Source organism: Syzygium oleosum, unplaced genomic scaffold, assembly GCF_021117445.2.
Source record: "Syzygium oleosum isolate NSW1041296 unplaced genomic scaffold, Sole_v2.1 Sole_v2.20, whole genome shotgun sequence".
Classification (NCBI taxonomy): domain Eukaryota; kingdom Viridiplantae; phylum Streptophyta; class Magnoliopsida; order Myrtales; family Myrtaceae; genus Syzygium; species Syzygium oleosum.
In genome coordinates this window covers 2,644,886-2,892,257 of record NW_026607504.1, presented here as the reverse complement: position 1 = coordinate 2,892,257, position 247,372 = coordinate 2,644,886, and the positions used below count along the sequence as shown (strand labels likewise).

The following is a 247,372-nucleotide window of genomic DNA, read 5'->3' as shown; positions in this document are numbered from 1 at the left end:
ATTATTATTTAGTAGCAGCCAGAGAAAAAACATAAGTCTATCGCTCCTATGATAAAGGGAATAAAATAAATCAAATCATATATAAATTTGGCTAATTCACCAATTTAACATATTCATACCCAACGATTTTCCATAAAGTGGTGACGGAAGGTTTAATTTGTACAAATCTTCCCATTTTACAATCAATCTAATCCATTAGTTTGTAGAATTATTTACTCGATCGCAGACATTTATGAAGCACTTTATAAAGACAAAAAAAACAAAGTCTGTGGCTCCTACGATACCGGGTGTACGATAAATCAAATCATATACAAATTTGGCTATTTCACCAATCAAGTCACAAATATCTAACATATTCACACCCATCAATTTTCCACATAGTGGTGACGAAAAGTTTAACTTGTACAAATCTTCCCATTTTACAATCGATCCGATCCAATCCATTGGTTCCTAGAACTATTTACTCGATGGCGGACATTTCTGAAACACCTCTAATATAAGGATTCATACCTTATTTCTGGTTAGCACCTCCACCAGGACCACCACTTTTCTAAAGACAAAAAATTAGATATTTACCTAGTACTTGATTAGATTTTACTCAATCCAGCCTGGCTGCTTTTTCGTATTTCCCCTTTTTGGACTTTAGAGAGAGCACGAACACACAATAAGACATTAACAGGAATGGCAAATGAGACTTACAATTTGACAAACGAATCATTCCTTTTATCCTGACATGCTTTCGTATCTTATGGGGTTGGCTTAAAAGGGAAAAGGGGGAAGAATGGACACAATTCTCACACAATTTCCCCACTTGACGGTGGCTCAATCTCAGTGAGTTGAATCTCTTCTAGTGATGGAGACCCCATATGGTCCACATCTGTCTCCCTTTAGTAGAAATATTCAAGTGAAGAGCCCCATCACTTTGGCTTTGTACTTGACTGGACCAGGAGTTTTGACCCGACGGCTCTCTTTCATTTCAAAATCCTACTCAGCTCTGCCATTCCACCAGCCGACAGCAGTATCTTAAATTCCTCCGAATGATGCGATAGCATAAACAATAAGAAAGATTATTCCTTCAGGATTCTGCTCAGGAATTTACAAGTGAACACGAAAATAATAAACGCACAAGCTGTATTAGGCTATTAGCCGGTCAACACACATTTGATTTGGGCCGTCCAGAGTTGAATAAAAAGCACCATGTGACAACAAGAAATCACAAATCAAAGTATGGGACAAGTTAAATTAATCAAAATGCATTGACAACCCTAAAAGAGATTTGATGACTTGAGTCAACTGCTGAGTGCTGAGCGACTTCTCATGTACAGGAGAATTTAGGTATGGTTATAGACCGTGTGGACAATGGGTCAACTTAGTTTGCACGAAGGGAAATATGTACTATCCCATTCAAAGAAGACGAGCGGAGACTTTCCTCTAAAAAACAGGGAGTTCCATGAAGCACGCGCAAGGTAGGCACAAGGATTGAAGAATGCTGAACCATATCATGCACTCCATTGCTACTCTTTTCACAGCATTCAAGATGACAATGAAGCAGTGTGAAGCCGAATCACCGCACCACCATCCTCACCCAGACCATATTTTCATCATGTAGCCCTTGTTTCCATCGAGAAGACTTGTGCACATGAGTCTAAATGATAGATTCCATTCAGTCTACATGTAAGCCAAAACATATATGCGCTCTCCATCAACCGAGCGAATCTTCAAGCATTCGAAAAAGAAGCTGAAGTAAGCTGTCCAGAGCATTAGAGTAACCTAACTCAGTAATTCATCTTACTCCAGGCAGAAACTTTAACACAACTAATTTCCCCAGTTCCAGGGCTTGCCTGCTAACCGCCAATGCAATTCTAACCTGGGAACAGATGGTCATACATGCTCAATCATCACGACCACATCCTTTGTGGCTGCCGCAGCAGTGTCAGGTTAAAAGGTCGATCCGTGAAGCAAAATAATAAGTATTTAAGTAGTCATTTTTTCACGGATGCCTGCACGACCAACTTGTGCAACCAGCAAGCCAACCAAAAGTATGGGTTACAAAGAGGAATATGGAGTGTGGTAAAGAAAAAGAGGAATATTGAGTTAGATAGATGCATTCTCAGATTTAAGCCCGAACCTTGTGAATAAAGAAATTATTTGCAAGGAGCCATAGATAATGTCATTCACCTTCCATGATTTATTCAAATGCAGCATATCCAAGTACCGAGGATTCCATGTAAATGAAAGGATCGAAATACAAACAAAAATTTCTAGTCGATCTATATTGTTGATTCGCAACTTCTTCACAACTAAAAGGAAACACCGATCAGCATGAATGTTCAGCTCCTCTCCTTCTTTCAACATGTCCACGAGTAGAAGATACCTCGACCGTACTCGATCTTCGCGTGACAGATGCTTCAAGAGTACTCTTGCTGATTCGCATCATTTGTGACCATCCGAATCTTTCTTGGGATGGATGACCCCAACGAGGGCCTCGATCTCTTCTTTCGCACGCTCGAAAACACTCGGCCCCTTGACTTCGTCAACCGGCGTGTTCTCGTCAATGTCGTCGCTCATCCCATGAGTTTCCTTGTGGTGGTGCGGCGATCTGTTGGCGTGGAACACTGCCTCGACCTCTTCTTTAGCTCTTTCAAATATGTTTGGAGCCTTGACATCTTTCCCTTTCATATCAAAGAGGCAAAAGCAATGGAAATTGTGAAAAACTAATGTATCAGATATAAATTACTTTGGGCTTCTCTCATTTGTAGGGGAGGGTAATGCAATTAATCTGGAATCAAATTTCTCAAAATCCACAGGAAGGATGAATTCTTACACGTGTACATCAACTCTTTTTCGAATTCATTTCCAAGAAGAGTATTTCTACTGCAAAGAAATGAACAGAACACGCGAAAAAAGCGATTTTTCTTCTCCTTTTCAGCTAAAAATTGCCAATTTGAAGACTTCATAGAAGCAAGAACCTGTGATTGCATCGAGGCGAACCACAAGGAAGGATGAATTCTTACACGAGTACATCAACTTCTTTTTTTTTTCAATTCATTTCCAAGAAGAGTATTTCTACTGCAAAGAAATGAACAAAACACGGGAAAAAAGCGATTTTTCTTTTCTTTTTCAGCTAAAAATTGCAAATTTGAAGACTACATAGAAGCAAGGACCTGTGATTGCATCGAGGCGAACCACAAGGACATGAATTTCAACATAAACGCAACGATCGCTGTGAATTCGAAGGCACAAACTCTTCCGCGAACAAACGACAGAGAACAAGAAACTTCAGCTCATACTCGACGCATCGGCGAAGAATAAGTAACAAATTTAAGATTAAAAATAGATGCGACACGACCCAGATAGAGTAAGAACCTGATGATGCGTCACTGTGATCCGGTTTTGCTGATTCTGCCATTGGAGCTCTGCGAGCAAAAAGAAACAAGCTCGATCTGAACCTCGCCGTAACTTTCATTAGGGAGGCGGATGGATCTTAGTGGGCTGTGGGCCTTTTGACGGCCCAATTGTTGGCCCAATTTCTTGAAGCGCTAGGCGAAGAATTGGCAGGAGTCCTTGGAAGACCCGCATGGTCGGAACAGCTTCAAACTGATGAAAACATGACAGAGGTCGACGCATGTGTTCTTGATGATAAACACTAAACAGGTACGTTAAAACAGAGTAGTATTGCGCAGTAGGTCACGGGCTCTTGCAGCATCAAGACCAAAACCGCAGATGCCATGCATCCTTAGGCGACCGGAATTGATCCGACCCGATAAGGTCGGTAGTGTTTTCTAACGTCTACTACATGCCGCGACCCAATTTGACTCGACTCGATCGAAGTTAACGTGTTTTAGGACGACGGGAACTACAGATATGATTATGATCACATTAACACGGATTTCTAGCCCTTCTTGACAGAAATCATAGCTGGGTAGTTTCCTTTGTTTATCATGATAGTTCTCCTTCTTGACAGAAACTAGAGTTGGGTAGTTTCTTTCGTTTATCGTAACAGTTCTTCAGTCTCCAAAGACTAAACATGGCGTGTGTAAGGCTTTCACTGTCACCTCTCTTTCCCCTGAATTGCTTCAAAGGCTCACCCTCAGGTCATGGAAAGACTTCCCCCCGCCCCATCCATCTTTTGCTGGACAGGAACGGTCCCGTCACGAACTTTCTCTCTCTCTCTTTCTCTTAGATGTCCGCATCGTTGAACGTGACTCCATAGGGTCACAAAGAAGATAGAGTTTTGACCGCAAACCACCCCAAAATCCAAAAAGAAATCCCCCTCGGGCGTTTCTTTCGGCCACGGGACGCCGGTGGGTACGTGCAACTTTCGTCCTCATAGCGTGTGGAAACAGACACAAATTAAACACGACACTATGCGAAAAGGGGAAAAATGCCCTCCACTTGCCTTGACCCCCCAAGAAGTTTCCAACCATCTTGTTGTCTCCTCCTCCCCTCCTGCTCGAGCTGAGCGGATCCGTCTGTCAGAAGTTGGACAGAAATGGCGAGGGTGACAGCGACCTTCTGGTCCTGGTGTTTGGGTCCGATACGCATACGAATTACGTAATATAGCGATAATGACACAAACAGTCCCTGAACTTTGACTCGATGTGCAATTTGATCCCTGAACTTTTAATTTGTTCAATGTAGTCCCTGAACTTTAACCTAATATTCAATTTGGTCCCTGAACTTTTAATTTTTTCAATGTGTTCCCTGAATTTTTAATATGTGTTCAAATTAGTCTCTGAATTATATGAAAATGTTCAATATAGTCCATGCACTTGAATTAATGGAAGGACTACATTGAATATTTTCAAATAGTTCAGGGACTAAATTGAACACATATTAAAAGTTCAGGGATCACATTAAACAAATTAAAAGTTCAGGGACCAAATTGAACATTAGGTTAAAGTTCAGGGACTACATTGAATAAATTAAAAGTTCATGGATCTAATTGTACATTGGGTCAAAGTTCAGGGACTGTTTGTATCATTTTCCCCATAATATATTATCGTCGCGGCGAGATATCTGGATTCTGGATGCACATCGCGACACGGGGAGATCAAACATGGAGTGTTGTAATCGCGAACGGATAAAAGGAATCTCCTTGGGAATGCCACCCCCTTCATCGGTGTCGCCATTATGTTACGTGGTTGACTCATTGCTAGCTATCGATGTTTCCGTCCGTATAGGCAACGACGATAGCTCCAACCTTGTGAGGGGGTTCAACTTTTTGGACAGTGTCCATCATGCAGTCACAATCCAACCAATTCTTTTGTTTGAGCTTTTTGTTGGAGATCGATGCTTTTGTCATCAATTGGAGAACGAGAGGGGATAGGGAGTGTGTGTTTCCAATCCAAATCTTAAGTACTTATTTTTATCGCCCCAGATCGACCAAGCCCAAGTTTTTCTTCTTCTTCTTCTTTTTTCTTTTTTGCATCGATAATGTAGGGATACTGACATCGAGGCCCGGCTATCTGGAGATTGAGGGATCACTATGCGAACCCCATGAGCCACTTAAGTCCGAGCCTTTGACCCATTCAAATAGCCCTGACCTGCAATATTGCATGTAGTTAACGAGATTTGTGCATATGAGCTCCAAATCTCGAGCTGGAAGTGCCTTGATACCATAACCAGCTGTGCCAATCTCGGGAGTTGAGTTATCATTTATTCGAACAAATCGGAAAAATCGATCCATACCAACTTGGTTATTGCGCTTTTTTCCCAGTAATATTTGTAATTTTGCATTTGTCGAAATTCAATCAAATCAATTGAGAATCTAATCGCCGGCGTAGTGCGAAAATTGGCGGCCAAATCACCCAAAAAAAAAAAACCCCCACAATCTTTCACCTAGGGGACAATAATACCCTCACTTTTAAACGACCCTGTAAAATTACGAATTTTTTATCCTAGAGACAAAAAAAAACCCACTTTTAAGTTCTCCATCCATGCAAGCCGATGTTGCGTGTGATGACATGGCTAACGGCGTTGTTGACGTGTAGCAAAAGACACGTCTGCAACAGCCAAAAGGCGACAGACACCCGTTAACAAAATCCTTCTACATAATTTCTCTGAAATATCGTGGTTTTTATTTTTCTTAACCGGCACTTATATTTACTTCAAATACTTTTTTGAGAACGCCACTGCTGCTCTTATCTCTGTTAATTATGTTTCTCTAAGACGTCACCGCTAATCATGTCACGTGCCGTGGGAATTTGCTTGGATAAAAAAAAAAATTAACAACCCCTTTATTTTCGATTATATTTTGTACATTAAAATAAATAAAGAATTATGTAGAAAAAACCTCACGATCCATGATGTGGGTTAGGTTATTTCGATTTTTTTGACAACCATGACTTGATCAAACTAAGTTCCAAAGGCATCCTACCACCCCAACCGAAGTTTCGTACGTACCTAAACCGAAGCAAATTTACTTTGATTATTTCTGTCCACTTGTAGTTTCTTGGAAATTATATATATATATATATATATATATATATATATGTATATTTCCAATGTACATGAGCTACAATTCATAGTTCAAGCAGTGCATTCACATCCTTGTCCCCCTTTTTCCCAGCTAAAATCAGACCGCAAACGAAGTCATTACGCGTGGTCTAGAAGTTGCATGGGATGTCGTCAACCAAGTATATAGACCTCCCTAAAATTTCATCATTAAACGATAAGGTAAATGACATTCGTGCGGAAGATGATTGACTTGTTCAAGTACCTTATCGAAACTTGCCAATCACGGCGTGCGCCCAGAATTTCTCGCACGATAGTTCGTCTTCGTCGTGGTACGTAAGATTTCGTATCTTCATTTTAATAAATACGAAAAGGGCGAACTTGGCACGCGTCGAATTTGCCGCCACAAAATGGAAAAGAACATTAGAAAAGAAGAAGAAGAAAGAAGAATAGATGAAAGTGAAGACTAGAGACAGGAGAAAATGGCGAAATGTTGACCGGTCCCCTTTGACGAAATCTCACCAAACGCTTTGACCCAACAAATTGGCGGAGATTATGTTTTACGATAAAGGATACTTGTGGAAAGAGATCACCCTTTGAAGGCTTCTTTCAAGGCAATTTCTCGTAAGGAATTATTATTAATTGAGCAAAATTACATATAAAAATTCTCTAATTTCTCTCTTAGTTTTATGTTTTTCCAATCCTCTACTTTTAAAATTTAACACTGCAAATTTGCACATTTCGGAAAAAAAAGTATGCGTTGTGCCCTCTTAGAAATTAAGTGAATTGAATTTTAGATTTAAGAATTTCGAAATGCACAAGGTACGAAATTTGAAATTAGAGAACGCAAAGATGAAAATGGGGGATTTTTTTTGTAATTTATCATCTTTTATTAAGACATTCTCTCTTGTTAATCGATCAATAATTATAGCATTACACTGCCGGTGGGAAAAGTACTTTTTTCGCAAACGGTCTTTGTCGACCATTGATTTGTAAGTTAGCGAGAGATTCACATTATAGCCTCTCTTTACGCTGGTAGTACATGCTCTATTTTTTGTTAATACGATGGATCAATCTTTGGGAAAATTATCTAAAAAATCATAAATTTATTGCACTTTTACCGATTCAATCCTAAGCCTTTCAACTTTGCCAATTGAGCCATAAACTTTTTCATTTCTTCTCAATTGAGTCCATCCGGTCAATTTTGGCCGAAAATCGCTGACGTGGACGCCGGATGGCCACGTGGCGTTGACGTGGACATTTTTAAATAATATTTTTAATAATTTATTATTTATTTATTTATTTTTCCTTTTCTCTGTTTTTTTTTTCTGGATTTTGAAATTAGGGCCGGCGAGGGTGGCCGGTCGGCCGACCCTCACTGGCCGAAGCGAGGGCGCGTGAGCCCTCACCCAGATCCGACAAGGGTCGTGACGCCCTCGCCAGATCTAGCCAGGCGAGGGCTTGGCCGCCCTCACCGGCCCCAGGCGAGGGCATGGGGCCAAAGCGAGGCCGGCAAGTGCCTCGCCTGGGGCCAGCGAGGGCCACCAAGGCGTCGCGACCCTCATTGGATCTGGGCGAGTGCTCGCGCGCCCTCGCCCGTGGCCGGCGAGGGTCAGCCAGCCACCCTCGTCGGCCCTAACTTCAGAACACAGAAAAAAAAAAAGAGAGAGAGAGAGAGAAAAGGAAAAAAAAAAGAGAAAAAAACATAAAAAAAATTTTCATTAATTATTAAAATATTATTTAAAAATGTACACGTCAGCGCCACGTGACCGTCCGGAGTCCACATCAGCGATTGCAGGCCAAAATTGACATGATGGACTCAATTGGCAAGAAATAAAAAGGTTTAGGACTCAATTGGCAAAGTTGAAAGGTTTAGGACTGAATTGGCAAAAGTGCAATAGGTTTAGGACTTTTTTAGACAATTTTCCCGTCAATCTTTTTACCCGTCATTCTCTTCCGTAGAAGTTTCACTTCTAGAAATTTCAACATTTATTATTTCCATTAGGTCGCACTTTTAGTATATTCCTGAATATGCTCCTACTAATTCAAATGAATGGCTAATGAAAGGGATAAAACCGCAAACGCGCTTCTTTTTAGCGTATTCAATTTCCCTGTGTTGCTCGCTCGATCGATAATCAACTTCCGCCGTCGGCGGATTTTAACGACAAGAGTTGCTCTGGCCATTCCATGATCGAATTCTCGCATCTTCAAAAGAGAGACCTGATGACGCATGCGAGTAGCGCGGTCTCGAACACAACACGATCCCTCCGCACCCTTTTTTGGGGTTGCTTGACCAATTCTTGCACAAGAGGCTACGAAAGCGCCAGAACTGATTGAAATCTTGAATTGTCCATGTTCAAAACCACGAGTGGTGCTAGATTGACGTTACTAGTTTTTCCAGAACATCATGGGTTTGACGAGAGATGTAGGTGTTACGTGATGTGAAGTTCATATGGGAAAAGGGCGATTTGACAGGTAGATTGTACCCATTGTTGTTAAGCTATTTGCTACTTTTGTCACAACTTCGTGCGATGGTTTCCCCCCCCCCCCCCCCCATTGTGTTTCGTTTTCTACGACAAGGGTAGATTGGTAGAGAAGTCCCGACACATTTTGTCAATGAGAAAGAGTGGAATCAATGAAATCGGGGTGCGCATGACAGATACCGTCTATCGAGTTTAATCAAACCTCATCTACATGTAGATGGATTGAGCGGTTTACTAGAAACCATCTCGGTGGTAAACCAGTCATACGAGACGCGTCAGCCAATCAAATCTAAAACTTCAGACTTAAATTCGGTTCTTGGTCAATGCCGAATGCTCTTATATGTTCGAAGTAAAAACTCATTTTTGTTTTCGCCTCCTAAGAAAATCTTTAAAAGTCAAAACTTTCTCGCTTCAAATCTGAATGGGGATGGCAAGCGACTTGTGAGGTCGGATCTCTTACCGTTGAAAAATTTCTCGCGTAATCCGGATGAATGCGATGTACTGCAAAATACAGGATGTTACTAGCAATAGCTACACTTAAAATTTCAATCTGCTTTTGGCAAAAATGAAATCCACTTTGCATTTGATGAGTAGATTCACTGCAATAAAGCCAATGGCCTCCGCTACTTGGAAGTAAATGGCCTTTACCCGCACGGTACGAGGTTGTCTCACTGTAGTAAGCCCCCCCATCTAAATGCAGTGCCTTTTGCACGTACGTTGTGTGGTCCCCCACCTTCCAGTGGTTGGCTGGCTGCTTGTATAAAAGAGGACCTGGTCGGTTGAGAAGAATTCATAGACATACGAACATTTATGTTGTAGTTGGCCGAACAACACTTAGCTTTTTGCTGTTTGAGCCTTGTTGAGGTAACACTCTCTCTCTCTCTCTCTCTCTGACATGGCTCATTCACTTTCTGGTTTTTCAGACTGTGTTCATTGTATCTGTGGGTGGTTCTTATGATATTGTTGCCTCCTGGTCTGCTGAATCATGCAGAAATTTATCTTCTTGGCTTTTCGGATTTTCTACTCATAGAAGGGATGTTGTGCTTTTTAAATATCTCATTCGAGTAATTCTGAGATTCCAAGAACTGCAAAAAGTCAATGAGATTGCTCAGTCAGTCTCCATCTCTTGTCCTTCTGGTGCAAAAATGCAGAGTTTTCTTCTTGCTGCATGCGTTCGATGAAAATGGTGGGACATTACGAGACAGAATTCTTGTTCAAATGAAGAGGTAGATCAAATGGCGATGTCCGCACTCTGATCCAGTAAATAAGAACTGAGATTGTTTGTTATTGATTCAGATTGAATTCCGGGTCAAAATGTTCTCTTCAATCGTGTCAAGGTCGTGACTTTGAATTTTTCATCAGATGGCAGTATGGCACTCTGCATCTTTCATCCTTTAAATCTTGAAGCGCTGATCACACAATTTGAAATTTTGAAATGCAGACAGAACAGTGGTAATAGAAGTAACCTCCCACGGCCTACAAAGCGGAATTCGAAAAGATGACACGGAGAGTGATTAGCTTCGGCAAAAGGGCCTTGGATGGAGCGAGCAGGTCGGATGATTCCAAGGAGAAGCACCTTAAGAGGCAAAGGTCTGAGAAATTAGAGCCCAAGACTAAAGTTCTGTTGAAGTGCATATGTTTAGAAGCGAAATACTCCCGTGACAAGGGCAAGTTCATCGACGTATATTATTCCAACGAGACAATATCGTCCAAGGATTCAGTTTCTCCAACACCGGCCAATGAACTCAATGCGGCTGCCGTTATGCTTCAGAAAGTTTACAAGAGTTACAGAACAAGACGGACCCTTGCAGATTGTGCAATTGTCATTGAGGAGCTCTGGTAAGGCCTAGTTGATCTTGACTCGCAGTTATGTTCAAAGGTTTAAGCCACTTTTTATCTTTTTTGGGTTGTGATGATTTTGTCATCATGCAAATGTCTCTGCTAATGTGTTGCAGGTGGAGATGGTGCGACTTTACAGAGCTTCAACAGAGTTCCATCTCTTACTATGACACCGAAAAGCCGGAAACTGCCGTTTCAAGGTGGGCAAGGGCAAGGACACGAGCTGCGAAGGTACTTTTCATCTTGTTCTTGCCATTTTGCACCCCATTTGGATTCAAACTTATCATTGAATAATCAATCTTGACTGCCGACCTGTTCCAATCTATATATGCTGCCCTTCTTGACCTTTTTAGCAGAAATTCCCAATCCGTTTCTCATTCTCATCCTCTCCTCCGTGTTAGAGACACTTTTTGATCTCTTTGTTTCTTCAACCTTCCCAACAACAAATGCAGAAATAAATGCAATTTTTTCTACTTTTTGTTTTTCCGAGGTAGTCGGTTGTATGATTCGGATTGGCATTTGCAGGTAGGGAAGGGTCTTTCCAAGGATGAGAAAGCTCAGAAACTAGCCTTGAGACACTGGCTTGAAGCTGTAAGCACCCGTTCTCAATGCCATATAGACAGCCTTCTTCTTTCCCTATTTTTGTGGGCTTTTTCGGCAGTCTCGAGAACGAAACTTACTGACACTAAATTACCACACATACTAACAAAATTACTGCCGAATCGACAATTACTGTCATGGGATATTATCCTTTGTCTTCGCGACTAGCAATGAGGACACTATTGATCAGATGACCTGAGTGGAACTAGTTCTTTTGAGAGAAGAATTTTTCCCTGATGAGCACTATGTTAATCAATACCAATAGCTTTTTTGACTAATTTTCCATGCTTTCTATACCATTGTCAACCATCTGATGTCATCAACCATGGCAAATGAAAACTTCTTATACCCTTTGAATTCAATTTCAAAGGTCTTGAATGCCTTTTATAGGCTGCTGATCTGACGTCCATCAAGTAAGAGGATGGATTAACCAACCATTGAACTTTTCTCATCTTTTTGCAGATTGACCCGTGCCATCGTTACGGACACAATCTACAGTTCTACTACGATGTCTGGTTTGCAAGTGAGAGCTCACAACCTTTCTTTATTGGTAAATCCTTGATAAACAACAAAGCTACAGTATGGCATACCGGGATCTGCTTCTAACTTTGCATCTGCAAAATTTAAAGGTTGGACATCGGAGATGGGAAAGAAGTGAATCTCGAAAAGTGCTCAAGAAACGCTCTTAAGCATCAGCGCGTCACATATCTTGGACCTGTAAGTACAGCAGAGTAAGGATTTAAATTGCTTTGACCAGAGAAAAGCTCCGTTTTCTGTAACCGAGTTAACAAATTAGCAGCTAAGACACTGATATTATGGCCAAACCAATGCTCCTTTTCGACACTATATTGTCTGATAAGTGTTTATGCTTCATCTTTCTCACAGAAAGAGAGGAAGGCTTATGAAGTGATCATAGAGAATGGGAAGCTTGTCTATAGACAAGGCGGCGTGCCTCTTAACACGGTGGAGGGATCGAAATGGATCTTTGTCCTTAGCACGTCGAGGAATTTGTACGTCGGACGGAAGATAAAAGGTCAATTCCAGCACTCCAGTTTCTTGGCGGGAGGAGCCGCCACCGCGGCCGGAAGATTGGTCGCGCATGACGGCATCCTCAAGGTACCCTTGACATCGACAGATACATATATATGACCGAAACAGCAGCTTCGATCTAAAGAAAACATATCGCTCGTGGCCGTCGATGTTCCTTATCATCTCTCATTTCTCTCGTATTGCAGGCGATATGGCCTTACAGTGGTCACTATCACCCAACAGAAGAGAATTTCATGGAGTTCATCAGCTTTCTTCGAGAACACGATGTGGATTTGACCAATGTCAAGGTAAATTCCTGACGTCTTGGGCATGAATTACGCAGCGGCTTCTTACTGAGCTAAACAATTTCTTCCCTAGTTTAAAACTCACGTCCATTCTTGTATGCCGCAGCGATGTGCGGCGGATGATGAGATTCCGCCAAAACTTACTCTTAAGGAACTGTCCGAATCCACTGAAGACTGTGACGACGAATCAACAGCAAGTCATGCAATCTCAAGCGCATACAATGACGCTCTCGACAGAACCAAGGCCGAGGGAGATAAACCGGTCTGTAAGTCAGGGAAGCCGCTGAGGCTGAAATGGAGCACAGGAGCGGGCCCGCGAATCGGGTGCGTGAGAGAGTACCCATCGAGCCTACAATTCCAGGCGCTCGAGCACGTGAAGCTATCTCCGAGGAGCCTCGGCGCCAACAGTTCCTTAACCTGTAACGGCCCTATCCCGTCGCCACGGCCCAGTCCTAGAATCCACCTCTCGCCTCGGATCGCCTACATGGGGTAACCAGCCCGCAGTGTGCATGATTCGCTAGATACTCCCTCAGGTTCGACGGATCAGCCATTTTGACGCGTTCCGGTCCCGGGGTAATTCATTGCAGAGATCAACACAGATTTACGCCTAACTTAAGTCCCAAACGGTACAGAATAACATGTTGGGGGACCATCATCACACGAGGCGGCGCACTTCTTTATTTGTTTATTTGTATCTTTCCTAAGATTTCACACTGCACAGGCGTTCCCATTGTCTAAAGAAACTTTCAACGAATCTTTTTCCTGATCTAACTCGAACGCGACGCAATCAAACTTTTTCCATTTTCGTAACTGCTCCGCGGGCGATGCCTTTTCCAACCTCACAACCAAACCATGTGGTGTGGGAAGAATTCAAAGACCACGCGTCGTCGAGGAGGAAACGCCGGACCAAATCTGATAATTTTGCATGCACGAACGAACAAACTCCTCCGACACCAATCAAAATGTCAGTCAAATGTCACCAACGTGTGGGGGGATCGCGCGGTTTTTCTTTTCTCGTTTCGTCGTCTTCCCACTTGGTTGAGGAAGACTGGCTAAAGGGGGAGTTTCCTCTGACGCTCCATCAACTTGTTCTCTCTGTTTCTTTTCTTGGGGTCATAAATTCGTAGTTGGAAGCACACCCACAATGACCGTCGTGGCCGTGGAATCTCTACTCCCATGTATCCTCGATTTACCCTGTATTGAAAGTGAAGAAAGTGAAGCTGAAAATGAAATGTACAAATATAAGTACGAAAGGTAATATTTCAATGATATATATATATATATATATATATATATATATATATATATATATATATATATACGGCACTCTCCTCTGCCACAAACAAGCAATGCATTAAAAAGATATGTCGATAAATCGATATTTCCTCTCGAAGAGGTAAGAAGAACGCCGCTACATCCGCGATGCGCACGCATGCAAGTAGTCCTAAAAGTTCAGAAAGGTCAATTTTTTTTCGTCCACCTCGTTAGATATAGAATCGAAGCTCGTGCTTTGGCAAAATCCCAAATTCCTCAATCCAATCCTATTACCTATCCCTTTACGCCCAAATGCAAACAAGACCACTCGTGTGGAGTGCACCGGCTCGTGTACTAGTAGTCTTAAAATGAATAGAAATTTAGGGTGCGTTTGTTTCACAGCAAACGTAATGTTTTTGGAAAATATTTTCCAAGAAATCATTTTCCAAAAAAACGGTTAATTTTTCTTTGTTTGGTAATATATGATCGAAAATGTTTTCTGGTGTTTGGATATTATTTGGAAAATGATTTTAATCTCGTGACTTTATTTCGGACAAAAAAAAATCAATTTTTTTATTTTTTATTTAAAAAAAATCGAATTTTTTATTTTTTCTTTTCTTTTTTAAAAATCGAATTTTTAATCATTTTTATTTTTCTTTTCTTTGTAAAAAAATTGGAATTTTTAATTTTTTCTTTTTCTTTTTTCTTTTCTTTCCTCTTTTTTTCCTCTTCCTTCGCCGCGACCAACCGGCGACGGCCATAGGCAAGCTAGAGGCTTGCCTGGCGATGGCCACAAGCGAGCTCAAGGCTCGCCCGGCGACGGCCATAGAGCTCGCCGGCCTTGCCAGAGCTCGGGCTCGCCTGGATATGGCGAACCGCGAGCTCGTCGGCCTTCGTCGAGCCCGAGCTTGACTCGCTTGGATCTGGGGAGCCGCGAGCTCGCTGGCCTCGATGGAGCTCGGGCTGACGAGCTCGCTGGCCTCAACCGAGGTCGGGCTCGCCTGGATCTGGTGAGCTGCGAGCTCGCCGGCCTTAACGTAGCTCGGGCTGACAAGCTCACAGCTTGTCGACCTCGACAGAGCTTAGGCTCACCTGGATCGGCCGAGCTTGCGAGGCTGGCCCACTCCTATGGTCAATTGCCGGCTCGACCGGCGGAAGGAGGAAGAAGGAAAAAGAAAAAAGAAATGAAAAAAAAAAGAAAGGAGAGAAAAAAAAAAGGAAAAAGAAAAGAAAAATAAAATATTAACAAATTTAAGATTTTCTTGACCAGAAAGTATTTTCGGTTGACCAAATTATTTTCGGATAACGAAAATGGATGAAAGTCCGAAAAACGCTTTCTTGGAAAACACTCTCACGCACCCTTAAAAGGCGTTGGCCTCTTTTCCAGTCAATGCATTCTATTTCTTCCATAGTGATGTCGATCATTACGGAAGAGAGCATCTCGGCTTGTCCCACAAGGCGATGCAACTGTATCGATAAGAAACGACTTGTCTTCATCATGTCTTTGAAACAAAGGAAATGACATCATGAGCTGACCCGGATTGGAAAAGTTCTGCTCCCGCCATGACAGAAGGGGGGAAACCAGACACGCACTAGATATTACTCAAGACTCGAAAGTCGGACAGATCAAATCATTCAAGTGTCAAAAACCAAAATGCAAAAAAGACCAATTTTTCTTCTCGCTAAAGTGACAAAAGAAAGCAACAGGAAAAGCGACAACAAAACAATCTTGGAAAACCACAGGGTCTGTATTTTGAACCCCTGTGCTCAAGTTCGGTCATGTCAAAAAAAGAAACTGCAACACCCACACAAACCCTACCCCAATAATTTAGCTGGCGAACAAGAACTTAGAAACTCTGACCAAAAAAAAAACAATAACTTAGAAACATATATTGAAAAAATTAAGCATATCTTAAATCAATTGAGAACTAGTCTAGCATTACAATCTCAGATGTATACAGAATTGCGTGTTCGCTGAATTTGGCAAATCCTTATTGCTCTCTTTGAAGCGAAGAGGAAACCCAGTCCGATGTAGCAGCTGTGGCATCTTCCTGGTCCTTTAAAGAAAGTGATAGAGGCGTGACCGCAACCTGTTATATCGGAAAGAAATTGAATGAGAAGAAGGTGGGGGCGTTTGAGGTGAGACATCCTAGCAACCAAGAATGTAGTTCATCTTTTCATTGTCGGCAGTCTAATTACAAGCATATTCACTTAGCCTCCGACTTAAGAAGGCCTTTTATCTTTCCATAGCATCCAATTGTATATAGTGGCAAGAGCTTCTTCTAATAGTCATATTCTGACATTTGTGCGGCAGGGGTGTCTGCTCATGAATGAGTGTCCTATTATGGATCGACTATGAAAAAAGATGTATGACATAATTATGCCACTGCAAATTGGATTGCGACAACTATAGCGTCCAAGCAAGTTCAAGGATGACCAGCAGAGTTCCAACCACCCAAAGTCTGTCAGAAAAGAAGATAACCCAATGGAGAACAGAATCAATCACAAATTCTTGATAGATGCACAGTTCCCAAATAGAGGCACAAAAGATTGTCAAGGCCTGCAAAAATTAATCCATGTCTTTTCAAGGTAGGCACCAAGATAAACTTGTCCACCCAATACCTTCATGCTGAACGCGGTCACATATTTCAAGTTTTAGATAGAACACCTGATTTGTCATAGCTACATGATCCTCTGAATTTTTATTTGCTTACCACCAAACATTTACAGCAGCAATTCACTCCTACCTTCTCAACTTCATCCATTTACCAAGATGTGATTAACGGATTGCTATAAGCCGCATATAACTTCTCACCACTAACAACAGTAATTACTCTGAATAAATCAAAGACTAAGTCCAAGGACAGGTTTCTTTCCCATTGATTAGGTGTCAAAAAATCGTGCATAGCCATGCTGGGACTTCAGTTAAATATTTCATTTGCACATTTTGAAGATCTCAAAGAAAGGAAGCACAATAGGAAAACTTACAAATCCATTCTCCAGAGCTCTGATATCCAATTCTTCATCTGCATCATCCTGCTCTCTGTGCATGAACTGTGTATTCCCACATACATAGACAATCAACATAACATGTCATCCACAGAGAACTACTTAACAGGAAACAAATCAGTTCAACGGCGCGGCATGGCCAAACTACCCAGATTAACAGGATCCAATTAGGAAAACTTTCGATATAGCCGTAAAAACACTGACTGACTATTTACGTTGTAGCAAGACAGACGGAAAAAAATGCTGTAAACTGGAAACCAGATAGCAAATGCAATTATCAAGCTACAATTTTCATGATTGCAAAATCTGCTATGCGTTTATAAATTACTTTTAGCTACAACAGAAGTTACTAACTTTGACTTACCTCTAATCTGAAGAACTTCTTCACTCGGTTTGTGTCGGGTTTCCCAGCAGCACCAACTGATTCTATCTCAACAAGACTTTTCCTTTGCGTTGTTAAACGCCGAGCTGCACCCTGAGAGGAGTAGTGGATGTCACAAGAGGTGAATCAAAAGGACACAGCCTAATTGCCCCCATAACAAAAGCATATGCGGTGATCCTCAATTTAAGGCACTCACAGCAGCAGATGCATCTCGACTAAGCTGCGCAAGTTGGATGCCAAGGCTTTGTTGATTGGACATGAAATGCCCAGAAGATGGATGCCTATTAGCTGAAATGGCTTGCCAGTTCAGAGTGGATCTCCATAAACTTTGCTTCGTAACTTTGAAACCCTGTCAACCAAGTTTAAATAGCATATAAACAGACTACCAATGCCAAAATTAATTGAAAAAGAGTCACAGTGTTGTTTTCCATGTTCAAACAGGCGTTGAAGGCCAAAGAAACATGCAAAAATACGATTACTTTTTTCTATCGCATATCAGGAAATGCAGAGACTACAAAGTTATGCAGCTACACAGGGAACTCTTTTTGTTTCATTAAAAAGGAAAGCCAAAGACAAAAGGACAAACTCAAAAGCATCAATATCTGAATGAGATCATCCTAAGGAACAAGTGTTGAAGATTAAATACTATATTGAGCTCCCGGAAACTGGAAGCCACGAGATTAATTGACTATCAACATCGACAAGGTGTCCCCATCCAAGAGTACCAAGAATTGCAGATCAAGTATGACAGCTGTCCAAGAGAGAATTGCAGAACATAATATAGTAGCACGACCATTTACCCTCAACATAATTAAAATTGAGGATAAGTTCTTTCACATGAACCTTGAGATCTTCAGCTAACTAAATATTTTTGCAGGTACTTTTTCGGGAATAATTATCAATAGATATATTTTTTCTACTCAACTGAAGAGAGACATTTCAGCTCTATAAATCCCTGAAGAGAGACATTTCAGCTCTATAAATCCCTATGCAGTAAGGTTTCCATGCTATGTATATGAGCATTCACAGGTTGCCAAATGTCAGGGAAGTCTGGGTGGATGCAGAGGTATAATTAGGAGTAGAAAGAAAATAAATTGATGTTCTGCTTCTGCCACCTATGAATTTTATAAGGTGATTAAAGTGCACGAAAAAGATCAAGTGACCTCGTAAATCAACTCATGCCAACAAAAGTTAAGAAGAGGCCACACATAATTGCAAGGTTCATTAGAGAACTTTAACTATCTGAATGTTTCAGGCCTAAGAATGCTACCTAACCCTCAGAGGCAGGAAGAGCATAAAATTCTGCAACAAAACAAGGACTAAACGCTATGTACCAATGCAGTCATTTCCGGAATTTGAGAATTTTTAAAAGTAGAAAAAGATGGCATTATTAAATGGAATCAATATGCACAAGTCAAAGCCAACCAATGTCATCTTATGCTCAGTTTTATATGTACAAGACAGGTAGCACAAACCATGCCAATAATAATTCCAGGCGCATTTGAAGGAACTTCAGAACACAAACCTTGTTGGTCAAAGGAGATGTTGGAACTTCTATATTCAACAAGCAACTTTTAGGAAAATTTCCCTTTTCAATATCTTTGATAGTTGCATTTATTAACGGTAAGCAGACAGTGACTGCGTCCTTAAAATCACTTTCTTGACTCTCATCCTTTTTCCTGTAATCATTGAATCTTTAGGAAAAAACTTATAAAGAAAAGGAAGAAGAAGAAGAAGAAGAAGAAGACCATACCATATGTTCAATAGTACAAAGAGTGGTAGCTTACCAGTTCAGCGATATGGATAAAGATGGTATACCGCAAATTAATGCTTCTCTAGCTCCAGCAATGACGCCAGAGTAAAACCTGCCAGAGTCTCAATTCAAACTTTTCACAACGAAACGACTCATTGTTTTCTGAAAGCCTACAGCATAGTTATACTTCGTCAATTCAGAAAATACAAGCAAATTATGCTTACATTTGATTGCCACAGCTTGAACCTCTATTGATTCCACTAATAACCTGAAACAAAAAAAAATGGTAAATCTTCAAACATGTCCAATATTAAAACCAAAGGACAGAATTACACTAGCAGCATCAGACACTAACCAATAAAGGCTTCGACCATGAAAAAAGCGCTCCAGATAATGCTAATGAGACACAATCCACAGGAGTTCCTGACCAAAAGTAAAATGCAAAAGGTATACTGCTATAAGCAAGCAGTTTCAACTTCAACACATTACTCGCATTCGGTACAAGCAAAATTTACAGATCCAATATCGATAAATAGAGTTCATGCTTTCGTTGCTTCCCATCCAGATGGAATATTGGAATACCAGAACATCAAAATTGGTTCGAAAGTAACAAACTAACCACAGCTCAGAGGTTAGCCAACTGAAAAGAAAATACTCGGATCTGGATGCGGCCACAATTATCACTTATGACTACATTTTTAGCACTTCATACATTCAGATTCACTAAAGTAAAAGCACCATAAATCATCGAAAGTCAAAAGCACAAGTAGCAGCCCCACCCGAAACTTCATAAGCCACGGCACCACTTATTTCGGCGGATGTCACGGCAACCGTTTCTGTAAGAGTCACAGAATGACCTGAGGCCGATTTGTCCCTAAACAATGCCAAACGAAACATTTAATAATCTCCCACAAAAAAAAAACATTTAACAATCACTAATAGAAACTGAAAACAACGCACCAAAGCATCCTCCCACGGTCAAATCTAATACAAGAGAACCGAACGGAAAGGAGGAAGCAAATATCGCCGCTCAATTGAAGAAGTGCGAAGAAAACTGAGCAAATTCAGATAATGACGAGGGAAAAAAAGTCATTTTTAACAACCACTGCGCTGATTGAAATCAGTATCGCAAGCATACTTGTAAGGAATGTCGTAACAGAACGGCCAAACATGCAGAATCTCAGTACTCAATCGCAGAAGACAAGAATATCCCAAACAGAGACGATGCGGCTGAAGAATTCAGGCAATAATAGAAACAACCGAAGCAAGCGTAACCGAAATGCGAAGCGAAGCCGCGATCAAGCAACATCACACGCCAATCCGAAAGTAGAGCAACATCACCGGGATGAGGACGAGCAACAAAGCCGCGAGAAATTCCAAACGGCTAGCGAGCGAGGCTTACGATTGAGGAGCGCAGACGTGGACATTGCAGAGGCCTTCGCGGACGAGAGCTTCGACGAGGCGAGCGAGGCCGGGGGACTCGATTCCGTCGCTGCTGGTGACGAGGACGATCGGCTTCGAGCAATCCTCGGCGCCGGGGGCGGCGTCCGAGGTGGAGGGCTCGATCGGCGGCTCGGCGGCGGCGGCGGCGGCGGGGGGATCGCCGGAGCCGTCGTCCTTGCGGCGGGCGAGGACCTGCTGGAGGTTGGAGACGAGGCCGGGGGGCAGGCGGTTATCCTTTACGGACGCCATGGCAACGAGGGACGGATTCGGATTCTCAGCAGTAGAGAGAGAGAGAGAGAGAGAGAGCTCGGCGATGCGAAGAGGGGGAGGATGATTGATGATGGACCCGATTCTAAGGGCGTTATGCAGAGAGAGAGAGAGAGAGAGAGTGAAAAGCCTACCCCTGTAGAGAGAGAAAAGTCTAATGGCTCGGGTTTAGAGAGAGAGAGAGAGAGAGTGGGATAGCGGGGACACCACCCTTTTTGCTCGAAGGTCCTCGACTCCTGTACAAATTAGCAATGTCCAAAAATAATTTCCTATCAATTTGATGGCCGGATCCTTCATTTTTGTTCGATTTGATCCTTGAACCAATTTAGCCATTCATCAAATGCGTCAATCCGACCTAGCCGTGAGATATGTATCTTTCAATGTGCGTGTACACCTCTCTCGCCCTCTCCCTTTTTCTCTCTCTCTCTCTCTATGCTTTTCTTTCGAAAATCTCTGCTGATGATTAGCGATTGTGTCAACAGCTATACTCGAGTTGAATTGGTATGGCAAATGTCGGGCGGATAAAATTAGGAATTCGATGATAAAATTGAACAGTGGTTAAGAGCATTGTGAGTGCTTTTTTACATTGCCTTAATTTTTTTAAAAGCATAGTTTTATGGATGAACCGTATCAAAAGTCGCCTGCCGGAACTCTCAAATTGCGCTCTTATGTGAATTTAAGACCTCATCGCACAGAGATTGTGTGCTTCTATCTATCCAAATAAACCGTGTGCTTCTGTCTATCTAAATAAACCATCATGTGTACATTGGCGTTTATGTGAGAGCCATCGAGTACCAAACAACTTTTATCGTAGAATCTCGTAAATTTACAGCTCATATGGAGAAGCACCGATCTAACCAAAACAAAAAGGAGAAGCACGGTCAATCGCAAATATGGATTTGAGGAGTCAAGCGAAATATTATCAAATTTGATTTATAAATAAAAATTCCTCTTTTGGAAAATGAATCTAGCGAGTTCAAATTTTGAAGAGATTAATAAAAGAAGGACGTGACCATCATAAAAGGAGGATATACTGTATCGATTAAGGAAAATCAATACATTAATGATCTGACTAAGGAATACGGTGGTTTCGATGTAAATTAAATGGTTAATATCCCAAAGAACTCAAAATTGGTATCAAATTTACCAAGAACATCCCAAACTTGCACGCTCGCGATAAATTTTACCCTCTATTAGTATCTGTTAAATTTTACCGTCAAATTTTTAAGTTGGATGACACGTGGTAATTAACGGTTATACCGATTTAAAGTTTTATCTTCCGTTTATGACAGTCTGACGAGTTTGTAATATGTATTATCAAATTTAACATAAAACCAACGGATAATAAATTTATCATAAATTTATCAGTTTTGAGCTTTAGGTAGTCAAATTAGTTATTAGTAAATTTGTCATAAGTATATAAATTTTGAATTTTTCGTAATATTAATCTTAAATAAAACGGAAAAGTGGTTTGTTTAATCGAGAGGGATTCTGCTTAAACAGGACGCACGTCCTCTAGCGCGTGGACCGTACGATTCCTGGGCCCCCCAACCCCCGTGGTCATTAGCCCCCGCCACGTGACCGGTCTCTTGCTCGGATATTGTCTGACAGCTTTCCCCCTTAATCCCTGCCGTAATTTCTAATCTAACAAGGCGGTGATGGGAAAATGCTCCCCCCCGGGAGGCCCCAGGGGCCGGGACACGTGGCGGACCGTCACTGGCCGACGAGGGGCTGTCCCCCGTGATTTTTGTCTTGGGGAGGCGCGAATTTCTTTAATTGCGTTTGTCCGCTGTGGTGTCGCGGCCCGCTAGATTTCCTTCCTGGCCGTTGGATTGGATTGGATTTCAACGTCAAAGGGATGGGCCCCACCATACTCTCGCCTTACAGGAAAAGGTTTGGGGCACGTTCATTCGTTATATTTAAAGAGATAATAACACAAAAAATCCATAAATTTTAAATCTAATATGTTATTTAATTACTGAATTTTTAATTTGTTCAATATAGTTTCTGAACTTTAACCCAATGTGTATGGGTCCCTGAACTTTTAATTTGTTCAGCGTCATTCTTGAACATTTGGTACATGTTCAATTTAATCCCTGAACTGAATGAAAATATTTAATGTACATTGAACAAATTAAAAGTTGATGATCCACATTACACATTGGGCTAAAGTTCAGGGACTACGTTGCACAAATTAAAAGTTCATGGACCACACTGCACGTTGGACTAAATTTCAGGGACTTTTGTGTCTTAATTCACTGTCGTTTTAGATAATATATTATAATAGTTTAAAAAATATTTTCCTAAAAATAATAGTTTATGTCACTTGAAGTAATTAGTCAACAAAATTGGGAGAATGACATATTGGGCTAAAGTTTAAGGACTATATTGAACAAATTAAAAGTTCAGGGAATAGATTGCACATTGAACTAAAGTTCAAAAACTATTGTGTCATTTTCTTAATTTTAAAAGCTTAATTCACTGTCATTTTAGATAATATATTATAATAATTTTAAAAAAAAATTTCTAAAAATAATCGTTTATGTCACTTGAAATAATTAATCAACAAAATTCATTACTGATAACAATTTATGTCTGAATATTTCCACTTACGATGAAAATAATCGTTCGTTAATTTTATAAGCGACACAAGCAACCATTCTTCAAAAAAATATTTTCTAAATCATTCATATTAACATAATTGCGATTGAATTTCTTCCATTCTTTTTTCAGGGCATATGAGGCAAAATCATGAACAAGATGGCTGGATACAGATGAGATGTGGGTCTAGCTTTTACCGAGATTGAGTAATGTAATGCCCTCCAATTATTCATTTACACCTTTTATGGTGAGGCCGGGCCCAATGTGTCTGACCAAAGTTGCTCCCTTCACGTTCTCTTCCGGATTGGAATTGAAGTTGCATGCAAATTTATTCCCATAACGTGGACTCCACAAGTTGTAGATTGGTTTGATTATGGAAATTAGAAAGGACTCTTTCTCGGACTTAATGCCCCTTAAAAAAAATATCCGAACCGAAATATCGACGACCCGAAAAAAAAAATTTGTTAATAGTTTCGGGGCATCGAATCCGTATGGTGCACCTAATAGTGATCTATGCACGCGGGCTTAATCATCGATTGTTGAATCGATTCCACAGGGTTAGATATCACGAGGAGGCGAGCCGGCAGTGTGTGAGCTCTCCTTTTGGCTTCCTTGCCGCGGTTGAGAGTTGGAAGTATCTGATCATGGGCGATCCATGATGAAGGAGGAATTAGCCAATGTGAAAGTTTATGAACTCCGAACGAAGCTAAAACTCGTTAAGAAATCAACCCACGATAAAAAAAAAGCGATGCAAAAATCGAAAACACGAGATTTTCGATCTCGCACATAGCGGTGAATGTCATTGTGATTTCGGTGCTTAGATGTTGCTAATCGAGAGAGGGACCACCTCAATCGATACTTCCAAATAGAGGCACACAAGTTACATGCAAATTTATTCCCATAACCAGAGATGTTGTTAAATGTCGTTCTTAAATTTTTAATCTGTTCAATGTGGTCTCTGAGCTTTAACTTTAACGTGCAATGTTATTCCTGAACTTTTAATTTGTTTGATATAATCTCTGGATTCTTGGTAAATATTCAATCTAATTACGCAGTTCAACATGCATTATTCTGTAAACATTTCAGCCTTTTTCCAAATGCTTCCTGCATGCGCGATTGCTTTCGGTACTATTGTGGGCGGTAATCATCTTTTGAATCAGTGGATAAGTGGAGCCGCCAAAATGCGCGGTTATCATCTTTTGAATCAGGAGATACGTGTTTCGCATTTATCTGATCGCTTTAATCTGGGTGATAAGAGTTTGATGAACAGGTAATATATTTCAAAGAAATAATAAAAGATAAGAAAGTCAAGGACATTTTTTTTATTTATAAATGGGAGGGTGGATACCAAATTCAATTTTTTTTCTCTATAATTAGATGTATTTATCACGAGCAATAAGAAAAAAATGAAAAACTAATCCAAATATTAGACTCGATTTTTTTGGGCCAGAAAGCATGAGCCTCGGTTCAACTGGATCTCGGGTCGAATTTACCCATACCCGTATCCACTCGGGAGGAATCAGCTCAAGCCCAGCCCAAGCTCCATATCTGCGTCCATCCTGATGTAGAGATCATTTATGAAGGTTGTTTTCGGTGGTGTCTTTGAGGGAATTACACAAATGGCAGGTCCCGAACTTTGACCCGACGTACATTGTCATTTTCGAATTTTTAATTTATTTAAGATAGTCCTTGAATTTCAGCTCAATATACAATGCCGTTGCTGCATTTTTTTTTTATCTATTCAATGTGACCTTTGAATTTTTGGTAAACGTTCAATTTATGGCACGGACTATATGAATATATCCAATGTTATCATTCTATTGATTCAAGTTTAGATACAACATCGAACGTTTTCATATAGTCCATGGATTAAATTAAAAATGTACAAAAAATTCAAGGATCGTATCAAACAGATTAAAAGTTCAAGGACATCACTGCACACTGGGTTAAAATTCATGGACGACATCGAATAAATTAAAAATTCGGGGGCAATATTGCACATTGGGTTAAAACTCATAAACCACGTCGAGCAAATTAAAAGTTCAAGAACGACATTGCATATCGAGTCAAAATTCAAGGACCTTTTGTGTCCTGTTTTTTTTCCGGACCAAAATAGAAAAACAGTTCTTCTTTTCCTCTTTCCAATTAATATCCTCGTTCTTCTTCGAAATTATAAATACCCAAAATGGCATTCAAATCATAACGCGTCATTTTCCAAATTTGTTTTTTTTTTCCTTTTTCCACTCACTTCGACACTTTTGGAAAGGCCCAGGATAATGACGTAGATTAAGGCGCCGTTCGTTTGGCGGAAAATATTCTTCCGGAAAATATTTTCGGGGTTTTCCGGTGTTCGGGGGGCGGAAAACGTTTTCCGTGGGAAAATATTTTCCTTCCCCCCTCACAAAATAGCCTAAGTCTACGGAAAATGACTTCCGCTTCTTCAAAAGCGGAAATCATTTTCCGGAGCTTCTTCTTCTTTTTCACTAAGGTCGTCGCCCGCTGCCGCTGCCGCCGGTTGCCGGCCGCCGCCGGACGTTGGCCGTCGGTCGCCGGCCACCGCCGCCGGACGTTGGCCGTCGTTGCGCCGGCCGTCGCGCCGCGCCGTGTTTGGCCGCCGGACACCGCCGGGCCGACAGCCGGACGCTGCCGCGGTCAGCCGGCGAAAAATATTTTCCGAAACTTTTTCATATTGGTCGCCGAACACCGGAAAATTATGTTCCGGGAAAACATTTTCCAGGAAAATGACTTCCGGGAAAATATTTTCCTAAAGGAGAATATTTTCCGCCAAACGAACGGAGCCTAAAAATCTTTCAATCTTATCTCTCTTTTTGCTCCTCCCCCTTTTTTTTTTTCTTTTAAAAATAATTCCCAATTATATACATACATACATACATACATACATATATACATGTGTATTTTCGGTCGAGTAATTATATAAAATATTTATAATTTTTTCTCGTATATTTTCCCCAACCAAAAAACAAAAACACTCAAGAATATAATAGCGACAAACAGCTCCTCGAGCTTTGCATTGCATTTGCATTGGCGCGACCGCTGGCGCTGACTGACTTAGGGTTTTTGAGTAACAGTCAAAATCAATTCAGCGCTCTCCGCCATCCATCTACCTGTCCAAAGTCGCGTGCTTTCTCGCTCTGCGCCAACATCGAGAGGGGGGGAAAGATTTGGGCCGGGAGGATCATCGGCCGGCGAGCTGCGCGGGGATGGAGGATTACGGAGGCCAGAGCCATTACGAGGAAGACAACCCGTTCGCCTTCGACGGCGAGGAGGGAATCTACGAAGATCAGCGACTCCCGCAGTACCAACATCAGCATCAACATCAGCAGCAGCAACAGCAGCAGCAGCAGCAGCAGCAGCAGACGGAGCGGCGATATGTCGGACGCGAGGTGGACTCGTTCGGCGGCGGCGACGGCGACGAAACCGACCGGAGGCGTCCGGTGGAACACCGCGACTCTTCTTCGAGGTTAGCTTGTTCGGGTTTCGAGGGCTTGTCTGGTTCGGATTCTGTGGAGTTTTGTGCTAATTGGGGAATTTCGAAGCTGGGCGCACTTGGGGTTTTTATTGAGCTATTACAAGATGACGCGATGTTGCCGGATGAAGAATAATTCTGGGTTTTTTTTTTTATTTGGCCCGCTTCTTGTGATAGGAAACTCTTCGTTGGAGGCATTTCATGGGAGACTACTGAAGGTATGTCGAGCGTTTCGCCACTGAATTTGTCATGGATTACTTTGGACGTGAAGCGTGTTCTTGGAAATTCTATTGTTGATTAGGATAAATTGGGGGGGTTCAAACTGTTTAATGCTAAGTGTCGCGAATCCGGCTAGTGGCATAAGGATCATAATTCGTAACTACTAAACGTTGCTTGCTACTCCGTATCATTACCTGCCGGCAATCAATATGTTTTAGGAAGTTTGAATTCTTCTGTCTTAGGGGAATGTCTAGAAGTCCCATGAAGTGGATAATAGGAAGTATCCAAATCATCTTCGGTCCTCATTGTAGATTTCAATTTGTGCTTGCGCACTGTCCTTTCCAGAGCAGTGAAATGTTGATGATTATTCTTGGCTGCTCTGAGAGATCCTTATCTTCCGATGTGTCTCGCCAACTTCTCAACACTTGATCTGTGATCTATATAGTTTTGATAATCGGCATAATCCCTGTCTATGTCCTCTTATCCTATAATTAAATTCGACGAGTAATTACACGAATTACTGTCTTTTTTCGATTTGATTTTGATGCTAAAGAGATCTTCTGCTCATCTATTTGGATACTTTCCCGTCTTCTGTTCCTCGCTGAATGCATACCTCTGGCTTCAGCAACGGCGTCACTCCTCAAACATGGCATGCACACGTCAGTAATAACCTATAATTGCAAGGGCTAGTACTTGTGCACCTAAACATGTTTCAGGATTGAGACGGGGGGTTATAGGTGCATTAGGAGTGGATGCAATATTGAACAGGATATTTAATCATGAAAAACGTAAACATGTTTTCAGTACTGCCAAGTTGTAATGTTGACCATGTCGTCTGTTCAAATATAGATAAGTACCAATACACTGTTCAACCTTGTAGCATTTTGTGTATTTTTTTTTCAGACAGATTCACTAATTATTTTAGCAAGTATGGAGAAATTGCTGACTCTGTGATTATGACGGACAAGTATTCTGGAAGGCCTCGAGGTTTTGGATTTGTCACATTTGCTGATTCATCAGTTGCTGATAAGGTTTTGGAGGAATGCCACGTCATAGACGGTAGAGAGGTAATATTCTCTGTCCCAGTCAATTTTTCTACTGCGCAAAACAACTTCCTTGTCATGTTAGAGCTTTCTTGGATGTTGTATCATGTCAGGTAGAAGTGAAGAGAACGATCCCCCGGGAGGATATGGAAGGAAAATCGGCGTTAAGGACAAAAAAAATCTTTGTCGGTGGACTCCCAGCATTCCTGAGTGAAGGTGGCATATCCTGCATTTGATTTTGTCTCTCTGAGACACGAGAATTTATCAGTTGACACCGTGCTTTACTATTGCAGATGAGTTGAAGGAGTACTTCTCTTTCTATGGTGGCATAGTTGAGCATCAGATAATGCTAGACCACGCGACTGGACGGTCTAGAGGCTTTGGGTTTGTCACATTTGCTGAAGAAGATGCTGTTGAAAGGATAATATCAGAAGGCAAAGTGCATGAACTTGGAGGGAAACAGGTGAGTTATAATTCCTAACTGGGAGGAAACTTCCTCCTCCTGTTCATCGGAGATGAGCAGCTTCTGACGTAGCTCCGACCATAATGCTTAGGTTGAAATTAAGAAGGCTGAACCAAAAAGGGGAGGTAGTGACTACAGTGGAAGCCAATCCAAATTCAGAGGCAGTTTCAACAACAGTGCGGGTGGTTATGCTAAAGAATATTATCCAGGAGATGGGTTTGGTGGGAAAGTAGGCAGAAATTTCGGCGGGAGTTATGGAGGTTTTGACGGTTATGGAGGCTATGGAAGTTATATTGGAAGCTACGGTGGAAGCTCGGCTGCATTCTATGGTGGATATGGTTATGGCTATGGTTTTGGGGGCACAATGTATGGTGGCGGCGCTTATGGAGGCAGCAGCAGCTATGGTGCCCCTAGTGGTTATGGCGTGAGTGGTTTTTATGCTGGTAATAGAGGCTATGGAAGAGGCGGTGGCAGTGGCAGCGGCAGTATCCATGGCAGTGGTAAGGGATATGGCTATAATTCCGCCACAAATGGGGCTGCAATGGCCGAAAGGTACCATCCCTATGGGAGATGATATTTTTACTGGCTTGTGTAGTGTCATTTGGAGATGGAAGCAATGCACACGGAACGGAGGGACGTGTGTCCCTCGCAGTTAGGGCTTGTTACTTTATTAACACGTCTCCTGTGCATAATAGCATAGTCAATCCACAGGGCACCTTGTAATTATCAGACGGATTGAGATGTGTCGTTTAATCTGTGATTCAGGATGAATATGAGCCTGTTTATTTGGACATTCTTTACCTTCTGCTATATCAGTGGCTTAATCTGAATCACCCCTGTAGATAGTTATTACACAGGTGATCCTTCCTTGTTCTTTTAGAGGGTAATTATGGGAAAAACGTTGTTTCGGTTTTTCAATCCGAAAAACAGATATTGCTCCTTGAAACAAAGTTGGCATGATCTCTGATGACGCACGCCCTTTTTCAACAAGGGTTACGAATATTCATTATCTCAAGACGGATTCTGTGTGAAGAGTGGTTATACCAAATTTTGTCGATGGACAGCAGGAAAACTGTAAAGACAACATTGTCTTCAAAAATAGAAAATAAAAAAATCTTTAAGAAGCAAGGTAATGTCAATATTGCAGGTATCTTTTGCTGGATACAAACTTTACCATTTGTACCGTATGGAGTGATGCAGCTATAAACAAGTGCGGGTACGAGTGTCTGAACAATCGGGCGTACCTCAGATGTACCGTATAACGTTAGGATGTGTCGTCGTAATTAAGTATAAAAAGGTCCTAAAATTGATTTATGGTATTTTGATGAATTGTGGTATTCACGTGTAAAACAATTGTAAAAAAAGTGTGAGCAAGGCACTTTTTCGAGTTAAATAACGCTCTTTTAGGCACACTGTTACAATATGTCCCTGTCTTCTCGAGTTAAACGTCAGAAGGTAGCTTCATCCTCTTTTAGGCACACTGTTACAATATGTCCCTGTCTTCTCGAGTTAAACGTCAGAAGGTAGCTTCATCCCTTTCGTTCTTTTTTTAAATTTATTACATGTCATCTGAACTAACAAGATAAAGAGGAAAAAAAAAACTAACAAGATAAATACTTCTGTATATGTTATGCCTATACTATATCATTATACTAGTGAAGATATGATAATGTAAACGATATGGAGCAAGAGGTAAGAATGGTGGCTTGCACGATAAAACTTGTCAGGGTTTAAGTTTCTTCAAAATCTGGAACTCCACGATGACAAGTTGTCTTTGGCAACTTTTAGAGTTCCGAAAGCGATACAGTTCATGATGCGACCTCGCTTCGGATTAGACTAAAGCGACATCAAATTCTAATAAAAGCTCCATTGCCTAACGAAGTCCCACACAAGCCGCCGAGTCAAATTTTTAGCGGCTATCTTGGATGAAACTGTAATAAAAGATATTTTTGGATCACTGATATAAGTTTAGGGTATTAGTTACATTAAAAAAAAGTTCGGAGTATTGGTGTTGTATTGTAAAATACTAAGCTTTTTTGTTGAAATTTTCTTAAGCTGTGTAAGATCCACATCAGCTCCGTGAATTTGCGGTTATCCATGCAAGATGCCATATTGGATTGTAATGGTTGTCTAGTACAAAACTGTGATGGAATGTATTTTTGAATCATCATCACAAGTTTTGGGGTTTTGCTGGCACGAAAAAATGTTTTGGGATATTGATGTCGTAGCCGGCAAAGTTTAGACATGTACAAAATGTTATTTTTTCGATAAAAAAAAAAGAGTGATATTTTCCTCCAATGATTGGAGGAATTTCAACGATTGGTTACAAACATGGACATCAATCATGATAATGTGTTTTTTTTTTATTGCAGGTAGATAATTTCTATAACATGTAACCACCAATTAAAACGGTGGGTATAAGAATTTTTTCGAAAATTGCATTCTTAAATTAATTAAAAACATGAGAATTTCGATCAGTCATGTTCATTTAGGATTTTCGAGAAAGTATTATCCATGTGCCATATAAGTTTTAAAAAAACATTTACTCCTCAAATTGAGTGAGACTCGCCATTATTATAAATAGGACTCACCATACTTTAATAATTAAGCTATATTTTAAGGCTATGTCTCTTCATTTGATTGGCAGGGTACAAATCATGAACGTTATTTATGTGCAAACTCGACAAAATACGAATGCAAGTGACCTCACAAAGCGATGACTTCAATGCACGCACCCAACTTACGAAATAGTTTTCCCGATTTTTCTCAATAATGTAACTTTTGGCTAGAGAGTGTTTCTTTTTATCCCGACCCATGTTAGATTGTAGTTCAACATTAACAATTCCCAGTTCCAATCTATTCAATAAGGACAGACCCTGCTGCGTTTGGTCGTCCGGATTTCTAGTCATGATAGGATTGAATAAGATAGGATATGAAATTCAAGGATTTTGCCATATTCTATCAACTGTTTGATGAATCGTAGAAATAAAGTCGGATATTTTCATATATTATCACGTCTATTGTTTATTATTTTGCTACATATCAATATAAATGAATTTGAAAATGCACAAACGAATATTGTAAAAATCTCTCCTAATGCACGGTCAAATCTAGTAAGAGAATAAAATTATAATCATTCACTTTTGTGATTACGAAAAGTATAGTATTTGGACTTCTTCGCTACTTTTGTGAAATTTCGACGTGAACCACAAAATTATATAGGAGTTTCGAGAATTAGAAAGATTCTTTTCATATTTGAATTTGTTTATTAAAATCTGGGTTTTTCTACCTCATTTTTACTTACTCAATTTTTTTATTTTTCCATCTCTTTTTTTATTTTTTTATTCCCTTCCATCAGTCCTTTATAAAAATTTTATCGACTTATAAACTATACTATTATACCTAAAATATGTAATAATATAGATATTAAATATATATTATAAAGTAGAAAGAAATTCAATTATATAAATAATATAGGAATATATAAAAACGAAAATTATTTTTTTGACATTCTAAATTATCTTTTCAATATTATAACTAAAATATTTTTTTATATTTAAATATTAATTTATTTTTATTATTTAAAAAGTTTGTTTCGAGAAAAATAGCTTTTGTACCATAAACACGAGAAATCCTATCCACCATTATCCCACCTCCCCCCTGGAATAATTTTATCCAGGCTATATCCCTCGTATATCCGGCTTTATCCTGTCTTGAGTAGGAACCAAACATAGGATAGAATAAATGTTATCCTATCCTAAAGTTTATTCTAGCTACCAAACGCAACCTAGCAAGGGCATCCGAGAAGCGTCGTACCGCAACTTGGATGGAGGAGCAGCTCCAAGCACGCATCCAAGCGTGGTGATATGAAAACTCAAGAGTTGGCTAATTGCCACAAGCTTGAGAACCAAATAAAAGCCCTAAAGACTACCATAACAAGAAGACTCATGCTTCCTCGAATTCAAAACCTAAAAATCTATTTGTATCATCTCCTGTGACAAAGGACCTACACAGATCTTCTACTATCTTTTTTCACTCGAATACCAGCATCAACATCATTCCAATGCTCCGGACAAGCCAACCACCAAGAAATCTAAGCAATAGCACCTATGAACATGACAATAAATAGTCCGGCGAGGAGTATGTGATGTGGCTATTGAGGCCGGTTCTCCCTCTCTACCAACTATATGGTGGGCTTGATAAACTCCATCTGGTCTTTCATGGCCTCCACCTTTGCATACCTCTGCATAAAGCGCCGCACCAGCATGACGAAGCTGATAAAGTGGGCACCGGCAATCATGAACACGAGTAGCAAGAGCATCCAAGAAGCGTTGCAGTGCAACTTGGATGGAGGAGCAACTCCTAGCACGCATCTAAGCGTGGTGATATGAAAACTCAGAGTTGGTCCAATTATTGCCACAAGCTTGAGAACCAAATAAAAGCTCTAAAGACTACCATAACAAGAAGACTCCATGCTTCCTCAAATTCAAAACCTAAAAATCTATTTGTATCATCTCCTATGGCAAAGGAGCTACACAGATCTTCTACTATCTTTTTTTGCTGACTTTAGCCACCGTGAAACAGTTTATTCCAGAGTGCTTGAATGCCGACATCAACATCATTCCAACGCTCCGGACAAGCCAACCACCAAGAAATCCAAGCAATAGCACCTATGAACATGACAATAAATAGTTCGGCGAGGAGTATTTGATGTGGCTCTTGCGGCCGGTTCTCCCTCTCTACCAACTGTGTGGTGGGCTTGACAAGCTCCAGCTTGTCCTTCATGGCCTCTACCTCTGCATACATAAAGCGCCGCACCAGCATGATGAAGCTGATGAAGTGGGCACCGGCAACCATGAACACGAGTAGCAAGGGCATCCAAGAAGCGTCGTAGTGCAACTTAATTGGATAGAGGGGCAACTCCCAGCACCCATCCAAGCGTGGTGATGTGAAAACTCAAGAGTTGGCCGAACTATTGCCATAAGCGATCATTGAAGTCTCTAAAAACTCGGTCTTCGTTTGGAGTTCTCCCCTCTCGGAAAAAGTGCATTAGTCGCCATCGAAGTGGAAATGAGAAGAAGGAGAAGAGGCTGAGGAGGAAAGGAGGATGTGGATAGAGAGGGTCGGAGGTAGAAGAGAAAAATAAAGAGTGAGTGACTCTGAGCAGAGGAGAATAAAAGGAGACAGACATGAATGCAATCGCAACATTGTAAATTTTATGGTCTAGAGTTAATCTCAATATCTTTTCATACGATTATTTAAGTATCATCACTTCTAAAATCCAAAGAGTAAAGGCTTATATCAATCACGTTGTTTATTTTGGCCATCTATGGTGTACATAACTTTGACAAATCAATAGTGTTTTATGCAATCATATTTATATAAAATGATAATTGCTCACATAGTAAGTCAAATTTATGAAGTCATAATAAATACAAAATATATCTTTTGAGAAAAAACAGTATAGCTATTGACAGAGCTAAGAAGCCGCGTGTCAGCCACCATTTTATTTTCGGGTTAATATCATAAAAAACCCCAAAATGGCATATCCCTAATAAATTTATCCCAAACTAACTTTTGGATCAAATGGTACATGAGTGACAATTTCACTTCCTATTAGCTTTCGTCAAATTTTATTGTGAAATAACCAAGCTAGATACACATGCAACGTACCTGTTGTAGTGGGCTCTTGCACCATACCTCCCGTTCTCTTTCGTCGACCGAGGGAGAGCTGTTACTCGTGGGAGCCGAATCAAGGTACTATTCTTGGCTTTCAAATCCACATACAAACGCATGAATTGGAGCATGAGTTTCTTTACCTAGGTTTTTATGTTTTGGTTTTGCCAATCATAAAAAGCACACACAAAATCAATTTTATCCATATATCTATTAGTAAGGGTCTCCTTTTTTGTGTTTATGTTCATTATTACTGAATGTACTTGGAAATACAAAACTATTTAAATTTCAAAAAGATCGATAATAAGAAAATTCTAAATGAATTGATAAGCTGGTACGTATATGTTTTTAAGGATTTGAGGGGCTTGGTATCCAGTGGACACCTTATTTCCAAATGTTAAATAAAAAGGAAATGCAAAAAATAAAAGTCAGCCCAAACATACCAATGCATTTTCCACATCACTTATGCTAGTTTTATAGGCAATAATAATAGAGTACATTCTTGTGAGAGGAAAGTGGACGGCAATCCTAACACATCACACTTCACATCTTTTCATAAAAGATCCCGCCGGTATCTAGACAATTAACTAGAGAAAAGCAAAAATTCATGTCTTAAGAATATCCGCTACAAGGCAAGTTAATGCGCTTTTTATTGTGTCAGCATAATGAATCTCGCAAGACAATCTTCGACGAATTGACAAATAAACATGCTACTGCATAAAAGTTATTTGTATCCAGAATTAAGAGTATTTGAAAAAATTACACAAATCACAATATACACATCAGGTGTATATAAAAAAAAAAGGGAGTCATGCCAACGCTAAGAAAACTTACAAGGAAATTTTTTTATTTGAAAGCCGTGCACTAGTTACCCATGCCACAAGAAACAAGTCGAGTGTCGTTCAACGTCTCCCAGCACTGCATATCGGTCACTAATAGCGGTGATCTCTAGAAAATTAGAGAATAAAAATTAGGTACAGAACTAACCCAAAGTCGGCCAATATTCAAGTTTTCTTTTCTATTCGTGTCGTTTGGAGCAAAACCCGCGGGACAAACGAAAGCGAAGTCCAAAAAGGGTCGGTGCAATTGCTTAGCTATATAATCCGATACGGTCGGTGCATTTGAAAAATGCAACTCTTTTTTCTTTTTCGTACTTAATTGTTTTACAGCATTATCGAGATATTGATTAACAAAATCATTTCTCAAATTATTAAAAAGAAAAATAAAAAATGGACGGAGCGGCATCGTCGTCATTCGCGCTCTCTCCTCGTCATCATCGTTCCTTCCCTCCTCTTGACCCCCGCAAGGAAAATCTTTCCCTCCTTTTCCTTAGGGTTTCTCTCCCGTTTTCTCCTCCTCAATTCTCTCTCTCCCCGTCGATCTCTCCCGCTTCATCCGCCCGCCGATCGAGCGGCGCGCCCCCCCCAACCCCCACCCCAATCATGACCAAGGACGGCGGCGCCGAAGGCCTCGACCTGACCGAGTCCTTGCTCCGCTCCGATCTCCCCGCCGCCGCCGCCGGTGACTCCTCCTCCTCCTCCTCTTCCACCCCAATTTCCCATCCCGCGCGCCCCGCCGTTCGCCGGGCTGATCGGGCGGAGCAACGCGCGCGTCCGATCGCCGGGATGGTCGTCCCCCGTTCGTTTTTTGGGCTTTTGATGGTTTTGACGATTTTGCGTCCGCGGTCTTTGAATTTCGCGGCGGTGTGCGAATCGCGGCCGCTCCGCACGCGATAGTTATCTTGGTTGTTTTCGGTGTTTCTCTGTTTTGTGCTTCGTGTGTCCTCCCGGCAGGCTGAGTCCGATTTGAGCGCGGGCCGACTGTGTCCTTCTGGGTGTGTTGTTTTCTGTTGCGCGTTTAAGTTGTATCCAGCTTTGTCCTGTCATGTTCTCAGATGAATTGTATCGCGAAGTTGTAGGTGTTATTGAATTTAGCTTTGATGAAACATCGAAGGCTAGAATGATCGGTGACCGAGCTGTTTTGTTCTGTTCCTGTCCAAAATAAGTTCTTTTTGGGGTTATGCATTTCTGAATTGGATTTTTATGTTTGAACGGTTGTTTTCGGTGATTGCTCTGTCGATATATTGGAGAAACTGACTTGTGTTTGCACGTGCTTTAGTTGAATGTGGTCAAAGTTTTTTTTTTTTTTTGCATACACACTTAATAACCAACCCCAAAAAATCCTATTGATTCCTTCCTCTGTTTTTGGTGTTTGTAGCTCTGACCCCAGAAGATCGCAAAGGTCTTGTCACTGAGCTCAAGGCAAGTTATTGTGGAATTTTTACGTTTAGTAATTTGTTGGTTGCGAGTTGGAATTTCTGGGAAGCGTGTAAAAAGACGCCTCCTTTTAAAAAGGAGACAGATACTATGTGATGAGTTAGTTGATGGTTCTTATGGAATCTCGTGTACTTGCTTAGAAAATTAATTCCTATGTAGCTTCCTGATGGAACAGACTTTGTGACTCATGGATGCAGCTTAAGAACATGAGTTTTGTTTTATTTTTATCTCTTCTTACAAAGAGCTGCAATTACTTTATTCTGCCTTCAGCTGTTCCTTTTAGTTACAGTTTTCATTTTTTTTAAAATTTCAATTTCAATTTCTGCAGAACAAGCTGCAGAGCTTGGCCGGGCAGCATTCAGATGTGCTAGAGAGTCTTTCCCCTAATGTTAGGAAGCGCGTGGAGGCTCTAAAAGAAATTCAGGTTTCTTGTACTTGGATATGTTTTTATTATCACATAATTCACGGTCATTCCATTTTTATATAGTTGTGTAGGTTTCATGGCAATACTTGCCTAGTCGTATAAACATGCTTGTGAGTTGATTTTCGGCTAATACCAGTTGAACAATTGTATGCGTTATTTCGTTGACTGTCTTATTTGGCTGATATATATGAGGAGCTCTTTACTTGCATGTCCCCAGTTAATTTTTCGTTCAATGAAATATGTTGATTTGCATTGAAGTTATTACAGTAAATGCTAGAACTAGGAAGTGTGTAATTTCCTTAGGATACATGTGTATTCTTATTTCTGATAAGGATGCACATACATTTTCCTTTTGTCTATTCAAGCCCCTGGGGATACCCTTAACCAGGTCGATAGTGGTCAAGCCGACCATATACCCCAATTCCAAGAATGCGTATTCATGTCAAGAAATTTTTAGATTCCCATAATGTGTAGATAGGAAGTTTTTGACGCTGGAGACTTGGTGATTTTCAGAGCCATCATGATGAGCTGGAGGCTAAATTTTTCGAGGAGAGGGCAGCATTGGAAGCTAAATACCAGAAGTTGTACGAACCCCTATATACAAAGGTCTGCATTATTTGTTCTCACTTGTGATATTCTCTGACGAAGATGAAGCTTGTGGTACATAGTGATGGAAATGTTTATCTGAATGGTGATATTGCAATCCATTCTTCTAGATGTTTAGATTGCTCTGCTGTCTGCTGACGCACTTTTGCTCTTTGGCACATAGAGATATGAAATTGTCAATGGAATTGTTGAAGTTGATGGAGTAGTAAAGGAAGCTTCTGCGGCAGTAGAAGAGGACAAATCTTCTGAAGGTGGTCTTTATGAGGGTATCTGTTGTTCTCCTGAACTTTTCTCTTAGTGTTCTTTTTCCTTATTGAAATTTTAATGCAGAGAAAGGTGTGCCAAACTTCTGGCTCACTGCAATGAAGACCAATGAAATTCTGGCAGAAGAGGTAGTGAATGCAGAACCATCCCTTTTTCTTTTCCTCTTGTAGAACTAATTTTGGCTTATCATCTTCCATTTCTTTGCTTAGATATCTGAACGGGATGAGGGGGCACTGAAGTATTTACAAGATATTAAGTGGTCTAGGATCGATAAACCTAAGGGCTTTAAGCTCGAGTTCTTCTTTGATGCTAACCCATACTTCAAGAATTCGGTGCTTACGAAAACATATCACATGATCGATGATGACGACGAACCTATTCTTGAGAAAGCTATTGGGTAAGTAGCTTTACTTGTATATTTTGTTTAGGCAGCTTTGGTTCCCATAGCTCATGCCCTGTGGTGCAACTCTCAGGACAGAGATTGAGTGGTACCCAGGGAAATGCTTGACCGAGAAGCTGCTGAAGAAGAAGCCGCGAAAGGGATCAAAAAATGCCAAACCCATTACAAAAATTGAAAAATGCGAAAGCTTCTTTAATTTTTTCAATCCTCCAGAGATTCCAGATGATGACGAAGATGATTTAGATGAAGATACGGTATGATATCGCAAGTAGTGTTGCAATGAATTACACTTTGTTCTAGTGGAGTCTTTTAATCTCTTTATATTGGTTTCAAACAGGCAGAGGAATTGCAGAATTTGATGGAACAGGATTATGACATGGGGTAAGTCAATGATTACTTCTTTCTTGACTAAGGTTGACCCTCCATTCAATAGGATTTTTTTGGCCATTTCCCTGACTTTTCGAGCAAAGAGAACTTTACTTGAGGGAGTTCTAAACGGGATGTAGTTTTTGGGACTTTTGGAGGGAGAAAAGTTGCCAGCAGGTTTTAGTGTCTTGGTTTGAGTTTTCTCCGAAAGGTGTGTTTCATATCATCACTAACCCAGTTCCATCTCTTGTTTGTCCCGTAAGCTACTTATTACTTTCCCAAGAATTTTGCAATAGTCAAAAGGTGGTGTATTTGTAGATGCTTGTGTTGGATGTCTCACCCAAGCTGTAGGCTTATAGTTTGGCGGGGATTATAACTTTTGGACTAATGAGATTGAAGCAATCTATTATGGATGTAGCAATTTCCATGAGCATAATCTTAATTGATTTTGTTTGCTCTAAGTAATGGAGTGGAATTAAGATCTATTGGATTTGATGAGACGAGTAACGATATGTTTTGGCAGAGAACAGAATAGTTGTTTTCTTCTCATCGGAGTGATATCTTTCAAAACCGGGAGGTGGCACACTTTTGTAATACTACAATGGCACGAGATAATCTCGAGCTGACTGTGTTTAACCTCATGTTTACACATATCCCGGCGCCTCCTTTTCCTTGAAGGCTCTCTCTCTTCTTTTAATATGGTTGTTTCTTCTATGTAAATCAGTTAATGAAGTTTGATTAGTGGGAGCCTAGCGATCTTGACTATGGAATATAGGAAGGTAATTCCTGTGTAATAAACATGGCAATGGTGTAGTTATCTGAGTGAGGAGTTGCCTGCTTTGCGAGGAAAGCATCTGTTACCACTGGGACAACTTGACCTAAAGCCTTGACTGTTGTTCTTTTGCACAATTCAAACTATCAATCATAATGCAGCTCCGCTATCCGCGATAAGATAATTCCTCATGCTGTGTCGTGGTTTACGGGCGAGGCTGTTCAAGATGATGATATTGGTGACATAGTAGGCGATGAAGACGAAGAGGGTGAGGAAGATGAAGAAGACGAAGATGATGAGGATGATGACGAAGATGACGAAGACGATGAGGAAGATGATGAAGAAGAGGAGCAAAGCAAGAGCAAGAAGGTAATAACCATCTTCTCTTGAATTTCTCTACACTTGTGATTGGTGGAATTTTCTTGGTGGAGATGCTAATTCATTCTTATTGGTGATTGCGTGGAAGCAGTCATCAGCTGGATCCAAGGTGAGATGAATGCATTGCCAATCTTTTCTCAAATGAAATGTTGAGAAGATACAGTGTTGGATTATGAGCTTGGCTAAACGTGAACCTCCCATCCTAATCTGAACTGCAGAAGAGTGGCCGAGCACAGGGTGGGAGGACAGAGCAAGTCGAGCGCCCTCCTGAGTGCAAGCAGCAGTAGGTTTTGTTCTTTTGTCCTGCTGTGGTTGAGTCGATTCTTCCAAAGCTGAGCATGGAGCTCTAAGGCCCATGCGATACTGTCTTCTATCTGCCTTTTGTGTATGGTTTTTCTTGGACAATATTCTCTCACCCTCTGTTATTAATTACATATTTGTTCTGCAAATGCACCGATGACTTTTCCTTTTACATTTTTAAATCATGTAAAGGCGATCATGTTCATAGTCTGACGTGAACGATCGATCGGTTGTAGAAGTCATTGCTTCTGAAAGAAGAGCGGCGCGTCACTGATTGAAGCAGAGAACTTAGCAAGTTTTCATGTCTGAGCAGGATTTATCCATTGGGCCATTTGAATATTATCCCCCCAGTTTGTAGAATCCCATAGATCCAATACCAATTTAGATAGACAGCACGAGAGCGAAGATCTTGGGGGTCCACATTCCTCATCATTATTCTCTTGTGGTTCACATGTTTTGTTATTGTAATTCTTTCCTGCCTTGCTTTTTAATCATGCAAGGTTTTGCCCAATCACCCACGGAAAGAATCAAGAAATCAACATCATGGAAAAGGAAAGTAATTAATCTCTTTTGTGGCAGAAAAAAGAATGAAAAATAGTCATTGCTGCCGCAGCCTGTTTTCGTGAGCTTTACCTGTGCACAGAGGCCGTGCGTCCCCTTGCTTAGCGGCGCACCGGTAACTGCAATAAAAATTAAAATATCGGGTATAGCGCCGAGTTGCTGTCCTACGTATTTGTCTACGCGCAATCTCAACCAACAATTAGGACCCTGTTTACGTAAAATGCTCGTTAAACATTCACCGCACCGCTAATTTGACAAAACCTTGAGGTTAGTGTTACCTAACTTCTTGTCTCGTGAGAGAGACATCATAAGACCATCCGTTAATTTCTTTGATTAGGAGTAGGATAGCTAGAGAAGCGAGAGGAGACTACAAGAAGCAATTGTTGTCCCTTTCATGACCAGGGCAAGAACATTAAACAAAAACTGCTCAATGCAGAAGACTAAATGTATTGAAAATTAAAGGGGGCAGAGAGAAGAGAGAGAGAATCTTTACACTCGTGAATGCCTTGCTTCAGACGTAACTCCCACACCCCATGAGTTTTGACCCATGGGCTGAAAAAAGCTTCGTTTTCAAGTGGGGTCACCACAAAGCTTCAAACACTCGCAGTCCTATGAATTTTTTGCTTAAAAAGTAGAAGACCATACGCGTTAAGAAGAGGGATATTGCCGCCTCTTATGAAAAGGAAATCTCTTGTCACGGTAGATTAGAAAATCCTCTCTTCTTCCCTTCTCTTGACGTACGGAATTATGCCAATGCACCATACAAGTCTGAGAAGTCACCCTACCTTCATCAAATCGGATTGAATCGAACTGATTTCTTATTTCCAAGTGGGTGATGGGTTTTGGGAGGGATCCCATCTTGCAAACGCTTCGAGACGACGGGTCGGGGATTTAGTTGTTGAGTCTCGCGACATTTTGAATCGGACAAATCATATCACTAAAATGTAATCATTTCCTTAATTGGTCAAAAAAAAAAAACAGTTCGATACTTTTAGGTGAAACGATTCTTTTGACCGATGTATGTCGTACTCTATATGAATAGGAAGTGCATCCTTTTTTTCCTCCCTATATTGATGGCCTAATTGAAAAAAAAGCTACAAACTTTAGGTCGAGTGACAATTCTGACCCAAACTTTTTTTTGTCTTGTAAAAAAGCACAAACTTTCACTTTAATCCCAAATCTAGCCCCCGTTGATTTAGAACTATTGATTATCCAACTTGACTATTCAACTTCAGCAATAAATCCACGTGGCTTGCTAACTTGATTTAAAACACTATTCATTGTCTTATTCTCTGAGCCACAGCTTGAACAATAAACGTGAAACTGTTCATCTCCTTCGCTTCACCGGCAAGTAAAAAAAATCTCAAGATTGAATCTCTTTGTCCAGATTTCGTCGTTTTGTTGTAATCTGAAGCTGTAGACCACCGCCCGTCGACAAACGCCATGGACAAGATCCGCTAAGCTCACCACCATAACCTTTTTTTCTCAAACAAGGGTAACTTCAGACAAGGAGCTAACGGGGAGTCAAATTTGGGATAAGGGTGAAAGTTGGTGATTTTTTATAAGACAAAAAAAAGTTGGGGCCAGAATTGTTACTCGACCTAAAGTGGGTGCTTTTTTACGAGACAAAAAAAAGTTTTGGCAAGAATTATCATTCGACCTAAAATTGATGTTTTTTTTTGGAATTGGCCCCTATATTGACGCCAGGCGAAATACAAGTGCAGCCAAAATGAGATGGAAAGGATATTGTATCCAAACCATCACCTCGAAAAAGGAGGTGCCCGAGCGAGATTATATAACTCGTTTTTAGAGTGTGTCGAATCGACGTTAGACTCCTTATCCCAAGGATGGAGAGAGAGAGAGAGAGAGAGAGAGAGAGAGAGAGAGAGAGAGAGAGAGAGAGAGAGAGAGAGAGAGAAGACACTGTTATATGTACTTAGATGCATTTTGCATACGCACTCTTAAACACGTCATATTGATCGAGCCCGTTCGAATTCAACCATTCTGGCAATTCCGGGTGCATGCATGTTTAGATCCACGCAATTATCTATCGAGGAGAAAGGGCGTCAACACTCCACGCAAGATAAAGTAGCAAGCTACAACCACGACGAGATTACCCCAAAAATTTGTTGAGCTTGCATTGGAAAACAGTGTTCCTTTTCTCCCTTCCCTAGTAAGTCCAAAGGAAAAGAAATGGCTCGACTCTCGTTATGCATGGCGAGGGTCAAGATTCAGCCAATGGCGGGGAGCCACGTGGGCACGTTTGGTCGAGTACGAGCCCTTCGTCCACGGGTCGCTTTCATGTGGGTTGGGGAAGCACTGCCCGCGTCGGGTGAAAGGCCGTCGTCATACGTAGGGAACCACCGTAAGCAATCCGTGCCCTTGCTGGATGACGAAGAAATTAGGGGCCCCCAAAAAGAAAAAAGAAGAAGTTACTTTACGAAAATTTAACGACATGACGAACGCCCAATCAAAGAAACTTTACGGTTTTCAATGTACTAACTAGACATGTCAATATGGGTCACGAACTCATTTCTTAATTCCTATTTGATATGTCGAGTTTTTATATGATAAGACTTAAAATAATATGAGTGTTAAGTGAGCTTACAACTTATTTAGACCTAACCCAGGTCTATAATTCTCTTTCGCCCTCATTTGAATTCTTGCGCTCGCTCTTAATTTGGGTTTGAGTTTCCCTATATTGAATTAAATATAGAAGTGTTTTATCAATATGGATCTAGTCAGGTATGCATTGAGTCGAGTATGCATTACTAGATTTGTATCAACGGTGAATATGGTATCATGGTATGAATGGTAGGTTCCAGGTTCTAAAAATTAGAGAACCGGTTCCAACAAGCTTTCCACTGTAACTTGTAACAAGTTTTTGTATTTTTCTTGTTTTATATTTTCGCGCAATCTTGTGGTATTCCATGGCGTCTGATGATGAGTGTGTAATTTGGAACAACTAGTCTGAGCTTCCATTTCCTACGATATCAATGATTGAGACTTTTACTTTGTTAAAGTTTTATATTCTCTGTGTATGTAAATATAAATTGTGGTAAGTCGATTATAGCAGTAAATGATTGTTATTAGAAGTTATGATTCACTGTAATTGTTCAGTTATGAACATAGGTGGAACCTGGATATCCTTTGGAATCGACCCTGAAACATGTGACAATGTAGATTCCATGGTATGCAGGTAGGTTCTAAGTTTAAAAAAATGAGAAATCTGTTCCGACAGGTAAGTTCCAGGTGGAACCGCTCACTTCTATAATTTGTATTGCTTGGAAATGTATCAAAACAAGTTAAACGAGTCAATTTGGATCAATTAATTTTTGAATCGATCTGAATCCGGTTCGACTCACCCCACCCGTTTGATAGGTCCAGTAATAACCACCCTTGTACTACGCAATCCATAGTCTCGAAAATCGACTCATATCAAATAAAAACATATTTAACAGGTGCCCGGGATTTGACCAAAAAAAAATAAAAAAAACAGGTGCCCGGGACACTCGTTAACATGAAAAGTTAGGTGGCAATGAATGGAGGCGGAGGGCGAGGGCGCGGAGTACGAAGCGGCAAGCGGCCTCATCATGTGATTCTGTCGTACCACTTTCATATCATTTCCAATCGTGGAGCCCCCACCCCCAGACCCTTTTGCACATTGCACCACCCGTGATCTCCCTCCCTCCCTCCCTCTCTCTCTTTCTCTCATCGAGCTTGCATCAATAGGCACGAAACAAAAAGAATCACTCTCCCCCGTCGTCAAAAGAAATTTGTAAAAGATCATTCCTTTTGCTCGCTCTCTCTCTCTCTCTCTCTCTCAGAAGCTTTCACCAAAACTGGCTTCCTTTCGGAATTGCAGGTGCAGATCGTACCCTCCCGATTTCCAGGAATCTCTCTTTCCCAGCCCCCCCTTTTGTTGACTCGCTCGCTCACCTTTCCTCCTCCTCTTAATCATTTGGAAAGTGGTGGCCATTTGTGTCCAAAGATTAACCGATCTTAATAACATCGCATCGAAGCCGGGGACTCGTACCGAACCCGATGAAATTAGAATAGATGAACGAACAATTGGGTCGTTTCGCCGCTCTATGTCCGACCTTGTGGCTAGAGAAGACTTGAGCCTGCGCCGGCGTGTCGGCTCCCGTTCCGTCCATCGCCAGCAGTAGGAGAAGGCGGTCCTCCGAAGGAGGTTCCGGTGAATTAATGCCGTGCAATTGTTTCTCATTTTGCTTCGCAGGAACGATCTAGACCGGCGAAATTGAAATAACACCCGATTTGAGCGAAATTGAAGATGCATCTCGTTTCGTTTATTATTTCTTTTATTAAAAAAAATCGAATTTTTCTTTTGACCCGCGAAAAGTTTGAAATGGGACGCAAGTTATATTATACCTATCAATGTCATATAATTTTAGAACCTTGAGGTGCGGCTAATTTTACTAGCTTGCTTCTTCATATTCCAAGTCGCAGTCATGAAAACTCGTGACACATCGCCTCCGGTTAGATAGTAAGAGAATCAACGTGAGAAAACCAGGGGTTCTTGATTGCGACAACAAGATCATTCTCTAATAATTAAACTATATAATAAAAAGAGTCCAAATTTTCGAATTAATATAATGTTCGTAATGTCCATTTCTTTCAATGCAATACTAATTAACCTCGTAACAACGTCTACCCAGGCACGTGAAGTCAAATGTAAGCCAAGTCTTTGCAAAATCTCTACGTCCGGAGCACGTGTCGAGATTTTGCTCCACAGTTTATTGCCACCGGAGTCATGCAAATTTTAGGTCATCCCATTATTTTAATCGACCGATTCGTTTGTGATTTAATTTCATGTAGATTGGTGTATGTACAGCGTGATCTTACGTAGGCTTTAGCCCCTTTTTGTCACGCTCACGTATCTTTCAAAACTGCACTTAGTCGTCAAAACATAAGCGAATATACCTATTCATGTGAGCTGATCCGAAATACCCTTTTGACCAGAACGAGAAGAAAGGGTAAAAACAGTGAAGCGAATCGATTGTTGTTATTTTCCGAGTTGGTGTCGTATATATATTCAAGAAGAATGTCATGGAAAACATAAAATTTCGCGAAAATAAGAGGAACCATGCTATTAGAGCATTTCTCCAATTATTTGTCCCGTTGCATTGAGTTTGAAAGGACAAATCTTCCTAAGTGTGTATCTCATCTTTTGGACAGCTTTTTTTGGCGAAATTTGTCTTGATTCTGCATAACTTTTCGAGAGGAATGCCAGGAAAAATACGAAGTTTCTCGAAAATAAGAGGAACTATGCTATAGAAGCGTTTCTCCAGTTATTTGTCCCGTTCCATTGAGTTTGAGAGGGATATATATGGGGGTTTGTATATACATGCTGAGTTGTGTATAGTGTATGAAAATGAACGTGCTATCACGCGACATTATAGGCATAACATGTAGATGAGGACTGAGCTATGTCCCAAGAACGAGCAGAGGCTATAAGGAAAAGTGGTGAGAGTGGGGTTATCAGTTCTTTGGACTGCCTACATCTTTGCATGGTTGATCGAAGACACCAGGCCTACCCAGTCACGCGCATGACCAACTTCTGCATATTGTCCATAAAAAATCAATAAATTCAAAAGAATGGTCATCGCGTGCCTTCTTCAGTCCATGAAACCCTAATATCTATATATAATGAATTTACATAACGTGGATACTAGTTTCCCTAATGCTCACCAATTTTTGTAGCTTAGATGCACCAGATTGAGCTCCTAACTAAGGGTGCTAAGTACTGGGAAGAGATTACCATAAGCAATATGCGATCAAGAAAAGTTATTCGGGTTGTTAAAGTGAGGATATCAATCAAGAAAAGTTGGTCGATCATCAATGACAATTTTTTTGTGTACACAAAGAGTATGACTCGCCGATGGTGAAAAGTCATTTGATTTGCGAATAATCATCTTGATGGCATTCCAAGCATCATATAATAGGAAAAAGCGTGACTTGTCAATGGTCACATCAATTAATCTTAAATGTCATGTACCGAAAGAACACGACTCTTGATCGATATAAATGATATAATTCTTATTTTAAGCTATATATTTTCTTTTCATACAGCTTCATTGAGAAAGTTTTCTAGTGGCCTTGTTGTATCCCAGGGTGTCTTGTTTTATTTTCTTCTCTCACCATAGTGAGGCAATAACACTTTTAAGAAAGTGGTCCACAGGCCTAGGTGCCTGTTTTCGTTTCCATCTACAGTTTATTTTCTTTAGCATAATGTGGATGTCAAACCTAGGTACGATTGTCTGGATATTTACTATTTACATATATCAAGATATGATTAATAGGTTTCACATAATTAATGGAGGAAGAATTGATATAGATAAGGGTTGAGCTAAACGGCACTGGATTTGCCACGTCTCATTCCTCTAATGATCGCACAAATTGCTTATGAGATTGGCGATTCTCCGTAAGGTAATGTAATGAACATTGACAATGATTCACCAACTAAGGGTCTATGGACATCAGCTCGCGGCTCACCTATGAAAATGTGTAATTCCTCAAAACAGGAAAACATCAAATGCATGTGTCATCCCACGTTTCAATCGATCGAAAAACCCTAAATTGCTGAGGTATATTAGTTTAGGTAGATATAAAAAAAAGTTAAAAAACCTACTGGGGAATCTCACACGTGGGTAGCTTCAATACCTATGCAGCATAAGTCCAAGCTACTTTCTTTTGGAATCATGAGGACGTCCACGGAGATTTAGGGCCCGTTTGGTAACGTGCCAAATAATGAAAATTTCTGTTCTTTTGTTCCCAGAAATAGTTTGGGAACAGAAATGCGTTTGGTAAAATTTTTGTTCCTGGGCACATTTTTTCAAAAATTTGTGCCAAGAAACAGTTTTGGAAGAGAAACAAGAAGTAAAAAAAAGTTGCTCCTTGTTTTTTGGCACAATTTTGAGAATCAGTTTTTTTTCTTTTTTTTCTTTTCTTATTTTTGTGTTGTTCTTCCCTGGCCGGGCCGGCCGCGGTGACCGGCCACAGCCCCAGGGCCGGCGAGGGCGTCACGGCCCTCGCCGGCCGCCGGCGGAGGCGAGGGTCGCCCTCGCCGGCGAGGGCGAGGGCCGGACCTCGCCGCTCGGGCGAGGCGGCCTCGCCCGCATCGAGCGAGGCCGAGCCTTGCCGTCGGTCGCTACGGCGAGGTCGGCTCGCCGAGACGGCGAGGCTTGGCCTCGCCTGCATCCGGCGAGGCCGAGCCTCGCCGTCGCCAGATCCGGGCGAGGCCGAGCCTCGCCGCTCTCGGGCGAGGCCGCCTCGCCCTCGCCGGCGAGGGCGACCCTCGCCGGCGAGGGCGACCCTCGCCTCCGCCGGCGGCCGACGAGGGCCATGACGCCCTCGCCGGCCCTGGGCTGTGGCCGGCGACCGGCCATGGCCAAAGAAGAAAATGAATAAAAAGAAAAAAAAAATTAAACAATTCAAAATAATATTAAAATATTATTTGGGAACAGAAATTTTATGTAGTTACCAAACGCATTTATGTTCTTTTCTACTCTAGGAATAGAAATTTTGGACAGTTTATCAAACGTCTTCAAATACTCAGAAATTGTTTCCGGGCACAGAATAAAAAAAAATCATTTCTGTTCAGAAATAGCTCCGGGGCACAGAATGGTATTCATGCGCACCCTTAGTACCAAACATTTCCCTCCTTTGCAACATGTGAGTAGGATGGTTTTTGTGGCAAACCTAATTCTAAGTGCATTTATACGTTTGCACCGACAATAATGGTAAGATCGACTGTCCTCTAAACAGTCCAAACTATTAGAGAACACAACACGGTTGTATAATCAACTTGCATGGAATTCTTTGAATTCGAGAGCATGGGAGAATTGGACCTGTATCGTGCGACTTAATCACGTCACGCATCGTTCTTCAATTTTTGAACTTACTCGGGAGTTACTTATAAAGCGAGGCTAGTTATAGCAAGATCAATTTCCTAATCAAGCGTTAGATCAAGTGAGCCGTATATTCTCGAAACAAGTCATTCAACATAATAAAATTTGCAAATAATCTCAGTAGATTCAATATCATCTCTTGTTTATAAGATCACTAGCGAGCACAAAGAGGGTCATTGGTGCGATTGCTCCGCACGCATGATTGTCCGCAGCACCACATAATTTACAAACAACTTTCACCCACTTTGTCTTTAAGTACCAAAAACAATCTTTAGTGCCTTGTGTATAAAGGATTCTAAGCACTGTACAATCATGGGTTGCTTTCCGACCCTTAATTAATCATCATTATTTTTAATCCCCTTTTTTTAGATTAATTTCCTTGGTTTTCGATTAATTAATGTTTGTTTTTGTTTACCCTTTCTTTCAAAACCCATCTTCCAAATTTTTTAATGCCAAGGATGAGCTGGTGGGAGAGCATATGGAAACTCGGGTCTACCCAGATCCCATTTCATAAAGTAATAAATCATCGATGAATAAAACAAGAAGATGACAAAAATTGTACTAATTCTTTATTAATCACTATTCTATCCCTCCTAATCTTGTGAGGGAACACAAGCTCATCGGAAACATGAACGAACAGAGAGACAATGCATCTCCACACCAACTGATTACGATTCTTTATTTTCATGCAGCATATAAAATCTCTCACTGGTGACAAGTGTTTGCGTGTACCAAATTGTTAATTAGTGCTAGGATATGATTAACCAAAAGGGGTCCCAAAACCCTAATCTCATGTCGTGTTGATGACCCTTGAAGCATTAAATTCTTTAGTTTCTAGAAATAAAAATTCATGGGAAATTTTTCTCATGTATCTGGTTTTAAAGCTTCCGCTAACTATCCGCTTTAATCACCAATTTCATCTTCAAAGTCGCGAAGATAAGAGAAAATGGGTGATCATTCGCAGCTGACGAGTCAATCAGCAACCATATTTAAAAACCCTAAAAGTCAATGAAACTGTACTAGCACTGCGTGTGAAGACCACTGTGTACTTTTGAACCCAGGGATATCATGACGAGGTCAAGGTCAGTGTCTTTCTGGGATGCAATATCTTGACAATGAATTGAAGCAAGCGTATAATGGATTGTATCAGCATCTTATTCTTGTATCTTTCTATTTTTTGGTTTGCTCAAGAGCATTTTAGCCCTCTTGGGAGACGCAAAGTTTTGATGTTTTTTCTGTCCCATTTGAATAAATTCATAACAGGAGCCTGAAAATCACTAAACTTTCAGCTGGTACTTTTTCAATGAATCAACAGGTGTTTCACAAACATGTGCCTTGATGGGCCAGTGCAAATCATGAAATGTGTGACTAAGGCGACAGCATCATTAAATACGGGAAGATATCGTTTAGCTAGGTAGTTAAGGCCTTGATTCTCATTGATCACTATTCATGACAAGCCATGCAATAATGCTGTCAGAAATTTCAGCCGTGTTCTAATAGAAAAGGGAAGTGATGGTGAAATGAAAGAAGACGAAGGAAACGACGTGAGATAATAAAAAGGGACGACATGGCTATAATTTCAAACCCAAGTGATGCTAGCTCAGCTCAATTGATATGGGAATCATATCACTGCAAACGCATAAAGCTGTGAAAAGCTCACTAAACCCATGATTTAAATTATATAGGAAACCACACCCTCATTTCTCTCTTATTAAAACGAAATGATGAAATAAATAATGTGATGGATTATAAGTGAACATCTAATAAATCAATCAATTTCGATTTTTGATGAATTTCTACGCATCGCTTTAGAAACCAATTATACAAATCGATCTTACAATCTGGGCATAATTGCATGGAGTTTAGGGTCTCCTTCATCAGATGGGGCGGCCTTTTTGATACTTACTTTATGAGTGAAGAAATGGTGCCCTAGATGGATGCACAAAAAAGTTCTCGGCAGAAATATTTTTTTAACACCTATTGAAAAAGAAGAAAGGCAAAGTATGTGCAATAATATTAAACAAAGTAAAAGATTTTATCTCTCTCTCTCTCTCGGGAGGGTGGAGAGAAAGAGAAAAAAGGAAAAGACAGAAAGTGCAACGTCAGTTCTTCAAGCCGTATGGTTTCTTTGGGTTCTGTGGCATTTTCATTGAGAGGTATCCTCTCTCTCATCCACATCTCTCTCTCTCTCTCTCTCTCTCTCTCTCTGAGCTCAAGAACAAACTTGGGTCTTTGGGTCTTATAGTATACTCTTTTGTTCACATCTGTGTATGGCTATGGTTGGATTTTCTTGGTATTAGCAAGAGCATGTGTTTATTGAGACATGGAAGAGAGAAAAAGCACCTAATGAACTTGAGGTAGCTCTTTTGTTCTTGTTCAGTTCCAGTTCTCTCTCTCTCTCTCCAGCTACTCCTTTTTTTCTTCTTATTTTTGTGCTGAAAAACAAAGAATTGTCTCTTAGGTTGATGCCAAACAAAGAGTGAAAGAAAAGCCCATCACAGATGTGTGTCTGTGTATGTATTATCGTCTGAAAATCAAGTGATAATACCATAGCCAGCCTTGCTTGCACTTAAATCGAAAAAAGAATGTTGTGTCCTTATTATTTGTTTTCTTCCCTTTCGCTGACTCCATCTTCGTTATTTAGTACAAGCTAGCATTTAATGCATGTAGAGACTGGAAAAGACCTGGATTTAATCTGTTTTTTTTTTCACAATCTCATATATACCTCATTTTTTGTTTCTCCTTTCGTTATGGAAAAAGAAGCAACACCATAATCATCATCACCATCCATGGCCAAGAGTTGTGAAACCTCAGGGTTTCAAGAATCACTGCATGCCTGAGAGAACAAGATGATGAAGGGCTTGATATTTCAGCAACAGCAACAGCAATCAGGTGTTGAAGACAACATGTCCAATTTGACTTCAGCTGCTTCTGGCGATGCCACCAGTGCTTCTTCAGGCAACAGACCCACTGAATTATCTGGTCCTATCAATAATTATCCTCATCAACAATATAACTTTGCTCCACCACAACCTCCAACGACTCAGATCACTCCCCAGCCTCCTCTGAAGAAAAAGAGAAACCTGCCAGGCAACCCAGGTAAAACTTGAATCAAAATTCTCAATTCTTTTTGTGATATTTTCCCAATTATTGCTCTTCTTCAGTTTTTTTTTTCTTCGGGCAGGAGTGTGTGAATTTACTAAACTTATGTTTCTTGGTGCCGTACGCTTGTACTGATGCTATTTACTTTGGTGTTTGAATCAGACCCAGATGCAGAAGTGATGGCTCTATCTCCCAAGACTCTGATGGCCACAAACAGGTTTGTCTGTGAGATCTGCAACAAAGGGTTTCAGAGAGATCAGAACCTACAGCTCCACAGAAGAGGGCACAACCTCCCATGGAAGCTTAAGCAGAGAGCAAACAAGGAGGTCATAAGGAAGAAGGTGTATGTGTGCCCTGAGCCGAGCTGTGTCCACCATGACCCATCAAGGGCTCTTGGGGACTTGACTGGGATCAAGAAGCACTTTTGTAGAAAACACGGTGAGAAGAAGTGGAAGTGTGAGAAATGCTCAAAGAGGTATGCGGTTCAATCAGATTGGAAGGCTCACTCCAAGATCTGTGGCACTAGAGAGTACAGATGTGACTGTGGAACTCTTTTCTCAAGGTAAATATATCAAACCCAAAACCAAACTCGTTATCTTTTTTGCGAAAGAGAAATTTTTTAAATGTTTTTCCTTTGGGGACTTCCATTAATGCACAGTGGTCAATGCTATGTGCATCCTTCACTTGTGGTGATTTAGAAAGGAAAGGAATTGAATAGCCCCAAAATTCTATCTGCTGAAATCCATTTCATTTTTGTGTCTGATGCATTAAATTGAGCAGATTTTGTACATTCCTTCGAACTAACACAGACAGAGAGAGGGGATTGGTGATCTGTGTGGGGAAATTTTTAATGCACCAGCTTGTGGGTGGACTCTGGACTGTCTGTTTGTTAGCTCCTAGAATAGAAGTGGGAAAGTGTGAAGGAAAAAAGAGAATGGTTTATACAGAAAGCCAAAGGAGGAAGAGAGAGAGAGAGAGAGAGAGAGAGAGAGAGAGAGAGAAAGTCAAATGAATACGATACTTCTTCATTGTCGTCCTCCTCCTCACCACGAGCACTTTTTGGATATTTCCGCTTTTGTTTTTCTTGTAAAAATTGTTTCTTTGCTTGTTCAAATTTGTTTTGGGTGTTTTTTTTTCCGCAGGAGGGACAGCTTCATAACCCACAGAGCATTCTGTGATGCATTGGCAGAGGAGAGTGCAAGAGCCATGCCCAACCCACTCCTCCTCTCCTCAGCTTCACAAAACATGAACTTGCCACCCCAGTTCATCAACACCCAAAACATCCCATTCACTCTCAAGAAAGAAGAGCCACAACACCACCACCACCACCACCACCACCACCAACAACAAATTAGTAGTTTTGGGCTGAGGCAAGACCAGATTCCACCATGGCTGGCTTGTCCACCACCTCCACCACCACCCATTGACCTCTCCCCCTCGTCGTCATCAATCTTCTCCACAAGGCTAGACCAAGAATTCACCCAAAGCTATGAACCCCACCGCTCAACTCAGCAGAACCCAAACCCTAGCCCCAACAACCCTAGCCTTGGCCCCACCTACCCCCCAGCAGCACCCTCACCTTCCCCAAACATGTCTGCAACTGCGCTCCTCCAAAAAGCAGCCCAGATGGGTGCAAGCATGAGCAAGAGCAACGCTAGCTTCTCATCCCCACTCAGTGGGGCTCACCAGCAGAAGCAGCAGCAACAAGAACCAGCTCACTTGTACCCTACATCCTCTACTCCTCCTGATCAACAGCATCCAGGTAGAAACAATAATATCAATAACAACGGCAGTGGGAGTGGTGGCTTTAGGCTGAGTTTGTCCTCACATGAAGAGATGGCAAGTGCTGGGTTTCACCATCACCACCATGTGCCGGGCTTGGTGGCTCCATTTGGGAGCAACAGAGCCATACAAGACATGCTGATGACTCCTGGTAGTGGTGGCTTTAAGGGAGCTTCCTCCTTTGAGGATGCTTTTGGTGGGATTCTCAGCAGCTCTTCCAAGAAAGATAATGACGACATCAATGGTGACAGTATTAATAACCAGCACGAGGCTTTGAAAGCCGCCACCCAAGGCGGCCTCCTTGTGCGGCGGCAAGATGTCGGCGGCCGCGGGAACAACGAAGAGTTGACGAGAGATTTCTTGGGTCTGAGGCCACTCTCTCACAGTGACATTTTGAGTATCGCCGGTCTTGGAAACTGCATGAGCACCACTTCTTCTCAAACTCAAGTGCCTCAAAAACCATGGCAAGCTTAGGCTCTATACAAAGAGGAAGATTTTCTAAAAACATCAGTTTCCTTTTCCTTTTTTATGTTCTTTCATAGTATATGTTGAATTTTGAGGTTCATCACCATCATCATCTTCAGTATTTTGCTACCAAATCTTCTTCCCAAAGGGAAGGACCAAAAACTCAAGATCCTTAATATATATACTTCTCTTATAAATGGTCGTAATATTATATGACAAGTCATTTATTTTTAGTCTATGGTTGTTTGTAATTCTTATTTTTACAATCTTGTTATATAATAACACAGCATGGACGGGAAAACCTAGGTTCTTTGTGTTAACAGAAAGCGATGCTACAAGATAATGACTTATGCAGGGGTTTGGCAGTTTGGTGCTTTCCTCTTTGTTTTTTTTAATGCTACTCTTTGTGTCATAAAGTTCTTATGCTTCTACCAAATTTTATGCATGGCACATGATCACAGATAAAATTTGGGGTCCGGTCGTTTTTTATGTGCAAGGCTTCAAACGACGAAGATTGATTGCTTCCTTTTCTTGGGACCCGAACGGAGATTGGCTGTTGACTTTTCACTCTAGATAGTGATTTTTGTCCCAACATATGTGCTTCACTTCTTGATTGTTTCTTTAAAAAAAACTCGTCTACCGAACAGATATACTAAGTTATGTAGCAGATTGTAGATGGATATTAAAGTTAGTCTGTCATACTTTAACATCTAATAAAAATTTATCACTTCGTTTAATAAACCCTAATGTTACTCATTTCTAATTTTGATTACTTAATTTGTCGCTGAAAGGGCGTGGCCTTTATCAATGCCATCATTGCAAAAACCATCATCACGAACTTTTCAAATTCTGGGGGGGAATGATTAGGCTAAAAAGGGAACCAACTCGTTGCAACGTCGATAATTACTCCAAAAACAATTAGTTTTTCACTGGCCTTTGTCCAAGTGAAAGATGGAGGTTTCCATTTATAGGCAAAATCAAATTTGATGCAAACTACTCACGACCCTCGATTTTCAATCTTATCTCCATTGATGTTCTTTGGGTGGTCCATGCTAAAGTGGGCGGACCGCACTAAACCATGGCCAGCTTTCGATTGCACTTATTAAAAAAAAAACAAACGTCCTTTTTCTATGATGGGACGATCCAGTGATATGAGAATTATGTGATGATTTCAAAACTATAGTGAGATCAAATAATGTTGATTACGCATGAAATTTGAATGTCCAATAGTTGTCGAGCTGAGTAGCTTCTGATTGGTGGCCTTTCTTTGGCGCTTCGAGCTTAATTTGATAGATTCAGCGACCGGTCGATCACGCGCTAGCATATTCGTGCGTGTCTCGCTATATGACACCTTTGTTATAGCGCGTCTCCTTATATGTCATGGACTAAGCGTGTCAAAAATTTATCGGGTGGAGTGCCCATAGAGAGAGTGCATTAGTACTCCGAGCTGAGCAGTAATGTTAGTATTATGCCAAGATGGTTTTACAAAATCGTTACACTAAGAGATGTAACGGACCGTAAATTAATAGATATTTACATAACAGTAAGACATGTCTAGAAATCAATTATCGTTTTGTCACATGACATGATGAATTACTTCTGAATATTAATCTTAGTTTACTCAGCATGATTTGTGCCAGGCATTCAAATTTATATAGGCACTAACTCACTAGCATGCTCGTGTAACTTTGTCTAGGTGCATGCAGTGAATAGTCATGCAGTGAATAGTCCATTGCCACTTGTATATATATATATATATATATATATATATATATAAAGTAGTACAATGGGGAATATACGTAATGGGTAAGCATGCATATCCCCTTAAAACAATTGATTAATCTGTATGGATCTAGGCTTTGAATATACGAAATTATTCGACCTTATCACCATAAAATAATGGAAAGAGTTGGGTATATTCGGTCGAGAGGGGGGAGAATAGCATTGGATTCTCTGAGAGGGGAAAAGATGCAAATTTACAAAATGTGCAAGCCGCAAAAGATAAAGATGCTGTTGATAATTTATTTATTTATTTATTTTAATTTCTTTCGAATAAAAGAAGATAACAAAATTTTGTTTAATAAAAAGTATGACAAGGAAAGATGAGAGAGATGAGATGCTGTTTGACACCTGACGTGGGTGCAAAAAAGACAGTGGGATTCAATCCCGAGGAAGAAGCGCAGCAGCAGAGATTGGTCATCGCCATTTTCACTGTTTTCCAAACTGGTAAACGCTCTTCTCTTTCCCATCTTTTTCCTCGCCTTCACTGTCCATTTCCATGATTTCACTGTGATCTCATCGATCCCTTTTGTTCCTTTCAAGTCAATGTCAAGTCAAACCAAAGTCACCCCACCTTTCGTTTCTTTTCTGTGACCCAAATAGAACCAGTATAAAACTTACTACATCATTAAACGAATTGATTCCGTAAAAGTATTAGGTCGCGCATTCCCATCTCCCATCTCATCGATACCTCGTCGAGGTCGAACGGGAATTCGAATCGGCATTTGTGTGTATACATGGTGATCCTCAATCATTGAACCACTTAATTTCCAAATGGGTGTTTTCCATTCCCTTTTCTCGAGCATGATTAGCAAGTACTGTCGTGTATTATTATTGTCCAAAGGCACTGATAATTTCAAGATGAGAGTGGGGGCAGACAGAGAGAAAAGGACGGGTGATGATGGGACTTTCTCGGTCGGGAAAGTTGCTGCGATCTTTGCATGAGGGCAGGAATATCAGTGGCCTCTCTTTTTCTTGAGATTTCCACCCCCCCTGTGTGTTTTCGACATATTGTTATACAGGAAGCGAAAAAACACGAACATGACATCTTGATAAGAATCCTGTCTCCGCATGTACGCCGTTTGACACTGGCCACACGATAGCTCTGGTGCTGTAGTGGGGATCCGAGCTGGCCTTCATGGTGTCATTTAGCCTAATCCCTCTGGTGCTGATAGAGTTAGTTGGATGCATGGAGACCTGAGGATGTGAACTTTGGTGGAGATTGATTTGGTGCAGCCCTAGTATACCAAAGCATGGGTTTTTCTCTTGGTTAGCAATGCGTGATTGGCTTGCTACCAAAGACAGATTTGATCAAACGGCATATGCGAGTCGATTCTATTTGCTGTATGTGCAATGTGGGGCTGGAAGACAGACGCTTTTTTTGGTTGTTTCTGCTTCTAAAGGGAAATCATTTCCATGTTTGTATCTCAAGCTCTCAGGGAATTGGAATTCGTGTCACATTTGGATGACAACGAACAAATGCTTTCATGTTTCTTCTTTCATTAAAATACTGATTTGATTGTATAGAAGATAGTGTTATCATACCGATCGATAATGTGATCCCACGTTCAGTTTATTATCGCCTCCATTAATTAATTTTGTTGACGTTTTATTATCCGCATGGTGATCATCCAATATCTATCTTGACGAAAGAAATTGCCTATAAGGGTATGAATAAAGATATAAATAGGTTTGAGCCAAACCCTCTCATTATTTGATTTGAGATAGAGAAAAAACATGATCAATATTGAAAGGGCACACTACAAAAAAACAAGGGATTAGTGACGAATTTTGCAACGAAAAATTTGGCAAAATCCATCACAAATCGAATTTGTGACGGAAAAAATTCCGTCGCTAATAGGGCGTCGCAAAATTTTGCGACGGAAAAAAATTCGTCGCAAATTAGCCACGAACACTATCCGTCGCAAAATTCGTCGCAAATTAGCCACGAACTTTATTCGTCGCAAAATTCGTCTCAAATAATTTGTCGCAAATTAGCCACGAACACTATCCGTCGCAAAATTCGTCGCAAATAATTCGTTGCAAATTAGCCACGAACTTTATTCGTCGCAAAATTCGTCGGAAATTTCGTCGCAAATTTCGTAGCAAATTTAGTCGCAAATTTAGTTGCAAAATTCGTCGCAAATTTCGACGCAAATTTCGTCGCAAAATTCGTCGCAAAATTCGTCGCAAATTAGCCACGAACTTTATCCGTCGCAAATAATTCGTCACAAATTAGCCACAAACTTTATTCGTCGCTAAATTTGTCACAAAATTCGTCGCAAAATTAGCCACGAACTTTATTCGTTGCAAAATTCGTCGCAAAATGTATTCGTCGCAAATTAGCCGCGAACTTGATTCGTCGCTATTTATTCGTTGCAAATTAGCCACGAACTATAATGGTCGCAAAATTCGTCTCTAAATATTCGTCGCAAATTTTACACCATTTGGGCCATCAAATCTTGTCCATATCAATAGCTACGCATTAATGAACATCATGTAATACATTCAAAACAATCAAAGGACACAAGACAACCATAGATTTCGCTTCAGAAACAGAAATCGAACAAACCAGACACAATGCCATATAATTGAAAAATATAACTGAAGGAAAGATGCTAGTCCGCAAAAAATAATGATATATGCAAAGTTGCAAAGTCCGACATGATGCTATTTGATATCCAATCTTATAATACATTCAAAACATTCATAGGAGGCGGGACAACCAATGGTTAAAAAACGAAAAATCGACAAACCAGACACAAGATTAGGCAGCTTTGGTACTCGGTAGGACACCAAAAGCAGTCACTTTTGTCGACACCTGATGAAATGTTGATACATAAATAAAGATATTCAATCAGTCCAGAATATAAAAGAAGCGTTTATGCATGGATGTGGAACTAGGTATAAAAAAACAAGTAAGAGGGTTAACAAAAAAACGTTTCGGGACGAACATCAATGTTCTTACATATGAATATGAGTCAACTTTGACATCCACTGTAGTTTTTTCACCCTTATAAACCGTATTTCTGTCACCTAGGAAAAATTAGATCCTTGTCCAAACAGCATTAAACAATTTAATGACTTAGAGAGGTGAATTACCAACACCAATTCCCAGGAAGAGAGGACTCAAAGTCAATTAAGGCATGTATTTCTACAATGTTCAAATATCATGATTTTTTTTAACAAGCATGTCATCCTGGGATCTCTAAATTTTCGGTTTTTCGCAAGCAAAGAACCTAGTTGTAAGAAAGTTGTGCACAAAAAGTAATTGTAGGGCAGGAACATATTGGGTGAAACTGCACTTATGTCATAAAAGATTGTGAAGCAAGCTTACCCCCGATTTTAAGAATTTTAACTAGAAAGGACCGAGAAAATCATCATCATCATCAACAATCTCAGCATCATTGTGTCACTCATCATTGTGCCCATCACCTATTGGATTGGCGGGAGGTACAGGAGGAACCTCATCGCGATTGAGGTTGAGGTGTCGCATAACAATTTGCATTTGTTGTTTCAAATCATTTATTTCTTCGTCCTTCTCTACAAGTATATTTTTCAGTTGGTTCAATTCTTGGATCAATTGCTCGTCATGTCGTGTCCTCCTTCGACCAGCCGCATTGGATGATGAAGTTGCAGCATGATTCGGCATGTACATACTTAACAAGGATCCCATCCCAAATATTTTTCCTTTTTTCATCCCACCCGATGCCTCCACCCATAATGCCATACTGTCAACTGATGGCTCAGACGCAGCAACACCATCACCACCACTAGCATTGCTCATTAAAAGTTCATCATATTTTTTCTACATTAACAATATAGATGAAAATAAAATAACTTCATATATATATCTACCATAAATATTAAAAGCATTCACGGTTTTCATTCTAGTTTCCATAAAGTCCAAAGTATAACCTTACATACCTTAATAGCTTTTGCTCGATCGCCCGTCCATGTCTTATCTTTCTTTTGAAATGTGCGTTCAAATGTAGCTGCAAATGTCGGTTCCGTCCCCAATTCATGTGCCTATAAAATGTAAACATGAGTAATTGAATTAAATTAACTTATAACTTATTTAACAGACTTACCATTCGTTTGCGATGCTCCCAAATGTTGATAGAGCCCCCAGCATATGTGGCAGACCCTTCACTAGAACTAGAAGATCGATTCTTTTTATTCTGCTCGCTGATTTGCTGACTCTTTTCAGTTTCCTAAATTCTGTTAATTTCCGTCCAATTGTCAGCTGTAATGAAAGCCGGCTTCACTTGCTTGATCTTCGCTCTATTCATCACATTTCGTATGTGATCACCGACTTTCTTCACAAAAATTCTTCTCACTTCATTATCTTCCTCTTCATCCCACCTGAACTTCCGCTGCAATTAATACAAAAAAAAACTGAAAGTTATTATGATGGTCACATATCCATTACCATGCACCAGACAATTCGGCGATAGATTTTGTAAAGTTCATCTCGGGAAAAATATCTGGTCCCTTTAGTACCGAAAACTAAAGAGTTGTTCTGGTCCCTTTACATCATTCTTGACCATCAATATACTACACCGAACTTAGTTGGTGAGAAAATAGAATATCTAAAACTTACCTTGAACTCATTCCACCACAAATCTTTCACTTCTTGTGGAGCACTTCTGTAATTAATATACTGCCCCATCCAATAGTTTTTGACTATTTTATTCAGTTTCCTCACAACAAACGGAGCATCCGTGAATCTGCAAACATACGGATATTGTGCAACATCGACAATTCAGTTGACATCAATATCTAAAACCATATATATTACATATACTAAAAAAAAAATGAAGTACTTACGAATCTCCAAATGGGCATATCATGAATCGGTTATCTTCTTCACCTGTGTTTCCGTCATTATTCGATTGTTGTGCTGAATAATAAGGTGGAACGGAAGGAAAGGGAGCTAAAGGAGATGGAACTGGAGGAGATTCAGTTCGCATGTGGCCAAGTCCCCTAACATGTTCTTGAGTGTTGGAGGAAGGGCCAACGTGTCCATATTGTCCATCAGCATATAGTGGTTGAGGGTTAGATGAAAGGACAGGGGAAGAGGAAAGGGACGGGGACGAGGACGAGGACGAGGAAGGGGCTGGTCTTCTATGCATGTGACCTCCACGTTTATACTGACAAGTAGGAAGGTTAGACAAATATGTAAAAAAATATGAACACGTATTACGGACACATAATGACGTACATGACGAAGCTTACCATTTTGTTTCAGAAGCAGAAAATGTTTCCTCTTAATTAGCCAATGCCGAGCGTTTTATGACGTGCAATTTCCTACGAACAAATATACTATGGATCACACTCATTTTGATATAAAACATCAATATATGAGCACGATATGCCATGCTAAGCCGACAATAATCATAATTAACCACACAATCCACTTTCAAACCACACGATAATTCATCAAGTACAAGATCAACCATGAAACATCAATTTCAGCCACAAGATCTTCATTCTCGGTCACACGATCATCAATCAACCCACACGATCGGGCCATAGTTAATCAATTAGCCACAATTAAGCAAATCAACCACACGATTAACCTAATTAACCATACGATTGGCATTAAACAACTAAGGGTGCAAATGGTAACCATTCTGCTCCAGAAATCAAATTGTTACCAGAAATTGATTTTTCGCATTCTTGCCAGAAATTGACTTCTGAAGGAGAAATCTGTTTGGTAAAACATGACTAATTCTGCTCCCGAAATTGATTTTCTAGAATAGAACTCTGTTTTGATTTGTTGAATTTTTTTGCACTTAAAAAAATTTAAATTTTACTCAAACTGGGTGGCCACAGGTGTTACAAGCCATTCTGTAAAGTTTTGAAATTTTGAATTTTTTTAATTTTTTTTGGGCACGTAAAAAATTTTTTTTTGACTAAAAATGAGTGGCCATAAGTATTCTAAGCCATTCCGTGAAGTTTTGAATTTTTTGAATTTTTTAATTTTTTTTGGGCACCTAAAAAAATTTAAATTTCACTTAAAGTGGGTGGTCACAGGTATTATAAGCCATTCTGTGAAGTTTTGAAATTTTTGATTTTTTTAATTTTTTTTTGGTCAACTAAAAAAATTTAAATTTCACTCAAAGTGGGTGGTCACAGGTATTCTAAGCCATTCTGTAAAGTTTTGAAATTTTTTTATTTTTTTGGGCACTTACAAAAATTTAAATTTCACTAAAAGTGGATGGCCACAGGTATTCTAAGCCATTATGTCAAGTTTTGAAATTTTTTTATTTTTAAATTTTTTTGGGCTACTAAAAAAATTTACATTTCACTAAAATTGGGTGGCCACATGTATTCTAAGATATTCTGTAAAGTTTTGAAATTTTTTTTAATTTTTTTGGACAACTAAAAAAATTTAAATTTCCCTCAAAGTGGGTGGCCACAGTTATTTTTAGCCATTTTGTTATATTTTAAAATTTTGGTTTTTTTTATTTTTAAAGAAAAAATTCACCAAATTTAATATTTTCCCAAAATCTGACTTTTTTTAATTTTCTGGAAATTTTTATGAATTTTTCTAGAATTTTTCAAATTTAATGCATTTTCTGAAAAAACACTTAATCAACCACACGATCGTCATTGAACGCTTAATCGGCGACATAATCGACAAATTAACCAGGCGAACATCGATCAAAGCCACATGCAATCCTGAAATCGGCCCCTAACTTAGCCAACCAATCCGACACTAAACAATCCCTAAACAAGTCCGATTAATACTCATTATACTAGGTAGGGTTTAGGGAGTCGCTTACTTGGTTCAAGGTTAAGAAAAACCAAACAATAATAATATTTTGGCCTGTCGGCCAGTGGCGGGCTCGGCGCGGGCGCGGGTCCAAGTGGTGGCTAGTCGGCCAGGCGCTCGGCATGGCGCTCGGCCACGGCCAGGCGAACGACGGTGGAGCTGCGCGCGGCGACGGCGTCGGGCGGCGGCCGGGCGGCGACGGTGTCGGGCGGCCGGCCGTGCGGTGGCCGGGCGGCGACGGCGTCGAGCGGCAGCTGGCGGCGACGACGACGGCTACGAGCTCTGGGCGAGGCCGGGCGGCGACGGCGTCGGGGCGGCAGGCGCGGCGGCGACGGCGCTGGCAACTGGCGGCGGCAAGCTCGGTCGAGGCCGGGCGGCGACGGCGTCGGGCCGTTCTTGGGGCCTGCGAGGCGGGCGGGCGGCGAGGCGCGCCCGCGAGCGTGGCTGCGGCGAGCTCGGCCGGGTGAGCGGCGAGCACACGTGCGGGCAAGGCGACGACGGCGACGGCGTCAAGTGGCCGGCGGGGGCCGCGAGGCGTGCGGGCGAGCCGGGCGGCGGCGAGCTTGGCCAAGCGAGGGGCGAGCACACGCGCGGGCAGGCGACGACGGTGACGGCGGCGACGGCGATGGCGGCTACGAGCTGGCGGGTGCGACGACGGCGACGACGGCGACGACGGGCTGGCGGTCAGGTGCAGGGTACTCGGCGACGACAACGGGAAGAAGAAGAAGAAGAAGAAGAAGAAGAGGAGAAAGAGGAAAAGAAACAGAAAAAGAAGAAGGGAAATGTCTGACAAAAAAAAGAAGGGACGTGACCGGGGGGCATGTGCGCGGGCAGGGGGAGAGAGAGAGAGAGACGGGCGCAAAAATTTGAAACGTGCGCGAATGTGGTTGCGACGGAAAAAAAATCCGTCGCAAATTTGCGATGGACAATATTTTTCCGTCGCAAATTTCGGATATAATTTTTTTTCTGCCCAAATTTTGCGACGGACAATATTTTTCCGTCGCAAATTTGGGACTTAATTTTTTTTCTGTCCCAAATTTGCGACGGACACTATTTGTCCGTGGCAAATTTGCGACGGATTTTTTTTTCCATCAAAAATTTAATTTTGGACGTAATTTTTTTTCCGTCCCAAATTTTGCGACGGAATTTTTATCCGTCACAAATTTGTGATGGTTTTTTTTTTTCGTCGCAAATTTGCGACGGATTTTTTTTTCCGTCGTAAATTTGGGATGGAATTTTTTTTTCCGTCCCAAATTTGCGAAGGACAATATTTTTCCGTCGCAAATTTCTGACAGATTTATTTCGGATTCCAAAAATAAAGGACATTTTCGAATCCGTCGCAAATTTACGACGGATTCGGAAAATTGCTGTGAGTTTTCCGAGGATCAATTACATTAATAAGAGTAATCGACAACAACAATAATAACAATAACAATAATGATAATAACAATAACAATAATAACAAGAACAATAATAATAATTATGACAACCAAAATAACACTTGTCGCAATAATAATTACACATCATTAGTGTTTTGTCACAAAAATTTTAATCTTCGTCTTGATCTGCATCTTCGTCCTCGTCTTGATCTTCATCTTCATCTTCATCTTCTTCATGAGCATCATCTTCATTATCTGTCTCAAAATCAGATTCTGAATCATCTTGTACATTTTATTCACAAATTTCAGTTGGATCCACATCTATCATTGCTCCACATGGATCTCGTAAAGTTGGAATGTTATATTCCTCAGTTTCAACCGTGTTACAAACTTCCTCTTGTTGATAGGCTCTATCCTTCCAGTGTTCCTCGATTTTTCTCTGTGCTTTGATTTTACATACAGCCCACCAATCAGCTTTGTCACATTTCAAACTAGGATATGATGCATAACATACTTGAATTGCTTGTTGTGCCAAGACAAATGGTTCGTATTTCATATACATTTTCTTGTGATTTATTTCAACCAAATTAAACTTCGTATGCACCTTCATTCCTTTGACGGGGTCGAACCACTTGCACTTAAATAACACAACCCGCATCATTAAAGGTCCAGGGTACTCTATCTCTATGATTTCATCCAACAAGCCATAAAAATCATCTTTTGAACTGCCATCATTGGCTAACCGAACAGACATATCACTATTCATTGTGGCTTTTCCCATTCCATATTCTTGAGTGTGAAAATTATATCCATTTATGAAATATGCTGGCCAACTTCGTACTCTTAACTGTGGACCCCATGACAGATGATATAGCAATCCTTGCTCTCCAAGTTCATCATGATTACTGTGAACCTAAGGTTACACACGCAAAGTCAATAATATATATTTTAATAAATGATGTATAAAATTTTAATAACTTGGTTTTGGTCCATAGGCAACTTACATATGTTTTGAACCATGCTGCAAATTGTTCATCGCACAAACGGTTAAACTCATTTGGTGGTAGTCTATACATTGAAGTTTGGAAAATCCTAGTAATAAATACCATTTATATATTAGCAAATATTTGACACACAATACATATATTTGCAAATTTACACTTACTCGAAATATGGCTCGACTTCTGGGCAGTTCAGTAAAATATATGTATGGGCTGCATGCAATTCTTCGCCTCTTAAGTAACGAAACTGACATGCGCCGCTTGGTCGACCCAGATAATTGAAAATAGAGAATGCTTTGCAATTGGGATCAATTGGGCCCTCATCATTTCTGCTTGCTCTTCGCCTCTTGCATTGCACGTGCGGTTCAAAATAGTATGATGCAAATGTTGTCACTTCTTCCACAATATATGCATTATAAATTGAAGTTTCAACACATGCCTTATTCTTCACTTTTTTCTTCAAATGATATAAGAATCTAGTTGCAATAGAAAGAAGCTTATCGGAACATAATATATAATAAAGTAATTTGAACTTTATTTTAAAAAAAGAATTACCTCTCAAATGGATACATCTATCGAAATTGGACGGGACCTGCAACTTTGGCCTCATAAGGCAAGTGAACTAAGAGATGCTCCATCGAATAAAAAAACGATTGAGGAAATATCCTTTCTAAGTTGCAAAGAATAATTGGAATATCTCTCTCCAGTTTCTCCATGTGTGATGCTTTTAACACTGTCGAGCAAATATCATGCAGGAAATTGCTTAACTCTGTAATGGCGCCCCATACAAAGTTCGGTAGAACTTCCTTGAAAGCTATTGGAATTAGTCTTTCCATCAATATGTGACAATCACGACTCTTCAAACCTGTCAACTTGCATTAATTCAAATCAACACATCTCTCGAGGTTCAAAGCATATCCATCAGAAAACCGCACAGATTTCAACCATTGACAAACAACTCGCCTCTGCTCCTTATCCAATGTATAAATTGCTTTTGATTTTGGTCCCCTGCTGCTTGCATCCACATCTAGTGTTGGCCGATCACAAATATCTCTCATATCTTTTCTTGCGTTCAAGTTGTCTTTTATTTTTCCGGTGACATCCATCACAGTATTTATGACATTGTCGAAAACATTCTTTTCTATGTGCATGACGTCAAGATTATGATGAATAAGATGGGCCTTCCAATATGGTAGATCCCAAAATATACTACGTTTTATCCACTTATGTGTACTTTCATACGCAAAAGTCGTACCGTGAGGGTTCTGAACAACAGTTGGAAAGTCCTGCACCTGCTCCCAAATTTGATCGCCGGTCAACCTCAATGGTGGAGGTGTTCTTTCACTCCTATTCTTGATGAACTCTTTTTTATTCCTTCTGAATGTATGATTTATCGGTAAAAATTGTCTGTGACAGTCAAAATAGTTGGGCTTCTTTCCATGTTTTAATCTAAATGACTTTGATCTCTCCAAACAAATCGGACATCATAATATCCCAGCTGTACTCCATCCAGATAATATTCCGTAAGCTGGAAAGTCATTTATCGTCCAAAGAAGAGTAGCCTTCATTACAAATATTTGATCGGTAGAAACATCATATGTAAGGACACATTCCTCCCATAACCGTTGTAACTCTTCAATCAATGGTTGCATATAAACATCTATTAACTTTTTCGAATTTTGCAGGCTAGTCACGATCAATGTAAAAAACATATAAGGTGTCTTCATGCACATACCAGGTGGAAGATTGTACGGCGTTAAGATAACTGGCCAACATGAATAACTTTTTCCTGATTTCCCAAATGGGGCAAATCCATCAGCACAGAGACCTAACCTAATGTTTCGAGGCTCTATCGCAAACTCAGGGTATGTTCTATCAAAATGTTTCCATGCCTCTGCATTTGAAGGATGACACATTAGACTCTCTTCTGTTTCATGATTTGCATGCCAAGTCATGTGTTCAGCAGTGGCTTGAGACGCATAAAGCCTTTGCAATCTGGGGATTAAGGGCAGATAAAACATTTGCTTGCATGGTCTACGCTTCTGATTACGACCCTGCCTCCTGTTAATCTTGTACCTAGGTTGGCTACAGAATTTGCAAGATTCTGTATTTTCATCATCTCTCCAATATAACATACAACCCCTACTACATACATCAATCCTTACAATCGGAAGACCTAAGTTATCCACTAGCTTTTTCATATCGTAAAAATCACTTGGCATGATGTTATCACGAGGCATTATTTCCCGCATTACTTCAACAAAAGAGTTGAAGCAATCTTGCGACACATTATGCTCTGCCTTGATATTTAACAGTCTTGCTGTCACTGATAACTTAGTGTGGTTGTCACAACCTGCCCATAAAGGTTCATCTGCTGCTTTCAACACTTCCCAGAACTGATTAGATGAAAAAGTTTTATTACACACATTCTCATCAAAACCCGTTACTCCTATCTCTTCTAATTGTGATGCATGACTAGTACCCACTTGTTCAAGTGTAGGAGTAAAACTAGTACTTGCATGGTTCGATTCTGAAATAAAATTCTGACCGGCTGTCATCAATCACCATCCTCTCGTATGGGTTCAATTGGTCATAATAGCTATATTCTTCCCTAACTAAAAATTGGTCACTTTTTCGATATCCTTCATCAGATATAAATGGTTCACCATGGCAAGTCCAATTATAATAATTCGGAGTAAATCCAAATCTACAAAGATGTTCTCTAACTTAATCACACACATTAAATTTACCATTACTGCACTTTTTACACGGACACCTTAACTTATTTCCATCCATGAACTCATATTTACTACTAGCAAAGTCTAAAAATTGTTCCAACCCAGTACAAAACTCATCGGTCAATCATCGACGTCCAGGTAAGTTCTTATTATATATCCAAGCCCTGTCTCTTTGTATTGTGTTTGTATTAAAATAAAAAAATCTCGTAAAATATTTAAAATATCATATCTACTATTCTTAATTAAAACCATAAAATTATGAAAATTAAAATTTTGTTTTTTACGCAACAATTACTTTGAAATTGAAAAAATTAAAAAAAATTACCATGTAAAGAAGAATTACCCAAATATTTGACTGAAATCTTGGTAGCAGAAAGTGGTCAATTTGATGAGAATTGCAACGTTCACTTGGATTGCGAGACCTTCAATTGGACACGTACCTAAATAAAAGAAAAATCACTTAACATTCATTTTTTAATAATTTTTTATTTTTTCCGAATTTTTTTAATTTTTTTTTCTCCTTATATTTTTCTCCGGTTGCCAATCTTGCGACCGGCAACCGGCTGACGCCGGCGAGGCCGAGCGGCCTCGCCATGGCCGCCGGTCGACCTCGCCGTCGTCTAGATCTGGGCGACGGCGACGTCGACGGCCATGGGGAGGCCGAGCGGCCTCGCCGGCCATGGGGCGAGGCCCTCGGCCTCGCCCGGATCCGGGGAGGCCGCGCGGCCTCGCCGGCCATGGGGCGAGGCCGCCGGTCGACCTCGCCGTTGCCCGGCCGAGGCCGCTCGGCCTCGCCGTGGCCGATGATCGACCTCGCCGTCGCCCAGGGCGAGGTCGACCGCCACACTTGGGCGAGGCCGCCGGTCGACCTCGCTGGCCATGGGGCGAGGCCGCTCGGCCTTGCCCAGATCTGGGGAAGGCCTAGCGGCCTCGCCATGGCCGCCGGTCGACCTCTCCGTCGCCCATATCTAGGCTATGGCGAGGTCGACCGCCATGGAGGGAGGCCGAGTGGCCTCGCCGGCCATGGGGGGAGGCCGAGCGGTCTCGGCCCATGGCTGGCAAGGCCGTTCGGCCTCCCCCCATGGTCGGCGAGGTCTCGCCGGTGGCCGGTCGCCGGACCGGCGACCGGCCAAGAAGTTACAAAAAAAAAACAAAAAGATAGCCAATAAAAAAAAAAATTTCGAATCCAGCGATGAATAGTTTTGCGACGAACCGTATTCGTCGCCAATTAGTCACGAAATTAGCTACGATACTTGCTAGTAGAAAAGCTTTACCGAGATTGATTTTTGCGCGCACGGATTATTGAGAGAAACGAAAGAGGGAGAATGGGGGAGAAAAGCGGGGGATGTGAGGAATCAGTACAGAGAGAGAGAGAGAGAGAGAGAGAGAGAGAGAGAGAGAGAGAGAGAGAGAGAGAAATTGACGGGTCGGGTGGATATGACAAAAGTTATTTTCCGTCATAAATTACAAATTAGCGACGAATCCGTTTTCGTCGCAAAATCCGTCGCAAATTAGCGACAAATTTTTTATCCGTCGCAAATTAGCGACGGTAAAAAAATCCGTCGCTACTTTCGTCGCAAAATGATAAATTTCGTTGCATAAATTAGCGACGGAAAATAAATCCGTCGCAAATTTGCGACGGAAAATTTTCGTTGCAAATTAGCGACGGAAAATTGCGACGGAAATATTTTCCGTCGCTAATTTGCCACGGATTTATAAATCCGTCGCAAAGTTTGTCGCAAATTAGCGACGAAAAATTCCCCGTCGCAAAATTCATGTTTTTTTGTAGTGGCAATTGGCTAGAAATATCCATTCATCGATCGTTCAAGTCTCCGAGAATCTAGTTTTTGACTTCATTAATGGCTGAAGGTTAGTACAGAATTTTTCACGTTTCCGCATTCGATTTTGATTATGCATGGTTATTGTTCATCTATCTATAATCGGAATCTCCGGTGTTTCGCTAAAATCTCTTCGAACAGATATATCTTGAGGTTAGGATGAAGGTGAAGACGATGCGGACGTTCAATTCCCTCCTAGTGCTAGTAGACTCATGAACACATAAATGGATTATCAAATTGTTAAAAATAAATGGATAGTCATGGCATTGGTCTTGAAAAAAAAAAAAAGAACAAAGAGGTTGACTTTCTCAGTTCGAGGCCGTCTAAGGAGAGGCAAATCCGATAATCAAGTGGGCTCATTCACGGATATTCATACTTGACAGCGTTGTCATGCCCCAACTCCTACATGAATAAGGGAAATGACACGGCTATCTCCTTACTCGAAGAACGCAATCTCAAACACAATCCACTAGAAACCTATCATCAATATATATCAATTTATATATGTGATGAAACAGTGAGTCGGCTATAAAATCGAAGTTTTGAAATTCATAAAAAAGAATGCATACATCTTTTTTTTTTTTGGTAACCGAGGGGTCCGGGCCAGCTTGCGCGCACCTCGACTATTCCTCGGGGGAGACTAGCATAGCAACCCACCGCCATGGCCCCCCACTTAAATCACAAGTACTCAGCTGGGGAATCGAACCTGGGACTAGTGCGCCTAACCACACAATCCCAAGTACGCCCTAACCAACTGAGCTACCCATGGGTGGGTAAGAATGTATACATCTTCAACTCAACTAAACCCAAGTAATATTATCTAAGATATATACAACTATTTAAGCTTGTACCAAAAAATCTCACTATCAAACTTTCTTGCCAAAAACACAAACGCTCTCATCCTACTTAGCAACCATAGTTCAGTGAGTAATACATATCCTTTCTTAGCAGATCAAGCACCCACTATGAATATTTATAAAGCAATACTGGAAACTCAATAATCCAAACTCAAGATATAATATTCGTCCCAAGTAAAAGATGGGTTATTTCATTTCAATAGAGCTTTATACGTATCATAAATATTCATTTAATCAATACTATCAAATCAAACCTCAATTGTCCATTTGATCGAGCAATCTAATGCTCAATGTCCAACTGTGCTCATGCTTAACGTACCGTGACAAAGGCGACTAAAATTCACCCCTTCGCTTGGTCTCCACCAATAAGAGCTGGTGGCTTGGTCCAAAAGGATATCTTGAGGATAATATACATATCCAAAACCCCTCAATGGGTTCACAACATAGTGACAATGAGCGTCAAGTCAATAACTCTTCCTCTAATAACCCATAAATCAAATTAAAAATCCATCTCAAATCATAGGTTCACCAACCAAATCATATAGCTTTCCACAATTCAATTCATCAAAGTGGGTATATTTCATAAATTAAATTCTTGAATCAGTTATTTTTAGTAATTATTTTCATAAAATATTTTGCAAATCATTCACAGGTGACCAGATCAAGCTATATTAAAATGATGCTTTACCATTTCAAATAGACAAAGGGGTAGTAAATGTATGATCCATTTTATGCAACAGAAATGCTTTGGACGTCACTTTTTGTTCTTTCATTTCAAAAAAAAAAAAACAATCAAATGACGTGATGCAATGGTCATAACTCACAACATATCTAATTACTATTGAATTCAAGACACGAGTTTATAAAATCAAATAAGAGATAAGCACCACTCACCTAAGGTTACAAAACCAAACGACCAAAGTTTCTCGAACCAACAAACTCGAAATCTTAACAATTGAACACGAAACGAAAACTTGCCCATAGCAGAACATTCATTGCTGTCCGCTATACTGGGTTGCTTGCATGCCAAATTTGTTCACGTCATATTTCTCTCTATTGAACTCTGATTCAAGTGAGCTTACTATCAAAAGCTGACCCAAAAGATGCTCATGGGTGAGCGAAAACCATTGCTAAAAAAAGTAATTCGTAACTGGGTCTAACAGAGCCCGTGAAACTTAAAATATTCATTTTGATCGAATCATAACTCTAAATCGACTTCTTTAGAATCGCACAACTTCATAATACCCTAGACTATTATTACCACGTAATTTCATAGCTTAATAAGCTCTAGAATAAACCCAGCAAACTAAAACCTAAATAGATTTGAATTTACAGCTCAATTGCGAAATTTCCTCTGATTAAATAAATAAAGGGTTCAAATCCTTATTGGGAGCTACGAAATGAAGTTAATCCAACTTGCGGAGTTAGGTTCACTAATCAAAACATATAGCTTTTCACAACTCAAATCATCAAACTGTGTACGTTTCATGAACCAAGTTCATAAATCGGTAACATTTAATAATTCTTTTCATAAAACATTTTGCAAACCATTCATGGATAATCAGCTCAAGCTATATTTATAAGATACTTTGCCATTTTAGAAAGATAAAATGGTGGTAAATTCCCAATCCATCTTTATGCAATAAATATGCTTTATACATCACTTTTTATTCTTTCATAATTTGAAGAAGTGGATCTTTATCTTAGGGTGCGTTTGGTTCAGCATTCCTAAGGAGCTTCAAGGGAATGCAAATACCTTTAACTTAAAGCCCCTTGGGAAAATGCAAATTGCGTTTGGTAAAAAATCCTTTGTGAAACTACTTTGACCTAAGTAGTGTTTGGCAAATCTTATTTTGCAAAAGGCTTTGGGATTTTTTTTTATTAAAAAAAAATCACCCTTCACCGGAGCCGGCGAGGGGCTACGATCGTTGGCGGCCCGTTGCCGAACCTCAGGCGACCGTCGCCGGAACTTCGCCATCCCGATCTTGCCTCGGGCGGCTCTAGTCGGTTGCCCTCGCCGGTCGCCGTCAGCCCAAAGAAGATGAACAATCATGAGGGGCAAAATTGAAATATTAAAGAATTAGTGAGGGTAGTTTGAGAAGAAAAAAATTGATTTCAGCATTAGGCAAATGTTGAAAGCTCAAAATTGGTAGAATTAGTGAGGGTGATTTGGGAAGAAAAAAAATTGATTTCAACATTAGGCAAATGCTAAAGCTCAAAGCTGGTATGGACTAACCTTGGGCTTTGAGCATTCTCAATGTTGGCTTTCGGCCGAAAGTTCATTGGAAATGCTTGCCAAATGCCTCAGCATTTCCCTAAGGCTCGAAAGCCCTTTGGGAACGTGGAACCAAACGCACCCTTAGTGTTACGATTGGAAGGGCAAAGTCATTATTTTAATATAGTGATATTGTGAAAAAATGTCTTGGATGTATGAAAGTTAATTATTCTCTGGTGTTAGAAATGTTAATTTTGAAATAATGTTTTCAATGATCTCTACTCGATGTGTTAGTAAGAATATGAAAATTGTACCCAAATCTACAAGTGGAGATGTGATATTTTTAGGCTATGTATGTAATTGAAACAAGACCAATGTCGAAAGAATAATCGGTGGCTGGTGAAACTTCAAGTTGTGATGACTATACAAGATGCTATATATTTTAATCTGATAAACATCTTTTGAATTAGATAAAAAGTGGCGACAAGTGATAACCATCAATAATCATTCTTCAAACTAATCCGCGGGAAGTATTCTCTTGAATCCCTTTACATTTTAGGACACCTCCAAAGGAATTGAGAATTTCATGCTATGGGCTTCATGCAATGTCTCCTTTTTCAAATATGAAAACTTATGAACACATTAGGAGTAAACCTGTCCCATTTGTTAACCCATATTTGATGGGTTTAGTCATTATATGGATTAGCTATGTTAAGTAAATGGATTATAAATGAATTTAAAATGGCAAAACCCAAAAATATATGGATGTTTTTTTTCCCCATTATTTTTATATTTTTATATTAATCTTCTCGATTTCATCCATCAGTTTTTGAAACATATCTTTTCTTGGTTGCATTTGGTATTGTTTATTTTATGTAATATTTCAATTTTAGACATTGTCATTGCAATCCATGGTTGGCATAAATCATCCTCTTCAATATCTTACATTCCATTTAATTAAAATTTCAATTCATCCACATTATTGGTTGCTATAATTTTATAAATTCACTACCAAGCACTAACTTTCTCTTTTTGTTCATTGTGAATCAATACAAAAATTTAAATCTCAATGCAATGTTGAAAGCCAATTCTTTAGCATCTTATAGTTGAAATAACGATTTTATCCAAATAACATATACAATGACGAGTTTAAATGGGTTAACTATCGACCAAAAAAAGTGGGTTAACTAGGTGGATACGGATTTTCATTGGTTGAATTAAATATAAAAATATTTTAGAAAATGGAACGAGTGAGTTGGATATGGATTTGGTATGAGTCGCTAAATTTGTATTACATATAAATGGGTTAATTTGGGTCAGATTATTCTCAATTCAACCCAAGCCCGACCCGACCTACTCATTTGATAGCCCTAATTAGCATACTACGAAACCTCAAGGACCCATCCACGTGGATACTGAAATATACTTATCCCTCAGCTTCTACTTCTTCTTTGATTTTCCTCAACCGAGAATCTTCATCCTATTTAGACTTGATTCGATTTGATTGTAATTGGAGATTAGCTAATCTCCGGATTAGCTAATCGAGCTCCAAGCTGACGAACCAATGCCTTCGGGTCCAACTTTCTCATACCCTCAAGAATAGATGTTTGAGTAGTGAGTTAAGTTGTCATGTTTCCAAAAGATTTATGACTCAAGGCATCTACTACTATGTTTTTCCTTGCCTAGATGATAATTAATAAACAAATCATAATCTTTCAAAAGCTTTATCCATCTCCTCTGCCTCATGTTCAGTTTTTTTCCGAGTAAAAGTGAACTTCAGGCTTTTTTGATCATTAAAGACTTCGCATGAACCTTCTATATTTGTTCATTCTTAAGGAAACAATGAGTACTGTTAGATCAAGCGAGTGGAATCCAACCGGCAGCCTGCTGTGCAGGTTTTCGACTAAGATTGTTAACGAAATGATAACTTTGCAATCAAAGTTCCTGGAAACTAATTCTATGGAAATTATATTGTGTTGATAAATTACTGAATGATAAGGAAACTTACACTAACTATCAACTAATATGAGCGTCTAGAGCTTCCCTCTTGCTCTGATCCCCTTGCGCCTAGGACGCTGTTTGGGCCAGAAAAGTTTATTGACTGTTTGTCGAAATTATCACTAGTAACTGAAAAGAGAAACTCATGTGGAAATATTGCTTTTCAGATTCAGATGCACTTAAGATATTCGTAGGTTACTAACTAAATTCGAAAAGATGTACGTTACTTTTAAGTCATGAAATTACCAAAAAGTCTAGAAAAGTTGCAAAATGTTACAGGAGGGACCTACTTTCATAACAGTGAAAGTAAAATTCTCTTACACGTCGAAGTAGCTTTCAATATGTTCAGTTACTTTTAATATAGGAAAGCAATGAATCATATGCTTTTGGTAACTTTTGTTGAGAAAATATTAAGTGCAACCGCCGTTTTACGTCAATTCAGAGCAAGACACGTTACTTCAGGTCCATCTATTAGAAATTTTAAGATTTCGTCTATCTTTTCTATATCTCTTTAGCACTTGTGTCTCTTCTTTCCTCTTGCGTCATCGAGCTCGAGCCCAAGGCTCCTGGCCGCTTTGGCCATGGAGCTCGACCTAAAACCCGGAGCTTGGGGTAGCCTTGGCTGCTTGAGTTTCTCTCTCTCTCTCTTTAGCACTTGCTATTCTTCTTTCCTCTTGCATGTGCCATGGCTCGAGCTCGAGCCCATGGCTCTTGGCCGCTTTGGCCATGGAGCTCAACCTCAAACCCGGAGCTTAGGGTAACCTTGGCCGCTTGAGTTTCGAGCTCGGTCTCAAGCTCGTGGCAATGGCCACTTGAACTTCGTGCTTCTGGACATGGTGGCCCGAGCTTTGAACTCCTGTCCATGGCCGCTAGATGGAGACCTCGAGCTTACAGTCGTGGCCACCTAGCTTTGACATCTTGTCGCCATGGTGTCGCTTAACCTCAAGCTCGTGGAAGCCAAGGCCGCCAAAGCAACGGAGAAGATGAGGAAAAAGTGAGTGGGGGTAAGTAATGAGAGAGGAAATTTTAAAATTTCCAACAGGCGAACTTGAAGTGACACGCGTCGTGCTCTAAATGGGCAATTGTAAATATGACGTGGCACGACAATTACACCTAACATTTTCTCACTTTTTGTTTACTGGTAATATTAATATGCGTTCAATTATTACATTTCAAATCAAAGTAATGTTGTCGATAGGTAAATAAATGAATAAAATAAATGTTTGCTGTTCATCTACAACATTGAATATAGCGGACCAAATTCTCGGGCTTTAACGGTGCAATTGGGCCGAAAGTAATGGCATCGTTCGAAGGAGGAAACACAATAACCAACTATCGCAGCCATACCAGTTAAAATTTGATGGGCCATAATTGTTTATATGAATTAATTTTATTCGGTAAATAGATCATAAATAAATTTAAAATAATAAAATCTAAAATAATATGAGTATTTTTCGCTCTTCCTCCCACGGTCTCACCTTGTTTATTATGGGCTCTTCAGTTTAGATACGAGTGTTTTTAAAATTGGGTTAAATATGAAAGGCAATATAAGGAATGTTCTGAAATGTGGATCAAAATTGGTTGAACGACTTGACTTCGGGTCTTGCTAAAATTACGGTCGGACAACAAAATATGTCGGAACCACCGCGAGCATGACAGCTCGCGCTGCCGCCAGCAACGCTCTTCCTCTCCAGAGTCTCCACAGTGCAGAGCCGGCCTCCAGAGCCGCCGCCATGGCGAGGAAGCGAAGCCTCCGCGCCACCCTCTTCTTCGCTCTCCTCTCCCTCGCCGCCGTCGGAGCCTTCATCCCCGCCTTCGCCCCTCTCCCTTCCCTCTCCTCGCCCCGCCGCCCTCCCCTCCCCAACAAGGTACGATTCTCCGCCGCTTCCAGAAATCGCGCAGCTTGCTTTTCCCTACCTTCCGAACGCGATCGCGGCTCGGTCGTCGGGTGCGATCCGGTCGAAGCTTGCCGCCAATGGATTCGATCGGTGCGAGCCGCCGTCGACGGATTTTGATCGGTCTGAGCTGACTTGAATTGTAGACGTTGTTGGCGTCGCGTGTTCAACGTTGGGCGTTGGATCGACCGTTCTGGAATGATTTAAGTGTCGGTTCTGCTGGCTTTGTTTGTGTAATTGAAGGCAATACTGACTTTAAATGCTGCTGATCACTATGTCGGCTGTAGTGATTTACTTGTCATCGGACCGTAATATAGCTGTTCATTCGATTTCGTAAATGCTAGCATGCATTGTTGGTTTGAGCTCCTTTCGAGTGTTAGCTTCGTTCAAGAGGACTTTCACTTATCGGAGCTGCCGTAAGCTGTGAGTTCCTCCTTCTGTGTGTCCACTTTCTAGATTATATTCGCCGATTGAAAAAAGCGATTTTTCGATGTGATTGTGGTTTAATTTTTGGGTTTTATTCTGCTCCTTCGTAGTGTGCATCTCGATTTTGTCGAGACTAGTTACCTTCGATCGTAAATCTCTATAGCTGCGCTGTTGAAGTTCAGTCGTGTTACTTCTGCACCCGAGCCTGATTGCAATTTGCTTTAATCAGTCCGATGGTGGGAAATTCGAGATCGCCGGTGACAAGTTCTGGAAAGATGGCTATCCCTTTCAGATAATTGGTGGTGATGTTCACTATTTCCGGGTGCTTCCGGAGGTATTTTTTCTTCTTTCTGCTAGTTGTTCTTCTTACTCATGTGATTACATTGCAATGGTCTTTCGCGACAACTGTTATATATGCTTTTTCCCAAATGCTACTAACAAGCAGTGCTTCTTTCTATGTGGAGATGCACTTTTTTAAGAAGAGCAACAGTGTTATATTGGTCATATCTGAAGCAGTATTACTGGATGTGGTAATGCATCTAATTTAGGCTAGAAGGTGAAGTTTGAACTCGAGATTATTTTAGAAGTTGACTTTCTGCTTCATCTGGAGGCAATAGAATCTAGAGATCCATGACCTGACAAGTTCAGGGAGCCCCTCACAGAAGGACTTCATACTTATTTAATTTATAACATTCAGCATCTTCTTTTGATGCTGACTAGAAGGATTCTTTGCTTGAAGCAACATTGCCCATTTTCGTCTAATAAAATTGATTACACTTGGGCATTTATGGTGCATGCAGTATTGGGAAGACAGATTGTTGAGAGCAAAAGCCCTGGGTTTGAACACCATCCAGACATATGTTCCTTGGAATCTGCATGAACCTAAACCAGGCGAGACAGTCTTTGAGGGAATTGCAGATATAATATCTTTTCTCAACTTGTGCAAGAAGCTTGATCTCCTGGTTATGCTTCGAGTGGGCCCTTATATATGTGCAGGTAAGGGCCAGACACTTCTTATAGGTGCTTTAAAACTTGTTAATCCACATTGAAGTGTTTGCTGCCCTTATCTTGACTTTGGAGTGGACATTGGATTGACATGGCCTTATTAAGCCTTGACATGCTTTCAGCATATTTAACCCATAAGTGTCATTTTATTTTGGACCTTGGTGATTGGTGTCTCTTCCATTACAAGAGTAATCGTCAGTCACACCTATTTGATTTCCTGCACAATTAGGTGGTGGTAGCATTTTGGCAAAAAAAATCGTGGAAGTAGGACACTTTGTCTTAGTCTTATTTCCTCTTCTTCTTTCGGTGGAGCTGTGAAGAGTTTGAATGGCTAACCTTAGACATTTTATTTGGACATGATAGGATTTTGTCTGTTCTAAGTCTAGTGAGATGTAAAATGTGACATCTCTAATTCGTGGTGAACGTGAAGACCTTCATTGTTCATTTGATTTTCAAAATACATCGTTTGGGACTGTCATGACTGGAGAATTCTCAGTTGTTTCCTTTTACCGATGAGATGATGCCTCCACGTAGGACTGACTTGCATCTGTTTCTATTTTGTTGCAGCCAAATAATATGTGGTGCATATTTCCTCGAATAATTTATCTACTGAATCTGTTCCCCTATTTAGGACTCTTAAGGATTAAACATCATTTGCATTGAGTCTGTGAGTGCACTACCCATTGTATAAATAACATCAGCCTCATTTCCATGTCGTGTTTGTTTTATCCTCTTCACTTCTATTTTTCTTTTCTCTTTGATAGGACATTTATGCAGATAGCAGATCTAGTTATTCTTTTGGGTCCGTGCTATTCCTTTATTTCTATGTTGTCTCCAGTCATTGAATAGTTTGTCTCTCATGTCTTTCCACTTAATTAGAGCAATACTCTTAGTTGCTGTTCTCATACTCTCAAAGAAGTAATACTTGACTTTTAGGACTTAATCAAGCATGCCTCGTTGGCTAACAGGTAATTTTGTGCAATTTCACTTTTTAAGTGTTGGAAATGCTTTAAGACCATGACTTCATTCATCCTGTTAGCTTGACACAATTTAGGTAGCACTTGTGCTTTAATCTCCTATTCTTTGTGGAGAGTCAATTCTAGGGAGCATAGTTGGCTCAACAGAGCAAAGTTGGTTTCTGACACATTCATTTAATTTTTATGTGCATGTAGTTAGAAAATAGTGATTACCAATAAGGACATACTCTGGACTCCAAATGCTCTTGTTTTGACTTCCTTACCAAAGCATCTTTGCATGATAAATTTGTAATGGAGATTGCTAAATCCTGTCCTTTGTATTTTAATATATGGCTCATCTTCAGATATGTTGTCAAGTTTAAAGTTTCTTTTTATGCAAGAACAAACAACTATTATTCTCTTTTTATGGGAAATAGGATATGATTACATTCATTCAAAAAAATACATTTTGGACTTCCCATTGGAGCGGAGAAATTCAATTCTTAGAAATAAATATGATTTCTTGATACTGCTTGCTGTTCATGTTCTATATCTTTGCAATAGGGACGCTAGTGTTTCCTTAGGCGCATTAATTAGCAATATCTGCGATATGGTGACATTCCAATTTTCCTTGTTTCCCCATTTATTTGGTGAAATAATCCTGATGGGTACATATTGATGCAGAGTGGGATTTTGGGGGCTTCCCTTACTGGCTACTTGCCATAAAACCAGCACTTACGTTAAGATCATCTGATCCTGCATTTGTCAAGTTGGTATGTGTCCCTACTCTATTCGTCGATAATCAAGAATTGTGGTGCTTCATGATACTGGAACATTGTGGGATTGAATAATAGTTCTAGAAAAGCTCTTTGATGTGTTTTGGATTCCTAAAGAGATTATGGTCATTTTCAGGCTCCATTTGGCCGATAGATATATCTCTGCATTCAACTTTCCTGTTTTGTCATGTTCAGAGATGTAAGAAAGGTGGCTAGCTTAACTTCCACTTTTGTAGATATAAGAAAGGTGGATTGCTTTGCTTACCTCTCAATGTATGTTAATGCTCTCATATTTTTTTTCTCTTTAGAAATTTTTTGTCCCCGTATTTTGATGTTATCTATCAGTGCTTTTAACCATCTTAGTCCAGAGAAGTCCTGAATTTTTCTCATCTATACAAGTGCTCGCTTTAAATACGGAAAATTTGTCTTACCCTTTGCAGACTGTTAGTGGTCAGCCTATGTAAATAAAGGCTCTCTCAAAAGGAGCTATTAATCTGTGCTGATGATTCATGTTTTGGGATGTTCCCATTGGTTTCTTTGGATGGAACATCATTTAGTATTTTTTTTAGTTATACTAAAAAATTCAGAGTTTGGGAGTAATTCTCAAACTGTAGTGAAATGGATTAGAGAGGCGTCAAAAAGCAAGTTGGCTGGACCCTCTTGCACACTGCATGAATTTGGAAGCATTTGTAGCCACAAAATATAAGGACCAAGACCAAGTCCAAGCCTCCCAGGTCATAAATCACTACTATTATACGTATGGGATGGTGCTGCATGCAATAAGAATGTCAATTGAAGAATAGTAATCAGATGGAAGCCTCATAAAAATCAAGTAAAACTTCAGCTGATGCTGCATCACTTTCAGACTGGAATATTTGTTGGAATTTGATTGCATTTCATGTCTATGAGGCGAAACTTTGTACCTGTGCTGGAATAGGCCGAAACGGGTAATAAGTGCTGCCTAGCAACCTATAAGTGGATTACTTTAGCCATGACAATGATTCTCCAACAATGGTCATTTTGGATGAGCTGAGAGGAGAGCTGCTGACCCAGGGGTTGGCTGAGCGGTTCATTGATTGGTTTGGATGTGATAGATTTCGTTTCGTTTTCAAATCACAATGTTTCCACTTGGAGAAACTTAGGGGTCACGCTGCCGCCCTTTGAATGGTCTTATCTTAATGAACGTGGATATGGCGGTTTGCGTGCATCCATAAGGGTTAGTCGCGTTGAGAGATTTGGACATCCTGTGTTATTTAGAAGAAAAAAAGCAAAGAGTGGAGAGCTACTGAATGACGTAATCGACAGATATAATAACGTGGTTACCCATTAGAATGTAGACTTGGCGGCGGTACGTGTGGGTCTCTCCTGGAAAAGAATCATTTCATTCAGTAGTATTGGAGGGAGTTAGAACAGGGTGGGCATGTGGAATTTAATGAATTGAAGTTCTAATAGTTTCCTGGGTCCTACTTGCAGTGAAGAAATAACTTAGAAATTAGAAGGTGATATTCATTATTTGTTTGGTTGGCCATATAAACTCTGGAACGGTAAAGATTTTTTGGTGTAAGCATATTGTCATTGGTTTTCTTGAATGTTGTACCATATCTCAGTCAAAATACCCTGCAAACCACATGTTTAACAGCATACCGATGCTCAAGTGATTGTTGGCAAATTTTGAACTCTCACAGGTTGAAAGGTGGTGGAGCATTCTACTTCCAAAGGTTTCTTCTCTTCTTTATGCAAATGGTGGCCCTATAATAATGGTTCAGGTATAACATCAAATATTGTTCTTGTTTATTTCTGCAAACTACTATGTTATGTTTCTTCTTAGGAAATAGGAGATTTTCAATATTGGAGAGACTAGCATTGCTTCTTTGCTTAGAATTTGGGGCATTTGCTTAATCTGAAAAGAAGTAGAAGGGGTTTTATTCTTTACTTTTAACTGAGGAGAATTTTTTTCTTTTTGTTTAAACAGTTACTCATATTACTGTCTTAAGGTCACATTGTCCTTCCGCCATCAGTAGATTCATTAAGATCTCTAAACTCACTTCTTTTTTTCCTTGCATATGCCTGTCTACATGACTGTAAGTGCACATGCAAAGGCCTGCAGCAGTTCTGATGCATTTCAAAATTTCTTTGAACTTGAAAGGCTGTACTATAAGTTTTCACTGTTCAGTTTATTTGAATAAGAATATTGTGCTGGATCTTGCAAGCAAGATATTTCCCCAATTTTCCATTTTACTTTTGATACTTTGGAGCATTACGTGGTTCATGAGAGAAATTTGTGTCGCATTTGTTGTCAAGAATATCTGGTCTGAAGAGTAATCACTCCTGTTCTTTTAGGTGGGGTATTGACTTGGTAGTAAATGATTGTTTTGACAGATTGAAAATGAATATGGCTCATATGGAGAGGATAAAGCTTATCTTCATCACCTTGTGAAATTGGCTCGAGGATACCTAGGCGATGAAGTAATCCTGTAAGAAGTTCTATATTTGGAATATACAATTTCACCTTAAGAATTAGATGTATGCACGACCTCATTATTTTGGCAAAGTGATAGGAATTGCGGATGTATCTGTTAAGGAGTCTAGTTTTTCTTATATCGCCTAATACTCGTGTCTTACGTTCATGGAACAGGGAGTACTTAAGAATGATACTAGGTGTGACATAGTTTTATTCTCCGATCTTCTGGAGTTCATATTCTCATGCTGCAGGTACACTACAGACGGAGGTTCTAAGGAGGCTCTTCAGAAAGGTACAGTTGGAGGAGAAGATGTTTTCTCAGGTAACTCATTGTTCATGTGTGTTTTGTGGATTTAGAGAGGCATTGGACTTGTCAGTTTTGTAAAGTTTCCTCATGTTCATTGCCTCTAGGATATGTTTATCAATAGCTGTTCCTATCGATGCTCCCTAGCATTTAAGCTACTATTCAGCTTCCATTCCACATATCTTTTCGAGCAACCTTTTAAATCTTAAGTACCATACAATCTTCTCACCTCAATTTTCTGATATTAGCTGTGGATTTTGAAACTGGTGCCGAGCCTTGGCCTATATTCGAATTGCAGAAGCAGTTCAATGCCCCAGGAAAATCACCTCCACTTGCTGCGTGGGTCTCTAATCATATCTAAGTACAATTAATTTTCATTTAGGCTAAGCAATAGTTCTGGATCACAAATTCAGCAGTTAAAATTTGTTGTTTCAGGGAGTTTTACACTGGTTGGCTCACACACTGGGGTGAGAATATTGCTCAGACAGATGCTGAATTTACTGCGGCTGCACTGAAAAAGATTTTATCGAGAAATGGGTCTGCTGTGCTCTATGTATGCCAATATTCTTTTTTGTCTTCCTTCATTTTTGAAGATCGCAAATGACTTGCTTCATTTTATCTCTTTGAGCTTCTAGATGGCACATGGTGGAACAAATTTTGGGTTCTACAATGGAGCAAATACTGGCGGGAGCGAGTCCGAGTATAAGCCCGACCTTACTTCTTATGACTATGTGAGGAACAATTGATCTTTTTCTTTTTTTTTTTCATCGCCTTTGGTTCCTGTTGTAAGCGTAAAAGTGATTTTCTTCTTCCAGGATGCACCTATTAAAGAATCTGGTGATGTGGACAATCCAAAATATAAAGGTAACACACTTAGGGCTATCTCTCTTGAAGCTTTTCCTTATCATATTACCCTAGGAACTGCTTCCTGTATATGAGTCAATGTTTTTCCATGCTCCAAAAATGACTGTAGAAGTTTTGAATTTTGAGATGCTGCTCATGTGGTTTTATCCTGCTAATTTGAAGTCATGATGCTAAAAAGCAGCAGTCGTCGTGGGAATTTGCAATACTAATGTTCATAATTTTTTAAAATAATAATGACGATAAATTTTGGCTGGAAAGCAAAAGAAAAGGTACTTTTTGCTTCTAAAATGTTTAAAAAAAGTGTGGTTCTGTACTTGTGATTGTAAAACATCATGTGCAAAATTTCATTCTGGATTTTGTTTCAGCTATTAGGAAGGTTGTTGAGCAGTATTCTACAGCGCCTCTTCCTTCAGTACCTTACAACAATGCAAAGACAGGGTATGGAAGGATTCAGCTACAAAGAACCTCTTTTCTTTTTGATTTACTAAATGTTCTACGTCCTCATGATGTTGTCGAATCTGAAAACCCCTTGTCAATGGAGTTAGTTGGCCAGGTTCGTATACATTGCATATACTTGGAGGTTATTTGAGTAGTTGACATACAAAAGTTTGCTTAATAATAATGAAAGTAGCTAATATGCCTTTTCTGTGCAGATGTTTGGATTCTTATTATATGCATCTGAATTTCCTGCGACGGACAATGGGAGTATGCTTACCATACCCAAGGTAACCTTTCACATTATACGTTTGAAAGCATGGGGGAAACTATTTCATTGGATCAAATGCATTATTAGACACTGTAGAAAATCTATCTTTTTGGGCTATGGGCTTCTGTAAATGTGATTGGCCCTTCTCTTCATCTTATGTTTATATCTAATGGTTTACTGATAGAAGAGAAGATGTTTGATAGATGTCCGTTGACAATATCTGATCTTCTCTCACTACCCCGGCTTCAATATGCAATATTGCAATGTCGCCCCGTTCCAATTTTGTATGCTTCCCTTAATCATGGGGTTTAAGAATCTAAATAAATATTGTGCCGAGTGAAATAGATTCTTTGAGATAAAACAAGATACGTGAGTTCTGAAAATTGCAGGTGCATGATAGAGGTCAGGTGTTTGTGTCATGCGCTTCGCGAGAGGACAGACCATTATATGCTGGTGCTATTGAAAGATGGTCAAATAAACCACTTCGTCTTCCAGTTACCAAATGTGCATCAAGAACCTCCTTATATGTCTTGGTATGTGATCCTAGCTCTTCTCTTTGGTGTGCCATAATTGCTGTGATAGCTCATCAAATTCCTCAAGCAAATACAATCTATTTTTGTTGAATAATGCTCTGTCTTCTGTGAGGCAAGATTTTTGCAGCGGCTGTAAGTTATCCGCTTTGCATTTCAAAGTCATCGTTAAGCTTTGAGTGCAAAAATCTTTTGCAGTAGTTGGCAGCGTACTTGAAATTTTACATGTCACTGCACTGGTTTCTGGTTAGTCCAAGTCCATTGTGGTTTATTCTCTCATTACTTTGTTTGAATTGACTGTAGAGATAGAATTAATCTGAGGTTAAATGCTTGAAATGCATTTAAAAATGTACACAAAATTTACCATAGCTTGACCCTTTAAGAAAAAGGTCATCCAACATTCTATACACATGGAAATATGCTTGTTTTAGGCAGATTACCTCATACATGTATTCAAAACAACGTCAGTTAGTGGTTCAGAGATGCCATTTTAGCTGCACGTAACATTTGTTTTTTATTGTACTTGCTTCACTTTGAAGTTTCAACCTCATCCATGCACTTAACATCTGCTGGGCATCCCCTTGTTCAGAAGTGGTAGTTGAGATTGGTGGTTTCAATGAACATGGTAACCTAACTTATTGAAACAAGAACATGGTGACATGAAGTTCTCAAGTATTTCTTTTGTTTCACTTTCAATGAGTTCTGCCATAATAGGTGCAATGGATTGGAAATATTCTTGTTCCCCTCCATTCCAAACTAATGCGGTTGTTCTTCTTATAGGTTGAGAACATGGGTCGAGTAAATTATGGATCCTACACGTTTGACATGAAGGTAAATATATTTATGATAATTGAGATGATGTTTGTTATGTTTCCCGTTTTTTGGCATAGTTGAACATGATTTGAAACAAAGTCGGTGTATTTTAATGCCCAAGTGTAAATCTAGAATTAGTCAAGATATAAATATTTACCTTGAGGATACTTGAAACTTCAAAGTGATAAAATTGTTGCTGAAGTTGTTAATTCAATCTTTGCAATTATCCCATACATTATATATGAAACTTTGGAGAGCTATAATACTCAAATTGAATATCCGACTTGGTAATAGGAGGAACATTGTTCAATGTGCTGAAACACTCTTGTAGATTCTCAGTCAGTTTGCTAATGCTAACTATTGCTTAACGTTTTGAGATAGGAACAACCTTCTTTGCAGGCTTTGCAATTTCAGCAAACTTCCTCCATTTCCTTAAATCATGCATTTTTCTCTCCCTTCTATAAAGGTCATCTGTGGAGTGTGCCAACAATTGCAATAATTGTTCGAGATGCTTTAATAAATATTTTCTCAAAATCTACACTTTTGCGGAACCTCATCAAACTCGGACAGCCCCTCGATTTTACCTTCCTGATCTCTTTTCTGGTGTCTGGTTGTAAGATTCTTAACAAGGATGATAATTATGTTCTAACATTTGCCATAAGGCTGGCGTGATTATCTCCTGAGATCCTCATCAAAGCTTCCTCGTGACAGCTAACTGCACGCTTTGCTTTTGATGAAAAGTACTTGATTTCATTAGAATGTGTTACTTCATTCACACATGGAAGACTTGTCCTTTCCTCTATGCTTTTATGAAAGGTTCATCTCTCTCTGTCCATCTTTACCTTGACAGGGTATTCTCTCTTCTGTTTACCTAAATGGAAGAGTTCTGCTTGGGTGGAAAATGTTCTCGATTCCTTTGCACAACCTGAATGAGGCACCAAAAATCAATCCTATTGTTCAGGTTGGACATTCGGGAGTCATGAGAGTTCTCTCCAACAAAAGTATCAATAAATCTGGTATCTTCTCGTAAAATCTTCAAAGCAATGTCATGCCTGTTCTATCAATTTCATGGTTATTTTGCACCTGTTTTTTGTGGTTTTAACTTTTAAGACCATGTTTCCCTACATTGTACATCATTCTACTGATCTAATATAAACGAACTTCTTCGGTTCTGTTTCTTTTCTGCAGATGGCGCAACAAGAGAACCTGCTTTTTATGCTGGCAGTTTCCATGTTGATAAAGTTGCCCAAATTAAAGACACATTCATTTCTTTCCGAGGATGGGGTAAAGGAGTTGCATATGTTAACGACTTCAATATAGGGAGATTTTGGCCGGTAAAGAGATCTTTTATTTTTGTTCTCAGTTCGATTGAACCTCGCCAAACATGTTCATCCCTCTCTCCTATAGTACTGATATTTGCATGGATTCTTCCTGCAGTCTTTTGGTCCGCAATGTAACCTTTATGTTCCTGCACCTGTCCTTCGAGTTGGGGTAAATTCACTGGTATGACGTCCTTCTCAATTATGGCACCTTGGGTAGTACAAAGTCATTACTGCTGAAACACACATGACAAGATACTTCTCTTATGGAAAACCCTATCAACTGAACTTCCATAGATCCTTTTTGTGTTCCTTTTTTAATCACTCCACTTGAAGCTTTGATGAAGATTTTGAAAAGTGAACATGCATTAAATTTGAAAGAGATGAAGAAAATTGTCCGCTTTAGGCCTATGATCCATACAAGCTTGGAGTTCACAAAAGTCAAATCTTTTCTGTTGAATGCTATTATTATTGTTAGCAGTTAATGCTCTCTCTCTCTCTCTCTCTCTCTCTCTCTCCCCCTCTCTCTCTCTCATGTGAAGAACTATTTTGCTACCTCTGGGCAGGTTGTTCTCGAGTTAGAATCCCCAAAGCCTGATCTTGTCTTGCACTCGGTTGATGAGCCGGATTTCTCTTGTGGTAAATCCAAATCGAGTGTGCATAAGCTTTGATCTGTCACTGCATTGGCTGCAGTTGACCTTTCTCGAGACATGGGAATATCAGAAGCTTAGAGCTTCATAGTCAAATTTATCACAATGTGCCAAAATTGGTAAAATGCTCCTATTGTCAACCATTACCAATTCACCACTGAAGTCTGTTCACCGCATAAACCCTGCAAGTGATTTTTATGATGGAGAGGACTTGGATTGGACTTGGATCAGAGAGGAAGCACTTTCCAAAGGCAGGAGAAGTAGCTGCAGCTAATTGACTTGTAACTTAGACGGAAATCAGAGAAGTTCGATTGCTCTAACAGGTTGCATCTGCAAGGTTCGCATCAACTGCTCTATCTGCTTCTTAATGTAATTCGTCAACACATTCAACAGTTTCCTTAAGCAGAATCAGAGGTTGGAGACTTTGCCATCCCAGTTACTCAGAACTCGATATTCGCTTAAACAAAGAGCAATTGCTTGCTTTTATGGGCTGTAAACCATCTGAATGTATAGTGCCCAACTTTTATTACAGTCTTGAGGTTGGGGAATCACCTAATAAAATGTACTCAAGTTTGCTTTTGGCTCAATTCATGCAGACCATTTGCTCTTCTTTTAGGTCATTTCTGTCGTATTTATGCATGCTCAACACAGCTAGCGGAGTTGGAGAAAAGTTGATCTTGGACTTAGAAATGGTATTTTGGCACGGTCTAGTGAATATTATCCTCCCTGTTCGCAGATATATATAGCCGGGATGGTGACTGTGGCACAGGCTTGAACGACTTGATTAAGAGCTTCAGATTTTTAAACACGCAGCAGGACCGTCGAAATGAGATATAAAGAGAACATCAACTGATCTCTTCTTGCAGAGCTGGAACCGATTTTTACCGCGAAAAATAAAAACTGATCAACCTTTGGTGAACGAGTCTTTGCATAGGCACGTCAACCGTTAGATGATCCAAACGGCATTAAAACCCAAGAGGACCAGAAGATGCTAGATATGGGCCACCTTTCTGAAATTACATTCACATGTCCTTGATGCCATGCACGTTCCTCCAACATCAAAGAAGAAAAGGAATTGCTTTCCATTTCAATAACCTATCTGGAGTACAAGTCAGAGCAAATCTTATTTCCAGACTTTTCTCACCATCTTAGTACAAATTTGGCTTGATCCTGGACAAGACCAGCTTTTCTAACAGCTCACAGGAGTAACCCCAAAAACGAAAGAAAAGGGAAAACTTCAATGCCGAGGACAATTATGCTACAAACATCTCCTCCTGGCTGCAGAAGCAAAATAAGGCTTTAGGATTGATGGGGAGCATCTTTCTGATCTGGCTTAGAGCTCACGGCAGCAGTTGCAGCAGCCGTCACTGCAGCTGCGGCCGCCCCCAACTTGACACCACCTGCTGCCTTCATAACGCCACCTATTTTTGCAAATGCGGCTATCCCCCCAACAAGGATAGCCCTCAATGCAACTGTGGGTTTAACTGCCATATCTTGGTGCACCTGTCATTTCCAACGTATTGCAAACAGGCATGAAGTACAATTACGAGTTAAAGAACAATTGCAATTCAGACAAAGGAGCAATTGTATGACAACAATGGTAAAAGAACAATTGCAATTTCAAAAGATAACGAGTCTATGATAAATACAGTAAGTAGAATAATTACATATCCAAAATCTGAGAAGAGAACAAGTCTATGATAACGGTAGTACACTTGCAAGAATCAATAAGCAATTAACTCCTACATTCGAAGCTTAAAAGCTGCTGGACCTGGAATACTCATAACTTAAGATCCTTAAGCAAATTTTCTGTGTCTTCAATCCTAAACATCCTTATTTAATCAATTTTGAAATCAAATGATCCAATTATAAAATCGGTTCTCTTAAACTCTAAGCGGCACTCCCTACGAACCTCAGTCTATTATTTTAACCACTTTGCCAACCTAAGAGTCGATGTCAGTGTTCTTGTGTCACTGTGCAAAACCAAATCAATCATCGTGAGTTTGTTAAAATGCAAATCACTGCCCTATATAATACAAGACACCTTAAAATACCAAGCCCACGATGCACAGAAGACTATAAATCCCTCGTAATTTTGGATACCAACTGCGTTATGACTGCTTGTCAATAGGCAAAAACAAGCACTTTGCTCTTGTCCTTCTTTATTTCTTTCTAGAGCAGGCAACCTGACCGTCAGCACCTCCTACTCCGCTAATCCCAGGGTTACTCTCCATTTCATTTGCATTGTTAGGTATAGAGGAGCTTCGATTAAGTTCTGAGCAATACAGAATAGCTAGTGCTGTATAAAACGCCAACAATGTAATGAAGTAGAGATCACGTGAAAGAAGAAGGGGCAATGCTAGTAAGTTTGGATGCCGGCTTGAGGTGAAGAGCACTACGCATAGCTTATGATGTCAAGAGGAGGGATTAAGGGCAGGTATTATTCCATTTCAAGTTCCCTGTAGCATGTGCTGAAATTGAAATGGTTGAACTAGAAGAGGATCTATAGTGCATCAGTTTGTGGTAGCGATTACCCTACTGCTGTCATAGGATACGTAAAGAGGTTTTTTAGAAGGATCTAGATGGATTGCCGGGAGAGCAGATGGAAGATGTGGTCAGCCAGTATTCAAAAGAGAGTGGTCCAAGGATCTTTAAAGGCGTGAGACAAAGAAAATCATGATGCAGCAAAAACGCAGATGCCTCCTAAAACTTTGCTTGGGGAACTTACTTGCAACATGACAGGTGAATAAGAATCGATTATGCCAAGTGAGGGCACTACTTTTTTACGAGTATCCCGACCCTTAAAATCTTTTGATAGCAGGACAATGAAAAACTGCAGTAACTCAGCATTTTAAGATTGAGGCAACTTGATTCACTAATACATAGCTACACAACAAATTCCAGGAAGTCTCTCCAACCCGCTACTTTGAAGGTAATCTCGAATTAGTATTCAGCCGAGAACGTCTAAAGGTGGAAGCGAAGGAACGACGGCATGAAAACTTTCTTCATCCAATGAACGCGGAACGAAGAGCACAACTATGAACCTTCCCAGATATCTAATAACCAGAATCATCTAAGGCAACCCGAGATAACGGCTATTAGGATTTCCATTGCCCGAACCTCCCTGTAAAATAACAAACTGAAAAGATTGTCTTTTTCCATATATTTTTCCAAAGTAGCCTCACCCCCACTTACCAGATAGAAAACAAAAGAGTACCGGGGTTCCTCAAGTCGACATAATTTCATTTCACAATATCAACTAATTCCCTCTTCAAATGCAGTACCAATCACCCCCTTTTCCCTCAACAAAGCTCGCGGTGTCGCTTCTTTCCTCATCTCCTAACCCTAAATCCACAGCCCAAGACATACGCAATAACAATAACCCAACAAAAGCAAGACCAATCCACGCACGCCGTCTCGTGAATTCGAATAAACATGCAGACTCTAATCTCCAGACCGAACCATTTCACCTCTAATCAACTAAAACACACGGAAAACGTAGTCATCGATTCCGCGAACCGATCATCATCATCGCCGAATCGAAGAATTCAGCTGGGCCAACGCACTACGCAAGGAGCAATCCCAGCTAAAATGGAGTGATTCGGTGGGCGAACAAATCGCATACGACACAATCTCGAAGAAGAAGCGAAGCATTTGAGTAGAAAACAACCGCAGCAAACGAGAGGGAGAGAGAGAGAGAGAGAGAGGGGGAGGCAAGATCAAACCTGAGAGATCAAACGAGTCGATACGAACGAATTCGACGCGGAGGGAAAGGAGGAGGCCTTGCTTCTTGTGGTGTTTTTCTTTATCATTAAATTTTTTGCTTACATAAATTTTTTTTTTTTTTGGGTGTTCGTACGTAGGTATGTGATTCTCGGCATATGGTACTCCCAAAACGTGGAAATTCCTCGAAATTGCTCATCGGTCGGATGCAGTGATCTCTCCCGTTTCACCAAAATACTCTCCCTTTTTTTTATTTTCGATATAACAATAGCTTAGGAACATATCCCAAAGGGGTTAGCGAGACCGGCTCCATCGACTCGAGAGATAAAAATGAAGTGTATATAGACACCGAAAGCATAGTCGATTATTGAGGTACATTTTATTAGAGATGCTCTATGATTAGAATATAATCCAATCCGATATCGAATGTTGTAGCTAAAAGAAGTCGCCTTTAATCCTTGTGAACAATGGACCCTGTTGAAAGCGAAGGAGTAAAACTACTCCCAAAGCTCACAAATTTTAGACTGTAGTGGCAAGTAATGTTAGCTTGAACGTGTTGGTTTGCCCTATTCAGGATCGAGGAGAGCAAGACGGGAGCATTGGCCGGGCCGGGCCGGGCCAGAGTCAAACCCAATTGGCCCATCAGGCCCCACTCCAACCGTTTGAGTTGGTTCACCGAGTTGATAAAACAAACAAGGAAAGTAAGGTAAGAACATCATGCATGGGAAGGATTTAAACGCAGAGTGTCGGTGAATCGCCTTTCAATAACTCGGTTACAATTTCTTACCATATGCAGCATAGGGTCCACTTTATAATCCGATTCCGATTTCATATAAAGAGATAAACCCACGAGCCACACGATTCAAAAAATATCAACATCATCACCCACTCGTGCGAAGCAAAATCGACCAACAGAATGCTCGGCACGCGACGAATGCATCCCCTCCACGGCGATTTGCCCTAATTCCCAACAAGTGGGTCGTTCCGATCATCGGTTACACTTCTTACTTTTAACTAAGTATGAAAAAAGGAGGAAATCGGGAAAAGAAAAAACAGAAAAGCGGTTACAGAAGACAATGACCAACACCAACTCCACCCAATTTTAGGATTTTTACGTATTCAATTCCAAAATCTGATTATCCAAGAATGTCGTGTGCCAACACCTCTTCAATCCTCACCCCAACCTTGACAGATTCATCTTCCTTAATCTCCCCAAAAATAGCCTCTCCCCATCTCCTAACTAACACCTCTCTCTCTCTCTCTCTCTCTGTTTCTGTTGCTCCTTGTCTCTGTCTCTCCTCCCATATATCTCTCTCAATCTCCCGTTCTTCCACGCGAATCCTCGTTTTCCTCGCACCAGGAAGCAGAAGAGCCGCCCAACGCAACGTTCGTGTGACAACAGCAGCAAAAGAAATAACTGCTCATGCATTCCCGCCGGAGACGCGCCCGATCTCTCTCCCACCCTACATTAACACCACCTCCTCCTCCTCCTCCTCCTACCATGAACTTCTCCTCCCCGCGGCCCACCTCAGCATTGACCGCATCCACCTCCACCATAACCGCCGCCACCACCACCACCTCGTCGTCCTCCTCCTCCGCCAAGAACGGCTCCACCACCCCGGCCTGCGCCGCGTGCAAGTACCAGCGCCGGAAGTGCGAGCCCAACTGCCTCCTCGCCCCTTACTTCCCCTACGACCGCCAGCACCAGTTCCTCAACGCCCACAAGCTCTTCGGCGTCAGCAACATCACCAAGGTCATCAAGAACCTCGCCCCGCACGAGAAGGACGAGGCCATGCGCACCATCATCTACCAGTCCGACGCCCGCGCCCACGACCCCGTCCTCGGGTGCTACCGCATCATCCGTGACCTCCACCGACAGATCGAGTTCTGCCAGGCCGAGCTCGAGTTCGTCCTCCGCCAGCTCGAGCTCTGCCGTGCCCAGGCACAGGCACAGGCACAGGCACAGGCACAGGCCCAGGCCCAGCAGGAGGCCGCCATGCAGCAGATGATCGACCCCGCGGCAGTGACGGTTGGCTGCGACATCGTGAGCCGGGGGGATCTGCTGGGGCAAGGGTACGGCTATGTTCAGCAGAACGGCGGCCATCCGGGCCAGCAGGTGGAAGGTTATATCGGTAATGGCCAGGAGGGGAATGATCAGGCGTCGTTGCATGATTTCGGCGCATGGGCCATGCAGGACTCCACGTTCACGTCGGACTTTCAGATCAAGCAAGGGTTTGAGGGTGGATGTGAAGATATGAGGCCCATTCTGGACATTGCAGACGACAGGAATGATGGGCTCAATTTGGAAAGCGAAATCATCGACGAAAGAAGGTAGGTATCTTTCAAATTGTTCGTCGTGCGTCTTGATAAGTTATCTGTTCAGTACACCGATAAATTTTTTGATCTGCTAATTCAATGGAATTGGCATTTGTATGTACATAAATGTCGCAAGCAATGTTGGCTCGACGAATTCCAATAGATCACACATTACATCAAATCCATAGAGTAAAGCATTTGATGATACGAGAGAAGTACTCACACGTCTTTCTGCAAATGACTCTGTTAGCACAGGATGAACATAAAAAATGACCATATACCTGAATAAAATCTATGAGCAAACAGAGCACAAAATAATTACGAAAACCATCATAGTCTTGTCATAAAGATGAGAGTAGATTACTTTGTTTCGTCGTGAAAAGTATGTTGTTATCCGTTGATATTTCCATATGCCCGGAGGAGGAAAGTGGGCATGTATGATCGTTCGTCGAGAAAGACAACGAAAGAAAGAACGTAATTAAGTTACTCCATGAGCACGTAGTCACGGTGATGACTTCGTTAATACTGTTAGCACTGTCTAGACTTGGATGCATTGATAGATCTTTAGATTCCTTCCGCATGAAATTGTGACAATTAACCTAAACTTACTACCTTTAGTTTGATTCTGACAGTATATTCTGCATGAAATATTGCAGTGATCATCAAGTCATCTTGGAAGATCACAAGACGGAGATAACAGAAGAAGAAGATGACACCGGCCAACAGGTCCTCGATCATGATCTGAAAGGCGCGGCTACTTTATTTACCCTCACAAATTGTACAAGCTAGACTTTAACTATGAATATGACCTACCCATGTTCATCCCAAGCAAAGTGTATTAGCGATTTCCTGTCGTTACACTTTTGGTTAAGTGAAACAGAGAAGAACATCTTTCTTTTCCATCTTCAACTGTCAAAGGGCGAAAAGAAAGCATTTTTGTTAGTGTCTTAATGTCGAAACGTCTGACAGAAAATGGAATTACGAAAGATGCGCGAGTACGAATACATGCAGTAAAACTCTCATGCAATGGCTGAACTGATTCACAGGACATACAGCAAAATCATATGTAATTGATGATTGCTCCCATCCATGTATCGAGGAAACCTAGATGACAACCCCACAGGCTCTTTAGATGTATGCAGCGTGCATGATCCACGAGAGTTTCAAAGGGAGAACAGCAACAAATTGGAACAAACTGCTGAGCACGTAGGATCGGAGATGAAGACAAACACACTTGCCAAAATATGAGGCAGAAATATGGCTGAAACTTTCAATAAGATTTGAAGGGTCAATAACAGTGACATCACAAGTGACCAAAACAGTATGCACAGTTAGCTCGGTACAGAGAAACCTTTTCCACAAACCAACGCTGCTAGTCATGAGAAGCATCTAAACGATGACTAGAATTCTGAGTTTAGTTATCGAAACCTTTCTTGTCATCTTCCAGCTAAATCTGTCAAGACTCCAGGGAATTTCCAATAATTTACTGGCCATATGGGTGGAAACATTAGCAATTCTATGAACAGAGACTAATTAAGCATCCTCAGCTTTGTACCACTACTCTTCTTTATTATATCGCGGCTGTAAGGTTTTCAGTTTCCATTTAAAGTGTCAATTCTTCAAGAACACCATAAATATCCTCCATACACAACTGCAAGGCGCTCTCTGACGAAAACATATAGACCTTTTTACCCAAGTCAACCGAACTCTGGCCTGGGACTTCCTTTGAACTCTTCTTCCTTGGCAGAAATCCGCACTCTCGCAGAATTATCCCACTGGCCATTTGCAGCACAAATGTTAAAGAGAAGCATGTAGCTTCCCGTAGTTTCCCTAATTATGACTGAAAACCTGTATGGCTATTGCCTCCACAAAATCTGTGTCTCTATACATCCTATCAGCAATAAGAAGAGCTCCCCAAACACAAGCATTAGGTGTCATGGGTTTTGCTATCTCTCTCTAGCCCTGCGAGGAACCAGATCAGCTCAACAGATCAACTACACATGCATAGTGTTCCATCTGCGGATCAATTCCAAACTATTTAGTCATTAGATCATAAAGTTTACGGCCCTCGGCAACAAGCCCTGTATGACTACAAGCAGAAAGAACAGCAACAAGAGTGACCTCAACTGGCTTAAATCCAGTTTCAGCCATTCCATAAAAATATCTCCCTGCATCTATTCCTAAACTGCGCATTCCACACCCAGTCATCAATGGGTTCTAAGAGACTAAGTCCTTGACATCAAGTTTCTTGCACACCAGGCTCCCCTCATTAAGGCTTCCACATCTCATGTACATTGTGATCAAGCTGCTTGCCACGAGGAGGTTATGATTCATCAAAGCCCGAACCACATGGCTGTGGACTTTCTGACCAAGGTTGAGTGCCGCCAACTCTGCACAAACTGACTGACGAGGCACTAGAGATGGTTTCAGCATTCCCCGTGATGTTGGCAAGCTGCATTTGTTTGTAGAGTTCCAAAGACAAGCTCCCTCTCCCCGCAGAAGCAAATGCATCGATGATGGCGCTCCAACTAATCACGTTAGGCCTCAACAATGAACAACTATCTGATTTCTTGAGCTTGGAGAATGATTCAAAAGCCTCGTTGCTTAATCCAGACTCTGCATTCAATGTAATCAGAGCATTCCAACTAACTATGTTCTTGGATTCCATTTCTAAGAACAATTGGCTAGCATCTTTCAATTGTCTTTGCTTCCCATGCCCACATACTAATGAATTCTTCACAATCAAATAAGCTTCAAAACCAACTTTTATAACAAGTCCATGAATTGCTTTACCCATGTGGAATGCAATCGCATTAGAGCGAACAGATAAAACCACAGCTAGTACTTCAGCACCGGGACTATTTCTTCTCATTCTCATCGAACCAAATAACTCCACAGTTTCGACACGGTGGCCGCTTTGGGCATGACTCGACAACAACAATCCGCATGTGACCACATTTGGCTCCATCAGCCTCCACGAGCAGAGACATCTCAAGAGCACCATCACCTTCGAAATACAGCACAATGCCCCGAGATCATCATGTTCCATGAAATACAGCTCCTGGCACCCATTCTATCAAACAGCTGAAGCGCGATCCCTATTTGCCCAAACTTCGCATACATATACCCATCAATCCATTCAGCACATGCAGATTATGGTGCAAGCCCATTTGCAAAGCGTGACAATGAACACCCCTGCACCAGATTGAGCTACCCATTTCGGACCAACCTCTCATCACCAAAGGAAAAGTGAACCCATCACCCAATACCCTTGAGCTTTCTCGTCTCAACAAAAGATTCGGATGCAAATAGATCACAGTGGGCATAATTTAAAGATTTTTTATAGCTTTTTCCTAGTAAAATATGTAAAACGAATATAGCACTAATGATAAATTAAGGTAAAAAGAAAATGAAAGTAAAAGTCCATTACACAAGCAAGCGTGGATATGGAGAAGAACGTTCTCATATATTTATAAGTACGGATATTACGGATAGTGCGTACTGGCGTTGTGATCTCCCTCCCGTCCCCAGAAGAATCGCCGCCCCACCGTCGCTGACAGCGACTTCCACCATCAAGTCTCTCTCTCTCTCTCTCTCTCTCTCTCTCTCTCTCTGTCGATTAGCACTTGAATAATGATAACGCCAACGTCAGGAGACACAAAACTACGAGAAACCTCCACCCACGTCAAATTCCCCCACTTACGCAAAAGACTTCGCAGTCCCATCTCAAACGGGGGAGGGTTCACCCGGTGAAGAACGACGTCACTCTGCTCTGACTCTGATCAATCCAATCCACCCCCACAAGAAAACGACACGATGGAAATACTGGGTCAGGCTCCGTCTGATCTACTGGTTTATACTATTCTCGGAATCCCATAAAAAAAAAAACAAGCATTTACAAGCACGCCCGCGCACGCAGAACCTACAAAAAGAACCCACCAGGTTCCCCTGAATTCTCCATCTGGGCGACGGGGAAAGAACAATGCTTGCAGCTTCAGTCCACCCACCCGATGCATCTCCGGGTACGCGGACTTCGCCCTCGACCCTCCGTTTCCTTGCGCTTCTTGATGCTTTGATGGCCGGAATCTTGAATTTTTGGTTTTTGTGTGGGTGATTCTCTGTTTTCTGGCGAACCCCCTTTTCAGATGCGGAGGCTCACGAGCACTTGCTCGTCGTGGACGTGGACGACAACGCCAAGGACGTCCGGGCCAAGTTCGAGATCCGGGGCCTGACCAAGATTTCCGATGCTGGGGCCCCCATCCTGACCGGGGTCAACCTGGAGATCCCGCGAGGGAAGATCGTGGGCATCATCGGGCCGAGCGGGAGCGGCAAGTCCACGCTCTTGAGGGCCCTGAACCGGCTGTGGGAGCCGCCGTCCGGCACCGTGTTCTTGGATGGCGAGGACATTAGGGGTCTCGACGTGCTCAGCCTTCGGCGCAAGGTCGGGATGCTGTTTCAGCTTCCCGCGATGTTTGAAGGTATGATTTCTGGACATTCCGGTGCCGGTCTATTTGTGATTACTGATTAGTGATGGCAATGAATGTTAGTCAAGAAAAGAGTGAGAAAGTTGAAGTTTTTTGTTTTCTCCGCCTTGGCAGTGTTGCGATTGATTCAGAATTTCAAACCTGATTGGTGCGGGAGGTTTCTCGATTCATTCATGTCATTCGGAAGTTTGATTATCATTCGTTCAATATGTTGAGATTGATTGATAAAATTGGTTTGCAAAGTGACATGGTAGTTTGACTTCCTTCCGGAAATCATCAAGTCATTTCCCGGCCTGCATTTGAAGTGATCATCGTTGAATCAAGGGATAAAAAAGGGCCACAATTGTATTACTCGAGGCGACTGTTGTTATTTGTATTATGTGTTCTTGGTGTTGTTACTGGAAGAAAATTGAATAGTTGTTCCACGAGTTTGATTCAGGGTTGTTACTGAGAACTATGATCTAACCAGGCTGAATAGAATTTACTTTTGATGTAACTTTCTCCATTGTATGGTAATCTCTGCCTATAAGAATTCACAATCACTGTCATGGTGACGGTAGATTAATAGAGTTTACTTTTGATGTAACTTTCTCCATTGAATAGTAATCTCTGCTTATAAGAATTCACAATTCGAACCAAATAGACTAATTTGGCTTTGGCTGTTATGGCGACGGTAGATTAATGTCAAAAGTATTCACCCTGTCCTTTCGTTTTTGCCCTTTTGGATAAGTTTCATGATTTCGTGAGGTGCCAAAATAATCTTGAAAAAGTAAATGGGGTGCCAAATTATCACGACCTAGCCTTCCCTGTTATATGGTCATGTGTTAAATCCACCTTACACAATTATTGGAAATATTGTTCTGCCACTGAACTTGGTCCTGCCAGATCAGGTCGGAGTCAATCAAATCGCACAATTACGGTCTATGTGCAAGAAATACGGTGCTTGTGTCCATGGTCTTTACCTTCATATGACTTCTAGGATTCGCAGCTCTGGTTCAACTTGCTATTTTTTCTGGTTTTAAACTACATGCGGAAAAGAACACAGAAGTCCTCTATATGATTCAGAGGCATATTGACTCTATCTAGTGCTCGTAATTTTATGCAGAGGTGGTATTTCCTCAACTACAGAAAGTTCTTAATTCAATATCTCTGGAGCAGAAGCTATATGTCTTTGGTGGTCATTTTTTGCCATGTTTCATTCAGTACCGAAGTCTTATCTATCATATCCCAAGTTAGCAATATGAATTAGAATTCTTATGGGTTACATTAGGGCTCACACTAAATATATTTATGACGATGATTGACTTGAGACCTTCTATGCACCTAAACTTTACCAGCTTGAACGGTAAATGGTCTTTATCCTTTTGGTGTTAAAGGGGTTCTCATTTTTTGGAAGAATAAAGCTAGACAAGGAAGAAATACCAGATGAATGGATCTAGTGGATTACATCAAGACCAATTGTAGATGAACAATTTCCTTGATGTGATTCTTCTAGATTCGTGTTTTTATGCCATGCCACAGTCTTAATGTTCTCGAAAGCTTACATCAAGCCGCAAACTTGCAGGCACAGTTGCGGATAACGTCAGATATGGACCACAACTGAGGGGGCAGAAGCTAAGCGACGGTGAAGTCTACAAGTTGCTGAACCTTGCCGACCTCGATTCCTCTCTCTTCAGCAGAGGCGGCTCAGAACTATCTGTCGGCCAGGCCCAGAGAGTGGCACTCGCAAGGACACTAGCTAACGAACCAGAGGTGAGCCAGCATTTCCCATTTTGTTCATTGAAAGATCACACTTCACAGTCAATACCTAAAGGTGCTTTCTTCTCAAAAAAGGTTCTTCTGCTGGATGAACCGACGAGCGCGTTGGACCCAATTTCGACCCAAAACATCGAGGACGTGATAGTGAAGCTGAAGAAGACTCAAGGATTGACGACCATAATGGTTTCGCACAGCATCAAGCAAATTCAGAGGATTGCTGACATAGTTTGCCTCCTGGTGAGCGGTGAGCTGGTTGAAGTTTTGACTCCCGATCGACTCTCAGAAGCCAAGCATCCCATGGCACAGAGATTCCTGCAACTCAGCAACTGATGCTTTCCCGTTTCCACATACCGCATGCTGAACGAAATAATCGTATGCAGATTTAGCACTGTACTGTTATATAGACCTCGGCTTCTGTGATTGGATATTTATAGACTCGAAACAGTGTTTGATGAAATTTGGTGGTGTGATCAAGTCTGCCGAATGCTCCGTCCTTGTTCTCTTTTAATGTTGTAACAGTTGAATGAAATGAGGAACGTGTAAAGGTCCCATTGTCATCTGCTCGTTTGAATTTCACCTATACAAGTGTACATTTGCGGCCATTTTCGCAGATGTGTCTCGCCCTCCCGGTTCAGGGAGCCACTGATGTTCATTTTGCCAGACAGTCCTCATGAGCACACACTACACAGTGGAAGTGCATCCTGATCTGATGTGGTATGCAAATTCACAATGGTCGATGGGCCACGAACTTGGGCTCGGACACCTCCGGCCCGCCTGGACTTGCAGCTCGGCGGCCGGCAACAAACGCCGGGAAACGATGTCGGCTTATTCTTAAACGTCCATCGAAATACATGCAAAATGTAATTACGACTTGTTTGGAAACAGCTTTTTCTCGATATCATATCTTCCTTGAGAAAACACAGGATCCTCAATAATTCGAAGTCCAGCATTACCACAAATATAACTAGCATCATTCTTCAAAGAAATGCAAGGTCTTTAAGTTAAAAGTGTGCTTCCGAAATGCAAATAGACGTTCGGTAAAGTAAGGCTCAAAGTCGTCCAACCTCAGGCAACCCCAAGGCCGCGCAACCTCAAGCAAGGCTCACCAGTGGCAACCGTGGCATCATGCAAGGGTAAAAGTGAAATTTCAAAAATTTGGCGAGGGTAAAGTAGCATTCCGAAAATGCTCAAAATCCATGGACTCGCATCACACCAAGTGGCGTTTGGAAGAATTTGGAAATGCAACCTCAAAGCAATTGACCAAAACCTTTAGAGCCTCGTAGCCAATTTCAAGCCGATCCGAACCGCACCAAACCAAACCATCCGAACCGCACCAAACCAAACCAAACGCACCATGGATAAGGCATGCCCGAGCATTTTGGTTCCATTTCTTTTTGCGGCATTAAACGGTACGGCGAGAAAAGAAGAACCTAAACGAAACGAGTCGCCCACCGACACAGGCTTGAAGCCGTCACCACACAAAATATTTCATCAACGCGTTGTCGTTCGGTCCAGCGGCTGAAATCGAAGGCCGCACGTTCGAAAGTGACGATCCTCATCCATTCGGACATCCCATCCAGCTCGTTGCCTTCCTCTCACGCCGCGTATACGACAATCATTGGACCGCTTCCAAAAAATCATCGTCCCAATTTTTTAAAAGATTTTTTTCCAAAACATCCAATATAAAGGAAAATAAAAAAAAAAAGAGCATCTAGAAATAAATTCGGATTCGATGATTTTATTAAATTTTTTTTGGAATATATGCTAAAATCCAGTTTTTATTAATTGTAATATTGGGCAAGTGAACGATATAGTCCGAGAGCAAGACAAGAACAAATGCAATTGAGGACAATCAATCTTTCAATCATACAGCTGTTTTATCCACCACAACAAGGACTAAACTCCAAAACAAAAAAACCCCCCAAAAAAAAAGCAAAATATATATATAAAAAAAAGACAAAAATTCTATTTAGTGCCCATTTTTCTTTCTCCTAATACGATCAATCCGACAATCCCCACGTCACCACCCAAAAAAATACACACAAAAAAAATGAAAAATGAACGGTATTTTTTTGCACAATTTTTTTTCATATCCCGAGAAAAAAACGTGGCAACAGTAAATTTTCGCCACTTTCCTTACAGCGTCCAGTTCCAGATCCTGATCCTCGTGTCCACCTTGCACTTTACGCTCGCCGTCGACACCGCCGCCGCCGCCTTCCCGGCCGCCGGAGCGGTAGCCCTGATGCCGCCGCAGGTGACTCGGATTCCCACCCTCGGCGTCTTCAGGCCTCCGATCTTCACCCTCACCTTCGTGTCCAGCCTGATCTTCAGGGCCAGCCCGCTCTTGCTCTTCAGGCCCGACTTCAGCGCGCTCGCGTCACCGCTGTCCACTTGCCGGCCGTTGCTGGCGATCGACGCCTTCAGCAGCGTCGTGTTCTTCTTCCCGTGCACGAAGGACGGGATCGTCGCGTCGCCCAGGTCGACGCCGCCGCCGTCGGCGCTGAGGACGGAGACCGATATCGGGCTGTAGACGAACACGAGCTTGCTGTTGGGGTTCCGAGCCGAGACGGCGAGGTCGAACTTGGAGCTGAGGGTGGAGGAGGACGAGATGTTGATGTAGGAGACCCTGAGGGAGGTGACGGCGAAAGCCGGGCGGTGCGGGCGGTAGAGGACGTAGAAGACGGCGGCGGCGACGGCGGCGAGGAGGAGGACGACGAGGAGGGCGACGGTGGTCCAGAGGCAGCACCGGCAGCAGCAGCCGCGGCGGTGTCGGCGGCTGCTCTTCATGGGCTGGGGGTTGTAGGCGGAGCGGGCGGCGCCGCCGTAGAGCTGGCCCTTGGTGGCCGGGAACGAGCCGTTGGCCGTGGCGGCCCCGCCGTTGGCGGCGGCGGGCTTGGCGGAGGAGAAGACTCTGTCGTTCATGGCGTTTGTCAGAGAGAGAGAGAGAGGATGACGATGAGGAATGAATGTGAATTGCGAAGGAGAGAAGAAGAGAAGAGAGGGAGTAGTGATAGAGAGAGAGAGAGAGAGAGAGAGAGAGAGGGAGATAGCTGTAACCACTAACCAGTGAGTGGGCGGGGGGGAATTATACTTCACTCGAGCAGGAGAGCGCGTGGTTGACGCGTTGACGTTTTTCGTTCTGTGAATTCCCTGCAATTTTCAGAAATTTCTTTCGTTAATTTTCAGGGATATTTGATATATATATATATGGAAAAAATTAAAGGGCACGGCTCGTTTTCACTTTTTGTTTCGACCGCCGACAAATTTTTAATTTCTCACATGACAATATTTTCTAATAATCATATAGACGCACACGAAAGATGGTATGAAAGACTGCAAGCAAAGAATAGATTGGTGGGTTTGCTGTGAATGTCATCCACGTGCAAAATTTAGCTAAATCTAGAAGCGGGTGAGATCTGTATTTGTAGCTCGGTCCATCGGGCGCACGAAGGAGACGGAGGAAAGCATGCATGACCCATGTGATCAAAGAAACAAGGCGCGGATCGAGTTACTAAAGAAAGAGAAGGAGAAATCTCTCCAGGCTAATCGCGAAATTAACGAAGCGAAGCTACCGCATGTGTCCACCAAATCAATGTACTAGAAGAAGTGGGGGGGCGCAGTTCATGCTCGGGAGCGAGAAGGAAAGAGAGTCGAATTACCAAAATCAGAAGAAGAGAAGTCTCTCGCTCGATGATGACTGAAATCCCAATTGGCTCGACTCAAGACGCCAAGAGATCGAGGACCATAAGCAACTCCATATATAAAGCAGAAAAAAAGGGCAAAAGGGCACTCGATCGATCGAGTGCATCGAGAACAGATTTGGTTTGGCCTCCAAGTTTAAAATGAGAAGAAAACCCAACCCTTTTTGACAGCTTTGATTGCGGTCAAAGTCAAAGGGTCCTTTGTGCCCCCCCATTCTGGCACATGAGCATTCAATTCTCATTCAATTCAGCGTCCCGTGTTCCTAACTGGAGTTGTTGGTACTCGACCCGTTTCGCCCAGAAACTTTTACTTTGGCATATTAAAATGTGGTACCCATCGAGTTACTAAGGCTGCGAATGATAACCATTCTGTTTCTCTATTTCTGTTCCAGAAATAGGTTTGGAAACAATCCGTTTAACGCAATTTTAATTTCTATTTCCGGAACAAATTTTTGTTCCAGAAATGATTTGAAAGAGAAATCGAAAGTTAAAATTTTTAGCTTCTCTATTTCAAATGCGAAAATGAGAAACAAAATTTTTTTGTTCTTCTCATCACTTTCCCTCACTACTAGTCGGTCGCTCACCCGCCGCCCATCGCCGGCCGCCGCCACCCGCCGACAGCCGCTACCCTTCACTGGCCGCCGCCGCCGGCCACCGTCTCCTGCCACCGGCTGCCTCCCACCACCGCCGGCTGCCGACCACCGGCCACCTCCCGCCACCATCGGCCACCTCCCATCCACCATCGGCCGCCTCCCGCCGGCCAAAAAAAAATTCCAAAAAATCCTTAAAAATTGAAAAATTCCAGAAAAATTCATAAAAATTTCTAGAAAATAAAAAAAAAGTCAGATTTCGGGAAAATAGGAAATTTGTTTATTTTTTCCAAAAAAAATAAAAAAATTTCAAAACTTCACAGAATGGCTTAGAATACTTGTGGCCACTCACTTTGAATGAAATTTAAATTTTTTGAAGTGCCCAAAAAAAATAAAAATAAAATCAAAAATTTCAAAACTTTACATAATGGCTTAGAATATATGTGGCCACCCACTTTGTGTGAAATTTAAATTTTTTGAGGTGCCCAAAAATATCCAAAAATCAAAAATTTCAAAACTCCACAGAATGACTTAGAATATCTGTGGCCACCCACTTTGCGTAAAATTTAAATATTTTGAGATGCCCAAAAAAATTTAAAAATAAAAAATTTCAAAACTTCACAGAATGGCTTAGAATACCTGTGGCCACCCACTTTGCGTAAAATTTAAATTTTTTGAGGTGCCCAAAAAAAAACCAAAAAATTTAAAACTTCACAAAATGACTTAGAATACTTGTGGCCACCCATTTTAAGTGAAATTTAAATTTTTTAGGTGCCAAAAAAATTAAAAAATTAAAAAAAATTTAAATTTCACTCAAAGTGGGTGGCCACAGGTATTCTAAGCCATTCTGTGAAGTTTTGAAATTTTTGATTTTTTTTGGAAAAAATGAACAAATTTCCTATTTTCTCGAAATCTGACTTTTTTTTATTTTCTGGAAAATTTTATGGATTTTCTGAATTTTTTTAGATTTTTAGGAATTTTCCGATTTTCTAATTTTTTATTCTATTTCTAAAAGAAATGAAGCGATTGTCCGCGCCCGCCGTCCACTCGCCGCCACATGAGAAGGAGAAATTTTTGTCTTATCAAACAAATTTACATTTCGAAATAGAAATTTTGTGTCGTTATCAAACATGTTTTTTAGCTTAGAAACTCCTCCAGAAACAGAAATAGAAAAATCAATTTCTGGCCAGAAATTGATTTCTGAAACAGAATGGTTATCATTCGCAGCTAATATTTTGGTTCTCCTGAGCATATGGCTGAAACCATTGAGTGGTCAATTTGTAATGGTCTATAAAATAAGCTGAATCCACTCAGGAATTCGTCATTCACACTTCATACCTAATGAAAAAGAGGCCTCGTGTATGGTGAAGAAGGCTTATCGAAAAAGTGGCCAACCATTTAGGTGGTTGGACCCATCAAAATGGGTCGTTTTTTAATCCGGATGAGATGAATTGAGTTGCTAAATATGTTAATTGTATTCGGTAAATGGATTTAGAACGTTAAAGGTTAACATAATATATGTGTTAAATGGGTTCTGTGACCCAACCCACCTCTGTGGACTCGCTCTTCATTATCCCTCATCCTCGCTTGCTTTCGTGCTCGCTCACTCGCTCTGTACGCTTACTTCAGTTTGGGTACGAGTTTTCATAAATTAAATTAAAATTAGAAGTGTTTTGATAAAACGAGTCGAATCAATATTAGATTTTACATTACATGAGAATAGATTAAAACGGATTTAAGTGCATCCTTTTAGATAGAACCATTTTCGATCCGACCCAATTAATTTCACGAGCGAAGGGAATGCTTAACGCAACGAAGGTTGCAACTGGGGAATGCAGATAAGGGCAAAAGGGCGCACACGTCGCCCGTTCACCTAACTTGCGGGACCCTCAAAACTCTCTCTCTCTCTCGCTCTCTCTCTCTATCTCTACAACACGCCAGCTGGTGACAATAAAACACGTGTGAAAGCGACGATCTGACCCCCCATCCATCCATCATCTCATCGTGAAAGTGGGGAAGGAAGGCTCGCGTTGCTTTCCGCCTTTTTGCATGGCCCTGTGGGCGTGGGCATCCCCTCTCCCCTCCCCCCATCACGCGCTCACCGCCGTACACGTGTCCTCCACGTCACCCCCGCCCCCCTTCTCCCACATCGCACGTGTCGGAAATCGTGTCGGTTCCCGCGGCCACACTTTTCATAATCAATATGATGCTGATTCAAAGAAGCGGATGACTCGAGATCAGGTATGGTATGATTTCGAGATCAGGTATGGTATGGTTTCGACGATCATGGCTGTAGATGTCGATGTGCGATAACGATCGATCCTAGAGAATTTGGTCGAGTGTGAAATGAAGTGAAGACGTTGATTGGAAGGTGTAGATTAAGCGAGATGATGTTCAAAGAACGTTAATCGATGAGCACGAGGTTGCTAGCTAAGCTTGTAACTGTTTCGCGGCGATTGTGATCGTTCGAAAGCAAGATCGAGGTGAGATTTTGGAGGAGTAATTAGAGGTGAACGGTTCTAGGTTCCTTATAGGTTCCACCTGAAACCCGGAACGTATCCTTAAGTATAGGTTTTTCATTTTTTAGAACCTGAAACCTACCCGTCGAAACTCAGAATCTGAAATTTACTCTGTCATAGGTTCCAGGGTAAGTTCTAGGGTCTAACAAATTCTTTTTTTTTTATTTCATCTTTAGTTAAAAAAAAAGAGAATACAAAACAAAAATGAACAAGCTTGTCATTCATCAAAGAGAATACAAAAGACTAGTTTTCCTGGTATTACGGTTCAAATAAATACAATTAAAATGAAAAGTCATTGCATGAATCAATATTAGGGATGAGTGGTTCCATCTTCCATACAAGTTTCACCTGGAACCTACCCTTGAGAATAGGTTTCTCATTTTTTGGAATCTAGAACCTACCCTATCACCGGTTCTAGATCGGTTACAAGAATTACCCAGGTTATACATGTATTATTAATTGAATAATTGCAGCGAATCATCACCTTTAATGACCATCACTTGTTACTATGATCTACTAACCACGATTTATATTTAGACACACGAAAAATATGAAACATTAATAAGTCATAAAATGAGAGCTCAGACTAGTGGTTCTAGATTATACATTTATCATTTAACATCATAAAACACTACAGGATCACACGAAGACATAGACTAAAAAAACATAAAAAAAAAACTTGTTTAGATTTCAGGTTTCAGGTTCCACCTACCTAAAATCTGGAACCTACCCGTCGAAATATGTTCTCAAATATTTAGAACTTGGAACCTGAAACCTACAGGTTCTCACAGGTCAGGTTCTCAGGTTCCAGATTCTACTCTGGAACCATGTTCATCTCTAGGAGTAACCGTCTAGGGATAAGATGGCGTGGCAATGTGAAGATGTGGATCCGAAAATCAAGGAGGCACAGTGTGGTTGAAACTACTGAAAAATTGCCACGGGCAATTATGTTGTAAATACCTATATATACTAGTGTTAATGTACTATAGAGCTCCCAAACAAACAACAAGAAACATGTTATCTTTCAATTATATCTCGATTCATATACCTTAACCGCAGTTTCCAGATATTTATGTACCTTAACCCATAGTTTCCCGAACAAACAACAAAAAAACATGTTATCTTTTAGATCTTCCTCGTCAATGAAAATCCCGATATTGTATTTTTATGTCATTGCACTTTGCTATTAGATTCCGACAGAGCCTTTTATGTCATCGCACTTCATCGTTGATCAAATTCCTTTGAAGCATCTATGTTCTTTGTGCTCCATTAATGAAATTCATGTCCATAATTGCCACAAAATCCATCGTCCCTTCACAAAAATCGAAAAATGAATTTCAACAAAAGATATTTCGTTGTCCATCAAATTCCGGCGAAACACGACACCGAACTAAGGCGGGATGCTTCCGTAGCTGGGAGACCAATCGATTAAGGATTGACGTTGGACGTACCCTAAGGACCGCCTCGCACAGTTTTCAATGCCGTGGCATCAGAACATATATTCCCATGAATAGAGTAAAACAGGCCCCATTGACAAGAGAAAAGAAATGACAACCGCATGAATGAACACGGATAATGCAGAGCTGGTGCTGTGTCATATCATTTCATAATTATCAGAAGAAAATGGATTGTTGTATTACTCGGGCCTAATTCCTAAAAAAAAAAAATATCAACTTTATCTTGTGTGACAATTCTGATCCAAATTTTTTTTATCTTATAAAAAATCACCAACTTTCGTTTAATTCTCAAATATAGCCCGAAAAATTTTAAAAATTTTATATTACGGGGCTAGATTTGAGACTCGAGTAAAAAATGTGTGCTTTTTATTGAGACAAAAAAGAGTTCAGACCAGAATTGTCATTCAATATAAAGTTGGTACTTTTTTTTGGAATTAATCATGTTATAATCAATGGTAATTTATATTCAAGGAATTTGTACATAAAATGGAGTGATCTACTACCTTAGAAAAAAAAAGAACAATTAAAATAATACTCGTAATATTTAATAATAGCTCTAATAATATTCTCTAACAGCGCCGTAAAATCCACACAACATAGCAAAAATGAAGCAGTATTCATTAGTTAGGTTATTTAATCACATTTGTACTTCAAAAGGATGCTTTCTATATGTGAAATGGGTCCATGACTAATTTTTTTATTTATTTTACCTTTGACCTTTAGTTAGCAAAAGAATGAAGTCGAAGTATTTAGGGCTATCATTGTGCATACTATTTCTTGCTTCGTATATAGTTCATATCCAATTGGTATATGGGCACGTGTGACTCTTGAAAGTGTGTACGTACGTACGTATGTATGCACACACACATTTACCTTAAAAGTTTTCACAAAATCATAACATGGACATAATTTGTGTATGTTCTTACGAACGAATTTCGATTTGAATCATAACTGCTTCGCACGCCTTGAATTCGAAGATCCAAAGTTGGCGAGCCCTCCGGTACAACCCCACCAAGACGACAGCAATCAAGAAGTCCTCTCCATCCGATCACACATGTCTCGGTTAAATAAGGTACCACGAGCTACTCAGAGATCTCTCGTAACGTAAATTGAACTCGTGATCTCGTGGAAGACATGTGATCCATTTCGCCACTAAAACGACCATCACGATGGTTTTAAGATGGAATGTGTTAGGTTGGTAGGTGGTAGCGCACTTCTGGTTCGCGGGGGAGACTTTCTTTTGATGCATTAAGATGAGATAAACCAAATGTGTTATGCATCGCCGAAATCAACGAGCGATTGACTTGATTTTTTTTTCTTTTAATTAGACAAGAGGGATTGACTTGAATTGGTACAAAGAGAAGTGGAGTTGCCTTGATTATCTCCTAATGGAACAGGGTGTATTCCACTGCTATCCAATCCGCCAGCAATTTCGTTTCCTCTTCCCTTTTTCCAAAATCTTCTAATGGAAATGTGCAGACGCGATTAAAAAAGAAAAGAAAAAAAAAGTAAAGTCAACTTTCTGACCCAAATGTGAACCCAAGAAATCATCCTTATTTTGAGTTTTCTTGTCTAGTTCAATATTCAATTATTATTTAATGTCGAATACCTTAAACAATCTCAAAATCAGATAGATAGAATATTAATGTGCAGAGTCCTTCAAAACTTTTTCATAATTTATTGGAATTGAAATTAGTATTTTGATTTTTCGAAATTTTGTGAGCATAAAGTATTTTGAAAAGCTTTTAAATGTGTTTACCCTTAAAAACTTAGTGTGGAAAATTACTTTATGTACTTTTTGGTGAGAAAGAATGATCGGGAAGCGAAATTTACATGGCAGCCCTTGCAAATTTTCATACAGTGAAAATCAAGTTTCTATTGAGCACACCTCGAAAAGCTGGTGAGATACAATGATACATTATAATTTCTAGGGGTGTACATCAATCTTGATCCAACCCAAAAACCAAATTGAACCGAGCAGTTTTGGGCGGTTCTCGATTCAAAATTTTTGAAATAGGGAATAATCAGACCAACCGAACCGAACCGGCGGAATCAACCAAACCGAACTGGCAACCAGCCTTAGAATATATTGTTTTTTTAATTTTTTTATTCAACAAGGCAAAGGGTACGAATTATTTGTGGAAGCAATCCCTTCTTTTACTAGTAATTTTCTAATTTCATCATACACTAACATATATTTCAAAATATTTAAGAACTCTCGAGAAAGAAAATAAACGTATAAAAAAATAACACCGCCAATTCCACGATGAACATGGTCAACTCCCAATTTCACGGACCGATAACCAATCATGTCCGATCTGCTTCTCACGCGGAAACCAATCAATCATAGGAAAGGTGCAAAAGTGAAACTACCTGCAGCGTACCACCTTCACCAGCAATTTCACCATCATCAGAAACACTTAACAATTGTCCAGGGAGCGGGGCAAAAATACATCACAAGTGCCATAACTTGTGTACGGCGATCACTTTGGTGCCATAACTTTTTTTTCGGATCACTTTGGTACCAAGTCGGAGGAAAATAAGTCACTTTAGTGCCAATTTGGCTGGAAATCCGACGTGGCATTTTTTATTAATTTTTGACGCCGACGTGGCTCGCCGGAGGCTGAGTCAGCGTGTACAGTCAGCATTTTTTTATTTTAAATAAATTTTTTTAGCGTGTACAGTCAGCATTTTTAATTTTAAATATTTTTTTTCCTTTTTTTTTTCTTCTTTCCTTTTCTTTTCTTTTCTTTTTTTCTTTTTAATTTGTTCAATATAGTCCCTGAACTTCAGCCTAATGATAAATTTGGTCCTGAACTTTTAATATGTTCAATGTGGTCCCTAGACTTTTAGTACATGTTCAATTTAGTCCCTAAACTATTTGAAAATGTCCAATGTAATCCTTCCATTAATTCAAGTTCAGGGACTACATTGGACATTTTCAAATAGTTCAGGAACTAAATTGAACATATACTAAAAGTTCAAGGACCACATTGAACATATTAAAAGTTCAAGGATCAAATTGAACATTAAGCTAAAATTCAGAGACTACATTGAATAAATTAAAAGTTCATGGATCAAATTGCACGTTAGAGCAAAGTTCAGGGACTGTTTGTGTTGTTATCCCATTGAGGAATAACCCAGGAGGAAAATTGGGTACTTTTGAACCCACGGTCTCCAAGCCTTTTACCAATCTGGAGAACAATGAAAGATTTATCGACGAATAACACAAGAAACATGTCGGAAGTAAGTATTGCTAATAACATCGATTCATGAAATCAACAGATAACTTCAGAATAAAGGTTTCGCTGTGTGATGAAAACACTAGATCTCTCTTTTACCATTGCATCCTATCCAGTACCATATCTTCCCCGTAAACTATCTTATCTCAATTAAGAAGTACTTAGAGCAGCAGACTAACAACTGCTAAGAAAAGTTCTTACGAAACTTGTCGCATACAGAACAATCAAAAGGACCAGGTGAAGTAAACTGAATAGCACCTTCTAAAACGATTAAGGCAGATGTAACAATATTGTGGCTGCTATACTTTGTTCGATGTGCCAAATATAAACACGCTATGCACCAAAGTTTTAGAGGTTAGAATACAATTGGTCATACCAAGTTACCAACCTGCTCTTGCATACAGTTAGTGCGAGTAGCTGATGTAAGTTAATCCTATCGTCCATTGTCAGATGAATGTGGCCACAAACAGTGCTCATAGTAGGATATCACAAATTCCGGGAGACGATCAGAGGTGGAGCGACGGAAGAAGTGGAGAGGGGTCGGCGAGATTCGAGGGGGAGAGAGGCAAGGAGCGTTAGAATGAGGGTGTTGGTGCTGCTTCCTCATCTACAGAGAGAGAGAGAGAGAGAGAGAGAGAGAGAGAGAGAGAGAGAGGAGTGTATATAAAATTTAATTTTTCTCAATTGGGATCGCTACTAAACCCGCTAAAACCCATTTTTATTGGAACTGAAAAATGATGAAGAAGTCAGCCATGTCACACTTTCCCAGGACTAAAAGATCTTTACCCCTAAAATTTCCAGATCTTGATTTGACCAATGCCTGAAAGGGGTCTACAAGATGTCCCCAACATCCGTAGCTTAATTGAATTAATGTGCATGTGGGTCATTAGTCCTTACAATGTAGTTAGTGATGATTTAGTACTAGGACTAATGATGGATCTTGTTGGATATTAGACTTAGGGCCCGTTTGGTTCAGCATTTGGAAAGGGCTTTCGGCCTCGAAAGCCTCTTGACCAAATGATGAACCGTTTGGTTCAGCATTTGGATCAGCATTTGCCAAATGCTTGTATTTGGAATGCTGAACCCAAATTTTTTATCCCCAAACTACCCTTAGTTATTTTGGCTTATTCCGATTTTGCCCCTCGTGTGTACTGTTCATCTTCTTCTTCGTGAGGTGGCCGGCGAGGGAGGTCGGCGCCGGATCAGGCTGGCAAGAGGCCGGCGGCCGTCGCCAGAGGCCGGGCGATCCTCGGCGAGGGTCGCGCGACTCAGGCGGCCGCTTGGGTCCCGCGACCCTCGCCAAGGGTAACCAGGCCTCGGGCGACGGCCGTCGGCCCCAGATCTGGCCCGCCGGCGGTCGCCCGACCTCAGGCGACGGCCGCCGGCGCCAAATCTAGCTCGCCGGCGGCCGGCCGGCGCCGGCTCCGGCGAAGGGTAAGTTAGGTTTTTACTCCCAAAGTCCATTTGCAAAAATAATTCACCAAACACTATATTTTGGCCAAAGTAGTTTTATAAAATATTTTTACCAAACACCATTTGCATTTCCCCAATGGGCTTTCACCCAAAGGTATTTGCATTCCCCCAAATAGCATTTTCAAAGTTGAACCAAACGGGCCCTTAATGGTGCTGAATGTTTCAGAATAATAACGTGGAATAGAGAAATAATAATTTTTGTATATTTCGGTATTATAGAAAAGAATATACGAATAGGTTTTAATAGATAACCATATAAGGAAATCAAATTAGATATGCATAATCAAAATTAAATATTGAAAATAAAAAAATATATCCTAAATATCTTTAAAAGATATCTAAATATCTCTAACAGCCACATTAAGCTAAAAAGATGACTCGGTGAATTTACCCGAAGAGCAAGCGGAAGAAAAGAAGATAAAAAGAAGTAGAGCAAAAAGCACACGAGAAAAAGATATCACGTTGAGGAGCTAAGTTAGCTGACCAATCATGTCCAGGAGTTGAAAAGCAATCTTCGATCCCAGCATTTAATTGGGTAGAATTGGTTAATCTTTATTAAGTAATGGAAAAAGTATAGCTACTAATAACTTCCGGAGAATCATGCCTGAATCAGTCTAAAAGAGGCCAAGCAAATTCAACATAGCACCATTAACCTATTTTAGTAGTTGAAGAATGATTTATGCTGGTGTCCAATATGGATTTGAAGACAACTGATCCAACATTTGAATTGCACATGCATCTTACTTGAATCACAAGTTGAATAGAATACTTTGTTCATAATAATTTTCGAGGAATCTCATGTCTGAATAAACTGAAAAGAGGCCAAGCAAATCGGACGTAGTATCCTGACCTATTTCAGTAGTTGAACTATGATTTTCTATCGGGCCTACGATAAAAATTCAAAGATAACCGATTGGATAAAGGAAAGAATAAAGGAAGAGTATCCTGAACAGAATCAATCTAGGATAGATTTGATTCATTCGATCTGTTCTAGAATGGCAAGCATATCTCCAACGGGGTTGAAATACGTCGTACCTCTGAGACATCCTGTCACTGTTTCTCCGGCCGAACGTCGCGAGGCTTCCCTCATTCGATCGTCGGATCGACCCTGCTTCGATCCATTGCCAATGGGTAATTTGCTCGTATCCGACGACTCCGATCCTTTTAGTTCTCGTGTTAAAACTTGCTCTTCATTCGCTTCTTTATCATGATTGAAGTCTCCGGTTGCAACCACATCTTTTTATCGCTTTTGGAATCTCTGAATTGCCGTTGGTTTGCGTATAATTAGGTATCCTCGTAACTGTTGTTTGGTCTTAAGGTTCTTTGCTCGTAATGTCGAATTAATGCATCTGCCGGTTTTTATGCTATCGGTTAGATAAAGGCGTAATTTATTATTTAATATTCTAACACTCCTCACGCGTAATTTAGTCCGGTCTTTTTGCCTAGTAATAAGCGTGTACATATATAATAAGAAAGGCAAATGGGGAACTCAGGACCTCTCGGTCTGATACAATGTGAGATTTTGTGGGATCACCGCCAACTGTTCTAAATCTATTCTAAAAGCTGTTAGTTGAATGTTTATTATTTAATATTCTAACACGGCATAACTGTTTCCTCCCAATTTCGGATCGTGTTTGTTGCTGTGTTAGCTCGGTCTCTGGGAAGGCAATTGCAAGGGCTGAAAAGTTTTAAGGCTTTATTTTCCTCAATGATAATTTCGGCTCTCGAAAACCCGTGGAAGAGAGCTTTAGTCATTTGATGCTATAACTATAAGAGTGACTGTGAAGATTAGGAAGTTTCTTCGCTAGTACCCTTTTGTTTGTGTTGCAAAGGGTAGCTGATGACATTAATCATGGTGTTAGTGTAACAGGATACCAATTTAATCATCTCCCAAGCACTATAAAGATGATTTATAGATTATTGTTGACAGCCGTGTTTCGACAGATTGACAGGGATTAATGCACTTCCTTCATCATTAGGAGAAACATGTTATCGATAAAATTGTTGAAATAATGAAATCAACCTCTTGGTACTTCTCGCCATTTAGATAGGATCCTAGGTTTTCATTCTCCATTACGAGTTTTTATGGTAGTCTTGTCTACTCTAGACGCAGTGTACAGGCTTATCAAGTCACTCGCCTTTTTACTTGCTAATCTGAACAGGTAATCCTGGTGAATGTTCTTCTACTCAACTAATTGATGGAGATGGCACATTTAATGTCGACGGACTGGAAAATTTCATCAAGGAGGTCAAATTGAGGGAATGTGGTCATTCATACGCCGTAGTCTCCATCATGGGTCCTCATATTAGTGGTGTGTATTTACTCCCAATAACTTAGCTTTGGATTTTGCTTCTCTTGCTGGAAATGGATTAGATCAGAACTTTTTGTAAGGTTCTTGTAAGGGCCGTGAAATGATTTCAAGTTGCTCAAATTCAGTTTAATTCTTTTATTTTGTTTCATGTTCATGTATCTTTTCTTTTGCCTTCATAAGAGATTCAAACTTATTCTATTGTTGTGTGTAATATCAAACAGGGAAGAGTACGCTGTTAAATCATCTATTTGGCACCAACTTTAGGGAGATGGATCATTTTAAAGGGAGGCATGTCTACAAACCGACTGTTTAGCTCACTCTTATGAAGTATTTGGATTCGGAAAGTGCAAAACCAGTTTGGTGTTTTTCCAGGTCCCAAACCACCAGAGGTATATGGATGGCAACAGCTGCTGGCATGGAACCGTGTACCCTGGTTATGGACTTGGAGGGAACTGGAGAAGGAGAGGTATATTTACTAGATGATTTTACATGGATATATAATAGCTTATTTTGTCTATGTTTAACTACTTATTTTTATCCATAAGTAATTGCAAATTCTATTTTTTTTACATGTTGAAAGATAATTTGTGCATCGGGCAGCTGCTGTATTATCTTTAACTTGCTTTTCCACTTTTGTATGTCTTTGCTCATCTTACTAACCCAGAAGATTGATTTATTGTGTAGCTGATGCTCATTGAAACTCACCTGATTCACACTTGGTTTGAGTAAGCAGCAATTAGCATCCTCACAGCTTCTTAACCAGTGTCATTTTTATTCAGGACAATACTGCTTTTGAAAAGCAGAGTGCACTTTTCGCTTTGGCTGTCTCCGATATAGTGCTCATAAACATGTGAGGCTTTTGCTTTGCTCTAGTGAGGTACCGTTTCTGCTGCTGCAATTTTATCTACGAGGTTGTTGTTTTAGTATTTTCCTAGTGCCCTTTTTACACATCTTTTTCGTAGGTGGTGTCATGATATTGGCCGTAAGCAAGCTGCCAGCAAGCCTCTTCTGAAAACTGTATTCCAAGTATTTCTTGTCCTCTTGCGTTAAGATAAGCTAAATGTTTAGTTCTAAGAATTATTAATGATAAACTTGTGACTCTTCTTGAAGGTCATGATGCGATTGTTTAGCCCACGGAGAACAACTCTGTTGTTCGTCATACGGGATAAAACAAGGGTTGGTACCTATATTTAATCATGTTTCCATTTTGGATTGTGATCGTTTTTATCTGCTCTCTGGTTTTTCTTTTTATCCAGACTCCTCCGAGATATCTAGAAAATCGCTTGAGAGAATTTGTGCAGAAGGTGAGGGTTGTTGCATTTCCTTTGGAAAATCGACTTTGTAAAGTTGTTCCTGGTTTCATTTAGTATTTTCCTGCAGATATGGGACGAGGTTCCTAAGCCACAAGCACACAAGGAAACTCCTCTCAGTGATTTTTTTAATGTAGGTGCTCTGATGCTTGTATAAGTTCCTCTCGATGATTTGCTTTCGCTTCTAATCGTCAAAACGAAGTTCATCCTAATGACTCTCTTCTGCTGTCCAGGTTGAGTTTGTTGCTCTCTCTAATTATGAATACAAGGAAGAGCAATTTAAAGAGGAGGTATACCTAACTTGCACCACATGGCAGCATGTTTGGATCTTGAGTGCGATTGCCCAATTTTTATGTCGGCTTTGTTGTTGTGATTGGACAAGATTTTCAAATGCTGCAGTGGGCGCCCTTTCCTTCACATAAATCCTGTGCTTGAGTACTGCTTAAGACAAAACTTTGGTCCTCATATGCATGAGTTTTGGAATATCTGTGGAAATGCCACTCATCATTGACAGCTATTTCTTATTTTCTTGGGGCTTATCATTGCTCAATCACCCTTATCGAGTTTGGTGATTTTCACTACTCTTCTGTTCCCATTTTTAATCAGTTATAGTTTGAGACGTGTTATGTTTCCATCTCATCTTCTTGTTCTCTATTGTAGAATTTGGAGCATTGGTTGCCAAGTAGATTATACCTTTCATCCGTACTAATTTTTTGTCATATGGTTGAATTTCCTTGGCAAACAGGTGGCCAGCCTTAGACAGCGGTTCTTCCATTCTATTGCAGCTGGTGGGCTCGCAGGAGATCGAAGGGGAGTAGTTCCTGCTTCAGGATTTTCTTTTAGTGCTCAGCAGATGTGGAAGGTCATTAAGGAGGATAGGGACCTTGACTTGCCTGCATACGAGGTGAGAGTTGATTAATTGAAAGGCCACTGGGTATATTGTTGATAATGAGAATGCTAATGTACGCATCATGCTATCCGTGTTAGGGTCATGGTTGCTACCATACGATGTGAAGAAATTGCCCACGAAAAATATTCCAGTTTTACTGAAAATGAGGTATCGATCTGGTTCTTGCTGGACATTAAACTTGCTCGTCTGTTTCACTACTTTGAAATGCAAGCAGATGCATTTTATCTTACACATGTTAAGATCGGGCAAACTCTTCTGAACATGTTAGGATTGGCATTTGATTGAAGAGGCTGCGCAGTTGGGACAAGTTTCTGGTTTTGGAAAGAAACTCAGTTCAATTCTTGAGGCTTGTTTAGCAGGGTAAGATAAGTAATTTTATCTGATGAATTACAGATGGTGGTGCAGCAACTGGATTTTGTGTTTATTAAATAATGCAAGTACATTAAGGTTATCCAGCACAATTGGCTTCGTGTTCTTACTTCTAAGAATGTTGTTTCACCGCCGTACACGTGTCCTCCACGTCACCCCCGCCCCCCTTCTCCCACATCGCACGTGTCGGAACTTGTGTCGGTTCCCGCGGCCACACTTTTCATAATCAATACGATGCCGATTCAAAGAAGCGGATGACTCGAGATCAGGTATGGTATGATTTCGAGATCAGGTATGGTATGGTTTTGACGATCATGGCTGTAGATGTCGATGTGCGATAACGATCGGTCCTAGAGAATTTGGTTGAGTGTGAAATGAAGTGAAGACGTTGATTGGAAGGTGTAGATTAAGCGAGATGATGTTCAAAGAACGTTAATCGATGAGCACGAGGTTGCTAGTTAAGCTTGTAACTGTTTTACGGCTAGTGTGATCGTTCAAAAGCAAGATTGAGGTGCGATTTTGGAGGAGTAACCGCCTAGGGATAAGATGGCGTGGCAATGTGAAGATGTGGAGCCGAAAATCATGAAGACACAATGTGGTTGAAACTGCTGAAGAATTGCCATGGGCAATTATGTTGTAAATACCTATATATACTAATGTTGATGTATTGTAGAGCTCCCAAACAAACAACAAAAAACATGTTATCTTTCAATTCATGTAGCTTAGACGTAGCTCCCGAACAAACAATAAAAAACATGTTATCTTTCAGATCATTCTCATCGACTAAATTCCTGGCATTGTATCGTTATATCATTGATTAAATTTCGACAGAATCTTTTATGTCATTGCACTTTATTGTAGATCAACGTTGAAGCATATCTACTCTTTGTATTCCATTAATAAGATTTATGTTCGGAATTATCACAGATTCTGTCGTCTCTTAATAAAAATCAAAATATGAATTTTAATAAAAGATATTTCATTATCAATCAAATTCCGGCTAAACACGACATCGAACAAGGCGGGAAGCTTCCGTACCTGAGATACCAGTCGATCAAGGATTGACGTTGGGCGTACCTCAAGGACCGTCTCGCACAGTTAACAATGTCGTGGCATTAGAACAAGTGTTACCATAAATTGAGCAAACGGGCACCATTGACAAGAGAAAAGAAAAGACAGTCGCATGTCTGATCACGGATAAAGCAGAGCTGGTGGTGCATCATATCATTTCATATTTATCAGAAGAAAAAGGATTATTGTATTACTCGGGCCTAATTCAAAAAAAAAAATATCAACTTTATTTCGTGTAATAATTTTATTATATAAAAAATTATCAACTTTTACTTAATTCTCAAATATAACCCGAAAAATTTGAAAATTTTACATTGGGGGGGCAAGATTTGAGACTCGAGTAAAAATTTATGCTTTTTATTGAGACAAAAAAAAATTCAAACCATAATTTTCATTCAATATAAAGTTGGTGCCTTTTTTTGGAATTAGCCCAGTTATAATCAATGGTCATTTATATTCGAGTAATTTTTTTTTCTAAAATTATATTCGAGTAATTTGTACATAAAATGGAGTGATCTACTACCTTAAAAAAAGAACAATTAAATAATACTCGTAATATTTAATAATAGCTCTAATAATATTCTCTAACAGCGCCGTAAAATCCACACAACATAACAAAAATGAAGCAGTATTCATGAGTTAGGTTATTTCATCACATTTGTACTTCAAAAGGATGCTTTCTATATGTGAAATGGGTCCATGACTCATTTTTTTTTTATTTTACCTTTGACCTTTAGTTAGAAAAAGAATGAAGTCGAAGTATTTAGGGCTATCATTGTGCATATTATTTCTTGCTTCGTATATAGTTCATATCCAATTGGTATATGGGCACGTGTGACTCTTGAAAGTATGTACGTACGTACGTATGTATGCACACACACACATTTACCTTAAAAGTTTTCATAAAACCATAAAATGGACATAATCTGTGTATGTTCTTACGAACGAATTTCGATTTGAATCATAACTGTTTTGCACGCCTTGAATTCGAAGATCCAAAGTTGGCGAGCCCTCCACTACAACCCCGCCAAGACGACAGCAATCAAGAAGTTCTCTCCATCCGATCGCACATGTCTCGGTTAAACAAGGTAGCACGAGCTACTCAGGGATCCCTCGTAACGTAAATCGAACTCGTGATCTCGTGGAAGACATGTGATCCATTTGACCACTAAATCGACCATCACGATGGTTTTAAGATGGAATGTGTTAGGTTGGTAGGTGTTAACGCACGTCTGGTTCATGGGGGAGACATTCTTTTGATGCATTTAAGATTAGATAAACAAAATGTGTTATGCATCGCCGAAATCAACGAGGGATTGACTTGATTTTTTTTTCTTTTAATTAGACAAGAGGGATTGACTTGAATTGGTACAAAGAGAAGTGGAGTTGCCTTGATTATCTCCTAATGGAACAGGGTGTATTCCACTACTATCCAATCCGCCAGCAATTTCGTTTCCTCTTCCCTTTTTCCAAAATCTTCTAATGGAAATGTGCAGACGCGATTAAAAAAAGAAAAGAAAAGAAAAAGAAAAGTCAACGTTCTGACCCAAATGTGAACCCAAGAGATCATCCTTATTTCGAGTTTTCTTGTCTAGTTCAATATTCAATTATTATTTAATGTCGAATACCTTAAACAATCTCAAAATCAGATAGATAGAATATTAATGTGCAGAGTCCTTCAAAAAAATTTCATAATTTATTGGAATTGAAATTAGTATTTTGATTTTTCGAAATTTTGTGAGCATAAAGTATTTTGAAAAGCTTTTAAATGTGTTTACCCTTAAAAACTTAGTGTGGAAAATTACTTTAGGTACTTTTTAGTAAGAAAGAATGATCGGGAAGCGAAATTTACATGGCAGCCCTTGCAAATTTTCATACAGTGAAAATCAAGTTTCTATTGAGCACACCTCGAAAAGCTGGTGAGATACAATGATACATTATAATTTCTAGGGGTGTACATCAATCTTGATCCAACCGAAAAACCAAATTGAACCGAGCAGTTTTGGGTGGTTCTCGATTCCAAATTTTTGAAATAGGGAATAATCAGACCGACCGAACCGAACCGGCGGAATCAACCAAACCGAATTGGCAACCGGCCTTAGAATATATTGTTTTTTTAATTTTTTTATTCAACAAGGCAAAAGGTACGAATTATTTGTGGAAGCAATCCCTTCTTTTACTGGTAATTTTCTAATTTCATCATACACTAACATATATTTCAATATATTTAAGAACTCTCGAGAAAGAAAATAGACGTATAAAAAAATAACACCGCCAATTCGTGGATGAATATGGTCAATTCCCAATTTCACGGACCGGTAACCAATTATGTCCGATCTGCTTCTCACACGGAAACCAATCAATCATAGGAAAGGTGTAAAAGTGAAACTACCTGCAGCGTACCACCTCCGCCAGCAATTTCACGGTTTTCACCGTCATCAGAAACACTTAAAAATTGTCCAGGGATCGGACGTATTCCAATGGCAGGCGACAACCTTGTCCCCATAAGCAACGAGAACGTCAATTAAAGGTCAAAGTTGGAAGAACAACTGATCAACCTAAGAGAAGCAAGCAAATTTGGCACCTGTGCCCAGCATGATTGAAGAAGGGAAAATGACACAAACGGTCTTTGAACTTTAATCTAATATGTAATTTGATCAATGAATTTTTAATTTGTTCAATGTAGTCCCTGAACTTCAGCCTAATGATAAATTTGGTCCCTGAACTTTTAATATGTTCAATGTGATCTCTGAACTTTTAGTACATGTTCAATTTAGTCCCTAAACTATTTGAAAATGTCCAATGTAGTCCTTCCATTAATTCAAGTTCAGGGGCTACATTGGACATTTTCAAATAGTTCAGGAACTAAATTGAACATGTACTAAAAGTTCAGGGACCACATTGAACATATTAAAAGTTCATGAACCAAATTGAACATTAAGCTAAAGTTCAGGGACTATATTGAACAAATTAAAAATTCATGGATCAAATTACACATTAGAACAAAGTTCAGGGATTGTTTGTGTTGTTATCCCATTGAGGAATAACCCAGGAGGAGAATTGGGTACTTTTGAACCCACGGTCTCTAAGCCTTTTACCAATCTGGAGAACAATGAAAGATTTATCGACGAATAACACAAGAAACATGTCGGAAGTAAGTATCGCTAATAACATCAATTCATGAAATCAACAGATAACTTCAGAATAAAGGTTTCGCCGTGTGATGAAAACACTAGATCTCTTTTTTACCATTGCATCCTATCCAGTACCATATCTTCCCCGTAAACTATCTTATCTCAATTAAGAAGTACTTAGAGCAGCAGACTAACAACTGCTAAGAAAAGTTCTTACTAAACTTGTCGTATGCCGAACAATCAAAAGGACCAGGTGAAGTAAACTGAATAGCACCTTCTAAAAAGATTAAGGCAGATGTAACAATATTGTGGCTGCTATACTTTGTTCGATGTGCCAAATATAAACACGCTATGCACCAAAGTTTTAGAGGTTCAAATACAATTGGTCATACCAAGTTACCAACCTGCTCTTGCATACAGTTAGTGCAAGTAACTGATGTAAGTTAATCCTATCGTCCATTGTCAGATGAATGGGGCCACAAATAGTGCTCTTAGTAGGATATCACAAATTCCGGGAGACGATCAGAGGTGGAGCGACGGAAGAAGTGGAGAGGGGTCTGCGAGATTCGAGGGGGAGAGAGGCAAGGAGCGTTAGACTGAGGGTGTTGGTGCTGCTTCCTCATCTACAGAGGGAGAGAGAGAGAAAGGAGCGTATATAAAATTTAATTTTTCTCAGTTGGGATCGCTACTAAAACCCGCTAAAACCCATTTTTATTGGAGCTGAAAAATGATGAAGAAGTCAGCCATGTCAATAATTAGATGACATTTAGAAATCAAAAGGGTATGTGTTGACACCTAAATTTCGACGCATCATTTAGTGGTTAATTGCATAGAAAATTAGGGATTAAATTTTAACCCCAAACAAAAATATTAAAATTGCATAGCATATAGTTTAGGTTCATATAGATTAATTGCATTCCGCATCGGATTGGCGGTGGCAAGCGAGCTTAGAATTCGTCATGTAAATTGAGCTCGGACATCGAACGAGACTCGGCTCACTCGGAAGGCAAGGGCCGAAAATTACAAGTCAGAAGGGCTTGGTTGTCTTAATTTGAGCTTAAATTAGCCCATTATGCTTAATTAAATAAAAGCCCACATTAATTCAGCCCACTTGAAATTAAATGATAATTAAAGTCTAAGCCCAAGCCTAAGCCCATTAGGACTAGAAAGCCCGGCTAATTGATCTAGATTTACATTATAAATATATCGTTATGTGTCATAATTAAAAGGGGACTCTAAGAATTTTCGGAGAAGAGAAATTCGGAGAAGTCGGAGGCTACGTAATTGAAACACAGGGCCACGAGAGAGAAGGAGAGATGAGCTGCAGCTCTCCTCGGCGGCCACCATTGAGAGAAGAAAGTCAAAGGAGGGGGGGCTCTCTTTTTCTTGGTCTGGAGAACATGCAGAAAGGAGCTCAGTCACGTTGACAGAAAAGAAAAAGAAAAAGCCAAGTCCTTCCCAGCTACAATACGAAGGAAAAGACAAAAGGAGGCTCTGCACTCAACGCAAGAATTGATAGATACCAAGGCAACTCGGCCTTTCTCCAAACTGCACTCGCGACAACCCAGGAGTTCGCATTCCGTGAGTTCATCATCACCTCTGCAACTTGGCGAGCTTCCGCGGTTCCTGTGGCGTTCCAGCAATACTTTCACATAGACACGTCCCACCACTCCTCGCCGTTGTTGCTGCCACGAGCCGACAACACCAGCCGTTGCCCTCCACTCAACCGAGTCATGAAATAACCTTGCTGTGGTTCCCCGACGGCGTTGCTGAATTGATGAAGCAAACAGAGTCAAGCCGGGATTCGTTGCGCCTTCAGCTGTGATCTACTCTTGACGACCAGCATCAATTGCGAGCCCCACGTTGCTTTTGTTTTGCAGGTGTTGTCGTCGTTGTCAAAGTCCTCACCGTAACGAGGAATCGTACCAAGAAGCCAACATAAAGTATCCATAGAAATCACACCAAGGAGCCCGCCGCCTACCGCTGCTCCCGAGCCGTTGCTCCCCTACGTCGCCGCCGCCTGCCGCGCCAACCGCGCCGCACGCTGTGCCGCTAGCCGTACGCCACCGCCGTGCATCGCCGGCCACCGTCTCATTCCGATCCGCCGGTGATTCAAATTTGGAAACAAATCTTTGGATTAGGTAAATATCTTATCTTGATTTGGTTTGAATATTTTATTTCTTAATTCGTGCTTATTGATATCTAACCTTGCATATTTAGATAATAAGAATATTTCAATTAGGATTTATTTCCTTTTTTGAAATCTTGGATATCTGATCTTATCAAATTTGGATAGAATTTAGAATTTTCAAAAATCTTTTGAATATATCCAAAATATTTAAGATATCCAAATTTTTTCAAGATGTGATCGATTAGGAAAATTTCCTAATCCGCAACCGCACACGTGGAAATAAATCTATCTATCAAGCTTTAGATAGAGTTATTTTCATAGCGGGTATTTCGAATTTTAGGATCGATCTGTCAGGTTTCAGATCGAAACTTAATTCGAAAGATTTAGCGGTTATATTTTTTTTTTTACTCGATTTTAATTTCGAATTTCGATAAAAAAATACCAAAAAGATTACTCTAGAATAGGTTAATTTCTTTAGTTTAAAATTGCATGTTTAGATAATTGGCATTTTTAATTCCGAATTTCATTAAAAAAAATACAAAAAATAATATGCCCGTCATTAGAAATAGGTCACGTCGTCTCGTGACATATAGTTTGCATGATAGGTTGCATTAACGCATGTCAATTTTTTGCACGTCATTACATATAGGTTAGCTTTCATTTAAATAAAAGAAAATCAAAAAGAAATTTCTGCACCTTTGAACTTTAAGTCAGAATCTTTTCAAAATTGTTAAATTGAGTATTTTTCCTGAAATTGGTACCGAAAGGGCGTTAAGGAATTTAGCATAACCAAGTCCCCGAATCTATAATTTCCGGTTCGTAGAAATAAATTAGTACTCCCGCTATTTTATTTAGGTTTCTAATCAACCTACCCTAAATGATTAGTGGCGACTCCCATTGAAAATATTTGCATGCTCACAATTGGACCTAAGTTGCGATTTGGTAGAGTTTGGGAGAACTCGAGCTAGGTTAGTTAATTTAATTGACCTAGTAATCCATTAGCCTAAGATCGAAACCCGATTGATTTTTTAGGTCGCGACAGCTTGGCGACTCCGCTGGGGAAATTAACTTGAATTTTTTTTAAAAAAAATTTAAGGAGGACTTAGGCGAAAAAAATTTTATGGAAAAATTATTCGATTTGACAAAATTTGATTGAATTCTCATTCTTAGGTGTTATATGGTTTTGTAGGATGGGAGTTATAAGGGGAGTAGTGATTGGCTAACCCTTTGTTTTGCAGGCTTGGTGGAGTGGAATTGTGATTTAATTTTTGTACTATTGAAGTAGTGTTTGCGTATAATTGTTGTGCATGATTTACAGTATTTGCACTACACCACACACAACCTGTGACCGGACCTGGGTCACACCCATAGTTTTAAGATGGTATTTAAATGGTTCTTTAACCTTGGTGGTAAGACTTCGCTAAAGGTTATCCCATTTGGATCTCGAAAATTTTTAAAAAAATGGCTCAAGGGTCGCCCTCATGCACGTGAGGCTACAATGCATGGAGGTTAACCTTGTCGACCAAACCGAGCCGAAGTGATTGGACCCGACTAGTCATGACTATTGTATGCGAGGCTGCGACTAGTCATGATGATTGTGCGCGAGGCTGCGACATGTCGTTCAGTTCATCATTTCATTTTGCCAAAGCCTTTAGGATAGATAGATTAAGGTTTAAACTCACGATCCATGTGCATGTCTCTGTGATTGACATTTTCTCCCCAAAGACGGTAATTTCTCGAGCTTTATCTTTGATTTTCTTCATCTTGTTTTGAGTCGGTCCATGATTTAGGTTGAATCATTTGGCACGTGGTCTATGTAAGAATGGGTCGCCTTGATATCCGTTTCGTGCCTACTCCGAAGCTAGAGCTCAAGAAGTTATGGAGCCAGTTGAAGCCAGATGGTCAGCAGTACGTTCTCAAGCGCATTGGATTCATGCTACCGATCCTAGACATAGACGTCCAGAGCGGAATTATGCAGACACTCGCTCATTTTTGATGCCCCGAGACAACCACATTTGTGTTGGGAGGTAAGTTTGAGCTCACACTGACTCTAGAAGAATACAGTATTGCCATTGGGAAATCGATTGAGTCGGATATAGTCTAACCACCCATTAAGGTAGATCCTGTGGTAGTGCTTGCTGAATTTTTGAATTTGACTAAAAAGGAAATTGAAAAAGTGCTAAAGGGTAATTGTCAAGCATGCCTATTATCTTTTCTTATTGAATGTTTCGAAAATAACTCCGTCCTCATGAGATCTAAAATTTTTATCTTAGTTTTTTTTGGACTCATCGTTTTTCCATTCCGTCAAAATGCTATTGATCCGGTGATAGCTAGGACGGTAAAACAAATATGTGGTGGAGTTAGTTTTATAAACACAATTCTGGCAGAAACTTTCATGTCTCTGACACGATTCAAGAAAGGAAAAGATAGAGCTTTTCGAGCCCCGATTGAGCTTTTACAAATCTGGCTTTTCTCACACCTTTCTCAATTTGGGGAAAATATGACTGTATTTAAAATGGACATGACTGATAACCCTATTTTAAGGTTCAAACAAATACAAGATCAAACTAAGAGTTTGCACTATACACAATGGGTCCATCTATTCAAGGATCCAAGCTCTAAGATTTTCCTTTGGCAAGCTGTGTAGTTTCGGGAGGTTGAGGCTCGACTATACCATGGCGATCAGAAGCCCGTACCTTCGATGGGCATTTATGGGGCAACCTGCTATCAACCCCTTCAAGTTACACGTCAATTCCGAGTTCTGCAGGATGTCCCACCTCCACTCAGGCTCAATGAATTTCAAGTCCAGTTCGAGAAGGACGAGTCCTACAGAGTCGAGCTTAGGCGTCATTATGAGGCTTGGCAGAATTGTTCCACTCAGAAGCTGATTTGGCCCGCGGATGAGCCCACCGGAAGGATGAGAAGTCACTTTGCCATAGCCCGGTATATTCAGCATCATACCATCCCTGCTGAGATACTCCCGAAGATCCCGGTCGTGACAGTACAGCATACCCTTCAGACTCAAATCAAAATCAGCGAAGAAAAGGCGACGAAGGCCCAGGATAAGGCAGATGCTCCGGCTGAAGACAATGCACGATTACGGCGCGCCTTGAAGGCCCATTCGTCTATAGATCACGTCGCCTCTAAAAAGAGGAAGACTATCTGATTTCTAGTTTGGTTTAGGGAGTTTTTCTTTCTTTTTAGGATGAAATGTTAGCTTACATTTGTTCTTCATTCTATTGATGTTTTTTGGTAATAAATGTTGCTAAACGATTTTTATAAGAATTCTTTTGAGACATTTTCCATTTTGAGCAATTCAATGAAAAACGTTGAGCTATAATTTGTAAATTTTGGAATCAGTCCAGGTTTTTATTGAATAAAGCAATTTGGAATTTCGGGATTTACTGGACGAATCGGTCGTTCGAAAGAAATTTCATCTTGAGGGTCTAGAGGATGTCATGGACCGACTCGTTATTCTTACTTGTTGTATTTATTCCACCGTTGCTTTTTGCAGGTAATTTGCCACGGATCCCCCTCATCCTCATAATACTCGATCGGTGACCAAAAGAAGGATGGCCAATCAAGCCGAGATTGCAGTCATGATTGAAAAAAAGCAAAGAACAATTTTCAAAAATTGCATGTAGTTAAGCCCTGTCTTGTCTTTTTGATCCCTTTCTTTCATGTTTCAGGACTAATCTCGAGGCATGCGAAGGGACGGGAATCGTGGACCCTCATATATGTGATGCAAGCCAATCCAATGACTCAGATGATTCTAATCCGAATGATGAAGAGATACGACGGAACTTGGAAATCCATGAGAAATCTAAGCCTCTGACCGCCGAAGAAACCGTGGTGATCAACCTTGGCGACACGGAGAATCCTAAAGAGGTAAAGATTGGGGCATGTCTTCCTGAAGATGTGGCCAAACGCTTGACCCAGTTGTTGAAGGATTATCAAGACATCTTTGCCTAGTCTTATGCTGATATGCCGGGTCTTGATCGATCGATCGTCGAACATTGTCTACCGACTGATCCTTCGGTTGAGCCTGTGAAACAAAGGCCGCGAAGAGCTAAGCCAGAACTGGCGAAGAAAATCAAGGAAGAGGTCATGAAACTTCTTGACGTGGGATTTATTGAGACTACCCAATACTCAGAATGGGTCGCTAATATAGTCCCAGTGATGAAGAAAGACGGTCGGGTTCGAGTATGTGTTGACTACCGAGATCTAAACAAAGCTAGTCCTAAAGATGATTTTCCACTCCCGCACATTGATGTGCTTGTGGACAGTACAGCTGGATTCGAACTATTCTCCTTCATGGATGGTTTCTCGGGTTATAATCAGATCTTGATGAATGAGGATGATAAGTTGAAAACAACATTTACTATTCCTTGAGGGACATTTCATTACAAGGTTATGTCCTTCGATCTCAAAAATGCTGGGGCAACTTACCAGCGGGCAATGGTCACGTTGTTCCATGACATGATGCATAATGAGATTGAGGTCTATGTTGACGATATGATTGCAAAAACTCGACGTGGAGAAGATCACATAGAAACCTTGACGAAATTATTCGACAGGCTTCGTAAGTTCAAATTGCGCCTCAATCCGGCAAAATGCGTGTTCGGGGCAGCCTCTGGCAAACTACTTGGCTTCATTGTTAGTAACAAAGGGATTGAGATTGACCCGTCAAAAGTGAAAGCTATTTGTGAAATAAAATCTCCCTCTTCGGTGAAGGAAGTTCGTAGCTTAATGGATAGACTAAACTATATAGCCAGATTTATTTCTCAGCTATCTGAGACAGCGAAGCCTTTCTTTAAACTTCTCAAGAAGAATGCGCTGGTTAGATGGGATGAAGAATGTGAACAGGCATTTGACAAGCTTAAGCACTACTTGATGAATCCGCCGATGCTTGTTCCACCAACGCCGGTGCAACCTTTGACCCTGTACCTTACAATCTACAGCGAGTCCTTAGGCGCCATGCTTGCTCAGAAAAGTGAAGAGGATGGAAAGGAGCGTGCGATTTATTATTTGAGTAAGAAATTCGCCGCCTCTGAGATGAATTATTCCGAAGCAGAAAGAACGTGCGCAGCATTGGTTTGGGTACTACACAGATTGAGGCAATACACTTTGCACTATCAGATATTGCTTGTGACAGAGTGTGATCCCATCAAATACTTGCTCAATAAACCCGCTTTGGTTGGAAAACTGGCAAAATGGCAGATTCTCATTTCAGAATTTAATGTTCGATTCATGTCCCAGAAATCAGTCAAAGGACGAGTAATTGCTGATGTCTTGGCTGAAAATCCTGGGAAAAATGAGGATCTGGATCAGTTAGAGGATAGAGTCATGCCAATTGATGAGTATGTATGGACCATGTATTTTGATGGAGCCGTAAACTTGTCAGGATCAGGTATTGGGGCAGTTTTAATATCTCCAGGCGGACAACATTTTCCGGTCGCAGCGAAACTGATATTTCCTTGTACGACCAATATCGCCGAATATAAAGCATGCATCCTCGGGTTACAAGCTGCAATTGAAATGGGAATAACTCGACTTAAGGTGTTCGGGGATTCAACCCTCATTATTCTTCAGACCGTTGGTAAATGGCAAACTAGAGATGCTAAGTTGTAGCCCTATCACGTCTATCTAGAGGAGTTGGTGGAAGAGTTTGAAGACATTTCATTTGAATACTTGTCAAGGACTCAAAATAGTTTTGTCGATGCTCTGGCTACGTTATCGGCAATGCTACGAGTGACAAGTGGTTTAGAAGTTGAACCTTTGAAGATAGAGGTCTTACAGAAACCGGCTTATTGCATGGCCACGACAGAAGAGCCTGACGGCAAGCCGTGGTATCATGATATCAAGGCATATCTTCAAACACAGGAATTTCCTGAGAAAAGTACCGCATCTGACCAAAAGTATATCAGGAAAATGGCGTCGAAGTTCTTCTTGAGCGGGGAATGCCTATACAAGTGGTCCTATGATTTGGTTTTATTAAGGTGTGTTGATTCAACCGAGGTTGTTCATTTGATGCTAGAAGTACACGAGGGAGTATGTGGTCCGCACATGAATGGTCATATGCTAGCAAGGAAGATAATAAGGATGGGTTATTACTGCCTCACTTTAGAAAGTGATTGCATTTAGCATGTCCGAAGTTGTCACAAATGTCAGATCCATGGTGACAAGATTAAAACTCCTCCGAATGAATTGCATCAAGTGTTTGAACCATGGCCATTTTCTATGTGGGGCATTGATATGATTGGCCCAATTAATCCTAAAGCGTCAAATGGGCATCGGTTTATCCTGGTCGCTATCGATTACTTTTCGAAGTGGATCGAAGCTATGTCCTATACGACAGTGACGGCCCAGATTGTGGTGAAGTTCATTCGTCGAGACATCATTACTCGATATGGTACACCTGAGACTATAATTACTGACAATGGGTCGAATCTAAATAATAAATTGGTGGATGATCTGTTCAAGGAGTTCAAGATCAAGCATCTGAATTCCTCTCCATACCGTCCGCAGATGAATGGAGCGGTCGAAGCAGCTAACAAGAATATCAAGAAAATCTTGGCTAAAACAGCTGAGAACTATCGTGATTGGCATGAGAGATTACCTTTTGCACTTATGGCATATCGAACTTCTATCCGGACATCTATAGGGGCAACTCCATATTCTCTTGTGTACGGTATGGAAGCAGTTCTACCTGTTGAGGTTGAAATTCCTTCATTACGTATTCTTTCACAGGTACAATTGTCAGAAGCAGATTGGATCCAGCAGAGGTTGGACCAGTTGAACATGATTGATGAGATAAGACTTAGAGCTCTATGTCATGGCCAATGCTACCAACAACGAGTTGCTAAATCTTTCAACAAGAAAGTCAAGCCTCGACATTTTCAGGTAGGTGACCTTGTCCTGCGGAAGTTATTGCCGATAGTTCCTCTTGCAGAAGGAAAATTCGCCCCAAACTACGGTAGCCCGTACATTGTGAAGAAAGTCCTTCCAGGAGGTGCTTTGATTTTGGCCGAGATGGATGGTCGTGTTTTTTCCAAATTCAGTTAATTCTGATTCTGTGAAGAAGTATTACACTTGATTTGTACTCATTCTGACTTTGTTTCTATAAAGTTTCAAATTGAATTTCATGAATCAATTGATGTTACTAAGCTTTGTTTGAGGAAGGCTTTTGATTTGGCAACTGCTCCCGTCCTAATGAAGCGATCATATTGCATGAGAGACTTCAAGATGACGAAAGGCAAGACATTTCCATACATGTCCTGAATAATAATCCCTAGTGCGAGTTGAGTGAAAATTCCATGCTGACAAGGTGAAGGATTATCTCACGAAAAGTATGACGACCGAAATGATGAGAGGCATTCATTTCCTCTATCTAAACACTACAGGTTATCATTTGCTTAACCCTTTGAACGGAGTTTCATTTCTTACCCCTGTCGAGAGCAACCCTATACCGGGGCAATTTCTTAGAAAGTTCAAAATGTTAGAATTTTCTTACTTTCACTTGCATTAATCTTCAAGTATATTTATTGCATGCAAGTTCTGTGTTAGCTCGAGCGCCTTAGATATAACGAAGAGCATTTCTTTCTATATCCTTACATATTATACCCTTTGCATACCCAATTTGAGCGGTGAATTCATTTCAACCCGATTGGTGATCATCCTTGTGATAAAAAAATGAAATCATCTCAAAGCAAGTTCAAGGCAAATGGGAGCTCGAAAGAAAATTCGTCAGAAAGAACGCAAAAGGACTCCATTAAATCGAAGTTCTCTCTCTCGGAAAAATCTCTCGAAAAGAAAATCTCTCTCTCGAAAAAAAAAAGAGAAAAAGGAGAGAAAGAAAAGCTTCAGCAAGAACTGAGTCGACATACAAGATCAGTCTTCAAGGAAAAGACCGTTTGAAGGTTCATTTATGGAGCAATTGCTAGAGATAGATCAATGGTACCAGTAGCATAATTGGATGATCACCAATCTCCATGTTCATAATACTCCCCTTTGATAAAATAAGCCATTCATTTCAAGCCTACCCGAACCTACGTTACAACCCTTACCGAAGTCTCTTCAGAATAGGGCACTTGAGTTAACGTAGAGTTTCAAATGCTTATAAATGTTGCTCGAAAAAGTGCGAGCAAGATTTTTCTATCTCATTTTTGCAGCATTCCTGACTTGTAAACCCGGAGCAGCTAGTGATATCAATTCTTTCAATAGCCTCGACTCGAAGAGTCCCTTTTGCTAAGCCATTAACCAAACCCATGTTTCAGTCCTTATAAAGACCTTTCAGATTGGCTAAGTTATACTGATTTTGAGAATATCCAAACCCTTGTCAAGCACGACGAAGAGAGTTTGAGTGATTCTTATACCCGCATCAAAGGTCGGGTCAAAAGCCTTTCATTGAGAGTGAGTGGAAAGTCCTTTCTGATTAAAGATCTCTCATTTGATGTGATCAAATTGTCGAAAGGATGAAATGGATGTTCTTATTGATAAACTCCCCAGTGAAGCTTAGTAATGTTAATGTAATCAAATTGTCAAAAGGACGAGATGGTTGTTCTTATTGATAAATCCCCCGGTGAAGCTTGGTAATGCAAGCAGATTCATGAATTATGTTTTTTTTGCCTCTGCGCATGTGTTATTTTAACCTTTTCTCAAGTAAAAACAGGAGCGATGCCATTAGCTCCGTCATAAGAAAAACTCAGGTGACATATCTCTTGGTGTTGCTAAGTGGAGTACGAAGCACACCCCACCTCATGGTGTTGCTAAGTGGAGTACGAAGCACACCCCATCTCTTGGTGTTGCCAAGTGGAGTACGCGGCACACCCCATTTTATGTTGCCAAGTGGAGTACGCGGCGGCATAATTTCTCATTTGATGTTGCCAAGTGGAGTACGCGGCAGCACGGTTTCTCATTTGGTGTTGCTAAGCGGAGTACGAAGCACACCCCATTTCATGACCCTTTTCATGATTGCCCAGTGGTATAGGCAACACACCCCATTCTTTCTTCATATCATGCGTTATTTCGCATCTGTAGGAAACTACAGATAACAGATAGGCAATCCAGTACCTCGAAAACCTTACTTCCAGTTGACTAGAAGTTTGGAGATCAAGGGAATTGAAAGCATTATAAAGCATTCCGTCACTCGGACGCTTTTTGTGCGATCCGTATCTAAGGCTCTCTCACCGCTCCGCACGAAGTGAGAAGCCTTAGCATACTTTCCTTATTGTTTGCATATCATGCATCATTACATTTTAAAAAAAAAATCATTCATCATTTTGCATAGTTTAAATTTAGGTCTCAGTCTTTAAGCGAAACCTCTGCGAGCTTCCACTCAAAGAGGGGCCGTTGACACCTAAATTTCGGCGCATCATTTAATGGTTAATTGCATAGAAAATTAGGGATTAAATTTTAACCCCTAAACAAAAATATTAAAATTGCATAGCATATAGTTTAGGTTCATATAGATTAATTGCATTCCGCATCGGATTGGCGGTGGCAAGCGAGCTTAGAATTCGTCATGTAAATTGAGCTCGGACATCGAACGAGACTCGGCTCACTCGGAAGGCAAGGGCCGAAAATTACAAGTCAGAAGGGCTTGGTTGTTTTAATTTGAGCTTAAATTAGCCCATTATGCTTAATTAAATAAAAGCCCACATTAATTCAGCCCACTTGAAATTAAATAATAATTAAAGCCTAAGCCCAAGCCTAAGCCCATTAGGACTAGAAAGCCCGGCTAATTGACCTAGATTTACATTATAAATACATCGTTATGTGTCATAATTAAAAGGGGGACTCTGAGAATTTTCGGAGAAGAGAAATTCGGAGAAGTCGGAGGCTACGTAATTGAAACACAGGGCCACGAGAGAGAAGGAGAGGGGAGCTGCAGCTCTCCTCGGCGGCCACCATTGAGAGAAGAAAAGTCAAAGAAGGGGGGGCCTCTCTTTTTCTTGGTCTGGAGAACATGCAGAAAGGAGCTCAGTCACGTTGACAGAAAAGAAAAAGAAAAAGCCAAGTCCTTCCCAGCTACAATACGAAGGAAAAGACAAAAGGAGGCTCTGCACTCAACGCAAGAATTGCTAGATACCAAGGCAACTCGGCCTTTCTCCAAACTGCACTCGCGACAACCCAGGAGTTCGCATTCCGTGAGTTCATCATCACCTCTGCAACTTGGCGAGCTTCTGCGGTTCCTGTGGCGTTCCAGCAATACTTTCACATAGACACGTCCCACCACTCCTCGCCGTTGTTGCTGCCACGAGCCGACAACACCAGCCGTTGCCCTCCACTCAACCGAGTCATGAAATAACCTTGATGTGGTTCCCCGACGGTGTTGCTGAATTGATGAAGCAAACAGAGTCAAGCCGGGATTCATTGCGCCTTCAGCTGTGATCTACTCTTGACGACCAGCATCAATTGCGAGCCCCACGTTGCTTTTGTTTTGCAGGCGTTGTCGTCGTTGTCAAAGTCCTCACCGTAACGAGGAATCGTACCAAGAAGCCAACATAAAGTATCCACAGAAATCACACCAAGGAGCCCGCCGCCTACCGCTGCTCTCGAGCCGTTGCTCCCCTACGTCGCCGCCGCCTGCCGCGCCGCACGCTGCGCCGCTAGCCGTATGCCACCGCCGTGCATCGCCGGCCACCGTCTCGTTCCGATCCGCCGGTGATTCAAATTTGGAAACAAATCTTTGGATTAGGTAAATATCTTATCTTGATTTGGTTTGAATATTTTATTGCTTAATTCGTGCTTATTGATATCTAACCTTGCATATTTAGATAATAAGCATATTTCAATTAGGATTTATTTGCTTTTTTGAAATCTTGGATATATGATCTTATCAAATTTGGATAGAATTTAGAATTTTCAAAAATCTTTTGAATATATCCAAAATATTTAAGATATCTAAATTTTTTCAAGATGTGATCGATTAGGAAAATTTCCTAATCCGCAACCGCACACGTGGAAATAAATCTATCTATCAAGCTTTAGATAGAGTTATTTTCATAGCGGGTATTTCGAATTTTAGGATCGATCTGTCAGGTTTTAGATCGAAACTTAATTCGAAAGATTTAGCGGTTATATTTTTTTTTTACTCGATTTTAATTTCGAATTTCGATAAAAAAAATACCAAAAAGATTACTCTAGATTAGGTTAATTTCTTTAGTTTAAAATTGCATGTTTAGATAATTGGCATTTTTAATTCCGAATTTCATTAAAAAAATACAAAAAATAATATACCCGTCATTAGAAATAGGTCACGTCGTCGCGTGACATATAGTTTGCATGATAGGTTGCATTAACGTATGTCAATTTTTTGCACGTCATTACATATAGGTTAGCTTTCATTTAAATAAAAGAAAATCAAAAAGAAATTTCTGCACCTTTGAACTTTAAGTCAGAATCTTTTCAAAATTGTTAAATTGAGTATTTTTCCTGAAATTGGTACCGAAAGGGTGTTAAGGAATTTAGCGTAACCAAGTCCCCGAATCTATAATTTCTGGTTCGTAGAAATAAAATAGTACTCCCGCTATTTTATTTAGGTTTCTAATCAACCTACCCTAAATGATTAGTGGCGACTCCCATTGAAAATATTTGCATGCTCACAATTGGACCTAAGTTGCGATTTGGTAGAGTTTGGGAGAACTCGAGCTAGGTTAGTTAATTTAATTGACCTAGTAATCCATTAGCCTAAGATCGAAACCCGATTGATTTTTTAGGTCGCGACAGTATGTGAATATGAGGACTTTTTACTCAATAATGTCACACTTTCCTAGGACTAAAAGATGGTTGTCCCTAAAATTCCCAGATCTTGATTTGACCAATGCTTGAAAGGGGTCTACAAGATGTCCCAAACATCCGTAGCTTAATTGAATTAATGTGCATGTGGGTCATTGGTCCTTACAATGTAGTAGGTGATGATCTAGTACTAGACAAACGATGGATCTTGTTGGATATTGCACTTATTGGTGCTGGATGGTTACATAACTGCAATTGCTAAAAGATGACTTGGTGAATTTACCTGAAGAGCAAGCGGAAATGAAGACAAAGAAGAAGTAGATATCACGTTGAGGAGCTAAGTTAGCTGACCAATCCTGTCCAAAAGTTGAAAAGCAATCTTAGATCCCAGCATTCAGTTGGGAAGAATAATCAATCTTTGCTACGGGAAAGTGTAGCTCATTATAATTTCTGAGAAATCATGTCTAAAGTAGTTGAAAATAGGTAAATCAGAAGTAGCACGGTTAATCTATTTAATAGTTGGAGAATTGCAGGCATGCAATGCAAATTTAAAGACCACTGATTCGATATTTGAATCGCTCATTAGAATTTTGACTTGCACTTGCTTGAATCATGAGATGAATGGAATACTTTGCAGGCTTAAGATTTACTGATCTTGTCGAAAGGGAAAAAAGGTTACAATGGGCCTATACGCGGAGACCCGACTACTTGGAGGAGAAAAGTGCCAAAAAAGTCCTAAACCATTTACATTTGTGCCAATTTAGTTCTAAACCTTTTTTTGGTGTCAATTCAGTCCTAAATCTTTTGTATTGGAGCCAATTGAGTCCTAAACCTTTTTTTAGTGTCAATTTAGTCCTAAACATTTTGGATTAATGCCAATTCAGTCCTACACCTTTTTGTTTTTGCGTCAATTCAGTCCTTCCGATCAATTTTGATCGGATTTTACTTACGTGGACATCGGCTGGCCAGCGGCCAATCACCGACACTGACGTGGACAACTTTTAATAATATTTTTTTGAATTTTTATTTATTTATCTATTTTCTTTTTTTTTCCCTCCCCTCTTTCCTTCCTCCAATCGGTCGCCGGACCGGCCAGAGGCTAGAGACCTGCGAGGTCCTCGCTGCCACTGGCGCAACCCCGCCGGCCACTGGTGAGACTTGCCCTCGCCAGCGACGGCGAAGGCGAGCCTCGCCATGGCTAGGCGAGGCTGGACGTCGCCAGATCTGGTGAGGTCGTGCCTCGCCCAGCGGCCGGCGACCGGCTGGAGGAAGGAGGGAGGGAAAAAATAAATAAAAATTCAAAAAAATATTAAAATATTATTAACAGTTGTCCACGTCAGCGCTGGTGATCGGCCGGCGTCCATGTTAGCAAAATCCAGCCAAAATTGACCGGAAGGACTGAATTGGCACAAAGACAAAAAGGTTTAGGACTGAATTGGCATAAATGTAAACGGTTTAGAACTGAATTGACATCAAAAAAAGATTTAGGATAAATTGGCACCAATGCAAAAGGTTTATGACTGAATTGACACAAAAAAAAGGTTTATGATCAAATTGGCACAAATGCAAAAGGTTTAGGACTTTTTTGGCATTTTTTCCCCTACTTGGAGTTACATAAATATTCTTGGTGAGTTACACCAGTCTCTTCCCTGTACTACCGAGCTTTCCACGAGGATCGTCACGGTTCACATGAAATTGTGAATCACCGACAGATGCTAGAGACATTATTAGTTTCGACAGCAGTTCGGAAATTGCCCATGCCCGATAGTCCGTGGTCAGCAAACGAATATGTTGTCGCTTTGCCGAGATTGGTGTGGTGTTTCCAGCATCTTTGCATCTTATAAGAACGAAAGGTACCAAACCTGCTTTACCCAAAAAAAAAAAGGTACCAAACCTGCGGTGCTGGTGTCATAGTGGTGGGGACCTGCGAGTCGCTTAGGTAGAGCATGATAACTGTTCTGGTTCTGTTTAGAACTGGTTTTTTATTCCCAGAAATAGCTTTGGACCAGAAACCCGTTTGGTAACGCAATTCCATTTTTCTATTTTTTGAACAACTTTTTGTTCCGGAATCGATTCTGAACTAGAAATCAGAACAAAAAAAAAAGTAGGTTTTCTATTTCTAGACCAAAAATGAGAATCATTTCTCAGAGAACTCTTTCTTCAAAACACATGTTCATCTGGAAGTCACGATCTTTGAGGTGGGAAAAAAAAGCAAAAAATCAAAAATTTCAAAACTTCACAGAATGGTTTAGAATCACGCATTACCCACTTTGAGCGAAATTTAAATTTTTTTAGGTGCCGAAAAAAATAAAATAAAAAATAAAAAATAAAAATTTCACAAAATGGCTTAGAATACCTATGGCCACCAACTTTGAGCGAAATTTAATTTTTTTTAGATGCCAAAAAAAATAATCAAAAAATCTAAAATTTAAAAATTTTACAGAATGTCTTAGAATACTTGTGGCCACCCAATTTGAGTGAAATTTAATCTTTTTGGGTGCCGAAAAAAATTACAAAAAAGCAAAAAATAAAAAATTTCAAAACTTCACAGAACGGCTTAGAATACCTGTGGCCATCCACTTTGAGCGAAATTTAATTTTTTTTAGGTGCCAAAAAGAATAAAAAAATAAAAAATTTCAAAACTTCACATAATGGTTTAGAATATCTATGGCCACCCACTTTGAGCGAAATTTAATTTTTTTTAGATGCCAAAAAATAAAAATAAGCAAAAAAGAAAAAAATTTCAAAACTTCACAGAATGGCTTAAAATACCTGTGGCACCCATTTTGAGCGAAATTTTATTTTTTTTAGGTGCCTTAAAAAATAAAAAAAATCAAAAATCAAAAATTTTAACACTTCACAGAATGACTTAGAATACCCGTGACCATCCACTTTGAGCAAAATTTAAATTTGTTTAGGTGCTGAAAAAAATAAAAAAATAAAAAATTTCAAAACTTCACATAATTGCTTAGAATACCTGTGGCCACCCACTTTGAGCGAAATTTAATTTTTTTTAGGTGCCAAAAAAAAATAAAAAAAAGCAAAAATTTCAAAACTTCACAGAATGGCTTAGAATACCTGTGGCAACCAACTTTGATTGAAATTTTATTTTTTTTAGGTGACGAAAAAAGAAAAAAATGCAAAAAATCAAAAATTTCAAAACTTCACAGAATGGCTTAGAATACATGTGGCCATCCACTTTGTGTGAAATTTAATTTTCTTTAGGTGCCGAAAAAAATTAAAAAATTTTAAAAAATCAAAAATTCCATTTGGGCACCTAAAAAAAATTAAATTTCACTCAAAGTGGGTGGCTAGAGGCATTCTAAGTCATTCTGTGAAATTTTAAAATTTTTTATTTTTTTATGTTTTTATTTTTTTTCGGCACCTAAAAAAATTTAAATTTCACTCAAAGTGGGTTGCCACATATATTCTAAACTATTCTGTGAAGTTTTCAAATTTTTGATTTTTTGATTTTTTTTGGGCACCTAAAAAAATTTAAATTTCACTAAAAGTAGGTGGCCACATGTATTTTAAGCCATTCTATGAAGTTTTGAAATTTTTGATTTTTTTTAAAAAAATTCAACAAATTTCCTATTTTCCCGAAATCTGAATTTTTTTTTATTTTTTGGAAATTGTGATGAATTTTTCTAGAATTTTTCAATTTTTTTTTGGATTTTTTGAATTTTTTTGAGATTTTTAGGAATTTTTTCGATTTTATAATTATTTTTATTCCATTTCTTAAAAAATGGATTTTTGTTCCCGGAAATAGAATTTTGCGTTGTTTATCAAACGGGTTTTTTTTTTCAGGAAATAGAAATTTTGTGCTGTTATCAAGCGGGTTTTTGTTCCAGAAATAGAAATTTTTTGTCATTATCAAACGGGTTTCTTTTATCAGAAACTTATTCTCGAACCAGAAATAGAAAAATCTATTTCTATTTTAGGAACTTATTCTGGAACAGAATGGTTATCATTCGCTACCTAAGTGATCCGAAAAAAGCTTTTGGCACTAAAGTGAGTGTCGTACACAAGTTTTGGTACTTCTTGTGTTCTTTCCCCTCTTTATCCATTTTCAAATATTCAAACATTGTTTGAATATTTGAAAATGGATAAAGAGAAAACATATCGAGATTTTACCTATTATTGAGCTTAGACTTGAAAAGGAAGACATAAATTAGAGAAGGTACTCTAGATTACATTCTTTACTAGCATGACTTATTTTTAATGTAGGTTCTTAGATATACTTGTAAACAGTGGAAATTCTAGGCCACTTACTCAATTCTTTTTAATCTAATTACCAAATTTTGCATAAATATTTCAATATTCAGTAATTCTTTGTGAGTGTGATTCTCCAATCTAATCAGGTTATCTATTCATGGAAGGACAATTAAATTTGGGAAAAATTACCAAAAAAGTCCTAAAACAATTACATTTGTGCCAATTCAGTCTTAAATCTTTCAATTTGGCTAATTTAGTTATAAACCTTTAGACAATTTGCCAATTGAGTCCTTCTGGCAAAAATTGGCAAGAAATAACTGCTATGAACACCAGCTGTCTTACGTGGTACGGCGGGCACTGTTGTGAACAATTTTTTTTAAATGAATTATTTATCATTTATTTTTTCTTTCTTTTTTTCTTTCAATCGCAAGACACTGGGCGAGGGCCTTCGTGGCCCCACCGACCAGGGACAAGGCAGCCCTCGTCTAGATCTAGCGAGGGTCGCTGGCCATGAAAAAAAAGAAAAAATCAAAAAAGTAAAAAAATTATAAAATTATAAAAGTTATTCACGTCAATGTCGGTTGTGCTACGTAGGACAACTAGCATCCATATTAGCAATTTTCAGTCAAAATTGGCCAGAAGGACTCAATTGGCAAATTATCAAAAGGTTTATAACTAAATTGGTCAAATTGAAAAGTTGAGGACTAAATTGGCACAAGTGCAGTAGATTTATGAATTTTTTGGTAATTTTCCCATTAAACTTGAATGATGATATTCATTAATTGGATGAGCTAAATTAAATCAAGGGAAAATTCTAAATAAGGGCCTGAAATGGACCTTGTTTCAAATAATGACCTGAAGTGGGCATGGCGTTTCAAATAATCTCACCTCGTCGACCAGCTAAATATCCTAGCTAGTGAAGGGCATTTTCATCCACTTACAATTTTAACCTAAATTTTAGTTAAATTAGATTAAAAATTAAGAATTTTAAAAAAAAAATACAAGGGGAGCCAACGCTCCTTGCCTGGGATTTCTTTTGCTTGTGTGTGTGTGTGTGTTTGTTTTTTTAAATTTTAGCCTTTTTTTCTTTTTTGAATTTGTCTTTTTTTGGAAAGAAAAAGAATAGAAAAAGGAAAAGAAAAAGAAGAAAGAAAATAAAAAAATAATAAAGGGCCAAAATGCCCTTGACTAGCTGGTAAAGTCAAATCCTTCATTGAGACTGATGTGGCAACTTTATGCCTCTATTTGAAATAAGATCATTTCAGACCTTTATTTGATAAAATTTAGGCATTTCGTGTCCTTATTTGAAATTTTTCCTTAAATCTACATATTAAATTCAAAATGGATTTGATATTTATTCATATCAAAGTAAATATTGATCGAAAACGAGCAATCATGATGACAAAAAAACTCCTTCCATCCTCTTTATAAGTAGAAGCTCTCTCTATTTATCTTGGGACGGTATGTGCAGTTGCAAAAGATATCGAGACGTTCTTAAAAATTCTAAAGCACCAAATCTATAAGATTTAAGTCATTAAGACCCCTATGAACATGTCGTGAAGAGTTCACCAAGCTTTCCGAATTTAAGATCAAACCTTTAAATCTGGTTCTTTGTAAGAAGGAATCAAATGATTCGGGATCAAGCCACTAAGACTCTCGAATTGCGCTCATGCAAAGAACAAAAAAATGACTTATCCGATTTGAGATCAAACTATTGAGGCGCTTGAATCTCATTTAAAGAATGAGAAGGGATCTTAATTTAGAATCAGAACCGTGGCGAGAGAGAGATCAATTGCTAGGGTGTTGGCTCGGTTGGCTGGCGATTCTAGCCAGGTCCCAAGCGTGGGCCTGCTTGCCTCCGCTGTGCAAGGGTCGACGGGCGCTTCCATATATGCCAGTTTTCCTTTGGAGCAAGATGATATGGTTCTGAGCAACAAAATGCAGCTTGGCTATAGTTCATTTACGTTAGTCCATGGTTTCGAGAAGAGGGTAGGGGCAAAGGGCCAGGTGGCCGAGGAGATAGCATTCCGTGTCCCCTGATTCTGTTCTGCCAAATCAAAATCAAAATCCGAAAAGTGGGTAATCCAGGTTACTCTAGCAACAACGTATCCCCTGGTCATGTTCATTACACAACAAGAATCTCAAGGTGCGAACGTGAGCTTGCGTGGTCTTATATCAATATGTATCTGGCCATAACTTCAAGGCAAATTCATGTTCGCTCAAGCTACCTCCGGATAAGCTCCTGAGTCTCTGCCAAAATTGCCTTCTGTTTCCCACTCTCAACGGGCGCGAGCTATAATGCCATGCGGAGTACCCGGTTTCTTCATCCTCTATCCCTGTCGATGCTTGGAAGCATCCCATTTGTTCTAGATGGTTAGGGTCTTCGGTTGGTGTACTGTCGCCTGTCAATAAAGCTTCAACAAATTCATGTGAAACTTTACTAACTTTGCCATCAGCACAACTAGAGGATTCTTGGCCTAAGCAACTTCCAAGACTTAGCTCCTTCGCGGAATTTCGAAAGTCTAAAGTTGGAGGAAAAAATGCATTAGCATTCAAGAAAACAAAACCCAAGGACTTCTTAAAAAACTGTTGACCAAAACCCGCCCCCCCCTCCCTCTTTTGTGGAAAAAGCCCATTTTAAAACGCGAACCAAACGCAGCATAAACAAGCGTGTACGACCGATTTTGGTTTTATTTCTTTTACGGCATTAAGAATTGCCCCATCGACACAGGTTCGAAGCCATCGCCAGACGATATTAATCAACGCATTGTCGTACAGAGGGCGAAATTGAAGTTCGCACTTTCGAAAGGGACGATCCCCATTCGAGCATAGCTTGCTCGCGTTCTAAAGCCGCGTGTACTACAACCATTGGATGGCTTCCATATATTTTTCATAAAATCCAAAACAGGCGAAAGAAAAGAAACAAAAGGTATTTAGAAATAAAATTCGGATTCGATAATTTGATTAACTTTTTCTAGAATTTATGCCAAAATCCCAGTATTTTTTTTTTTAATATGTATGTTGGGCAAGTGAAGGAGACTCGAGAGCAAGATAAGAACAAATGCAATTGAGACTGAGAACAATCAATCTTTCAATCATACAGCTGCGATTCCCCCCGCAACAAGGACTAAACTCCAAAAACAAAAACCCAAAAGAAAAATATGAAAAGAAAAAAAAAAGAAGACAAAAAATTCTATTTAGTGCCCATTTTTCTTTCTCCTAATACGATCAATCCCCACGTCACCAGCCAAAAAATACACACACACAAATTAAAAAAGAAAAGTATTTTTGAACAATTTTCTATATTCTGAGAAAAATATGACAAACAGTAATTTTTCACTTTCCTACGGCGTCCGGCCCAGATCCCGATCCTGGTATCTATCTTGCACTTCGCGTTCCCGTCGACGCCGTTGCCGCAGACTTCCGGCGGCCGGAGCGGTCGCTCCGATTCCGCCGCAGAGTGACTCGGATTCCAACTCGTCGTCTTCAAGCCTCCGCCCTTCACCTTCGTGTCCACTCCGATCTTCAAGGCCAGCCCGCTCTTGCTCTTCAGGCCCGACTTCAGCGTGCTCGCGGAACCGCTGTCCACTTGCTGGCCGTTGCTCTCGATCGACGTCTTCAACACCGTCGTGTTCTTCTTCCCGTGCACGAAGGACGGGATCGTCGCGTCGCCCAAGTCAACGACGCCGTCGGCGCTGAGGACCGACACCGAAATCGAGCTGCAGATGTGCACGAGCTTGCTATTGGGGTTCCGAGCGAAGACCGTGAGGTCGAACTTGGAGCTGAGAGTGGAGGACGAAGAGGTGATGTTAATGTAGGAGACTCTGAGGGAGGTGACGGTGAAAGTCGGGCGGTGGGGGCGGTAGAGGACGTAGAAGGAGGCGGCGGCAGCAACGATGAGGAGGAGGACGAGGAGGGCGACGGTGGTCCAGAGGCAGCAGCAGCCGCAGCGATGTCGGCGGCTCTTCTTAGGCTGCGGGCGGGAGGCGGAGCGGGAGGCGCCGCCGTAGAGCTGGCCTTTGGCCAACGGCGGCGGATTTGGTGGAGGAGAAAACTCTGTCCGTGATGGTGTTTGAGAGAGAGAGAGAGAGTGATGCGAATTTATTAGTGGTGCGTTTCTAGACCGGTTGGACAAACAGAAGTCCAAACGGAAAGCGAAACGGTGATGCGATTAGATGGTTTTTTTCTATTATTTTAGTATTTTTTATGAGTTAATTTTAAGGGTCGTTTTTGTAATTTTGCTATTTGATGCTTATTAACTTTCCTATTATGATTAGATTTCCTATTATGATTAGGTTTCCAATTCAGATTAGGTAACTTTCTTATTATGATTAGGTTTCCTATTGTAATTAGGTTTAACCCCTATAAAAGGGTGTTTAGGGTTTGTTTTGAAGAGAACATTATTATCATCAATATTGAATTTCGAGATTTTTCTCTCTAAGCAAGGTTTTGCTTGAATTATTCGCGGAACGCTGCGTCAGGTGGTATCAGAGCCTATGGCGACTGGCGGTGGTCTTCGTGACGATGCTCAGGAGACTAGAGCCCCAATCCTTGGGGACGACGCGCTGCAACGTTTGGAGCAGCGTTTAATGGAACGCTTGGATCAACGATTCGATCAAAGTCTTCGTCGTTTCGAAGAACGATTTGACGAGTTAACAGAACGATTCAAAGGTCTCGGCGTTGATGTGAACTGGAATCGGCGGAACGACAGAGGCCCGGGTACAGATCTTGCTCGCGGTGATCCTGTTGATAGGCCTGTTCTTGTCTGTAGGCAGAATAACCCTCTGTTTTTAGAGAGTTCGGAAGAAGAAGAAACTGCAATTTTTGATGAGGAATGTGCTGATTATGGCGACAGACGTCGTCATGGAGGATTTCAAAGAGGATATGATTGGAGACGACGTTACGACGATCGTGAAAGTAACGACTTTAAATTGAAAGTCGATATTCCTTATTTTAATGGAAGTCTGGGCATAGAAGAATTTCTGGATTGGCTTGCTGATATAGATAGATTTATCGACTATATGGAGACTCCTGGTGAGAAAAGGATGCGATTAGTAGCCTGTAGATTAAAGGGGGGTGCGTCTGCATGGTGGGAGAGATTGCAGAATAAGAGGGAGCGAGAAGGGAAAGATAGAGTTCGAACTTGGACTAGAATGAGGAGGCTGCTGAAGCAAGAATTCCTTCCACCCGACTATGAGCAGATTATGTTCCAGCAGTACCAACATTGCCAGCAGGGCAATCGGACTGTTCATGAGTATACGGCCGAATTTATGAGATTGGCGGAGCGGAATAATTTATCCGGAGATGGAGGAACAGCAGGTGGCTAGATATCTTGATGGTTTGAAACCCTTCATTCGAGATAAAATTGGAGTGCAGTTTCTGCAAAATTTAACTGAAGCCAAGAATATGGCGATAAAGGCAAAATTGATGCAGCAAGACAGGGGAAGAAGATGCTACCAAAATTATCGAAGTGGCAGTTCGATAGAGAAGAGCAGTTTCAATAATCGCTTTAACGCAGGGCGAAATCAGGAAGATAAGGCGGTAGAAAAGCACCCTATGAACGAGTTAAGGGATAAGGGAACGCAAGCACAGAAAACTACGAACCCTAACCCTATGCTAAACCAGCCGCGATAAAGTGTTACAGGTGTAATCATCAGCCTGGGCACTGTTCTAATGAATGCCCTCAGAGAAAAACCGTAAACGTAGCAGCGAAAGAAGAGGAGGAAGATGGATATTGCTGTACGCTGGATGGTGAGGACGATGATTTTGAAGATGAAGAAGAGGAGCAAGTAAACTGTGTGGTGCGCAGGATGATGTTGGCCCTAAAACAGGAAGATAATTCGCAGCGCCATCAGTTATTCCGAACCAGGTACACCATTCTGGGAAAGATCTTTGCTGTGGTTATTGAAAGTGAAAGTATGGAGAATATCATTGGGAATGAGGCAGTAAAGAAGCTAGGAATACCCGTGGAGAAGCATCCTAATCCCTATACGTTAGGATGGATTAAATCTAGAGCGGAAAGCATTCAGGTGACTGAACGATGTAAAATTCCATTCTCCATCGGTAAGTATCATGATGAGCTGTATTGTGATGTAATAGACATGGATATATGTCATGTGTTATTTGGGAGGTTGTGGCAATTTGATGTAGATGCTCAACATTCGGGAAGAAGCAATCAGTATAACCTTGTGAAGGATGGAGTGAAGTATACGTTGCTGCCATTAAAGAACAAAGGAAAACAAGCTGCTGAAAATAATTTCCTTACCCTTACGAGGAAATTTAAAGCTGAGGTTAAGAAGACCCGACAGATTCACGTGCTGGTCGTGAAACAAGCAATTGAGACTGAGGTTGAATTATAAGTGGAGGAGCAACCGGAAGCAATCAGGCCTTTATTGAAGGAATTTAGCGAACTGATTCCTCAAGAGATTCCAGATGGGTTGCCACCTATGCGCGATATTCAACACCATATAGAATTAATTTCTGGTGCTAGTCTGCCTAATTTACTACACTACAGGATAAGTCCTAAAGAGAGCGAGATTCTAAAAGAGAAGGTGGAGGAGTTGTTGCAAAAGGGACACATTCAAAATAGCATGAGCCCATGTGCTGTTCCGGCCTTGTTGACTCCTAAGAAATATGGGAGTTGGCGGATGTGTGTAGATGGCAGGGTCATTAATAAGATAACCGCGGGTTACAAGTTTCCAATTCCGAGATTAGATGACATGCTAGATAGGTTGCACGGTACTAAGTGGTTTTCGAAGCTAGATTTGAAGAATGGGTACCATCAGATTCGGATTCGGCCTAGAGATGAGTGGAAGACAGCTTTCAAAACAAAGGAGGAGTTGTACGAAAGGTTGGTGATGCCTTTCGGACTTTCCAATGCTCCAAGCACTTTCATGAGGCTTATGAATGAGGTTCTGAAATCTTTTATTGACAAATTTGTTGTAGTTTATTTTGATGATATCCTGATTTATAGTAAGACTGAAGAGGATCATCTGATGCATTTAAGGGAGGTGTTGATAGCCTTACAAATTAATAAGTTGTATATTAATCTTAAGAAGTGCAGTTTTTTAACTAATAAGCTGTTATTCTTGGGGTTTATTATTACTGCTGAAGGAATAGAGGTAGATGAAACGAAGGTAAGAGCAATCAGAGAGTGGCTGACTCCTAAAACAGTTTCTGATGTTAGGAGTTTTCATGGGTTGGCTACTTTTTATCGGCGATTTATTAAGAATTTTAGTACTATCGCAGCCCCAATTACTGTATGAAGAAAGGTAAATTTTTATGGGGAGAGGAAGCTGAGAATAGTTTTGCTATTTTAAAGGAGAAGTTATGTACTGCACCTGTTCTTGCTTTACCTGATTTTGATAAACCGTTTGAAGTGGACTGTGATGCTAGTGGAGTGGGTATAGGAGTTGTTTTATCTCAAGAGCGCAGATCGGTTTGCTATTTTAATGAGAAGCTCAGTGACGCAAGGCAGAAGTGGAGCACTTATGATAAAGAATTATATTCTGTCATAAGGGCTTTGAAGACTTGGGAGCATTATCTTATTGGGAAAGAATTCGTCCTTTATTCTGATCATGAAGCTTTGAAGTATTTGAATAGTCAAAAGAGGATTAGCAAAGATATGCATGCGCGATGGTGTCAATTTTTGCAAAAATTTCCTTTCAGATTACAGCATAAGTCAGGTGTGCATAATGTTGTAGCAGATGCATTGAGTAGGAGAGCTGGCTTGTTGATTACGTTGAGCCAGGAAATTCTAGGGTTCAAGCAATTGAAAAATTGTTATGCAGATGATGCTGATTTTGGGCAAATTTGGGAGTCATGTGCTGCTGGTCCTGTACAAGAATTTTATGTGCAGGATGGTTATATGATGCGTGGCAATCAGCTTTGCCTTCCTCGGACATCATTACGAGAGAAGGTAATTCGCGATTTACATGATGGTGGATTAGCTGCACATCTAGGTCGTGATAAAACTATTGCTGCAGTCCGGGAGAGATTTTACTGGCCCCAGTTGCGTAGAGATGTCAGTAGGTACGTATAAAAGTGTTATGTTTGCCAGACTGCTAAGGGTCAATCTAAGAATACAGGTCTGTATATGCCTTTACCTGTTCCTAACAATATATGGGAAGATCTGTCCATGGATTTTGTGCTTGGTTTACCACGGACACAAAGAGGCGTGGATTCTGTTTTCGTTGTGGTTGACAGATTTTTCAAGATGGCGCACTTCATTCCTTGTAGGAAAACTTCTGATGCAGTAAGTGTGGCCAGATTATTCTTTAAGGAAGTGGTTCGTTTGCATGGTGTGCCCAAATCTATTACCTCAGATAGGGATAGTAAATTTCTAGGGCATTTTTTGCGGACTTTATGGAAACTGTTTGATTCATCTTTGAATTTCAGTAGCACTGCTCACCCGCAGACTGATGGGCAAACAGAGGTGGTTAATAGAACTCTAGGAAACTTGATTCGAAGCATTTGTGGAGATAAGCCGAAGCAATGGGATGTTGCTTTATCACAAGCAGAGTTTGCTTATAATAATGCAGTTCATAGTTCTATTGGCAGGTCACCTTTTTCTGTTGTTTATACAAAGGCGCCTCAGCATACTCTGGGATTTGGTACAGTTGCCTAAGCAAGCGGATAAAAGTGTAACAGCGGATCATATGGCTAAACAGATTGTGGAAGTGCATCATGAAGTCAAACAGAAGCTGAAGGAAGCTAATCAGAAGTATAAAACTGCAGCAGACAAACACAGGCGGAAGCAGATGTTTGCGGTAGGTAATCAAGTCATGGTTTTTCTTTGTAAAGAGCGATTACCAGCTGGATCTTACAGTAAATTCCAGCCAAAGAAGTATGGACCTTACGCTATCAGCAAGAAGATCAACGATAATGCTTATGTTATAGACCTTCCACATAGCATGGGCATATCCAACACTTTTAATGTTGCTGATTTGTCACTGTTTCACGAGTCCACAGAGCCGTTATATCCAGATCCTGATTTTAACTCGAGGACGAGTTCTTTTTAAGTGGAGGAGAATGATGCGGAATTTATTAGTGGTGCGTTTCTGGACCGATTGGACAAACAGAAGTCCAAATGGAAAGTGAAACGGTGATGCGATTAGATGGTTTTTTTTTCTATTATTTTAGTATTTTTTATGAGTTAATTTTAAGGGTCGTTTTTGTAATTTTGCTATTTGATACTTATTAACTTTCCTATTATGATTCCCTTACCAAAAAAAAAACTTTCCTATTATGATTAGATTTCCTATTATGATTAGGTTTTCAATTCAGATTAGGTAACTTTCCTATTATGATTAGGTTTCCTATTGTAATTAGGTTTAACCCCTATAAAAGGGTGTTTAGGGTTTGTTTTGAAGAGAACATTATTATCATCAATATTGAATTTCGAGATTTTTCTCTCTAAACAAGATTTTGCTTGAATTATTCGCGGAACGCTGCGTCAGAGAGAGAGGAGACAAGAGGGAGGCAGTGAGAGAGAGAAAGCTGTAAACCAGTGAGCGGGGGATTATATACTTCACTCAAGCAAGAGAGCGCGTGTTGACGTTTTCGTTTTTGTGAATTCCTGCAATTTCAGAAAATTCGTATTTTTAGGATTGAATTATATATGGTAAAATAAAAGGCACAGCTCATTTTACTTTTGTTTTCTACCGCCGAAAATCTAATTCTCTCACAGAAATATTTTCCACAATGCATGGCAATGATTCGGCATTTTTCTTTAGTTGCGAGAGAGAGATAGTATTAAAGATGCGAATATGAAATTGAGAGCTACATTTTCCGTTGAGGAAAATCTTCTCTTCAATTGTGCTTGGGAGCGGTGGGTTCTTTGTGGATATCATCCACGTGCAAAATCGACTTAATTCAGAAGCGGGTGACGTCCATATTCGTAACTCGTCAATCGAACGCGTGATCAAGAAATAAGACGCGGAATTGATCTTGATAACTGTCATGGACTGCCTTATCGAGAAGTTCAGATCAATTTCTTTGTTGCCATGATGATTTAACTTAGGCCAACAAATAAGATTTGAATGACTAGTTTAATCTACAGGGAAAGAAATTAGGTAGAAAAAAACTTGGCAGCTTGGGCCGTTAGGACGCGTTGGATAACGTTTCTATTTCTCTATTTTTTCGTTCTTTTGTTCACCGGAACAAAAAACCGTTTGTGTATGTCAATTAAGTTTTCTACTCCCCGGAATAGAACAGTGGCAAGGGAATAGATTGGGAACAGCAACAAGAAGTAAAAAAAATTTGCTTTTTTATTCCCGGGAACAATTTGTGAAACAAGGTCATTTTCTCTTCTTTTTCCCCTTCCTTCTTCTTCCTCCTCTAGCCGGTCACTTAACCATGGCGAGGCCGACCTTGCGGTGGTTGGGAGAGGTTGATCCCGTCGGCCCTCGTCTTTGGCCGGTCTCCGGCCATCGCCGAGGCCTGATGACCAGCGAGGAGAAAGAAGAAGGGAGGAAAAAAAGAAACGGAAAAAAAAAAGAAAAAATTTTAAAAAAAATCTTAGAAAATTATTAAAAATTAAAAAATTCCATGTCACTAAAATATTTTAGGGTCGTACCAAATGCATTTCTACTCTTTTTCTATTCCGAAAATAAAAATTTTATGCAGTTATCAATATGTTTTTCTGCTAAGAACTTGTCTAGGAAATAGAAATAGAAAAAAACTATTTCCAAATAGAAATTGTTCCCGAGAACAAAATTGTTACTAAACACACCCTTAGAGTCGGAATTTCCAATTTAGGTAGAAGCGTTAAGTATTATCATATACTTTTATTAGTCTATAGGAAAAATTACCAAAAAAGTCATAAACATGTTACAATTGTGCCAATTCAGTCATAAATCTTTTTTTTTACCAATTGAATATTAATACTTCGGCGTTTGTGCCAATTCAGTCCATCCGGCTAGCAATCGCTGGCATGGATACCAATCGTCCTACGTGATGCTGTTAGCGCTAACATGGACATTTTTAAATAACATTTTACTAATTTTTTTTGTTTTTTCTATTCCTTCTTTTGGGGGGGGGGCCTAAGGGCCGACCAAGGTCGTCGGTCAACCCTCGCTAGCATTGGGCGAGGGCGTCACAGCCCTCATCGGCTCTAGGTGAGAGCCACAACGCCCTTGTTGGGCACTAGGCGAGGGCTCACGGCCCAGGTTGTGGCCGACAAGGACGTCGTGACCCTCGTCCAATGCCCTTGCCGGCCACAGCAAGGGCATTGTGGCCCTCGCTCAAATCTAGCGAGGAAAATATTTAATGTAATCTTTATATTATATGAAAATGATTAAAAATTTATGGATCACATTGAACATTGGACCAAAATTAAGAAACCGCATTGAATAAATTAAAAGTTCGGGGATGACATTGCTCATTAAGCCAAAGTGTAAGGGCTACATTAAAAAAATTAAAAATTAAGAGACAACATTGGACATTGAACCAAAGTTTATTAGCCATTTGTGTTATTTTCACTAATTTAAATGAGCTTGTTTACTTACACTTAATCAATTCAAAGTATTATTTAATTTTTATGTCGAGGAAAAAATGTCATATAAGCCGCGGACGTAAAAAAAATAAAATCAAATGGCGAAACTCAAGTGAATAGCAAAAACTAAGGGTGCGAATGATAACCATTCTCTTCCAGAAATCAATTTCTGGCCAGAAATAGATCTTTATATTTATATTCCATGGACGAGTTTCTGACCCAAAATATGCGTTTGATAACGACATAAAATTTCTATTTCTGAAATAGAAATTCGTTTAATAACAACATAAAATTTCTCCCTTCCGAGAGGCTGATGAGCGAGAGGCGGTGGACGACGGGCAATGGCGGGAGGCGGGTGGCGGCGGGAGGTGGCCGGCATTGGGCAACGGCGGAGGACGGCGATGGGAGGCGGCCGGCGGCAGAGGATGACGATCGGAGGTGGTCGACGGCAAGAGGTAGCCGACATTGGGTGGCCTAGGAGAACGACGACGGGAGGCAACCGGCGGCGGAGGATGACGACGAGAGGCGGCCGGCAGCGAGAGGTGGCCAACATTGGACGGCCGAGGAGGACGGCGACAGGAGGCGGTCGGCAGCAAGAGGTGCCCGATACTGGGCAGCTGAGGAGGAGGGCAACCGGCGGCGGAGGATGACGACGGGAGGCGGCCGGCGGCGAGAGGTGGCTGGCACTGGGCGGCGGAGGAGGAGGGCGGCCAGCGACGGAGGATGACAACGGGAGGTGGCCGGCGGCGAGAGGTGGCCGGCACTAGGCGGTGGAGGAGGACGGCGACCGGCGGCGAAGGATGATGACGAGAGGCGATCGGCGACGAGAGGCGATCGGCGACGAGAGGCGATCGGCGACGAGAGGTGGCCGATTGAGAGTGGCGGAGAAGGACAGAATCTAGCAAGGGCGAAGACGACGAGAGAGAGGCCTACGGCGAAGGAGGACGACAACAGGAGACAGCCGACAGGTGGGCGGTGGTAGAAGGTGAGCGATGTTGGGCGGCGGCGACGGGAGGTGGGTGATGTTGGGCAGCGGCAAGAGGCGGGCGGCGATGGGAGGTGGCCGGTGTTGGGCAACAACGGGAGGCGACGGAGGACGACCAAAGGCAGCCAACGACAGTCGACGGTGAGAGGCGGCCGGCGTTGGACGACGGAGAAAGGTAGACGACAAGAGGTAGCCGGTGGCGGACGGCGATAAACGACGACCGACAGGTGGCGGAGGACAACGGCCAGCGGTGGTGGGAGGTGACTGGCTGCGATGGTGGAGTGATAGGTGGGCGGCCAGCTAGTAATAAGGGCAAGTGATGAGAAGAGTTTTTATTTCTTATTTCTGTTCCATAAATATAAAAGTAAAAAAAAATTACTTCTGATTTCTGTTCCAAACCTATTTTTAGAGTATAAATTTATTTTAGAAATAGAAAAATGAAATTGCGTTACCAAATGAATTTCTGTTTTAAACCTGCTCTTGAGAGCAGAAAAATAGAAAAACAGAGAAATAGAATGGTTATCATGCACGCCCTAAAAGTCATTCGAAACGGGGGTGCAATTTGCTAATATCATTGTTGGATTAAGCCCTAATTCATTTTGTAAGAAAACCAGTGCAATCAATCAAAGACAAAAAAAAAAAATAGAGTTAGTTGTCAAATTCATGGCGCAAGTTGCCAAAGTGCTCACGTGCAAGCCACTCCATCGAGATTTTGTATGCACATGCTCCACGCTGAGCTTTCCGCTAATCTGCTATGTATTCATTTTTCTGGACTTTCTTGTTCTCTTTCTAAGAAATTATCAAGATTGATTGGCTTCAAGGTGAGAAGCGGATCGGACATGGTTGGTTATCGGTCCGTGAAATTGGGAATCAACCCCATTCATCCAGGAACCGGCGGTATTATATTTTTAAATATTTTATTTTCTTTCTCAAAAGTTCCTAAATATATTGAAATTTACTTTGGTGTAGGATGAAACTACTATTCACTAGAAATTATCAGTAAAAGAAGAGGTTGCTTCCACAAATAATCCTTACTTTTTGCTCTTGTTGAATAAAAAAACAAACAAATAATACACTCTAAGGCCGGTCGCCGGTTTGGTTTGGTCAATTTCGTCGGTTCGGTTCCTCTCTAGGACCTAGAAACCAGACTAGTTATTCCCTGTTTTGAAAATTTGGAATCAAGAACCACCCAGAGCTGTTTGGTTGATGTATCATTGTATCTCACATCTTTTTAATAGAAACTTGATTTTCACTTTATGAAAATTTGCAAGGGCTACCATGTAATTTCGTTTCTCAATCATTCTTTCTTACTAAAAAGTACAACAAGCAATTTTCCACGCTAAGTTTTGAGGGTAACACATTTAAAAGCTTTTTAAAATACTCTATTTTCACAAAATTTCGAAAAAAAATACTAATTACAATTCTATTAAATTATTAAAAAGTTTTGAAGGACTCTGCACCCCAATATTCTATCTATGTGATTTTGAGATTATTTAAGGTATTTGAAGTTAAATGATAATTGAATATTGAGCAGGACGAGAAAAGTCCAAATAACAAAATTACTCTAAATTATATGCTAGACATTGACGTTAACCAGAAAATACTCTTGAGAAATTATTTGCTCAATGATATTTATTAAAACAAATTATGCCGCCCCAAAATCAAGTTCTGGCTTACGGGGGCTTACAAGGTATTTGTGATTATAATTAAAAAAGTATAATCTTGAAAATAACCGTGTTACGAGACAAATCAGTTGATCATTGTTTAGTTGCTTAACCATACATTTGAGCACTCTTTAAAGAATAAATCTTTTTTTTTCTCTTTTTGAAAAAATTTCGAACGGCAAAATTTTCTTAGTCCCGTCACAACCCTTTTTTTCCGACAAAAGAAAAAAATAATTTTTCACTTGATTACATAAATATTCTAATTTCTCTAAGTCTTATTATTCTCCGGGAAAAAGGTGTCAAAAACCCTAAGTTATGTTCATTGTGATATATTTGCCTAAAATTTATATCCGTGTGACATATTTATTTCAATTTTTTTGTGACACCAAATATTTTAAATATGTATCCGCACGACACATTTACTTCAAAATATGGGGTGAATTTGGGGTAAACGTGCCTCATGAGCACAAATTTAGGGTAAATATGTCAAATCGGTATGAGTTGGAGGTATAAGTGCAATATGAATACAAATGTTGGATTTTTTTATAAATCACAAAAAAAGAGGGTTTAGAGTAAATGTATAGCTGAGGGTTTTTGGTGTCTTCGTCCCTGTTCTCCCCTGTTAAAAGGATCGAGTCACTTTTCTGAAGAGCATTTTTCGCTGTTTCTCCTGATCGATCGCCGATCGATCAGCCAATCTTTGGTCGCCGATGGAGTTCGCGACTGGCAATCAAAGCCTCGCGCCTGGCGATCAAAGCCTCGCGCCGGTGCCGGTGCCGGGCGATCAAACCTTCGCGCCGGGCGATCAAACCCTCGCGACTGGCGATGAAAGCCTCGGCGAGCCTGGTGATCAAACCCTCGCGCCTGGCGATCAAAGCCGCGCGCCGGGCGATCAAACGCTCGGCGAGCCTGAAGATCATACCCTCGCGCCTGGCGATCAAAGCCTCGCGACTGGCGATCAAAGCCTCAGCGAGCCTGGCGATCAAACCCTCGCGCCTCGCGATCAAAGCCTCGGCGATCAAACCCTCGCGCCTCGTGATCAAAGCCTCGCGACTGGCGATCAAAGCCTCGCCGAGCCTGGCGATCAAAGCCTCGTGCCAATGTGTATTTGCTCGAATCCGCGCCTCTATCCTCATTTTCGAAATATGTTGTTACTAAAATTGTTAGAAAGTACCACCCGCCTGGGTCGCAAAAGGTTGAGTGTTCGAATCCCGGGCGCCGCAGGGCGAATTGAGTAAATGTGGCGTTTCATACGCCGTAGTCTCCATCCTCGGTCCTCAGAGTAGTGGTGCGCATTTGCATTTCATCTTCATGTTTTTTTTTCTTTTGCAGTTTCAATCTTATTTATTCTTTTGTATGAGTATGACATGGCAGGGAAGAGCACGTTGCTTAATCATCTCTTCGGCACCAAGTTTAAGATGATGGATTATTCAGTAGGGAGGCATGTCTACAACCTCACTCTAATGGAATTTGAGATTTGGATTCGGAAAGTCTAAAAACGGTTTCATATTTTTCCAGGTCTCAAACCACCATGGGGATGTGGATGGCTAAAGCTGCTGGTATGGAACCATTTACTTTGATTTTGGACGTGGAGGGAAGTGACAGTTTTGAAAGAGGAGAGGTGTATTTGCTTTTCCACTTTTGTATGTCTGCTTATCTTACCAACCCAGAAGGTTGATTTGTGTGTATCTAATCCTCATTTTTATTCAGGACGATGCTGCTTTTGAAAAGCAGATTGCTCTTTTCGCTTTGGCCATCTCCGATGTAGTCATCATAAACATGTGAGGCTTTTGCTGTGCTCTAGCGAGATATTGTTGTCTTAGTATTTTCCTAGTGCCCTTTTTACACATCTTTTTTTGTAGGTGGTGTCATGATATTGGCCGTGATCAAGCTGCCAGCTCGCCTCTTCTGAAAATTGTATTCCAGGTATTTCTTGTCCTCTTGAGTTAAGATAAGCTACATGTTTAGTTCCAAGAGTTAATGATAAAGTTGTGACTCTTCTTGAAGGTCATGATGCGATTGTTTAGCCCTCGGAGAACAACTCTGTTGTTCATCATACGGGATAAAACAAGGGTTGGTACCTATACTTAATCATGTTTCCATTTTGGATTGTGATGGTTTTTATCTGCTCTTTGATTTTTCTTTTTATCCAGACTCCTCCGAGATATATTGAAAATCGCTTGAGAGAAGATGTGCAGAAGGTGAGGGTTGTTGCATTTCCTTTGGAAAATCGACTTTGTAAAGTTGTTCCTGGTTTCATTTAGTATTTTCCTGCAGATATGGGACAAGGTTCCTAAGCCACAAGCACACAAGGAAACTCCTCTCAGTGATTTTTTTAATGTAGGTGCTTTGATGCTTGTATGAGTTCCTCTCGATAATTTGCTTTCGCCGTTAATTGTTGCAATGAAGTTCGTCCTAATGAATCTCTTCTGCTGTTCAGGTTGAGGTTGTTGCTCTCTCTAATTATGAACGCAAGGAACAGCAATTTAAAGAGGAGGTATACCTACCTTGCACCGCATGGAAGCATGTTTGGATCTTGAGTGCAATTGCCTAATTTTTATGTCGGCTTTGTTGTTGTGTTTGGACAAGATTTTCAAATGCTGCAGTGGGCGCCCATTCCTTCACATAAATCCTGTACTGGAGTACTGTTTAAAACGAATATTGGTCCTCATATGCATAAGTATTGGAATATCTGTGGAAATGCCACTCATCATTGACAGCTATTTCTTATTTTCTTGGGGCTTATCATTGCTCAATCATCATTATCGAGTTTGGTGATTTTCACTACTCCTCTGTTCCCATTCTTAATCAATTATAGTTTGAGATGTGTTATGTATCCATCTCATCTTCTTGTGCTCTATTGTGGAATTTGGAGCATTGGTTGCCAAATAGATTATACTTTTCATCTGTACTAATTTTTTGCCATATGGTTGAATTTCCTTGGACGAACAGGTGGCCAGCCTTAGACAGCGGTTCTTCCATTCTATTGCACCTGGTGGGCTCGCCGGAGATTGAAGGGGAGCAGTTCCTGCTTCAGGATTTTCTTTTAGTGCTCAGCAGATGTGGAAGGTCATTAAGGAGGATAGGGACCTTGACTTGCCTGCACACATGGTGAGAGTTAATTAATCGAAAGGCCACTATATATATTGTTGATAATGAGAATGCTAATGTACACATCATACTATCCGTGTTAAGGTCATGGTTGCTACCGTACGATGTGAAGAAATTGCCGACAAAAAATATTACAGTTTTACTGAAAATAAGGTATTGATCTGGTTCTTGCTGGACATTAAACTTGCTTGTCTGTTTCACTATTTTGAGATGCAAGTAGATGCATTTTATCTCACATTTTAAGATCGGGCGAACCCTTCTGAACATGTTAGGATTGGCATTTGATTGAAGAGGCTTCGCAGTTGGGACCAGTTCCTGGTTTTGGAAAGAAACTCGGTTCAATTCTTGAGGCTTGTTTATCGGGGTAAGATAAGTAATTTTATCTGATGAATTACAGATGGTGGTGCAGCAACTGGCTTTTATGTTTATTAAATAATGCAAGTACATTAAGGTTATCCAGCGCAATCGGCTTCATGTTCTTACTTCTAAGAATGTTGTTTCTTTAAGTTGTTCCTGGCTTACGTGAAGTGGGGGCAGTAGGAGCATTTTCTTTTCTTGGAACGAGTGCATTTTTTAAAGAGAAAACACAAAGGAAACCTCGTTTTTTTTTAAGTTTATATTGTTTAATTTTAGGTTGCACGAGTTTGCTTCTGTGATATATCTACTAGCTGGTTGTTGAGGTTTAGCCTGAGTAGATGAGATAATAGCTGTTGAGGTCTAGCCTGTGTTGGTGAGATACAGCTATTCTGTTCAAGTGATCATTCCAATTTGGAAATGGCCCCTTCATTCACAATCTGAGTATTATTTCAACTGGTTGTTCAATGGTTGCTTTCGAGCAATCATCTTCTCCTGATAGTAGGAGAGGAATGGCTAGTTACAGTGTAGCAGTTGCCTAGCTGATGGCTTAGCTTAAGTTGGCCTTCTGTTTGTGATGTTTCCTTGTTTTATTTTTGGGTGAAGATTATGTTCTGTCAGGGTTAGAAATTTGTCTATCACTATAAGTACGTTTTATTTATAAAGTTTCTTGTGCTCCTTATTAGGTATGAATCAGAGGCCATATATTTTGACGAGAATGTTAGATCTTCGAAGCGGAAGCAGCTTGTAGAAAAAATACTTCAAGTAAGAAGTTATGGGACGTTTTTTCTTGCTTAAAGTGCATGATTTTTTGGGTTCTATTGTATGACTACCACTTCAAGCTGCTTGTAACGTGGAAATATTTTCCCTTTTTGACACATTTTTATTTCAGTCATGATGTTTTCATTTGAAGTTAAGCTTACACAGAGAGACCGTCTGTTGAGGATATCTTATCATATGTTGCTGATCCTGTTTTTGTGTGAATCGTCAGCTTGTACAACCGGCTTTCCAATCTGTTCTTGAACGTATTGGGTGGGAAACTGTAGATAAGTTCAAGGAAGCATTTGAAAAGGCTTTGATCGGACAGGAAGTGTTTTGTGTGGCTGCTCATGACTGCACTCAGTCTTATATGGCTCAATTTGACGAAGGATGCGCAGGTACAGCAACTTGTAATGCCCTCGTTTGGCCTAATGTTGTAAAGTTAATGCTCTGAAAAAGTAGGCCAAGAATGAAGGTTTGTCGTTGTGCTTTGTCTTGTAACTAAGCTCTCTTTTGGTTCTTTGACTCTTTTTGTCATTGCATTTGCACTCCCTTGGTGACCTATGAGTTGTTTTACTTGTATCTATCAGAAATGAAGGTTTGTGTCTGAGACTGGAGGCTGATGTGAAAATATGGTCTTGTTGGTAAATAACACTCGGGGCATTTAGGAAACTATTTGTAGGTTCATGCCATGCTTTACTTTGGACTTGTTATTAGAGGAATATTACCACTGACTGTATGGATAAGTTTCACATCATACTTTGAACAGATGCCGTAATTGAACAAGCCAAATGGGATACATCTAGAGAACGGGAGAAGCTGCAGCATAACATTGATGCCCATGTTGCTTCAGTCCGTGCTGCCAAGCTCTCTGAGCTTACAGAAGCATCTAAGGTAGCATAATGAACAGAGATATTTCTTCTTCTCTCGAGCTTCTCTTTACGGATGGAGGGCTTTTCCCCCTTTCACTTAATGGTGGTTGATGGGATCTGCACAAATTTTTTTACATTTGTACAGGCACAACTGAATGAAGCTCTGTCTAAACCAGTGGAAGCTCTTTTGGATGGAGCTAATAGTGAAACCTGGTCGACTATCAGGATAGTTCTTGCGCGTGAGACCGAATCGGCTGTAACTGGGTTTTCTGGTGCCCTTTCTGGTTTAGGCATGATGAACAGAGCAAGGAAAAATTCCTCGCAGGTATAACAGATCATGCAAGGGGAGGAAGGAATCTGAATTAGTCCTCAGACGCATGAGGGACCGGTAGGCACACTCTTTAAGTTTGTGATTTACTCGTTGGTTTGATTCAATACCTCTTGTTATTCTTATGTGCTTCATTTGGTTATCCAGGTTTGTAACAGTGTTCAGCCGTGATATCGACTCTATGCCAAGAGTCTGGACTGGAATTGAACATATTCGAGTAATCAAAAAACTTGCTCATTTGGAGGTATGCAAATTTTATATGCGGTGCAAATATTTTACATGTTTCCCCTGTTGCTTGCTTGTGGATTTTTACTGAAATAATTATGATACCTGCAGTCATTGAGGTTGCTCTCTGTATTGGCGGTTGTACGATTGGATGATAGGACGGATGATATTGAGCAAACATTGTCAGTTGATTCGCTGGACCCCCAACCCAGTACCACTGACAAAAGTATTAAAATAGTAGATCTCTTGTCAGTTTAGGCCCATTGTCCATTCTAGTTTCAATGGTATTATTTTCTGAGAGCATTTATATACTGTTAAATTGTAGATTTCTTTGTCAAACACACTCATCACACCTCTTCAATGCAAGACATTGTGGAAGCAATTTAATGAAGACATTCTTTATATTGTTACTGAAGCAATTACTGCTAAGGTACGTTACCTATATCTTATATTTTGTTTAATAGTGCAAAGTTATTTAATTATTTGCTCTTTTTTCTGTTGGAATTTTCAGGAAGCAAAGAGGGCTGAGGCTAGACGGTTGGCTAAGAGCCAGTGGAAATCCCAGTTGGCAATTTTTGCTTGCGTAGCTTTGGGAGCATGCTGATTAAAAAAACTTCTTTAGATGTGTATATACAAAATTTCGGTTCTCCTGTGAGAATGCCTTACTGTTTTTCCCAACTTGTGACAAGTTACTTCAATTTGCCTGCATGACAGTCTCAATCGCCACGTGAATCTCCTTTGTGGAGGTAACATGAATGCTTTCTTGATGCTCACACCCTATCTTGCTTTGCAAACATGCTCGTACAGATTTATGATATGCATTAGGCGACTATTATCCCATGCTTAGCCTTGATCATACTAGTTTATCCATCAGTTAACTAGTCCAACAAGCAGCTATTTTCATTTTTCTTTTTGGTACTATTAAGAAAAGGGAAGAGAGTTTAAAAAAAGAAAAAAAGAAGAAGAAAAACCCCCCATCATCTGCTTTTGTTTTGTTTTCTAGATGTGACTATCATTTGTATCATTTTCTCCTTTTGTCCTCCCTTTTGAAAGAACTTTCTTAAGTTCGAGTATTGTCGAGCCTTGGTTTGAAATGAAAAGAAGCAGTTGGGCTTTTCTTTTAGCCACCTAACCACCTCTTTCTTTTCTACTAAAAGAATCTTCTCCTTCTCTATCCATCGCTTTTGTGATACTAAATGTGGGTCTTCATCTGGATGTGAATTTTATCACTTCGAGCAATATCCATGATTTGGTTCTTCAAAACGTTCCAGTTTCCGATACTTCCTCTTCACTTCTTTTTCTTTACTTGAAGCTGGACACTCTTCTTAGACTGAGCTGAGAGATAAAAAATGGGAAAATTACCAAAAAACTCCTAAATCTTTTGCAGTTGTGTCAATTCAGTCCTAAACTTTTTTTTTGGTCAATTCAGTCCTAAACCTTTTTCAAACCAGCCAATTCAGTCTTTTTGGCCGGCCGGCACTGACATGGCGCCGGCCGGCGTCCACGTGACAATATTTTAATATTTTTCTTTTCGAATTTTCATTTGACTATTTTCAAATGATAGTCATATCTAGAAAACAAAACAAAAGCAGATGATGGGGGTTTTTCTTCTTCTTTTTTTCTTTTTTTAAACTCTCTTCCCTTTTCTTAATAGTACCAAAATGAAAATGGCTGCTTGTTAGACTAGTTAACTGATGGATAAACTAGTATGATCAAGGCTAAGCATGGGATAATAGTTGCCTAATGCATATCATAAATCTGTACGAGCATGTTTGCAAAGCAAGATAGGGTGTGAGCATCAAGAAAGCATTCATGTTACCTCCACAAAGGAGATTCACGTGGCGATTGAGACTGTCATGCAGGCAAATTGAAGTAACTTGTCACAAGTTGGGGAAAACAGTAAGGCATTCTCACAGGAGAACCGAAATTTTGTATATACACGTCTAAAGAAGTTTTTTTAATCAGCATGCTCCCAAAGCTACGCAAGCAAAAATTGCCAACTGGGATTTTCACTGGCTCTTAGCCAACCGTCTAGCCTCAGCCCTCTTTGCTTCCTGAAAATTCCAACAGAAAAAAGCAAATAATTAATAACTTTGCACTATTAAACAAAATATAAGATATAGGTAACGTACCTCAGCAGTAATTGCTTTAGTAACAATATAAAGAATGTCTTCATTAAATTGCTTCCACAATGTTGCCACGTGGACGCCGGCCGGCGCCACGTCAGGGCCGGCCGGCCAAAAGGACTGAATTGGCTGGTTTGCAAAAGGTTTAGGACTGAATTTGCACAACTGCAAAATGTTTAGGATTTTTTTGGTAATTTTTCCGGTAAAAAATGGGTATGCAAATGCAGTTGATTTTCATGCTGATGGGAGTACTTGTGCTCTGTCATTTGTTGTCGGTTCACGGTTCTGCAGGTAAAGGTTTGGTTGATTATTGTCTTTGGCTCAATGTGTATTGAGATTGAACTGTGCATGATCACATCGTGTTACCGGTTGGATCGAATGCAGATCCCGATCAAATTCTGTGTATGAGTTGAAATTGAGCATTATTTAAGTTGTCTATGCCGAAGCTCACGTAGTACCTCTTGATGGTTAAAATCACTTCCCGCGTGGAGGAAGCTAAATGTAGCTAAGCAAATTGATAAATTAACAAAATTGGCTCACTATGGTGAGCTTTTATATTCGAGTAATTTGTACGGAAGGTGTCCATCAGAGAGACATGTCCTCCTGCTTCTTGAATACTCCCAATGACTATGACACTCTTTCTCGAGATGTTGTCCATCTTGCTAGTGCTCTTATCCAAGCACGCCTATCATTGGAGTTTCAATGCTAAGCTTACTGTTACGTCAAAATGCACTATTTCCTTCTCTCTCTCTCTATATATATATATATATATATTCTAGGAACATTATCGCCCTTTTGTTATGTAATTCGGTTCATTTTTACCTTCATTCGATGCGCCATCCTAGAGGTCTGCCAGAAATTGCTCCTTTTCCGGGCCCTTTGGCCCCGGCAATTACTCTCTGATCTCATTGGACCGGGTTTTTGCAAAATGCGATTCAAGTGACACCCCTCCACAAAAACCATCCACGAGACCATGTAAATTTCCAAACATGAACAAAACCCGACATGTTTCAATCGCAGTCACCTGATGCTATAATCTAAGTGATGTAGCAAGAAGCTCAGGGATCAAGAATCGAACTCGTCCCGTTCTCTTCGCCACGAGGATCATCACAGTTCACGTGAAACTGTGAATCACCGACAGATGCGAGAGACATTATTAGTATCGACAACAGTTCGGAAATTGCCCATGCTCGATAGTCCATGGTCAGCGAACGAATCAACTGTCGTTTTGCTGAGACTGGTGTGGTTTTTCCAGCACCTTTGCTTGTTACAAGAACGAAAACTACCAAGCCTGCGGTGCTTGTGTCAAAGTGGTGGGGACCTGTGACTCGCTTAGGATCATGGAAAATTATTTAATTATTTCGGGAATAGTTTTGCTTTTGTTTTTGTTTATTTTGCCATAAATGAGTTGGCAGCTTCTTGTCTTTATGTCGTCCAAAGGGATTGGTATGACTTTGAATTGACACATGCTCGGACTTTCCGGAAATTATTATATTATTTCTCATAAATCAATTTACAATAAGGTTTTTTTTTGTCGGACAATTTACAACAAGGTCAGTGATAGTTACATTTTAAAGAAGGAAAAAATGTTTGAAAAATTATAAATTTATTGCAATTGTGTTAATTTAGTTATAAACATTTTAATGTTGCCAATTTAGTCCTAAATATTTTGGCCTTGTGTAAATTCAGTGCTTCCAGCTAATTTTGGTTGGATATTGCTAACGTGGACGTCGGTCGGCCTACATGGCACCGCCTATGCTAATGTGAATAATTTTTAATAATATCTTTTCGATTTTTTTAATAATTTAGTTGTTTTTTTTTCCCTTTCTTCTTCCTTTTACCGATGACCAGCCACCAGCCATGGCTAGGCAGGTTGGCCACGCCTAACCAAGGGTCGCCATCACCCGCCATAGGCGAGGCCTGGCCAAACAAGGGCGAGCCTTGGCGAGGCTTGGGCGACCTTGCCAAGCGTCGCCTTCCCCTAGGCGACATTGGCAAGCCGATTGGCTGAGTAGCTATTGAAGCTGGGACACACCATGAGCTGCTTGAGGCTTTCTAGTTCGTTCAACATCATCTTCCCCCTGCACATCCAAAGCGTTGCTTTCTGATTCGAAAGAATGTTAAAATATTATTAAAATTTGTCCATGTCAGCACCAACGGTACCATGTACGTCGACCGGCATCCACATCAGCAATATCCAGCTAAAATTAGTCGGAAGGATTGAATTGACACTAAATTAAAAGATTTAAGATTAAATTTGCATCAATACAATAGGTTTAGAACTTTTCTAACGCTTTTCCCTTCTAATGAAAGACAAATTCTTTGTTTTTTTTATTAATTTCTTGGACTTAAATCCGAATAAAACTGCCTTTTTCCCCGATTGGTTTCCCAGCTTTACTTGTGACAAGGAACATGCACATGCCTTTATGACGTCTTAATTGCCACGTGAATCTTCTTTCCGAAGGGAACTTGATTGCATTCTCGATGTAATTCTTCTTTCGAGGTGGGTGGAGTCAAAAAGGAGGAAAAGAAATAAGTGATAATCACATCTACAAAATAAAACAAAAGCAGATGATGGGGGGTTTTTCTTTTTAACTCTTTTCCCTTTTCTTAATGGTGCCAAAAAGAAAAAGAAGGGCGCCTGTTGGACTAGTTAACTGATAAACAAACTAGCACGATTAAGGCTAAGCATGGAATTATATTGCCTAATGCATATTAAAATTCTGTACAAGCATCAATACCCATTTCTTTATTTTAGTCATTTTTCTTTTTTTTGGCCTTGCCAACCTAACCCGAATATAAAAAAAAATGGTAGAGAAGTCAGCCATGTCAATAATTAGAAGACATTTAGAGCGTGAATGACAACCATTCTATTTCAGAAATCAATTTCTGGCCAGAAATAGATTTTTCTATTTTTATTCCATGGATGAGTTTCTAAGCAAAAATACACGTTTGATAATGACATAAAATTTTTGTTCCTAAAACAAAAATTTATTTGATAACGGTACAAAATTTCTCTCTCTCAGGCGACCGGCGAGTGGACGGGGGTGGTCAATGGGAGGCGGCGGTGGATTGCGGCGCGGCCAATGCGGAGAGACAGCTGGCATTGGGCAATGGCGGGAGGCGAGCGACTACGGGTGGTGACGAGTGGCGGTGGGAGGTGGTGGCCGGTGGTGGGAGGCGGGCAGCAGCCCACGGCGACAGGCAAATGACGAGAGGTGGCGAAAAGCAGGTGGGTGGCATCAAGAGATGGGCGGTGGCAGGAGTAGGGTGGTGGCGGGCAATGGCCCAAGGCAACCGATGGGAGGCAGCGGACGGCAAGCGGACGGCGGTGGACAGCGAATGGGCGACTGGCTAGTAGTGAGGGCGAGCAATAAGAAGAATTTTTACTTCTCATTTATGTTCTAAACCTATTTCTGAAATCAAAATTTGTTCTAGAAATAGAAAAATAAAATTACATTACCAAACGCATTTATGTTCCAAACCTATTCCCAGAAATAAAAAAAATAAAATAAAACGATTATCATTTCGCAACTTTAGGTACACGAGTATGAAAACTTTTTACTCAATAATGTTGCACTTTCCTAGGACTAAAAGATATTTGTCCCCTAAAATTTCCAGATCTTGATTTGACTAGTTCAAGGGGTCTACAAGATGTCCCCAACATCCGTAGCTTAATTGAATTAATGTGCATGTGGGTCATTGGTCCTTACAATGTAGTTGGTGATGATTTAGTACTGGGACTAATGATGGATCTTGTTGGATATTGGACTTAACGGTGCTGAATGTTTCAGAATAATAACGTGGAATAGAGAAATAATAATTTTGTGTATATTTTGGTATTATAGAAAAGAATATATGAATAGGTTTTAATAGATAACCATATAAGGAAATCAAATTAGATATTCATAATTAAAATTAGATATTAAAAAATAAGAAAAAATATCCTAAATATCTTTAAAAGATATCTAAATATCTCTAACAGCTACAATAAGCTAAAAAGATGACTCGGTGAATTTACCCGAAGAGCAAGCGGAAGAAAAGAAGACAAAAAGAAATAGAGCAAAAAGCACACGAGAAAAAGACATCACGTTGAGGAGCTAAGTTAGCTGACCAATCATGTCCAGGAGTTGAAAAGCAATCTTAGATCCCAGCATTTAATTGGGAAGAATTGGTTAATCTTTATTAAGTAATGGAAAAAGTACAGCTCCTAATAACTTCTGGAGAATCATGCCTGAATCAGTCGAAAAGAGGCCAAGCAAATCCGGCATAGCACCGTTAACCTTTTTTAGTAGTTGAAGAATGATTTATGCGGGTGTCCAATATGGATTTGAAGACAACTGATCCAACATTTGAATTGCACATGCATCTTACTTGAATTACAAGTTGAATGGAATACTTTGTTCATATTAATTTTCTGGGAATCTCATGTATGAATAAACTGAAAAGACGCCAAGCAAATCGGACGTAGCATCCTGACCTATTTCAGTAGTTGAACTATGATTTCTTATCGGGCCTACGATAAAAATTCAAAGATAACCGATTGGATAAAGGAAAGAATAAAGGAAGAGTATCCAGAACAGAATAATCAATCTAGGATAGATTTGATTCATTCAATCTGTTCTAGAATGGCAAGCATATCTCCAACGAGGTTGAAATACGTCGTACCTCTGAGACATCCTGTCACTGTTTCTCCGACCGAACCTCGCGAGGCTTCCCTCATTCGATCGTCGGATCGACCCTGCTTCGATCCATTGCCAATGGGTAATTTGCTCGTATCCGACGCCTCCGATCCTTTTAGTTCTCGTGTTAAAACTTGCTCTTCATACGCTTCTTTATCATGATTGAAGTCTCCGGTTGCAACCACCTCTTTTTATCGCTTTTGGAATCTCTGAATTGCCGTTGGTTTGCGTATAATTAGGTATCCTCGTAACTGTTGTTTGGTCTTAAGGTTCTTCGCTCGTAATGTCGAATTAATGCATCTACTGGTTTTTATGCTATCAGTCAGATGAAGGCGTAGTTAATTATTTAATATTCTAACACTCCTCACGCGTAGTTTAGTCTAGTCTTTTTACCTAGTAATAAGCGTGTACATATATAATTAGAAAGACAAATAGGAAACTCGGGATCTCTAGGTCTGATACAATATGAGATTTTGTGGGATCACCGCTAACTATCCTAAATCTGTACTGAAAGCTGTTAGTTAAATGTTTATTATTTAATATTCTAACACGGCTTAACTGTTTCCTCCCAATTTCTGATCGTGTTTGTTGCTGGGTTAGCTTGGTCTCTGGGAAGGCCAATTGCAAGGGCTGAAAGGTTTTAGGGCTTTATTTCCCTCAATGATAATTTCGGCTCTCGAAAACCCGTGGAAGAGAGCTTTAGTCATTTGATGCTATAAGAGTGACTGTGAAGATTAGGAAGTTTCTTCGCTAGTACCCTTTTGTTTGTGTTGCAAAGGGTAGCTGATGACATTAATCATGGTGTTAGTGTAACAGGATACCAATTTAATCATCTCCCAAGCACTATAAAGATGATTTATAGATTATTGTTGACAGCCGTGTTTCGAGAGATTGACAGGGATTAATGCACTTCCTTCATCATTAGGAGAAATATGTTATCGATAAAATTGTTGAAATAATGAAATCAACCTCTTGGTACTTCTCGCCATTTAGATAGGATCCTAGGTTTTCATTCTCGATTACGAGTTTTTATAGTAGTCTTGTCTCCTCTAGACACAATGTACAGGCTTATCAAGTCACTCTCTTTTTGACTCGCTAATCTGAACAGGTAATCCTGGTGAATGTTCTTCTACTCAACTAATTGATGGAGATGGCACATTTAATGTCGACGGACTGGAAAATTTCATCAAGGAGGTCAAATTGAGGGAATGTGGTCATTCATACGCCGTAGTCTCCATCATGGGTCCTCATATTAGTGGTGTGTATTTACTCCCAATAACTTAGCTTTGGATTTTTCTTCCCTTGCTAGAAATGGATTAGATCAAAACTTTTTGTAAGGTTCTTGTAAGGGCCGTGAAATGATTTCAAGTTGCTCAAATTCAGTTTAATTCTTTTATTTTGTTTCATGTTCATGTATCTTTTCTTTTGCCTTCATAAGAGATTCAAACTTATTCTATTGTTGTGTGTAATATCAAACAGGGAAGAGTACGCTGTTAAATCATCTATTTGGCACCAACTTTAGGGAGATGGATCATTTTAAAGGGAGGCATGACTACAAACCGACTGTTTAGCTCACTCTTATGAAGTATTTGGATTCGGAAAGTGCAAAACCAGTTTGGTGTTTTTCCAGGTCCCAAACCACCAGAGGTATATGGATGGCAACAGCTGCTGGCATGGAACCGTGTACCCTGGTTATGGACTTGGAGGGAACTGGAGAAGGAGAGGTATATTTACTAGATGATTTTACATGGATATATAATAGCTTATTTTGTCTATGTTTAACTACTTATTTTTATCCATAAGTAATTGCAAATTCTATTTTTTTTACATGTTGAAAGATAATTTGTGCATCGGGCAGCTGCTGTATTATCTTTAACTTGCTTTTCCACTTTTGTATGTCTTTGCTCATCTTACCAACCCAGAAGATTGATTTATTGTGTAGCTGATGCTCATTGAAACTCACCTGATTCACACTTGGTTTGAGTAAGCAGCAATTAGCATCCTCACAGCTTCTTAACCAGTGTCATTTTTATTCAGGACAATACTGCTTTTGAAAAGCAGAGTGCACTTTTCGCTTTGGCTGTCTCCGATATAGTGCTCATAAACATGTGAGGCTTTTGCTTTGCTCTAGTGAGATACCGTTTCTGCTGCTGCAATTTTATCTACGAGGTTGTTGTTTTAGTATTTTCCTAGTGCCCTTTTTACACATCTTTTTCGTAGGTGGTGTCATGATATTGGCCGTAAGCAAGCTGCCAGCAAGCCTCTTCTGAAAACTGTATTCCAAGTATTTCTTGTCCTCTTGCGTTAAGATAAGCTAAATGTTTAGTTCTAAGAATTATTAATGATAAACTTGTGACTCTTCTTGAAGGTCATGATGCGATTGCTTAGCCCACGGAGAACAACTCTGTTGTTCGTCATACGGGATAAAACAAGGGTTGGTACCTATATTTAATCACGTTTCCATTTTGGATTGTGATCGTTTTTATCTGCTCTCTGGTTTTTCTTTTTATCCAGACTCCTCCGAGATATCTAGAAAATCGCTTGAGAGAATTTGTGCAGAAGGTGAGGGTTGTTGCATTTCCTTTGGAAAATCGACTTTGTAAAGTTGTTCCTGGTTTCATTTAGTATTTTCCTGCAGATATGGGACGAGGTTCCTAAGCCACAAGCGCACAAGGAAACTCCTCTCAGTGATTTTTTTAATGTAGGTGCTCTGATGCTTGTATAAGTTCCTCTCGATGATTTGCTTTCGCTTCTAATCGTCAAAACGAAGTTCATCCTAATGACTCTCTTCTGCTGTCCAGGTTGAGTTTGTTGCTCTCTCTAATTATGAATACAAGGAAGAGCAATTTAAAGAGGAGGTATACCTACCTTGCACCACATGGCAGCATGTTTGGATCTTGAGTGCGATTGCCCAATTTTTATGTCGGCTTTGTTGTTGTGATTGGACAAGATTTTCAAATGCTGCAGTGGGCGCCCTTTCCTTCACATAAATCCTGTGCTTGAGTACTGCTTAAGACAAAACTTTGGTCCTCATATGCATGAGTTTTGGAATATCTGTGGAAATGCCACTCATCATTGACAGCTATTTCTTATTTTCTTGGGGCTTATCATTGCTCAATCACCCTTATCGAGTTTGGTGATTTTCACTACTCTTCTGTTCCCATTTTTAATCAGTTATAGTTTGAGACGTGTTATGTTTCCATCTCATCTTCTTGTGGTCTATTGTAGAATTTGGAGCATTGGTTGCCAAGTAGATTATACCTTTCATCCGTACTAATTTTTTGCCATATGGTTGAATTTCCTTGGCAAACAGGTGGCCAGCCTCAGACAGCGGTTCTTCCATTCTATTGCAGCTGGTGGGCTCGCAGGAGATCGAAGGGGAGTAGTTCCTGCTTCAGGATTTTCTTTTAGTGCTCAGCAGATGTGGAAGGTCATTAAGGAGGATAGGGACCTTGACTTGCCTGCATACGAGGTGAGAGTTGATTAATTGAAAGGCCACTGGGTATATTGTTGATAATGAGAATGCTAATGTACGCATCATGCTATCCGTGTTAGGGTCATGGTTGCTACCATACGATGTGAAGAAATTGCCCACGAAAAATATTCCAGTTTTACTGAAAATGAGGTATCGATCTGGTTCTTGCTGGACATTAAACTTGCTCGTCTGTTTCACTACTTTGAAATGCAAGCGGATGCATTTTATCTTACACATATTAAGATCGGGCAAACTCTTCTGAACATGTTAGGATTGGCATTTGATTGAAGAGGCTGCGCAGTTGGGACAAGTTTCTGGTTTTGGAAAGAAACTCAGTTCAATTCTTGAGGCTTGTTTAGCAGGGTAAGATAAGTAATTTTATCTGATGAATTACAGATGGTGGTGCAGCAACTGGATTTTGTGTTTATTAAATAATGCAAGTACATTAAGGTTATCCAGCACAATTGGCTTCGTGTTCTTACTTCTAAGAATGTTGTTTCACCGCCGTACACGTGTCCTCCACGTCACCCCCGCCCCCCTTCTCCCACATCGCACGTGTCGGAACTTGTGTCGGTTCCCGCGGCCACACTTTTCATAATCAATACGATGCCGATTCAAAGAAGCGGATGACTCGAGATTAGGTATGGTATGATTTCGAGATCAGGTATGGTATGGTTTCGACGATCATGGCTGTAGATGTCGATGTGCGATAACGATCGGTCCTAGAGAATTTGGTTGAGTGTGAAATGAAGTGAAGACGTTGATTGGAAGGTGTAGATTAAGCGAGATGATGTTCAAAGAACGTTAATCGATGAGCACGAGGTTGCTAGTTAAGCTTGTAACTGTTTTACGGCTAGTGTGATCGTTCAAAAGCAAGATCGAGGTGCGATTTTGGAGGAGTAACCGCCTAGGGATAAGATGGCGTGGCAATGTGAAGATGTGGAGCCGAAAATCATGAAGACACAATGTGGTTGAAACTGCTGAAGAATTGCCATGGGCAATTATGTTGTAAATACCTATATATACTAATGTTGATGTATTGTAGAGCTCCCAAACAAACAACAAAAAACATGTTATCTTTCAATTCATGTAGCTTAGACGTAGCTCCCGAACAAACAATAAAAAACATGTTATCTTTCAGATCATTCTCATCGACTAAATTCCCGACATTGTATCGTTATATCATTGATTAAATTCCGACAGAATCTTTTATGTCATTGCACTTCATTGTAGATCAACGTTGAAGCATATCTACTCTTTGTATTCCATTAATAAGATTTATGTTCGGAATTATCACAGATTCTGTCGTCTCTTAATAAAAATCAAAATATAAATTTTAATAAAAAGATATTTCATTATCAATCAAATTCCGGCTAAACACGACACCGAACAAGGCGGGAAGCTTCCGTACCTGAGATACCAGTCGATCAAGGATTGACGTTGGACGTACCTCAAGGACCGTCTCGCACAGTTAACAATGTCGTGGCATTAGAACAAGTGTTACCATAAATTGAGCAAACGGGCCCCATTGACAAGAGAAAAGAAAAGACAGTCGCATGTCTGATCACGGATAAAGCAGAGCTGGTGGTGCATCATATCATTTCATATTTATCAGAAGAAAAAGGATTATTGTATTACTCGGGCCTAATTCAAAAAAAAAAAAATCAACTTTACTTCGTGTAATAATTTTATTATATAAAAAATTATCAACTTTTACTTAATTCTCAAATATAACCCGAAAAATTTGAAAATTTTACATTGGGGGGCAAGATTTGAGACTCGAGTAAAAATTTATGCTTTTTATTGAGACAAAAAAAAATTCAAACCATAATTGTCACTCAATATAAAGTTGGTGCCTTTTTTTGGAATTAGCCCAGTTATAATCAATGGTCATTTATATTGGAGTAATTTTTTTTTTCTAAAATTATATTCGAGTAATTTGTACATAAAATGGAGTGATCTACTACCTTTAAAAAAGAACAATTAAATAATACTCGTAATATTTAATAATAGCTCTAATAATATTCTCTAACAGCGCCGTAAAATCCACACAACATAACAAAAATGAAGCAGTATTCATGAGTTAGGTTATTTCATCACATTTGTACTTCAAAAGGATGCTTTCTATATGTGAAATGGGTCCATGACTCATTTTTTTTTTATTTTACCTTTGACCTTTAGTTAGAAAAAGAATGAAGTCGAAGTATTTAGGGCTATCATTGTGCATATTATTTCTTGCTTCGTATATAGTTCATATCCAATTGGTATATGGGCACGTGTGACTCTTGAAAGTATGTACGTACGTACGTATGTATGCACACACACACATTTACCTTAAAAGTTTTCATAAAACCATAAAATGGACATAATCTGTGTATGTTCTTACGAACGAATTTCGATTTGAATCATAACTGTTTCGCACGCCTTGAATTCGAAGATCCAAAGTTGGCGAGCCCTCCACTACAACCCCGCCAAGACGACAGCAATCAAGAAGTTCTCTCCATCCGATCGCACATGTCTCGGTTAAACAAGGTAGCACGAGCTACTCAGGGATCCCTCGTAACGTAAATCGAACTCGTGATCTCGTGGAAGACATGTGATCCATTTGACCACTAAATCGACCATCACGATGGTTTTAAGATGGAATGTGTTAGGTTGGTAGGTGTTAACGCACGTCTGGTTCATGGGGGAGACATTCTTTTGATGCATTTAAGATTAGATAAACAAAATGTGTTATGCATCGCCGAAATCAACGAGCGATTGACTTGATTTTTTTTCTTTTAATTAATTAGACAAGAGGGATTGACTTGAATTGGTACAAAGAGAAGTGGAGTTGCCTTGATTATCTCCTAATGGAACAGGGTGTATTCCACCACTATCCAATCCGCCAGCAATTTCGTTTCCTCTTCCCTTTTTCCAAAATCTTCTAATGGAAATGTGCAGACGCGATTAAAAAAAGAAAAGAAAAGAAAAAGAAAAGTCAACGTTCTGACCCAAATGTGAACCCAAGAGATCATCCTTATTTCGAGTTTTCTTGTCTAGTTCAATATTCAATTATTATTTAATGTCGAATACCTTAAACAATCTCAAAATCAGATAGATAGAATATTAATGTGCAGAGTCCTTCAAAAAAATTTCATAATTTATTGGAATTGAAATTAGTATTTTGATTTTTCGAAATTTTGTGAGCATAAAGTATTTTGAAAAGCTTTTAAATGTGTTTACCCTTAAAAACTTAGTGTGGAAAATTACTTTAGGTACTTTTTAGTAAGAAAGAATGATCGGGAAGCGAAATTTACATGGCAGCCCTTGCAAATTTTCATACAGTGAAAATCAAGTTTCTATTGAGCACACCTCGAAAAGCTGGTGAGATACAATGATACATTATAATTTCTAGGGGTGTACATCAATCTTGATCCAACCGAAAAACCAAATTGAACCGAGCAGTTTTGGGTGGTTCTCGATTCCAAATTTTTGAAATAGGGAATAATCAGACCGACCGAACCGAACCGGCGGAATCAACCAAACCGAATTGGCAACCGGCCTTAGAATATATTGTTTTTTTTAATTTTTTTATTCAACAAGGCAAAAGGTACGAATTATTTGTGGAAGCAATCCCTTCTTTTACTGGTAATTTTCTAATTTCATCATACACTAACATATATTTCAATATATTTAAGAACTCTTGAGAAAGAAAATAGACGTATAAAAAAATAACACCGCCAATTCGTGGATGAATATGGTCAATTCCCAATTTCACGGACCGGTAACCAATTATGTCCGATCTGCTTCTCACACGGAAACCAATCAATCATAGGAAAGGTGTAAAAGTGAAACTACCTGCAGCGTACCACCTCCGCCAGCAATTTCACGGTTTTCACCGTCATCAGAAACACTTAAAAATTGTCCAGGGATCGGACGTATTCCAATGGCAGGCGACAACCTTGTCCCCATAAGCAACGAGAACGTCAATTAAAGGTCAAAGTTGGAAGAACAACTGATCAACCTAAGAGAAGCAAGCAAATTTGGCACCTGTGCCCAGCATGATTGAAGAAGGGAAAATGACACAAACGGTCTTTGAACTTTAATCTAATATGTAATTTGATCAATGAATTTTTAATTTGTTCAATGTAGTCCCTGAACTTCAGCCTAATGATAAATTTGGTCCCTGAACTTTTAATATGTTCAATGTGATCTCTGAACTTTTAGTACATGTTCAATTTAGTCCCTAAACTATTTGAAAATGTCCAATGTAGTCCTTCCATTAATTCAAGTTCAGGGGCTACATTGGACATTTTCAAATAGTTCAGGAACTAAATTGAACATGTACTAAAAGTTCAGGGACCACATTGAACATATTAAAAGTTCATGAACCAAATTGAACATTAAGCTAAAGTTCAGGGACTATATTGAACAAATTAAAAATTCATGGATCAAATTACACATTAGAACAAAGTTCAGGGATTGTTTGTGTTGTTATCCCATTGAGGAATAACCCAGGAGGAGAATTGGGTACTTTTGAACCCACGGTCTCTAAGCCTTTTACCAATCTGGAGAACAATGAAAGATTTATCGACGAATAACACAAGAAACATGTCGGAAGTAAGTATCGCTAATAACATCGATTCATGAAATCAACAGATAACTTCAGAATAAAGGTTTCGCCGTGTGATGAAAACACTAGATCTCTTTTTTACCATTGCATCCTATCCAGTACCATATCTTCCCCGTAAACTATCTTATCTCAATTAAGAAGTACTTAGAGCAGCAGACTAACAACTGCTAAGAAAAGTTCTTACTAAACTTGTCGTATGCCGAACAATCAAAAGGACCAGGTGAAGTAAACTGAATAGCACCTTCTAAAAAGATTAAGGCAGATGTAACAATATTGTGGCTGCTATACTTTGTTCGATGTGCCAAATATTAGGGGTGTAAACGGTTCGGTTCGGTTCGGTTTTCTTGAAAAACCGAACCGAACCGAACCATTAAGGGTGCCCTCTTGAACCGAACCAAAACCCCCTTGAACCGAATTGGAACCGAACCGAAAAATCAATTTGGTTCGGTTTAATTCGGTTTGGTTCGGATCAGTTTTCGGTTTCTTCTTCTTTTTTTTTTTGCTTTTTATTCATCGCCGCTTGGATCGCTCGCTCTCTCCCCTTCCTCTTTCTCCCTGACCAACTTCTCATTCTGCAACTTCAACTTCTCGTTCTGAACGGAAGTGGAGATCGCCGGTCGGTCACCATGTGCGCGGAGCCCGCGGAAAAGCCCTGTGGCGGTAAGCCCTCTTTCGAGTGAGCTGGTTCCGTGCATCTACAGCTCGTTCGAATCGTTCATGACCACCGGCGATTCCATCAAAGGTAAGGTCCAGAGGCTCTGCAGCTTGTTCGAATCCGCCAAGTCCCCGTCTCGGGGCCCTGATGAGACTCAGCGTATAGGAAGGAGCTGCAGGTTTTCGTTGCTCAAAGCCTCCCTCTCCATTTCGAGGCCATCCACGAGCTTGCCTAGCCCACTCCCTCAGCCCCTCCACCTCCGCATCCCTTTGGTGAAGCAGAGGGAAGAAGAGACACAAAGGTAAATCAAGCGTCCCTCAGATCCGGGTACGAGCTGCTGTTTCTCATCCTCTCAGACGAACTCGAGGAGAACCCATATTCGCCCCGATCGGAGCTCCGACGGTCGTAGCTGTCGTACCACTTGTACGGCGTCGCCGGGTTCGACGACGACGACGACTTCCGCGAGTCCGACCTCGGGTACGAGCCCGACGATCCCGCATCTCCGCCGTGGTTGGATCTGCTGAGGAACCCGCAGATGATGGCGAAGAGGACGAGGATGAGGTTGATAGTGTCCCAGCTCTTCTTGACGGAACGGGGCCGGAAGATCTGGGAAGTAAGGCTGAGGAAGACGAAGAGCCAGAGAGAGTAGCACCGGTCTGAAGAACCTTTTAGGGTAAAAAGCAAAGGGTGTGTTTTCAGTTCGGTTCGATCCGAACCGAACCGAAATAAACCGAACTGAAAGAAAAAGAATGGTTTTTTTTAGTATCCGAACCGAAAACCGAACCGAACCGAAATGCACAAAATTTTTGGTTCGGTTCGGTTCGGTTTGTATCTCGGTTCGGTTTTTCGGTTCGGTTCTGACACCCCTACCAAATATAAACACGCTATGCACCAAAGTTTTAGAGGTTAAAATACAATTGGTCATACCAAGTTACCAACCTGCTCTTGCATACAGTTAGTGCAAGTAACTGATGTAAGTTAATCCTATCGTCCATTGTCAGATGAATGGGGCCACAAATAGTGCTCTTAGTAGGATATCACAAATTCCGGGAGACGATCAGAGGTGGAGCGACGGAAGAAGTGGAGAGGGGTCTGCGAGATTCGAGGGGGAGAGAGGCAAGGAGCGTTAGACTGAGGGTGTTGGTGCTGCTTCCTCATCTACAGAGGGAGAGAGAGAGAAAGGAGCGTATATAAAATTTAATTTTTCTCAGTTGGGATCGCTACTAAAACCCGCTAAAACCCATTTTTATTGGAGCTGAAAAATGATGAAGAAGTCAGCCATGTCAATAATTAGATGACATTTAGAAATCAAAAGGGTATGTGTTGACACCTAAATTTCGACGCATCATTTAGTGGTTAATTGCATAGAAAATTAGGGATTAAATTTTAACCCCAAACAAAAATATTAAAATTGCATAGCATATAGTTTAGGTTCATATAGATTAATTGCATTCCGCATCGGATTGGCGGTGGCAAGCGAGCTTAGAATTCGTCATGTAAATTGAGCTCGGACATCGAACGAGACTCGGCTCACTCGGAAGGCAAGGGCCGAAAATTACAAGTCAGAAGGGCTTGGTTGTCTTAATTTGAGCTTAAATTAGCCCATTATGCTTAATTAAATAAAAGCCCACATTAATTCAGCCCACTTGAAATTAAATGATAATTAAAGTCTAAGCCCAAGCCTAAGCCCATTAGGACTAGAAAGCCCGGCTAATTGATCTAGATTTACATTATAAATATATCGTTATGTGTCATAATTAAAAGGGGACTCTGAGAATTTTCGGAGAAGAGAAATTCGGAGAAGTCGGAGGCTACGTAATTGAAACACAGGGCCACGAGAGAGAAGGAGAGGGGAGCTGCAGCTCTCCTCGGCGGCCACCATTGAGAGAAGAAAAGTCAAAGAAGGGGGGGCCTCTCTTTTTCTTGGTCTGGAGAACATGCAGAAAGGAGCTCAGTCACGTTGACAGAAAAGAAAAAGAAAAAGCCAAGTCCTTCCCAGCTACAATACGAAGGAAAAGACAAAAGGAGGCTCTGCACTCAACGCAAGAATTGATAGATACCAAGGCAACTCGGCCTTTCTCCAAACTGCACTCGCGACAACCCAGGAGTTCGCATTCCGTGAGTTCATCATCACCTCTGCAACTTGGCGAGCTTCCGCGGTTCCTGTGGCGTTCCAGCAATACTTTCACATAGACACGTCCCACCACTCCTCGCCGTTGTTGCTGCCACGAGCCGACAACACCAGCCGTTGCCCTCCACTCAACCGAGTCATGAAATAACCTTGCTGTGGTTCCCCGACGGCGTTGCTGAATTGATGAAGCAAACAGAGTCAAGCCGGGATTCGTTGCGCCTTCAGCTGTGATCTACTCTTGACGACCAGCATCAATTGCGAGCCCCACGTTGCTTTTGTTTTGCAGGTGTTGTCGTCGTTGTCAAAGTCCTCACCGTAACGAGGAATCGTACCAAGAAGCCAACATAAAGTATCCATAGAAATCACACCAAGGAGCCCGCCGCCTACCGCTGCTCCCGAGCCGTTGCTCCCCTACGTCGCCGCCGCCTGCCGCGCCAACCGCGCCGCACGCTGTGCCGCTAGCCGTACGCCACCGCCGTGCATCGCCAGCCACCGTCTCATTCCGATCCGCCGGTGATTCAAATTTGGAAACAAATCTTTGGATTAGGTAAATATCTTATCTTGATTTGGTTTGAATATTTTATTTCTTAATTCGTGCTTATTGATATCTAACCTTGCATATTTAGATAATAAGAATATTTCAATTAGGATTTATTTCCTTTTTTGAAATCTTGGATATCTGATCTTATCAAATTTGGATAGAATTTAGAATTTTCAAAAATCTTTTGAATATATCCAAAATATTTAAGATATCCAAATTTTTTCAAGATGTGATCGATTAGGAAAATTTCCTAATCCGCAACCGCACACGTGGAAATAAATCTATCTATCAAGCTTTAGATAGAGTTATTTTCATAGCGGGTATTTCGAATTTTAGGATCGATCTGTCAGGTTTCAGATCGAAACTTAATTCGAAAGATTTAGCGGTTATATTTTTTTTTTACTCGATTTTAATTTCGAATTTCGATAAAAAAATACCAAAAAGATTACTCTAGAATAGGTTAATTTCTTTAGTTTAAAATTGCATGTTTAGATAATTGGCATTTTTAATTCCGAATTTCATTAAAAAAAATACAAAAAATAATATGTCCGTCATTAGAAATAGGTCACGTCGTCTCGTGACATATAGTTTGCATGATAGGTTGCATTAACGCATGTCAATTTTTTGCACGTCATTACATATAGGTTAGCTTTCATTTAAATAAAAGAAAATCAAAAAGAAATTTCTGCACCTTTGAACTTTAAGTCAGAATCTTTTCAAAATTGTTAAATTGAATATTTTTCCTGAAATTGGTACCGAAAGGGCGTTAAGGAATTTAGCGTAACCAAGTCCCCGAATCTATAATTTCCGGTTCGTAGAAATAAATTAGTACTCCCGCTATTTTATTTAGGTTTCTAATCAACCTACCCTAAATGATTAGTGGCGACTCCCATTGAAAATATTTGCATGCTCACAATTGGACCTAAGTTGCGATTTGGTAGAGTTTGGGAGAACTCGAGCTAGGTTAGTTAATTTAATTGACCTAGTAATCCATTAGCCTAAGATCGAAACCCGATTGATTTTTTAGGTCGCGACAGCTTGGCGACTCCGCTGGGGAAATTAACTTGAATTTTTTTAAAAAAAAATTTAAGGAGGACTTAGGCGAAAAAAATTTTATGGAAAAATTATTCGATTTGACAAAATTTGATTGAATTCTCATTCTTAGGTGTTATATGGTTTTGTAGGATGGGAGTTATAAGGGGAGTAGTGATTGGCTAACCCTTTGTTTTGCAGGCTTGGTGGAGTGGAATTGTGATTTAATTTTTGTACTATTGAAGTAGTGTTTACGTATAATTGTTGTGCATGATTTACAGTATTTGCACTACACCACACACAATCTGTGACCGGACCTGGGTCACACCCATAGTTTTAAGATGGTATTTAAATGGTTCTTTAACCTTGGTGGTAAGACTTCGCTAAAGGTTATCCCATTTGGATCTCGAAAATTTTTAAAAAAATGGCTCAAGGGTCGCCCTCATGCACGTGAGGCTACAATGCATGGAGGTTAACCTTGTCGACCAAACCGAGCCGAAGTGATTGGACCCGACTAGTCATGACTATTGTATGCGAGGCTGCGACTAGTCATGATGATTGTGCGCGAGGCTGCGACATGTCGTTCAGTTCATCATTTCATTTTGCCAAAGCCTTTAGGATAGATAGATTAAGGTTTAAACTCACGATCCATGTGCATGTCTCTGTGATTGACATTTTCTCCCCAAAGACGGTAATTTCTCGAGCTTTATCTTTGATTTTCTTCATCTTGTTTTGAGTCGGTCCATGATTTAGGTTGAATCATTTGGCACGTGGTCTATGTAAGAATGGGTCGCCTTGATATCCGTTTCGTGCCTACTCCGAAGCTAGAGCTCAAGAAGTTATGGAGCCAGTTGAAGCCAGATGGTCAGCAGTACGTTCTCAAGCGCATTGGATTCATGCTACCGATCCTAGACATAGACGTCCAGAGCGGAATTATGCAGACACTCGCTCATTTTTGATGCCCCGAGACAACCACATTTGTGTTGGGAGGTAAGTTTGAGCTCACACTGACTCTAGAAGAATACAGTATTGCCATTGGGAAATCGATTGAGTCGGATATAGTCTAACCACCCATTAAGGTAGATCCTGTGGTAGTGCTTGCTGAATTTTTGAATTTGACTAAAAAGGAAATTGAAAAAGTGCTAAAGGGTAATTGTCAAGCATGCCTATTATCTTTTCTTATTGAATGTTTCGAAAATAACTCCGTCCTCATGAGATCTAAAATTTTTATCTTAGTTTTTTTTGGACTCATCGTTTTTCCATTCCGTCAAAATGCTATTGATCCGGTGATAGCTAGGACGGTAAAACAAATATGTGGTGGAGTTAGTTTTATAAACACAATTACGCGAAAACTTTCATGTCTCGACACGATTCAAGAAAGGAAAAGATAGAGCTTTTCGAGCCCCGATTGAGCTTTTACAAATCTGGCTTTTCTCACACCTTTCTCAATTTGGGGAAAATATGACTGTATTTAAAATGGACATGACTGATAACCCTATTTTAAGGTTCAAACAAATACAAGATCAAACTAAGAGTTTGCACTATACACAATGGGTCCATCTATTCAAGGATCCAAGCTCTAAGATTTTCCTTTGGCAAGCTGTGTAGTTTCGGGAGGTTGAGGCTCGACTATACCATGGCGATCAGAAGCCCGTACCTTCGATGGGCATTTATGGGGCAACCTGCTATCAACCCCTTCAAGTTACACGTCAATTCCGAGTTCTGCAGGATGTCCCACCTCCACTCAGGCCCAATGAATTTCAAGTCCAGTTCGAGAAGGACGAGTCCTACAGAGTCGAGCTTAGGCGTCATTCTGAGGCTTGGCAGAATTGTTCCACTCGGAAGGCGATTTGGCCCGCGGATGAGCCCACCGGAAGGATGAGAAGTCACTTTGCCATAGCCCGGTATATTCAGCATCATACCATCCTGCGAGATACTCCCGAAGATCCGGTCGTGACAAGATCAAACATACCCTTCGGACTCAAATCAAAATCAGCGAAGAAAAGGCGACGAAGGCCCGGGATAAGGCGATGCTCCGGCTGAAGACAATGCACGATTACGGCGCGCCTTGAAGGCCCATTCGTCTATAGATCACGTCGCCTCTAAAAAGAGGAAGACTATCTGATTTCTAGTTTGGTTTAGGGAGTTTTTCTTTCTTTTTAGGATGAAATGTTAGCTTACATTTGTACTTCATTCTATTGATGTTTTTTGGTAATAAATGTTGCTAAACGATTTTTATAAGAATTCTTTTGAGACATTTTCCATTTTGAGCAATTCAATGAAAAACGTTGAGCTATAATTTGTAAATTTTGGAATCAGTCCAGGTTTTTATTGAATAAAGCAATTTGGAATTTCGGGATTTACTGGACGAATCGGTCGTTCGAAAGAAATTTCATCTTGAGGGTCTAGAGGATGTCATGGACCGACTCGTTATTCTTACTTGTTGTATTTATTCCACCGTTGCTTTTTGCAGGTAATTTGCCACGGATCCCCCTCATCCTCATAATACTCGATCGGTGACCAAAAGAAGGATGGCCAATCAAGCCGAGATTGCAGTCATGATTGAAAAAAAGCAAAGAACAATTTTCAAAAATTGCATGTAGTTAAGCCCTGTCTTGTCTTTTTGATCCCTTTCTTTCATGTTTCAGGACTAATCTCGAGGCATGCGAAGGGACGGGAATCGTGGACCCTCATATATGTGATGCAAGCCAATCCAATGACTCAAATGATTCTAATCCGAATGATGAAGAGATACGACGGAACTTGGAAATCCATGAGAAATCTAAGCCTCTGACCGCCGAAGAAACCGTGGTGATCAACCTTGGCGACACGGAGAATCCTAAAGAGGTAAAGATTGGGGCATGTCTTCCTGAAGATGTGGCCAAACGCTTGACCCAGTTGTTGAAGGATTATCAAGACATCTTTGCCTAGTCTTAAACTGATATGCCGGGTCTTGATCGATCGATCGTCGAACATTGTCTACCGACTGATCCTTCGGTTGAGCCTGTGAAACAAAGGCCGCGAAGAGCTAAGCCAGAACTGGCGAAGAAAATCAAGGAAGAGGTCATGAAGCTTCTTGACGTGGGATTTATTGAGACTACCCAATACTCAGAATGGGTCGCTAATATAGTCCCAGTGATGAAGAAAGACGGTCGGGTTCGAGTATGTGTTGACTACCGAGATCTGAACAAAGCTAGTCCTAAAGATGATTTTCCACTCCCGCACATTGATGTGCTTGTGGACAGATCCAGCTGGATTCGAACTATTCTCCTTCATGGATGGTTTCTCGGGTTATAATCAGATCTTGATGAATGAGGATGATAAGTTGAAAACAACATTTACTATTCCTTGAGGGACATTTCATTACAAGGTTATGTCCTTCGATCTCAAAAATGCTGGGGCAACTTACCAGCGGGCAATGGTCACGTTGTTCCATGACATGATGCATAATGAGATTGAGGTCTATGTTGACGATATGATTGCAAAAACTCGACGTGGAGAAGATCACATAGAAACCTTGACGAAATTATTCGACAGGCTTCGTAAGTTCAAATTGCGCCTCAATCCGGCAAAATGCGTGTTCGGGGCAGCCTCTGGCAAACTACTTGGCTTCATTGTTAGTAACAAAGGGATTGAGATTGACCCGTCAAAAGTGAAAGCTATTTGTGAAATAAAATCTCCCTCTTCGGTGAAGGAAGTTCGTAGCTTAATGGATAGACTAAACTATATAGCCAGATTTATTTCTCAGCTATCTGAGACAGCGAAGCCTTTCTTTAAACTTCTCAAGAAGAATGCGCTGGTTAGATGGGATGAAGAATGTGAACAGGCATTTGACAAGCTTAAGCACTACTTGATGAATCCGCCGGTGCTTGTTCCACCAACGCCGGTGCAACCTTTGACCCTGTACCTTACAATCTACAGCGAGTCCTTAGGCGCCATGCTTGCTCAGAAAAGTGAAGAGGATGGAAAGGAGCGTGCGATTTATTATTTGAGTAAGAAATTCGCCGCCTCTGAGATGAATTATTCCGAAGCAGAAAGAACGTGCGCAGCATTGGTTTGGGTACTACACAGATTGAGGCAATACACTTTGCACTATCAGATATTGCTTGTGACAGAGTGTGATCCCATCAAATACTTGCTCAATAAACCCGCTTTGGTTGGAAAACTGGCAAAATGGCAGATTCTCATTTCAGAATTTAATGTTCGATTCATGTCCCAGAAATCAGTCAAAGGACGAGTAATTGCTGATGTCTTGGCTGAAAATCCTGGGAAAAATGAGGATCTGGATCAGTTAGAGGATAGAGTCATGCCAATTGATGAGTATGTATGGACCATGTATTTTGATGGAGCCGTAAACTTGTCAGGATCAGGTATTGGGGCAGTTTTAATATCTCCAGGCGGACAACATTTTCCGGTCGCAGCGAAACTGATATTTCCTTGTACGACCAATATCGCCGAATATAAAGCATGCATCCTCGGGTTACAAGCTGCAATTGAAATGGGAATAACTCGACTTAAGGTGTTCGAGGATTCAACCCTCATTATTCTTCAGACCGTTGGTAAATGGCAAACTAGAGATGCTAAGTTGTAGCCCTATCACGTCTATCTAGAGGAGTTGGTGGAAGAGTTTGAAGACATTTCATTTGAATACTTGTCAAGGACTCAAAATAGTTTTGTCGATGCTCTGGCTACGTTATCGGCAATGCTACGAGTGACAAGTGGTTTAGAAGTTGAACCTTTGAAGATAGAGGTCTTACAGAAACCGGCTTATTGCATGGCCACGACAGAAGAGCCTGACGGCAAGCCGTGGTATCATGATATCAAGGCATATCTTCAAACACAGGAATTTCCTGAGAAAAGTACCGCATCTGACCAAAAGTATATCAGGAAAATGGCGTCGAAGTTCTTCTTGAGCGGGGAATGCCTATACAAGTGGTCCTATGATTTGGTTTTATTAAGGTGTGTTGATTCAACCGAGGTTGTTCATTTGATGCTAGAAGTACACGAGGGAGTATGTGGTCCGCACATGAATGGTCATATGCTAGCAAGGAAGATAATAAGGATGGGTTATTACTGCCTCACTTTAGAAAGTGATTGCATTTAGCATGTCCGAAGTTGTCACAAATGTCAGATCCATGGTGACAAGATTAAAACTCCTCCGAATGAATTGCATCAAGTGTTTGAACCATGGCCATTTTCTATGTGGGGCATTGATATGATTGGCCCAATTAATCCTAAAGCGTCAAATGGGCATCGGTTTATCCTGGTCGCTATCGATTACTTTTCGAAGTGGATCGAAGCTATGTCCTATACGACAGTGACGGCCCAGATTGTGGTGAAGTTCATTCGTCGAGACATCATTACTCGATATGGTACACCTGAGACTATAATTACTGACAATGGGTCGAATCTAAATAATAAATTGGTGGATGATCTGTTCAAGGAGTTCAAGATCAAGCATCTGAATTCCTCTCCATACCGTCCGCAGATGAATGGAGCGGTCGAAGCAGCTAACAAGAATATCAAGAAAATCTTGGCTAAAACAGCTGAGAACTATCGTGATTGGCATGAGAGATTACCTTTTGCACTTATGGCATATCGAACTTCTATCCGGACATCTATAGGGGCAACTCCATATTCTCTTGTGTACGGTATGGAAGCAGTTCTACCTGTTGAGGTTGAAATTCCTTCATTACGTATTCTTTCACAGGTACAATTGTCAGAAGCAGATTGGATCCAGCAGAGGTTGGACCAGTTGAACATGATTGATGAGATAAGACTTAGAGCTCTATGTCATGGCCAATGCTACCAACAACGAGTTGCTAAATCTTTCAACAAGAAAGTCAAGCCTCGACATTTTCAGGTAGGTGACCTTGTCCTGCGGAAGTTATTGCCGATAGTTCCTCTTGCAGAAGGAAAATTCGCCCCAAACTACGGTAGCCCGTACATTGTGAAGAAAGTCCTTCCAGGAGGTGCTTTGATTTTGGCCGAGATGGATGGTCGTGTTTTTTCCAGTCCAGTTAATTCTGATTCTATGAAGAAGTATTACACTTGATTTGTACTCATTCTGACTTTGTTTCTATAAAGTTTCAAATTGAATTTCATGAATCAATTGATGTTACTAAGCTTTGTTTGAGGAAGGCTTTTGATTTGGCAATCTGTTCCCGTCCTAATGAAGCGATCATATTGCATGAGAGACTTCAAGATGACGAAAGGCAAGACATTTCCATACATGTCCTGAATAATAATCCCTAGTGCGAGTTGAGTGAAAATTCCATGCTGACAAGGTGAAGGATTATCTCACGAAAAGTATGACGACCGAAATGATGAGAGGCATTCATTTCCTCTATCTAAACACTACAGGTTATCATTTGCTTAACCCTTTGAACGGAGTTTCATTTCTTACCCCTGTCGAGAGCAACCCTATACCGGGGCAATTTCTTAGAAAGTTCAAAATGTTAGAATTTTCTTACTTTCACTTGCATTAATCTTCAAGTATATTTATTGCATGCAAGTTCTGTGTTAGCTCGAGCGCCTTAGATATAACGAAGAGCATTTCTTTCTATATCCTTACATATTATACCCTTTGCATACCCAATTTGAGCGGTGAATTCATTTCAACCCGATTGGTGATCATCCTTGTGATAAACAAATGAAATCATCTCAAAACAAGTTCAAGGCAAATGGGAGCTCGAAAGAAAATTCGTCAGAAAGAACGCAAAAGGACTCCATTAAATCGAAGTTCTCTCTCTCGGAAAAATCTCTCGAAAAGAAAATCTCTCTCTCGAAAAAAAAAAGAGAAAAAGGAGAGAAAGAAAAGCTTCAGCAAGAACTGAGTCGACATACAAGATCAGTCTTCAAGGAAAAGACCGTTTGAAGGTTCATTTATGGAGCAATTGCTAGAGATAGATCAATGGTACCAGTAGCATAATTGGATGATCACCAATCTCCATGTTCATAATACTCCCCTTTGATAAAATAAGCCATTCATTTCAAGCCTACCCGAACCTACGTTACAACCCTTACCGAAGTCTCTTCAGAATAGGGCACTTGAGTTAACGTAGAGTTTCAAATGCTTATAAATGTTGCTCGAAAAAGTGCGAGCAAGATTTTTCTATCTCATTTTTGCAGCATTCCTGACTTGTAAACCCGGAGCAGCTAGTGATATCAATTCTTTCAATAGCCTCGACTCGAAGAGTCCCTTTTGCTAAGCCATTGACCAAACCCATGTTTCAGTCCTTATAAAGACCTTTCAGATTGGCTAAGTTATACTGATTTTGAGAATATCCAAACCCTTGTCAAGCACGACGAAGAGAGTTTGAGTGATTCTTATACCCGCATCAAAGGTCGGGTCAAAAGCCTTTCATTGAGAGTGAGTGGAAAGTCCTTTCTGATTAAAGATCTCTCATTTGATGTGATCAAATTGTCGAAAGGATGAAATGGATGTTCTTATTGATAAACTCCCCAGTGAAGCTTAGTAATGTTAATGTAATCAAATTGTCAAAAGGACGAGATGGTTGTTCTTATTGATAAATCCCCCGGTGAAGCTTGGTAATGCAAGCAGATTCATGAATTATGTTTTTTTTGCCTCTGCGCATGTGTTATTTTAACCTTTTCTCAAGTAAAAACAGGAGCGATGCCATTAGCTCCGTCATAAGAAAAACTCAGGTGACATATCTCTTGGTGTTGCTAAGTGGAGTACGAAGCACACCCCACCTCATGGTGTTGCTAAGTGGAGTACGAAGCACACCCCATCTCTTGGTGTTGCCAAGTGGAGTACGCGGCACACCCCATTTTATGTTGCCAAGTGGAGTACGCGGCGGCATAATTTCTCATTTGATGTTGCCAAGTGGAGTACGCGGCAGCACGGTTTCTCATTTGGTGTTGCTAAGCGGAGTACGAAGCACACCCCATTTCATGACCCTTTTCATGATTGCCCAGTGGTATAGGCAACACACCCCATTCTTTCTTCATATCATGCGTTATTTCGCATCTGTAGGAAACTACAGATAACAGATAGGCAATCCAGTACCTCGAAAACCTTACTTCCAGTTGACTAGAAGTTTGGAGATCAAGGGAATTGAAAGCATTATAAAGCATTCCGTCACTCGGACGCTTTTTGTGCGATCCGTATCTAAGGCTCTCTCACCGCTCCGCACGAAGTGAGAAGCCTTAGCATACTTTCCTTATTGTTTGCATATCATGCATCATTACATTTTAAAAAAAAAATCATTCATCATTTTGCATAGTTTAAATTTAGGTCTCAGTCTTTAAGCGAAACCTCTGCGAGCTTCCACTCAAAGAGGGGCAGCCGTTGACACCTAAATTTCGGCGCATCATTTAATGGTTAATTGCATAGAAAATTAGGGATTAAATTTTAACCCCTAAACAAAAATATTAAAATTGCATAGCATATAGTTTAGGTTCATATAGATTAATTGCATTCCGCATCGGATTGGCGGTGGCAAGCGAGCTTAGAATTCGTCATGTAAATTGAGCTCGAACATCGAACGAGACTCGGCTCACTCGGAAGGCAAGGGCCGAAAATTACAAGTCAGAAGGGCTTGGTTGTCTTAATTTGAGCTTAAATTAGCCCATTATGCTTAATTAAATAAAAGCCCACATTAATTCAGCCCACTTGAAATTAAATAATAATTAAAGCCTAAGCCCAAGCCTAAGCCCATTAGGACTAGAAAGCCCGGCTAATTGACCTAGATTTACATTATAAATACATCGTTATGTGTCATAATTAAAAGGGGGACTCTGAGAATTTTCGGAGAAGTCGGAGGCTACGTAATTGAAACACAGGGCCACGAGAGAGAAGGAGAGGGGAGCTGCAGCTCTCCTCGGCGGCCACCATTGAGAGAAGAAAAGTCAAAGAAGGGGGGGCCTCTCTTTTTCTTGGTCTGGAGAACATGCAGAAAGGAGCTCAGTCACGTTGACAGAAAAGAAAAAGAAAAAGCCAAGTCCTTCCCAGCTACAATACGAAGGAAAAGACAAAAGGAGGCTCTGCACTCAACGCAAGAATTGCTAGATACCAAGGCAACTCGGCCTTTCTCCAAACTGCACTCGCGACAACCCAGGAGTTCGCATTCCGTGAGTTCATCATCACCTCTGCAACTTGGCGAGCTTCTGCGGTTCCTGTGGCGTTCCAGCAATACTTTCACATAGACACGTCCCACCACTCCTCGCCGTTGTTGCTGCCACGAGCCGACAACACCAGCCGTTGCCCTCCACTCAACCGAGTCATGAAATAACCTTGATGTGGTTCCCCGACGGTGTTGCTGAATTGATGAAGCAAACAGAGTCAAGCCGGGATTCATTGCGCCTTCAGCTGTGATCTACTCTTGACGACCAGCATCAATTGCGAGCCCCACGTTGCTTTTGTTTTGCAGGCGTTGTCGTCGTTGTCAAAGTCCTCACCGTAACGAGGAATCGTACCAAGAAGCCAACATAAAGTATCCACAGAAATCACACCAAGGAGCCCGCCGCCTACCGCTGCTCTCGAGCCGTTGCTCCCCTACGTCGCCGCCGCCTGCCGCGCCGCACGCTGCGCCGCTAGCCGTATGCCACCGCCGTGCATCGCCGGCCACCGTCTCGTTCCGATCCGCCGGTGATTCAAATTTGGAAACAAATCTTTGGATTAGGTAAATATCTTATCTTGATTTGGTTTGAATATTTTATTGCTTAATTCGTGCTTATTGATATCTAACCTTGCATATTTAGATAATAAGCATATTTCAATTAGGATTTATTTGCTTTTTTGAAATCTTGGATATATGATCTTATCAAATTTGGATAGAATTTAGAATTTTCAAAAATCTTTTGAATATATCCAAAATATTTAAGATATCTAAATTTTTTCAAGATGTGATCGATTAGGAAAATTTCCTAATCCGCAACCGCACACGTGGAAATAAATCTATCTATCAAGCTTTAGATAGAGTTATTTTCATAGCGGGTATTTCGAATTTTAGGATCGATCTATCAGGCTTCAGATCGAAACTTAATTCGAAAGATTTAGCGGTTATATTTTTTTTTTTACTCGATTTTAATTTCGAATTTCGATAAAAAAAATACCAAAAAGATTACTCTAGATTAGGTTAATTTCTTTAGTTTAAAATTGCATGTTTAGATAATTGGCATTTTTAATTCCGAATTTCATTAAAAAAATACAAAAAATAATATACCCGTCATTAGAAATAGGTCACGTCGTCGCGTGACATATAGTTTGCATGATAGGTTGCATTAACGTATGTCAATTTTTTGCACGTCATTACATATAGGTTAGCTTTCATTTAAATAAAAGAAAATCAAAAAGAAATTTCTGCACCTTTGAACTTTAAGTCAGAATCTTTTCAAAATTGTTAAATTGAGTATTTTTCCTGAAATTGGTACCGAAAGGGTGTTAAGGAATTTAGCGTAACCAAGTCCCCGAATCTATAATTTCTGGTTCGTAGAAATAAAATAGTACTCCCGCTATTTTATTTAGGTTTCTAATCAACCTACCCTAAATGATTAGTGGCGACTCCCATTGAAAATATTTGCATGCTCACAATTGGACCTAAGTTGCGATTTGGTAGAGTTTGGGAGAACTCGAGCTAGGTTAGTTAATTTAATTGACCTAGTAATCCATTAGCCTAAGATCGAAACCCGATTGATTTTTTAGGTCGCGACAGTATGTGAATATGAGGACTTTTTACTCAATAATGTCACACTTTCCTAGGACTAAAAGATGGTTGTCCCAAAAATTCCCAGATCTTGATTTGACCAATGCTTGAAAGGGGTCTACAAGATGTCCCAAACATCCGTAGCTTAATTGAATTAATGTGCATGTGGGTCATTGGTCCTTACAATGTAGTAGGTGATGATCTAGTACTAGACAAACGATGGATCTTGTTGGATATTGCACTTATTGGTGCTGGATGGTTACATAACTGCAATTGCTAAAAGATGACTTGGTGAATTTACCTGAAGAGCAAGCGGAAATGAAGACAAAGAAGAAGTAGATATCACGTTGAGGAGCTAAGTTAGCTGACCAATCCTGTCCAAAAGTTGAAAAGCAATCTTAGATCCCAGCATTCAGTTGGGAAGAATAATCAATCTTTGCTACGGGAAAGTGTAGCTCATTATAATTTCTGAGAAATCATGTCTAAAGTAGTTGAAAATAGGTAAATCAGAAGTAGCACGGTTAATCTATTTAATAGTTGGAGAATTGCAGGCATGCAATGCAAATTTAAAGACCACTGATTCGATATTTGAATCGCTCATTAGAATTTTGACTTGCACTTGCTTGAATCATGAGATGAATGGAATACTTTGCAGGCTTAAGATTTACTGATCTTGTCGAAAGGGAAAAAAGGTTACAATGGGCCTATACGCGGAGACCCGACTACTTGGAGGAGAAAAGTGCCAAAAAAGTCCTAAACCATTTGCATTTGTGCCAATTTAGTTCTAAACCTTTTTTTGGTGTCAATTCAGTCCTAAATCTTTTGTATTGGAGCCAATTGAGTCATAAACCTTTTTTTAGTGTCAATTTAGTCCTAAACATTTTGGATTAATGCCAATTCAGTCCTACACCTTTTTGTTTTTGCGTCAATTCAGTCCTTCCGATCAATTTTGATCGGATTTTACTTACGTGGACATCGGCTGGCCAGCGGCCAATCACCGGCACTGACGTGGACAACTTTTAATAATATTTTTTTGAATTTTTATTTATTTATCTATTTTCTTTTTTTTTCCCTCCCCTCTTTCCTTCCTCCAATCGGTCGCCGGACCGGCCAGAGGCTAGAGACCTGCGAGGTCCTCGCTGCCACTGGCGCAACCCCGCCGGCCACTGGTGAGACTTGCCCTCGCCAGCGACGGCGAAGGCGAGCCTCGCCATGGCTAGGCGAGGCTGGACGTCGCCAGATCTGGTGAGGTCGTGCCTCGCCCAGCGGCCGGCGACCGGCTGGAGGAAGGAGGGAGGGAAAAAATAAATAAAAATTCAAAAAAATATTAAAATATTATTAAAAGTTGTCCACGTCAGCGCTGGTGATCGGCCGGCATCCATGTTAGCAAAATCCAGCCAAAATTGACCGGAAGGACTGAATTGGCACAAAGACAAAAAGGTTTAGGACTGAATTGGCATAAATGTAAACGGTTTAGAACTGAATTGACATCAAAAAAAGATTTAGGATAAATTGGCACCAATGCAAAAGGTTTATGACTGAATTGACACAAAAAAAAGGTTTATGATCAAATTGGCACAAATGCAAAAGGTTTAGGACTTTTTTGGCATTTTTTCCCCTACTTGGAGTTACATAAATATTCTTGGTGAGTTACACCAGTCTCTTCCCTGTACTACCGAGCTTTCCACGAGGATCGTCACGGTTCACATGAAATTGTGAATCACCGACAGATGCTAGAGACATTATTAGTTTCGACAGCAGTTCGGAAATTGCCCATGCCCGATAGTCCGTGGTCAGCAAACGAATATGTTGTCGCTTTGCCGAGATTGGTGTGGTGTTTCCAGCATCTTTGCATCTTATAAGAACGAAAGGTACCAAACCTGCTTTACCCAAAAAAAAAAAGGTACCAAACCTGCGGTGCTGGTGTCATAGTGGTGGGGACCTGCGAGTCGCTTAGGTAGAGCATGATAACTGTTCTGGTTCTGTTTAGAATTGGTTTTTTATTCCCAGAAATAGCTTTGGACCAGAAACCCGTTTGGTAACGCAATTCCATTTTTCTATTTTTTGAACAACTTTTTGTTCCGGAATCGATTCTGAACTAGAAATCAGAACAAAAAAAAAAGTAGGTTTTCTATTTCTAGACCAAAAATGAGAATCATTTCTCAGAGAACTCTTTCTTCAAAACACATGTTCATCTGGAAGTCACGATCTTTGAGGTGGGAAAAAAAAGCAAAAAATCAAAAATTTCAAAACTTCACAGAATGGTTTAGAATCTGTGGCTACCCACTTTGAGCGAAATTTAAATTTTTTTAGGTGCCGAAAAAAATAAAATAAAAAATAAAAAATAAAAATTTCACAAAATGGCTTAGAATACCTATGGCCACCAACTTTGAGCGAAATTTAATTTTTTTTAGATGCCAAAAAAAATAATCAAAAAATCTAAAATTTAAAAATTTTACAGAATGTCTTAGAATACTTGTGGCCACCCAATTTGAGTGAAATTTAATCTTTTTGGGTGCCGAAAAAAATTACAAAAAAGCAAAAAATAAAAAATTTCAAAACTTCACAGAACGGCTTAGAATACCTGTGGCCATCCACTTTGAGCGAAATTTAATTTTTTTTAGGTGCCGAAAAGAATAAAAAAATAAAAAATTTCAAAACTTCACAGAATGGTTTAGAATATCTATGGCCACCCACTTTGAGCGAAATTTAATTTTTTTTAGATGCCAAAAAATAAAAATAAGCAAAAAAGAAAAAAATTTCAAAACTTCACAGAATGGCTTAAAATACCTGTGGCACCCATTTTGAGCGAAATTTTATTTTTTTTAGGTGCCTTAAAAAATAAAAAAAATCAAAAATCAAAAATTTTAACACTTCACAGAATGACTTAGAATACCAGTGACCATCCACTTTGAGCAAAATTTAAATTTGTTTAGGTGCTGAAAAAAATAAAAAAATAAAAAATTTCAAAACTTCACATAATTGCTTAGAATACCTGTGGCCACCCACTTTGAGCGAAATTTAATTTTTTTTAGGTGCCAAAAAAAAATAAAAAAAAGCAAAAATTTCAAAACTTCACAGAATGGCTTAGAATACCTGTGGCAACCAACTTTGATTGAAATTTTATTTTTTTTAGGTGACGAAAAAAGAAAAAAATGCAAAAAATCAAAAATTTCAAAACTTCACAGAATGGCTTAGAATACATGTGGCCATCCACTTTGTGTGAAATTTAATTTTCTTTAGGTGCCGAAAAAAATTAAAAAATTTTAAAAAATCAAAAATTCCATTTGGGCACCTAAAAAAAATTAAATTTCACTCAAAGTGGGTGGCTAGAGGCATTCTAAGTCATTCTGTGAAATTTTAAAATTTTTTATTTTTTTATGTTTTTATTTTTTTTCGGCACCTAAAAAAATTTAAATTTCACTCAAAGTGGGTTGCCACATATATTCTAAACTATTCTGTGAAGTTTTCAAATTTTTGATTTTTTGATTTTTTTTGGGCACCTAAAAAAATTTAAATTTCACTAAAAGTAGGTGGCCACATGTATTTTAAGCCATTCTATGAAGTTTTGAAATTTTTGATTTTTTTTAAAAAAATTCAACAAATTTCCTATTTTCCCGAAATCTGAATTTTTTTTTATTTTTTGGAAATTGTGATGAATTTTTCTAGAATTTTTCAATTTTTTTTTGGATTTTTTGAATTTTTTTGAGATTTTTAGGAATTTTTTCGATTTTATAATTATTTTTATTCCATTTCTTAAAAAATGGATTTTTGTTCCCGGAAATAGAATTTTGCGTTGTTTATCAAACGGGTTTTTTTTTTCAGGAAATAGAAATTTTGTGCTGTTATCAAGCGGGTTTTTGTTCCAGAAATAGAAATTTTTTGTCATTATCAAACGGGTTTCTTTTATCAGAAACTTATTCTCGAACCAGAAATAGAAAAATCTATTTCTATTTTAGGAACTTATTCTGGAACAGAATGGTTATCATTCGCTACCTAAGTGATCCGAAAAAAGCTTTTGGCACTAAAGTGAGTGTCGTACACAAGTTTTGGTACTTCTTGTGTTCTTTCCCCTCTTTATCCATTTTCAAATATTCAAACATTGTTTGAATATTTGAAAATGGATAAAGAGAAAACATATCGAGATTTTACCTATTATTGAGCTTAGACTTGAAAAGGAAGACATAAATTAGAGAAGGTACTCTAGATTACATTCTTTACTAGCATGACTTATTTTTAATGTAGGTTCTTAGATATACTTGTAAACAGTGGAAATTCTAGGCCACTTACTCAATTCTTTTTAATCTAATTACCAAATTTTGCATAAATATTTCAATATTCAGTAATTCTTTGTGAGTGTGATTCTCCAATCTAATCAGGTTATCTATTCATGGAAGGACAATTAAATTTGGGAAAAATTACCAAAAAAGTCCTAAAACAATTACATTTGTGCCAATTCAGTCTTAAATCTTTCAATTTGGCTAATTTAGTTATAAACCTTTAGACAATTTGCCAATTGAGTCCTTCGGCAAAAATTGGCAAGAAATAACTGCTATGAACACCAAATTGCCTTACGTGGTACGGCGGGCATTGTGAACAATTTTTTTAAATGAATTATTTATCATTTATTTTTTCTTTCTTTTTTTCTTTCAATCGCAAGACACTGGGCGAGGGCCTTCGTGGCCCCACCGACCAGGGACAAGGCAGCCCTCGTCTAGATCTAGCGAGGGTCGCTGGCCATGAAAAAAAAGAAAAAATCAAAAAAGTAAAAAAATTATAAAATTATAAAAGTTATTCACGTCAATGTCGGTTGTGCTACGTAGGACAACTAGCATCCATATTAGCAATTTTCAGTCAAAATTGGCCAGAAGGACTCAATTGGCAAATTATCAAAAGGTTTATAACTAAATTGGTCAAATTGAAAAGTTGAGGACTAAATTGGCACAAGTGCAGTAGATTTATGAATTTTTTGGTAATTTTCCCATTAAACTTGAATGATGATATTCATTAATTGGATGAGCTAAATTAAATCAAGGGAAAATTCTAAATAAGGGCCTGAAATGGACCTTGTTTCAAATAATGACCTGAAGTGGGCATGGCGTTTCAAATAATCTCACCTCGTCGACCAGCTAAATATCCTAGCTAGTGAAGGGCATTTTCATCCACTTACAATTTTAACCTAAATTTTAGTTAAATTAGATTAAAAATTAAGAATTTTAAAAAAAAATACAAGGGGAGCAAACGCTCCTTGCCTGGGATTTCTTTTGCTTGTGTGTGTGTGTGTGTTTGTTTTTTTAAATTTTAGCCTTTTTTTCTTTTTTGAATTTGTCTTTTTTTGGAAAGAAAAAGAATAGAAAAAGGAAAAGAAAAAGAAGAAAGAAAATAAAAAAATAATAAAGGGCCAAAATGCCCTTGACTAGCTGGTAAAGTCAAATCCTTCATTGAGACTGATGTGGCAACTTTATGCCTCTATTTGAAATAAGATCATTTCAAACCTTTATTTGATAAAATTTAGGCATTTCGTGTCCTTATTTGAAATTTTTCCTTAAATCTACATATTAAATTCAAAATGGATTTGATATTTATTCATATCAAAGTAAATATTGATCGAAAACGAGCAATCATGATGACAAAAAAACTCCTTCCATCCTCTTTATAAGTAGAAGCTCTCTCTATTTATCTTGGGACGGTATGTGCAGTTGCAAAAGATATCGAGACGTTCTTAAAAATTCTAAAGCACCAAATCTATAAGATTTAAGTCATTAAGACCCCTATGAACATGTCGTGAAGAGTTCACCAAGCTTTCCGAATTTAAGATCAAACCTTTAAATCTGGTTCTTTGTAAGAAGGAATCAAATGATTCGGGATCAAGCCACTAAGACTCTCGAATTGCGCTCATGCAAAGAACAAAAAAATGACTTATCCGATTTGAGATCAAACTATTGAGGCGCTTGAATCTCATTTAAAGAATGAGAAGGGATCTTAATTTAGAATCAGAACCGTGGCGAGAGAGAGATCAATTGCTAGGGTGTTGGCTCGGTTGGCTGGCGATTCTAGCCAGGTCCCAAGCGTGGGCCTGCTTGCCTCCGCTGTGCAAGGGTCGACGGGCGCTTCCATATATGCCAGTTTTCCTTTGGAGCAAGATGATATGGTTCTGAGCAACAAAATGCAGCTTGGCTATAGTTCATTTACGTTAGTCCATGGTTTCGAGAAGAGGGTAGGGGCAAAGGGCCAGGTGGCCGAGGAGATAGCATTCCGTGTCCCCTGATTCTGTTCTGCCAAATCAAAATCAAAATCCGAAAAGTGGGTAATCCAGGTTACTCTAGCAACAACGTATCCCCTGGTCATGTTCATTACACAACAAGAATCTCAAGGTGCGAACGTGAGCTTGCGTGGTCTTATATCAATATGTATCTGGCCATAACTTCAAGGCAAATTCATGTTCGCTCAAGCTACCTCCGGATAAGCTCCTGAGTCTCTGCCAAAATTGCCTTCTGTTTCCCACTCTCAACGGGCGCGAGCTATAATGCCATGCGGAGTACCCGGTTTCTTCATCCTCTATCCCTGTCGATGCTTGGAAGCATCCCATTTGTTCTAGATGGTTAGGGTCTTCGGTTGGTGTACTGTCGCCTGTCAATAAAGCTTCAACAAATTCATGTGAAACTTTACTAACTTTGCCATCAGCACAACTAGAGGATTCTTGGCCTAAGCAACTTCCAAGACTTAGCTCCTTCGCGGAATTTCGAAAGTCTAAAGTTGGAGGAAAAAATGCATTAGCATTCAAGAAAACAAAACCCAAGGACTTCTTAAAAAACTGTTGACCAAAACCCGCCCCCCTCCCTCTTTTGTGGAAAAAGCCCATTTTAAAACGCGAACCAAACGCAGCATAAACAAGCGTGTACGACCGATTTTGGTTTTATTTCTTTTACGGCATTAAGAATTGCCCCATCGACACAGGTTCGAAGCCATCGCCAGACGATATTAATCAACGCATTGTCGTACAGAGGGCGAAATTGAAGTTCGCACTTTCGAAAGGGACGATCCCCATTCGAGCATAGCTTGCTCGCGTTCTAAAGCCGCGTGTACTACAACCATTGGATGGCTTCCATATATTTTTCATAAAATCCAAAACAGGCGAAAGAAAAGAAACAAAAGGTATTTAGAAATAAAATTCGGATTCGATAATTTGATTAACTTTTTCTAGAATTTATGCCAAAATCCCAGTATTTTTTTTTTTAATATGTATGTTGGGCAAGTGAAGGAGACTCGAGAGCAAGATAAGAACAAATGCAATTGAGACTGAGAACAATCAATCTTTCAATCATACAGCTGCGATTCCCCCCGCAACAAGGACTAAACTCCAAAAACAAAAACCCAAAAGAAAAATATGAAAAGAAAAAAAAAAGAAGACAAAAAATTCTATTTAGTGCCCATTTTTCTTTCTCCTAATACGATCAATCCCCACGTCACCAGCCAAAAAATACACACACACAAATTAAAAAAGAAAAGTATTTTTGAACAATTTTCTATATTCTGAGAAAAATATGACAAACAGTAATTTTTCACTTTCCTACGGCGTCCAGTTCCAGATCCCGATCCTGGTATCTATCTTGCACTTCGCGTTCCCCGTCGACGCCGTTGCTGCAGACTTCCCGGCGGCCGGAGCGGTCGCTCTGATTCCGCCGCAGGTGACTCGGATTCCAACTCTCGTCGTCTTCAAGCCTCCGCCCTTCACCTTCGTGTCCAGCCTGATCTTCAAGGCCAGCCCGCTCTTGCTCTTCAGGCCCGACTTCAGCGTGCTCGCGGAACCGCTGTCCACTTGCTGGCCGTTGCTCGCGATCGACGTCTTCAACACCGTCGTGTTCTTCTTCCCGTGCACGAAGGACGGGATCGTCGCGTCGCCCAAGTCGACGACGCCGTCGGCGCTGAGGACCGACACCGAAATCGGGCTGCAGATGTGCACGAGCTTGCTGTTGGGGTTCCGAGCGGAGACCGTGAGGTCGAACTTGGAGCTGAGAGTGGAGGACGAAGAGGTGATGTTAATGTAGGAGACTCTGAGGGAGGTGACGGTGAAAGTCGGGCGGTGGGGGCGGTAGAGGACGTAGAAGGAGGCGGCGGCGGCAACGATGAGGAGGAGGACGAGGAGGGCGACGGTGGTCCAGAGGCAGCACCGGCAGCAGCAGCCGCGGCGGTGTCGGCAGCTCTTCTTAGGCTGCGGGCGGGAGGCGCCGCCGTAGAGCTGGCCTTTGGCCAACGGCGGCGGATTTGGTGGAGGAGAAGACTCTGTCCGTGATGGTGTTTGAGAGAGAGAGAGAGAGAGAGAGAGAGAGGAGACAAGAGGGAGGCAGCGAGAGAGAGAAAGCTGTAAACCAGTGAGCGGGGGATTATATACTTCACTCAAGCAAGAGAGCGCGTGTTGACGTTTTCGTTTTTGTGAATTCCTGCAATTTCAGAAAATTCGTATTTTCAGGATTGAATTATATATGGTAAAATAAAAGGCACAGCTCATTTTACTTTTGTTTTCTACCGCCGAAAATCTAATTCTCTCACAGAAATATTTTCCACAATGCATGGCAATGATTCAGCATTTTTCTTTAGTTGCGAGAGAGATAGTATTAAAGATGCGAATATGAAATTGAGAGCTACATTTTCCGTTGAGGAAAATCTTCTCTTCAATCGTGCTTGGGAGCGGTGGGTCCTTTGTGGATATCATCCACGTGCAAAATCGACTTAATTCAGAAGCAGGTGACGTCCATATTCGTAACTCGTCAATCGAGCGCGTGATCAAGAAATAAGACGCGGAATTGATCTTGATAACTGTCATGGACTGCCTTATCGAGAAGTTCAGATCAATTTCTTTGTTGCCATGATGATTTAACTTAGGCCAACAAATAAGATTTGAATGACTAGTTTAATCTACAGGGAAAGAAATTAGGTAGAAAAAAACTTGGCAGCTTGGGCCGTTAGGACGCGTTGGATAACGTTTCTATTTCTCTATTTTTCCGTTCTTTTGTTCACCGGAACAAAAAACCGTTTGTGTATGTCAATTAAGTTTTCTACTCCCCAGAATAGAACAGTGGCAAGGGAATAGATTGGGAACAGCAATAAGAAGTAAAAAAAATCTGCTTTTTTGTTCCCGGGAACAATTTGTGAAACAAGGTCATTTTCTCTTCTTCCTTCTTCTTCCTCCTCTAGCTGGTCACTTAGGGTGCGTATGGTAACGTTTCTATTTCTGGAAACAATTTCTTTTCGGAAATAGTTTTTTCTATTTCTATTTCCTGGAAGAGTTTCTGAGTAAAATAATGCGTTTGGTAACTGAACAAAATTTCTATTTCTAGAACAGAAATGTGTTTGGTAACTGCACAAAATTTCTATTCCTAGAATAGAAAAAGAACAGAAATGCGTTTGATAACTGCACAAAATTTCTATTTCCAATTTTTTGAATTCAAATCTATATCTTTTATTTAACTATAAGTTCAAGTTATAAGTGAAAAAAACCAATAAGCATGATTTATTGGTTTGTCTAATCCTTTTTAGGGGTTTAAATCCCCTTTTAATCCCTAAACTAAGGAATATTCAAAAATACCACTTGGGCACCTCAAAAATTTAATTTCACTCAAAGTGGGTGGCCACAGATATTCTAAGTCATTATGTGAATTTTTTTATATTTTTTTGGGGTAAAATTTATTAAAATTTTTTACTTTCCCTAAATTTTTGGGGTAAATCTGTTACTTTCCCTATATTTTTTTACTTTTTTTAATTTTTTCAATTTCGGAATTTTGCAAATATTTAAGGGTTTTCTGAGTTTTTCTGATTTTTATGGATTTTCTGAGAATTTTTCTGATTTATATGAATTTTGGGAATTTTTTAATTTTCTAATTTTTTATGGGATTTTTCTGAAATTTTTCTAATTTTTATGAATTTTCGGAATTTTTTAATTTATTCTAAGCCATTATGTGAATTTTTTATTTTTGATTTTTTTTTGGGAAAAGTTTATTAAAACTTTTTACTTTCCCGAAATTTGTCTCTTTTTATTTTTCAGAAAGCTTTTTATGAATTTTTTTTAATTTTTTCAATTTCGGAATTTTGCAAATTTTTATGGGTTTTCTAAGTTTTTTTTATTTTTATGGATTTTCTGAGAATTTTTCTGATTTTTATGAATTTTTGGAATTTTTTAATTTTTTATAATTTAATTAATTTTTTAATTTTTTATAATTTAATTAATTTTTTATTTTTTATTTATTATTTCCACCGAGAATGGACCAGACCGATGCTTTGAGACGGTTTGCAGACGACGAAGGATGGAGGAGGAGCTGAGGTCGCGGCTTGAGGACTGGACCTTTCTATTTCTATTTCTATTTCTATTTCTAGGAACAAAGAAGTAGATTTTTTCTACTTCTTATTTCTGCTCCAAATCTATTTCTTGGCCACTTTTCTATTCCAGAAAATAGAAAAATAAAATGCGTTACCAAACGGATTTCTGTTCTTTTTTTATTCCAGGGAACAGAAGAACAGAAAAATAGAGAAACAAAAGCGTTACCAAACGCGCCCTTAACCATGGCGAGGCCGACCTTGCGGTGGTTGGGAGAGGTCGACCCCGTCGGCCCTCGTCTCTGGCCGGTTGCCGGCCATCGCCGAGGCCTGGCGACCGGCGAGGAGAAAGAAGAAGGGAGGAAAAAAAGAAACAGAAAAAAAAGAAAAAAATTTAAAAAAATCTTAGAAAATTATTAAAAATTAAAAAATTCCATGTCACTAAAATATTTTAGGGTCGTACCAAATGCATTTCTGCTCTTTTTCTATTCCGAAAATAGAAATTTTATGCAGTTATCAATACGTTTTTCTTGCTAAGAACTTGTCTAAGAAATAGAAATAGAAAAAAACTATTTCCAAATAGAAATTGTTCCCGAGAACAAAATTGTTACTAAACACACCCTTAGAGTCGGAATTTCCAATTTAGGTAGAGGCGTTAAGTATTATCATATACTTTTATTAGTCTATAGGAAAAATTACCAAAAAAGTCATAAACCTGTTATAATTGTGTCAATTCAGTCATAAACCCTTTTTTTTTAGCAATTGAGTATTTATACTTTGACGTTTGTGCCAATTCAGTCCATCCGGCCAACAATCGCTGGCATGAATACCAATCGTCCTACATGATGCTATTAGCGCTGACATGGACATTTTTAAATAACATTTTACTAATTTTTTTTGTTTTTTCTTTTCCTTCTTTTGGCGGGGGGGGGGGGCCTAGGGGGCCGACCAAAGTCGTCGGTCAACTCTCGCTAGCATTGGGCGAGGGCGTCACAGCCCTCACTGTCTCTGGGTGAGAGCCACAACACCCTTGTTGGGCACTAGGCGAGGGCTCACGGCCCAGGTTGTGGCCGACAAGGACGTCGTGACCCTCGCCCAATGCCCTTGCCGGCCACAGCAAGGGCATTGTGGCCCTCGCTCAAATCTAGCGAGGAAAATATTCAATGTGATCTTTATATTATATGAAAATGATTAAAAATTTGTGGATCATATTGAACATTGGACCAAAATTAAGAAACCGTATTGAATAAATTAAAAGTTCGGGGATTACATTGCTCATTAAGCCAAAGTGTAAGGACTACATTAAAAAATTAAAAATTAAGAGACAACATTGGACATTGAACCAAAGTTTATTAGCCATTTGTGTTATTTTCTCTAATTTAAATGAGCTTTTTTACTTACACTTAATCAATTCAAAGTATTATTTAATTTTTGTGTCGAGGAAAAAATGTCATATAAGCCGCGGACGTAAAAAAAATAAAATCAAATGGCGAAACTCAAGTGAATAGCAAAAACTAAGGATGAGAATGATAACCATTCTGTTCCAGAAATAGATCTTTATATTTATATTCCATGGACGAGTTTCTGAACCAAAATATGCGTTTGATAACGACATAAAATTTCTATTTCTAAAATAGAAATTCGTTTAATAACAACATAAAATTTCTCCCTTCCGAGAGGCTGATGAGCGAGAGGCGGTGGACGACGGGCATTGGCGGGAGGCGGCGGGAGGTGGCCGGCATTGGGCGACGGCGGAGGACGGCGATGGGAGGCGGCCGGCGGCGGAGGATGACGACCGGAGGCGGTCGGCGGCAAGAGGTAGCCGACATTGGGCGGCCTAGGAGAACGGCGACGGGAGGCGGCCGGCGGCGGAGGATGACGACGAGAGGCGGCCGGCAGCGAGAGGTGGCCAACATTGGACGGCCGAGGAGGACGGCGACGGGAGGCGGTCGACAACGAGAGGTGCCCGGTACTGGGCGGTGGAGGAGGAGGGCGACCAGCGGCGGAGGATGACGACGGGAGGCGGCCGGCGGCAAGAGGTGGCTGGCACTGGGCGGCGGAGGAGGAGGGCGGCCGGCGACGGAGGATGACGACGGGAGGCAGCCAGCGGCGAGAGGTGGCCGGCACTAGGCGGTGGAGGAGGACGGCGACCGACGGCGAAGGACGATGACGAGAGGCGATCGGCGACGAGAGGTGGCCAGCATTGAGTGGCGGAGGAGGACAGCAGCCGGCAGCGAAGGACAGCGACGAGAGGGGGCCGGCGAAGGAGGACGACAACAGGAGGCGGCCGACAGGTGGGCGGTGGTAGAAGGTGAGCGATGTTGGGTGGCGGCGGCAGGAGGTGGGTGATGTTGGGCAGCGGCGAGAGAGCGGTGGGAGGTGGCCTGTGTTGGGCGGCAACGGGAGGCGACGGAGGATGGCCAAAGGCAGCCAGCGGCGGTCGACGGTGGGAGGCGGCCGGCGTTGGACGACGGAGGAAGGTAGACGGCAGGAGGTAGCCGGTGGCGGACGGCGATAAACGACAGCCGACAGGTGGCGGAGGACAACGGCCAGCGATGGTGGGAGGTGACCGGCTGCGATGGTGGAGCGATAGGTGGGCGGTCAGCTAGTAGTAAGGGCAAGTGATGAGAAGAGTTTTTATTTCTTATTTCTGTTCCAGAAATATAAAAGTAAAAAAAAATTACTTCTGATTTATGTTCCAAACCTATTTCTAGAGTATAAATTTGTTTTAGAAATAGAAAAATGAAATTGCGTTACCAAATGGATTTCTGTTTTAAACCTGCTCTTGAGAATAGAAAAATAGGAAAACAGAGAAATAGAATAGTTATCATGCGCGCCCTAAAAGTCATTCGAAACGGGGTGCAATTTGCTAATATCATTGTTGGATTAAGCCCTAATTCATTTTGTAAGAAAACCAGTGCAATCAATCAAAGACAAAAAAAAAATGGAGTTAGTTGTCAAATCCATGGCGCAAGTTGCCAAAGTGCTCACGTGCAAGCCACTCCATCGAGATTTTGTATGCACATGCTCCACGCTGAGCTTTCCGCTAATCTGCTATGTATTCATTTTTCTGGACTTTCTTGTTCTCTTTCTAAGAAATTATCAAGATTGATTGGCTTCAAGGTGAGAAGCGGATCGGACATGGTTGGTTATCGGTCCGTGAAATTGGGAATCAACCCCATTCATCCAGGAACCGGCGGTATTATATTTTTAAATATTTTATTTTCTTTCTCAAAAGTTCCTAAATATATATTGAAATTTACTTTGGTGTAGGATGAAACTACTATTCACTAGAAATTACCAGTAAAAGAAGAGGTTGCTTCCACAAATAATCCTTACTTTTTGCTCTTGTTGAATAAAAAAACAAACAAATAATATACTCTAAGGCCGGTCGCCGGTTTGGTTTGGTCAATTTCGTCGGTTCGGTTCCTCTCTAGGACCTAGAAACCAGACTAGTTATTCCCTATTTTGAAAATTTGGAATCAAGAACCACCCAGAGCTGTTTGGTTGATGTATCATTGTATCTCACATCTTTTTAATAGAAACTTGATTTTCACTTTATGAAAATTTGCAAGGGCTACCATGTAATTTCGTTTCTCAATCATTCTTTCTTACTAAAAAGTACAACAAGCAATTTTCCACGCTAAGTTTTGAGGGTAACACATTTAAAAGCTTTTTAAAATACTCTATTTTCACAAAATTTCGAAAAAAAATACTAATTACAATTCTATTAAATTATTAAAAAGTTTTGAAGGACTTTGCACCCCAATATTCTATCTATGTGATTTTGAGATTATTTAAGGTATTTGACGTTAAATGATAATTGAATATTGAGCAGGACGAGAAAAGTCCAAATAACAAAATTACTCTAAATTATATGCTAGACATTGACGTTAACCGGAAAATACTCTTGAGAAATTATTTGCTCAATGATATTTATTAAAACAAATTATGCCGCCCCAAAATCAAGTTCTGGCTTACGGGGGCTTACAAGGTATTTGTGATTATAATTAAAAAAGTATAATCTTGAAAATAACCGTGTTACGAGACAAATCAGTTGATCATTGTTTAGTTGCTTAACCATACATTTGAGCACTCTTTAAAGAATAAATCTTTTTTTTTCTCTTTTTGAAAAAATTTCGAACGGCAAAATTTTCTTAGTCCCGTCACAGCCCTTTTTTTCCGACAAAAGAAAAAAATAATTTTTCACTTGATTACATAAATATTCTAATTTCTCTAAGTCTTATTATTCTCTGGGAAAAAGGTGTCAAAAACCCTAAGTTATGTTCATTGTGATATATTTGCCTAAAATTTATATCCGTGTGATATATTTATTTCAATTTTTTTTGTGACACCAAATATCTTAAATATGTATCCGCACGACACATTTACTTCAAAATATGGGGTGAATTTGGGGTAAACGTGCCTCATGAGCACAAATTTAGGGTAAATATGTCAAATCGGTATGAGTTGGAGGTATAAGTGCAATATGAATACAAATGTTGGATTTTTTTATAAATCACAAAAAAAGAGGGTTTAGAGTAAATGCATAGCTGAGGGTTTTTGGTGTCTTCGTCCCTGTTCTCCCCTGTTAAAAGGATCGAGTCACTTTTCTGAAGAGCATTTTTCGCTGTTTCTCCTGATCGATCGCCGATCGATCAGCCAATCTTTGGTCGCCGATGGAGTTCGCGACTGGCAATCAAAGCCTCGCGCCTGGCGATCAAAGCCTCGCGCCGGTGCCGGCGCCGGGCGATCAAACCTTCGCGCCGGGCGATCAAACCCTCGCGACTGGCGATGAAAGCCTCGGCGAGCCTGGTGATCAAACCCTCGCGCCTGGCGATCAAAGCCTCGCGCCGGGCGATCAAACGCTCGGCGAGCCTGAAGATCATACCCTCGCGCCTGGCGATCAAAGCCTCGCGACTGGCGATCACAGCCTCAGCGAGCCTGGCGATCAAACCGTCGCGCCTCGCGATCAAAGCCTCGGCGATCAAACCCTCGCGCCTCGCGATCAAAGCCTCGCGACTGGCGATCAAAGCCTCGCCGAGCTGGCGATCAAAGCCTCGTGCCAATGTGTATTTGCTCGAATCCGCGCCTCTATCCTCATTTTCGAAATATGTTGTTACTAAAATTGTTAGAAAGTACCACCCGCCCGGGTGGCGCTTGGAGCGCGCACTCTTCCTCTCGCAAAAGGTTGAGTGTTCGAATCCCGGGCGCCGCAGGGCGAATTGAGTAAATGTGGCGTTTCATACGCCGTAGTCTCCATCCTCGGTCCTCAGAGTAGTGGTGCGCATTTGCATTTCATCTTCATGTTTTTTTTTCTTTTGCAGTTTCAATCTTATTTATTCTTTTGTATGAGTATGACATGGCAGGGAAGAGCACGTTGCTTAATCATCTCTTCGGCACCAAGTTTAAGATGATGGATTATTCAGTAGGGAGGCATGTCTACAACCTCACTCTAATGGAATTTGAGATTTGGATTCGGAAAGTCTAAAAACGGTTTCATATTTTTCCAGGTCTCAAACCACCATGGGGATGTGGATGGCTAAAGCTGCTGGTATGGAACCATTTACTTTGATTTTGGACGTGGAGGGAAGTGACAGTTTTGAAAGAGGAGAGGTGTATTTGCTTTTCCACTTTTGTATGTCTGCTTATCTTACCAACCCAGAAGGTTGATTTGTGTGTATCTAATCCTCATTTTTATTCAGGACGATGCTGCTTTTGAAAAGCAGATTGCTCTTTTCGCTTTGGCCATCTCCGATGTAGTCATCATAAACATGTGAGGCTTTTGCTTTGCTCTAGCGAGATATTGTTGTCTTAGTATTTTCCTAGTGCCCTTTTTACACATCTTTTTTTGTAGGTGGTGTCATGATATTGGCCGTGATCAAGCTGCCAGCTCGCCTCTTCTGAAAATTGTATTCCAGGTATTTCTTGTCCTCTTGAGTTAAGATAAGCTAAATGTTTAGTTCTAAGAGTTAATGATAAAGTTGTGACTCTTCTTGAAGGTCATGATGCGATTGTTTAGCCCTCGGAGAACAACTCTGTTGTTCATCATACGGGATAAAACAAGGGTTGGTACCTATACTTAATCATGTTTCCATTTTGGATTGTGATGGTTTTTATCTGCTCTTTGATTTTTCTTTTTATCCAGACTCCTCCGAGATATATTGAAAATCGCTTGAGAGAAGATGTGCAGAAGGTGAGGGTTGTTGCATTTCCTTTGGAAAATCGACTTTGTAAAGTTGTTCCTGGTTTCATTTAGTATTTTCCTGCAGATATGGACAAGGTTCCTAAGCCACAAGCACACAAGGAAACTCCTCTCAGTGATTTTTTTAATGTAGGTGCTTTGATGCTTGTATGAGTTCCTCTCGATAATTTGCTTTCGCCGTTAATTGTTGCAATGAAGTTCGTCCTAATGAATCTCTTCTGCTGTTCAGGTTGAGGTTGTTGCTCTCTCTAATTATGAACGCAAGGAACAGCAATTTAAAGAGGAGGTATACCTACCTTGCACCGCATGGAAGCATGTTTGGATCTTGAGTGCAATTGCCTAATTTTTATGTCGGCTTTGTTGTTGTGTTTGGACAAGATTTTCAAATGCTGCAGTGGGCGCCCATTCCTTCACATAAATCCTGTACTGGAGTACTGTTTAAAACGAATATTGGTCCTCATATGCATAAGTATTGGAATATCTGTGGAAATGCCACTCATCATTGACAGCTATTTCTTATTTTCTTGGGGCTTATCATTGCTCAATCATCATTATCGAGTTTGGTGATTTTCACTACTCCTCTGTTCCCATTCTTAATCAATTATAGTTTGAGATGTGTTATGTATCCATCTCATCTTCTTGTGCTCTATTGTGGAATTTGGAGCATTGGTTGCCAAATAGATTATACTTTTCATCTGTACTAATTTTTTGCCATATGGTTGAATTTCCTTGGACGAACAGGTGGCCAGCCTTAGACAGCGGTTCTTCCATTCTATTGCACCTGGTGGGCTCGCCGGAGATCGAAGGGGAGCAGTTCCTGCTTCAGGATTTTCTTTTAGTGCTCAGCAGATGTGGAAGGTCATTAAGGAGGATAGGGACCTTGACTTGCCTGCACACATGGTGAGAGTTAATTAATTGAAAGGCCACTATATATATTGTTGATAATGAGAATGCTAATGTACACATCATACTATCCGTGTTAAGGTCATGGTTGCTACCGTACGATGTGAAGAAATTGCCGACAAAAAATATTACAGTTTTACTGAAAATAAGGTATTGATCTGGTTCTTGCTGGACATTAAACTTGCTTGTCTGTTTCACTATTTTGAGATGCAAGTAGATGCATTTTATCTCACATTTTAAGATCGGGCGAACCCTTCTGAACATGTTAGGATTGGCATTTGATTGAAGAGGCTTCGCAGTTGGGACCAGTTCCTGGTTTTGGAAAGAAACTCGGTTCAATTCTTGAGGCTTGTTTATCGGGGTAAGATAAGTAATTTTATCTGATGAATTACAGATGGTGGTGCAGCAACTGGCTTTTATGTTTATTAAATAATGCAAGTACATTAAGGTTATCCAGCGCAATCGGCTTCATGTTCTTACTTCTAAGAATGTTGTTTCTTTAAGTTGTTCCTGGCTTACGTGAAGTGGGGGCAGTAGGAGCATTTTCTTTTCTTGGAACGAGTGCATTTTTTAAAGAGAAAACACAAAGGAAACCTCATTTTTTTTTAAGTTTATATTGTTTAATTTTAGGTTGCACGAGTTTGCTTCTGTGATATATCTACTAGCTGGTTGTTGAGGTTTAGCCTGAGTAGATGAGATAATAGCTGTTGAGGTCTGGCCTGTGTTGGTGAGATACAGCTATTCTGTTCAAGTGATCATTCCAATTTGGAAATGGCCCCTTCATTCACAATCTGAGTATTATTTCAACTGGTTGTTCAATGGTTGCTTTCGAGCAATCATCTTCTCCTGATAGTAGGAGAGGAATGGCTAGTTACAGTGTAGCAGTTGCCTAGCTGATGGCTTAGCTTAAGTTGGCCTTCTGTTTGTGATGTTTCCTTGTTTTATTTTTGGCCTTCTAAGAAGTTATGGGACGTTTTTTCTTGCTTAAAGTGCATGATTTTTTGGGTTCTATTGTATGACTACCACTTCAAGCTGCTTGTAACGTGGAAATATTTTCCCTTTTTGACACATTTTTATTTCAGTCATGATGTTTTCATTTGAAGTTAAGCTTACACAGAGAGACCATCTGTTGAGGATATCTTATCATATGTTGCTGATCCTGTTTTTGTGTGAATCGTCAGCTTGTACAACCGGCTTTCCAATCTGTTCTTGAACGTATTGGGTGGGAAACTCTAGATAAGTTCAAGGAAGCATTTGAAAAGGCTTTGATCGGACAGGAAGTGTTTTGTGTGGCTGCTCATGACTGCACTCAGTCTTATATGGCTCAATTTGACGAAGGATGCGCAGGTACAGCAACTTGTAATGCCCTCGTTTGGCCTAATGTTGTAAAGTTAATGCTCTGAAAAAGTAGGCCAAGAATGAAGGTTTGTCGTTGTGCTTTGTCTTGTAACTAAGCTCTCTTTTGGTTCTTTGACTCTTTTTGTCATTGCATTTGCACTCCCTTGGTGACCTATGAGTTGTTTTACTTGTATCTATCAGAAATGAAGGTTTGTGTCTGAGACTGGAGGCTGATGTGAAAATATGGTCTTGTTGGTAAATAACACTCGGGGCATTTAGGAAACTATTTGTAGGTTCATGCCATGCTTTACTTTGGACTTGTTATTAGAGGAATATTACCACTGACTGTATGGATAAGTTTCACATCATACTTTGAACAGATGCCGTAATTGAACAAGCCAAATGGGATACATCTAGAGAACGGGAGAAGCTGCAGCATAACATTGATGCCCATGTTGCTTCAGTCCGTGCTGCCAAGCTCTCTGAGCTTACAGAAGCATCTAAGGTAGCATAATGAACAGAGATATTTCTTCTTCTCTCGAGCTTCTCTTTACGGATGGAGGGCTTTTCCCCCTTTCACTTAATGGTGGTTGATGGAATCTGCACAAATTTTTTTACATTTGTACAGGCACAACTGAATGAAGCTCTGTCTAAACCAGTGGAAGCTCTTTTGGATGGAGCTAATAGTGAAACCTGGTCGACTATCAGGATAGTTCTTGCGCGTGAGACCGAATCGGCTGTAACTGGGTTTTCTGGTGCCCTTTCTGGTTTAGGCATGATGAACAGAGCAAGGAAAAATTCCTCGCAGGTATAACAGATCATGCAAGGGGAGGAAGGAATCTGAATTAGTCCTCAGACGCATGAGGGACCGGTAGGCACACTCTTTAAGTTTGTGATTTACTCGTTGGTTTGATTCAATACCTCTTGATATTCTTATGTGCTTCATTTGGTTATCCAGGTTTGTAACAGTGTTCAGCCGTGATACCGACTCTATGTCAAGAGTCTGGACTGGAATTGAACATATTCGAGTAATCAAAAAACTTGCTCATTTGGAGGTATGCAAATTTTATATGCGGTGCAAATATTTTACATGTTTCCCCTGTTGCTTGCTTGTGGATTTTTACTGAAATAATTATGATACCTGCAGTCATTGAGGTTGCTCTCTGTATTGGCGGTTGTACGATTGGATGATAGGACGGATGATATTGAGCAAACATTGTCAGTTGATTCGCTGGACCCCCAACCCAGTACCACTGACAAAAGTATTAAAATAGTAGATCTCTTGGCTTTAAACGCATGGGAAGAGGTGAGTTTTTCTGAGTTTAGGCCCATTGTCCATTCTAGTTTCAATGGTATTATTTTCTGAGAGCATTTATATACTGTTAAATTGTAGATTTCTTTGTCAAACACACTCATCACACCTCTTCAATGCAAGACATTGTGGAAGCAATTTAATGAAGACATTCTTTATATTGTTACTGAAGCAATTACTGCTGAGGTACGTTACCTATATCTTATATTTTGTTTAATAGTGCAAAGTTATTTAATTATTTGCTCTTTTTTCTGTTGGAATTTTCAGGAAGCAAAGAGGGCTGAGGCTAGACGGTTGGCTAAGAGCCAGTGGAAATCCCAGTTGGCAAATTTTGCTTGCGTAGCTTTGGGAGCATGCTGATTAAAAAAACTTCTTTAGACGTGTATATACAAAATTTCGGTTCTCCTGTGAGAATGACTTACTGTTTTTCCCAACTTGTGACAAGTTACTTCAATTTGCCTGCATGACAGTCTCAATCGCCACGTGAATCTCATTTGTGGAGGTAACATGAATGCTTTCTTGATGCTCACACCCTATCTTGCTTTGCAAACATGCTCGTACAGATTTATGATATGCATTAGGCGACTATTATCCCATGCTTAGCCTTGATCATACTAGTTTATCCATCAGTTAACTAGTCCAACAAGCAGCTATTTTCATTTTTCCTTTTGGTACTATTAAGAAAAGGAAAGAGAGTTTAAAAAAAGAAAAAAAGAAGAAGAAAAACCCCCCATCATCTGCTTTTGTTTTGTTTTCTAGATGTGACTATCATTTGTATCATTCTCTCCTTTTGTCCTCCCTTTTGAAAGAACTTTCTTAAGTTCGAGTATTGTCGAGCCTTGGTTTGAAATGAAAAGAAGCAGTTGGGCTTTTCTTTTAGCCACCTAACCACCTCTTTCTTTTCTACTAAAAGAATCTTCTCCTTCTCTATCCATCGCTTTTGTGATACTAAATGTGGGTCTTCATCTGGATGTGAATTTTATCACTTCGAGCAATATCCATGATTTGGTTCTTCAAAACGTTCCAGTTTCCGATACTTCCTCTTCACTTCTTTTTCTTTACTTGAAGCTGGACACTCTTCTTAGACTGAGCTGAGAGATAAAAAATGGGAAAATTACCAAAAAAGTCCTAAACCTTTTGCAGTTGTGTCAATTCAGTCCTAAACTTTTTTTTTGGCCAATTCAGTCCTAAACCTTTTTCAAACCAGCCAATTCAGTCTTTTTGGCCGGCCGGCACTGACATGGCGCCGGCCGGCGTCCACGTGGCAATATTTTAATATTTTTCTTTTCGAATTTTCATTTGACTATTTTCAAATGATAGTCATATCTAGAAAACAAAACAAAAGCAGATGATGGGGGTTTTTCTTCTTCTTTTTTTCTTTTTTTAAACTCTCTTCCCTTTTCTTAATAGTACCAAAATGAAAATGGCTGCTTGTTAGACTAGTTAACTGATGGATAAACTAATATGATCAAGGCTAAGCATGGGATAATAGTTGCCTAATGCATATCATAAATCTGTACGAGCATGTTTGCAAAGCAAGATAGGGTGTGAGCATCAAGAAAGCATTCATGTTACCTCCACAAAGGAGATTCACGTGGCGATTGAGACTGTCATGCAGGCAAATTGAAGTAACTTGTCACAAGTTGGGGAAAACAGTAAGGCATTCTCACAGGAGAACCGAAATTTTGTATATACACGTCTAAAGAAGTTTTTTTAATCAGCATGCTCCCAAAGCTACGCAAGCAAAAATTGCCAACTGGGATTTCCACTGGCTCTTAGCCAACCGTCTAGCCTCAGCCCTCTTTGCTTCCTGAAAATTCCAACAGAAAAAAGCAAATAATTAATAACTTTGCACTATTAAACAAAATATAAGATATAGGTAACGTACCTCAGCAGTAATTGCTTTAGTAACAATATAAAGAATGTCTTCATTAAATTGCTTCCACAATGTTGCCACGTGGACGCCGGCCGGCGCCACGTCAGGGCCGGCCGGCCAAAAGGACTGAATTGGCTGGTTTGCAAAAGGTTTAGGACTGAATTTACACAACTGCAAAATATTTAGGATTTTTTTGGTAATTTTTCCGATAAAAAATGGGTATGCAAATGCAGTTGATTTTCATGCTGATGGGAGTACTTGTGCTCTGTCATTTGTTGTCGGTTCACGGTTCTGCAGGTAAAGGTTTGGTTGATTATTGTCTTTGGCTCAATGTGTATTGAGATTGAACTGTGCATGATCACATCGTGTTACCAGTTGGATCGAATGCAGATCCTGATCAAATTCTGTGTATGAGTTGAAATTGAGCATTATTTAAGTTGTCTATGCCAGAAGCTCACGTAGTACCTCTTGATGGTTAAAATCACTTCCCGCGTGGAGGAAGCTAAATGTAGCTAAGCAAATTGATAAATTAACAAAATTGGCTCACTATGGTGAGCTTTTATATTCGAGTAATTTGTACGGAAGGTGTCCATCAGAGAGACATGTCCTCCTGCTTCTTGAATACTCCCAATGACTATGACAGACTCTTTCTCGAGATGTTGTCCATCTTGCTAGTGCTCTTATCCAAGCACGCCTATCATTGGAGTTTCAATGCTAAGCTTACTGTTACGTCAAAATGCACTATTTCCTTCTCTCTCTCTCTATATATATATATTCTAGGAACATTATCGCCCTTTTGTTATGTAATTCGGTTCATTTTTGCCTTCATTCGATGCGCCATCCTAGAGGTCCGCCAGAAATTGCTCCTTTTCCGGGCCCTTTGGCCCCGGCAATTACTCTCTGATCTCATTGGACCGGGTTTTTGCAAAATGCGATTCAAGTGACACCCCTCCACAAAAACCATCCATGAGACCATGTAAATTTCCAAACATGAACAAAACCCGACATGTTTCAATCGCAGTCACCTGATGCTATAATCTAAGTGATGTAGCAAGAAGCTCAGGGATTAAGAATCGAACTCGTCCCGTTCTCTTCGCCACGAGGATCATCACAGTTCACGTGAAACTGTGAATCACCGACAGATGCGAGAGACATTATTAGTATCGACAACAGTTCGGAAATTGCCCATGCTCGATAGTCCATGGTCAGCGAACGAATCAACTGTCGTTTTGCTGAGACTGGTGTGGTTTTTCCAGCACCTTTGCTTGTTACAAGAACGAAAACTACCAAGCCTGCGGTGCTTGTGTCAAAGTGGTGGGGACCTGTGACTCGCTTAGGATCATGGAAAATTATTTAATTATTTCGGGAATAGTTTTGCTTTTGTTTTTGTTTATTTTGCCATAAATGAGTTGGCAGCTTCTTGTCTTTATGTCGTCCAAAGGGATTGGTATGACTTTGAATTGACACATGCTCGGACTTTCCGGAAATTATTATATTATTTCTCATAAATCAATTTACAATAAGGTTTTTTTTTGTCGGACAATTTACAACAAGGTCAGTGATAGTTACATTTTAAAGAAGGAAAAAGTGTTAGAAAAATCATAAATTTATTGCAATTGTGTTAATTTAGTTATAAACATTTTAATGTTGCCAATTTAGTCCTAAATATTTTGGCCTTGTGTAAATTCAGTGCTTCCAGTTAATTTTGGTCGGATATTGCTAACGTGGACGTCGGCCAGCCTACATGGCACCGCCTGTGCTGATGTGAATAATTTTTAATAATATCTTTTCGATTTTTTTAATAATTTAGTTGTTTTTTTTTCCCTTTCTTCTCCCTTTTACCGATGACTAGCCACAAGCCATGGCTAGGCAGGTTGGCCACGCCTAAGCAAGGGTCGCCATCACCCGCCATAGGCGAGGCCTGGCCAAACAAGGGCGAGGCTTGGGCGACCTTGCCAAGCGTCGCCTTCCCCTAGGCGACATTGGCAAGCCGATTGGCTGAGTAGCTATTGAAGCTGGGACACACCATGAGCTGCTTGAGGCTTTCTAGTTCGTTCAACATCATCTTCCCCCTGCACGTCCAAAGCGTTGCTTTCTGATTCGAAAGAATGTTAAAATATTATTAAAATTTATCCATGTCAGCACCAACGGTACCATGTACGTCGACCGGCATCCATATCAGTAATATCCAGCTAAAATTAGTCGGAAGGATTGAATTGATACTAAATCAAAAGATTTAAGATTAAATTTGCATCAATACAATAGGTTTAGAACTTTTCTAACGCTTTTCCCTTCTAATGAAAGACAAATTCTTTGTTTTTTTTATTAATTTCTTGGACTTAAATCCGAATAAAACTGCCTTTTTCCCCGATTGGTTTCCCAGCTTTACTTGTGACAAGGAACATGCACATGCCTTTATGACGTCTTAATTGCCACGTGAATCTTCTTTCCGAAGGGAACTTGATTGCATTCTCGATGTAATTCTTCTTTCAAGGTGGGTGGAGTCAAAAAGGAGGAAAAGAAATAAGTGATAATCACATCTACAAAATAAAACAAAAGCAGATGATGGGCGGTTTTTCTTTTTAACTCTTTTCCCTTTTCTTAATGGTGCCAAAAAGAAAAAGAAGGGCGCCTGTTGGACTAGTTAACTGATAAACAAACTAGCACGATTAAGGCTAAGCATGGAATTATATTGCCTAATGCATATTAAAATTCTGTACAAGCATCAATACCCATTTCTTTATTTTAGTCATTTTTCTTTTTTTTGGCCTTGCCAACCTAACCCGAATATAAAAAAAAAATGGTAGAGAAGTCAGCCATGTCAATAATTAGAAGACATTTAGAGCGTGAATGACAACCATTCTATTTCAGAAATCAATTTCTGGCCAGAAATAGATTTTTCTATTTTTATTCCATGGATGAGTTTCTAAGCAAAAATACACGTTTGATAATGACATAAAATTTTTGTTCCTAAAACAAAAATTTATTTGATAACGGTACAAAATTTCTCTCTCTCAGGCGATCGGCGAGTGGACGGGGGTGGTCAATGGGAGGCGGCGGTGGATTGCGGCGCGGCCAATGCGGAGAGACAGCTGGCATTGGGCAATGGCGGGAGGCAAGCGACTACGGGTGGCGACGAGTGGCGGTGGGAGGTGGTGGCCGGTGGTGGGAGGCGGGCAGCAGCCCACGGCGACCGGCAAATGACGAGAGGTGGCGAAAAGCAGGTTGGTGGCATCGAGAGATGGGCAGTGGCGGGAGTAGGGTGGTGGCGGGCAATGGCCCAAGGCAACCGATGAGAGGCAGCGGACGGCAAGCGGACGTCGGCGTGCGGCGAATGGGCGACTGGCTAGTAGTGAGGGCGAGCAATAAGAAGAATTTTTACTTCTCAGTTCTAAACCTATTTCTGAAATCAAAATTTGTTCTAGAAATAGAAAAATAAAATTACATTACCAAACGCATTTATGTTCCAAACCTATTCCCAAAAATAAAAAAAATAAAATAAAATGATTATCATTTCGCAACTTTAGGTACATGAGTATGAAAACTTTTTACTCAATAATGTTGCACTTTCCTAGGACTAAAAGATATTTGTCCCCTAAAATTTCCAGATCTTGATTTGACTAGTTCAAGGGGTCTACAAGATGTCCCCAACATCCGTAGCTTAATTGAATTAATGTGCATGTGGGTCATTGGTCCTTACAATGTAGTTGGTGATGATTTAGTACTAGGACTAATGATGGATCTTGTTGGATATTGGACTTAACGGTGCTGAATGTTTCAGAATAATAACGTGGAATAGAGAAATAATAATTTTGTGTATATTTTGGTATTATAGAAAAGAATATATGAATAGGTTTTAATAGATAACCATATAAGGAAATCAAATTGGATATTCATAATTAAAATTAGATATTAAAAAATAAGAAAAAATATCCTAAATATCTTTAAAAGATATCTAAATATCTCTAACAGCCACAATAAGCTAAAAAGATGACTCGGTGAATTTACCCGAAGAGCAAGCGGAAGAAAAGAAGTAGAGCAAAAAGCACACGAGAAAAAGACATCACGTTGAGGAGCTAAGTTAGCTGACCAATCATGTCCAGGAGTTGAAAAGCAATCTTAGATCCCAGCATTTAATTGGGAAGAATTGGTTAATCTTTATTAAGTAATGGAAAAAGTACAGCTCCTAATAACTTCTGGAGAATCATGCCTGAATCAGTCGAAAAGAGGCCAAGCAAATCCGGCATAGCACCATTAACCTATTTTAGTAGTTGAAGAATGATTTATGCGGGTGTCCAATATGGATTTGAAGACAACTGATCCAACATTTGAATTGCACATGCATCTTACTTGAATTACAAGTTGAATGGAATACTTCGTTCATATTAATTTTCTGGGAATCTCATGTCTGAATAAACTGAAAAGACGCCAAGCAAATCGGACGTAGCATCCTGACCTATTTCAGTAGTTGAACTATGATTTCTTATCGGGCCTACGATAAAAATTCAAAGATAACCGATTGGATAAAGGAAAGAATAAAGGAAAAGTATCCAGAACAGAATAATCAATCTAGGATAGATTTGATTCATTCAATCTGTTCTAGAATGGCAAGCATATCTCCAACGAGGTTGAAATACGTCGTACCTCTGAGACATCCTGTCACTGTTTCTCCGACCGAACCTCGCGAGGCTTCCCTCATTCGATCGTCGGATCGACCCTGCTTCGATCCATTGCCAATGGGTAATTTGCTCGTATCCGACGCCTCCGATCCTTTTAGTTCTCGTGTTAAAACTTGCTCTTCATACTCTTCTTTATCATGATTGAAGTCTCCGGTTGCAACCACCTCTTTTTATCGCTTTTGGAATCTCTGAATTGCCGTTGGTTTGCGTATAATTAGGTATCCTCGTAACTGTTGTTTAGTCTTAAGGTTCTTCGCTCGTAATGTCGAATTAATGCATCTACAGGTTTTTATGCTATCAGTCAGATGGCGTAGTTTATTATTTAATATTCTAACACTCCTCACGCGTAGTTTAGTCTAGTCTTTTTGCCTAGTAATAAGCGTGTACATATATAATTAGAAAGACAAATAGGAAACTCAGGACCTCTAAGTCTGATACAATATGAGATTTTGTGGGATCACTTCTAACTATCCTAAATCTATTCTGAAAGCTGTTAGTTAAATGTTTATTATTTAATATTCTAACACGGCATAACTGTTTCCTCCCAATTTCTGATCGTGTTTGTTGCTGGGTTAGCTTGGTCTCTGGGAAGGCCAATTGCAAGGGCTGAAAGGTTTTAGGGCTTTATTTCCCTCAATGATAATTTCGGCTCTCGAAAACCCGTGGAAGAGAGCTTTAGTCATTTGATGCTATAAGAGTGACTGTGAAGATTAGGAAATTTCTTCGCTAGTACCCTTTTGTTTGTGTTGCAAAGGGTAGCTGATGACATTAATCATGGTGTTAGTGTAACAGGATACCAATTTAATCATCTCCCAAGCACTATAAAGATGATTTATAGATTATTGTTGACAGCCGTGTTTCGAGAGATTGACAGGGATTAATGCACTTCCTTCATCATTAGGAGAAATATGTTATCGATAAAATTGTTGAAATAATGAAATCAACCTCTTGGTACTTCTCGCCATTTAGATAGGATCCTAGGTTTTCATTCTCAATTACGAGTTTTTATAGTAGTCTTGTCTCCTCTAGACACAATGTACAGGCTTATCAAGTCACTCTCTTTTTGACTCGCTAATCTGAACAGGTAATCCTGGTGAATGTTCTTCTACTCAACTAATTGATGGAGATGGCACATTTAATGTCGACGGACTGGAAAATTTCATCAAGGAGGTCAAATTGAGGGAATGTGGTCATTCATACGCCGTAGTCTCCATCATGGGTCCTCATATTAGTGGTGTGTATTTACTCCCAATAACTTAGCTTTGGATTTTTCTTCTCTTGCTAGAAATGGATTAGATCAAAACTTTTTGTAAGGTTCTTGTTAGGGCTGTGAAATGATTTCCAGTGGCTCAAATTCAGTTTAATTCTTTTATTTTGTTTCATGTTCATGTATCTTTTCTTTTGCCTTCATAAGAGATTCAAACTTATTCTGTTGTTGTGTATAATAATATCAAACAGGGAAGAGTACGCTGTTAAATCATCTATTTGGCACCAACTTTAGGGAGATGGATCATTTTAAAGGGAGGCATGTCTACAAACCGACTGTTTAGCTCACTCTTATGAAGTATTTGGATTCCGAAAGTGCAAAACCAGTTTGGTATTTTTCCGGGTCCCAAACCACCAAAGGTATATGGATGGCAACAGCTGCTGGCATGGAACCGTGTACCCTGGTTATGGACTTGGAGGGAACTGGAGAAGGAGAGGTATATTTACTAGATGATTTTACATGGATATATAATAGCTTATTTTGTCTATGTTTAACTACTTATTTTTATCCATAAGTAATTGCAAATTCTTTTTTTTTTTTACATGTTGAAAGATAATTTGTGCATCGGGCAGCTGCTGTATTATCTTTAACTTGCTTTTCCACTTTTGTATGTCTTTGCTCATCTTACCAACCCAGAAGATTGAATTATTGTGTAGCTGATGCTCATTGAAACTCACCTGATTCACACTTGGTTTGGGTAAGCAGCAATTAGCATCCTCACAGCTTCTTAACCAGTGTCGTTTTTATTCAGGACAATACTGCTTTTGAAAAGCAGAGTGCACTTTTCGCTTTGGCTGTCTCCGATATAGTGCTCATAAACATGTGAGGCTTTTGCTTTGCTCTAGTGAGATACCGTTTCTGTTGCTGCAATTTTATCTACGAGGTTGTTGTTTTAGTATTTTCCTAGTGCCCTTTTTACACATCTTTTTCGTAGGAGGTGTCATGATATTGACCGTAAGCAAGCTGCCAGCAAGCCTCTTCTGAAAACTGTATTCCAGGTATTTCTTGTCCTCTTGCGTTAAGATAAGCTAAATGTTTAGTTCTAAGAGTTAATGATAAACTTGTGACTCTTCTTGAAGGTCATGATGCGATTGTTTAGCCCTCGGAGAACAACTCTGTTGTTCGTCATGCTGGATAAAACAAGGGTTGGTACCTATATTTAATCATGTTTCCATTTTGGATTGTGATCGTTTTTATCTGCTCTCTGGTTTTTCTTTTTATCCAGACTCCTCCGAGATATCTAGAAAATCACTTGAGAGAAGATGTGCAGAAGGTGAGGGTTGTTGCATTTCCTTTGGAAAATTGACTTTGTAAAGTTGTTCCTGGTTTCATTTAGTATTTTCCTGCAGATATGGGACGAGGTTCCTAAGCCACAAGCACACAAGGAAACTCCTCTCAGTGATTTTTTTAATGTAGGTGCTCTGATGCTTGTATAAGTTCCTCTCGATGATTTCCTTTCGCCTCTAATCATCAAAATGAAGTTCATCCTAATGACTCTCTTCTGCTGTCCAGGTTGAGTTTGCTGCTCTCTCTAATTATGAAGACAAGGAAGAGCAATTTAAAGAGGAGGTATACCTACCTTGCACCACATGGAAGCATGTTTGGATCTTGAGTGCGATTGCCCAATTTTTATGTCGGCTTTGCTGTTGTGATTGGATAAGATTTTCAAATGCTGCAGTGGGCGCCCTTTCCTTCACATAAATCCTGTGCTTGAGTACTGCTTAAGACAAAACTTTGGTCCTCATATGCATAAGTTTTGGAATATCTGTGAAAATGCTACTCATCATTGACAGCTATTTCTTATTTTCTTGGGGCTTATCATTGCTCAATCATCCTTGTCGAGTTTGGTGATTTTCGCTACTCTTCTGTTCCCATTTTTAATCAGTTATAGTTTGAGACGTGTTATGTTTCCATCTCATCTTCTTGTGCTCTATTGTGGAATTTGGAGCATCGGTTGCCAAATAGATTATACCCTTCATCCGTACTAATTTTTTGCCATATGGTTGAATTTCCTTGGCAAACAGGTGGCCAGCCTTAGACAGCGGTTCTTCCATTCTATTGCACCTGGTGGGCTCGCAGGAGATCGAAGGGGAGTAGTTCCTGCTTCAGGATTTTCTTTTAGTGCTCAGTAGATGTGGAAGGTCATTAAGGAGGATAGGGACCTTGACTTGCCTGCATACGAGGTGAGAGTCAATTAATTGAAAGGCCACTGGGTATATTGTTGATAATGAGAATGCTAATGTACGCATCATGCTATCCGTGTTAAGGTCATGGTTGCTACCATACGATGTGAAGAAATTGCCCACGAAAAATATTCCAGTTTTACTGAAAATGAGGTATTGATCTGGTTCTTGCTGGACATTAAACTTGCTCGTCTGTTTCACTATTTTGAAATGCAAGCAGATGCATTTTATCTTACACATATTAAGATCGGGCAAACTCTTCTGAACATATTAGGATTGGCATTTGATTGAAGAGGCTGCGCAGTTGGGACCAGTTTCTGGTTTTGGAAAGAAACTCAGTTCAATTCTTGAGGCTTGTTTAGCAGGGTAAGATAAGTAATTTTATCTGATGAATTACAGATGGTGGTGCAGCAACTGGATTTTGTGTTTATTAAATAATGCAAGTACATTAAGGTTATCCAGCGCAATTGGCTTCATGTTCTTACTTCTAAGAATGTTGTTTCTTTAAGTTGTTCCTGGCTTACGGGAATTGGGGGCAGTAGGAGCATTTTCTTTTCTTGGAACAAGTGCATTTTTTAAAGAGCCAACACAAAGGAAACCTCGGCTTTTTTGAAGTTTATATTGTTTAATTTAGGTTGCACAAGTCTGTCTCTGTGATATATCTAGTATCTGGTTGTTGAGGTTTAGCCTGAGTAGATGAGATATAGCTGTTGAGGTCTAGCCTGTGTAGATGAGATATAGCTATTCTGTTCAAGTGATCATTCCAGTTTGGAAATGGCCCCCTTCATTCACAATCTGAGTTTTATTTCAACTGGTTGTTCAATGGTTGCTTTCGAGCAATCATCTCCTCCTTATAGTAGGAGAGGAATGGCTAGTTACAGTGTAGCAGTTGCCTAGCTGATGGCTTAGCTTAATTTGGCTTTCTGTTTGCAGTGTTTCCTTGTATTCTTTTTGGGTGAAGATTATGTTCTGTCAGGGTTAGAAATTTGTCTATCACTATAAGTACGTTTTATTTATAAAGTTTCTTGTGCTCCTGATTAGGTATGAATCAGAGGCCGTCTATTTTGACGAGAATGTTAGATCTTCGAAGCGGAAGTAGCTTGAAGAAAAATTACTTCAAGTAAGAAGTTATGAGACGTTTTTCCTCGCTTAAAGTGCATCATTTTTTTGGGTTCTATTGTATGACTACCACTTCAGGCTGCTTGTAACGTGGAAATATTTTTCCTTTTTGACACATTTTTATTTCAGTCATGATGTTTTCATTTGAAGTTAAGCTTACACAAAGAGACCGTCTATTGAGGATATCTTATCATATGTTGCTGTTCGTGTTTTGTGTGAATCGTCAGCTTGTACAACCGGCTTTCAGATCCGTTCTTGGACATATTCAGTGGGGAACTCTAGATAAGTTCAAGGAAGCATTTGATAAGGCTTTGAATGGACGGGAAGTGTTTTCTGTGGCTGCTCATGACTGCACTCGATCTTATATGGCTCAATTTGACGAAGGATGCGCAGGTACGGCAACTTGTAATGCCCTCGTTTGGCCTAATGTTGTAAAGTTAATGCTCTGAACAAGTAGGCCAAGAATGAAGGTTTGTCGTCGTGCTTCGTCTTGTAACTAAGCTCTCTTTTGGTTCTTTGACTCTTTTTGTACATGCATTTGCACTCCCTTGGTGGCCCATTAGTTGTTTTACTTGTATCTATCAGAAATGAAGGTTTGTGTCTGAGACTGGAGGCTGATGTGAAAATATGGTCTTGTTGGTAAATAACACTCGGGGCATTTAGGAAACTATTTGTAGGTTCATGCCATGCTTTACTTTGGACTTGTTATTAGAGGAATATTACCACTGACTGTATGGATAAGTTTCACATCATACTTTGAACAGATGCCGTAATTGAACAAGCCAAATGGGATACATCTAGAGAACGGGAGAAGCTGCAGCATAACATTGATGCCTATGTTGCTTCAGTCCATGTGAGCTTACAGAAGCATATGAGGTAGTATAATGAACAGAGATATTTCTTCTTCTATCGAGCTTCTCTCTTTACAGATGGAGGGCTTTTCCCCCTTTCACTTAATGGTGATTGATGGGATCTGCACAAATTATATTACGTTTGTACAGGCACAACTGAATGAAGCATTGTCTAAACCAGTGGAAGCGCTTTTGGATGGAGATAATAGTGAAACCTGGTCGGCTATCAGGATAGTTCTTTCGCGTGAGACCGAATCGGCAATAACTGGGTTCTCTGGTGCCCTTTCTGGTTTAGGCATGGATGAACAGAGCAAGAAAAATTGCTCGCAGGTATAACAGATCATGCAAGGGGCGTGGTTGAAGCGAAAGCAAGGAAGGAATCTGAATTAGTCCTCAGATGCATGAGGACCGGTAGGCACACTCTTTAAGTTTGTGATTTACTTGTCGTTTAGACTCAATACCACTTGATATCTATGCCAAGAGTTTGGATAGGTACGGAATATATTCGAGCAACCAAAAAACTTGCTCGTTCGGCGGTATTCAAATATTTTATATGTTTCTCCTGCTTGTGGGTTTTTACTGAAATGATTCAATGATACTTGTAGTCACTAAGAATGCTGTATGTAATGGCGGCCGTACGATTGGACGATGGGATAGATGTCAATTGGTTTGCTGGACCCCCAACCTAATGCCACTGACAAGTGTCACGGTCGGTTGTTTGGGGAGGACCCGTGCGGCGACTTAGGCTCCCTTGGATCATAGGAGAGCCTAGGCCAAGCCTTTTCTCGATCACTCACTCGTTGCTCAAAGCAATGGAGCTTACTACGTGCTTCTTGTTGAGCAAACTCGGGAAAGAAATAATCCCGAAACTCCTCGACAAATCCATCCCAAGAATTGATGGGATCGGCGCCTCGTTTCGTCTCATCACATCTATTACGCCACAAAATTATTGCATTATCAACTAGGAACATCGAAGCGGTTCGTTCCTTGGCCAAGTCTTCTTGGATCCCAACGGCGCCGAAGTATTGCTCCATGCTCCATATGAAGTTGTCCATCTCCTTGCCGGACCAGTTGCCTTTGAATTCTTTTGATTTTGGCACATCCAGCTTGTGTGCCGCTCGAATGGGCAATGCACCATTCACGATGCTTGTTTTGCATAGGACGAGCTCGGTTTTGAGCTCTTGCACCTCCATCCTCAAAGCTTCAACCTCGGCTTTGCAGTTGCCTTTTTTGAGCTCCACAACTTCAAGCTTTAGAGCCTCGATTGATGCTTCAAGGGTTTCGTCCTTCTCGGGGCCGTCGTGCGATTGACGACGTTTGTGAATTTGTGGCGGACAGTTCCTTCGACCTTGTTGATCCGCCCATTGACTTCGTCGAGTTCTTCAATGAACTCCAACATAGTCGTTCTCATCCTCGTGGGCTTCTCATCGACCGCGGCCATGGCGTCCGACAAGGCATCCCTTTTCTTGGATTTTCCATGAGTCTTGTCTTGGGCAACCTGTTTTTAGGGAGTCCTTTTATCCACAACCACTTAAGCGAGTTGTTCTTGGTCGAACCCTTGACCAGTTGGTGTGCTCCTCGATTTCCTTGGATGGACTCTCTACTTGCTCTGATACTACTTGTCACGGATCGGTTGTTTGGGAACGACTCTCTACTTGCTTTGATACTACTTGTCACGGATCAGTTGTTTGGGAACGACTTGCTTTGATACTACTTGTCACGGATCAGTTGTTTGGGAACGACCCATGCGGCGACTTAGGTTTCCTTGGATCGTAAGAGCGCCTATGCCAAACCTTTTCTTGATTGCTCACCTGGATCGTAGAGAGAGGATCTAGAGAGAGCTCTGGGAGAGAATGGAAATGCTTCAATTGATTTGGATGATACAAATGAGAAGGAGGACGCCCATTTATATAGAAGAGGACCTCAGATTATATCCGTTGATCAATTATTGAACGAATGGCCGAGATCGCACCTTTTTGTCCACTAACCACCAGCATTTATACTGAGAACTCTCTAGAACATGGCACAATTACCGTATCGCCCATCCCTAAAATGTTCCGGAAGCTCCATTAGGGTTTTGGACGAGCATTCTTCAATTGTGCATGGTCCTCGGCGTATGGAAATCTCGCGACCGTGACACAAGAGTATTAAAATGATAGATCCCTTGGCTTTAAGCGCATGAGTTTAGGCCCATTGTCCATTCTAGTTTTAATGGTATTATTTGCTGAGAGCATTTATATACTGTTAAATTGCAGATTACTTTGTCAAACACACTCATCACACCTCTTCAATGCAAGACATTGTGGACGCAATTTAATGAAGACATTGAATAAATTGTTAATGAAGCGATTGCTACAGAGGTACGTTACCTATATCTTATATTTTGTTTAATAGTGCAAACGTCGTTTAGTAGTGCAAAGTTATTTAATTATTTGGTCTCTTCTTTTGGAATTATGAGGGAACGAAGAGGGCTAACTAATGGGGCTAACAACCAGTGGCAATCTCCGTGGGCAATTTTTGGCATTTGTAGCTTTTGGGGGTCTGCAGAATTAAGAAACTTTTTTAGGCATATAAAAAATTTCGTTTCTCTTTGATTTTGGGACAAATGCACAACCAACCTTACTGGAGACAAGTAAACTTGCATTTGCCTTCATGACAGTCATAATTGCCGCGTGAATCTCCTGTGCGAAGGGAACCTCAATGCTTTCTTGATGTATTCTTCTTCGGGAAAATGACCCACAGAGTTCATGAAATTTGGCCCAATATGTAATATGGTTCCTAAACTTTTAATTTGCTTAATGTAATCCATCAATTTTTAATTTGTTAAATGTTATCCCTAGACTTTTGGTACATATTCAATTTAGTTCTTGAACTATATGAAAATATTCAATGTAGTCCTTCATTGAAATGTAATCCTTCATTATGTTCAATGTAGTCCTTAATGAAGGACTACATTGAACATTTTCATATAGTTCAAGAATTATATTGAACAAATTAAAAGTTTATAGACCATATTGCACATTGGGTCAAAGTTTATGAATTGTTTATGTCGTTATCCCTTCTTCTTTCAAAGAGGACAAAGGGAGAAAAAGATATAAATGATAATCACATCTAGAAAATAAAACACAAGCAAATGATGGGGTTTTTTTGTCTTCTCTTTTTCTTTCTTCAACCCTTTTCCCTTTTCTTAACGGTACCAAAAAGAAAAAAAAATGAAAAATGGCTGCTTGTTGGACTGGTTAGCTGATGGATAAACTAGCATGATCAAGGCTAAGCATGGAATAATATTTGCCTAATGCATATAATAAATCTATACAAGCATCAAAACCATTTCTTTATTTTATTGTCTTCTTTTTTCGCCTTTACAACCTAACTCGAATGCGAAAAAATGATAGAGAAGTCAGCCGTGTCGATAGTTAGAAGACGCTTGCAAAGCAAGATGGCGTGTGAGCACGAGGACTTCTACTCAATAATGTCATGATTTCCTAGGACCATACGATCTTTACCCCCCTAAAATTTCTAGATCTTGATTTGACCAATGCGTGAAAGGGGTCTACAAGGTGTCCCCGACATCCGTAGCTTAATTGAATTAATGTGCATGTGGGTCATTGGTCCATACAATGTAGTAGGTGATGATCTAGTACTAGACAAACGATGGATCTTGTTGGATATTGCACTTGATGGTGCTGGATGGTTTCATAACTGCAATTGCTAAAAGATGACTTGGTGAATTTACCAGAAGAGCAAGCGGAAAATGAAGACAAAGAAGTAGATATCACGTTGAGGAGCTAAGTCAGCTGACCAATCCTGTCCAAAAGTTGAAAAGCAATCTTAGATCCCAGCATTCAATTGGGAAGAATAATCAATCTTTACTACGGGAAAGTGTAGCTCATTATAATTTCCGAGAAATCATGCCTAAAGTAGTTGAAAATAGGCCAAGTAAATCAGAAGTAGCACAGTTAATCTATTTAATAGTTGGAGAATTGCAGGCATGCAATGTAAATTTGAAGACCACTGATTCAATATTTGAATCGCCCATTGGAATTTTGACTCGCACCTTGCTTGAATCATGAGATGAATGGAATACTTTGTGGGCTTAAGATTTGCTGATCATGTCGAAAGAGAAAAAAGGTTACAATGGGCCTAAACGGGGAGACCCGACTACTTGGAGTTACATAAATGTTCTTGGTGAGCCCTTTTAAGCTAGTACTGTCTTCTTTCTTCTTGATCAGCTTCAACACACTTTACTTTAACCACGCATGTGAAAAGAAACAACACCATCAAGAACCTTCCCTTTTTTCTTGATTCTTTCTTAAGTTCGAGTATTATCGTCATCACTGCACTGTCTAGCTTCCAAAACTCTGCAAATTTAGCAAAGCTTATAAATTTGAAGAAAAGAAGCAGTTGGGCCTTTCTTTTAGCCACCTAACCACCTCTTCTTTTCTACTAAAAGAACCTTCTTCCCCTTCTCTAGCCATCGCTTCTGTGATACTAAATGTGGGTCTTCATCTGGATGTGAATTTTGTCACTTTGAGCAATACCCACGACTGGGTTCTTTAAAATGTTCCAGTTTCCACCCGTGCCTCTTCCTTTCTTTTTCTTTACTTGAAGCTGGACACTCTTCTTAAACTGAGCGGAGAGATAAAAAATGGGTATGCAAATGCAGTTGATTTTCATGCTGATGGGAGCACTTGTGCTCTGTCATTTGGTGTCGGTTCACGGATCTGCAGGTAATGGTTCGGTTGATTATTATCTTTGGCTCAATGTGCGTTGAGATTGAACTATGCACGAGCACATCGTGTTACCAGTTGGATCAGATGCAGGTCTCGATCATATTCTGTGTATGAACTGAAATTGAGCCTTATCTGAATTGTCTATGTCAGATGCTCACATTGTACCTCTTGATGGTTAGAATCGCCTCCGTCGCTCTGCAAGAGACAGGGAGAATTAGCGATAGGACAAAAAAAAACTGATAAATTAACAAAATTGGCTTAATATGGTGAAAATTAACAGATTGGCTTAATATTATGGGCATTTATATTCGAGCAATTTGTACGGGAGGTGTCCATTCGAGGGACATGTCCTCTTGCTTCTTGAATTCTCCCGATGATTGCGACAAACACTTTCTCGGGATGTTGTCCATCCTGCTAGTGCTCTTACTTGAGCACGCTTATCATTGAAGTTCCAATACTAGACTTACTGTTATGTCAAAATATGAGCTCTCTCTCTCTCTCTCTAATATTCTAGGAACGTTCTCCCCCTTTCGTTGTATAATTCGTTTCATTTCTGCCCTCATTTGATTTGCCATATTAGAAACCTACCAGAAGTCTATCCTTTTTCGAGCCCTCAGGCCCCGGTGATCACTTTCCACTCTCGCCGGACACCCAAAATGCTGTTCAAGTGACAACCCTCCACAAAAACCATCCACGAGACCATGCAAATTCCAAACATGAACGAAACCCGACATGTTTCAATCATGGCCGCCTGATCCTGTAATCCAAGTGATGTAGCAAGAAACTCGAGGATTGGGAATCGAACTCGTCCGTTCTCTTCCCCGTACTACCGAGCTTTCCACGAGGATCATCACGATTCACATGAAACTGTGAATCACCGACAGATGCTAGAGACATTATTAGTTTCGACAGCAGATCGGAAATTGCCCATGCTCGATAGTCCACGGTCAGCAAACGAATCTGCTGTCGTTTTGCCGAGACTGGTGTGGTGTTTCCAGCAACTCTGCATCTTATAAGAACGAAAGGTACCAAACCTGCGGTGCTGGTGTCAGAGTGGTGGGGACCTGCGAGTCGCTTCTCGCTTAGGATCATGGAAAATTATTTAATTATTGCGGGTGTATTTTTACCTTTGTTTTTGTTTATTTTGCCATAAATGAGTTGGCAGCTTCTTTGTCTTTATGCCGTCCAAAGAGATTGGTCTGGCCTTGAATTGACACATGGTGTGACTCTCCGGAAATTATTAAAAAATATGAATTAATATAACGAAAAACCTCAAATCAGTACACATGTGACAAATTTATCAAAAATTATTTTTTTATTATCAAAAAGCCCAAATATATATACTTGTGTCAAATTTACCCTATGTTAATTTTTATTAAATTGCATTAATACCATAAGAAACCACAAGCTGGTACACATGTGACAAATGGAGGGTAAAACCTTAAATCGATACACCCGTCAACTGTTACGTATTATCCAACTTAGCAATTTGACTGTAAAATTTAACGGAAACTAATGAAAGATAAATTCATCTACCAGTTTGGGGTCAAAAAATTAGTTTTTGGTAAGTTTCTCACAAGTCTATCAATTTTGAGTTTTTCGTGGTATTACCTCGTATTTTTATTCATAAATCAATTTAACATAAGATTAGCGATAGTTACATTACAAAGAAGGACAAATTCTTTGTTTTTTTTGTATTAATTTCTTGGACTTAAATCCGAATAAAACTGCCTTTTTTTCCCGATGGGTTTCCCAGCTTTACTTGTGACAAGGAACATGCACATGCCTTTTATGACATCATAATTACCACATGAATCTCCTTTCTGAAGGGAACTCGATTGCTTTCTCGATGTAATTCTTCTTTCAAGCTGGGTGGAGTCAAAAAGGAGAAAAAGAAATAAGTGATAATCACATCTACGAAATAAAACAAAAGCAGATGACGGGGTTTTTGCTTTTTCTTGTTTTTTTTTAAACTCTTTTCCCTTTTCTTAATGGTGACAAAAAGAAAGATGAAGAATGGAGGTTGTGGGACTAGTTAACTGATGAATAAACTAGCATGATTAATGCTAAGCATTGAATAATATTGCCTAATGCATATTAAAATTCTGTACAAGCATCGAAACCCATTTCTTTATTTTATTCTCTCTTCTTTTTTTGTTTTGGCCTTCCCAACCTAACCCGAATATAAAAAATGATGGAGAAGTCAGCCGTGTCAATAATTAGAAGACATTAAGGGCACAAATGATAACCATTCTGTTTCCGGACCCAATTTCTAGCAAGAAATAGATTTATATATTTTTTATTCCCTAGACAAGTTTCTGAGCAGCACATAAAATTTCTGTTCCAGGAACAGAAATTCATTTGAGAGCATCGATGTAGAATTTGTACATCGACATCGACGAGTGGCCGGCGGCGGTGCAGGAGGTAGGGTGAGGGTGAGCTCTAAAAAGAATTGTATTTTTACTTCTCATTTCCGTTCCAAATATATTTCTGAATTAAAAATTTATTTCGAAAATAAAAAAATGAAATTAAGTTGCTAAATAGATTTCTACTTTAAATCTATTTTCGAAAATAAAAAAATAGAGAAACGGAATGTTCCCATTCGCACCATTAAAAATCAAATGGCACATGAGTATGAAGACTTTTACTCAATAATGTCACACTTTCCTAGGACTTAAAGATCTTTGCCCCATAAATTTTCCAGATCTTGATTTGACCAATGCGTTCAAGGGGTCTACAAGATGTCCCCAACATCCGTAGCTTAATTGAATTACTGTGCATGTGGGTCATTCGTCCATACGATGTAGTAGGTGATGATTTAGTACTAGACTAATGATGGATCTTGCTGGATATATTGCACTCAATGGTGCAGAATGTTTTCATAGCTGCAATAAGCTAAAAAAAGATGACTTGGTGAATTTTACCTGAAGTGAAGAGCAAGAGGAAAAAAGAAGATAAACGAAGTAAAGCAAAAGCGCACATGAGAAAAAGACATCACGTTGGGGAGCTAAGTTGGCTGACCAATCATGTCCAAAAGTTGAAAAGCAATCTTAGATCCCAGCATTTAATTGGGAATAATTAGTTGATTTTTATTAAGTAACAAAAAAGTGTAGTTCATAATAACTTCCAAAGAATCATGCTCGAATCAACTGAAAAGAGGTCAAGCAAATCAACGTAGCGCCAACTTTTTTTTTGGGTCAGACACCGTTATTCTAGTTTAGTTGTTGAAAAATGATTTATGCGGCCGTATGATATGGATTCGATAACAATAGATTCGATATTTGAATCGCTCATTGGAATTTTGACTCGCATTTTACTTGAATTATGAAATCAATGGAATATTTTGTGGGCCTGAGATTTGCCAATCTTGTCGAAAGGGGGAAAGCTTGCAATGTGGCAAGGGTTGAGAAATCAAATGCTAGGTTTTGATAACTCGGGAGCCTAAACAAAGAGATTCCGACTACTTGAAGTTACATAAAACATCCAAAATCAGCATCCAAAATAGTACTGATCATGTGATAATCACTGCACGATACTACAACTCCATGACATTTCTTTGATGGACAAATCGCCTCTCTCTCTCTCGCATGTGAAAAACACTGTCACCAGCAAGAATGTTCTTGGTGAGCCCTTTTAAGCTAGTACTGTCTTCTTTCTGCTTGATCAGCTCCAACACACTTTACTTTAACCACGCATGTGAAAAGAAACAGCACCATCAAGGACCTTCCCTTTTTTCTTGATTCTTTCTTAAGTACGTGTATTATCGTCATCCCTGTCTAGCTTCCAAGACGCTGCAAATTTAGCGAAGCTTATATTGGTTTGAAGAAAAGAAGCAGTTAGGCTTTTCTTTTAGCCACCTAACCACCTCTTCTTTTCCACTAAAAGAATCTTCTTCTTCTTCTCTATCCATTGCTTCTGTGATACTAAACGTGGGTCTTCTTCTGCACTTGCTAACATTCGATGTGAATTTTGCCACTTCGAGCAATACCCATGATTTGGTTCTTCAAAATGTTCCAGTTTCCGATACTTCCTCTTCACTTCTTTTTCTTTACTTGAAACTAGATACTCTTCTCAAACTGAGCTGAGAGATAAAACAATGGGTATGCGAATGCAGTTCATTTTCATGCTGGGGGGAGTACTTGTACTCTGCAATTTGTTGTCGGGACACGGATCTGCAGGTAATGGTTCCGTTGATTATTATCTTTGGCTCAATGTGTATTCAGATTGAACTTTGTGTGACCACATCGTGTTCCCGGTTGGATCAGATGCAGATCCCAGTAAAATTCTGTGTATGAGCTGAAATTGAGCATTATCTGAATTGTCTATGCCAGAAGCTCACATTGTACCTCCTGATGGTTAGAATCACTTCCCGTGTGTAGGAAGCTAAATGTAGCTAAGCAAACTGATAAATTAACAGAATTGGCTTAATATGGTGAAAATTAACAGAATGTCTTCATATGGTGACTCAATATTCTAATTCAGAGAGTTCCATGAATATACCTTTTTTTTTTCATGCAACCTTTCTTTGATTCGTTTCTTATTTTACACTGTTGCTGTATGGTTGAGTTTGCAGTTTGCTTCCACTGCCCCGTGACTCCAATATCATTTCAAACAAAAATGTGATTAGAAGTTAGAACTGCATCAAGAGAAACAAGTTAATGAAGATCTATAATATGATCATAGGAAAATGCACCTTTAACTGTAGATTTTCAGTTGCTGTCTTATCAAATTCCGAGGCAATCCAATCTTTCTATTCTTTTCTAAGAAATCATCGACATATTATTTGCGACAATCCTTCAGGAAATCCCGCTTTGTCATCTTACTTATTGTTCCTTGTTTTTCTCCCATCGTAGATGTTGCTATGCACAAAATATTTAGACTTATGTTAATGATCTTTCGGTTGGATCTTCTCTACCAAATTCACAGACGATGACTCCTTTCCGGCTGCTAGTCCTCTTACCATCAGCGTACAAAGACACAGGAAGCCACTTGTTTCACACTCAAACAGGCCATTGCACTTTCCAGCATTTCTGCATGCACCACCCACTGAAGGTAACTGCAGAATAAATTATAAGCCTAAATGTGCAACATTTTATGCTGACGAATTGACTTCACGTGCCGCTGATCATCAATAACTAAGACTTGAATCCTACTGTAGCGCCATTCTTGCCGAAGGTCATAAAGCCTTCAAGTATTTCAGTTGCACCTTCTGTATCATCATTTACGGACGATGCCTCCTTTCCGGCGGCTAGTCCTATTACCATGAGCGCGCAAAGACACAGGAAGCCACTTGGTTCACACTCAAACAGGCCATTGCACTTTCCAGCATTTATGCATGAACCACCCACCAAAGGTAACTGCAGAATAAATTACAAGCCTGAATGTGCAACATTTTATGTTGACAAATTGACTTCATGTGCTGCTGATCGTCAATAACTAAGACTCGAGTCCTACTGTAGCCCCTACTTTGCCGAAGGTCATGAAGCCTTCAAGTATTTCAGTTGCACCTTCTGTATCATCTTTCCGAGGGCCTGTGAAGAAATGGATACACGGTTATGCTCATGCTCCTTCAGTATCATCTCATAAGCACCATCACCATGTCAGAAACCACTTCAGCGACTCTGCTCCACAGCATTCTCTGTTTCCACAGCACATTTACCACCGAGCAGGTTGATTCTGACTTCATAAGATCGGCTTTCCAGTGGATCATGTATACTTTAGTCCTCCTGGGTTTTATTTATTCATTTGGTAAATCTTTTGTAGTGTAGGCCCTTCTATTTCCCCAGTTCAATCTCCATTCCCTACTAATAGGAGATCACATTTGCCAGCGCCTGCTCCATCACCCACCATTCTGTTAAGCCAGTCTAATGGTATGTGAAGATAACTTTTTGCTCAGTTCTTGTATTGGGTTCGTCTGATATATGTCAATTATGCTAGTGACTACCATAATATGACCCTGTTTAATTTCTTGAAGAGCCTACTCTTCCACCTGAATTCTCCCCTTTCGGATCAGCAGAGAAAATGAAGACTCCACCGCCAAGACCACTTCTGACATTACCTCCTCCACCTCCTAATGAAGGTACATAATATTGCTCGTTACATTAGACTTCATGTAGCGTTAATTAGACTTGTTGCATTTTTAGTTTCTTTGTTGTCCTGAAAGAACAATAAAGCTGATGATATTCTGCACCTGATGCTGTGTAGATTGCGCGTCAATAACATGCACAGACCCATTAACGTACCCGCCTCCTGGAACTCCCTGTGGCTGTGTATGGCCAATTCAGGTGAAACTTCGGCTAGCAGTCGCGCTATACACATTCTTCCCTTTGGTTACAGAGCTTGCCAAGGAAATTGCTGCAAGTCTGTCCTTAGATCATAGCCAAGTGCGCATAATGGGAGCGAATTCAGCCAGTCCACAACTGGAAAAAACTACAGTTCTAATTAATTTGGTGCCACGAGGAGCAAAATTCGGGAATGATTCTGCATTTGCAATCTATACAAAATTCTTCCACAAGCAGGTTCAGATGGAGGCATCACAGTTCGGTGATTATGAAGTTCTATATGTTCACTATCCAGGTATTGTCATTGTGACGTCAGAATGTTATCTTAAGATGATATCAGGAAGATATGTTAATGCATATTCCTTTCTTCACATGTCACTCTTCTTAGAATTCTCATATTCTTTTACCAGCGTATACTGTATGGCTCAAAGATAACTTCTTTGAAGAATATAGCGTTTTAAAAAGTAGTTACTGTATGCCAAAGTATAGGTAGAACACGTTGCTAAAATATGATAATAGGAAGTTAATCTTCTTTAGAATATCTGCTTCGTACACTTATTCTTGTTACTTTTCAAACTTACCATATCTCCACAGGTCTTCCACCTTCACCACCTTCTAGCATCATTACCACCGACAGTTCACCATATACGGACAATGAGGACAAAGGCCCGGTGACAAAACCATTAGGAGTTAATGTGCCTAAGAGGAAAAGAGATGGGCCTAGTAGAAGCACGATCGCTGTACTAGTTCTATCATCTTTCATGGTATTAATCGTGTGCACAGTCATCACGTGGATACTGCTGAGAAAGTGTGAAGCTCGTCATCATCAATCTGAAAAGTCCCCACGGCCTCTCTCCCCAGCAAAACCTTCAGGTTCTACATCCTGCAGATTCACAGTGTCGAGGGTCAACCTTTATTCTCATTCTTTTTCAAAAAAAAAGTTCCTTCTCAATGCAGTGAAATTCAAAACTTTCCAAACGATCACATTGTTGAAATACTTTAATCACAAATAGGACTAATATTGTGTATTGTGTTGCTTGGCAGTTGCTAGCTAAAACTTCATATTACCATTGTCTTCCCTCATTCTTCACTTGACTGACCATGCATCATCTTCTTGTTGTGTGGCATTTCATAATTTCTTCCCGTCATAAACTTTCCACATCCTCAGCAGGTTCTGCTAAGCCTGTGATACAGAGAAGTTTGTCCAACTCAGCATCAACATCGTTGCACTCTAACGGAATCTTATATGCTGGATCTGCCAAAACATTCAGCTCAAACGACATAGAGAGATTCACCAACAATTTCGATTCTTCGCAAGTACTCGGAGAAGGCGGTTTCGGGATAGTCTACAGAGGCATATTAGACGATGGAGAGGAGGTGGCAGTGAAGGTTCTGAAGAGGGATGATCATCACGGAAGCCGTGAGTTCTTGTCAGAAGTGGAAATGCTGAGCCGTCTCCACCACAGAAACCTAGTCATTTTAATCGGCATATGCATGGAAGAACACATCCGCTGCGTCGTGTATGAACTCATACCGAATGGAAGTGTAGATTCCCATTTACATGGTAGATAGAACAAGTCTTTATATGCTTCAAACAAGAAAGTTAACAGGTTGAACTTGTTGGTTTTGGGGAACTTTTCTCATTTGGTATTATGTTGTGCTTAGGCTGTGACAAGGAGAATAATCCGCTTGACTGGGGCGCTAGAATGAAGATCGCACTGGGCGCGGCTCGAGGTTTGGCCTACCTCCATGAAGACTCGAGCCCTCATGTTATACATCGAGATTTCAAGTCCAGCAACATCTTGTTGGAGCCTGACTTCACGCCAAGAGTGTCCGACTTTGGATTGGCTAGAGCTGCTTTGGATGAGGGGAACAACAGACAAGTTTCTACCCATGTCATGGGGACTTTTGGGTATGAAAAATTTTCGCTTAAGTTCATGTTTAACATACTGTCGAATAATTGCTAGCGAAGATGACTTTAAAATAACTTGTCATACTAACTTGCCTCTATCGCTGCCTAATAAAACACGGCGATTGACTGAATATGATAAAAAGGCTGCAAAATTTCTAAAATAGAAGTAGATGATTATGTAGTTTGTGATATCTCGCCTTGGTAAAGTTTATCTTTATGTTGTCATCTTTCCAGCTACTTGGCACCAGAATATGCAATGACGGGCCATCTTCTAGTCAAAAGTGATGTTTATAGCTACGGGGTAGTCCTCCTTGAACTTCTAACCGGCAGGAAGCCAGTAGATCTCTCGCAACCGCCTGGCCAAGAGAATCTCGTTTCCTGGGCCCGGGCGCTCCTCACAGACAAGGAGGCCTTGCAAACAATCATCGACCCATCTGTGAGATCGAGCATGTCATTCGATAGCGTGGCCAAGGTGGCGGCAATAGCTTCGATGTGCGTGCAACCAGAGGCATCGCACCGTCCATTCATGGGTGAAGTGGTTCAAGCCTTGAAGCTAGTTATAAACGAGTTTGATGAAACGAAGGAGCTAAGTCTTGGAAGTTGCATAGGCCAAGAATCCTCTACTTGTGTTGATGGCAAAGTTAGCAAACTTCCACATGAATTCGTTGAAGCTCTATTGACAGGCGACAGTACACCAACCAAAGATTCTAACCATCTAGAACAAACGGGATGCTTCCGAGCATCAACAGGGATCGAGGACAAAGAAACCGGGTACTCCCCTAGGCATTGTAGCTCTAGCTCGGGCCCGTTGAGAGTGGGAAAGAGAAGGCAATTTTGGCAGAGACTCAGGAGCTTATCCAGAGGTAGCTTCAGCGAACATGAATTTGCCTTGAAGTTATGGCCAGATACGTTTTGATTAAGAACCACGTAAGCTCGCGTTCGCACCTTTGAGATTCTTGATGTGTAATGAACATGACCAGGGATGTGTTGTTGCTAGAGTAACCTAGATTACCCACTTTCTGGATTTTGATTTTGATTTGGAAGAACGAAAGTATGGGACACGGAATGCTATCTCCTCAGCCACCAGGCCCTTTGCCCCTAGACCCTCTTCGAAACCATACCATGGACCGACGTAAATGAACTAGCCAGGCTGCATTTTGTTGCTAAGAGCCATATCATCTTGCTCCAAAGGAAGACTTGCGTATATGGAAGCGTCTGTCGACCCTTGCGCAGTGGTGGCAAGCAGGCCCTCGCTTGCAACCAGGCGAGAATCACTGGCCAACCTAGCAATTGATCTCTCTCTCTCTCTCCACAGTTTCGATTCTAAATAAAGAACCCTTCTCATTCTTTAAATGCAATTCAAGCGCCTTAACATTTCGATCTCAAATGGAATAGTCATTTTTTGGTTCTCCACGAGTGCAATTCGTGTGTCTCGGTGGCTTGATCTCGAATCATATGATCCCTTTCTATAAAGAACCCGGATTTGAGGGCCTTGGAGGCTCAATCTTAAAATGGAGATGGTCGTGGACTTGATGATATGTTCATAGAGGTCTCATTGACTTAAATCCTATAGATTTGGTGTTTTTGCATTTTGAAGAACTTCTCGATATCTTTCGCAACTCCCCATACAGTCCTGAAATAATGGGAGGAGTCTTGATCGTCGCAATTGCTCCTTTTCGACCGATATTTACTTCAATATGAACAAATATCGAATCCGTCTTGAATTTAATATGGATGAATGTTAATTTAATTTAGCTCATCCGATTAACGGATATCTTCATTTGAGTTCAATTGTCCTACCCCTCACAAAAAAGAAGGAAAAATTACCAAAAAAGTCATAAACCTATTACAATTGTGCCAATTCAGTCCTAAACTTTTTTTTTTGGCCAATTCAATCCTAAACAATTTGCAATTGTACCAATTCAGTCCATCCGGCCACTTTTGGCCGGCCGGTGCTGACATGGACGCAGGCCGGTTGAAGTGGCATTATTTTAATAATTTTTTTTCTTATTTTTTTTATTTTTTTCCTTTCTCTTTTTTTTTTTCTTTCCTTCTTCCCCCTGGCCGGACCGGCCACGGGGAGGCTCGCCGGCCACTGGGGAGGCTCGCCCTCACCGGCACTGGCGAGGGCGAGCCTCACCCAACTCCAGCGAGCTCCGCCCTCACCTCACCCAGCGACGGCGACGCTCGCCCTCGCCGGCCCTAGCCTCTGAGTCTGGCCGGTTCGGCCACCGGAGGAAGAAGGAAAGGCAAAAAAAAAAAACAGAGAAAGGAAAAACATAAAAAAAATTTCGAGCTCCGCCATCGCCGGCCCTCGCCGTCGCATTGCCATGGTGAGGCTTGACCTCGCCAGATCTGGGCAAGGTCGAGCTCGCCCAGCGGCGGCGAGGGCGGCTCGCCATGGCTGGGTGAGCTCCACCCTCGTCGGAGCTGGACAAGCCTCCCCAATGGCCGGCAAGGTCACCTCGCTGGCCAGGGGGAAGAAGGAAATAAAAAAATAAAAATAAAAAAGAGAAAGGAAAAAAAATTCGAAAAAAAAATAAAAAATAATAATAATGCCACATTAGCCGGCCGGCGTCCAAGTCAGCGCCGGCCGGCCAAAAGTGGCCAGATGGACTGAATTGGCATAATTGCAAAAGATTTAGGACTGAATTGGCACAATTGCAATAGTTTTAAGATTTTTTTGGTAATTTTCCCCAAAAAAGAACTACAGAAGGTTGAAATATCTAAGCAGAATTTTGTAATTGCCTTAAGAGAACCGTGTGATTGGCTCAGAATTTCCACTGTTTACATGTACATTTGACAAACTCCATTAAAAATAAAATCATGCTAGCGAAGAGTATAATCTAAAGTACCTTCTCTAACTTATATCTTCGTTTTTCAAGTTTTAAGCTCAATAACAGGTAGAATCTTGACATGCTCTCTCTTTATTGGTTTTTTAACATTTGAACACAACGTCAATAAAATACGGAAACTGAGAGATGACAGGGTATGATTGAAGATCCAAAAGCTCCATGAAACAAAAGTTGCGCGCACGTTGTCCTGAGCTCCACGAAACAAAAGCTCCCCTTCATTATTATCCTTCTTGACAATCAAGCGCACACATGAGACGGTCTTACAGGCACATTCGCATTTTGCGCCATCTAAATTCGAGCACGCCGAATGCTCGCCCAAATAATGACAAATAATGACGACTACGATGACAAAGCACGACGAAATGAACAAAGATGACAGACGAAAAGCTACTACATGTTCTTTCTTTTCTGGTCTATTATAATGAGTAGCGTCTCTGTGATACAAAATTGCACTCAAAAAGTCTTCAAACCAGCACGACTCTTTCCAAGTCCCAAACGAGAAAAGGAAGCAAAGAAAAGGCGAAAACGAGAAACGCATCACTGCAACTTATCCATAAATTAATATCACAAGATTTAACTAGTGAATGGGGCTCGTTGCAAGACGCGCAACCTCCTCCAAGCGGCACTCTTGACAAAAATAAATGCCTTCAAATGTACTCCGTCTCGTCTCGCAATGATCGCAGCAAATATTCTTCGAGCATTCCACGCAATGCCTACCATTCTCGGAGTAGATTATAAGAATCTTCGATCTAATGCTAATGACTCCAGCACGACGACTTCCCATCTAATCATCTTTAGAAGGACTTGAATACTCAGCTTCTTGCTCCGACGTTATGTCCGAAGAAGCAGTGGAAGAAAGACCACTCGATGTTCCGACTCCATTGTGGAAGCTCTTCGGTGCGAGAGCAGGATTTCCGTGAGGATTATTTGATGCAGGTACTTGCCCTTCTTCTGCTAGTCTTTTGAGAAGGTTCATAATAGTGGGAACGAACTTGCTCGACAAGGATAGAAGCCCAGGAAGCTGCGACAGAGAAACCCACTAGGACATCAGAGCCTAAAACAACCTTGAGAATCAACAAAAGCAAAAAAGTAAACCGATACCAATCTGTTTATCATCAGAATGACATTGGTCAATCGATGACAACAATGAGAGCCGTGATCTTTAATGCGTGCCAAAAATTGATGATTGAATATCATCGCTTTCTCCAAACCTTTCAACTTGCAAGATCCTAAGCACCTAATTTACATTACAACCCACTGATTGCAATCTCATGAGTACCGAAGTTTTCTCAACTGTCCAGCTTCATCATTCAATCACTAACGAGAAAAGATGAAGCCCTTCCCACTTCATAAAAGATCGGAGATCGGATGTAAGTGTATGACAGTCTCTCTCTCGAAGAAAAATTATCATCTATGTTGGCAGATAACTCCCGATAATCCAAAATCAGATGGCAGAAAAATAATCAAACTAAACTGTTAACACTTACAGCGCCATGACGGAATTCGCCTGATACGTCAAGCTGCACCCATAGTGCTTTGACAAGTAAAAAGCCAACAAAAATGACGCCCAAATAGAAAGGATTTCTGCCGCCAAAAAACAAACATATGTCAAGCAAAAGCAACATTGGACACCGAAGAAGAATTGCAGAAGTAAAATACCTAAGAAGTGTCATAAATTCGTTAAACCCCAAAACAACCAACGCAACAATTGCCCATGGAGGTGGCAACCAGTTGTTGTTACGCTTGTTCGCTTCCTGATAATTCAAAAGAAGAGAGCAAATAATCAGATAGCTCCAGTAGCAAAAGAACTTCGTAAATGTCCGTCTATTACGGTAAGTTGACCACCTGGCATGGGAGTGAGATCCTTCAAATACACTACTTACTCAACATAAGCAAGTACATCTTTCTTTTGTGGAATTGAAAATATTTCTCAGCGCTCCAGCATTTCTTATATAGATAGTCTCAAACTCAAGTAGCGAGCAAATGTCTCCCTAGCGGTGCTTAGAATTGATCTTCATAATCCATTCAAATAGAAAAATCTAGTGCATTGAATTCAATAGAGCCATCTTTCTTTTTACTTTTCTTTTCTTTTCTTTTTTGTCGTGTTAGTGCGTGCATGTTGGGCCCGGGGGAGGGGGATGTTGACGTGGCATTTTAATAACAATAATGACGTTTGCACTACTAAACATCTTTTGAGATATAGGTATCATGCCTGAGCAGAAACTGCTTGAGTGACGGTGTACTCAGTCTCTGCCTTAAATTGCCTCCACAATGATTTGCACTGAACAGGTGTGATCAGTGTTTTTGACGAAGGAATCTGCAATTAAACAGTGAATAAGTGCTCGAAGCAAATAAAAGGCTCTTATTTCTGCATTACCTTCAGACAGCTGCAGCATCAATCAGTAATCTAACATCTTTTTTTAGCCCAGATAATCCAATTTTCACAAGTGCAGATGACAACATTAAAACTAGTACAGACAATGGGGCCTAAACTCTTCCATTCATTTTCATAAGAGACAAAAGAAATTGAAGATCCGCATTAATTGAATCAGCACGATAAAGCAAAACTCACCTCTTCCCATGTGCTGGAAGCCAAGGGATCTACTGTTGTAATGCTCCTGTCAGTGGCAGTAGGCTTGGTGTCCAGTAAAGCAACGGACAAAGTTTTCTCGATGTTATCTTTCTCATCATCCAAACGCACTGCCGCCATTACAGACAGCAACTTTAATGACTGCAAGTCATTGAATCATTTCAATGAAATATTCCCAAGCAAGCAACATGAGAAACATGTAAAAAATTTGCCGCATATAAATTCATACCGCGGAACGAGCAAGTTTTGTGATTGCTCGAATATCTTCCTTCCCTGTCCAAACTCTTGGTATAGAGTCAGCGTCATGGCAGAACAATGTTGCAAACCTGGATAGAAAATGAAGCACATAAGGATATCAAGAGGTATTGAATCTAACACACAAGTAAATCACAAGCTCAAAAGAGTGTGTCTACCGGTCCTTCATGTGGGTGAGGACTCTTCCAGCTTCTTCCCTTGCTTTCCCTTCAACCACGCCCCTTGCATGATCTTTTATACCTGCAAGCATTTTTTCCTTGCTCTGTTCATCCAGGTTGAAACCAGAAAGGGCACCAGAGAACCCAGCTACTGCTGATTCGGTCTCACGTGAAAGAAGTTTCCTGATAGCCAACCAGGTTTCATTATTAGCTCCCTCCAAAAGAGCTTCCACTGGTCCAGACAATGCTTCATTCAGTTTTGCCTGTACAAACATAATATAATTTGTGCAGACCCCATCAACCACCATTAAGTGAAAGGGGAAAAACCCTCCATCTGTGAAAAGAGAAGCTCAAGAGCAGAAGAAACATCTCTGTTTGTTATGCTACCTCATATGCTTTTGTAAGCTCAGAGAGCTTGGCAGCACGGACTGAAGCAACATGGGCATCAATGTCACGCCGCAGCGTCTCCCGTACTCTAGATGTATCCCATTTGGCTTGTTCAATTACAGCATCTGTTCAAAGTATGATATGAAACTTATCCATACAGTTGGTGGTAAAATTCCTCTAATAACAAGCCAAAAGTAAGTTAAGCATGGCACGAACCTACAAAAAGTTTCCTAAATGCCCAGAGCGTTATTTACTAACAAGACTATATTTTCACATCAGTCTCCAGTCTCAGACACAAACGTTCATTTCTGATAGATACAAGTAAAACAACTAATAGGCCACCAAGGGAGTGCAAGTGCATGTACAAAAAGAGTCGAAGAACCAAAAAAGAGAGTAGTTACAAGACAAAGAACAACTACAAACCTTCATTCTTGGCTTACTTTCTCAGAGCATTAACTTAACAACATTAGGCCAAAAGAACGCATTACAAGTTGACGTACCTGCACATCTTTTGTCAAATAGAGCCATATAAAACTGAGTGCAGTCATGAGCAGCCACACGAAACCCTTCTCCTCCAATCAAAGCCTTATCAAATGCTTCCTTGAACTTATCTAGAGTTTCGCACTGAATATGTCCAAGAGCAGATTGGAAAGCCGGTTGTACAAGCTGACGAGTCCCACAAAACACGATAAGCAACATATGATAAGATATCCTCAACAGACAGTCTCTCTTTGTAAGCTAACTTCAAATGAAAACATCATGACTGAAATAAAAGTGTGTCAAAAAGGAAAAATATTTCCACGTTCCAAGTAGCTTGAAGTGGTAGTCATACAATAGAACCCAAAAAATGATGCATTTTAAACAAAGAAAAACATCCCATAACTTCTTACTTGAAGTAATTTTTCTTCAAGCTGCTTCCGCTTCGAAGATCTAACACGCTCGTCAAAATATACAACCTCTGATTCATACCTAATAAGGAGCACAAGAAACTTCATAAATAAAATGTACTTATAGTGATAGACAAATTTCTAACCATGACAGAACATAATCTTCACCCAAAAATAAAACAAGGAAACATCACAAATAGAACAGGGTCCATAGCTATGGCCAAATTTAGCGAAGCCGTCAGCTAGGCAACTGCTACAATATTAGGAAAACAGATCAATCAAATGAGAAGATGATTGCTCGAAAGCAACCATTGTACAACGAGTTGAAATTATACTCAGATTGTGAGTGAAGGTGGCCATTTCCAAAATGGAATGATCACTTGAATAGAACAGCTATATCCCATCTACACAGGCTAGACCTCAACAGCTATATCACATCTACTCAGGCTAGACCTCAACAACCAGATAGTAGATATATCAGAGAGGTAAACTTGTACAACCTAAAATTAAACAATATAAACTTCAAAAAAGCCGGGGTTTCCTTTAAGTTTGCTCTTCAAAATATGCACTTCTTCCAAGAAAGAAAATGCTCCTACTGCCCCCACTTCACGTATGGCAGGAACAACATAAAGAAACAACATTCTAAGAAGTAAGAACATGAAGCCGACCGCGCTGGATAACCTTAATGTACTTGCATTATTTAATAAACATAAATCCAGTTGCTGCACCAGCATCTGTAATTCATCACATAAAATACTTATCTTACCCTGATAGACAAGCCCCAAGAATTGAACTAAGTTTCTTTCCAAAACCAGGAACTGGTCCCGACTGCACAGCCTCTTCAATCACACGCCAATCCTAACATGTTCAAAAGAGTTCACCCAATCTTATTATGTGTATGATAAAATGCATCTGCTTGCATTTCAAAATAGCAAAACAAGCAAGCAAGTTTAATGTCCAGCAAGAACCAGATCGATACCTCATTTTCAGTAAAACTGGAATACTTTTCGTGGGCAATTTCTTCACATCGTACAGTAGCAACCATGACCTTAACATGGATAGCATGACGCGTACATTAGCATTCTCATTATCGACAATATATCCAGTTGCCTTTCAATTAATTAACTCTCACCTTGTGTGCAGGCAAGTCAAGGTCCTTATTCTCCTTAATAACCTTCCACATCTGCTGAGCACTAAAAGAAAATCCTGAAGCAGGAACTACTCCCCTTCGATCTCCTGCAAGCCCACCAGGTGCAATAGAATGGAAGAACCGCTGTCTAAGGCTGGCCACCTTTTCGTCCAAGGAAGTTCAACCATATGGCAAAAAATCAGTACAGATAAAAGGTATAATCTATCGGGCAACCAATGCTCCAAATTCCACAGAAGAGCAAAAGAAGATGAGATGGAAACATAACACATCTCAAAGTAAATTTGATTAAGAATGGTAACAGAAGAGTAGTGTAAATAACCAAACTCAATAAGGATGTTTAAGCAGTGATAAGCCCCAAAAAAAATAAGAAGTGGCTGTCAATGATGAGTGGCATTTACACAGATATTTCAAAACTAATGCTTATGAGGACCAAAGTTTTGTCTTAAACAGTACTCTTTTTACAGGATTTATGCGAAGGAAAGGGCGCCCACTGCAGCATTTGAAAATCATGTCCAAACACAACAACAAAGCCGACATAAAAATTGGGCAATCGTACTCTAGATCCAAACATGCCTTCATGTGGTACAAGGTAGGCATACCTGCTCTTTGAATTGCTCTTCCTTCTCTTCATAACTAGAAAGAGCAACAACCTCAACCTGGACAGCAGAACATAGTCATTAGGATGAACTTCCTTACGACAATTAGAGGCTAAAGCAAATTATTGACAGGAACTCATACAAGCATGGAAGCACCTACATTAAAAAATTCACTGAGAGGAGTTTCCTTGTGTGCTTGTGGCTTAGGAACATTGTCCCATATCTGCAGGAAAATGCTAAATGAAACCAGGAACAACTTTACAAAGCCGATTTTCAATAGGAAATGAAACAAGCCTCACCTTCTGCACATCTTCTCTCAAGACAGGTTCTAGATTTTCCAGAGGAGTCTGGATAAAAGGAAAAACCACAGAGCATATAAAAAAATCAACTCAGATCGGTAAAACTCACCAGATGCGGCCAAAACGAGCAGATAAAAACCATTGCAATCCAAAATGAAAACATAATTAAGTATAGGTACCAACCCTTGTTTTATCCCGTATGACAAACAAAAGAGTTGTTTTCCGAGGACTAAACAATCGCATCATGACCTTCAAGAAGAGTCACAACTTTATCATTAACTGTTAGAACTAAACAATTAGCTTATCTTAATGCATGAAGACAAGAAATACCTGGAATACAGTTTTCAGAAGAGGCTTGTTGGCAGCTTGTTCACGGCCAATATCATGACACCACCTATGAAGAAGATGCTTAAAAGGGCACTAAGAAAATACTAAAACAACAACCTCGTAGACAACATTGCAGAAACAGAAACAGTATCTCACTAGAGCAAAGCAAAAGCCTCACATGTTAATGAGCACTATATCGGAGACAGCCAATGCGAAAAGTGCACTCTGCTTTTCAAAAGCAGTATCGTCCTGAATAAAAAAAAAAACAACCGGTTAAGAAGCTGCGAGAATGCTAATTGCTGCTTACTCAAACCAAGTGTAAATCAGGTGAGTTTCAATGAGCATCGGCTACACACAAATCAATCTTCTGGGTTAGTAAGATGAGTAAAGACATACAAAAGTGCAAAAAAGTTAGGATAATATGGCAGCTACCCGATGCACAAATTAATGCTTCAACATGTACAAAAAATAGAATTTGCAATTACTTTTTTGATAAAAATAAGTAGTTAAACATTAACAAAATAAGCTATTATATCTCCATGTAATAACATACAGTAAATATACCTCTCCTCTTTCTCTTCCATCGGTTCCCTCCAAGTCCATAACCAAAGTACACGGTTCAATGCCAGCACCTTTTGCCAGCCATATACCTTTGGTGGTTTGGGACCTGGAAAAATACCAAACTGGTTTTAGACTTTCTGAATCCAAATCCTTCGTTAGAGTGAGCTACCAGTTGGTTTGTAGACATGCCTCCCTCTAAAAGCATCCATCTCCGTAAAGTTGGTGCCAAATAGATGATTTAACAGTGTACTCTTCCCTGTCAGATATCATACACAAACAAGAGAATAAGTTTATAACTCTTCTAAAGGCACAAGAAAAGATACATGAAGATACAACAAAAACTGCAATTTTCCACACCCTCAAGCCAAAGGTTTTGCTGAAAGTAAAAATTTAAGGCGAAGAATGGCGAACCAATGAATTAAACTGAATTTGACCATAAGGAAGTTATTGGGAGTATATAATACACACCACTGCTCTGAGGACCCATGATGGAGACAACGGCGTATGAAAGGCCACATTCCTTCAATTTGACCTCCTTGATGAAACCTTCCAGTCCATCAACATTGAATGTTCCATCTCCATCAATAAGTTGCGTAGAACAACATTCGCCAGAATTATCTGAGGAAACATATGTCCAAATCAGCAAGTCGAAAAGAGAATGACATGATAAGCCCATACACTGTGCCTAGAGTAGACAAGACGAAACTAACAACTCATGATCGAGAATGAAAACCTCAGATCCTACATATCGCAAAAGTATCTAAATGGCGAGAAGTTCTCCCGAGGCTGACTTCATTCTTTCAACAATTTTATGAACAACATATTTAAAGGTGTGAATTAATCCCTGTCAACCTTTCGAAACACAGCTGTCAACAACAATCTAGAAATCCATCTCTGCACTGCTTGGGACATGATTTTATTGACATCCTGTTAGACTAACACCTTTTGAGAGAGACAATTCATGTCATCAGCTACCCTTTGCAACACCGAACAAAAGGGTTCTAGCAAAGAAACTTATTGATCTTCACAGTCACTCGCACAGCCTCAAATAACTAAAGCTCTCTTTTCTCCGGGCTTTCGAGAGCTGAAACTATTCAGCCCCCGCATTTGCCTTCCCAGATACCGAGCTAACCCAGCAGCCAACACGATCCGAAACAGAGACGGGAACAGTCATTGCCCCGCGCGACAGCCGTCCGGATCGAAATCGAAGGCAGCCGCGAGCTGTTATATATTGGCCATTGGGGTGACGAAAACCAGCAGATGCATTAATTCGGCATTACAGGCGGGAAGAAACTTAAAGACCCAACAACAGTTACGACAATACCTAATTAAAAAACCCCCCCAAACCAACGCCAAATTCAGAGATTCCAAGAAGCGATTGAAACATCGCTGTCGCGATCGGACGCTTCGATCGCGAAGCAGAAGAGAGCGCAACGAAGAGCGTAGCTCGAACACACGAACGAAGAGGATCGAGCAAATTACCCATTGGCGAATGGATCGTGCAGGGGGCTGGATCCGAGGAAGCGATCGAATGGGGGAAGCCTCGCGGGATTCGGTCGGGCGAAGATGGAGATCTCGATCGATCGGGCGATCGATCCGTCGAGAGCGAAGGCGGAGGAAGGAGGGAGACGGTGACGGGATCCTCGGAAGAGAGCGGTACGTTCGTATTTCAACCTCCGCTGCTCGCCAGAAAAGTAGACTCGAACTGGTCCTTTTGTTGATGGGGAGAATAACAGCACGTAAAAGAAATAAGAATATTCGACTAAAAAAATAATAATTATTACAATATTTCTGTAATAAAGTAACAAATTATTATTATTATTTTGGTCGGAAGAAAAGGGGGCTGCGTTGGAACCATGAATTTCTTGGAGTTCGAAATTTTTGCGGAAAAAAAAAGAGAGAGAAGGATTTACTAGCCTTTTTTTTTTTGGTCGGGAGAAGGATTTACTAGTTAAAGAGTGCTCAAATGTATATGGGTAAGTAACGAAACTATAATCGATTGATTTTTCTCATCACATTATCACAGTTATTTTCGAGATTGTGCCTTTTTTAATTAAAATCACAAATATCTTGTAATTGATTCGTGTGAAATCTCGAATTTGATTTGGGATGGCGTGATTTGTTTTCATAAAATATCATCGAGCAAGCAACTTGTCACGAGTATTTTCCGATCGACATCGGTGTCTAGGAGGTCAATTTATGGCTTATATTCGAAAGTGATTTTGTCATTTTGGCTGTTCTTGTACAATTTGATATTGGATTACTGTTTAATGTCGAATACCTTAAACGCTCTCAAAATCTCGCAGATAGATATTAAGGTGCAAGTGTCCTTCAAAAAAAATTCGTAATTCACTAGAATTGAAATTAGTTCTTTGTTTTTCGAAATTTTCTGAGAGAAGGGGATTTTAAAAAGCTTAAAAGTATGTACAGCCTTTAAAATTAGTGTGGAGAATTACTTATTGTACCTTTTAGTAACAAAGAATGACTGGGAAGCGAAATTACATGGTAGCCCGTGCAAATTTTCATAAAGTCAAAATCAAGTTTATACTGAGGACACCTCAAAAAGACAGTGAGATACATCATAATTTCTAGAAATGTTCATTAGCCCTGAACGAGACGGTTCGGAGTGGTTCTCAAGGGAATTGGTCAAATTCCCGATTCCAAATTTTCAAAACCGGATCAACTAAACCGAACCAATGGAATCAATCGAATCGAAAGTATATTTTTTAATTCTGTAAGGGCAAAAAGTACAAATTATTTGTGGGAGTAATGTCTTCTTTCACTAGAAACTTCCTGTGAAGGCTGTAATTAGTAATTTAATTTTACACTAAAGCAACATTCAAAATATTTAAGAACTTTTGAGAAAGAAAATAAAAAATTTTCAAAAAATAACACCGCCGGTTCCATGGTTTCATAGACTGTGAAACCGGTCCCGGT

The 247,372-nt window shown here is 40.2% G+C and overlaps 17 protein-coding genes, 2 long non-coding RNA genes and 4 pseudogenes across 25 annotated transcripts; 15 read left to right on the top strand and 8 right to left on the bottom strand.

The window, feature by feature from the left end:
- Positions 1–2,161: 2,161 nt before the first annotated feature.
- On the bottom strand, positions 2,162–3,524 carry LOC115691045 (uncharacterized). Its single transcript, XM_056320263.1, has 2 exons — positions 3,367–3,524; positions 2,162–2,672 (listed from the first exon to the last, which is right to left on the bottom strand). Exons 1-2 carry the CDS (start codon positions 3,464–3,466, stop codon positions 2,434–2,436), a joined length of 339 nt encoding a protein of 112 aa, XP_056176238.1. The 5' UTR covers positions 3,467–3,524; the 3' UTR covers positions 2,162–2,433.
- A 6,860-nt stretch (positions 3,525–10,384) lies between these two features.
- Positions 10,385–13,483, top strand: LOC115691070 (IQ domain-containing protein IQM1-like). Its single transcript, XM_030617634.2, has 8 exons — positions 10,385–10,778; positions 10,895–11,009; positions 11,304–11,369; positions 11,841–11,962; positions 12,008–12,095; positions 12,264–12,494; positions 12,614–12,715; positions 12,819–13,483. The coding sequence occupies exons 1-8, from the start codon at positions 10,438–10,440 to the stop codon at positions 13,203–13,205; spliced, it is 1,452 nt and encodes a 483-aa protein (XP_030473494.1). The 5' UTR covers positions 10,385–10,437; the 3' UTR covers positions 13,206–13,483.
- A 2,212-nt stretch (positions 13,484–15,695) lies between these two features.
- LOC115666430 (uncharacterized) lies at positions 15,696–20,886 on the bottom strand. Its single transcript, XM_056320640.1, has 10 exons — positions 20,513–20,886; positions 19,890–19,984; positions 19,466–19,533; positions 19,335–19,378; positions 19,145–19,222; positions 18,883–19,036; positions 17,554–17,706; positions 17,340–17,450; positions 16,955–17,020; positions 15,696–16,056 (listed from the first exon to the last, which is right to left on the bottom strand). The coding sequence occupies exons 1-10, from the start codon at positions 20,800–20,802 to the stop codon at positions 15,958–15,960; spliced, it is 1,158 nt and encodes a 385-aa protein (XP_056176615.1). The 5' UTR covers positions 20,803–20,886; the 3' UTR covers positions 15,696–15,957.
- A 5,588-nt stretch (positions 20,887–26,474) lies between these two features.
- LOC130140673 (heterogeneous nuclear ribonucleoprotein 1-like) lies at positions 26,475–29,426 on the top strand (annotated as a pseudogene).
- A 6,150-nt stretch (positions 29,427–35,576) lies between these two features.
- Positions 35,577–40,244, top strand: LOC115691063 (nucleosome assembly protein 1;4-like). Of its 2 annotated transcripts, XM_030617625.2 has the most exons (12): positions 35,578–35,830; positions 36,527–36,570; positions 36,914–37,009; positions 37,523–37,615; positions 37,779–37,866; positions 37,946–38,007; positions 38,089–38,276; positions 38,353–38,533; positions 38,617–38,660; positions 39,579–39,786; positions 39,887–39,904; positions 40,014–40,244. In XM_030617625.2, exons 1-12 carry the CDS (start codon positions 35,752–35,754, stop codon positions 40,080–40,082), a joined length of 1,170 nt encoding a protein of 389 aa, XP_030473485.1. In that variant the 5' UTR covers positions 35,578–35,751; the 3' UTR covers positions 40,083–40,244. The 2 variants fall into 2 exon arrangements, with proteins under 2 accessions (XP_056176435.1, XP_030473485.1); XM_056320460.1 differs by lacking the exon at positions 39,887–39,904 and having other exon boundaries at positions 35,577–35,830.
- A 10,375-nt stretch (positions 40,245–50,619) lies between these two features.
- On the top strand, positions 50,620–54,172 carry LOC115691057 (protein indeterminate-domain 7). 3 transcript variants are annotated; one of them, XM_030617618.2, is made up of 4 exons: positions 50,620–50,743; positions 51,348–51,686; positions 51,852–52,251; positions 52,832–54,172. In XM_030617618.2, the coding sequence occupies exons 2-4, from the start codon at positions 51,437–51,439 to the stop codon at positions 53,943–53,945; spliced, it is 1,764 nt and encodes a 587-aa protein (XP_030473478.1). In that variant the 5' UTR covers positions 50,620–50,743; positions 51,348–51,436; the 3' UTR covers positions 53,946–54,172. The 3 variants fall into 3 exon arrangements, with proteins under 3 accessions (XP_030473478.1, XP_056176437.1, XP_030473475.1); XM_056320462.1 differs by lacking the exon at positions 50,620–50,743 and adding an exon at positions 50,750–50,944 and having other exon boundaries at positions 51,858–52,251; XM_030617615.1 differs by lacking the exon at positions 50,620–50,743 and adding an exon at positions 50,750–50,944.
- A 1,875-nt stretch (positions 54,173–56,047) lies between these two features.
- Positions 56,048–57,281, top strand: LOC130140684 (uncharacterized). The gene is made up of 2 exons (XR_008818663.1): positions 56,048–56,162; positions 56,891–57,281. It is a non-coding gene; the product is annotated as an uncharacterized LOC130140684 (long non-coding RNA).
- An 18,788-nt stretch (positions 57,282–76,069) lies between these two features.
- Positions 76,070–87,847, top strand: LOC115691074 (beta-galactosidase 17). The gene is made up of 19 exons (XM_030617639.2): positions 76,070–76,390; positions 77,073–77,177; positions 77,644–77,839; positions 79,489–79,577; positions 81,266–81,346; positions 81,960–82,054; positions 82,293–82,363; positions 82,594–82,684; positions 82,781–82,898; positions 82,981–83,076; positions 83,161–83,209; positions 83,575–83,762; positions 83,863–83,934; positions 84,305–84,448; positions 85,226–85,276; positions 86,109–86,274; positions 86,447–86,592; positions 86,696–86,761; positions 87,144–87,847. Exons 1-19 carry the CDS (start codon positions 76,175–76,177, stop codon positions 87,246–87,248), a joined length of 2,145 nt encoding a protein of 714 aa, XP_030473499.1. The 5' UTR covers positions 76,070–76,174; the 3' UTR covers positions 87,249–87,847.
- Positions 87,848–88,285: 438 nt separating this feature from the next.
- On the bottom strand, positions 88,286–91,076 carry LOC115691079 (uncharacterized). Its single transcript, XM_030617645.2, has 2 exons — positions 90,953–91,076; positions 88,286–88,730 (listed from the first exon to the last, which is right to left on the bottom strand). Exons 1-2 carry the CDS (start codon positions 91,037–91,039, stop codon positions 88,527–88,529), a joined length of 291 nt encoding a protein of 96 aa, XP_030473505.1. The 5' UTR covers positions 91,040–91,076; the 3' UTR covers positions 88,286–88,526.
- A 1,158-nt stretch (positions 91,077–92,234) lies between these two features.
- On the top strand, positions 92,235–94,345 carry LOC115691055 (LOB domain-containing protein 22-like). Its single transcript, XM_030617614.2, has 2 exons — positions 92,235–93,281; positions 93,923–94,345. Exons 1-2 carry the CDS (start codon positions 92,374–92,376, stop codon positions 94,053–94,055), a joined length of 1,041 nt encoding a protein of 346 aa, XP_030473474.2. The 5' UTR covers positions 92,235–92,373; the 3' UTR covers positions 94,056–94,345.
- A 491-nt stretch (positions 94,346–94,836) lies between these two features.
- Positions 94,837–97,227, bottom strand: LOC115691056 (putative pentatricopeptide repeat-containing protein At1g17630; annotated as a pseudogene).
- On the top strand, positions 97,118–99,965 carry LOC115691076 (ABC transporter I family member 17). The gene is made up of 4 exons (XM_030617640.2): positions 97,118–97,288; positions 97,412–97,744; positions 99,315–99,502; positions 99,584–99,965. The coding sequence occupies exons 1-4, from the start codon at positions 97,249–97,251 to the stop codon at positions 99,836–99,838; spliced, it is 816 nt and encodes a 271-aa protein (XP_030473500.1). The 5' UTR covers positions 97,118–97,248; the 3' UTR covers positions 99,839–99,965.
- A 1,674-nt stretch (positions 99,966–101,639) lies between these two features.
- LOC115691077 (NDR1/HIN1-like protein 6) lies at positions 101,640–103,209 on the bottom strand. 2 transcript variants are annotated; one of them, XM_030617643.2, is made up of 3 exons: positions 103,168–103,209; positions 102,573–102,658; positions 101,640–102,419 (listed from the first exon to the last, which is right to left on the bottom strand). In XM_030617643.2, the coding sequence occupies exon 3, from the start codon at positions 102,293–102,295 to the stop codon at positions 101,645–101,647; it is 651 nt and encodes a 216-aa protein (XP_030473503.1). In that variant the 5' UTR covers positions 102,296–102,419; positions 102,573–102,658; positions 103,168–103,209; the 3' UTR covers positions 101,640–101,644. The 2 variants fall into 2 exon arrangements, with proteins under 2 accessions (XP_030473503.1, XP_056176382.1); XM_056320407.1 differs by lacking the exons at positions 102,573–102,658; positions 103,168–103,209 and having other exon boundaries at positions 101,640–102,533.
- Positions 103,210–114,659: 11,450 nt separating this feature from the next.
- On the top strand, positions 114,660–159,263 carry LOC115668139 (protein ROOT HAIR DEFECTIVE 3 homolog 1-like). Its single transcript, XM_056320690.1, has 15 exons — positions 114,660–114,802; positions 115,024–115,268; positions 115,582–115,652; positions 115,765–115,828; positions 115,913–115,978; positions 116,059–116,106; positions 116,183–116,245; positions 116,346–116,402; positions 116,858–117,016; positions 157,020–157,088; positions 157,208–157,299; positions 157,976–158,054; positions 158,281–158,446; positions 158,818–158,942; positions 159,066–159,263. Exons 2-15 carry the CDS (start codon positions 115,125–115,127, stop codon positions 159,249–159,251), a joined length of 1,389 nt encoding a protein of 462 aa, XP_056176665.1. The 5' UTR covers positions 114,660–114,802; positions 115,024–115,124; the 3' UTR covers positions 159,252–159,263.
- A 6,946-nt stretch (positions 159,264–166,209) lies between these two features.
- On the top strand, positions 166,210–168,487 carry LOC115666597 (protein ROOT HAIR DEFECTIVE 3-like). Its single transcript, XM_056320691.1, has 4 exons — positions 166,210–166,363; positions 167,390–167,539; positions 167,761–168,005; positions 168,319–168,487. The coding sequence occupies exons 1-3, from the start codon at positions 166,228–166,230 to the stop codon at positions 167,850–167,852; spliced, it is 378 nt and encodes a 125-aa protein (XP_056176666.1). The 5' UTR covers positions 166,210–166,227; the 3' UTR covers positions 167,853–168,005; positions 168,319–168,487.
- Positions 168,488–196,822: 28,335 nt separating this feature from the next.
- Positions 196,823–200,032, bottom strand: LOC115662486 (NDR1/HIN1-like protein 6). The gene is made up of 2 exons (XM_030584628.2): positions 199,972–200,032; positions 196,823–197,683 (listed from the first exon to the last, which is right to left on the bottom strand). The coding sequence occupies exons 1-2, from the start codon at positions 200,030–200,032 to the stop codon at positions 196,971–196,973; spliced, it is 774 nt and encodes a 257-aa protein (XP_030440488.2). The 3' UTR covers positions 196,823–196,970.
- Positions 200,033–201,548: 1,516 nt separating this feature from the next.
- LOC130140651 (extensin-1-like) lies at positions 201,549–202,897 on the bottom strand. Its single transcript, XM_056320577.1, has 2 exons — positions 202,889–202,897; positions 201,549–202,316 (listed from the first exon to the last, which is right to left on the bottom strand). The coding sequence occupies exons 1-2, from the start codon at positions 202,895–202,897 to the stop codon at positions 201,549–201,551; spliced, it is 777 nt and encodes a 258-aa protein (XP_056176552.1).
- A 2,041-nt stretch (positions 202,898–204,938) lies between these two features.
- Positions 204,939–205,983, top strand: LOC115662487 (uncharacterized). 2 transcript variants are annotated; one of them, XR_008818662.1, is made up of 5 exons: positions 204,939–204,994; positions 205,081–205,265; positions 205,417–205,487; positions 205,569–205,632; positions 205,714–205,983. It is a non-coding gene; the product is annotated as an uncharacterized LOC115662487 (long non-coding RNA). The 2 variants fall into 2 exon arrangements; XR_008818661.1 differs by having other exon boundaries at positions 204,939–205,265.
- A 2-nt stretch (positions 205,984–205,985) lies between these two features.
- On the top strand, positions 205,986–209,829 carry LOC130134686 (protein ROOT HAIR DEFECTIVE 3-like; annotated as a pseudogene).
- Positions 209,830–215,934: 6,105 nt separating this feature from the next.
- LOC130140683 (protein ROOT HAIR DEFECTIVE 3-like) lies at positions 215,935–217,718 on the top strand. The gene is made up of 3 exons (XM_056320692.1): positions 215,935–216,085; positions 217,109–217,258; positions 217,483–217,718. Exons 1-3 carry the CDS (start codon positions 215,950–215,952, stop codon positions 217,572–217,574), a joined length of 378 nt encoding a protein of 125 aa, XP_056176667.1. The 5' UTR covers positions 215,935–215,949; the 3' UTR covers positions 217,575–217,718.
- A 322-nt stretch (positions 217,719–218,040) lies between these two features.
- On the top strand, positions 218,041–221,733 carry LOC115694045 (protein ROOT HAIR DEFECTIVE 3-like; annotated as a pseudogene).
- Positions 221,734–229,756: 8,023 nt separating this feature from the next.
- Positions 229,757–235,471, top strand: LOC115694053 (receptor-like serine/threonine-protein kinase ALE2). Of its 2 annotated transcripts, none has more exons than XM_030621185.2 (11): positions 229,757–230,355; positions 231,104–231,229; positions 231,336–231,530; positions 231,637–231,846; positions 231,946–232,047; positions 232,152–232,256; positions 232,382–232,753; positions 233,053–233,331; positions 233,627–234,022; positions 234,124–234,370; positions 234,605–235,471. In XM_030621185.2, the coding sequence occupies exons 1-11, from the start codon at positions 230,274–230,276 to the stop codon at positions 235,284–235,286; spliced, it is 2,796 nt and encodes a 931-aa protein (XP_030477045.1). In that variant the 5' UTR covers positions 229,757–230,273; the 3' UTR covers positions 235,287–235,471. The 2 variants fall into 2 exon arrangements, with proteins under 2 accessions (XP_030477045.1, XP_030477047.1); XM_030621187.2 differs by having other exon boundaries at positions 229,758–230,355; positions 233,630–234,022.
- A 2,127-nt stretch (positions 235,472–237,598) lies between these two features.
- On the bottom strand, positions 237,599–246,142 carry LOC115694044 (protein ROOT HAIR DEFECTIVE 3-like). The gene is made up of 23 exons (XM_030621170.2): positions 245,918–246,142; positions 244,904–245,053; positions 244,625–244,691; positions 244,439–244,541; positions 244,053–244,123; positions 243,878–243,941; positions 243,731–243,796; positions 243,548–243,595; positions 243,409–243,471; positions 243,252–243,308; positions 242,635–242,793; positions 242,482–242,550; positions 242,269–242,360; positions 241,506–241,584; positions 241,116–241,281; positions 240,616–240,740; positions 240,229–240,491; positions 240,045–240,141; positions 239,798–239,956; positions 239,438–239,542; positions 238,885–238,979; positions 238,713–238,809; positions 237,599–238,246 (listed from the first exon to the last, which is right to left on the bottom strand). Exons 1-23 carry the CDS (start codon positions 245,919–245,921, stop codon positions 238,010–238,012), a joined length of 2,436 nt encoding a protein of 811 aa, XP_030477030.1. The 5' UTR covers positions 245,922–246,142; the 3' UTR covers positions 237,599–238,009.
- Between the last annotated feature and the right edge of the window lie 1,230 nt (positions 246,143–247,372).

What these genes read in the sequence shown, in the direction of transcription:
- LOC115691074 (XM_030617639.2), top strand. Translation starts at nt 76,175, where the DNA reads ATGACAGCTCGCGCTGCCGCCAGCAACGCTCTTCCTCTCCAGAGTCTC. An exon ending in GGGCCCTTATATATGTGCAG is followed by an intron (nt 77,840 to 79,488) that starts GTAAGGGCCAGA and finishes ATATTGATGCAG; the next exon opens with AGTGGGATTTTGGGGGCTTC. An exon ending in AAATCACCTCCACTTGCTGC is followed by an intron (nt 82,685 to 82,780) that starts GTGGGTCTCTAA and finishes TTGTTGTTTCAG; the next exon opens with GGAGTTTTACACTGGTTGGC.
- LOC115691076 (XM_030617640.2), top strand. Translation starts at nt 97,249, where the DNA reads ATGCTTGCAGCTTCAGTCCACCCACCCGATGCATCTCCGG. An exon ending in GCTTCCCGCGATGTTTGAAG is followed by an intron (nt 97,745 to 99,314) that starts GTATGATTTCTG and finishes GCAAACTTGCAG; the next exon opens with GCACAGTTGCGGATAACGTC. An exon ending in CACTAGCTAACGAACCAGAG is followed by an intron (nt 99,503 to 99,583) that starts GTGAGCCAGCAT and finishes TTCTCAAAAAAG; the next exon opens with GTTCTTCTGCTGGATGAACC.
- LOC115691055 (XM_030617614.2), top strand. Translation starts at nt 92,374, where the DNA reads ATGCATTCCCGCCGGAGACGCGCCCGATCTCTCTCCCACCCTACATTA. An exon ending in GAAATCATCGACGAAAGAAG is followed by an intron (nt 93,282 to 93,922) that starts GTAGGTATCTTT and finishes GAAATATTGCAG; the next exon opens with TGATCATCAAGTCATCTTGG.
- LOC115662486 (XM_030584628.2), bottom strand. Translation starts at nt 200,032, where the DNA reads ATGGCCGGCAACCGGCCAGAGACGAGGGCCGACGGGGTCGACCTCTCC. An exon ending in CCTCTCCCAACCACCGCAAG is followed by an intron (nt 197,684 to 199,971) that starts GTCGGCCTCGCC and finishes CATCACGGACAG; the next exon opens with AGTCTTCTCCTCCACCAAAT.
- LOC115691079 (XM_030617645.2), bottom strand. Translation starts at nt 91,039, where the DNA reads ATGATAAAGAAAAACACCACAAGAAGCAAGGCCTCCTCCTTTCCCTCC. An exon ending in CGACTCGTTTGATCTCTCAG is followed by an intron (nt 88,731 to 90,952) that starts GTTTGATCTTGC and finishes TGGAAATGACAG; the next exon opens with GTGCACCAAGATATGGCAGT.
- LOC115694044 (XM_030621170.2), bottom strand. An exon ending in TCATACGGGATAAAACAAGG is followed by an intron (nt 243,596 to 243,730) that starts GTTGGTACCTAT and finishes CCTTTTATCCAG; the next exon opens with ACTCCTCTGGAAAATCTAGA. An exon ending in CTCTCAGTGAATTTTTTAAT is followed by an intron (nt 243,309 to 243,408) that starts GTAGGTGCTTCC and finishes TCTGCTGTCCAG; the next exon opens with GTTGAGGTTGTTGCTCTTTC.
- LOC115691077 (XM_056320407.1), bottom strand. Translation starts at nt 102,430, where the DNA reads ATGAACGACAGAGTCTTCTCCTCCGCCAAGCCCGCCGCCGCCAACGGC.
- LOC115691063 (XM_030617625.2), top strand. Translation starts at nt 35,752, where the DNA reads ATGACCAAGGACGGCGGCGCCGAAGGCCTCGACCTGACCGAGTCCTTG. An exon ending in TCTCCCCGCCGCCGCCGCCG is followed by an intron (nt 35,831 to 36,526) that starts GTGACTCCTCCT and finishes TGGTGTTTGTAG; the next exon opens with CTCTGACCCCAGAAGATCGC. An exon ending in ATGATTTAGATGAAGATACG is followed by an intron (nt 38,534 to 38,616) that starts GTATGATATCGC and finishes GGTTTCAAACAG; the next exon opens with GCAGAGGAATTGCAGAATTT.
- LOC115666597 (XM_056320691.1), top strand. Translation starts at nt 166,228, where the DNA reads ATGGCAAGCATATCTCCAACGAGGTTGAAATACGTCGTACCTCTGAGA. An exon ending in CTTCGATCCATTGCCAATGG is followed by an intron (nt 166,364 to 167,389) that starts GTAATTTGCTCG and finishes TAATCTGAACAG; the next exon opens with GTAATCCTGGTGAATGTTCT. An exon ending in CATGGGTCCTCATATTAGTG is followed by an intron (nt 167,540 to 167,760) that starts GTGTGTATTTAC and finishes AATATCAAACAG; the next exon opens with GGAAGAGTACGCTGTTAAAT.
- LOC115691057 (XM_030617618.2), top strand. Translation starts at nt 51,437, where the DNA reads ATGATGAAGGGCTTGATATTTCAGCAACAGCAACAGCAATCAGGTGTT. An exon ending in AAACCTGCCAGGCAACCCAG is followed by an intron (nt 51,687 to 51,851) that starts GTAAAACTTGAA and finishes TGTTTGAATCAG; the next exon opens with ACCCAGATGCAGAAGTGATG. An exon ending in TGTGGAACTCTTTTCTCAAG is followed by an intron (nt 52,252 to 52,831) that starts GTAAATATATCA and finishes TTTTTTCCGCAG; the next exon opens with GAGGGACAGCTTCATAACCC.
- LOC115668139 (XM_056320690.1), top strand. Translation starts at nt 115,125, where the DNA reads ATGAAGTATTTGGATTCGGAAAGTGCAAAACCAGTTTGGTGTTTTTCC. An exon ending in GATATAGTGCTCATAAACAT is followed by an intron (nt 115,653 to 115,764) that starts GTGAGGCTTTTG and finishes TCTTTTTCGTAG; the next exon opens with GTGGTGTCATGATATTGGCC. An exon ending in AAGAGCAATTTAAAGAGGAG is followed by an intron (nt 116,403 to 116,857) that starts GTATACCTAACT and finishes CTTGGCAAACAG; the next exon opens with GTGGCCAGCCTTAGACAGCG.
- LOC115691045 (XM_056320263.1), bottom strand. Translation starts at nt 3,466, where the DNA reads ATGAAAGTTACGGCGAGGTTCAGATCGAGCTTGTTTCTTTTTGCTCGC. An exon ending in TCACAGTGACGCATCATCAG is followed by an intron (nt 2,673 to 3,366) that starts GTTCTTACTCTA and finishes TTGATATGAAAG; the next exon opens with GGAAAGATGTCAAGGCTCCA.
- LOC115694053 (XM_030621185.2), top strand. Translation starts at nt 230,274, where the DNA reads ATGGGTATGCGAATGCAGTTCATTTTCATGCTGGGGGGAGTACTTGTA. An exon ending in GCACATTTACCACCGAGCAG is followed by an intron (nt 231,847 to 231,945) that starts GTTGATTCTGAC and finishes TTTGTAGTGTAG; the next exon opens with GCCCTTCTATTTCCCCAGTT. An exon ending in TCCTCCACCTCCTAATGAAG is followed by an intron (nt 232,257 to 232,381) that starts GTACATAATATT and finishes GATGCTGTGTAG; the next exon opens with ATTGCGCGTCAATAACATGC.
- LOC115691070 (XM_030617634.2), top strand. Translation starts at nt 10,438, where the DNA reads ATGACACGGAGAGTGATTAGCTTCGGCAAAAGGGCCTTGGATGGAGCG. An exon ending in TGAGACACTGGCTTGAAGCT is followed by an intron (nt 11,370 to 11,840) that starts GTAAGCACCCGT and finishes ATCTTTTTGCAG; the next exon opens with ATTGACCCGTGCCATCGTTA. An exon ending in GCGTCACATATCTTGGACCT is followed by an intron (nt 12,096 to 12,263) that starts GTAAGTACAGCA and finishes TCTTTCTCACAG; the next exon opens with AAAGAGAGGAAGGCTTATGA.
- LOC130140683 (XM_056320692.1), top strand. Translation starts at nt 215,950, where the DNA reads ATGGCAAGCATATCTCCAACGAGGTTGAAATACGTCGTACCTCTGAGA. An exon ending in CTTCGATCCATTGCCAATGG is followed by an intron (nt 216,086 to 217,108) that starts GTAATTTGCTCG and finishes TAATCTGAACAG; the next exon opens with GTAATCCTGGTGAATGTTCT. An exon ending in CATGGGTCCTCATATTAGTG is followed by an intron (nt 217,259 to 217,482) that starts GTGTGTATTTAC and finishes AATATCAAACAG; the next exon opens with GGAAGAGTACGCTGTTAAAT.
- LOC115666430 (XM_056320640.1), bottom strand. Translation starts at nt 20,802, where the DNA reads ATGGCGTCCGTAAAGGATAACCGCCTGCCCCCCGGCCTCGTCTCCAAC. An exon ending in CATGGTCGAAGCCTTTATTG is followed by an intron (nt 19,379 to 19,465) that starts GTTAGTGTCTGA and finishes TTTTTGTTTCAG; the next exon opens with GTTATTAGTGGAATCAATAG. An exon ending in CATCTCCTTTGACCAACAAG is followed by an intron (nt 17,707 to 18,882) that starts GTTTGTGTTCTG and finishes CTTGGTTGACAG; the next exon opens with GGTTTCAAAGTTACGAAGCA.